General features: G+C 43.7%; 12 protein-coding genes and 2 long non-coding RNA genes across 22 annotated transcripts; 7 read left to right on the top strand and 7 right to left on the bottom strand.

The window, feature by feature from the left end:
* Positions 1-11,844: 11,844 nt before the first annotated feature.
* On the top strand, positions 11,845-13,742 carry msx1a (muscle segment homeobox 1a). Its single transcript, XM_076987742.1, has 2 exons — positions 11,845-12,573; positions 12,785-13,742. Exons 1-2 carry the CDS (start codon positions 12,153-12,155, stop codon positions 13,201-13,203), a joined length of 840 nt encoding a protein of 279 aa, XP_076843857.1. The 5' UTR covers positions 11,845-12,152; the 3' UTR covers positions 13,204-13,742.
* A 46,047-nt stretch (positions 13,743-59,789) lies between these two features.
* LOC143488806 (cytokine-like protein 1) lies at positions 59,790-78,519 on the bottom strand. 2 transcript variants are annotated; one of them, XM_076987728.1, is made up of 4 exons: positions 78,223-78,519; positions 78,088-78,132; positions 77,410-77,556; positions 76,399-77,240 (listed from the first exon to the last, which is right to left on the bottom strand). In XM_076987728.1, the coding sequence occupies exons 1-4, from the start codon at positions 78,361-78,363 to the stop codon at positions 77,139-77,141; spliced, it is 435 nt and encodes a 144-aa protein (XP_076843843.1). In that variant the 5' UTR covers positions 78,364-78,519; the 3' UTR covers positions 76,399-77,138. The 2 variants fall into 2 exon arrangements, with proteins under 2 accessions (XP_076843834.1, XP_076843843.1); XM_076987719.1 differs by lacking the exons at positions 76,399-77,240; positions 77,410-77,556 and adding an exon at positions 59,790-64,576 and having other exon boundaries at positions 78,223-78,315.
* A 2,867-nt stretch (positions 78,520-81,386) lies between these two features.
* LOC143488780 (winged helix repair factor 1) lies at positions 81,387-83,246 on the top strand. Its single transcript, XM_076987684.1, has 6 exons — positions 81,387-81,774; positions 81,859-82,004; positions 82,194-82,429; positions 82,707-82,804; positions 82,876-83,023; positions 83,104-83,246. The coding sequence occupies exons 1-6, from the start codon at positions 81,681-81,683 to the stop codon at positions 83,147-83,149; spliced, it is 768 nt and encodes a 255-aa protein (XP_076843799.1). The 5' UTR covers positions 81,387-81,680; the 3' UTR covers positions 83,150-83,246.
* A 1,465-nt stretch (positions 83,247-84,711) lies between these two features.
* rac1b (Rac family small GTPase 1b) lies at positions 84,712-90,584 on the bottom strand. The gene is made up of 6 exons (XM_076987696.1): positions 90,238-90,584; positions 87,626-87,697; positions 87,159-87,276; positions 86,931-86,993; positions 86,677-86,836; positions 84,712-86,132 (listed from the first exon to the last, which is right to left on the bottom strand). The coding sequence occupies exons 1-6, from the start codon at positions 90,270-90,272 to the stop codon at positions 86,002-86,004; spliced, it is 579 nt and encodes a 192-aa protein (XP_076843811.1). The 5' UTR covers positions 90,273-90,584; the 3' UTR covers positions 84,712-86,001.
* A 162-nt stretch (positions 90,585-90,746) lies between these two features.
* On the top strand, positions 90,747-92,865 carry smim10l3 (small integral membrane protein 10 like 3). The gene is made up of 2 exons (XM_076987708.1): positions 90,747-91,259; positions 91,736-92,865. Exons 1-2 carry the CDS (start codon positions 91,080-91,082, stop codon positions 91,754-91,756), a joined length of 201 nt encoding a protein of 66 aa, XP_076843823.1. The 5' UTR covers positions 90,747-91,079; the 3' UTR covers positions 91,757-92,865.
* Positions 92,866-97,722: 4,857 nt separating this feature from the next.
* Positions 97,723-133,335, top strand: cyth3b (cytohesin 3b). Of its 2 annotated transcripts, none has more exons than XM_076987665.1 (13): positions 97,723-98,252; positions 119,339-119,421; positions 120,177-120,241; positions 121,362-121,428; positions 121,884-122,002; positions 122,282-122,362; positions 122,907-123,019; positions 123,856-124,004; positions 124,579-124,690; positions 129,625-129,701; positions 129,992-130,063; positions 130,552-130,706; positions 131,739-133,335. In XM_076987665.1, exons 1-13 carry the CDS (start codon positions 98,234-98,236, stop codon positions 131,809-131,811), a joined length of 1,185 nt encoding a protein of 394 aa, XP_076843780.1. In that variant the 5' UTR covers positions 97,723-98,233; the 3' UTR covers positions 131,812-133,335. The 2 variants fall into 2 exon arrangements, with proteins under 2 accessions (XP_076843780.1, XP_076843789.1); XM_076987674.1 differs by lacking the exon at positions 97,723-98,252 and adding an exon at positions 102,578-102,726.
* Positions 133,336-140,590: 7,255 nt separating this feature from the next.
* On the top strand, positions 140,591-149,666 carry cdr2l (cerebellar degeneration-related protein 2-like). Its single transcript, XM_076987632.1, has 5 exons — positions 140,591-141,678; positions 145,493-145,605; positions 146,844-146,992; positions 148,096-148,260; positions 148,434-149,666. Exons 1-5 carry the CDS (start codon positions 141,600-141,602, stop codon positions 149,302-149,304), a joined length of 1,377 nt encoding a protein of 458 aa, XP_076843747.1. The 5' UTR covers positions 140,591-141,599; the 3' UTR covers positions 149,305-149,666.
* Positions 149,667-151,293: 1,627 nt separating this feature from the next.
* On the bottom strand, positions 151,294-163,121 carry arhgdia (Rho GDP dissociation inhibitor (GDI) alpha). Of its 2 annotated transcripts, none has more exons than XM_076987645.1 (6): positions 162,983-163,121; positions 154,176-154,365; positions 153,828-153,911; positions 152,770-152,846; positions 151,835-151,898; positions 151,294-151,676 (listed from the first exon to the last, which is right to left on the bottom strand). In XM_076987645.1, exons 2-6 carry the CDS (start codon positions 154,360-154,362, stop codon positions 151,477-151,479), a joined length of 612 nt encoding a protein of 203 aa, XP_076843760.1. In that variant the 5' UTR covers positions 154,363-154,365; positions 162,983-163,121; the 3' UTR covers positions 151,294-151,476. The 2 variants fall into 2 exon arrangements, with proteins under 2 accessions (XP_076843760.1, XP_076843769.1); XM_076987654.1 differs by lacking the exon at positions 162,983-163,121 and adding an exon at positions 161,827-162,090.
* A 1,210-nt stretch (positions 163,122-164,331) lies between these two features.
* On the bottom strand, positions 164,332-167,388 carry alyref (Aly/REF export factor). 3 transcript variants are annotated; one of them, XM_076987620.1, is made up of 6 exons: positions 166,960-167,388; positions 165,453-165,611; positions 165,197-165,344; positions 164,992-165,058; positions 164,723-164,909; positions 164,332-164,635 (listed from the first exon to the last, which is right to left on the bottom strand). In XM_076987620.1, the coding sequence occupies exons 1-6, from the start codon at positions 167,209-167,211 to the stop codon at positions 164,621-164,623; spliced, it is 828 nt and encodes a 275-aa protein (XP_076843735.1). In that variant the 5' UTR covers positions 167,212-167,388; the 3' UTR covers positions 164,332-164,620. The 3 variants fall into 3 exon arrangements, with proteins under 3 accessions (XP_076843735.1, XP_076843719.1, XP_076843726.1); XM_076987604.1 differs by lacking the exon at positions 166,960-167,388 and adding an exon at positions 166,086-166,943; XM_076987611.1 differs by lacking the exon at positions 166,960-167,388 and adding an exon at positions 166,113-166,943.
* Positions 167,389-171,129: 3,741 nt separating this feature from the next.
* mcrip1 (MAPK regulated corepressor interacting protein 1) lies at positions 171,130-173,877 on the bottom strand. Of its 3 annotated transcripts, none has more exons than XM_076987567.1 (5): positions 173,841-173,877; positions 173,037-173,113; positions 172,211-172,326; positions 172,008-172,103; positions 171,130-171,827 (listed from the first exon to the last, which is right to left on the bottom strand). In XM_076987567.1, the coding sequence occupies exons 1-5, from the start codon at positions 173,853-173,855 to the stop codon at positions 171,763-171,765; spliced, it is 369 nt and encodes a 122-aa protein (XP_076843682.1). In that variant the 5' UTR covers positions 173,856-173,877; the 3' UTR covers positions 171,130-171,762. The 3 variants fall into 3 exon arrangements, with proteins under 3 accessions (XP_076843682.1, XP_076843701.1, XP_076843693.1); XM_076987586.1 differs by lacking the exon at positions 173,841-173,877 and adding an exon at positions 173,366-173,725 and having other exon boundaries at positions 171,132-171,827; XM_076987578.1 differs by lacking the exon at positions 173,841-173,877 and adding an exon at positions 173,290-173,724 and having other exon boundaries at positions 171,133-171,827.
* Positions 173,878-173,984: 107 nt separating this feature from the next.
* LOC143488727 (uncharacterized) lies at positions 173,985-175,298 on the top strand. Its single transcript, XR_013124516.1, has 3 exons — positions 173,985-174,184; positions 174,765-174,949; positions 175,168-175,298. It is a non-coding gene; the product is annotated as an uncharacterized LOC143488727 (long non-coding RNA).
* Positions 175,299-177,137: 1,839 nt separating this feature from the next.
* ppp1r27a (protein phosphatase 1, regulatory subunit 27a) lies at positions 177,138-179,680 on the bottom strand. The gene is made up of 3 exons (XM_076987557.1): positions 178,880-179,680; positions 178,547-178,697; positions 177,138-178,141 (listed from the first exon to the last, which is right to left on the bottom strand). The coding sequence occupies exons 1-3, from the start codon at positions 179,316-179,318 to the stop codon at positions 178,021-178,023; spliced, it is 711 nt and encodes a 236-aa protein (XP_076843672.1). The 5' UTR covers positions 179,319-179,680; the 3' UTR covers positions 177,138-178,020.
* Positions 179,681-189,648: 9,968 nt separating this feature from the next.
* LOC143508782 (uncharacterized) lies at positions 189,649-192,565 on the top strand. Its single transcript, XR_013129466.1, has 2 exons — positions 189,649-189,734; positions 189,881-192,565. It is a non-coding gene; the product is annotated as an uncharacterized LOC143508782 (long non-coding RNA).
* Positions 192,566-207,190: 14,625 nt separating this feature from the next.
* On the bottom strand, positions 207,191-216,426 carry pecam1a (platelet and endothelial cell adhesion molecule 1a). Of its 2 annotated transcripts, none has more exons than XM_076987540.1 (15): positions 216,210-216,426; positions 216,092-216,115; positions 214,918-215,208; positions 214,320-214,604; positions 213,891-214,151; positions 212,993-213,253; positions 211,505-211,789; positions 210,977-211,258; positions 210,731-210,869; positions 210,548-210,627; positions 210,352-210,405; positions 209,687-209,779; positions 209,406-209,459; positions 208,260-208,282; positions 207,191-207,449 (listed from the first exon to the last, which is right to left on the bottom strand). In XM_076987540.1, the coding sequence occupies exons 1-15, from the start codon at positions 216,262-216,264 to the stop codon at positions 207,396-207,398; spliced, it is 2,241 nt and encodes a 746-aa protein (XP_076843655.1). In that variant the 5' UTR covers positions 216,265-216,426; the 3' UTR covers positions 207,191-207,395. The 2 variants fall into 2 exon arrangements, with proteins under 2 accessions (XP_076843655.1, XP_076843661.1); XM_076987546.1 differs by having other exon boundaries at positions 207,191-207,446.
* Between the last annotated feature and the right edge of the window lie 71,932 nt (positions 216,427-288,358).

Raw genomic sequence — 288,358 nt, 5'->3', positions numbered from 1 at the left:
GTGTTTTTGACCTTGAGCACATTCTCCGCCACCATTACGGCTCAAAGTGGGAGAAGAAGAACAATCAGATTAAAATGCAAAATCTCCACAGTCTCCAACGGCGAAGGTAAATGATCAGGTTGGGTGTGGTGTAGTTGGGATGTGAAGAGCTGACGAGGGTGACAGACTGGAGAACTGAATGTCCTTCTGAACAAAGAGAACAGACACACATCTCACACATCGTCCTTTAGCTTTGGCTCCAAATGCACTGATACACTGCAGTGAAATACTACACAGGTCAAAGCTGCTGTGTCAACTTGCTTCAAAAACTGTAGCAGCTAATATATCCACTGTGTGTGTGTGTGTGTGTGTGTGTGTGTGTGTGTGTGTGTGTGTGTGTGTGTGTGTGTGTGTGTGTGTGTGTGTGTGTGTGTGTGAAAGGTTAAGTAACAAGAAATACTTTTTACAGTTTTGATCTAGTGTTTGAAAACACTGTTGAAGATATTATTCTTTAAATTTATTGTTATTTGAATTGCTTAGTCATGAATTACAAATTCAGTAGGTATCCAGTAAGTTTGTTTCAGTTCAGTGTTTTTTTATTATGATTTGTATTGCCAAATTCAGGAAAATGTGTGAAAAAATTATCATATACTACCAATGCAAACATGGAGATTCGTTTTTAAAATGCTGGATTATTCCTTTAATTCCATAATGTTCTTTATTTGTTTATTTTTCAAATGGAAAAGGGTCCCTCTCACCAACCACTCAGTATGTGGGGGGGCAGATTTTATGAATACTGATCTTGTTGAGAATTAGAAACAAATATGTTAACATTGAGGGACACACACACACACACACACACACACACACACCCATACATACACACACACACTCACTCTTCACTGCTTATCTGAGTGTTTCATATGGCCTTTGAGTCCACCAATCGAGAGAAACTGCAAACCATTTCCTGTATCTAACCCCCCCCCCCCCCCCCCCCCCCCCCCCCCGAACACACACACATCACACACACATCACACTGACACACCCACACACACCCTACCCTGGGGCAGTGGAGTGGGGGTAATTGCTTCAGTCATAATTTACTTCACACTTGGTAATGTAGCACTGGATCTGGGAAAAATCTTATCAGCACTGAAAAATGGAGATATTCCATGGACATTATAACTAACCAGCTCCCTCCCTCTCTCCCTCTCTCCCCCTCCCTCCCTCCGTCCCTCTTTCCCTCCCTCTCTCTCTCTCTCCCTCCCTCCCTCTCTCTCTCCTTCTCTCCCTCTCTGTCCCTCCCTCCCTCTCTCCCTCCATCCATCTCCCTTTCTCCCTCCCTCCCCCCCTCTCTCTCCCTCCCTCCTTCCCTCTCTCTCTCTACCTGTGTGTCCATCTCCCTCTGTCTGTGTGTCTGTCTCCCTCTCTCCTTCCCTTTCTCTTAATCTCACTCTCTGTCTGTGTGTCTGTCTCCCTCCCTGTCTGTGTGTCTGTCTTCCTCCCTGTCTGTGTGTCTCCATCTCCCTCCCTGTCTGTGTGTCTGTCTTCCTCTCTGTCTGTGTGTCTGTCTCCTTCCTTCTCTTCATCTGTCTCTCTGCAGTCACCAACATTGCTGACACTCTTGCCATGATTTTAATGAGAATCTGGTTCCTGGAATAATGTCAAAGTTCAGGCTCATTTAAACCATATTATTATTATTCTTATTTATTTTATTTGTGTACTGATAAATACCAGGTATATTCTGTACTGCTGAAATACATGTCATGAGTTTTGGAGAGAATACCTACATACAGAACAATAAAGCAGCTCAGAGGGGCTCTATTCATCTAAAATCTCAAACAAAAGCTAGTCTTCCTCATTCTCTCTTCCCTCCCTCTCCTCCTTTGTCACCTTTCTCTTTTGGCCTGATCCATCTATTTATCCTTCTATTATTCCTTTGTTCGTTATTCCTCCTCTCTCTCTCCTCCTATTCTTCGCCCGTTGGCCGCTATAATCTGCCACACCTGTGAGGAATGTCTGTCTCACACTATTGTTCCTTTGCCCTTTGTGTCTGTCTCAACAGGAATGAAACAGAAATGAGGCGGAAAGTATTGCAGCATGGCAGCATGGCAGCATGTCAGCGGGTGCAGCGGGTGGAGCAGGTGGAGCAAGACACTTACCAGTAGCTGCCTCACCTGCAACCCTAACCCTATTGCTGACCATCGCAACAACTGGCTATGCAAACAGATATGACGTTAATACAATGTCCAAAAGTTAAAATGTCATGGAATTACAGATTCTTAATCCTGATGGTCCTTAATCTTAAGGTCTCTTTTTTTTCATAATATTATATATGTATTTATCAAATCTTCTTCTTCTTCTTTGAGCGGATCAAACTCCTCCATCTGGCCCTGTCCTGAGTGTCCTCCACTGACACACCAGCCACTCTCATATCCTCTACCACTGCATCCATAAACCTCCTCTTAGGTCTACCTCTCTTCCTCTTGCCTGGAAGTTTCATCCTCAAGACCCTCCCACCAATATACCTCCTCCCTCCTCTGTACATGTCCAAACCATCTCAATCTCGCTTCTCTAACTTTATCTCCAAAACATGCTACATGTGCTGATCCTCTAATAAACTCATTTCTGATCTTATCCTTCCTCGTCACTCCAAATGAGAATCTCAACATCTTCATCTCAGACACCTCCATCTCCCTCACCTGTCTCTTTGTCAGTGCCACGGTCTCCAGTCCATACAACATAGCAGGTCTCACTACTGTCCTATAGATCTTTCCTTTCATTCTAGCCAACACCCTTCTATCACAGATCACCCCAGACACTTTATGCCATCCATACCACCCTGTCTGCACTCTCTTCTTTACCTCTCTTTCACTTCCTCCATTATTCTGTACCCTCGACCCTAAGCAGAGGTGTATAATCCAGGTTCAGAAAGTAAAAGTCCTCACCAGGATTTTGCTCAAGCTTGCTACATTTTCTAATTAGTACAATCCAGATAAAATTAGTGGAATCAACACAATCCAGGAAGCCTGAGCAAAATCCTGGTGAGGACTTTTACTTTCTGAACCTGGAATTGACACCTCTGACCCTAAGTAGGTAAACTCATCAACCTTCACCAAATCAACTCCTTGTAACTGGACCTGTCCACCGTCTGCCCTCTCATTCACACACATGTACTGTTTTACTCCTGCTCACTTTCATTCCCCTGCTCTCCAAAGCATGTCTCCATCTTTCCAATCTCACCTCCACCTGCTCCCTACTCTCACTACAGATCACAATGTCATCAGCAAACATCATAGTCCTGCCTAACCTATGTATTTATCAAATGATAGAGTTAAATATAACACAGAGATTTTTGGTGTAATGGGGTAGTCTGCGAGATTTGGCATCAGATCTGGTATTTCTGTCTTGCAGCCTTAATGTCACCATTAAGGTGGAGGAAGTTTAGAGACATCCAGCATTTAACATTTCTTATGTGGGCCTCGATTTTCCCTAAACTGGATTTGTCATCAGGTTTGGCTGATATGTAACTATATTGCCAAAAGTATTTGCTCTCCTTCCTTGACTCACATATGAGCTTAAGTGACATCTCATTCCTAATCTATAGGGTTCGATATGACATTGGTCCACCCTTTGCAGCTAGAACAGCTTCAGCTCCTCTGGATTCGTTACTCCAGAGAACGTGTCTTCACTGCTCCAGAGTCCAGTGGCTGCATGCTTTACACCACTCCATCCAGCACTTTGCATTGCACTTGGTGACGTATGGCTTGGATGCAGCTGCTCGACCATGGAAACCCATTCCATGAAGCTCTCTTTGCAGTTCTTGACCTCATCTGAAGACCACATGAAGTTTGGATGTCTGCAGTGATTTACTTTCTCAACAAATTGCAGTGCGAACAATACAGTAAAAAATATTACTGAATAAGTTTGATTCTGGTCCAATTTCTTGTTGTCAGTCAGAATGTGCAGCGTTCTTGTAATCAAAAGCTTAGATCAGAATATACTTGGTCACTGTTACACTGACAACATGACTAAATATTTTGACTGCCTTATTCATAGGCAATGACACACAGACTAGATATTCTGATGGCACTGACAAGTTGTTTGGCATGAATATTTGTTTTTGAGGCAAAACCAAGAATTCTGAGGTACCTGCTTTTGCAGGTATTGCATTGAGTTTTGCTGTTTGCACTGTTTTGAAAAATGCATTTGCGATGCCAGTGTAAACCATGCCAATGTAAAGCATGATGTCAGAAATGTACCAAATCTACTGAGAGAAACTAATATATGCTCAGTGCTGTCTGCTCATCTGGACCATTATGATATCATCATGACACCCTTAGACTCTTGACCCCGTCTGAGCCATCATCATCATCATCATCCTCATCCACAACCACTGGCCTTTCACTGAATTCTGATACCTTCTTCAACACCTCTCTTAACTTACGGCCTCTAAAGCCAAACTGCACAAACAATGATTTTGCTACAAATAAGCAAGGTGTGCCTGCCACGTGTGTTCACACCTCAGACAAAACATCTGCAGACTGAGAGACAAGATGAGCATGAGAAATTAAATAAGCACGAGAGACTACATGAGTATGAAGGAATAGGCAAGCATGTGCAGAGGTCTACAACATGTAAACCTAAAATGGAAAAACACCAAGTGGAAAATATTAATATGCAGCACGATGGTGTTTAGCATGATGATTTCACCATGACTTCATGATGATGTCATACATGATGTTATGGTAAAAATGAAAACGTGAAATATACAAACTGTCTGAGTGAGAATATATGTGCATTTGAAATACACATGCAAACTTTGTGTATTTGTGTATGTGTATTTGTAAAGAGTGTGTCTCTGTTTTCACTTACTGCTGTTGGCTGCTGTGTTTTAACAGAACGTTGAAGAAACAGCAGGTATGATGCATGAGACTGTTTCATGACTTTTATTATGTGTTTAAAGCATCTGTTTCAGTCCTTATTTCAACACGACTCGTAAAAATGCTCTGACAAATTACCATTTCCCACTGTTATAGAGGAGAGAACGCAGTTCACCGAGACTGACCCTGACCCTGACCCTAACCCTGACCCTAAAGAAATTGGCTTTAAATTGTGATATTGTGCTGACTTAAATCCATAAAAGTGTGGGATCTAAAACCAGCTATTCGAGAATATTTCTCTAAACTCGGTCATATCAGTATACAGGAGTAACGTGTCTATATATACAGTGTCATTAATAACACTCACACATTCATACACACAGTCACACACACATGAATTAACATACATACATACATACACACACACTAATGTACTAATAGATGGACTAATGAACAAATAAATGAACGAGTGAATGAAATACCAAGTGCATAAATAACAATAAGAATTTGTCCAGATGACTTTCACACTTAGATTGTAATGGGTATATATGAGTGTGGGAGTGCTTTAATCAACTGCACCTTAACACTGGGCCCCACGAGGAACCCCAAACCTGTCACATCCGTCTGAGTGCAGAATAGCCTCGCACCCAGGGCAAACGATTTTACGGTGTCCTGCAGGGTAATTGAGTGGGAATTTATCGAGAGAAAAATATAGCAGAGAAAATTAAACCGGTTTATGTTTCACCCTAAATTCTGTAGCGATTAATCTGCCCAATTTGATTACGAAGTGCACAAATTAAACAATAAAGACCTGTCTAATGAGAAATTAATTATGAGACGCACGGTTCTGGAGGGGCGGGGAGGGCAGCGATCCGTCAGCGCGAGAGGCAGCAGGAACAGTCGGAGGGCGAGACCAAACGGCGCTCGCGCCATGTGCTGCGCGGCTGATAGTGGCTCGTGCTGATCAGCACATTCCCCGCGTCATAAAGAGAGCGTGAGGCACAGACCTCGCGACTCATAAAGACGATGCTCTAACAGAGCCAAAATCAATAGAGTCTTAACAGACTAATTAACCTACACTGGCAACGCGCGCGCGCGCGCACACGCACAGAGAAAGAGAGAGAGAGAGAGAGAGAGAGAGAGAGAGAGAGAGAGAGAGAGAGAGAGAGAGAGAGATTCTTAGCTCTAGAACACAGGAATCACTAATGCAGTGTGTGGGGGTGAGGGGCGGTATCTCTCAGAGACCTTCATTAAACTGTCAAACCGAACCATAACATCAAATGTGTAGACTAAGAGTTGGGTTCCCATGGACACCAGGTTACAAAATACAGTCCAATGTAAATCAATCCAACACACACACACTTAAATAAATGAAACCGGGTTGTTCTACTAGTTCATTCTAGTAACCTACTGCTAAATCACGGTGTGTGTGTGTGTGTGTGTGTGTGTGTGTGTGTGTGTGTGTGTGTGTGTGTGTGTGTGTGTGTGTGTGTGTGTATGTGTGTGTGTGTGTGTTTACTTTCACTACATCTGAACTGACATGGAAGACAATATAATAAGTAAGATGATGAAGATTAGATAGATAGATAGATAGATAGATAGATAGATAGATAGATAGATAGATAGATAGATAGATAGATAGATAGTGATAGACAGATTCATAGATAGTCTATGTCTATGAATAGTATATGAACAGTTTTGAAAACACTCCTTTCATTGGGATGCTTTAGGCATTACCATGGCAACAGTTTCCCAAACAGCAGCCTGTTGGCTCCTACAAGATCTCACCGACTTCAATCAGGAAAAAGTACACTCAATCACATAAAATAGTGTGGTGAAACTTAAAGGATTGCCAGAAGAGAAGAGAAGAGAAGAGAAGAGAGGAGAAGAGAAGAGAAGAGAAGAGAAGAGAAGAGAGGAGAAGAGAAGAGAAGAGAAGAGAGGAGAAGAGAGGAGAAGAGAAGAGAAGAGAGGAGAAGAGAAGAGAAGAGAAGAGAAGAGAAGAGAAGAGAAGAGAAGAGAAGAGAAGAGAAGAGAAGAGAAGCATACCTGTATGAGTGAGCTTCAGGGCCATAGTGTTCATATCAGACATTATTACATAGGATTCCTCCCTGATCTCTGGATTGCTCTCTTTGTGTGAGTGTGTGTGTGTGTGTGTGTGTGTGTGTGTGTGTGTGTGTGTGTGTGTGTGTGTGTGTGTGAGAGAGAGAGAGAGAGAGAGAGAGAGAGAGAGAGAGAGAGAGAGAGAGAGAGTTCAGATTAAACACTGAGGATTATGGGCTTGTGAAATGTGTGTCTGTATTGTATAGATCTGCAACACACACCCACGCCAGGTTCATTCACACTCTTGATCTCCATTGATGCAGCACACTGATTAGTTTAGGTTAGTTTAGTTTTTGCATTTGAAAACACCCAGGTGTTTTACATTACAGTACAACAAATTACTTCTACAGTACAACAAACAACATTCAGAGAATTTAACATACCATATGCTCTGTTCAAACGGATGTTGTTGTTTTGTTGTCTTTTCTCTTGTCTAAATAACTTAAATTATTAAATAAATGTGTTTCCAGTAAGTGTTATCAAGATATTATCTCTGATCAAATATACTCATCTTGTTCCACTGTTCCATAATTCACAGTTAATGTTACATCACACACTTACCACTACCAATGAAATATACATAAAGAGTATATGCTGCTGGTAAATATTGTTAATAATAATAATAATAATATTATTATTATTATTATTGTTATTATTATTATTATATACTTATATTAAATATACTTTTGTTTTCCAAGGTCACCATGTTTGCCCAGTCATCAAGCTACTGTTGCCTGGTTTTGATGACAGACCGTATGTCTTACAAAGCATTATGCTTCACAGACTTCTTCCTCATTGTATGTGAGGTTTGATTCATTACTGCGGTGGGACTCGTTATGCGCTTATTAGGCATTCCGTTGAGCGCTTAATCAGCGCGTTCACTGGCCACGGTGAAGACTGATCACCGCACATAGAGCGATACAGACTGATCACCGCACATAGCACGATACAGACTTATCATCTCATATGTGATATAGACTGATCATCACGCGATACAGACTGATCACCGCACATAGCGCTATACAGACTGATCACCGCATATAGCGCGATACAGACTGATCACCGCACATAGCGCGATACAGACTGATCACCGCACATAGCGTCATGACCTAATGACTTGCTCTCGTGGGGAGATCAAACTATTTGCCGGTTTCATCGCGTTAGGCGGCTCACTGATTTGGCATTAATTGTATTAGTGTGCTCTATGTGTAATGGCGTGAATTGAATAAACGCAGCAAATTAAATGCAGGTAATTGAGACACCCGTGGTCAAAGAAGGACGCGCATTGATTCGGGCCCCTGGGTTATCGCTAAAGGGCTATTCTCTTCTAAGCGTCAAACGGAGGTCAAATTTTAAAGTAAGACACAGTTTTATAGATTTTGACATCCTCGTGGATAAACTATGCTCGTTTGTTAATGTCTCATGAAAGAAAGTAAAATCTATGAAAAAATATTCTCATGAGCTGCTGAGCTAAAGTTTGTGAAAGAATAATTAAAGCCGATGATATTTGTGTAGAGATTTGATAGCAGCATAATCAACAACAGAGATAATGTAAGAAAAAACCAAAATACTGGGAACACAAACGTTGCATTTGTCGAACCAACATTATTATGCACCAATTCTAGGAACGGTTATAATCTATAACACGCTCGCCTGTCAGACATCCATCCCTCAATCACAATTCCATTTAGAATGTTTATTAAACATTTTAATAAATCTACCTTCACGAGTGAAAGCATGCATCGTTATAATAAACATGATCATCAGTGATTATTATTAATAATAATAATACACATTTAATTAAAATCTCGCTGAATAATACGATTTAGAAACTGAACATCGTGGAATTCACGGGAAAAGAAAACATTGTAGGACAAAATAAACTAGTGAAATAGCATTGCAACTTTTTTAAATGTACGGACACACACACACCCTTAAACAGAGCCGGAGTGGCTAATCGGGAGATTCGGGAGGATTCCCGATGGGCCGGCTCATGTCAATCTCTAGTTTGGGCCGATTGGGAAGGAAATATAATTTTGGGCCGGATTTGGGCATGAAACTCCCGGGCTGAAAATATGGCCCACTCCGGCCCTGCCCTTAAACATTTTTCACATATCAATAACGAGGTCAACTAGCCATGACATTATTATCGTCAAGAGAGCCGCACTACAGAATCAACAGCAAAGTGAGCAGTAATGACCAATCACGTCACCATGGACCGCACCGTGTTGTGTTGTGATTCCTCAGAATAAAAATCTTTATTATTCAATCCAGCAATGATGAGTGTGAAAAAGGACACATTTGGGAACGACTGATCTGGCTAAACTCGAGGATTCAGCACGACATTTAGAGTCTTAAATAACCGTAAGGCATTGTTACTCGATGGCAGCAAAGTGGCCCTTTACGCCTGATTGCGCTAATTGCTTTGAAATAGGATACATTATCTATAATTACAGAGATCTTGGAGGGGTCCGGCGGCCCGGTCTTTCATCTTCCAGAAGAGCATCATAATGCTCCTATCAAATTAATTTAGGCCTCTCGGGACGGCGCATTCCCGCGTCCTGCTCATAACGCGCACTTAAAGTGACCGTCCGACAGCGCGTGCAATAACCCGCGGGTCAACACTCAAGCGGCGTTTGATCAAACTAAAAAGGCTCAACTGGCCTGAGCTAGGACTCCAAATTAAAATAAATTCTCAAATTGATAACAGTTTAGTATTTCAAGTAAACATTTTCCTAACTTAGCCAGACACAAAGATGGCCATTGTGCACAGAAACACTTAACATTTTATACTACACTTTAATAGAGTCCATGTGCGTCTTCCCAGGATTCTGAAGTCATTCAGATTTTACTTTTCACCCAGGGCAAACATTTCCACAGGACGGTCTTTTGATATCCACAGAGGCTTTTAAGTCTTTTAAGTCAGAATTGACAGACTTTGCATGAAAAGGGTTAAGACAACTCTCGGAGAGAGGACGACAAAGGCCCATTGTTCCGAGGTCCAGCCTCCTGTCCTAGAATCAAAGGTGGAGTTTATAAAGTCAAACAAAGCTCCGATTGGGCTTACAAGCTTTTTGTATCACAGTTCAACCCTCATTTGTCGCTTTAAGATTAAATAAAACACTATGGTAATCGTCTTTTCCGTGGAAAGTCGGTGCAAACAAACGCGGCGTTTGGAATGCAAATTGCCTCAATATTTTCCATGCACAGCTCAGACAGAAAAGATGCAGCCTACGTCTATACAAAAAAAAAATCAAGAATTTTAGAATTCTAAATTCTCCTTTGACTTACACCCCGGTGACATCGGAGGGGATTCTGGAAAGAATATGAATGTTTTAGAGCGGATGCTGTTCCCCGGCCAGACACGCAGGAGTTATTTGTGCTTATGTGGACCGTTTTACGAGTGTATGTTCTAATCTACGACACATAAGAGTACATAAGTGCACGCGGAGCAGAGACTTCAAACAGACCTGCAGCCTATGAGATCTCGAGACTTCAAAGCATTCGACACACAGCGCCACTCATTTCGTCTAATGGGCTGTAAGTGTCTCCAAGCGTAATTGCAGATTTATTCCGCGTAAGTGCCGGATGTGAAATTAAGGAAATGCTAAATTACCGCTTGCGTGTAATTTTATCAGTTACAACCAATTACTGTTTACCAGTAGAGCAGTGCAGCCTGCGCTGGTGTAAGACTCCGATGTACAGTGTTCCGCTCGCCGGTGAGATGCCCGGAATTTGGCCGAGAGCGACACAATTAACAACACATGCTAGTGTGGAGTGTCTCGGACTTACACCTCCTGATAAAACAGAAATAATAATGCCGAATGTAGCATCGAAAACCACGAATCCAGCTCTGCAGAATTGCCGGTGTTGTTCTGACACATTCTCCTTGCAGCAGAGGAATTTTGACTGGGCTCAAGTCACTTGCCTGTTGCACTAAATAGTGCCAATGAAAAGAACAGTGGAAAGTGGCGTGCGATAGGTCGAGAAAGCTAATTTTTCAGTCTGAATAGCCGAGTGTCCCGAGGCTAGGGCGGGCGTGAGTGGAGCAGAGTTGAAGTTCTTCAATGATCTCTGCAGAACACTTTGATCCCGCCGCCGATGGCGCCTTACAACATCACTTGTCTGCCTATTAGACAAGCCGACTAATCGGGACAGAGTGTTTATACTCAGCAATTAGCCATGTAGACATGTTCCAGAGCACCTATCCACGACTATGGAAGGAAATTATAAATTTGTATTTATAGCCTACTGCATAAAATAAATTCTAGTTTTCGCGAACTGTGGAAACTGTGCAGGTTTAATAGACTAGCGCACTTTCAGGTCAGGGTGTGTTTTAAGAGCGTCCCGTGGCACTCAGCTCGGTAGCCAATGGTTATATCAATAGATTCTCTGAATCACTCTCCATAAAACTAAATTTAATCTTCATGAAAAAAGAGAATTTCCGAGAGCATTGCTCTATTAGAATAACGAGGAACGGTCTTAATATGTTTTGAAAGTAGCTAAAGCGGTTAAACTCCGCGCACCCCTCCCACCACACACCCCCGTGTCTACCTCACATCATTTTTTACTTTAATGGGTCCACTCAAAGGGGGAAAACCCGCTGATCCCTCCTCTGGGCTCGGTAATTACCGCTAACGGACTGCGGTGCCTTGTGTTTCGCAATGATTCCAGCCCTGCAGCTATCAATAAACTTTTCCCAGCAAGAAGCCCAGTCACTTACACAGCCAAACCCCGAACAGCAGTACCAGGGCACCCACGTGTCCCAACTATATATTTCTTTAAAAGAAACAAAAACAAACATATTTTGTCGTCACTGTCGTTTTTGAGGTCCCATTATAATCATTGCGCATTTATTACTATAAGGACAGTCTCTGCCATTTATTTGTTCTTACGCTTAAATAGCTTGTCTACTTTTTTCTGTTTTGGAGATTAAAATTTATCTGAACCATTTACTTTGTACCAAGTAAATAACAATAGAACTAGAAATGTCAACTTGGGGATATTCCTGAGAAACTCTAAACCCCGCCCACCTCGACGCTGATTGGACAGTGACAGTGTTTGACTCCGCCTTATTAGTCCCTGCCTGTGGTCGCTAAGAGAAACGCTGAGATGTGCTGGATGCAGAATAACTACATGACTTGAGGAGAAAACTGGTATCGCAAAGCGACAAGCAGCACGGTCTGTATGGCCCCGAGTGTCTCCATGTCTTCCGTGTCCGTCAGTTTGAACAGTGAAGACCCTCCTTCACCACTCGGTCTCGGCGAGAAGTGCGAAATGCAGACGAGCGTGAGCGCGCCGGTGGAGGACGCGCGTAAAGGCAAAGTGGCGCCGCTGCCGTTCAGCGTGGAGGCGCTGATGGCGCACCGGACGCCCCGCCGGGACACCCAGTCCCCCGCTGCAGCAGCCGGGACCTCGCACTCGCTCGGTTCCAGGATGGGCTCAAGCGAGGACGGTGTTGTCGTCTCTCCTCTGGCCACTGAATCCTCCTTCTCAGATGGAGGGATTATGAAAATGCACCAGGACGCACTGGTTAAAACTGAAAGCCCCGAGCAGCAGGACCGGACCTCGTGGATGCAGAACCCTCGTTTCTCCCCCACCCCTCCAAGTAAGCCCGAGCTCTTACAATTGTGCTGACTTTGAGCAAGTAGTAAAGATTAATATATCTGTACACACACTGAGTCGTAAAATCTAATTATTGAGAAATGTTGGCGTACTATCGGGCATATATGAAAGTAGGCCCGTGCACCAATGTTTGATGTGATAATAAATCTGTCGCTGTTTCATCAATCTAACGCTATGTTTATCTTGTTTTTAAGGACGTCTGAGTCCTCCTGCGTGCCCTCTGAGAAAACACAAGACTAACCGAAAGCCTCGGACTCCGTTCACCACGTCGCAGCTGCTGGCGCTGGAGAGGAAGTTTCGCCAGAAGCAGTATCTGTCCATCGCGGAGCGCGCGGAGTTCTCCAGCTCCCTGAACCTCACGGAGACACAGGTGAAGATCTGGTTCCAGAACCGGCGAGCCAAGGCTAAACGGCTCCAGGAGGCGGAGCTGGAGAAACTGAAGATGGCTGCCAAACCGATGCTACCTCCAGCCTTCGGGATTTCCTTTCCGCTCGGCGCGCACATGCCCGGGTCCTACGGAGGCTCGCATCCGTTCCAGAGACACTCCATGTCCGTGTCGCCCGTCGGACTGTACGCAGCACATGTAGGATACAGCATGTATCATTTAGCATGAGGCTTGTGCGAACTTCTCTCAGCTCCGTGAGACAGATGTGCAGGAATCTAAGCGGGAGCAGCTTCATCACGGACTACCACCTCAGCCGGACGCGGATGGAGGGCTTACAGCGCTCTGTGCGACATGAACACACACTTCTTCGTGACCTTATGTGCCATGGTGGCGAGCCAAAAGAGACTTACCTGCCAGAGGCCTTAACTCGGCCTGTATAAACACTGTGAGCGCCTGAATGATGTATCACAGTGCCAAAGGTAGGTATGGGCGCTCTCACCATTACGAGGACTCAACACACTCCATTGTATAAACATCATATGCTTCTATTTATATGCATTCATGGTAATGCGTTTATTAATACTTAGTCATTTTTTTAAATCTGCCGAATCCGAAGACCATAAATTTTAAGAAATGAACAGTGTTGACTGTTATTTCAGTGGTTCCCTTCGAAAGGGATATTCTGTACTGTAAAATATTGTATATTTGAAGACACACATTTATATTATGAATATATTTGTTGAATAAATTAATAGTACATTCTTTAATTGTTTTTTTTCTTTATTCGGCATTTGTTGTTTCTACGTGAGAATAAACATGAACAGTGTAACATCTCCTAACTTTGCTCTCTAACATTCACTCAAATGTGCTCGAATTTAGCGCAAACGCCGTGGAGCCACAAAGACGGAGATTTAATGAAAGTAAAGCATCTGTTTAAATTAGGCAACAGGTACGTGTGGAACGAACTACCTTAGTAAAATATTAAAGTCCGTTTCAAATGTACAAACGGCTTTAGATGTGTGTAGTTTAAATGAATAGCTTAGCAGGTCGCACAAAAAACTAAACTACTATCGCCTAGTAGTATAACTAGTGCTGTAGGTTTATACCAGCAGCCTAATTTGTTGTATTGGATACAATTTCATGCAGGTCTACTTAAGTCACATTTTTACCAGATTTAAATCTTTTTTTCAGAGGCGTTTTAGTAAGTGGTTTATGTCATAATTTAATGAGTTTACTGCGGTCCGTGTTGGGGTCGCGGACAGATCACGCCTCCTATACATATATATGTAAACTGTCAAGATTTGGGCGGACAAAGCATGTATTTCTACAGCTGTTGCATATTCTTCTGAAAAAAAGCCTAGGTAGGTTCAACGGACCTATCTATACACAATATAGGTTATGCGGATTTAAATAATGTTAAATTAAAGACCGGGTCTGAGCCTGCTAATACACTGAATTATTCTGGTGGTATCCCGTTACCCCTTGTTAGAGGTATGAAGTGTGCTGCGAGTAACACACGCTCACGTTGACATTATAGTTCTTCATCATTACAGGCCGAAAGGACAGACGTGACTAGTGAGGGTTAAGTTGTCCCTGAATGATCAGTTACAGCACGGAGACACTAATAAAGTGGAATTACAACCTTTTGAGTATTTTCAAAGTGAGACTTTGTGCGGCTCCGCCAAGCCGGCTGCTCCTGGGCTTAAACGGCAGTAAAATAATTGCCATAATGAGCAAAAGCAATCTGGCGGTGTCGCGCCGGCTCCAGTGTGGCTGTAGCTCCGGGCGAGGAGAAACTATCATTCCTAAAATGTCAAGGAGGGAAAGCAATGCTCTGTGGGCTGTGGAGCGCTAACTAACCCTCCTAACTAACCTTCCTGTCCGTTTTTGTGAACACAAAATAAAGTTCAAAATATTTTTTACAAATTCTACTTCGTCTGCAGTTAAAAGTAGCTACTCAAGAGAATTGCATAGATTAAAAATACTTTTATCCACACAATATAAATACCCAATCGGTCACGGGCCAGTGTCAAAGAAGTAAGACTGTGTTATTCGACGCGCCACAGTGGTGGTGTGGCCCTTTGGCACGGAGTCACTCACCGCTCAATTACACCCAGCACACAACAATTAATAAATACCTAATGACAATAAGCTGGGGATCACACGGGTGAGCGCACCAACTCAATGGAGGAGAGGTTCTCACAAAAGAGGAAAAAAGGATCTGTCGCTTCATTTCAAAGAAGATCGACTCTCCCTTTCTCTTTCTTCCTCTTCACGCCCCAGGCTAAAAAGAAAACAAAACTCACTTGTTTTATTATCCAAAAGATCACAACGGGTAGTTTGCAGAGAGGAGCAGTTGTTCGTCTCTGTGCTCAGTAGGACGGCGCCGTGCAGACCGCCTCTCGCAGCGCAGCGCCGGTGATATCGGGCACTGCTGTCTGCACCTCTCCCCCTTTGACAAACCGCATTACACACTCAACAATCGCTTTGCCTTATCACCACAAATGTTTTAATATGGCAGATTACTTATGATGACACTGTGTAGGGCTAATGATCATATAGCATATCGGACTGTTGCTAAGGAATTTCACGATAAAAAAAACAATATTTGATAAACAGTTTAAAACTTGAGGAGAAAAGAATATTAGATCAATTGCATGAGGCAGTTAGTAAATCGATTTCGTTTTGTTTAGAAATTTGAATCACTATATATAGCCTCATAAACTAAAACCCACAGACTACTGTCATCATACAATTTATTTATCTAATTTGTTTTTTAAGTTAGTTTAAAAACAGATTTAAGTTTTGCCCAGTTATGAGGAAGTGCGTGCCTTGCCATACCATCTTCAACAGTGCTTTTGTGAAGGATAAACAGGCAATATAACAGGACCACGATGTGCGGGTATATTACTAGATCTGCACCACGTCTTAACCCCAGGTTAGAATGACTATTAGACCATAATCCTGCATGCTTCCAAATCCTTCCATAACCTCGTGTATCAAGTAAAAACGACAACTAAAACAGATAGGTCTAGATGTGCAGTGTTCACAACTCTGGGCCTGTGAACGGAACCGTGTGTGAATAGTGAAGTTTTGAACATGTCTACAGAAGTTGGACTGCTTGGGAGATGCGACATCACCCCCTCGCGGTCAGTAGTCCTGAATTCACGTTCAGAACTCACAACTCTCCACGGGTAATAAACCCACTTTGGTGCCACAGAGATTTAGTGTCGTTAGACAACAGAAAGCGTTTCGGTATTCGTGTACAAGAAGGTAACGACGAGAAATAAGGGACGAGTGTGTTTGGGGTAAAGACCACATATGAACTCTATATGTTATCATACTGTGATAACAGCAGAGTACATTGAAGATAAACTTTCCGAATTTATGGATATTATTTATGGATATTGAAAACGGTACCGAAATGAAAATAGCCAATGAAGGTTTGTTGTGATATGCATTTTGTGTTTTAAACGTTATTTATATCGTAGACCCCCGTCCTACCCCGACAGATACTGGTCTTGATTAGGCTTCTCTGTAGCTGTTGATTTGGGTATGAAGTATTGATCACACTTTAATTGATATTGTATAGTAGCTATAGTTGCCTTTTTCGGTCGAGACATTTTCTGTATATGGCGCAGTTACTCACGAGACGACTTGCAACAATTATAGAGCACAACGTACATTATTGGTTTGTACTATTCTTTCGCTTTTAAGTATTATATTCGGTTAGATTAAAGTCCTATATAACCATATATTCTTATAGCCCTTTTCAATATATGTTTTTTGTCTTAATGCAGGCATTGGTGGGATTTTTTCCTGCAAGCAGAGGTTTAATAATGTAATATTACCAATTCTCTAGCTAGCAAACGGTGTCACTCGAGCCAACGGGCTGAATTGACACTGGAATTCACGTTAACGTCCTGTGATTCAGACTGGGTTCTGTGCAGAGACAATTTACAATTCCACTCCGCTTGGCCACTGTATTTTGCGACTGTTACTTTGGGCCCAGCAGGTTAATCCCGTCCGCACCACGCACAGCGCCTGTAGACAAACATCACACCTCAGATTCATCTGGGTGAGACACCACGCTGCGTGTTCACGTTTTATATTAACAACTTTATTAAATTCATGACATATTGACGCTTGATAACAGTAAATGTTCCGTCCGTGATTCAGACCCGTAGCTTTGTGGACAGTAATCCCCCCGCGGCAATGTCCAAATATGTAAACCTGAAAACGATTTCAGCTATAGGAACTGGTCAGATGCACCCTTGACGAGTTTAGCCACCTTATCTCAGTTGCTTTTTGCTCAAAGTTAATGAAATAATTTAAATACTAACGAAAAAAATAATATAATATTGCAACATAATTCTCCCAATAACGTAAAACTATCCAATCGGTTACTTTGATTTTATATGGAAATTATAATGATAAAGCAACTCAGGGCCGATAAATTAAGCAGATATAATCGTGTTCTAATGATACCTTGAATATAGAGCCACAGTGTCGCTCTTTATAGACTAAAGGCTTACACACTCACAAGAGCAATGTGCTTTTGCTGGAGCAAATCTGACGCTCATCATCTAAACACGCATCTTAGGTGCAGAACTGTATGATCTATGCACTCAAAGCCAAATTTATTTGAGGGTGTGATTACAACTGTTACACAATATTATAGCTATAGTTTTAAACATGTACAGTTATTTGAACCAATGAAAAAGTGTTGTTTAAAAATACACATAGTCATTCATTACGATGTAAAATGGCCCAGAACCGTTGTAAATAGCGCGGTTAAAACGGTCTAAAAATAGCCTACAGCTTCCACGCGTTTTAAGATAAATAATGTTGTGATTTCTGTATTTGTAGAACAATTAAATTGAGCAAAACAACAGTCTCTCACCCTCTTGGTAAATTGCTGCGTTTTACAATGCAAGTCACGTAACATAAAAAATGCTTTGGCATTAATTTCAGTAAATAAAATCTCTAAACGTGGAACCTGTGCATGTTAATCAGAATCGTAACGGCTTTCACTCTGAATATTAGGACACACGCTGACCGAAGCAGAAATTTGGCCCTTAAAATGCTTTTGTGAAAATAGCTATTTCGAAACATTTTATAGGCATGTGCTATCACGTGGGATGTAATAATTGTAATGGGATTATATTCTACATTTAAGTTATTGTACTCGTAGCAGATGTGACTGTAATTCATCAGTCATTAGTTTAAAGTATAGTTGACCGAGCCTTACACTTTCCCGGGCAGGAGTAAACTGCTTGGTGTTTTCCCCACGATAATGCATCTAATTCATCGTGTAATAGGCCTTGTCAAACCGTTAATGAGTTCAATTAGGTTGTTAAGGGGGGGGGGGGGGGGGGGGGGGCTGTGCGTTGTCCTGTCAGTCACGTGCAATTCTTAAATGACATACTGCTACATTGCTTCATAATGATCAAACAATATGCTATACATGTTACAATCTCTCTCTCTTCTCTCTCTCTCTCTCTCTCTCTCTCTCTCTCTCTCTCTCTCTCTCTCTCTCTCTCTCTCTCTCTCTCTCTCTCTCGTTATAAAAAATGGCTGTGAGGTAGACGTGGGCAGTGTTAGAGAAATACATGCGTCATACTAGCATACCCTAAATCAGGTATCACCAAATGGCGGACCGCGGTCCGGATCCGGACCCGAACGCCGTCCTGTCCGGACCCAATCACATTCCTGATTAACTGGATACGGACCCAAATGCCAAAAAATTTTTAACGGGAGACTATATTTTAAACCGCAGAATTTATTTTCAGACGAGTGTTACGTTCACCACCAATTTGAGTGTTACGTTGCCCCCCCCCGCTCAACAACTTTCGTTCGACACCCCCCCCCCCCGCTCAACAAATTTCGTACGCCCCACACCCCCCCACCCCCGCTCCGCTCCGCTCAACAACTTTCGTTCGGCGTCGCGGACCCGGACCTAAGGTCTGAGCTATCTGCCAAAAATGGACCGCGGAAAGATTTAATTGATTACCCCTGCCCTAAATGGTCATTGATCCTCTAAAGAGGTCAAATTGAATCAGAACAAGGGCAAGTTGAGATCCATCACTGACCCTTTCCGTGGTTGATTTAGGTCTGACTACAGGTTGTACAGATCATGCTCAGTTGGGATGTATTGCTTTTTCCAAAGTGTTATTAAATTGATCTGCAGATCATTCAGTATGAAGACACTCCAGTCAATTGTGCGGTTATTAGAGTGCACAAGAATTCATAGGTGTACTCTATTAATTACATGTTAACACACTTTCACTACAACCTCAGAGCCATTTAACAAAATTTTGTTTGTCATAAATTCATTGTTTGATGTCTAACCGTAATTAGAAATTATTTTAAATGTCATATAATAGTTAAGTATAAAAGTATAAACTGCCAAAAATGTGTCTAAAATATAAAAAATTATGTTTTTATAAAAATATAGTCTTTATGTAAAAGTCTATTTTTACGTGGAGTGTAATGGGTTCTATGACCAGAGTTCAGTAATGAAGATAACTGTAGCACTGTGGGTAAGAGAAAAGACTTAGTGTCCAAAATAACCTTATTTTGTATATGGCACATGGTAATTGTCTTTCATTTGTTTTTATTTGTGTATAACATTTGTTATTATGCCTTTATATAGACAGTGAATTTGTTATTTGTAATATGGACAATAAGCTTTTCATCATATTTATTTTGTGTTAACATGTTTGGGCCTGATAATGTACAGTCACTAACTTGAGAGACTGAACGGACTTAGATATAAATATTTTAAGTGTTTGTAAAACGATATTTACTTCTTGTCTGTTGTCAAAAGAGAATAAAATCTTGAAAAGTTGATGAAGCATGGACATTTTTTTCATTGGATCAGCAAAGTTACAGTGAAGACGCTCAACCAGAGTGGCTCAGAATACAAAGAAAACAAACCAACAAAAAAACACAAAGATAAAGTGGAGTGTGTCTGGGAACACATGGCTTCACATGAGCCTCAAGAGGTATTGAAGTCAAGGCGCCAAAATTAATTTATTGCAATTTTACCAGAAGAGGGCAGCATTTTATTACTGTAATATACACTCACTGGCCACTTTATTAGGTACACCTGTCCAACTGCTCATTAACGCAAACGTCGAATCAGCCAATCACATGGCAGCAACTCAATGCATTTAGGCATGTAGACATGGCCAAGATGATCTTCTGCAGTTCAAACTGAGCATCAGAATGGGGAAGAAAGGTGATTTAAGTGACTTTGAATGTGGCATAGTTGTTGGTGCCAGATGGGCTGGTTTGAGTATTTCAGAAACTGTGATCGGCAGTCTTTGGGCGCAAATGCCTTGTTCATGCCAGAGGTCAGAGGAGAATGGCCAGACTGGTTTGAGCTGATAGAACAGCAACAGTAACTCAAATAGTCGTTACTCATCATGCTCATCATTTAAACATGCATCTTAGTTGCCGAACTGTACAACGATTTATGCACTCAAAGCCAAAAACCAAGGCATGCAGGAGAGCATCTCTGAACGCACAACACATCAAAACTTGATGCGGATGGGCTACAGCAGCAGACCACCACACTGGGTGCCACTCCTGTCAGCTAAGAACAGAAAACTGAGGTTACAATTAGCACAGACTCACCAAAATTGGACAATAGAAGATTGGAAAAATGTTGCTTGGTCTGATGAGTCTTGATTTTTGCTGCGACATTCAGATGGTAGGGTCAGAATTTGGTGTCAACAACATGAAAGCATGGCTCCATCCTGCCTTGTATCAACAGTTCAGGCTGGTGGTGGTGCAGTAGTGTGGGGGATATTTTCTTGGCACACTTTGGGCCCATTAGTACAAATTGAGCATCTACCCGAGTCTACCTGAGTATTGTTGCTGACTATGTCCATCCCTTTATGACCACGTTGTACCCATCTTCTGAGGGCTACTTCCAGCAGGATAACGTGCCATGTCATAAAGCGCAAATCATCTCAGACTGGTTTCTTGAACATGACAATGAGTTCACTGTACTCAAATGGCCTCCACAGTCACCAGTTCTCAATCCAATAGAGCACTTTTGGGTGGAACGGGAGATTCGCATCATGGATTTGCAGCCGACAAATCTGCAGCAACAGTTCTGAAGGCAAAAGGGGGTCCAACCCAGAACTAGGAAGGTGTACCTAATAAAGTGGCTAGTGAGCGTATATCTCTGCAGGCTGCATTGGGCTGTTTCTTATCACTGTTCTTCAGGCCGAAGAGCACAGCTCGTTAGACAGCATCAGGTCTGACTGTGCTAGTAGTACAAATGTGCTGACATTGTAAAATCTGAAAGGAAAATACCTTAATTACCTTAATTAATGATCATTACAACCCAATTGTTCTTCCTGCTTCACAAATGGCATCTTTGTGAATGTTTTACTGGTGTTTTGATTATATAGTTCAATGGCAAATGTTTGGGTGCAGAAAACTTCCTGGGTGTGTTAAGGCAGAAATATTGGGAGGACCAAGACTCAAGACGGAACCCATCCTCCACTGGGTGGCCCAGCTACTAAACAGGTCGTAAAACAGTCAGCAAACATGTCATATCACAGCTTCCTCACCCCACGGCACAATGTCCAAATAAGTAAAACTCGCGGTAGCACTGAACAAAACGATTTCAGCTATGGAAACTGGTCAGATGCACCGTGGTTGACGAGTTTTCATAGCCATTTTATCTTAGTTGATTTTTAAATGAAATTCTTTAAATATAAACAAAAAAATAGTATTGCAACATAAAGTACCCAATAATGTAAAAGTATCCAATCATTTTCTTTGGTTTTATATAGAAATCACAATGATAAAGCAATTCAGTGCCGGTATATTAAGCAGAAATAATCGTGTTCTAATGATACTTATGAATATAGAGCCACAGTGTCAGTTTTACTGGCTCAATTTATATTTATTAATGTCTCAACTTACAGATAATTTTATGACATTGAGAATATCTGCTTATAGATTAAAGGCTTACACACTCACAAGAGCAATGTGCTTTTGCAAGAGCAAATCCGTGGGTCATCTGACACGCTCATCATCTAAACACGCATCTTAGTTGCAGAACTGTACGATTTATGCACTCAAAGCCAGATTTATTTGAGGGTGTCCATCCTCCCTTGGGAGGTCCAGCTGAACAATCCGTGTTTTTACATTGTATGCAGTCAGTGTAGTTAGTTCAGTGCGGATGTCAGCTTCTCCAGTGAGTTAGGGGTGGGTTAGCAGTTTCTGTAGCTGTTCCACTGGAGTAGATGGATGAACAAGGAAACATCCATTAATCTAATGGCAGCACCAAACACATTTTCAGGTATCTTCTTGGTTTCTTAATCACCAATGAGTGTTAGCATTGTATCCACAGTAATACACAGATAAAACAGAAACATAGTTAAAACTATACATATGAACAACTCAATATGTGCTAGTGACCGGCGTGCACTCCAATGTGTTTATCAGCATAACATAAGACCAGACATAGCACGGTCTTGAGGGTCTCCGAGAAACCACATTCCACCAACATTATTATAACAAACCCAAGTGACCTCACACCATGAGACAGGGTCACAATTTCTGGACCTTTAAATAGTCTGGAGCTTTGTCTTCCATGAGACTTTAAGCACGGAGTTTCAAGTCGAGCCAAGCTTGAGGTTCTGAGTGTTCGCTGTACGGCTCGGCTTTTTACCATGGACATTGTGTAGGGAGGGGCCAGGCCATTTTTGGCTTTGTATGCAAGCATCAAGGTTTTATATCTGATGCGTGCCGCTACTGGAAGCCAGTGAAGAGAGCGTAGCAGAGGAGTCACATGTGAGAATTGGGTAGATTGAAGACCAGTCGTGCTGCAGTATTCTGAATTAGTTGTAGAGGTCTGATGATCCGTAGAGGAAGACCTGCAAGTGATGACAAGTGGGAGGGAAGGGAATTGCAGTAGTCCAGCTTAGAGATTACTAGAGACTGCAGAAGCACTTGAGTAGCTTCCTGTGAAAGGAAGGGTCATATTCTCCGTATGTTGCAGAGGAGAAAGGGTCAGCTTTGAAACATAATAATAATAATTATTATTATTATTATTTCCACTTCTATAGCGCCTTTCAAAGTACCCAAGGACGCTGTACAGAGAAATACAAAAAAAAAAAAAACACAGAAACATGTGTTGAGAAGGACAACTCGTTGTCCAACGTTACACCCAGGCTTCTAGCAGTTTCTGATGTTGTTAACAAGATGTTCTCAAAGGAAACTGTGAGGTCATTGTGTGGGTTTGGGGTTCCTGGAATGTACAGAAGCTCAGTTTTGCTAGGGTTGAGCTTCAAGTGGTGAGTAGTCATCCATGAAGCAATATCTGCCAAGCATGCTGAGATACGCCTAGAGACCTGGGCCCGTATTTATCAAACTTCTTAGAATTACTCCTAAGAATGCTGCTAAGAATTGACTTATGTCTAAAATAATTCTTAGTTAAAAGCTGAGACTAAAAGTTAGTTATCAAGTCTCTCAGTCTCACTTTAAGCGAAGTGTAGGAGCAATTCGTAAGTGTCAGTCTCAGAGCTGATTTACGACACCTGGCTGTACCGCAAAGCTGATCCTGGATGACGTCGTTTCAAAACTCCCTGCAAGAACCAATCACTGGATCGGATTTCATGTTCAAGAATATTTCCTGAGAAATGTCAAGATAAAATTCAGAAAATGTTGAAATACCTTCACATTTAACTTAATAATGTTGCAGTCATGATTTTTGTAAAATAACACAGCGTATTTACGTAGTTAATAAATAATCTTTATAAAAAAATTGTTTCCTTCTTTCTTTTGTTATTCATATGTTTTCTCTGATTTATTTTGGATACTGCATACATTCTAACTGAATCACATTCAGGTGGAGGACCACCGGGCAAGCCTCTTAGCGCAGTTTGTGAGGTGGTGCAGCGTATCATGGGGGAAGACACTGTGGTGATATGTGGAATGGATCCTGCATTAATGAAATTCTAAAGTATATCTCAAAGACAATGTTTTAATTTTTTTTTTAGATTTGCACACAAACACTGTGATGCTAATAAAATAATTGCATCTGTCAGTATTAAAGCTCGTGCTCCCGACCCTGCTGGCTTGAGCGCAGATTCTCCATCTGCCCCTCCCTCTCTGACAGCTGTGAGAGAAATTATTGATTATTGACTAATTATCATTGATTAGATCATGTTTAGTTATTATAAGAGATCATTATGAACTTTATGATTTAGTACATGTCCATTCTGACTAAGCAGAAGGACTACAATAATGAAGTAGTGTGATTCAGTGTAACCATGTTTAGTTCATATTATGCATGTGTGCTATACGTGACCCAGGTCAGGGAGAGTGCTGAGGGTAAGAGCACTCTGTTAACTGGTAGTCACTAGGCTACTAGTCTTGGGTCATTTAGCTTTCTCTGTGTTCAACTGATACATCAGTTGCTTCCGCTAACTCTAGGGAAGTCCATATTAGGAGATACACACATGTGAGACAAAGTAGCCTGCTGGACGCTTATGTTTTGGAACATGCTGTGCTAAAGATAACCTGCTGTTAGAACTGCTGAATTGTGTTTAAGGTTGTATATAAGCAGGGGGAGCGCCCCCCTGCCTTCAGAGTTGTCATGCTTGAATGAGACTCTCATGTCTGTGTCTGTCTTGTACCTGTCTTTGTCCTATTTATATATATTTATATTTTTGTAATAAATTAATCATTTAACCACGTCTGAGTCCTCATCCATTTATTAGAAAATTTCCACGACAATTTGGCGTCACGAGCAGGATCGGCGAGAGGCACCCCGGAAAGGCGGTGACTGATCTTCGAGGACGCTCCCCGGGGGATGAGATCCCTGGCTGGGCTGGGCAAAGTGGGAACCCCACGAGCAAAGGGAAAGTACCTATCCAGGGAGTGATGTCACCGCCAGTCTCCGGTGGTGTTCTCCGCCCGATCAAACAAACCGCAGTGAGTGGGAATTTTCAGTTTATAAAATTCTAGGAATTTTTTTTTGTTTTTAAGTGTTAAATATCCGCCAGTGTCTGCCCGCCGGATGATCTCTGTTATACGATAGGGATATAGTGAGATATCGCCTACAGGGATACAGAGAGGTATCGCCTACAGGGATACAGAGAGGTATCGCCTGAGAATATAAAGTCTATAAGGTGGGGATACTGCGATATCGCCCACGCGAGATAGGACTTAGCCTAGCGCCCGTCAGTCTGGCCAGAGATCCAGCTGGGCAGAAGCGCACTGATTAGACGTAATACGGTGTTGGCTAGCTCCGGAGCGGCAGAGATATCCGATAGGGGCGGGTGGAACTGTTTGTTACGTTGGTATGCAGTAGCGGATCTAAATTTTGAGGACTTTTTCTGACGTGTTTAATTGATTTGGGATTTTTTTTTGGACCCCTCACAAAAAAAAAAAAAAAAAAAAGTGTGAAGGGTCATCTCTGGGATTATCTAGAATTATGGGTAAACATCATTTGGGTAGAATACATAATAAGAGTAAAGCATCGGAGGCTCATAGCATAATAATAATAATAATTATTATAAGTGTAAATTACCAAATGACCAGAGATTATTTAGAAGATGTAACTCGACATGTGGGTTTTTTTAGCATTATGGGTTTGGTTCAAAGGGAACATTGAGTGTAGACTATCTGCGCCGACTAGTTGAGAGAATAAAAACAGAGCCCAAGGTCGCAGATAGAGAAAAACTCGTAAGTATTTTGTTAAACATAAAGCAGATATGGAAGAAAAAGCTAAATGTTGGTTTGAAGAAGCCGAGAAAAGGCAAGCACGACAGGTAGGGATTAAAAAGTGTACTAACAAAGTCTCTCAGTGTGTTGTTGTAGCCGACCAGACCTCGACGCTGCCCCACCGAGATCTGCGCCAGCCAACCCGGCTCAGCAATTGCGCCACGCTCAGATTCACCCACAGCCGCTACCCCTGCCTCCCGCACCTCCACCGCCAGTTCCAGCGCCACCAGCTCTGGCGCCACCACGACAGCAAACTCTGTCTGCCACACTTGCACTGTGAGCTCCAGCGCCATCAGTTCCCATCAGGTATCACAACCACAACCTCTGCCTCCCTCACTCCCACCAGCCCAACAGCTGCCGCTGCACCCAGGGCCACTAGTCCCGTATGATGACGTCCGCCAGGCGATGGAATGCGCCAGCCGAAAGATGGGAAGCGCCACCTCCCCAACGCCACCACCACCCCCGCCGCCAGCTTCACCCGTGGCAGCACACACAAGAAGCCGTGCCACAGAAAGAAAGGGTCAGGTGATGCTTGAACTGACCACCCCAGGGTGCGCAACGACCTTCCCAATGGTCAAGGTCACAGGCCCTGAAGGAGACATCATGGTCCACCGTCACTGAACAGGAGATGACATCATGAAGGCGGCGGTGGGCCTGGGTAAACCGACAGAGATGGGAGGTAAGCGCTTCGGCGAAGAACTGACAGCTTTTGTTCAGTCTTGTCATCCAGTCAAACAAGATAGACCGAGACCGGACACCGGGAGACGTCCGATGACGTCCGACTCCACAACACTGAGTGGGAACAGCAGCTGGACAGGAGGATCCAAACGGGCCCTACAGAGAGATTGTAGGACGCCTGGTCGCAAGGCTGGAAGCTGCACACCCAGCCACTATCAACACGTCCAAAATAGCTGCATGTAAACAAGAAGACGGAGAACCTGTCAGCGACTTCCTCATGAGACAAGAGTTCACACTGACCACAGCAGTCTTGTAGCACCAGCACACGAGCGGAGGGCGGCGGAGGCCAGCCCATGGGAAGCCCACCTAAGAAACAGCTTCCTGGTAAGCATGAGAAAAGACATAAGTGACCTCATCAGAGCCCAGTGCATTGGGTACAACAACGCTACCCTGAAAACCATAGAAGATCATGCCAAGCATCACGAGGCACAGCTGGCATGGAGAGTGAACAAGAAAATCCAGAAGTAAGCTGAGACCATGGTGCAGAGAACTCCCAGAGAACGCGGGAGGGGCCACGTCAGAGGCAGAGGAAGAAGACGAGGTGGATGGAGACGAGAGAGTTACCCCAGAGGAGAGGTGGTGAATGTTACAACTGTGGAAAACTAGGACACTTTGCAAGAGATTGTCCTGAAAATGAAGAAAATGCTGAGCAGAGAAACAGAAATTCCAGAGATTGACGGGCAGCGGAGAGGCTGGACGGTACAGGACCACTGGAAGACAACAAAAGGAAAGTAACTGGTTTAAATTATCATTTAATTTATCAATGCTTGCAGAAGATTAGTGTAGGGCCGGAGGGCCTGCCTAAAATAACACTGACTGTAAACGGCACTAAAATAAAAGATTTAGGTTTATAGTGGTGCCACCCATTCAAAGAAAAAAAAAAAGCCTCTCCGATGTAGATGAAATAATACATTTGAACATTAATTTTTAATTTTAACTGTTAAATGTATGTTATGGGTTTTGATTTAATGTGTACGTTGGGCCTGAGTAGCAGGCCTGAGGGGTTGTTTATGGAGTGGGAGTTAGCTGTGTTGCAGTTCAGTTATCAGCAGGAGTTCCACTGTATGTTTATGAGCTGCAGAGTGCAGGAGGAGAGTGTTGGGAACACTTCATGTGTGAAGTGTGTAGTTTGTTGCCAGGTGATTTGATGTTGAGACCGTAGGGGTCACTGCACTGCACGCTGCATGTGAGTGAGGGCCCCGATAGAGGTTTTGAGGATAAATTTAAGGTTGGAAAACATGATTGTTTGGTTGTCACTGCTATTGTGTGGGATTGCGTGTGGGCTGTGGCAATGGTGCAAACCCCATTAGAACAGGAAGACCTGTTCTCATTTCCTCGATCTAAACCACACGTGTCACTAGCAAACGTGTGCGAGGAGCCTCAATGGCAGGACATCGGTGAATGGATGACAGAGATGTCTGACATTACCGATTGGGAGAGAGTTCCTGGCAGGAACACCATGTTTAGCCCTAGCAGGAGGGCATGGATGCAGCCGGCGCCGTGCTGGCTCCCCTGCAGGCGGGGAGTGGAACTGATTAACCCCCTTGGTATTTTTTTAGCTGCCTCCCTTACCCTCTCAGGGGAAAAAAAAAAAAAATGAGAGGAAGAGGAACTCAGAACTGTTCCTGCAACATTATGGGCACCAGGTAAGAGCGATGTTGGGGCTCATACAGGGGGTGTGAGCCCATACACATCACCCCAAAATCTGACTATAGGCCAAAACAACATCAATACCCTTTGAAGCCTGAGGCGCTCAAAGGAAATTAGGCCAGTTTTTCCAATCACTTAGGCAAGCTGGAGTGATCGTACTGTGCCCTAACTCACCCGTGCGCACTCCAATTTTTCCAGTTAAGAAACCAGGGCGGGAAGAATGGCGGTTTGTGCAGGATTTGCTGGCTGTCAATGCAGCAGTACACGTTAGAGCCCCAAAAGTGCCAAATCCTCACAATATTCTTTCCCAGATTCCCCCAGATAGCCAGTGGTTCAGTGTAGTGGTCCTAGCAAATGCATTTTCAGTGCATCCAGATAGCCAGTACTGGTTGGCATTTTCCTTTGAAGTAAAAAAACATACACATCACTCACCATTTACAATGCAGCGCTGCGAGACAGTCTGGCCTCTCTGAAACTTCCAGAGGGCATTGCACTGTTGCACTACGTAGATGTTCTGATACTCTGTGTAAACACATGAGAAGTATGCAAAGAGGGCCATAGTGGCATTGCTACATCACCTAGCAAGGGAAGGCCACAAGGTTCCTAAGCAAAATTGCAATATTGCTGAAAAAAAGTGCACTTCCTGGGTCATGACCTAGTATGTATTGAAATTCTGACACAACAAACAGAGATAAAAATAACATTTGTTAAAGAGAATAAGCCCGTTTGAACAAATGAGTCTTAAGAACAGTTTTGAATTCTGAAATAAAAGTTCAGAATTGATGTGTGTGTTCAGTGTTCGTATGTGTGTGGGGAGTGTTGACGTTAAAGGACCAGTGTTTTGACTCAAGCCCACAGTGACAGACAGAGGCCAGTAGCCTACTTTTCAGGAAAACTAGACCCTGGGGCAGCCGGGGTGCGGGCACTGGTAGCATTCAGAGATATAGTGGGGTACGCTCAACTCGCCCTTTGGGTCAAACATGCTGTTTTTCGAATTTTAAAGGGAAAAAAAAAAAGGTTTTGTAAACAATAACACCCCTGCCACATTATTCTGCCCAAGCAGCTGAGCTCACCATTCCTTACCAGCTCAAGGTCAAAGATAAAGCACCAACTAATCTCACAACTGCAATCATCAAATGTGCCGCACACACCAGAACAGGCGACACAGTAGCAAAAGGCAATGCCTTCACAGACTCCACAGCCCAACACAGTTTTGCAGGCTCCAAACACACAAATGATGCTAACAGATCACAGTAACAGAGAAGACACACCCTTAACAACCAGAGCAATACAAACACAAGCCACAATGTAAGACAAACAGAGATGGGCAAAAGGGGGGGGGGCAAAACAATGGGGGGAGTCTGGACAGGTAAGCCGTGTGTCCCTACAGCCTACATGAGAGGACTGATTGAAATTGCTCATGGTAGGAGTCACAATGAGCAAAGGGGGAATAGTAGCATGCACTAGCATGCACTAAGAATAACCACACTCACCCAAAATTTTTATACACAATGTCTGGTATCCCACCACAGGGATATAACAGACCTAAACATGCACCCGCCGGACACCTGCCGCCGACCGAACTCTTTCAACACTGGCAAATTGATCTTGTTGAACTAACACCTGCTGAAATACAGGCTTGTGTGTATGTATGTCTAGCAAATGGACGGAGGCCTTCCCCACCACAAAGCAGAATTCAGATACGGTGGCAAAGATGCTACTAAGGGAAATAATCCCACTATAGGGGTTACCCAGGAGGGTGTCGAGTGACAATGGCACTCCCTTCATACACGAAGGGCTAAAGGAGCTAAATTAACTAAATTTTAAAGGAAATTAACTCAGGAAACAGGAAACACACACACACACACACACGTTGAGCCATTAATATGTTATCCTGCACAAGTTTGTCTCTATTTTGTCTGAGCAGGTCAAAGCTGTCAGAGGTGTCAGAGAATCCATTGCACGAGTTCCAGCCGGGAGACTGGGTGCTGATCAGAGATCCACGTGCTGCTAACAACCAACACAGCTGTAAAGACCAGCGGCCGAGCCACGTGGACACACCACACCCACTGCAAAAGATTCTCCAGAGCAGCCGCCAGAATGAATGTTATGCTGTTGTTTTTTACATGATGCTTTTCTCAACAGGAGGGGCAACTGTCATCTCCCCCACACCGGAGGAGAGGTGTGAGGGAAAGAAAGCATGTGTAATGTCCAATGTCACTGCTACTGCAGTGAAACCAAACCAGCCCTGCCTGGTTTGCCATCCTTTCCACATGCCGTGAACACCAACACCAATCACTTACGAAATGGCTACAATGTTAATTAACAGACCCATATGCGAGATTGATAGGTTAACAGGTCAATTCTACAACATGTCTCACACCATCATTCACAGTGGTAAGGTTCCTGATTGGGTAGGTGATGATGTTGCAAGTATGGATCATAGGAAATAAACGACTGCGACTCAAATGACGAGGTGTCACGAGCCGGCATTCGCAACATGACATTTGACACCACCCCTGTTGAGGGAGAGTGGTGTCTATGCTCAGAGGGGGCCTTGAAAGGCCATCTTTGGATAGAGCACACCAAGTGCCAGGTTGATCTGGTAGCAACAGCCAGAGACGGATCAACATGCACCATTAGACTAAATAACTCCTCTGCAAAATGGAGTTTCACCTCCTGTCATGGCATCGTGAACCCAGTAACAGATTGGGCGACGATGTGGGCATGCAGAGAGAAAACCTACTCTGCTCTACCTGAGAGATCATACAACAGGGGTCAGTTTTCAGTTCGCCTGGGGAGGGTGTTGTACTCCAGTTTTCCTTACCCCCCCAGTGTCAATTTATACCATACCAGATCGTGTCCCACGGGAGGCCTCACTGGAGGGGATCCCTGGTGAGTTTAGAGGTTACACACTGGCAGACCCCTGGACTACCCCAGCGGTTGCTGTGGGATGGTCAGTGTTCCTCGGAGGGGGAACTACAGCGACGATAGATAAGATCAACGGACTTGCATGGCAAGTTCTGACTTTGGCTTCTCGTACTGAGACTGCCCTGGACCTATTAAACAAAGAAGTGAAAGAAATTAGACAAGTATAGGTCCAGAATAGACTAGCTTTAGACCTCCTCCTCATAAAAGAAGGAGATGTGTGTAAGAAAATCAATGTTTCATGTTGTTTCAGCATTCCAGATTACTATGATAATATTACTGATTTAATTGATCACATGAAGGCCGGGGTTCAAGAACCTGGTTTGGGTGGATCACTTCATGTCTAGGCCCATGGGGACATTGGATGCTGACTATGATTTTACCAATTGTAATAATCATTTAGCTGTTGTTGTGTTTAGTGCCTTGTATTTTGTCTTGCTGTTCGTCGTGGCTTACTGGCCTTATGCGTCAGCATTTTCAGATGGCCTTGCACGACGACTTAAAGGAGCCTGAGATAGCAGACTCCTTGGGACGTCTGTTTAAGGAAGACGTCTGAGACGACCTGGCGACTGGCTGGGTTGTGCCCGATGGCCCTGAGCAGCTTAACTGACTCCAGGGCCTGTTTTAAGTTGATATTCTATGATGAAATTAATGATTTATTCTCTCCTTTTTAATGATTACACAGAATCAAAGGGGGGAAGTGTGAGAGAAATTATTGATTATTGACTAATTATCATTGATTAGATCATGTTTAGTTATTATAAGAGATCATTATGAACTTTATGATTTAGTACATGTCCATTCTGACTAAGCAGAAGGACTACAATAATGAAGTAGTGTGATTCAGTGTAACCATGTTTAGTTCATATTATGCATGTGTGCTATACGTGACCCAGGTCAGGGAGAGTGCTGAGGGTAAGAGCACTCTGTTAACTGGTAGTCACTAGGCTACTAGTCTTGGGTCATTTAGCTTTCTCTGTGTTCAACTGATACATCAGTTGCTTCCGCTAACTCTAGGGAAGTCCATATTAGGAGATACACACATGTGAGACAAAGTAGCCTGCTGGACGCTTATGTTTTGGAACATGCTGTGCTAAAGATAACCTGCTGTTAGAACTGCTGAATTGTGTTTAAGGTTGTATATAAGCAGGGGGAGCGCCCCCCTGCCTTCAGAGTTGTCATGCTTGAATGAGACTCTCATGTCTGTGTCTGTCTTGTACCTGTCTTTGTCCTATTTATATATATTTATATTTTTGTAATAAATTAATCATTTAACCACGTCTGAGTCCTCATCCATTTATTAGAAAATTTCCACGACACAGCGCTTCCAAACACCACCAGTCATGAATGGCTGGAGGAAAAGTGAGCGTCTGAAGGAAGTCTGGCAGAGGACTCACTCCCAAATGACATACAATAACTGACAAGGCAGAAGTCAAAGCTTAAAATTAAAGTATGAAAATCGCAGCATGAATATTACACTCTTGCACGAAAAAAAGAAAAAAAAATTTAACCCATGCTTATCTTAATGCCTAATTATTGTGCATATTTGTGCATTGTGCATATTTGTGTGCATATTTATATATCTATAAAATTGAAATGTGTACCTAAAATGAAGGTTCGCACGCATCTCTGTCTTCTCAGTGCCATCTGAGAACCATGATGACATTATTACATCTTTTATATTCTGTCTAAATGGACATTATTGCATCTTTTACATTCTGTCTACATTCTGTCTATATTGTTGTTGTTGTCATGGTGACCGGTGTCGGCCAGAGGAGGATGGGCTCCCCCCGTGAGTCTTGGTTCCTCTCAAGGTTTCTTCCTCATGCAAAAAACTAGGGAGTTTTTCCTTGCCACTGTCGCCTTTGGCTTGCTCACTGGGGGCTAGGACTCGGCACTTGTAAAGCTGCTTTGTGACAACAACTGTTGTAAAAAGCGCTATATAAATAAAATTTGATTTGATTTGATTTGATCTCAGCCCCCTAGTGGCAACTCTTAACGACTTATGAGTCCTCTGGAGCAGTCTTAACTTTTCGGGAGAGTAAGAGTGATTCTTATACTTGAGAGTTTTGATAACTGGCACTTACACTTAACTCTGTGAGTAGGAGCAAATCTAAGAATTTTTCAGCACTTAAGTCCAAAATTCCACTCTAAGAAGTTTGATAAATACGGGCCCTGGGCAGAGTTGTATAGTAACGAAGCAGAACTACTTCACTACTGCTGTATCTGTACTTTAGTGGAGTATTATTTTTTTCTCCTACTTCCACTTTTACTTCACTACATATTTTCCATCAGTTTTATACTTTTACTCCGATAAATATTTTACGTGATGTATAGTTACTCGTTACAATTATAAACATGTTAGCTGCGCATGCGCATGCTCCGGTCGCATCTCGTTTACTCTGCTGCTGCCTTCACTCAACACTTGACCTTCATAATCTAGGTTCACTTGACACGTTGTGACTGCAAGAGTCCGCGCTGCAAAAATGACGCAATCACGGTGGCTCCGCCCATGCGCGTTGGCCGCGCGCGGTTGCATCGCGAGGTCGAGCACCTCTCGATTTTCGTGCGTGAAAAGTTACAAGGTGGAATTCATGCACTTGTACGACACTTTGAAGGTCCATTTTCAGTATTTTCCAGCACCTTCAGCTTAATTTACATATTTATACAAATACACATATACTCGAAATTATTCCAAATAATTAGCTTTTTATCTCATTAAAAGAGATGGTACCGTGTTTGGTAACAGCAGAAGAGCAGCATAAGTGCTGCATAATAAGCTTGTTGATGTTTTAATGTACATATATTGGCACCTTCCACACCTTCAACATCGAGTGATCTCAACATCGAGTGGCGCTGAAGGTGAGGAAGGAGACCACCCTGGCCTTACCTAGAGACAGTGTTTGCGTTTGCTGGAGCGAAAGTAAATTCCTATAGGATGAAGTGCCATCTCTGCCTCCCTAAAGAGGGTGAAATATTGGCCTTCAAAAATTCACCTTCAAACTTCAAACACATCAATGTAAGTTATAAATATAACGCACAGAAGACACACCAGCTTTAGCTGTCAGTAAGTGCTAGTTAGGTTAGATATCTTAGCTAACTAACCTAATTATGTTCATGATGTGCTGCAGTATTCACTTAACATTAGCTGGCAATCATAAAGGCGATGTCATGCTGAGTTGTGTGTTACGACCCCATGGGTCCCCTTCAGGTTCTAGTCTGTCAGTGCACGGGCAGGGCTGGGTCTGATTGGTCTAATTAGATAATTGAGTACACCTTGGTGGTATTGTTTATAAGCTGGGGGGCATTTATTTTCTTTGTTTGGGTACGTTGTGTTGGGCTCCTTGATTTCTCCTTCTCTCCCTCTCCTACTTTTTATCAACCTTATCCTTACTCTTTATTCCTCTACATTGACCACCTACTGACGCACTCAGATACGGAGCACTGTTTGTTTTCTTGTTTTTTATTTTAGTTTGTTGTTTTGAGGGGTAATCCTGGTCTGGAGTTTTATACTCCTGTTGGGGGCACGCTTCGCGCAGTATACTGTAGCGAGTTCAGCGTTAACCAGCCGCCCCAAGGCCGGCAAGCCCTGGAAGACTAGTTAGATTAACTTACCGGAGAACTACACGGGGGAGTTTAGATGCGACCAACTGAGGTTTCAGCTGGATGTGTGGAGTGTTTTTGCCCGGCCTGTGGATGGTGAGTAGTCGGTAGTGTTTGTTTAGTATCTGCGTTAGTGGGATCCCGCTTTGTTGTTTAAAATGCACCGATTTCTTTTTTTTATGCGCGTTGTTTTGTAGTCTAGCGGACGAAAACGGGTTACATATGGACATGTAGATTAATTAAGCATGTTGTAGAGGCTAATGTGGTTGCTATTGTGTTAGAGTAGAGGAGGTTTGCTTGCAGTTAAACGGTGTTAAATGCAGGCATGAACTATAAATGTTATTGTGTTAGAGGAGAGGTGAGCTAGTTATTTCAGTGTGTTTGGTTTGTATCCTGTCGTAGGAGTGCAACCTGCATGCAGTGGAAGAGGAGGATCATTGTAGCCTGTATTATGCTTTATTCTTATTAATTTTCCTCATGTATATTTGTTTGTATGCTCCATTTGCTCTGGTTATTGAATGAGACACATTGGTAATTTTTATATTGGGGTTGTGCACATTTGAAGGGATAGGTAGCTTTGTATTTAGTAAGTGTCTCTTGTGGGTTGTGTATTTAGCTACTCATGTTGCATAGATTACTATTAATGTTATGGCAATGTCCGAAGATTTTATTGCTAACCCGTCTGAAGCGTCCTTATGGCAGTTAACTAAACATCAGCTATGGAAGGTGGTTGAACATTTTGACTTAATAATCACGGCTCAGGAAGGAAAGTTAAAAGAAACACTTGTTCTGGCTATTAAAAGTCAGTTAGTCCAGAAAGCAGACCTTAAAGAGACAGTAGGCTTATCTGGAGATGAAGAGTCAAGTCAGCCACAGTATTCAGGTGATAGTTGGGAGTCTGAGAAATGGAAGGCCGAGATAGAAGTTAGAGCTTTAAAAGTAAAAGAACTTGAAATAGAGAGGGACTTGGAGCTTCGTAGGCTTGAACAGCGCTTAGAGCTTCAACGTTTAGAGCATGAACGGGAGCGTCAGCAGCATGAGTTCACTATTAAAAAGCTTGAACTTGAGGTAGCAATAAAGCGAGCCGAGTCTACACCCGGTGCTACCCATTCTCCCTTAGTATCCACCTCTTCTGTGTTTGATGTTAGTAAGAACATCCGCCTTGTTCCACCCTTCTTAGAGAAGGATGTTGATAAATATTTTGCACACTTTGAGAGGGTGGCTACTACGTTAGATTGGCCTAGGGAAATGTGGCCACTTATGTTACAATGTGTACTTAGTGGTAAAGCACGGGAGGTTTTCTCTGCTTTGAGCAGTGATCAGGCTAAAGTATATGAGGTAGTGAAATCAACCATACTACATGCATATGAGCTAGTACCTGAAGCTTATTGCCAAAGGTTCAGGAATCTTAAGAAATCAGACTCGTTGACCTTTGTTGAGCTTGCTAGGGAGAAACAGGGCTTGTTTGATAGATGGTGTACAGCACGAAAGGCTGACTCTAGGGAGGAATTAAGACAGCTGGTTCTCTTGGAGGACTTTATGAATTGTATCCCCGAATCTGTTGCTGTTTATTTAAATGAACAGGAAGTAAAGGACTTGGACGAAGCTGCTGCTCTGGCAGATAAGTATGTGCTAACACACAAACGGGTTCCTGATATCCACAGAGGTAGTTATCAGGGCAGATTGAGAGATTTTACTAGAGGAAGACCACACCCACCTGATGGGGAGAATTCTCCACGACCATCTTTCTCTTCTAGTAATATTAGCCACACTCCTGCTAGTAAGTCCGACGTGAGGTGTTTCTATTGTAAGAGGTTAGGACACAAGGTGACAAACTGCGAGTTCTTATCAACAAGGGGAAAATGACTAAATCTGTGGGGTTGATTTCGTCTTGTGACTGTAGTTTGCTGCCCTTAGGTAATGTGGGGGAGGTTGTTGGGTCTACTTTGACTGGAGTTGGTGATAAGGGTGATACTGATTACACTCCTTTTATGACGGAAGGCTTTGTGTCTTTATTAGGACAACAACAGCGTGTGCCAGTTTGTGTACTACGAGATACTGGGGCTGCTCAGTCATTTTTGTTAGCTGGGGTTTTGCCACTCTCTGACCAAACAGCCACAGGAACTCATGTTTTGGTAAGGGGTATTGAAATGACATCGCTTCAGGTACCCCTCCATAAGATCCATCTGGACTCTAAACTGGTTTCCGGTGACGTTGTAGTTGGGGTGCGGCCGTCACTTCCCGTGGCTGGAGTTTCTTTTATTTTGGGTAATGATTTAGCTGGGGAAAAGGTGTGGGGCTGAAGTAGTCTCACTGCCTATTGTAGGGTCTGCACCTGAGCTGTCACAACCACCTGACCAGAAACACTGGTGCGGATGTATCTTTAGAGGACACTTTTTTTGTTAGACCAGAAACAGTAGACTGGAGTCCCTCACAGTTACCTGTAGCTGAGATACTACCTACTGTTGACAGTCCTGTAAAGGGCAGTAAAGGTTCCGAACTGCCGGATGAGTCCAGTGTGGCTCCTCTTGTGGCAGAAGGGAGCAAGGACCAGCTTCTGTTAGCAGGGGTGGGTTCTGAAGAGATGGACAGTTCTTTGTCTGATCTATTTGAGGTGTCTCGGGAAGAGCTGATCAGAGAACAGTTGGCTGATTCCAGCCTTCAATCCTTGTTTGCTTTAGCCGCAATAAAAGATGAAGCATGTGACTCAACACCAGGATATTACTTGCAAGATGGGTTGTTGTGTAGACGATGGATTTTCCGGTGTGACACATTTACCAACACTGTGTTACAGGTAGTAGTACCCTGTAAATTCAGGAAAGCCGTCTTGGAGCTAGCTCATAATGGTATGGCTAGACACACAGGGGTTAGGTAAACGTACGATAGAATAACACGCAGGTTCTTTTGACCTAGGCTAAAGCGGGACGTGTCCGTTTTTGTTAGAACGTGTCATGTCTGCCAATTAACTGGCAAGCCTAACCAGAAGATTCCTGTGGCTCCATTATGTCCAATCCCAGTTGTCTCTAGTCCCTTTGAGCATCTGCTTGTTGACTGTGTGGGACCACTGCCTTGATCCAAGAGTGGGCGGTCGTATCTGTTGACTTTAATGTGCCAGTCTACGTGTTATCCTGCAGCTTACCCTCTCAGATCGATTACAGCAAAATCTGTGCTTAAAGCACTCATTAGTTTTATATCTATTTTTGGCATTCCCAAAGTCATTCAAAGTGATCAAGGCTCTAATTTCATGTCAAGACAGTTCGCTAGGGCTTTAAGTCAGCTAAGAACCAAACATAATATTTCAAGTGCTTATCATCCTCAAAGTCAGGGTGCCTTGGAACGCTTCCACCAGACCCTGAAATCTCTTCTAAGATCTTATTGCGTTGAGCTTGGGGCTGATTGGGAGGAAGATTTACCTTGGTTACTCTTAGCTATTAGGGAGGTTGTACAAGAGAGCACTGGTTTTAGTCCTAATGAACTTGTCTTTGGACATACAGTGAGGGGGCCAACAGTTGTTTTAGCTGATGAGTGGAGTGCTACAGAGGTTCCCAGAGGTGGGGACTCGAGTCACATGACTTGGACTCGAGTCAAACTCGAGTCATTAATATTAAGACTTTTGACTTGACTTGAAAAAATATTCAGAGACTTAGACTTGACTTGGACTTTTACACCAATAACTTGGGACTTGAACCTGTTTACTTGCAAAGACTTGATTTTTTTTTTACCCCAAATCTAAATTTTAAAACGCATATTAATATTTATAAAGTGCGCCCCATTAATTTAATTTCCATCCTTCTGACGCAGACCGGTCCTCTGCTTTTCCACACTCTGTACGTGTGTGTGTGCATGAGCTGCAGCACAACCAATCAAATAAAAAAGACAAACAAAAAAAAACGGAAGTAAAAAAACGCTAAAGGCAGATAATGGCGCTACCAAGAGTAATTTCTTTTGGGTACATAAATTACGAAGTACTCAATAAAAAACTTTGTATTCTTTGGGCTACGTTGATACCGCTTAGCTTTCACGTGTAGGCTATGTTGTCATGCTATATAAATCCAATCCTCTAAGTGCATCCACGATTAATGTGCAGCGTGTTAGGTCATGATTGCTTGTGGATGGTGAGAGGGGGTCTGTTTCAGAAAGCAGGTTCTGCAGGGTTGCCAACTTTTCAAGATCACTTGGAGTGAGATTTGAACCTGGGGGTATAAAATGGATACAAATTAAGTGTTATATCGCGATAGATCACTCGCCAGTGGTTGGCGTCAGAGCGAACTAGTAACTCATTGAATCATAGATATGGATCAGAGGTAAATAAACTAGATTTTTTTTTCGGCGTGAGAAATCGGATGTGTGGCATGAGAGCGTGTGAAGACAGTCAAATACCTGTGTCTCACGCTCAATGCGTGAGAGTTGGCAACCCTGGGTTCTGTATCTGAACTCAGGGAAGAGAGCCTCTCTCTGTCACCATCATATCCAGTTCTAGCTCAGCATGGTTTGTATGTATTTGAAGACATCTATGTCGAGAAAAAAATATATTGACAAAAGTGGAGCGAGTTTTCAGCTATGGGGGCATAATTCTATGGCCTCATCGTGCACAAATGACAGACAGACTTTTGGCCAGTTTGGTCTTTTGCAAATGCAATGCAGAATAATTTACTGAAATGTCTAAAGTTGTTAATTGTTCAGTTCTTATATTTGTTTGTCTTGTGTCACTCACACATGGACACACATGTTCTCTAAGAAACCAGATAAGAGAAGAGAGAGAAAAATGCCGTTATGGTTCTTTGTATTGTACTGTGAAAATATCAGCACTTTTTATTTGAACATGGAGTTCTACTTATGACTTTTTCACAGAATATTTATTTCTGGAAAATTGTAGTTTAAAGTAGGAATATTTTGTTTTCAGTTGCACGTGTTTTATCAAGATTTGAGGAGAATACAGATTTAAAAAAGAACACATGGTCTATTATTTACATATAAAATATACATGCAACATTGGTAAATAAAATAAAATAAAATACTCGAAAGGACTTGAAATTCCAAGTTTCAGACTTAGTCTAAAATGCAGACTTTATTTAACTGTAAAGCGGAACATCGGCAGTTTAAACTTGGTGACCAGGTGTTGGCGTTGTTACCATTGCCGACCAGTCCATTTCAGGCTAAGTTTAGTGGGCCTTATGAAGTCATTAAGTGTCTCCCTGATTATAATTATTTGCTGAGTACTCCTGTTCAGCGTAAAAAGGGGCAAGTTTGTCACATAAATCTCTTAAAGCCTTACTTTCCATCTGTTTTGCCAGCATCTGGTGGATTGGCTCCTGTTGTACCTGAGGGCTCTAAGGAGGGTGAGTCTGTGGTGAGGGATTGCTGTCTGAGTATTGTCAGTAAAGAATTGGATGAAGGTGTTAGTGGACCACCCTATGAAATTGTGGTCGGGTGCCTTCAGAACTCTGAGGTTCTGGCCGATTTGTCTCGGTATCTTTCCCATCTCTCTAATGAGGAGAAGGACGATATTGTTGGCCTCATTAGTGAATTTCCATCTCTCTTTCCTGATATCCCAACTCGTACCTCGCTGGTTGAGCACGATATTGATGTGGCTGGGGCATCCCCCATTAAACAACATGCCTACCGTGTAAATTCAAGGAAGAGGGAGTTGTTGTGTAGGGAAGTGGAGTACTTCTTGGCTAATAATCTTGCTGAGCCCAGTTTTAGTGCCTGGAGCTCTCCTTGTCTACTTGTTGATAAACCGGATGGTACATATCGCTTCTGCACTGACTATCGAAAATTAAATGCTGTTACGAAACCAGACTGTTTCCCTTTACCCCAGTGTGATGATTGTGTGGACCGTGTAGGATCTGCGACGTATGTCAGCAAGTTTGACCTTTTAAAGGGGTACTGGCAGGTTCCTTTGACTGCTAGGGCAAAAGAACTAACTGCCTTTGTAACACCTGACAATTTCCTGCAGTACCAAGTGATGCCTTTTGGGGTCAGAAATGCCCCATCAACTTTCCAAAGGCTTGTTAACCATGTTTTAGTGGGTATGAGAGGGTGTGATGCTTACCTGGATGATTTGGTAATCTATAGTACCACCTGGAGTGATCATGTGAGTAAGAAAAGAGAATTGTTTACCCGTCTTTCGGAAGCCAATCTGACAATTAATTTAGTTAAATGCGAGTTTGGGAAGGCCAGAGTTACATATCTGGGTAAGGTTGTTGGAGGTGGACAGGTTCGGCCTGTCGAAGCAAAGGTTGAGGCCATCTGTAATTTTCCTGTGCCAAGAAACCGTCGGGAACTCCGGAGGTTTTTGGGAATGGCTGGTTATTACAGGGATTTTTGTAAGAACTTTGCTTCTGTTGTTGCACCTTTAACTAACCTTCTCAGTCCTAAGGCTCAGTTTCAGTGGTCCAGTAATTGTCAGGAAGCCTTTGATAATGCAAAATGTCTTTTAGCTACTGCTCCGGTGTTGCGGGCCACAAACTTTAATTCTCCCTTTTGTTTGGCTGTAGATGCCAGTGAGCATGGTGCTGGTGCTGTGTTGATGCAGAGTGACTTGGGTGGGGTAGAGCATCCAGTATGCTACTACTCTAAGAAATTTTATAGTCACCAACGAGCGGCTCTTGCCCTGATTCTTGCTGTGCAACATTTTGAAGTTTATTTGGGGTCTTCATTGGTCCCCATAACCATTTACACTGATCACAACCCACTGGTTTTTATTGATAAAATGAGAAACCAGAATCAACAGATCATGCAGTGGAGTTTAATTCTCCAGCGTTACCCGCTCCTAATTCATCACATCAGGGGTAGGGATAACATAATAGCTGATGCATTGTCTCGAGTTTAGGAATTGTTTTTCTTTGTTTTTGTTTTTCCTCTTAGACATATTTTCTTTCTCCTAGGCGCCAGGATTAAGGAAGATGTGTTTCTGAAGGGAACACACATGGTCTTATTTAGGATTTTGTTGAGCTTGGCTTGTACCAACCCTCTTTTAGGGAGCGGGAACTCGTGACCCAGGAAGCCCGCAGGACCCAGGAACGCCACGCAAAGCCGGGCACAGCCATGCCACTAGTTCTGTACTCGGTTTGCATGTAACAGAAACATTTTTTAGAAGTGTGAATCTAACAAACTAACACATACGCTGCATGCTGGAGACAGATGGAACTACACGCTCTTTTGCAGGGTTAAGTAACAATGCCATTACCCAAGAGAACACTGTTAATTTGAAAATGGCTTGTCTAAACGTATTTAATGTGTATTCTAATGTAGTCAAATTACATTTTGAAGGTTTGGCATAAAATCCACGTCCTAAGAGAGCGAGCAAGGAAGCAGGACTTGCACGTACAGCAACATTTTCTCTCTGGGCTCTAGGTCCAGTAAGAGTGTACGGAGTGCGGCATGGTCCTCAATAAGAGTTTACTAGTGATGTGGAGATTCACCGATTCACATCGGTGAATCGGTACACGTCTGCGATTCGACTGCACCGGTAGATTCAACGTGCATCGGGTTTAATTTGCGGGCGAATTCACGATGCATCGCCTCCAGCGAGGTGGTCAACTTGACAAGACGCACGCAATCTGCAAACAATGCCGTGGGGTTAAATACGTTAGTAGCACAACGAACCTGGCGACACGCATGAAAATACGGCACGGTGTGGACATCTCTGCGGCCGCTACCCCCTCGTAAGTCTAGCAGACAGTAGTGATTAGGGTGACCAAACGTCCGTATTTCCCGGGACATGGTACTAGTCTGTCAGTGCACGGGCAGGGCATGGGTCTGATTGGTCTAATTAGATAATTGAGTACACCTTGGTGGTATTGTTTATAAGCTGGGGCTCTTTCTTTCTAGGGGGGGCATTTATTTTCTTTGTTTGGGCACGTTGTGTTGGGCTCCTTGATTTCTCCTTCTCTCCCTCTCCTACTTTTTATCAACATTATCCTTACTCTTTATTCCTCTACATTGACCACCTACTGACGCACTCAGATACACCCACTTAACCACCACTAACATATATTCATACTCTAGACATTTTTGGAATTGACTTATTAAAGATTCTTTTGATATTTGAACCCTGTGGTTGTTCCCTTCTTATGTTGCGGCGTGTGGACGAGCCCAGGCCGTTTTTAGCAACAGTAATCCGTGTCTCCTTTCATGCTGACTAATCATGTGCCCAAAACAATTGATAATCAAACTTTGACGGCATTCTTTAATTAATTCAAAACACAATACTTGTACTTTTTACTTTCAGTACTTGGAGTACATTTTAGAATAAACTACTTGCAATACTTAAGTACAAAAAATGCTGAATACTTCTGTACTTCTACTTAAGTAAAGTTTTTAAAGAACACTTCAACTTCTACTCAAGTCAATTTTTTGATAAGAGTACTTTTACTTTTACTCAAGTATGGGTCTCTAATACTTTATACAACACTGGACCTGGGTGTCAGAATGAGGGAAGGAAAGAATTAGCTGGGTGTAATCAGCATAGCAATGATAATAGAAACCATGAGACAAAATAATGTCACCAAGGGAACGAGTATATAAAGAGAAAAGAAGAGGGCCTAGGACTGAGCCTTGGAGGACTCCAGTGGAAAGTTTACATGGATTGGATGTAGATCCTCTCAATGTTACCTGATAGGAATGGTCAACCCTATCAATGAAGCAGCATTAGTGAAGCACACTATCAATGAAGCAGCATTAGTGAAGCACACTATCAATAAAGCAGCATTAGTGACGCACACTATCAATGAAGCAGCATTAGTGACGCACACTATCAATGAAGCAGCATTAGTGACGCACACTATCAATGAAGCAGCATTAGTGACGCACACTATCAATGAAGCAGCATTAGTGATGCACACTATCAATGGAGCAGCATTAGTGATGCACACTATCAATGGAGCAGCATTAGTGACGCACACTATCAATGAAGCAGCAATAGTGGAGCACATGATCAATGAAGCAGCATTAGTGATGCACTTGATCAATGAAGCAGCAGTAGTGACGCACTCGATCAATGAAACAGGAGCATTAGTGACACACACTATCAATGAAGCAGCATTAGTGAAGCACACTATCAATGAAGCAGCATTAGTGACACTATCAATGAAGCAGCATTAGTGAAGCACACTATCAATGAAGCAGCATTAGTGAAGCACACTATCAATAAAGCAGCATTAGTGACGCACACTATCAATGAAGCAGCATTAGTGACGCACACTATCAATGAAGCAGCATTAGTGACGCACACTATCAATGAAGCAGCATTAGTGACGCACACTATCAATGAAGCAGCATTAGTGATGCACACTATCAATGGAGCAGCATTAGTGATGCACACTATCAATGGAGCAGCATTAGTGACGCACACTATCAATGAAGCAGCAATAGTGGAGCACATGATCAATGAAGCAGCATTAGTGATGCACTTGATCAATGAAGCAGCAGTAGTGACGCACTCGATCAATGAAACAGGAGCATTAGTGACACACACTATCAATGAAGCAGCATTAGTGAAGCACACTATCAATGAAGCAGCATTAGTGACACTATCAATGAAGCAGCATTAGTGAAGCATACTATCAATGAAGCAGCATTAGTGATATACACTATTAATGAAGCAGCATTAGTGACACACACTATCAATGAAGCAGCATTAGTGACACACACTATCAATGAAGCAGCATTAATGAAGCACACAATCAATGAAGCAGCATTAGTGACGCACTCGATCAATGAAGCAGCATTAGTGACGCACTCGATCAATGAAGCAGCATTAGTGACGCACACTATCAATGAAGCAGCATTAGTGATGCACACTATCAATGAAGCAGCATTAGTGACACACACTATCAATGAAGCAGCATTAGTGACACACACCATCAATGAAGCAGCAGTAGTGACGCACTCGATCAATGAAGCAGCATTAGTGAGCATTACAGCACTACTCCTCAAGTGATTAGATGAATTGATAGCCTGGGCAAGGATGAAGATCAAAGCAGCCAAGACTAGGAGCCTCTCAATCAGGAAAGGGGTGAGGGACAACAGATCTGTCTTCCCAGCAGGAGGAGAGAAGATCCCGCTCCTAGCAGAACAGCCCATCCGAAGTCTCGGGAGAGAGTATACACCAGAGTTATAGGACAGGCAGATGGGGAGGATGATACAAAAACAGTTACAGTTTTTTGCATTTGCTAAGACACAAAAAGTGGTCCTTATAGCACAATTTCTGAAACAACAAACCCATGTAGCCTATCTATTGACCGGGTGTGCCAAACCTTAAGCACATTCTCTGCCTTAAACTCATTTAGAAATGCTAAAACACACTTTGCAAAACTTTAAACACAGTTCTTCACATAAGACACAACATTCAAAACTGAAAACCATGTGTTTCTTTTAGAAAACACTGCCACACAACTGCTACTCTCACCTACCAAAATACCATACAGTTCTCACACGTTACAACACTTCTAGCTAATTTTTACAAATCGTTATCAGAACTTGAGTTCTGTTGCAAAGTTGCAAATCTTGGTTTGCACAACAATGGAGGCTAATACTTCACAGAGAGGTAGAGGACGAGGAAGAGGACAAGGAAGAGGAAGAACACAAACAACCATTACGGATGAGATCCAGGCCACTTTGGTTGACCATGGAGGCCATCGTGAACATTGACATATCAAACAGTATACCTTTACGACATCTACAACAGCACATCATTACTGACAACATCACTTTCAGCAACATTCAATCAGTGAGCCTATCTGCACTGGGCTGACTCCTGAGAAGATATCAAGTGCATATGAAGCAGATATACAGGGAACCATTTCAGCGCAACTCTGGCAGTGTGAAGGAACTGCACTATGAATATGTGCAAGTATGCTCTGCTATCCTCTTACTTATACTTTACTCCAGTGTCCTGTGCCACACAATGTTGAGTATGATATATGCCCATTTCATTCGGTCAAATACAGTACTGCAATACTGTAATGTTTGGTTTCAGAGAGTAATGGAGCTAGATGTTGCAGCAGTGGAACACAAGTTCCTTTATATTGATGAAGCTTCAACCTTGCCCAAACAAGACGCAGAGGAAGAAACGTCATAGGACACCGTGCCATAGTCAGTGTCCCTGCAGCGTGGTGGGAACATCACAATGTTTGCAGCCATTTGCCACAATGGTGTTGTCCATCATCATGCTACATTTGATCCTTACAACACTGCTCACATCATCACCTTTCTCAACACACTACACAACAACTTATTCCACGTCACCAGGGAGATGGACAAGAACAGACCAGGTACGTTGTCAACCACCGTGCTACACAAGTATGACATTGGTTCACCAAACATCCACAGTTTGATGTGCTTCACCTCCCACCATACTCACCTTTCCTCAACCCTATTGAGGAGTTTTTTTTTTGGCATGGAGGTGGAAAGTTTATGAGCGCCAACCCCACCATCACATACCACTTCTGCAGGTGATGGAGGAAGCTTGTGGGGACATTGATGAGGGTGCATGTCAGGGCTGGATACGTCACTCAAGAAGATACTTCCCCCGCTGTCTTACCAAAGAGGACATCACCTGTGATGTTGATGAAATCTTGTGGCCAGACCCGAATACAAGACGAGATGCATCCTACATTTGTCTGCTATTGTACAGTATTTTTGTCCTTTTTGTTTCCATGTGTACTGCTCAAGCAAAAAGTAAATAAACCTTGTTACTATTTTACATCATGGTGTTTATGAATGTGCATAAAAACCTCTGTATATGTGAACTATGGTATAATTTTGGAACAGACTATACACTGAACATTTAAAAAACACATGGTAGTAGTGTTTTCTATTTATCACATAAGTGTGTAGTCACATATAAGAAAGGCTAATCATCTGATATTTGTGTGTAGCGTTTAGATGCAAAAATATGGCTTTGGCAAGAGTGGCAAGAGTTTTGGTTGAAGTGTGTGCTTTTTCCAAAAGTGTGAGATGTTTTTCCTGTTGTGTGTGTAGCATTGGCTTCTGTGTGTTAAGTTTTGACAAAAGAGACACAGTTTCAGAAATTGTGTCTTAGCAACTGCAAAAAACTGTAAGAGAGGGCCTTGCCAGGATCGATAGTAGCCAACTTCCGGGGAAGCTGAAGGTGTGGTGCTACCAGGTCACTATCTTCCATCTAGTGATGTGGCTACTGAAAGTGGGAGAAATCCCATCATCCATGACCAGCAAGCTGGATAGCATATCAAACAGGTACATGACGAAGTGGATGGGACTGCCTAGCTGTTTCTCAGACACTGGCCTCTTTGGCAAAAATGTCCTGCAACTCCCTCTGAAGTCCATCAGCACAGGATACAGACAGGAGAAGACTCGCCTTGTCCTTGAGCTGAGGGAGGCCAGAGACAAAGCAGTGAAGGGAGCAGCAGTGACCGTTCATACTGGGCAGAAGTGGAGGGCCCAGGAGTAAGTGGACCAAGCAGTCTCCAGGCTGCAACACAAGGAGATTCTGGGAAGAGTCTAAGTCAGTCGGGCAGGGTTAGGGTGGGGGCAACCAATTCAGTTGTGGTTCAAAGCCACAAGGAAGCAGAGGAAGACCATGGGGTCATCAAGTTTGCAGATGGTACCACAGTGATCAGGCTCATCTCAGACAGGGGGGGGGAGCAGGCCTACAGGAACGAGGTGGTGCAGCTGTCAGAGTGGTGCTAAATTAATACCCTGCTCCTCAACCCTCAAAAAAAAAAAAGGAAATAATTATTGACTTCAAGAAGGGAAAAGTGGACATCCAGCCATTCATTATTGGTGGGATCAGTGTGGAGAGGGTACCAGTGTTCAGGTTCCTGGGCATCGAGATGGAAGATAATCTGACCTGGAGTGCGAACACCAGAGAGCTGCTAAAGAAGGCACAGCAGAGATTGTATTTTCTGAGAATCCTTAGGAAGAACCACCTTCCCAAAAATTTACTCCATGCCTTCTGTCACAGCTCTATAAAGAGCATACTTACGCAGGGTTGCCAACTCTCACGCAATGAGCGTGAGACACACGCATTTGACTGTCTTCACACGCTCACATGCCATTTCTCACTCAATCAATCAAATTTTATTTATATAGCGCTTTTTACAACAGTTGTTGTCACAAAGCAGCTTTACAAGTGCCGAGTCCTAGCCCCCAGTGAGCAAGCCAAAGGCGACAGTGGCAAGGAAAAACTCCCTAGTTTCTTTTTGCATGAGAAAGAAACCTTGAGAGGAACCAAGACTCAGGGGGGGAACCAATCCTCCTCTGGCCGACACCGGTCACCATGACAACAACAACAATTTAGACAAAGAAATAAAGAAAAGGAAAAGATGTAATAATGTCACTCTGAACAACAATAACAATGCCCCGTCAACAATAACAATTTACACTTGCCACTCCCCCCCGTCAACAATTTACACTCGCCACCCCCCCTCAAAGATCAAATCTCACTCCAAGTGATCTTGAAAAGTTGGCAACCCTGCTTACGTATGGACTGTGTGTGGTACGGCAGCTGCACAGCACAAGAAAAGAAAGCGCTCCACAGAGTCATCAGGTCAGCGGAGAATACAATTGGCTGCAATCTCCCAACTCTAGATCAAATCTACAATTCTCAATGCCACCAAAAAGCCATAGACATTGTACAGGACTCATCACATCCTGGACACAGTCTCTTCCAACTACTGCCATCTGGCAGGAGATACAGGGCTTTTAAAACCAGGACAACCCACCTCAAAAACAGCTTTTACCCTAAAGCCATCATGGCCTTAAATTCATAACACAGCTTAGTTATTTTTAGTCATATGTAATATGTTCACTACATTGAACCAATATATATCTGTGCAATTTAATTAGTATATGTCATGTTGAGGACCCCGGCCCCTCCCTTTTGGGCGTGTGTTTACGTTGTCCACGTGCATCGTCTGCGTCTGTGGAACTACGTGGTGATGGTTATGTCTTGTGATAATCCGTCTCACCTGTGACTCGTCTCGTAATCACGTGGGGCTAATGTGGTTTGTCTATTTAATGTGCGCTCGCGCAGTGTCCTGTGCTCGTCGTTGTCTATTGTCTGCACGTTGTGTGCGCTGTGTTTGTTTATCGTGCGCTGATTGCGCAATATCTGTACGAATAAACGTGACGTCTGTTACGCAAAGACGGGATTCCGTGTCTCATCCTTCGTCAAGCCGCCAGCATCACAGTATACAACCGGTGCAATATTTCGCAAGTGAAATTTTGTTTATAAACCAGTACCATTTTTCGTATTTGTGTATTTTGATTAAATTGTGTAAATTGTAACTTTCTAAATCTTTAAATATAGAACCTTTTGTTTTTACTTATTCTTAAACAATTCTGAGTCGAAGGCACTACAATTTTGTTGTTATTGAAAAAGTGGCAATGACAATAAAGATTTATATTTTCTTATCTTATACTCGAGGAACAGACACAGGTTCAATCAAATGTAACCTATGTGACGTCTCCTTGCAGCTCGCATACAGTCAGTTTAGCCTGTTTGACATCTATAACCAGAGCTCTTTTAACTGGTTGCTGGTGTATGAGTGGAGCAAACCTGTTTGACACGTGAACTTGAAATGAAGTGCTCAACCCTACGGCTATGCCACTGAGACAGCACCCACACACCTGGCGCTCTAATGCTGGTGTTGGGAGCTTGCCAACTGTGGTAACCTGGACTTCTAAACTAAGTTCTACCGACTGCTCTCTAGAACTTCTTAGAGCTTGGATGTGCTCCTCGCAAATCTTCTAAGTGTGCGTCTATGTTTTTGAGGATGGAAAGGTCTTTTAAATGTCTCATGGAGGTTGCTGATATATGGGTTGTGTAGCTATGTCAAAAAAACTAATAAACACATGATTTACAAAATGACTATAACCAGATTACTAAAAGGCTAATCCCTAACCCATAGTGTAAATGTTGTCTGTCTTGTTAAGAGTAACCCCTAACCCTAACCGAAAAGTTCAGTGTTAACCATAATCTTAATCTCTAATCCACAGAGTAAGTTATCCTGTCCAACGGCTTCCTGTACATGAAAGCATGAAAGAAATGACTGCAGCCTACCACCATAAGAAAAGGTTTAAAATTGTGTGTGCTACCATGCACATACTCATAATGGCTCAGAACATGCATCCACATATAATCCCCATAATACAAAGGTAGGATGAAAGGTCTGCATATAAAGAAAATAGCAACCAAATTAGTGATTATAAAATAAAAATTAAAAACAGAATTCAAATTTTACAATAATAATGATTCTGACATAAAAAGCCCTGCAGCAACAACTTTTTGTCTCCTAATGAACTGGATCAAACACAATCTATTTGAACTTTCTATCTATTTAGTGTTTTTCAGTGTCCCAACACAAATAAAATGTTTATGCAGCTAACGCATTACATTTAAAAAATATCAGGATTGACAGGGTACTTGCATTTAGCCTGGCTCAGTGAGGGCGCATTATGAGGCCTCCATGACTGAACACCCTCTCTACTGGTGCACTGGTGGCGAGTCAATAGCAAGCTAACTGGGCAACATTAGGTTGTTGCAAGTAACACATTAACTGTGACGCTAAGCTTGTTTAATAACCTTTCAGGCAGTGATTAACCTTTCCGGGTGGGTTTTCAGGTGGCGAATAAAATTAGATGTGTATGGTGTTAATTTTGGGACAAATGTTTTGTTCATTTGAAAATGAGATCTGAAACTGAAAGTTACAGTGTTGAGCCTGAACATCGAAAAATACCACAATCGATTCAAAATAAAAATAAGTGAAGCAAATGTTTTTTCAGTTTAAATACAATTTTGATTCAATTCTGTATTTATTTTGAATCAATATTTTTTTTTTCAAGTTTCAGGTTGCTGTATATTTTGATATTTGAGGTTTAATGTATTTCAGATTTCAGACTTTTTTTTCAGATTCAGATCTTATTTTTTTGAGTTTCGGATCTTTTTTTTCACTTTCACATTTTTTTCAAGTTTCGAAGCTGTTTTTTTCAGTTTCAGATCTTCTTTTCAGTTCAGACATTTGGCCCCGATCTAACGTGAGGGGCGTGGTATTAACGGATAGGGGCGTGGCCAAACGAGTGACAGCACAGCAAATCATTCCTGAGAGCCTTCCACAATGTTGCCTGATCAAAAAATGACAGGCTTTTACACTTTATATTGAAATAAATGCAGCAATGAAAGAGTCCTGTTAAGCGAGACTGTCTGGAAAGGATTTATGTTAATAACTTAGATACACTGTGATGATTGTTCAGACTAATGTTTCCAGCTTTGCACCCAGCACTTCGCGCTCGTCACTGTTTTGAACGCAGCGCGGTGACTCCATACGCCTGCCTCTGCTGACAGACATCTAAAGACTCTTTGTTGACTCTGCGTATCGGCCACTCGTTTAAAATCATCCCGACGAGCTCCGAATCACCATTTGTTGAAATGAAGATGGTTCATAACTTTTGTTTGAAAATTATGTTGAGTGAAATACTAGCCGACATCCAGCTAGACAGCTCTATATTACTAGTTCAGAATACTGTTTAGCGATAACGTCGAATTAAGGCCCCGTCCACACGACGCCGGAGGTTTTTAAAAACGGAGGTTTTTGTCTCCGTTTTAGCCTCCCGTCCACACGACGCCGGAGGTTTTTAAAAACGGAGGTTTTTGTCTCCGTTTTCAAAAATATCTCCGTCCACACGACACCGGAGGTTTTTAAAAACGGAGGTTTTTGTCTCCGTTTTAGCCTCCCGTCCACACGAAAACGGAGGTTTTTGAAAACGCCTTCCAAGGTGGAGACTTTTGAAAACTCCGGTCTCGGTGTTGTCGTGTGTAAGGGGAAAACGCATGTTTAGGAAAACGCTGACGTCACATAGGGATTCTGCGCATGTCTTTTTTTTTTTTACATTCGTTCAGCTTGTTCAGCATGGACAGCTCCGTGATTGCTTTCGTTGTCACTGCAATTGGCGGATTATTAACATGTGTACAGTTTAATTTAATGTTACTTTCGCATTACATAACACAGCGGAGGCGCCTAAATGCGCTGCGTTCAGTTTTTTAATCGTTCCCATAATCCCTTTCGTGTCATATTTGGTCGCTAAGTTTAGTGTTATAATGTCTGTAATGTGCTTGTGATAAAGTGCTATGTGATGAATGTGTCTGTACAATGTAAGCTTCTAATCGATGTATGTATGAGTGTTTTTAATGTGCTTGTCAAACCTACCACCCCCGTGTGTTCGTACTCATTCAATACCCCGCACCCATTCAATGTATGTGTAAGTCCGAGTTCACAAGCATTACCCGTTGTGTTGAAACGGGGCTGCTTTCTAATAAAGAAAGCAAGTATTCAAAATGGCTAGTTCCCTGAATCAATCATCTGCACTACACGCTACATTATTAACTTTGTAAATCCTGTAAAGCGCTTTGTGACAACGTGTTGTGAAAAGCGTTATACAAATATATTTGATTTAATTTGATTCTTCAAGTGTTTTGATGTCATTCTGTGGGAAGTACGATCGCCCTCTACTGGGCTGGCATGTTAATTGCAGCGTTTCACGGCTGCGTATCCATGCTGAACAAGCTGAGCGAATGTAAACAAAAAAAAGACATGCGCAGACTCACTATGTGACGTCAGCGTTTTCCCCGTCCACACGAATACGCCGAGCCCGGAGTTTTCAAAAGTTTCCACCTTGGAAAGCGTTTTCAAAAACCTCCGTTTTCGGTGACCGAAAACGCCGTTTTCGTGTGGACGGGAGGCTAAAAACCTCCGTTTTTAAAAACCTCCGGCGTCGTGTGGACGTAGATATTTTTGAAAACGGAGACAAAAACCTCCGTTTTTAAAAACCTCCGGCGTCGTGTGGACGTAGATATTTTTGAAAACGGAGACAAAAACCTCCGTTTTTAAAAATCTCCGGCGTCGTGTGGACGTAGATATTTTTGAAAACGCTGATCGTGTGGACGGAGATATTTTTGAAAACGGAGACAAAAACCTCCGTTTTTAAAAACCTCCGGCGTCGTGTGGACGGGGCCTAAGATTATAGGAGGGTACATGAATCTACAGTGGTAGACCGTTAAAGACAGCACTAAATTTAAAGGGTTTATTATTATAGATGTATGGTTATCAGTGAATGTTCCTACACGCATGGACGTAATTTTGATTTCAAAAGTGGGGGGGACATGGATTCGTCGCTATTTAAATATTTGGTTTTAACCGTAAAAACTGGGGGGGACCAAAGCCGGCTTTTGAAAAAGTGGGGGGGACATGTCCCCCCCGTCCCCCCCCCAAAATTACGTCCATGCCTACACGCCATCAGCGTCATTTAAACCTCTGCGAGCGAGTGGCATCGCATTTAGTATTTGTGCAATTTGTAGTATATTTCGCTTTGTATTGGTTTCTATTGTTAGTCTAGATTACGTCTGTTACGACCCCACGATGTCATGGGTCTAGATTTGGGGTGTGTGGGGTAGTAGCATGTGCGTAGTGGACAAGATAAAGTTAAAGAAGAACGCGAAAACCAGACGGATACGTAAGAAAACTCTTTACAGCAGAGTGGTAATGGGTATAAGCCTTTTCTACGCAGCAAAACACTGAACAGACACGTACGTACAAAAATACACGATTAATAACCAAGGAAATAAAAACCAACCAAGGAAAGGAGTATATTTCGCTTTGTATTGGTTTCTATTGTTAGTCTAGATTGTCAGCCGAGCGGCTCCCGACATAATCGTTAAACAGCATCCTGAACTCGTAGTTTGGAGCTGTCGGTTAGCTCCGAATCGTTCACCCAACATAAATTAACAAACAAAAAATATAAACCATCTTCATTTCCACGAATCCTACAAATGCGATGCCACTCGCTTGCAGTGGTTTAAACGACGCTGATGGCGTGATGAACGTTCACTGATTAATAATCTGTAATAAATCTTTATTGTTTATGTTGTGACGTGGGGGTAAAGTGTTATTAATGGGAGGACACACTTGCTGAGAAGAGCATTTTATATAAGGGGTTTCACATTTAACATTAACTTAACTACGTTAATATAATAGAAGACACACGGACTTCAGCACAGCACGCACGGTCACAGATAGACTTCTTCTCCCGTCCCCACCAGCCAGGTCACATACACATCAAGTCAAATCATACCGTTTGCCCTCTAAGCCCAACGTGAAATCATTTTGTTGTGCAGTAAAATGTCTCAGCACCAAACTACTAAGCATTTTTAGCCGATGGTCACCTGATAAACTAGTCGCTCTAGCCCAAATAAATGATAGATAATGTGAGGACGACCACATACAAATAATTAAGGTAGAGTTTGCAAATCTATGTGTTAAGCTGAACGTTTTCTGTTGTATAGGTTTTGTTAGGCAACATAAATTAACACATTCGTTTGTGAAAGAAGAAACGGGAAATTCCCCATTACCTTTGAAAAATGCCCATTTGCATTCGTGTAATGACAACAGTCAGTAGTGTAAAGTGGTGTTTATATGTTTTAATGTATTTGTTATTTGGAGAAAGAGTTTGTTAAGGTGTTAATTTTGTTATAAGTAATGATCTGTTCAATGGCGATCAGTTGGTATTGCCTGACATACTAAATGGCAAGGATCGATTGGTCATGCCTGTTTGGGTTAGGAGGGGGCGCTCTCGTTACGTCTGCACATTCAACAGTGAGACGAGCGAGAAACGAAACAAGTGTGTTCGTCTGTTCATTGTTTCCCCCTATTTACAGGTAAATTGTAAAAGAAATGTGAATGTTTTGCTTATAAATGAGTTAGTCAGTATATTACACTGTCATTGTTAGTAAAATGCCGTTTTAAGGGAAATTCGCTATTTGATGTTGTGCGCAAAGTATTCGCTATAGTACTAGGCGTATAGTTAGCATAAGACCACGAGGTGCTTGTGCGCTATGAGCTGATGAGAAGCAATATGTATGTGTTTAAGTATGAACGTTAGAGAAGAACTCGTGACATGTTATGAGAAGTTAGATTAATAGTAATGGTGTCATGACTAACATGTACGTTTGTGAACCTGAATGTGAAAGATGTTGACCGATGTATGTGTTCGATGCATGTGTTCGCTGTATGTTCTGCCTACCGTTTGGCAGTGAGCCAAATGTCTTAGCACATGTACTAGCGTTACTCACGCAAATGAGAATGAATGTACAAAGGTACTAAAGAATTAACAATTGTAGTTTGTAAGAAAAGTGAAACGGATTGTATTGCATTTTTTTATTGTTTGCACATTCAACAGTGAGACGAGCGAGAAACGAAACGAGTGTGTTCGTCTGTTCATTGTTTCCCCCTATTAACAGGGTACTACAAAATTTGGAGGCACCGCTGGGATGGTGTGTAAGAGGGACTGAACCCACGTCAGGCAGCGGTCCTTGTTACTACATCCAGCCTTACTAAATACCCAGAAGCAGCAGAGGGAGGTAGTTGTTTGAGGTGGAGTTGAAGCAGACTGCCGACGGACTATTGCAAGCACTTGAGGTACAGGTTGTGCCAAGGGCAGCAAAAACCGATCAGTATAAAGCTAGCATCAGGCCACACCAATACCGTCCACTCACACTGCAGTAATGGAAGCGCTTAAAGAATTACAAGACGAGATTGCGGAGATCATTTGCACATTGTCCATAGAAACTCATACTACTAAGTAATTCCCTCTCTCTCCCTAGCGAGGATTTCGCAAGCCATAATCGCCTGTCTCTCATATCCTTAGTTAGTAACCACCTAGTAAGGGAAGAGTTAGGGGATTTGGAGGACGGGGATATGACCGAACTGCTCATCATCAAGGACAAATTGGATGAATTGGTAGTTGCTCCTGTTGCGCACACGGCTATCGGAGACTCTGTGAGTAGTGAAAAAGAAAAGTTGAAAAATGAAATTAGTAGCTTAAAAGAGACATTAACACAGAAACAGAGTGAAATTGCTGCTCTTTCCAATGGCGATCACCCAACACGTTCGGCGCCTGAGATTAAGTCAGTTAGCTCTCCAAACCATGAACAAAGACGGATTGTGCAGCCTGGATGGTATAAAGACTTTAAAATAATTGGCCAAATAGGGGAACCTGGGCTAAAAGATAGACTATTATTCTCTAATCTGGCTCGTCAGATTGAAACCGGACTGAGCAAGGGTTATGCAGAACAGGAAATAATCGATGCAGTGATTAGAGCAATCGCACCAGGGCTACAGTTGCGGAGCTACTTGGAAGGAAAAACAGGCCTGACTTTGCCCAATCTCAGACGAATTCTTCGCTTCCATTATCAGGAAAAGGGAGCGACAGAATTGTATAAACAGCTTACTACTGAAGTGCAGCGCAATAAAGAGTCACCGCAACATTTCCTAATACGCACATTAGACTTAAGACAGAAAATATTGTTTGCTTCTCAAGAAGCTTCATCTGGACTAAAGTACGACCCTGCCCTAGTCCAGAGTATGTTTCTACATGCCGTCCTCACTGGGCTGCAGAGTGATCGAATCCAGCATGACCTTCAGCCATATCTCTCAGACCCTGACATTGCAGATGAAGTGCTTCTTGAAAGATTAAATATAGCATGTGCAAACGAAACAGAAAAACAAAACAAACGTAAAGCATGTAGGTTTGATCGCACTGCTGCAGTCAGTTGTGCACAAATAGAGGAAGGCTCTGAGTTCAAGTACAAGGATAAGCAGACGAGACAAGACATTCTGTCACAATTAAGGAGTCTCAGTGAGGGTGTGGCACAAATTAAAGAGACAATACAACAACCTGTTTCTGTACCCCAGCTATGTTTTGCAGTTTCCAACCAGAAATCAGAAACCGTCCCCATTACTCAGGCTTCCAAGGAACCACCCCCAGTGCATCAGCAGTCACCCGGATGGGGCGTTACGAGGTATAATCAGTCTAATAGCTTGGACACGATTAGTAATGATCAACAGAAAGAGAAGGACAGTGACCAGAGATTGAACAGGTGGGGTTGTAATCAGGTTAGTGGAAGTTATATGAATAACCCTCCCATGTTCCAATCACAGCAGAACATTATGCCACTCCAGCACCCTGTACAGTTTCAACAATGCTCTGCATTACAGCAGTACCCTACCAATATCAAACCACCACAGTTTCCAGTATTACAGGAACCTTCTGCAGCTATATCAACACAATATGCAGTTCCGATGTCAGGGCTGGCTCGGATGCCGTGCCTTCTACCTCCACAAGAGGCACCCGAGTCAGTCCTAGACTTAATCGGCGCAATCAGCAATGATCCGTTTCACCTGTTGCCATGGCTTCTTAAGGAAGCTTGTAGAGACGGATCATTGCTGATTCGTTTTGGTCATGCCGGTACGCTGTCAGCCCTTCTCTGTTTTCTCTGGTGTTGTGTTTTGTTGTAAGGTGTCTCGCCACCTTAATCTCTCACTTACCTATACTTATTCGAGTCTCTATCTCCTGCGCCGCTTACTGGCCCATCTCAAGTTTTTCTCCAGCTATCTCTCTTCCTATCCGTTACTCTTTTATTTTGGGAAGGGTTTTTGTTTTGTTGCGGCGTTCGCCTGCTGCCAGTCTTCCCCTGGCGTCCTTAGTTCCTTTGTCACGCGTTGAGTTTATTCCGCGTTTGAGTTTCGTTTTTGTTTGCCTGTGTGCATGTTTTCGTGTGCACACAGTTTGGCTTTGCTGGCTTTATTTCCTGCCTGCTTTATACGGCACTTGGGTCTGCCTCTCCCTACGTTTTCTGATGCGGTGTGTGCCTGGTGTACACCCTGGTTACATCCGACCCAGTATGCAGTCCAGCCTTCACACTATATAACCCAGAGTCAATTTCCAACCATGCCTCGACGACCACGCCATTCAAGGGCAAGACAGTGCTTTCATTGCCAACAAAGGAGAACAGAGGAACCGTGTTCTCATTGTTATCACTGTGGAAGCAGTGAGCATTTTCTAGCAGGTTGTAGAACCAGGGGGACCAGACCACAGGGAGAAGCACCTTTAAATGGGAACCGGTTGCTACCACGGGACAGGCAGTAACCGATCCAGCTGTGTCCCATCAGTGCACGGGTTGTGGTGTGACCTGGGCAAATGCTAGATGCTCCAAATGTAAGGCTGTTTACTATTGCTCAAAGAAATGCCAGAGAGACCACTGGGGGAGGCATCGCAAACAGTGTAAATTGATGTCACCTGTTAAGCCATACCCACACGTGGGGGTCAAAGTAGCACAATGTCATATCAACCAAACCCCTCCAGTGACATCACTAGTAGGCAGGCAGTGCCTGGTGCAATGTTATTTACAAGGGCGCAAGAGTGAGGCTTTGTGGGACACAGGCTCCCAAGTGTGTATTATTGATGAGGACTGGAAGAACAAACATCTTCCTGGAGTAGCTCTAAGAGACGTGACTGATGCTGTAGAAGCACCGAATGCACTGAAGTTAGTGACCGTTAATGGTTCAAGCCTACCATATATAGGCTGGGTGGAGGTCTCTTTTAGACTGGCTTGATTTGATGAGAAGGCTGCTGAGCTCCTGATCCCCGTTCTTGTCATGAAAGGCAATCGCTTACCCCATCCTATCATCGGGTTTAACGTAATTGAGCAGGTCATCAGACAGGACACCCGCCAGAGAAAGAAAGGAAGAGGCAGAGAACCCTTATGTGACACAGTAAAGGCAGCATTTCCAAGTCTGAAAAAAAATAAAGTTCATGCCTTCATTAACTTGATAAGAAGCGAAGAGTGTAGTGTGTACCGAGTAAGAACAATGAAGGATAGAATGAGCGTGCCTAGAAAGTCAGTATTGCAGACCCAGTGTTATGTCCAGATGCCTTCAGTGACGAGGGACACAACCTTGCTTTTTGAACCAGATGTTAACCAGCAGTGGCCCGAGGGTCTTGAGTTGACAGAAACATTGGTGCACCTTCAGAGAGGAAGTCGTCCGTACATACTTGTTGATGTGCACAATGGGACTGAGCATGATATCACATTGGCGGGCAAAACCATTCTTGGGACAGTGCAGGCTATTAAATCAGTATTTCCTGTCGCCCCACAAAACAGTACAGCTACTGTCTCGTCGGTGCAGCCAATCGTCGAGGAAGTTTCAGAGGAATGTACTAGTGACCCGTGGGACCCGCCGGTGGATATAAGCCACTTAGATCCATGCCAGCAAGACATTGTGAAGAAGATGTTACGAGAAGAGTGTCAGTCGTTTGCAAAGAGTGATAATGACATTGGCTGCATCCAGAGTTTACAATTAGACATAACGCTGAGAGACCAAGAGCCGGTCGCCCGTGCTTATGTATCTGTCCCAAAACCACTCTATCAGGAGATGAAAGAATACCTGCATGACTTAATAGCCCAAGGTTGGGTGGAGACGTCTAGCTCTCCATATGCTTCTCCCATTGTGTGTGTGAGAAAAAAAGATGGCACTTTAAGACTCTGTGTCGACTATAGAGAGCTGAACAGGAAAACACAACCTGACCGGCAGCCCATCCCACGAGTGCAGGATATAATGGACGGGCTGGGGGGCAATGCTTGGTTTTCTCTGTTAGATCAAGGCAAGGCCTATCGCCAAGGGTTTATGGCAAAAGATAGTAGACCACTCACTGCATTTGTAACGCCCTGGGGATTATATGAGTGGGTTAGGATTCCTTTTGGCCTTACGAATGCACCTGCTGCTTTCCAGCGATGCATGGAAACGTGTCTTGAAGGGCTGAGGGACGACGTTTTGGTTTTCACTAAAACTTTTGATGAGCATGTGGAAGCCATGAGGAAAGTGCTTTGTCGTTTACGCAGCCATGGAGTGAAGCTCAAACCTAAAAAATGTGAGCTCTTCAGGGGTGAGGTGCGTTACCTGGGCAGAATTATATCAGCGGAAGGGAGTCGGGTGGACCCAGCAGACACAGTGGCCGTCACTGCCCTGAAAGATAAGAAACCCAGTACAGTGGGCGAACTGAGGAGAATTTTGGGTCTCCTTAGCTATTACCGCCAGTATATTAAGGACTTTTCACGCATTGCGAACCCCCTTTATGATAGGGGTGCACGATATGGACTAGAATTGCGATGTGCGATAACATTGTTGGATATCCTGATATCGATGTGAACCACGATAAATTAAGATTAAAATACAGAAATGTAGTGTCGACACTACATTTCTGTATTTCTGAACAGCAGCACGTTAATTTGTTTTGTTTTTTACTGTGTAATGAATCAATCAATCAATCAATCAAATTTTATTTATATAGCGCTTTTTACAACAGTTGTTGTCACAAAGCAGCTTTACAAGTGCCGAGTCCTAGCCCCCAGCGAGCAAGCCAAAGGCGACAGTGGCAAGGAAAAACTCCCTAGTTTTTTGCATGAGGAAGAAACCTTGAGAGGAACCAAGACTCAGGGGGGGAACCCATCCTCCTCTGGCCGACACCGGTCACCATGACAACAACAACAATTTAGACAGAAAGAAGAGAAAGAAAAGGAAAAATATGTAATAATGTCCATCATGATGTATGCATCCGGTTAGGCAGGAGGTGGCTGGCTCAGGATGGATCGCTGGTCTCCTCATCTCATTATTCCTCAAGCAGGCGGGCAGCCATGTGGAGAAATGAAACAGGGAAAATTAGCTCTGTATGAGGACATATACAGGACAGGTAAAATTATAAACATTTCTGGAGTGTGGCAGCAACTCCGGCATTTAGTTAAATTATTACAGCCTAGCTAAAAAGGCAGAACCAGAAGGTAACATAGGCTTGGGGGCATTCTGAGACAATGGCATCCGTCCACTGCACTGTCAACAAACTTGAGTGACCACGAGCAGTGACAGGACGACAGCACCAGCGCCCCAGTCTACCATAAAACCCTTCGTCTAAGAACCCCTGGATCTGTACTTTTATCTAAGGGGGGATATTAATTATCAAACGCTAAACTAAATAAGTGGGTTTTCAACCTAGACTTAAAGATTGTGACTGTGTCGGAGTCCCGGATGCATTTAGGAAGATTATTCCAAAGCTGGGGGGCTTTACAAGAAAAGGCTCTTCCCCCTGCTGTTACCTTATTAATTTTTGGAACTAATAAAAGACCAGCACCCTGTGATCTTAGTGGGCGTGGGGGTTCGTAATAGGAAATAAGTTCCTGAAGGTACTCAGGAGCAAGCCCGTGCAATGCTTTATAAGTTAATAAAAGAATTTTAAAGTCAATACGGAATTTAACTGGGAGCCAATGCAGGGCTGATAGGACTGGACTGATATGCTGAAATTTTCTAGTTCTGGTCAGAACCCTGGCTGCGGCATTTTGAACTATTTGAAGTTTATTTAGATTCCTATTTGAACATCCTGACAGTAGTGCATTGCAGTAGTCTAATCTAGAGCTAACAAAGGCGTGCACCAATTTTTCCGCATCATCCTGTGATAATGCATTTCTTAATTTAGCAATGTTACGGAGATGTAGAAAAGCTATCCTAGTAGTATTATCTATGTATTTATCAAATGATAGGTCAGAGTCGAGTATGACGCCTAGGTTTTTGGCTACTGTGCCAGGTGTAATGGGGTAGCCTGCGAGATTAAGCATTAGATCTGGAATTTTCTGTTTTGAGGCCTTAGGGCCCAGAAGGAGAACTTCTGTTTTGTCCTCATTAAGTTGGAGGAAGTTTAGAGACATCCAGCATTTAATATCTCTTACACAGGCCTCAATTTTTCTTAAACTGAGTTTGTCATCAGGTTTGGCTGATATGTAAAGTTGAGTGTCATCTGCATAGCAGTGAAAATTGACACCATGTTTGTTTATAACTGTGCCCAGTGGTAGCATATATAATGTAAATAATAGTGGTCCTAGAATGGAGCCTTGCGGGACCCCATATTTAACTTTTGTACGTTTGGATGGAATATTATTGAGCTCTACAAACTGATAGCGATTTGTTAAGTAAGAATGAAACCATGAAAGGGCTGTGCCAGAGACTCCAACCCAGCGTTCTAACCTTTCTAGCAAGATCCTATGATCAATTGTGTCGAAAGCTGCACTAAGATCAAGAAGCACTAACAGCGATACATAACCTTGATCTGAAGCAAGGAGGAGGTCATTTGTTACTTTAACTAATGCTGTTTCAGTACTGTGATGGGGCCTAAAACCAGATTGGAACTTTTCAAATATGTGATGCCTATGCAGATATAGGCATAATTGCTGGGCAACAGCTTTTTCTATGATCTTAGATATAAATGATGTGTTTGAAATGGGTCTATAATTAGATAGTACAGTAGGATCAAGATTTGGTTTCTTAATCAGAGGTTTAATAACTGCTAATTTACATGATTTGGGCATGTGACCTATTGTAATGGATGAGTTAACTATAGTTAGAAGAGGTTCAGTTACCGCTGGTAATACCTCTTCTAATAACTTTGATGGAACCGAGTCTAGTGTGCAGGTAGCACAATTTAAGGAAGAAATTATTTTCTCTAATTCTGATTGTGGGAGTGGATGAAAAGCATCAAGTTTTTCTCCCAGTATGCGATTTAAATCGGTCAACCAAACCAGATGACATACCAGTTGTATTGCTAATAAAAGGTTTTATATTTTGTCTAATATTCTCTATTTTATTATCAAAAAAATCTATAAATACATTACTAGTGAGGTTTACTGGAATCTGAGGTTCTGCGCCTGCTTGATTTTTTGTAAGTTTGGAAATAGTATTAAAAAGAAATCTAGGATTGTTTTTATTTTTCTCTATCAGTGAGGCTAGGTATGCTGAGCGTGCTTTAGCGAGTGCCCGTTTGTAGTCAATGATGCTATCCTTCCAGGCACAGTAGAATACTTCCAACTTAGTAGATCGCCATTTACGCTCTAATTTACGTGCTATTTGTTTTAAGTTTCTAGTTTGGTCAGTGTACCACGGAGCGAGTTTTTTAGATCTAGTCTTTTTATATTTGAGTGGAGCTACTATGTCTAGAGCTGATCTGCAGGTATTCTCTATGCAGTTGGTTAGACTATCTAACTCTCCTGGATAGGATGGCGAGTGGGCTAGAGCAGTTAAATCAGGGAGGGCTTCAATAAACTGTGTTGCTGTTAATGAATTAATCGAGCGCTTTATACACTGCCGAGGAGACGGGCGGGTATTTATGTTAAGATGAATCTCAAATTTGACTAAATAGTGATCAGAGATAGCTACGGTTTGCGGGAGTATATTTATATTATCTACGTCAATACCCAACGTTAAGATTAAATCTAGGGTATGATTTTGATAGTGTGTGGGTCCTACAACGTTTTGTGTAATGCCAACAGAGTTCAATATAGAATTAAAAGCCCTTTTCAGTGGATCCTCCGCATTATCAAAATGTATGTTAAAGTCTCCTACCATTATTATTTTGTCACTACTAACTGCTAAATTTGCTGTAAAATCTGTGAAATCTTTTAAGAAATCTGAGTAAGGCCCTGGTGGTCTATATACATTTGTTAGGGAAAATGAACTTTTATTTTCAGATGGACTAATTACATTAATAGACAGCATCTCAAATGAATTAAAGATATCCAAGTATTTCTGATGAATTTCTAAACAATCACGATATATTATACATATTCCTCCTCCTCTGCCTGACAATCTAGGTTTATGTATATAACTATATCCCACAGGAGTGGCTTCGTTTAGAGATAAATAGTCACCAGATTGAATCCACGTTTCAGTTAGACATAGAATATCAATTTTCTGGTCAGTTATAAGTTCATTCATAAAAACTGCTTTAGAGTTGAGTGATCGAATATTAATTAATCCAATTTTCAGATCGGTCATATAGGTAATAATTGGATGTGAAGTTTGAATATTAGTTAAAAACTTAGGACGGACTATTTTCTTATGATTTAATTTAACCCGGGGCACAGACACAGTCTCAATCCTATGGGATCTTGGTGACGTCTCTAAGCAGCTCGCAGACAGGTTTAGCCCGTTAGTCTGCGGCCTGGTCGCGACTCTGGTTAGTCAGCAGCTCCTAGTACTACACTGCCCACTAACTAACAGACTACGGGCTATGCTGCAAGATAACAGGGCAGCGCCATCCCGGGTGGGGTGGACACCGTCCCTGCCTAAAAGACCAGGCTTGCCCTCGAACTCTTTCCAATTATTAATAAAGCCCACTTGATTTTCGGAGCACCACTTGGACATCCAGCGGTTTAGCGACGTGAGCCTGCTGTACTGCTCATCACCGCGCCGCATTGGGATGGGGCCAGAGCATATTACGGCATCGGACATCGTCTGGGCTAATTTAACCACCTCTTTAACATTAGCCTTAGTCACCTCTGACTGCCGCAGACGTATATCGTTGGCCCCTACATGAATCACTATCCTAGAAAACCTCCTATGGGCTAACAGTCTAAGGTTGCCACTAATGTCCGGCGCTCTGGCTCCCGGTAAACAGCTGACTGTAACCGCTGGAGCCCCTACAGGAATAGCGACTTTCACGTGCCGAACTATAGAGTCTCCTATCACCAGAGTCTCCTCAGCGGGTGTAACACTGAGCGGGGCAAACCTGTTGGACACGTGAACCGGGGAGTGGTGCTCTGGTGGGCTAGCGCTGGCGTTAGCGGTAGCTGCAGCCCTCGCTCTCCGACTACGCCGCCGAGACGTCACCCATTCGCCCCGCTGTGAGGGCTCTATCGCCGGAGTCGCGGAGGCGCTAGTTCTCCCTGGCGCGTCCACACCTACTACAGACCCTGTCTCTCTATCCCTCAATAATGAGTGGACGCGGCGCTCTAAACTTTCCACTTTCGCCACAAGAGAAGTAACTAACTGGCACCTCTCACAAATACTATCACTATTACTGTCGGTGGCGAAAGGGTCTAGACTAAACATGCCACACTCCGAACACGGGAACAAACCAACACCAGCCATGAATAAATCAAAACACTTACCGTGTCTAGCCGATGTATACAAACTTACGCTAGCTGATTTTTAGAAGCAGAAAGTTGATCAGCGGCCGGAATATTCAACTGCCCGTCTTGATGGTGGAAGTACTATCTGTAAAAAATTATCTAGGAAGGCAAAAAATAAAGATTAGCACGTAAACAGATTACAGAATCCAGAATAATTCCAAATATTTTGCAGGTTTATTCAACAATAGATTCAATCTAGGTTTATACTTTCACGAGTGAGTGACTCCGCACACCTCGTTAACCTCCGCGAACGGCGGAAGCGTTTAATCTTGCCGTGTCACATTCTTTGCAGTGTTGTCCGAAACGATATGTAGGCCTTGTAGTATAAAAAAACACCCCTCAAATACAGGGGAATGAACTTTTACCTGATCAATTTTAATGTTGCTTTGTGTTTCAGGTTTGAAAAGTGCTGGAATTTAGGCAAAAGTACTTGAAAATGCTTGAAATTGTAACTACTTCGTTTCACAACAAATATCTGTCTGACTGAACAATTCTCTTGTATTACGTTAACAAATACGAGCCTCTTGTAATTCCAGGACGAAACATGAGAGAACGTGAAGACGTTAAGATTGGGCGTTTTGAAAATAAATATCCATTAAATAATGTGATAAAAAAGCGAATTATTTCGAATCATTTAGAGTATATGTATAAATATTTAATTCAATTAAGTTTAACGTGCTGGGAATTAATTATTGAAATGGACCTTGAAAGTGACGTACAAGTGCTTGAATTCCACCTTGTATAGGTGTATGAACCCTGTAAACATGACTGTTCTCATTGCGCTGAGACGCGGCGCGCGCGAACTTACAAAATTCAAGAGGTGCACGACCTCGTGAATCGACAGCGCGCGAGGCCATTGCACACGGGCGAAGCCACCGCGATTACGTTATTTTCGCCTCCCGGACCCTCGCGCCGCATCAAGTGTAAACCAGGCTTAAACCAAATCGCGTGTCTGATGAGCGTGTTCACCTCACTCCAGGGTTGCCAGGTCCTACAAAAATTTTCCGCACAAAATCTGTGAGTGTAAGTTGTCGGGGGGGGGGGGGGGGGGGGGGGGTGGCGAGTGTGAAATGGAGACAAATTATGTATTATATTGTGATCGATTCTTAGTGTTGACTTGTAACTTCCGCAGTAGCCCAACTCAAAAGTAGCCCAAAAAACCGCACCCTGCGGCCCCAGAATTTTTACCCACGGCTGGATTTTCAAACAAGCCCAATTTGGCATGAAAACCGCGAACCTGGCAACTCTGCCTCACTCTGCCTCTTGCCTACTTACGTCACCTGATCATAGTCTGCAGCGCGAATAGCTCCCTCTATTGCTGGACGAGGATAATGCAATTTGAGTTTGCTGTTATTCAAGGAGTTATCGTGGCTCTTTCGATGCGTTTATCGTGAAACTTCACATCGCGATAACGATAAAAATACGATTAATCGTGCAGCCCTACTTTATGACCTGCTGAAGTTAGCACCAAACAGTGGAACAAGACCGAATCAGAAGGGAAGCGGGCAGAGGGGACGTATGAAAAACCAAGGAGTGCCTTCACAGCAACCAATAGCATGGACCGACGAGCATCAGCAAATTCTAGAGAACCTAATCGACTGTCTGGTTCAACCACCTGTCTTGGGTTTTCCTGATTTTTCTCAACCCTTCATTCTTCACACAGATGCTTCAAATAGCGGGTTGGGTGCGGTGCTATATCAAAAACAAAATGGCAAGCTAAGAGTAATTGCTTATGGTTCGAGGACGTTGACTGGTTCAGAGAAAAACTACCACTTGCACAGTGGAAAGTTAGAGTTCTTGGCTCTCAAGTGGGCAGTTAGTGAAAAATTTAGGGATTACCTGTACTACGCTCCAACCTTCACTGTGTTCAGTGACAATAACCCATTGACTTATGTGTTGTCTTCAGCAAAGCTTAATGCTACTGGCTGTAGATGGGTTGCTGAGTTGGCTGATTTTCATTTTACAATCAGGTATCGGCCAGGGAAGGAAAATATTGATGCCGATTCCTTATCCCGCATGCCAACAGACATTGAGGCGATAATAAGGGAATGTACTGAACAACTACCATCAGAGTCTGTAAGTGCAACAGTTCAAGCCGTGGAAGCTCAACAGTGCTCTGAAATGTCATGGGCAATGGCGCTGCCTGCCCGATGCGTGGAAGGAGAGGAGATTGGCACCTCCCCCATTAAACCATTATCGAAGACAGAACTACAGCAAGCTCAAAGGGCTGACAGTGAAATAGGGACCACCCTTGATTACATTCATTTAGGGGAGAGACCTTCCCTCAAACAGCTGCGCATGTTGGACCCAGCAACTAAGCGCCTACTAAGAGAGTGGGATAAGCTAGTAGTGGATGAGGATGGTCTCCTGTGCCGTAGGCTAGGTCAAAGAAAGCAATTGGTACTGCCCAAAGAGTTTAAATGTACAGTCCTTCAAATGTTGCATAATGAGATGGGACATCAAGGGGTTGACCGCACTAGTAGTTTGGTTAGAGAGAGATTCTTCTGGCCTCACATGCAGAAAGACATTGAACATCATGTCCTAAGAGCATGCACCTGCCTAAAACAAAAAAAAACCAAGTAGAGAAACAAGAGCACCACTTAAGCCTGGTTCACACTACATGACTTTTCAGTCGTCAGGTTTTTGTGCTGTCCGCACTACATGACTGGTCGTGCTGTAATCGCGAGTCTTTCAGTTGTTGTGGATTTCACACTACATGACTGATCGGCGACGCGGGCTCACGAATTACACGACTGGGGAATCGCCGACTCATCTGGCTGCCGTCCAAAAACACGAGAACACGAAAACGAAACTCTCCCAGAACCAGCAACACCACGTAGAAGAAAAAAACAATGTACATGTACTCCACATTTTCGTTATTATTTTTTACCGTTTAAACACTCCATAGTCCCAAGTTGCCAGAATTATTTCATCTCTCCGTTGCAGTGATAGATATAATCAATCGCACTATTTCTCCAGTGCTGTTACAATAACTTAAACAGTGTTGTAGTAAAGTTGTAAGAAAGGTGAGGATTTTGTGTGGTTACTGTTTTGAAAGCATTCTTGAAAGTTTTCTCTCCGCGTTCCCATTGGCTGTAGCTAGACGCTGCTGCCGACTCTCAGTCGCCGACTGCTAGATATTAAACATGCTAGATATCTACCAGTCGTCTGCGACCAGTCGGCGACGGCTCGGCGAGCGTCTTTCAGCAGTTCACACTACACGACTGAGCGAGTGACGAGTGATCGCCGATTTGCCTCCGACCGCCAGTCGGCGACTGAAAAACCAGCCTAAAATCGTGTAGTGTGAACCAGGCTTTACGAGCATGGTCACAACACAGCTGTTTGAACTTGTCTCGATTGATTTCCTTCATTTGGACAAATGTAAGGGTGGGTATGAATACATCTTGGTTATCATAGACCATTTTACTAGGTACGCCCAAGCCTATCCCACAACATCTAAGTCTGGTAAAACTGTGGCTGACCGCCTTTTCAATGATTTTATTCTGAGGTTTGGCTTTCCTTCCCGCATACACCACGACCAAGGTGGTGAATTTGAGAACCAACTCTTCACGCAGTTAAGAAAGTACAGTGGCATAGCAGGATCAAGAACGAGTCCTTATCATCCCCAAGGAAATGGACTGGTCGAGAGATTCAATCGAACATTACTGCAAATGTTAAGGACTTTGTCAGAATCACAAAAATCTAACTGGAAAAAATCACTCAACAAGCTTGTGTATGCTTACAACTGCACTAGATGTGAGACAACTGGATTTGCTCCCTTCTTTCTGCTCTTTGGAAGAACTCCAAACACAGTGGCTGTCGGAAGCACAGGGGAAGACAGTGATAGTGACGATGAATACTGCCTCTACCCCAGTCTCGAGCTGCAGCATCTACAGTTGTGATCAAATTTATTCAACCCCCAATGCTGCGAAGGGTTTTATGGAATTCAGTGCACATTTGTAATTGTGTTCATAATGAAATCTTACAAGGACTTGTTAAAGAACTAAATGCAACTAAGATAGCATCAATTTTTTTTGTCATAAAGTATTAAATGGCCTTTTTGTGATTTCTTCATTGACACAATTATTCAACCCCTTTACGACTACCACTCCTAAGAACAGAGGTTCATTCCAGTGTTTTCCATCAGGTATTAAAAACATCTGTGGATGTCAACGAGCAGCAATCAAGCATGATAAGCACCAATTAGGCAGATTTAAAAGGACTGTGATACTCAGCTCCTTCTAGACATCTACTGGTGTGTTTCCAAGCATGGTGAAGGCAAGAGAATGGTCCCAGAAGACAAGAGAAGAGGTTATTACTCTTCACAAGAATGGCAATGGATATAAAAAGATTGCGAAGTTCAAGTTAAAGGGCACAGTGGAAACGTTACCTGGTCGTGGCAGAAAGAAGATCCTGACCGCGACTGCTGTGCGCTACCTGAATCGTAATGTGGAGAAAAATCCCCGCGTGACTGCAAAGGAACTGAAAAAAGACCTGTCAGATGTGGGCACTGAAGTTTTAGCTCAGACAATAAGGCGCGCACTGCATAACGAAGACCTCCATGCCAGAACGCCCAGACGCACCCCCTTGCTGACTCCAATGAACAAGAAAAGTCGACTGCAGTATGCCAAAAGTCATGTGGACAAGCCACAAAGGTTTTGGAACATTGTACTGTGGTCAGATGAAACTCAATTAGAACTGTTTGGGACAATGGACCAGCGCTATGTTTGGAGAAGGAAGAACCAGGCTTATGAACAAAAGAACACCTTGCCTACTGTGAAGCATGGCGGGGGGTCAATTATGCTTTGGGGCTGTTTTGCTTCTAATGGTACAGGAAAGCTTCAACGTGTGCAGGGTACCATGAATTCCCTTCAGTACCAGGAGATCTTGGAGGAAAATGTGATGGAGTCAGTCACAAACCTGCGGCTTGGGAGACGTTGGACCTTCCAACAGGACAATGATCCGAAGCACACATCCAAGTCCACTAGAGCATGGTTGAACATGAAAGGCTGGAACATTCTAGAGTGGCCATCGCAATCACCAGACTTAAATCCAATTGAGAACCTCTGGTGGGACCTAAAGAAGGCAGTTGCAGTGCGCAAGCCTAAGAATGTGACTGAACTGGAGGCTTTTGCCCATGAAGAATGGGCTAAGATACCCATAGGTCGCTGCAAGACACTTGTGTCAAGCTATGCTTCACGCTTGAAAGCTGTCATAACTGGAAAAGGATGTTGTACTAAGTACTAAAAAATAATGTCACTAGGGGGTTGAATAAAACTGATAATGATGTGAGCACAGTAAAGACATTTGTGGTTATTCCATCATAAATATTATGTTATGTTTGTCTAATTTATAAGTGCCTCTTTGATATAATTGTAAATAAGATGACTGAAATGATCAAAATCAATGTCAAACTGGCCAAAACACTTTATTTCAGTGGGGGTTGAATAAATTTGATCACAACTGTAGGTGAGAGAGGGAATGATGGGCATGGCGTTCACCCACAGACAAAACACCAGTCTGCTGAACAGCTGGCATTAGTGGAACCTCAAGCATCTCACCCAGGTAGAGTGTCACAGCAACTGCCACCATCAGTAAGCATCCCTACGATTAAACCTGCACCCTCAAGTAATGATGAGTCCGGTTTTCCATTTGTCCACCCTGCGAGAGCACCTGTAGTATTGCCAGATCTTGAACCAGAACCAATAGCCTGCGAATCAGTCCCTACAAGGAGAGCTGAAGACAATGAGAGTGCACTGCAGTCAAGGGATGACCAGCTGCCTAGGAGAGAGAGGAAACAACCAAAACGCTTTACTTATGACATACCTGGAACTCCAACTTGTTATTATGTAAGAGCTGCGAGCCCTTCTTCCTGCACATACCCTGTGAGCTATTGCGGTATGCAGACAGCTACTCCTTGGATGTGTATACCACAACAAACACAACATTGTGTCTCCTTTATGAGAGAGTGGACTGTTAGGGAATGACCATATTGGTATTATTGATGGCACCACCAAAAATGGCCATCAGACGTGTGTACTGTTTGAGAACTCCAGACATTTCAGTAGTCATGGACTCTTGTTAACATCAATCCCTTCATACCATGGACTGTTTCTATCAGGCCATGCAGTTAAACTGACTGTTGATCATGGACAGCCGCATGCTACTGGGAACGTTAATGAACTGTCTACCAACTCCAGTATAGACCTGTTACTTTGTGTTTGAGTACAACAGTGTTATGAGACATGCGTACTAAAACAAGAAACAACTGAAAATGGACAGAGAAGTAGAGTGAGATGTCGGGACGACATCTAAAATTGAAGGGGAGTGTGCAAAGTGGTGTTTATATGTTTTAATGTATTTGTTATTTGGAGAAAGAGTTTGTTAAGGTGTTAATTTTGTTATAAGTAATGATCTGTTCAATGGCGATCAGTTGGTATTGCCTGACATACTAAATGGCAAGGATCGATTGGTCATGCCTGTTTGGGTTAGGAGGGGGCGCTCTCGTTACGTCTGCACATTCAACAGTGAGACGAGCGAGAAACGAAACAAGTGTGTTCGTCTGTTCATTGTTTCCCCCTATTTACAGGTAAATTGTAAAAGAAATGTGAATGTTTTGCTTATAAATGAGTTAGTCAGTATATTACACTGTCATTGTTAGTAAAATGCCGTTTTAAGGGAAATTCGCTATTTGATGTTGTGCGCAAAGTATTCGCTATAGTACTAGGTGTATAGTTAGCATAAGACCACGAGGTGCTTGTGCGCTATGAGCTGATGAGAAGCAATATGTATGTGTTTAAGTATGAACGTTAGAGAAGAACTCGTGACATGTTATGAGAAGTTAGATTAATAGTAATGGTGTCATGACTAACATGTACGTTTGTGAACCTGAATGTGAAAGATGTTGACCGATGTATGTGTTCGATGCATGTGTTCGCTGTATGTTCTGCCTACCGTTTGGCAGTGAGCCAAATGTCTTAGCACATGTACTAGCGTTACTCACGCAAATGAGAATGTGTACAATATGTTTTTGTTCTCTTGCTTAATTGGCTATGTGCACACATGAATGTACAAAGGTACTAAAGAATTAACAATTGTAGTTTGTAAGAAAAGTGAAACGGATTGTATTGCATTTTTTTATTGTTTGCACATTCAACAGTGAGACGAGCGAGAAACGAAACGAGTGTGTTCGTCTGTTCATTGTTTCCCCCTATTTACAGGGTACTACAGTAGCCTATAACTCCTCCTACTTTTTGGTCTTTTTAATTGTAGGCCTATATTGATTTAATAATTGCAAAATATATGCAACAAGGCCCGCAGACAGTGGAGGGTAAACAGAAGTTAACTGAAGGACTTAACAATGACTGTATATAGTTAATATTGGATATGGATTTTATCAGTTGGCGGTGTGACTTTTTCCATTGAAAACTCACGTTTAGAGAATGTTACTAATAAAAGTCAAATTTCATTCAACATGCGCTTGTAATTTTTTAATAATGAATTGTTCCACGTGCGCTAAAAAGTGCCCCCCCCCAGCACTTGCCCCCCAAAATGTCTGTGCACGCCACTGCCCATGCACACACCACATACTCTCATACAGAACACATACTCTTTAACGATAATGTCGAGTTTAGATTAGTGGTAGACAATGAGTGGCAGTAGCTGCTCGGTGGTTGATGGCTGATGCTGCGGTGTTATGGGAACTGTGGGTTTTGGGGAGGTTGTTTTCTCTTTCGGTTAATTTTGGTTTAACAGATAGATTGCCTGGTTACGGGTGGATTCTGTCGGCCAATCGAAGATCGTGATTTGGATGAGGGGGCGGATCTTCGGCTTCATAATCTGCATGACGGAGTTGCTGGAAGTTGCCGGGAGGCGACACGAGCATTTACTGCCTTTATGGTTGTGTGTGTGACTTTTGAGAAACTGTAGCTCATGATTCTCATGTGAGAGGTGAGGGTTTGTGTGATGGCTTTTGTCATGAATAGTGTTGTGAAAATCGCCACCATGGAGTAAGAACGTAGTAGCATGTGCACACTTATATAGACACCCATGCAGAGATACTATATAAGAAACACCAGTATAGAGGTGGGCACTGTGTATGTATATTTGTTTGAGATTATCATCGTAGATATATTTTCTTTATGTTAGTAAGGTGTGAGTCTTGCTTTGTTAACTTAGTGTAGTATATTTTGTTTGTTTCTTTTCTTTGGTGCCGTCTACTGCTCCTTTCCTTGGTTGGTTTATGGTTAATCGTGTATTTTTGTACGTACGTGTCTGTTCAGTGTTTTGCTGCGTAGAAAAGGCTCTTCTACCCATTACCACTCTGCAGTAAAGAGTTTTCTTACGTATCCGTCTGGTTTTCGCGTTCTTCTTTAATTTCATCTTGTCCACTACGCCAGTGTTTCTCAACCTTTTTTCAGTTGTGGCACCCTTTATATGCATGCAAAATTTTAAGGCACCCCAGTTTACAATGCGTTAAAAACACAGGCTTTGGGGGATGGGGGGGTGGAGACGTAAGTTGTTGACGGGGGGGGGATTGTGAACGTAAAATGGACACAAATTAAGTATTATATCGCAATCTATCGATCGCGGGTGGTTGGCACCAAAGCGAATTAGTAACTCATTGAATCATAGATATGGATCAGATAAATAAACAAGATTTTTTTTTCGGATGTGAGATATCGGAAGTGTGCCGTGAGAGCGTGTGAAAACGGTCAAATGCGTGTGTCTCATGCTCAATGCGTGAGCGTTGGCAACCCTGAAAACATACTCTCTGCAACCATCTCCCGGCCAACATAACACAAAAAAAGTGATTATTAAGACAGAGAGCAGATAAATGTGACTTACAGTCAGTGGGAAACCTGCGTAATCACATGCTGACCTTGGTCATATGCAGGTCATATGCACGCTTTGAGCGTGAGACTCACGCATATTTAGCGATTTCACACGCTCTCACGCCACACATGGAATTTCTCAGGCTTGAATATTATTATTATTAATTTATTTTTTAAATAATCTAATCGCCGCACACCGCAGCATATTCAGCCAATCCATCGGTTGTATATTATAACAGGTTGAACCAATCAGAATATAGATCGCGCTGTTTCTTGGTAGACTTTAGCCAGCCCGCCAACCACACACACACACACACACACACACACACACACACACACACACACACAGCCGCTACACTAACCATCGCGACAGATTCCAATCCCCCCCGCCTGAAAAAAAGCTCACGCCCACCAAACTTGAGAGATCTGGTCATATGAAATACATTTTAATGATTTTTAAAGCGTATAATAACTTCAATTTTTAAAACTATAGTTTTTTATTTCACATCAGAATATTTTGACGGCACCCCCGATGAAGACAGACGGCACCCCAGGGTGCCGCGGCACCCCGGTTGAGAAACGCTGCACTACGCACATGCTACTACCCCACATACCCCAAATCTAGACCCATGACATCGTGGGGTCGTAACAGACGTAATCTAAACTAACAATAGAAACCAATACAAAGCGAAATATACTACAAATTGCACAAATACTAAATGCGATGCCACTCGCTCACAGAGGTTTAAATGACGCTGATGGCGTGTAGGAACATTCACTGATAACCATACATCTATAATAATAAACCCTTTAAATTTAGTGCTGTCGTTAACGGTCTACCACTGTAGATTCACATACCCTCCTATAATCTTAAATCGACGTTATCGCTAAACAGTATTCTGAACTAGTAATATAGAGCTGTCTAGCTGGATGTCAGCTAGTATTTCACTCAACATAATTTTCAAACAAAAGTTATGAACCATCTTCATTTCAACAAATGGTGATTCGGAGCTCGTCGGGATGATTTTAAACGAGTGGCCGATACGCAGAGTCACCAAAGAGTCTTTAGATGTCTGTCAGCAGAGGCAGGCGTATGGAGTCACCGCGCTGCATTCAAAACAGTGACGAGCGCGAAGTGCTGGGTGCAAAGCTGGAAACATTAGTCTGAACAATCATCACAGTGTATCTAAGCTATTAACATAAATCCTTTCCAGACAGTCTCGCTTAACAGGACTCTTTCATTGCTGCATTTATTTCAATATAAAGTGTAAAAGCCTGTCATTTTTTGATCAGGCAACATTGTGGAAGGCTCTCAGGAATGATTTGCTGTGCTGTCACTCGTTTGGCCACGCCCCTATCCGTTAATACCACGCCCCTCACGTTAGATCGGGGCCAAAAGTCTGAACTGAAAAGAAGATCTGAAACTGAAAAAAACAGCTTCGAAACTTGAAAAAAAAAATGTGAAAGTGAAAAAAAAGGTCCGAAACTCAAAAAAACAAGATCTGAAGCTGAAAAAAAAACGTCTGAAATCTGAAATACATTAAACCTCAAATATCAAAATATACAGCAACCTGAAACTTAAAAAAAATTGATTCAAAATAAATACAGAATTGAATCAAAATTGTATTTAAACTGAAAAAACATTTGCTTCACTTATTTTTATTTTGAATCGATTGTGGTATTTTTCGATGTTCAGGCTCAACACTGTAACTTTCAGTTTCAGATCTCATTTTCAAATGAACAAAACATTTGTCCCAAAATTAACACCATATAGAACCAGTGTCCTGTATTTTTATGCCACACACGCTGCAGTTTGCTGCTCTTCTATTTGCTACTTGTGCGAAGTCTTTGTACCCAAAACCTATTATGAATGGTGGAACAGAAGCACGCGTCCTCACCAGCGCCGCCATGATCGCGATGGTTTGGGCGCGCGCGTTTGTGTCTCGTAACGTTACGTCAGTGGGACGTGAAAAGCATACAGACAGGCGGAGAAGATTGTCAAATGAAACACAAAAGGACATTATGAATAAAAGATTGTTCACGAGTCTCAAATCACAAGTCCAATTCGAGTTGGAAGTCTTTTGAATGCAAGTCTAAGTCGAGTCTTAAGTCATTGTATATGCGACTTAAGTGCGACTCGAGTACGAGTACCAAACTCGAGTCCCCATGTCTGCTACCTAGTGTACTAAATGTCTAGCAGACGCTTGGGACTAGACACACAATGGGTTGATTTAATTTTTTTGTCCTTTACTCTCAAAACCATATAGCAAAAATATCATTTTCTTTCTTTTCTAGCCGTATGTCGACTCAACTCTACCACACACGCAGTCTCGTCTGCACTTCTTCTCTGCCTCATACTCACGAACCAATCAAAATGACTCAAAGCATGATAGACGGTTGAACTATCAAATCAGTTGGGCTGTACTGAGCACACGTTTAACCCAGTTACAACAAACTCCTTTTTTCATTTTACAACAATAGATGTACGCAAGAAACAAACATCTTTTAGTGCCACTGAAAGGAAATAAAGGGTTTTTATTTCGTTAAAATGTTCTTTTTTTTTCAAAATGGCTACACATGTATGTCTTAATGACATGTTTCTCAGTTTGTCATGAAAACGAAAGAAACAGCAGCAGCTTGGTTAACACGTTTGTCTCTCAGTACTGGGGTTTTGGGTTCAAGTCCCTATCTGAGTGGAGTCTCCATGTTCTCCCTGTATCTGCGTGGGTTTCTTCCATGGTCTCTGGTTTCCTTCTACAGTCCAAAAACATATAGGTTTGGTAAATTGGCATTCCCTGGGTGTGTGACTGTGTCTCTTTATGTCAAATAAAACAGCTGTCTGAGCGCATGAATGTGTATGTGCTTGTATACCCAGTGGTGGATGGTCTGTCCTCTTTCACTTCTGTGTGATTGGTTGTGTAAGACTTGTACCTGTGTTAAAAGTGTAAAGTAAACTTAAGTGACCTTGGGTAAACTGAACATTCATTCAGCAAATGATGAGAGAATGTTTTATAACTGTCAGCTCACTTGGCCAGACTCACCCTTCAAACTGAAACAGCAGCATGAAACACTGGACACACACGGCAGGCATGTCTATTCAGTTTAATACATTAGTTACACAGGGTTAAAGTCTATACACTGAACAAAAAAGCTTTTTTATAGGTACAACTTAGACAGAAAGCTTCTTCTAATAAACGTGAAAACAATCAAACTTGAAGCAAATATCCTCCATTCCCACAATGTCTGAGAGAGACAAGTACTGCAGAACTCTGCTGATAGTGCTTCTTTCTGCTCCTCGGTGTCCCGCTGGCTCACAGTTAAGCAAGAGTGAATGAAATACTGTCTTTATAAATGTAAGTACTGAATAGTTACATGAAATATGATGCAGCAATCTCAAGTACACACACACACACACACACACACACACACACACACCACAAAACCAGAACGGTGTGACAATGTTTGGCTGTTGTGATAAATAAGCGGCCTGCAGGAGTTTGTGGTTTGTTTTGAGAGTTTTAGAGGTTTGGGAGAGGTTTGGCTGCATTTACTCGGTTTCCTGTGGAAAGATTCCTCTGGCTGCTGGAATGCAGTAACACACACTACACTTGAGCTGAAAGAACCCAGCTCTGGCATACACACTGTCATCTAGGAAAGGGTAATTTTGTGTGTAAGTATGCATATACTTTAGTTTTAAATGAAGTTCTGTGTGTATGTATGATTTTTGCATTTGTGTGTATCTCTGTAACTATAAATGTAGAGATAATTATATAGTTTGTGTGTTCTTTGTGTGTATGAGAGACTGTATAATTTTATCTGTGTGTGTGTCAGTCAGTTTCCTCCAGAAGCTGCAGTCGGTCCTCTGTGTAGCGTGGCCTGCTGTATCCTGTGTCTAAAGCTTCACAGTCGTCTGTTAAATACACCAGATCCTACAGAAACACCAGCAACAGACACACGGCACAGATCACCAACAACGGTCATATTCTTGCTCACTTTTCCTCTCGCTCTAATAACACGTGCAGCCTGTTCAGACTGTAACAGTATGGCTACACAACACACAGGATGTATTCACACGTCTAGAACCTGAGGTTCACGCACCCTGAAGCACGCGCGGTTTATGATGACGTAGAGTGCACGGACTTTGCGTTTCAGGCGCACCATTAGCGGCCGCACCCTGCAGTCTTCCACCGGCAGGTTTTCTGCTATATACAGGAAATCGCGCAGCTTGGCCATGATGCAGGAGTTCTTAAAAATGGCAAAAGTGAGTATGCAGTTTCACACACAGAAACATTTCTGGATAATACACACTAAAATAAAAAAAACTACCTGTTTTGGGAAATTCAGAATCTAGGGATACCCAGTAAGCTCTGCACAAATCAAATGATTTTGCAGTGGACCTGTGTAGCGGGTTCACTCATCACCTAGACGCCACGTAACGTAACGTAACGTTATGTCAGCGCCTTGCTTTTCAACACTTAATGACGTAAATTTGTGAACCTTTTTACAAAGGTTAAATTTAAACGCGGTTTCAATGTTTATTCAACGTTAAAACAACAACTCATTATTTTAACCACATTTCACCGCTGAAGGTCGGTGCACTTAAGTGTGAAGTTTGTGCATGCACACTGGATATTAAGTAAACAAAGGTACATTAAGCAGTTTTGAGCATCGGCCAAATAAATAAACAAATAAATAATTGTTAAATAGAGCAGCAAGACATCATCCTTTATTCAATTAACTTAAAATTAACGATAAGATTTGATGTAAAACACTTACGTGGACGTCCAAAAACATCTTTGGCAAGAACTCCGCGCATTGTTTCTGTATATTACAAACAACAAAAATGTACATTTGCTATTTGGACAAAATAGATGTAACCCGTGAGCTCTACTGAACAACATGTCCGCTTACCGTGCGATTGTATTTATGTGTTTTCTCCAGCGTGTCCATTATTTCTTTACTGAGTCCCAGAATGCGCGAGTAGCATGTCGGGGGCGCGCAGTTCGCAAACAGCGCAACGCTGATTAAAAACATTAACGCAGCGAGTCTCATGTCTGCAGCTCAGAGCCTCGTGTGAGACCACACAGTCTACAGTCCCCAAACTTCTCAGATTTGAGAGCAACAGTGAAGGTGATTGACGTCACACACACATTTCTATTCATACGACCACGTTCATGCAAGTCAACAGGAACTGGACGATTACCATGAATAATGCGCGTCAATACCATCAACAGTCATTTAGTATTTGAACCCGCCCTCAGTTTAGTTTAGTTTACTTGATTATTTGGTCGCCTAATAAAAAAGTGTAGATTAACAAAGGAAACTACAAATATCAATGTAGCCAATTAATTTAGATAACAGTTGAAATAATTATACGATCATTTTGGACTCTCATAATACAAGTTTTTTCCATGGAAACAATGGTTATATAATTTTTGTTAGTGAATGACGCCCTCTAGCGAGCCGTCACATCATTACACTCCGACAGGCGTTTCAGCAAGACCAACCAACGGGTGCTTTCTGCCCAAAGACTTATAGTGCCGTTTTTTCTTTTTTATTGTTTCGTTTTTTGTGCAATTTCTGTTTTTCTTAAATTTTTTATTAAAAAATATATTCATGATTAACTAACTGGTAGAAGTGTGTTTCAGTAGCACTCTGTCTACCCCTTCCCCGGGGTCATAATAAGCAAGTTGCACCTATTTCACCAATATGTACAATTGTATTTGCAAGAACACAGAGAGACTCCACTTTAAAAAGTGAATTCCATTTCCTCTTTGTCACTCCTGCTTGGCTATTGTTTGAGTCATCGTTTGAGCTCAAAATTATCTGAGAATGTGGGTACATCTTTGATTCTTTCAGTAGCCTAAAGGTGTAGCTTCATTTTTTTTCCATGGAATGGCTTTGCCCACGTTTGAACTATGCAAATCCATTCCATGGGTTGCTGATGTCAGCACTGGAACATGGTCCCAAATCAAGGGTCAGTACATTCACTAATTTTAAACCTCTCAACAAAGTACATGTGCTGTTCAGCCTGTTTTCTCAAAATTGGGCTTGACTCTGTTGTGAAAGATATCAGTTACATACAGGCATTGTGCGAAAGCATCATTACATCATTAGGACAAGGGTTGTTTACTGATTCTATCAATAGACATTAGAGAGTATAGATTACTTTTATTGTGAATGACAAATTAAATTTTTTCGCACAACCTCAAGTTTAAATGAAACTTAAAGTTCAAGTTCAAAATCAGGTTTAAATGGTGCACACCGAATTTAGGTCATTTTATAATGTGTAATAATTAAGAAAGAAGATATAATAATTGATTATTGAATATAAACTAGAATACATATAAGATATGTCTTGTATGGGTAGCTGTGTCTTAGTGATTTTTGAGCAAATTTTATCTGAAAAAGTGATATTATGATACCCCATTACAATGCCTTGAGTTAGGACACTCAAGTAAAATGGTACCAACAGCCATTGGGATAAACTGATTTATTTTCCTTAAGTTCTTAAGAAGTACAGTCCATATCTTCTTGATTAGACAGTGTGGGTCCTATGTCCATAAGGTCCTCCCAGAGACCGTCTCTACCTCTTCTCCATGTATATTCACTGGCTGGGTTCTTCTTATTTGTTTTGCATGTGTACTGATGAGGGTCCAGTGTGAGTTGTAACCCGTTTAATGTGTTTGAAGGCTGTCTGTCTAGGTACTTCATAATTATTAGTGTTAAAGGTACTTGCTTGTAATCACTGAGGCAGAATATTGAGGCTTGGGAACTGGTACAATGACAGATGCTTTAAAACAGGTGGCCACTATTTCAGCACACCAAAGTTTGAAGACATTTGTAGATACCTCAGTCAGTCGCCACTGTGTTGTACATCAGTTAACTTCGCATGTTGAATTCTGAGGTAGCTTGAGTCTTTAGTTGTAATGGTGATTGCCGCATTCCTCATGTTGTCATAGTGTGACACCAAGGGCGTCATGGAGTGAAAGGGAGGCAGACACAAACACTGAGATGTATTAAAGGTCCTTCCAAGCTCAGGGTCATGTAAACATGCTTGGGTCAAGTCAGGTGAAAGGGTCAGACATTTGAACCAACAGGTCTCAGGTGGTGTTATACGCAACATAAGAAAAAGAAGAAAATACATTATGTCAATTTAAATGTACGCAGACTCTGAAAGGGTTAATTACATTTTACATTACATTTACAGCATTTGGCAGACGCCCTTATCCAGAGCGACTTACATTTTAATCTAATGTTTATACAAGTGAGCTCAGGGGCACCTCAGTCATGGCCTCAGGTCTGGGGATCGAACCCAAGACCCTCCGGTCACAAGACCAGTTCCCTAACCACCAGGCCATGACATTGTACATTGTAATAATTACATATCTGTATTGTGAGTTGTTTTGCTGTATTGGCAGCAAAAAAAATTAGGAAATTAAAAACTGATCTACACTCTTGGAACTTTAGAACCTCATGGAATGAATGTTCTGATTTAAACATCTACGTATTCATATACACTCACCGGGCACTTTATTAATTACACCTTACTAGTACTGGGTTGGACCCCCTTTTGCCTTCAGAACTGCTTTAATCCTTCATTGCATAGATTCAACAAGGTACTGGAAACATTCTTCAGAGAGTCTGGTCCATATTGACATGATCGCATCAGTTGCACATCCATGATGTGAATCTTCCGTTCCACCACATCCCAAATGTAATCTATTGGATTGGGATCTGGTGACTGTGGAGGCTATTCGAGTATAATGAACTCATCGTCGTGTTCAAGACACCAGTCTTAGATAATGAACTGCCGCTCACTGGATATTTTCTCTTTTTCTGGCCATTCTCTGTAAACCCTAGAGATGGCTGTGCTTGAAAATCCCAGTAGATCAGCAGTTTCTGAAATACTCAGACCAGTCCGCCTAGCACCAACAACCATGCCACGTTCAAAGTATGGTTATGTTGTAACCTATAGGGTAGCCTGTGGGTTAATTTATACACGATGTATTGGCTGCATGGAGGACACTCCTGCTCCAAACCAACAGGTGGCGCCAGAGGGCGGTTTTACCTTGACACGTAGATGGGTAAGGCGGATGATGGCCGCTCTCCGCTATATTTATCAACAGTAGCTAGCTGGCTAGCTGGAGCTCGGAGTTGCGTAGTGTCTGTTTAGTAAAACAACTTAATACAAAGTGGAAAGTATAAATTGTGACGGCCCCGTTTAATTAATTAATGGCTAATGACATTGACGTGGCTAACTAATGAGGCTAATATATTAATTGGAGCACTACCGTGTATTAGATAGTTAGGAGGCTAGTTAGGTTAGCAAAACATACTCTCCAAATTGACTAATTTTATATTCAGCAATGAACAGAAAAAGATCATTAATATCAGACACATTCTGCATTAAAAAACGGAAACTTGGGTCTGACGGTCCTATTGGAAAACCAGGATCTCAAGGTACGGTAACGTTATCCAGTGAGCTGATGTTAAAATCAAGCTTAAGTCCCAATTTAAAAGCTTTTATGCTTGTGTTTTTAACAGGAGGATTCACCGACGTCAAGGCAACGTTACAGTATCTCATCAGCCTGTTTCCACGGAAACTATTTAATGACAGCCTTCCACCAGTTGTGTTCAAGCATCAACTCTACAGTTTAAATGAAGACAAAACCTTGGTGGATAAGCAAGTGGTAATTTGAAGTTTTATCTGCCTTTGTAAAAACTTAGTTTCAAATCATCTCAAACATCACCATGTTTAAATGGAAGCCCGTTGTGTATACGCTCTCTGAGCTAGACCCCATATAGGAGATCTGGGTTTTGTCCTGGGTTGTGTTCCTCACAGCCCTCAGATGCTCCCCCTGTCTTCTCTGTGTTGGCAGAATGAGTGGCGAGAGAATGGAGAACTGCTCATGTTCCAGCTGGGCTTCCACTCGGACACATTTGCCTTGGCGTTTTCTGTGGACTACAGAGCCAAAGTTCTGGCAGGGCAGGCTGGAAAAGACACGTTTGGGACTGTAGAGAAGTTTCTTGATCAAGTTCTGTGTGTCTGTCCAGACCTCAGTTTCAGTAAAGACAAAATGCTTAAGCAGTTCCATTTCACGGACTCAGAGATAACGTAAGGACACTATAATGAGTCTTATCTGGGGGTTGTGTGTGCGTGATGGATTAATGCTCATTATGTAAATATTTGGTCACAGTTCAGTAAATAAAGTGGAACAATAGTGCCTCTTAAAAATACAACAGTAGTACAAGCTTTGTAAAAATGTGGTCCATTTCTAGAAGTACTGATGAGAGGCACCATGGACTAAGGATGGTCTGTCTGTACATTGAACCACTGCTACACTACTTGAGCACATGCACGTGATTCATGAAGCAGATTTGTGTTCCCACAGGCAGCTTGTCAAGGCAGGAGTTCTGACCGTTAGGGATGCTGGCAGCTGGTGGCTTGCAATTCCAAATTCTGGTCGATTCACCAAGTACTTCATTCAGGGTGGGTAGAACTGCAGCACGAATTTGTGTTCCACCTCTAGCAGACAGTCTCATCCCGTCGTCTTCTCTCAGGGCGCAAAGCCGTTCTTGGTATGGTCAAAAAATCAAAATACAGCGAAATCTTGAAGACGAGCTTGGAGGAGCGTCGCACCACTGCACAGGTTAAACTGCCGATGAAGTACCACGTCCACGACCTCATTGGTGCAGAACTGGTAGAATGGTAAGACTGCATCATCAAAGAGTGCATATCATTGCATTTGCTATATTATTACTGATATTTTGTTTTGTTTTTGTTTTTAGCATACACACCACTTCAGGCACTTTATTGCGATTTATAGACACTTGATCTTCAAGCTTTGGAAATGTAAGGAAATGTAAGCCTTTGGGTTCTTCCAGTATATATATATATATATATATATATATATATATATATATATATATATATATATATATTACACACACACACACATGGTAAAATGTAATACTGGATTTTTTTTGTTTGCTTTTTATTTTGTTAAATAAATTAAAATGGCTGCCAAAACATTTCTTGCTGTCTCTTCAAATAAACATGGTTAACTGGGGTGAGTTCTTTGTTCCTAGTTCTTTGTTGGCTCCGCCTCTGCATCTACGCTCGAAACGCACCTCTACGAAACCCGAACTACTGATTTACGTAAATTTTTTCATTATTATACCATACAATATAATTGGGAAAGTAATTAAGAACGTTTCATGTGTCAGTACAAAAGCATTGCAAAATACCACAAATGGGATTCTTCCAAGGATGAACTCGCCCAAATGCTGGAAGAAGTTCAAAAAAATCTACAAAGTTACAGGACAGGATTTTTTTTTGTGACTGTTGTATTTCCTTTATTTTTCAACTGGTGAGTGACTGTAAAACTTGCACTCCAATTAATGCAAATTCATATAAGTCTAGATTATGTTTGCAATATATAACAAACAACAAACACATCACTATACGAAATAAATGTTTCATGTAAATTTTGGCAAAAGCTTTTATCATTTGCCTTTGTGTTTCCAAGCCAGCTTGGTATAGTCATTCAAGACAGGAGTAAGAATGTATCTTCAGAGTAGATACCTGTTGTCACCCAGTACATATATCCATCAGAACATGCACCATCTCAGTTGGTCCAGATTAAGGAGACATGGGTTCTCCTTACGCCTCAGTATCCCCCCAGAAGAGCTAGAAGAGGTGGCTGGGGAGAGGGAAACCTGGGCCTCTTTGATTAGGCTACTGCCCCCACGACCCAGACCCAGATAAGCGGATGAAAATGGATGGATGGATGGATGGATGGATACTCTCAGGTTACAATGTCCATAAAGATGACTTGGTGGTTGCGTAAGACTTGCACAGTCACCTTTATCCAGTGGTGTTATGTTTCATCTAACCTGTTTTCATTGGCGAGGAGGGCGGGGCATCGCTCATACCACCCACACTAATACAGTAGTATGAATAGTAGTATGTAGTTTTGTAGTTTCAGCAGGAATTATGGGGTGGGGACATGAACTCTCATGCATTTATAACGGGGTTCAAGAAGCTGATATTGTGTATGAGGATCATTGTGCATCCACTGCACTGGTAATTCCAAGAATGCTTCCATTTATATGAAAACCTATTATGATTTCATAAATATGAATTTCCATAATTTCACATTTTTATATTAGCAAACGTGCCAATGCCGTGTTAAAACCCAGCACGAGTTTTAAAAGGAAAATTAGCAGCGTCTATCCTATTTGAAGTAGAACTGCACTTAAGCTTCAGTACTTAGTTATAAATGGTCTATATAAATAGACATAAATGGATAAAACGATCTTAAGTACAAAGTTACAAAGTACTTACATGATGATGTTACAACATGATAATCACCATTATCAACTACAGAAAAAAGATGAAGTCAGAGTTAACTTTATTTCTGTAAAACAAGTGATTAGAATCATCCCTAAAAACAGGGTTACAATGTTGGCTATTATTGTGCAAACAAACGTATGTGATGGCCAATGCATGTTCTGCACTTGGGACAGTGGTTTAAGGAAATATGATAAACAAGTTTTAAATGTCACTATACATGTCATTTTTTCTTTCTGAATCAACTAGTAATTACTATGCAGAGAAGATAAGATTTGAGCAATTAACTACGGACATAGGACAGATTTGATAGTTAAATGTTAAGAATTTTAGTAAGAAATTGTCTAAAGAGAAAAAACTACTTCACAAATGATCATGTAGCATAGTTGACAGTAGTCTGTTTTATGGAAAAACAAAAAACAAAATCAAAGGCTAAACTTCTGCTGGAAAAGCCATTAAAACACTGTTTACAGCTGTTTTAAAGGTTTATTGTAAATGCATTAAAACCCTTAATAACTCCAATAGTATGATGTAGTGTCCTTTCAAATACACACCTCGGCACACAACCTCTCAACCCACAGCATGTTTTCTGTATTTAGGGAAGCTTATATAGAGCGAACCGTATACACTGGGGACTAGACTGAACCTAGCCTGGAGTGAATAGGCAGTATACCTGTGTTTCATGTAAAGCATTTCAACACCAATGAAGCTACATTATTTAGGCCCAAATCTTCAACAATGTGAAATCAAAAATAATGAATATGCAGCAACCAATTTTAAGTGATACATGGAACACAGGACAGTTTCCATTACTACAACCACAGATGTTTTTAAGGTCACAGAACATACACCACAAATAATTAATGAATATTTTAAAACAGACATCATTCTGGTGTTGTCGACCTTATTCATTAGCTCTTGGTCAAGCATTTTTCAAGTCAAAAAATGCAAGAGTGTTTTAGTGTTTGTAATGCTGTTCTAGTGTTTGTGATGCGGACACTACATAATGTAGTGCTATTTGGCAAGACCTTCACTCTAATCCAACATAGACTGTAAACAAACTCATAAAAGGAAGTGAACCACTTATAGGAAAACTTCACAAAATCTGTGTTCGAAGCCCGCAGGAATTCTAGTGTTCAGTGTGTTTGTCTAAGCAAAGATGAATTTGAGGTCAATCTGTCCTGTTCCTACATCTACAGATTATTATCAGTTGTGTGAAGATAAAACTTGTACTGGTGGCCACAAAGAAGAGAGAACCAGACGAGCATGTGACTAGACATGTGACCAGGCTCCTCCCACTCCAAACACAGCTGGGACGGCAGGCCTGGCAGCACCTACAACAGGGAGCATTTCCTCTTCCTCTTCTTCACCGGAGGAGGGCACAACACGGCCCGGATTGCCTCATCAAACACGGTCTTCAGGCCGCGCTGCGTCAGGGCTGAACACTCCAGATACTTAACGGCTCCTGGAGGAAGAACAGAACCGCTTTTTGAGGAAACACTCCACACATTTTGTGTGTGTGATGAGATATTATATATAATAATAAAATATATGGTATATAATAATACATATCATATATATATATATATATACACGACAATTTAACTGAAATACTGTTCATCTGCTGATCAAACATGCTGAGAACATTTGGGGATAGATGGCAAGGGAAGTTTATAAAATTGGGACTCTGTTCCAGAGAGTGGGTGTCCTTCACTGAAGCCAGCTTCAACACTTCAACACTAACCTCCTGGAAATCAACAGGATCTACAGGAATGGTAGAGCTACTGCATCCGTTTCTAAACTTTTAATTTCTTTTTTGAGTGGGTTTTGGGTTTTTTTTTGAGCTGTGGTCTAAAAATTTTGATAAGCTGATGCACAGCCTATTTCAGTTAAATTGTTTTCTATAAATATATTACTACACATGCATTCACAATCTACTTTTTCCAGATTTCATTCAGTTCTTTACTACTGCATGCAATAAATGACTGTGTGTGCAAAATGACACATACCAATCTCCTTAGCCATGGCAAGGCCTTGAGGGTAGGTTATAGGAGTCAGCTTCTTCTCCTTGAGCTTCTCAATGGTGTCCTTGTCATCCCTCAGATCCAGCTTGGTTCCCACAAGTATGATTGGCGTGTTGGGACAGTGGTGTCTTACTTCTGGATACCACTGGAGAGCAGGTTAAGATATTAATGAATGTTTGATTTGAGTGTTTAACGTGGACCCCTGAACCGGACCCAGGTTAAGCTTGAGGTGAACTCACCTTGGCACGGACGTTTTCAAAAGAGGCAGGACTCACGAGGGAGAAGCAGATGAGAAACACGTCCTACACACAACAGATCAGTTACGGCTTCATAATGTCTCGTTATGAACTCTAAATAGACTGTGCTGTACGTAATGAGACAACAATGATTGTTGGAATTTCCCGTGAAGTAGGCACGAAAAGACTTGTCCCGTAAGAACTGTGAAAACTGGTTTTCAGTCGTCTTACTGTCTGAGGGTAGGAGAGAGGGCGGAGTCTGTCGTAGTCTTCCTGTCCTGCTGTGTCCCACAGACCCAGATTGACCGGTTTGCCATCCACCATCACATTTGCAGAGTAATTATCAAATCTGTCAAACCAAGTGTCAGAAAGCTCTCAACAGGAACATACATCTGAAACGGGCATCTGTGCCAGAGGAACAAGTGATGAGTGTTATAGTAAAAGCTTAAATTATTAATTTCCTTATTAGCACAAAACTGATTACATATACATTTGTACATGTGTTTAATGTGTGACTGTTTTAATCAGTGTTATTAGACCATGTCCATCTAAGCAAATACATTTAATAATGAGAAAGCAATATATGTTTTCTATAAAACATTCTTCAAAGTAAAGCTGATTTCTCTTTATTATGCATATCTAAATTAACTATTTAAATTGGGCACTCCCCGATGGCACATGGCTGCATGGGTACTCACACTGTGGGGATATACTCCCCAGGGAACGCATTGGTGGTGTAGCTAATCAGCAGGCAGGTTTTTCCAACCGCCCTAGAACAAAGCAGAGTGGAGGATTATATTACAGCAGTTGTAAGAACAGTCAGGCGTCTTGGGCTGAAAAACTTCTAGTTGCCATCATTGTAGCTCTTTTGAGCTGATGTCAGAGTAATTACTTGATTCTTGTTAAGATCAATCATAATCAATATATTTCAGCTGACGACCACCAGACAAATCACTGCTGTTAATGTTTTTTTTTTTTTAATAGTATTTATGTCTGTAAATTCTAATCCTCAACAAAGTGGAATGTGTAGATTTCAGCCAAAACGTTGAGCGTGAACACAGCTGCACCTCTGCACACACACAGCTCTAAAGTGCCTCAAAGTCAATCAAGTAAAACCTGACCAAACATCTGTCAAACATCCCCGACTTCTCAATGGGTGCTAGTTGACTAGTTCACTCCCGTTATGTCCATGAATGAAATAGCTAGAGAGTGAATAAGAAACCCTTTGGCAGCTGTAATTTATTTGGTCTAGATAGTAACTATTCCAATCCATTCTCTACCTGTGAGCATTATTTGGAGGTAAAAGAAACCAAAGTCAAAAATAGAAATGAGATTCCCCAGGCTTCCCAGTGACTGGCGTCAAAAACGATTTAATATAATCTACATCTTAAAAGTTAAATGCTGTTAAACCAATAACTGTAAACCAAGGTTTAAATTCAAACTGGCGCATACATACATGTTTGTAGACAATAAAACATTGTAGTTTAATGTGGCCCCGACGCATGAATTATCAATGAAGAGATGTGCAAAATATTTCAGAATAACCCCCGCCCCCCCCCCCCCCCCCCCAAAAAAAAAAAAAAAAAACTAATCCAATCTGAACAGGGCACATGATGCAGTATGAAAATAATGGGGCTGCAGTGACCGTCATCTAACTGCAGAGACATTTTTCAAATTATGAAAAAGCACCAAGGTAGTAAGTCATTGTGAAATCACCTGTAGCGATGAATAAATGCACACGTACGTTACTACACTGTGAAGTCACTTAACTGCCCTTCTAAGGTTTCATGGACACAGCACAGAAACTTTTTTCTCTCCTTTTTTGTGAAACAACAGTCTACAATATGACCCTACATAACCCTACAGGCTTATGATACCCAATTTAAATGATTTCAAGCTATGGCATGTCTCAAATCAAATAGACCCTATGGTATGACAAATATATCAACATATTTTTTTTTTATCTTGACAAAGAAATGTTCAGGATTACCATAAAAGCTCAGTGATCAAGCTGTAAATTGTTATCTTGGTAAAAAAAAAAAAGTAACAACCAAGACAGGTTTGGCATAACTGAAGAGTTTGAGATTCATTTTAGTTTGCGGTTTGCATGCTATTAAGTCTTAACTACATATGCTTTCATTACTTGACAGCTACATCAGCCTCAAACATCCTGGGCAAAAACTAAAACAAAACAGACACAGAACTCCGAGCTAAATGACAGAACAAGTATGAAGGAATTGTGGTCACCACCTTTCATCAAAGGTCAGACTGTCCTTGAAAATGAACCCAAAACCTAAACTCAACAAAAAGGCAGAGGCAAACATCTGTCCTCGTCCATGTGGTTGAGTGAGGAATGGCCATCCCCTCCCTGCCTTTAGATTACTGGTAAGATGGCACTTCAAGTCACAAACCACAGCAGTGCTCGAGGAGGACAGTCCACAGCACATAAAAGGTCAAAAAGTTGCTTTAAACAGACATTCCTGAAACAGACATGCTGCATTGATGAAGGGGAAAACAAAAAAAAGCATTTTGTTCTGACCTAATGAAGAGTGCTTTATTGTTCAAGCAAGATTTTTTTTCTTTGGATCAGGAATGGTTACAAAACTATTGAAATATTAAAATGATTTCATACAAATCATAACGACATTTAAAACCTTATGACCATTAACAGTTTATCTATGGGGAACCTCTATATGTAACTGATTAAACCTTGTGAAGAACAGGCCAAAGTCCCGCTACTAAACTTCCCTGTAAAGAAGCGGACGGGACACAGGTGACATCCCCGCACACAGACTCGGACAGGCCGGCTTCACTCCGCTCACCTCAGGGCATCGGCAAACACAACCAATATCGTTTTCTACAGTTTTATATGGTCGTTTTTAGATATCGAGTAGAAAAACCACCAACGTTAACGACGGTGTGAATATCTGTACATGTTCATGTACTTTTGGCAGAACCAACACAAACGACGCGGACACGTCGCTGCCTACTACATTACTACTAATAAAACACACATATCGTGATAATTATTAGTAATAAAAATAATGATAATATAATAATAGTAATAATAAATCATCGTGATTTAGTGTAGTGTGATCTTCCCCAACAGTTATCGTCGCTAAACTCTCTTCCGTCTCCGACCCGCCCGGCCGTGGTGGGCTAGCTAGCGTTAGCTCCCCGGGACCGACCAGCCCAGCGCAGTCGGGCTAGCGGGCTGCCTCGGGCACCCACACCGCCGTGTTTGTACTCAACACACGCCGTTCGCACCGAGACGAGGTGGCCGGGGGGTTGAACGGCGGAAGGCGCTTACCCGTCCCCCACCACCACACACTTGATGGCCTGCATCGCGCGGCGAGGTGTGCGCGCGCTTCCCGCTCTCTCCCCCTGAGTGGATTTACGAGTTAGCTTGCGAGCTAACGTGAGGCGTTACGAACAAACACCCAGACTTCACCAGGACCCTGGAAATACTTAGAAAATACTCCGTTCGCTAAGAACCGATCAATCTGCTCTTCAAGATACTGAAATTGTCAACTATAATTTATTTTTCTTTTACTTCCTTCTCACACTCCGGCGTTCAGCGGACCGGATTAAACTGACTAACAGAAAAGTTTGTCGACTCGCCACCACCCCAGACTGGCACGCGCGTCGCGCAGCTCCGAGTCGATTTCCGGTCTGGAATTTTTTCCACAATAAAAGTCTCTTCTTGAAAGCCTCTAATTAAAGACTTTGAAGTCGACTCCAGCAACGCTTGGGCGCCCAGGCGATCCGACTACACAACATAGTTGCAGCTGATAGCTACTATATCAACCTAATAATGCTTAATAAAATATTAAGCATATATTAATATAAAATATGTATTAATTTGACTGTGAGATTAAACAAACACTCGAATAGATTTAAAATAAAAAAAACTCCAACAGGGGACCCGGAGACCGTTGTCTTAACGTTTGCGCTACAGGAAGTCGACATGACATCCTTGCGTCTCACCGTTTTCGCTCCGGGGGAGTCGCCCCGTACTGCAGGGCACAAGGGTGGAGTATGATTTCAGCAAGGCTGGGCTGTTGTTTTAAGATCAAAACGCGTACAAAAACATGTTCACTTAATACGGGATAACACGCTTTTGGCCGAGGATCGCACGCCAAGCAGCATCGCATGGCGGGACTGTCGTACTTGGTACTCCGATTTTCGGGCTCCGCTGGTCGGACTTACGGGCTCTTCTCTAAGGGACTAACCAGGACTTTGTTGATCTTTTTTGATCTCGCATGGAGACTCCGAATCCGGTTCCCCTATCTCTACCTCATTGCCTCCATGATGTTTAATGTGCGCTTACAGGTAAAAGCTTGAGTGTCAGTCGCTAAAGCCCAATTCAGATGTTAAGGTTAAGCTCAAATAAGACCACGCCAGTCCTGTCCTAAAAACAGCCAACAGTCATCATGGATTCTGTGATCCAGAGATGTGGTCTAGACTAACACCGTTAATTTAGATCGAAATTAGCTTGAGCACAAGCTATTAATCCATTTTTACTCCAATATTACACCAGGGTGGATTAATCATCATCTCCGCGTGTGTTAAAAACGGGAATAGTTTGCTAGTGCAGTTTAACAGTCCAGTAAAACAGGCGTAGCCCCAAAATGAAGGTAGGCTACAATGGAGGGCTGGATAACGAGCCACTAATGTAACTAACGTGTATTTTAACGTCAATTATTATGGGACAGCATTAGGTGTTAGTAACTACAGACAGTCATTTACAAATTGACACCAAAGTATTAGTGTCTTGTATGAACATTGCCTCTTTTTCTTGTGTGCAGGTTCACATTGAGATACATTAAGAGCCATGAGCTCCCTCCTGCTGAAGGTCCACCCCCCCAGGGATGAAGGTCTGGTTCCTACAGCTTCAGAAGGCAATCAAGGTCAAAGGGTTCAGCAGTCCTGGGAGAAGCACAGACACACAGGCAACGCCAGAGCTTGGGGGGTGTACGGCTGGATCTGTCAGTCATCAGCCCCCCCCCACAGTCTGACGCTCCACCGCATGTTCAAAGGCTGCGTTTTGCTGTGTGGTAGACCGTGGTGATGGATGGAAAATTCAGAATGTTTTATATATATATGTCTAGATCCATTTGGAACTTCTGTTCCTTAGTAACTGTTACTGAAGTGATCAACTAGATCCTAGAGATGTATGGAAGAGGGAGGGGCTTCATAAACTGATTTAATTGGCCCCTCACAACTAGCTGTGATTGGCTCTCGGTTCTAGAGGGGGTTGTTTAGTGGTGCCAGACCCTTTACACATGCGCATGCTCTGTTTGTTCTGAGGAGTTTCAGTTTGGCCACGTATCACTTACCTGCTCTCCCTGCAGGTCACCAGACGTGCTGGTGAAGTCAGGCTGTGCTGTATTGATCACTTTTACCATGGAGCCTGTCATGGAACGTTTTTATTTATTTTGCATCCCTCTCCTTCCTCCACACACCGTTGAGTGTGTACTAAGTTGGCTACACATGTTTATCCAAGAATATTAGCACATTGTCTTGTTTTGAGTTTTTTTCACTCCCATAGTGTTCATTGTTCAGTTTGGAGAGGTTTCTACCTGTATGGTCAAGATCCACTTAACCACTCCTGGTGGAGCATCTCATTGGGAAGATGCTGTAATATTTATTTAGATTTTTTTTGTTGTTGTCTGATGGGTTCCACATATATTTTTTCTTTAAATTACATCCCACCTGTAACTGTCAACTAGGTGATTCTTATATGCAACACAGTGGACTATGTTACTTTTAAAATATTTTTAAACTGAAGTGACTTATGTATGATATGAAATTACTTGTTTTTTTGTCAGTAATGAATATGTGCATTATTTTAAATGTGCAATTTATTTGAACAAAATGTGAGTGATGTTACAGCTATAAATTGAATTTTGAAACAATAAATTATGGGGGAAAAGCAGTTTGATTGCTTGTTTGTTTATTCTGTTTTACATCATTTAGCAGATGCTCTTGCTTAGATGTCTCCATGGAAACATGCTGAGTGTAAGGATGCTGCTGAGAACACTGTTCTCGAGAACACACAAAGCTAGGGCATTGCATTTTTATTATGTAAAGAACAGTCAGTTTACCTGTACAAAGTGATTTTTAGTCCAGGAATAAGTTTTAATAAGTGTTTATGAAGCCAGTGATCTTTAAGGAGTGTTACATAGCTGACGATTCCTTTGTTGTAAAATGTCACAGCAGAGGAATGTCTGGTTTTGGCCACAAGGTGGCAGTGTGGCCACGCTATACAAAGAAATGCAAACATGCATGAAGAAGTATGATCAAAATAGAATTCACTGTTATTCACTATTATATTATATGTGTTGAGGGATTAAGAAAGCAGTGTTGTATAATACAGTATTTGACTTTGGTATTTAATAGTCCTGAACACTTTCATTGTATCCACGAATAACCTATTTGTCAAATGTAGGCCTGTTTATCAAATGTAAATCTGGACTAACTCATTAACTGACAGGCTTCTTAAAAGTTAATTTTAATAGATCTTAATAGTTATTGCTTTTGTCATTCTCATAATGTTTGCAATTTGAATGTCACACAAAAAGCAACAATGTGCAGGGATTTTAGATTATGCCATATAGGCTTATGGTAATTGTTCCTCATGGTTTTCATTCACAGTGATCACAGTAGCAGTTTTGGGTGAAATATTTAAAAACAGTTTGACCTGGTTGATCAGGCTGTGCTCAGACAGCCTGCTCTTAGTTTAGTGTTTTTTCTTCAGTGTTTTATCCTGCGACTCCGGGACGAGTTATCTAACAGCAAGCTACTGTTAAATAATGTGTTACCAAGGCAACAGCTGAAATGGTTGCATGGCCTCCCCCCCTCTCCACATAAGCAAAGTCTTTTCCCTCTGCTCCTGTGCAAAGAGGATTTACAGATGACGAGGATTTGCTGGAGTGGAATTGGTTTTGTAGGGTTAACAACAGGCTGATGAGAACAGAGCACAAGAAATTGTGCATGAAAACTTTTTTTCTTCTTTGCATGTACAACAGACCGTTGAAGCGCATAGTAAAAATGAGTCTTATACGCTTGTGTTGTGTCAATTCGCCCGTTTTTCTGTGTTTGTGCTGGCTATGTCAACATGAGGCAGTGGCACGTGTTTATAGATGGGTGTGTTCAGTGCATTACATCAGGTGTATCCTGTGAGCGAGGTCATTACACACACTCCATGCTCCATCCATGTGATACTCCACTATCTTTATGTTTGTGTGATAACATGTCATCTTTTTGTGAAAACTAAACAGGAAGTCTTTAATGTGAAATGATCTGCATAGGTGAACGTAGCCCACACACTCTTCTGTTAACACACATTAGTATGAATCTTGTGCTTCAATGATTTAGAGTATTTGGACATCCACAAAATTGTACCTTGTATTACAATCAAAGGTCCTTTTTATATTAAAACATGTAACGCAGCAACGCGCAGCATTAATATCACATGTAGTCAGACCTCATTCCATTAACAGAATTGTCATTTTATGTCTTTCTGATCCTGATATTCAGATATAATTCACTGTGCCTGTATGCAACATCTACAATCTAATCAGTAGATTCTATTTTGCTAAATTGTTTTTAAAGGTTATAGCAGAGGTCAGTCCACTCTCTGTAATCCTGCAGAAAATGAATAATTTTCGAGCTATTCAACTTCCATTAAACCTCCACCAGACAATCAAGAGTGGCAAATGGCCTCTTAAACAAGTGTGTTGTTTGAGAACTGGAACAGAACAAATATAATTAAGAAATATGCATATGATCTTAAGAAGTACAATACATACATGCAAATTTACTTAAATAAGTCATACTGTTCAAACCATGAAGTGTTCACAAACATCACAAGGTTAACACTGAATCTAATTCAGTGTCTTTACTTATGTAACTTTTGGGAAACATCTAATGGAAATCACAGACCAAAAGCTTTCAGTCAAAAATGAATATGAAGCTTGTGAAACTAGTTGTAGGTGGAATGGTTTATACTGACCCAGGATTGTATTTCCCTGTTTGAATCTTAAAATAAGAGATGGTAGAACTGGGATCAGAACTAATACTTTCCCCCAATACTATAGTGCATATGGAAGAGGGTCGTACACTGCAGCAAAGCCAACAATATAACTGCCCATTCAGACTCAGTACAGAAGAAAAACCCATTACACACACAGAAAACATGTGGAAATTTACAAGCATCATGTATACACAGCATCTTACAGCACATCTGTGCTCACTGGTTTCACAGAAGCACCATTGTTGATTTGAATCCAGATAGAAGATACTGCTCTCTCGATCTGCACTGCCATCCTAGAGAGAGTGCCGGGGAGGTGAGCAGCAGGCGTGACCACGGAGGATGGCCGGATGCCCGGTGCTTCCTCTCCCCCTGGCCTGGCCTGGCCTCTGGCCCTCACCCCGCACCACCCCCACACAGGACGCCTGTCACTGCCTCTTCCATCAGCCTTCGGGAGATAAACTGGGACCTTTCAGATGTTATACCGCTAGTCCACCCATTTTTTGGACTCCATGTCCTAATTGTACACTAGAAAATCATGGTGACAGTAAACGCCTCTTTGTCCCTTCTGACGCTAACATTACCCAGTTACTGCTGAAGTTGCAGAGACGTCCTGTGACCTTATAATGTCCCATATTCAAAGACATTACTATCAAAATGTTAACTGCAAGTCATCTTATGGCCTCCCGGTAGTCACTGACGCTTAGGACGCCTGTTTGCACTTTCAAGTCACGTGAACTAAGCCATCATTAATCAGTGTCTCTGTCTTCGCTGACTGACATTGTAATTTATCCCTTCCCCGACAGGGTGGTGCATTCTGGGAAAGTCATACGGTACAGTTAGCAAACACATGCCCACTGACTCCCCGACAGCCTCAGGGTGGTTTGGAATAGGACTTGTAGAATATTAGAATATTAGCATATGACCGAACTTATAAACTAAATATGAATAAAGCTTTTTCATGACCTGTCGACAATAATTTGTTCCACATGAGAAACGCTAACAGGCATACTTCATATTGGAGTGGGTCTGTGCATGTGAATGATTTACCGATGGGATCTTTCATTTACAGTGTCTTGGTTGGTATACTGTAATAGGGTTTAATGCTGTATCTCCTGTGGGGACTGAGGTTCAATCACCCCTCTGGGCAAGTCAGCCACTCTATACCAATAAGAGTTAGGCCAGGATTCCAGACATTACGTTTTCCCACATCTGTAACGTGACTGACATGGGAAGTTGTTCTAGATGAAAGCGTCTCCAAATATGCATGACTATTTCTTCACAGTACAAATGTATGTCATGGATTGTAGTGAAATGTTATTATCACATTATACTGCACTAAGACAAAAAAATTTATCATAAAGTGAAGTCCACATTTTAATTTCATAAGTGCATGCAGCTCCTCACTGAAGCAACACATAAGTGAATGGAGATGCTGTTTTCAGCATTGGTCTATATTAGTGCAGCTGAGATTCATGTGGTGTGCAGTATGTTCTGTGTGTGTGTCCTACCTGAAACTATGGCCCAAAACCAAAACTGGTAGTGACGTTTCTCCATCTCTAAGTCTTTTTTCCCTCAGGTTGAATCTGACTTTTTAAATATGTCTCCACCCAGTTAGTGAAAGAAGGGAAAACTAAGAAAACTGAGAATTTCCTGGACCAGGTCAAACATCTGCTATTTGGACAGGAAATACTCCCCCAAACTCCAAACTACACCCCCCCCCCCCCCCCATTCCCTATGACCACCTCTCTCTCTCTCTCTCTCTCTCTCTCTTCCTAATATGCATATTTCTACACTTAGAAAGAATTTGCAATCTCTTTTCATTATTTTATCTGACATGATCTAGCAAAAGAATAAGCTTCTATCTGTGTAGCATCCCAAGATGCTTGTAATTCATTTGATTCAGGAAGGACAAAACAACGCTTTATTCACTACAAGAAGATAACTAAATGTATTTAAAAAACTGCATATTTCCACGATATAATCTTTCCGTTTTTTTCTGAATTCACTCACACCACAGAGCAAAGGAAGTTGAAATAGACGTGACACAAATTCTCCTTCACACGTGCTCCCCCAGACTGTCATCACCAGTCATAAATCTTAATCTGCTTCAAGTTTCAGATCCAGTGTAAAGTTTATCAGTCCCACTCCACATTCAACAAAATGCACATCTCCCTATCCGGACCCTTGTACTCAAATGGTGAAATTTTCAGAGCCACATTAAATCAGACACTTCTAACAGTGGTACTATCCTACTATGTGGGGGTGGGCTACAGACCCCCCCCCCCCTTTCCGTTTGGGTCTCTGGACTGCGCTCGAGACTCTGGAATGCTCTAATTGAATCCGTGTGTGGGCGAAACACAGTGAAACACTATTAAATCCTTCAGTGTCTACCCTCTCCGTTTGAGACGGGGAGATGTTGTCGGGCTGTTTTACACTTCAATTATGTGGCAATATGATTAATATTTTAATGTAAGAAAAAAAAAAACTCTTGGCTTCAGAGTTTCAGACCTCATAGCAAATATGAGTCATGTTAGGAGGCGGTTTTGGTCTGCAAAAAGGACCAGGCTGCGTGTTTGGAAAGTCTAAAATAGTGTCTTATACTTAGCAACTTTGTTATGTTTGTAAATGATATGTAGTGCGTCTGGGTAGCGCCTAAACGCGGTTGCGCTATTAAACACTATTAAACCAACACTCTCCTCATCATCATAAGTGATATTGACCCAGGATCAGCAGATGTGTGTGTTCTGGACGTGCATGGTGTCATGTTTGCCTGCTCCACCTCAGCCATAAGGGCTCCTGCCTCCCTGCTCCCCCGACGTGAGGACGGGTCTGTAGCGGCCGGGTCGGTTCGGGCGGAACGGAGTGTGATGACGTAGCGCGGCTCGGTGGAGCGCGAGGCGGTGACGTAGTGCGGCTCGGTGGAGCGCGAGGCGCCGCGGACCACGGACGCCCCTGTCGGAAAGAGGAGCGAGTGGAGCAGAAGGAGGAGGAGGACGTTTCTCCGGAGAGCTGACGGTAACCTCCTGCCCAGGGCGCTCGGGAACATCCGACGGGGATACCGGATTAACGCGAGGACTGCGCGCGTGACACAGAACGTACGTTTATGTCAGACTCCAGCACGCGGCACATCCCGTCCGTCTGAGGCGACCTGTCTTTAAATGTAGTCTTCAACACAAAACCAATATTGCAATATACAACATCTGAGCTGGAGCATTTCATTGATCCTTGGTGATCGTGGACCGTCTCGTCGCTGTTTCCTTCAGCAAGTATGGATGAGGACAATCAAGGTACGACCATCTGATGTTCCCTCATTTTCTTCTGTTAGAGCAATCGACTATTTGCACATATGCACGAATCTTGTGAAATAAACGATACGATCGTTACATATGCAAGTGCATTCAATAAACATATTCAAAGCAGAACTAAAATTAATTCATTATTTCCGTGTTTTTAGTGTTATTTAAATACATTTCTTTCATTTTTTTTTCATTCTGTGTTGCCGACTGCCGTTACTAATGTGACAGCAGTGTCAGTGCGAATAGCTGCCCGAGATCTTCCTTCTTCAGGGCTGAGTGAAGGAACTGTCATCTGAGACCAGACACTAGCGTTAAGAGTTTTGATATTGTGGTGCAACATGTATATGCATCGGTGTCATGGAGTGTGAAATGCAGTGTACTACTGTGGGTGTAAGGACTAGCAGAAGAAAAGTTTATTTGTTTGAAGCACATTTTTCCTGGGTCTGCCTATGAGTCCTTGATGGTGTCTGACACTAACACGGCACAGGTGATCAGAATGTAATGACCCAAACTCCAGGGCAGTTCTGGGATGTGTGTTGATCTGGATTGAATGTACTTTAGTCCCAGTGGTGTCTCAGTGGAGTAGGGAATGTTTAATGCAACGAAGGCACAATGTATTTCTCCTAGAGCTGACAGAAGCAGGGGGAATCTATTAAAATTAGTGGGGTTAAAAGGTGACTTATCTTTTATAGATGAGTAGTCACCTTGCTCTCTTTCTCTCTCTCTCTCTCTCTCTCTCTCTCTCTCTATCTCTCTCTCTCTCTCACACACACACACACACACACACACACATGATTTGACAGGGAAAACAGTACTGGATTATAGAGGTTTTATAGTACTGGATTATTCTGCTTGTGGTCAGAAATGTGTCCTACTGTGTGTGGTGTCCTACTGTGTGTGGTGTCCTACTGTGTGTGGTGTCCTACTGTGTGTGGTGTCCTACTGGTCCTGATGTGCTCTACCCGCTGCTCTAGTGGAATATGCACAGTGGCCCCATTGTGCAAGGGAGAAGTTTCTCTGTTCTCTGAGGACAGACAGGGATATGGACATATGGTCATGTGTTTCCTGTGATGTCTACCAAAGAAAAGTCATCAAGTCCTTTAAGCACACAGGGCTTCTAAATAGACTAGTGCATACTGCTGCCGTGTAGTCTGATGACTCAGTTGCGTACAGTTAGAAAGAAAATACACTAGTCTCTTCTTCATGGGTTGGTTCCATTGTACTTCCTGGGTCTGGTATCAGATCTCTGCTGGCCTTTCGTCACCTGTCTGACATTTGGAGCGATTTGGTTGCTGTGTCTGTATTAGTGGTAAGTGATACTATCTTCTCACACCAGAGCACCGGGCTGGAGAGACGATCCCACATGTGTCGTGCTGGGACAGACGCGCCGACCTGCTGACAACAATATCCAGTGCTGCCACCCACTGGTGGGGCATGTTGGCTGTCAGGCAGATTTAAGACATCTGTAGCACTTTCTGTGTCTGTGTGTTTTGTGTGTTTGTGCGGATGTGTGCTTTGTTGCATGCATCTAAAGGCTAACTAAAATACGAACGCTCCTAAAATGTTCCCCAACATCAGAGGGATGGAGATTATAGTCTGGTTAAGGATGGAGATTACAGTCTGGTTAAGGTAAATGGTGATCTGGTCTAGGGTTGAGACAGACGTCATGATGTTGAGGCATCATGGAGAAACATCTCTTCTTCATGAACAGAAAAAACACCTAATAAATAGAAGGTTTAGTGACGGAGATATTTATGAATAGTGGACACGTACTATACTAGGTCTAAATGATTTTTTTAAAGACAAGGGCTCAATTAATTAATTAACATTAATTAATGTATAAATTCATTAATTAATTGAAAAGTCAGTGATAAAAGTGTAAAGGAAACCTGAACAGACCTGTACAGTCCTCCACAGACCCCTTAAGTTTGCAGATGACACTAGAGTCACTGGTGACCCCAGAGTGACGGGTCAGTTCACACAAGGGTGTTTGAACAGCGTGTCCTCTGACGACCTTGAACATCAGGCTGCTTCAGTCAAATACGGGTCAGAACCACCAGACCGCACACACGTTTCTTCCCACATCACACTCACGTTCACCCACATCAAATGCACTTTGTCCTGATACCTGACAGTTCTAGACCTGACCTCCAGATTCCACTGTATTCTGTTCTAAATTCTTTAATAGTATTGCAAGCTGCATTTACAAACTTCACCTGTGTGTGTGTGTGTGTGTGTGTGTGTGTGTGTGTGTGTGTGTGTGTGTGTGTGTGCGTGCGTGTGTTTGTGTACGTGTGTGTGCGTGTACGCGCATGCGTTCGTGTGTGATTGTCTGCAGGAATAAACGTTTGATGCATGTGAGCGTGTATGCATATGTGTGCACGTATGATAGAGCTCACGCCACGTATGGATGTTACTGCACTAGTTTGAGGCTCAGAATAGAAAACAATGAATGAATATTCTAATAAAAAGTTTCAAGATGCTTTGCCATCCAGTCTTTGCCATCCAGACGCTTTGCACTAATTTATTTCAAGGCTTTTCACTTTCAGTGCATGTCGGGCACTACTAAATAATGACCATTTAGTAAAACCCTCATAGAAAAGGTTTGGTGAGTAGGCAGTACATGTGGTGTATAAAGTTATGAGGCTAAAGAGTTTGAACTGGTAAGCTAGAATGGCATTTGTTCAGCTCAACAACACTCATTTATCTGAGGTTTGTTACAGATCAAGTTTACAGAACTTTATAGAGCTCATTTGACAGTTATGACAATCATGTTTTTTTTTTCACACACTGTCTGTAATTTTGGTTCTGACTCTCATACACACTTGTTTTTATAATACTGCAGCGGCAATGCGAAAAAGTCACCGCTAAGCATCATAGCACCGACAAGAACATTATTTTCTAGACACAGTCGCAACGGACTGACAAGATAAGTGGGGACTGAGTAACTAAAATAACAGACATGCTAGCACTCTGAATTGCTAATAAAGAAAGCAAGAGAGACCAAGACCAAGCACGTATATTCACAAATCAACCACGCTATTAACCTTAATATTAATTAATTAGTGTACATGTTGTGAGGAGTCGCAGGGCATGCTGGGAGTTCCAGTGAGTGCCACATCGTTGTGCACCATTACCGTGTTTAGAAGATGCAACTGCGAAACCAGGAATGAAACGAACAGTTAACTAAAATCAGTTGTATCTCTCAGTGGCTCCTGGACACTGACATTTGAACAGACGTGTTGATATGAATCGGGTTTCCTGACATTTATAGTATATATGAGAACTTTACAAGGCTTGTTGCCTGAGTAAAACGCGGCAGAAGGTAAAGGCCATCACACGAACCTCCGACTGGTGGGAATCTTAAGCAAAAGGTTTGAATTCATCTGCGAGAAATAAAATGCAGTCTAAAAAATGCAAGAGAAAATGTCAGTCATGCGGTTTTAATGATCTATTTTTAGTTTGTGATGTTGAATCAGGTTGCATGTGACCACCTCTGTCATTTGAGTTAAGCAAAAATGTGATGCGACTCTGAACCAGTGGGTGGACATTAGAAACTAGAGTTGGACCTCGGAAGCCTCCTGATGTTACAGTTTACGAGTCTGACTCACTGTGATCCAGACGGAGACCATGCAGGACTCAGCCACCGGCAGGAAACCCCCACAACTACTACAGGTCATAACTAAAGATCCTGTGTCTCTGACCAGCCTGTTAATAGAGACTTGGACTATTTACTATGGCTTGTGTGAATGTTCAATGGGTATTCTCTCTCTCTCTCTCTCTCTCTCTCTCTCTCTCTCTCCCTCTCTTTTCTCTCTCTCTCTCGATAGTGCAGATTGGCTTAATCTGCTTTTATACAACTGTTTAATTAACTTTCCTTTTTTGAAAGTGAAAGCACCTTAGAAACACAGTCATTGTTTTGGTAGCTGCTGTTGTAAATTCCACACATTAGTGTGAGGTAGTTCGAGTGAAGGGATGGCACTCCATGTAGACACAGGACAACTGGCAAGAGCTGCTAGAACACAGAGCTGCGACAACACAGAGCTGAAGGAAACACAAAGCTGCTAGAACACAGAGCTGCTAGAACGCAGAGCTGAAGGAAATTGTTACAATCACTCTGAGGCCTTTTTCTTTGCCCTTTGAAGTACTGTATCTTCTCTGCTTCTCCATTTGTGATTGTAATTAGGTGGCTACTATTTCTGGCTAATAATGCTAACATATGGTGAAGGGTTAAAATTTTACAAATAGCTAAATGGGAAGAGGAGTTTGTGAGGGCGCGAGAGTGGCTTTATCAGGCTCACACAGAAGGAGCCAGACTACATGTTGATCTTGGGAGAACAGCGCCATGCACTGAAACGGCTCCCCAAGGAAGAAACGCCCCCACTTCTGTCTGTTTGTGACACGTTCTTTTCATGAGCAGAGGGATTTTTCCTTCTTGTTTTTTTCTGGAAGTTGATGGGTGTGGGTGAGTAGACACAGGACAGGACAAGTTGTATAACTAATCTGACTCAAGCATATTGTGTATTGGTGTTTTTACATTAGGTTTCTTGGACCTTTAAAAAAATACTAAATAAATAAATAGAATTTGTGCCCATAACTACAGAAGGGTCTATTCACAGCTTGCAGACTTTTTACAAACAAGCCAACCCACAAGACACATCTCCCAGACTATAAGACACACCTTCAAATTGAATCACCTCGAGTAATGACTGCTTGTTTGATGTTAGGATTGTGTGAATTGCATGTGATTACACAAGAGACTAAAGCAACATTATTATCAGAATGTCAAGTTTATAACCCTCTGGCCACAAAGATCTTCTAAATATAAGGCAGGCATTGGATGTGGAGGACAGGGGGAGTTTTGGATCACTGGGCGTGTTTTGTATGTAGGCTGTTGATGGGACTCCTTGGTAGCTTCAGAAAACTGTTGCAAATAGCCCTCATAAACAGCCCTATTTGTTTGAGTGAACTGTGAATTAACACATTTAATTACCTAAAATACTATATGAGGCCTCCTGCCATGTTTATCTGGTATTATTTTAATCATGAAAAAAGACTTTCTCAGCATAGCGATTAAACTCCTACTGTCAGACCATCAGTAGTGTAATTTAGAGTTGGTGTGGTAATTTACTGTGTGCTGTGGTGATTTACAATACAGTGGTTGTGGTAATTTACAGTATTTTGAGCTGTGGTAATTTACAGTCATTTACAGTACTGTGGGCTGCTAAATGCACCCTTAATAAATTGTAAAATATACTGTATTTCCAGCTTGAGATGAGCTCAAGATGATCTTGAGATGCTGGATGTAAAATGCTGGATATGCTGGATGTGCAAGTTGCACCTGGAAACCACAGCAATCAACATTGCTAACCATATCTATGTTCGAAATGGTCTACAGCATACTGGATACTGCATGCTTGTCCTCGAAATAGTATGCAGTACAGTATCCAGTATGTGACAAATACAAACCATACTTTGAGGTCACGTTAACGTGTAATGCTCCGCCCACTTATTATCCAACACCAAAGATTAGCGCTTCTTTTGAAGTTTTAAATATCCGTTTATTAGTTTTGGAAAGAAATGCTTAAAATCCTTCCTGAACAGCTACAGTTATAGCTTTCATTTTGGAATTATTAGACTAGCTGTCTAGAATAGCCTAGCACACATTTAGCACTACATGGCTAAATACCAGTATCCTACAAAATAATTTATATTAATATTGACAGTATTTTGTGATCAACTCGTTCTTATCCAACATTAAAATTTAACGTTAATGAATTTAGCCATCAAGCCTGTGAACTCTTACAAACCCTGAAAACAAGATCAATGATACAAAAACATTCTTTATGTACTGTATATAGTTTCAAAATTGGAACGAGACATGATAACCTTTATTTGTGATCAATTCAGAACATACACTATATTGCCAAAAGTATTTGTTTACCCATCCAAATTATCGGAATGAGGTATTCCAATCACTTCAATGGCTACAGGTGTATAAAATTAAGCACCTCGGTATACATACTGTTTTTACAAACATTTGTGAAATAATGGGTCGCTCTCAGGAGCTCAGTGAATTCCAGTGTGGAACTGTGATAGGATGCCACCTGTGCAACTAATCCAGTCATGAAATTTCCTCACTCCTAAATATTCCACAGTGAACTGTATTATAAGAAAATGGAAGTGTTTGGGAATGACAGCAACTCAGACATGAAGTGGTGGGCCACGTAAACTGATGGAGCAGGTCAGTGGATGCTGAAGCACATAGTGTGAAGAGGTCACCAACTTTCTGCAGAGTCAATCACTACAGACATCCAAACTTCATGTGGCATTCAGATTAGCTCAAGAACAGTGTGCAGAGAGCTTCATGGAATGGGTTTCCATGGTTGAGCAGCTGCATCTGAACCATACATACATACAACCAAGTGCAATGCAAAGCGTCAGAAGCATCAGTGTAAAGCACGCCGCCACTGGACTAGAGCAGTGGAGGTGTGTTCTCTAGAGTGACGAATCACGCTTCTCCATCTTGCATTCTGATGGACGATTCTGGTTTTGGCAGTTGCCTGGCAAACAATACTTGTCTGACTGCATTGTGCTAAGTGTAAATTTTGGTGGAGGGGGGATTATGGTGTGGGGTTGTTTTTTAGGAGCTGGGCTTGGCCCCTTAGATCCAGTGAAAGGAACTCTGAATGCTTCAGCATACCAAGACATTTTGGACAATTCCATGCTCCCAACTTTATGGGAACAGTTTGGAGCTGGCCCCTTCCTCTTCCAACATGACTGTGCACCAGTACACAAAGCAAGGTCCATAAAGACATGGATGACAGAGTCTGGTGTGGATGCACCTGACTGGTCTGCACAGAGTCCTGACCTCCACCCGATAGAACACCTTTGGGATGAATTAGAGTGGAGACTGAGAGCCAGGCCTTCTCATCTAACATCAGTATGTGACCTCACAAATGCGCTTCTGGAAGAATGGTCAAAAATCCCCATAAACACACTCCTAAACCTTATGGACAGCCTTCCCAGAGGAGTTGAAGCTGTTCTAGCTGCAAAGGGTGGACCAACGTCATATTGAACCCTATGGATTAGGAATAGGATATCACTTAATCTCATATGTGAGTCAAGGGAGGTGAGCGAATACTTTTAGCAACATAATGTAGGTGTGTCTAGGCCCTTGATGTAACGGTCGGGTGTAGGAGGCAGGCACCACGACAGATACGGTGAACACAGAACGTTTATTAGGACAATGACGTGTAAGCTCCGTGCGGAGAGCAAGCACAGACATATGACACTTACACAGACACGAAGCTTTAGACAAAGACGAGCACAAGACACTGTGCAAACGCACATTAAATAGGTGATTTACACGTACCCTCGTGATCTCGGGACAAGGCACAGGTGCGACCACGAACACGCTCACAAACAACCAACACCCACGGAAGTACAAACATGGACATAGCGACACGCAGACAACGTAACGGCACGCCCACAGGGAAGGGTCCGGAGCTGTCACCTTGACACTTGAGCACCCCTAAAAATGTTTACAAAGTTTTAACGTTTACATTTTTGTAAGGGACTGTTGTCTATAACAAGCTGAAAAATGCTAAAACCATAGCATTATATACCAAAAAATTTGATTAAATATAACATTTAACAACAACAAAGAAATTACCACGCTCTCCCTAAAGCAGTGCTGTGAGTTCACACACACACACACACACACACACACACACACACACACACACACACACACACACACACACACACACACACACACACACACACACACATGGTACTATGACTGTGGTGTAGTGGATACAGTAACACACACACACACACATGGTACTATGACTGTGGTGTAGTGGATACAGTAACACACACACACATGGTACTATGACTGTGGTGTAGTGGATACAGTAACGCACACTGTTTCTGTATCTTCTGCACATCACAAACATCACAAACTTCAACAGCAGTCTTTTTTATGCTGCACTGAACCAATGATCACTCATTATGTTGTCATTGGTAGGTATGAGTGTGGCTATCTGACGTTTTTACCTAGCAAGCTAATGTTGAGCTTTAGCACCCTTAAAGCTCTGATCCTAGGGTCACCCCTGATTCAGAACATGGATCTAAAGCACAAACGCTTGTGTTAACTTACTCAAATGCCTTTTGTGCAGTGTTGTGTCTCCCTGTAAACAAATCCTCGATAGAGTCTGGCCAGGTTATACGCGCCTCTGTAATATGGTCTGTCCCTACCAATAAGCATTCGTCGGTTTACTGTAGTAATACACATATTTACAATGAAATATTTACAATTAATAATGATAATTATCCTGACAATAACCATTGGTAGGAAATTTAGTTAACAGGCTTTAAAGCTATAGTTAGAGTATGGTGCAGTAGTACGTATGTAGTGATGTGTAGTATGTTGTAGTAGTATGTAGTAGGCTGTAGTAGGCTATAGTAGTATGTAGTAAGCTGTAATAGTATGTAGCAGACTGTAGTAGTATGTAGTAGGCTGTTTCAAACAGCTCCACTCTCTTCCTTATTTCCCCAACAACACTGAATTCATTCCGACCCGTGGAGTCTTAAACAAAATTATGGTATAGAAGTAATTCACTTGGAATAAAGAACGTTTAGTTCAGGTTTTGTTTCCTTCCTGGTGTTCTAGTGACAGATCTAGTGATTCCATGTGCTGCATTTTTGAGAACTAGAATTACTATAAGCCTTTATTTCAACTGTAATTTTCCATTTGAAATAAATTTAACCAATTTATAAATGTCCTATTACAGTAAAAGCCCACCAGATGCATTTTTATACAAAGTACACAGTAGTTTCTGTTGTTTTGTAATTAGATCGGTCATGAGCAATGAACTCATTATGCAAATGACATTACTGGGTTTTTCATTAATGATAATCAATGGTTAATGAATGAATCATGGGTCCTGCTCAGTGGCCCTTAAGGGACTGATGTGACCTTTCTGTGTACAATATACTTTTCAGATGCAGCACCCTTCAGTCATTTCTTGGTTTCCCTCAGACTTCCATGATTCCATAGTGTACTGTACATTTAACATCATATGATGTGTCATAGCATCCTCATATGAAGTGGCATATATCTGTGTGAGTGTGTGTGTGCATGTGTGTGTGAGTGTATGTGTGTGAGTGCGTGCATGAGTACATGAGTGTGTGCGTGTGTGCGTGCGTGAGTGAGTGTGATTGTGTGTGTGTGTGTGTGTGGGTGCGTGTGTGTGAAATAGAAGTTGAGCGGATGCAGCAGTCCTGTTGCATATTGCATAAGTTTGGTTAGATTAGTGCTGGATCCCAAGGCAGCTGTGTGTATCTCATGTTCTTCCTGTCGGACATCCCAGGATGAGACGCTGCTCAGTCACAGGGAGAGTTTAGGACTCACAGCTGCTGGGATGTGGCTTCACACCTCTGCTGAGTGGGATGAGATGAAATCATGGAGGAATATCAGATGGGATTCTCTCTTCCTCCTCTTGCTCTCTCTCTCCCTCTCACCTTTCTCCTCTCTCTCACCTTTATCTCTCTCCCCTTCGTCTATCCTCTTTCTCTTCTCTCTCTCTCTGCATTTTCAGGCCTTCAGTTCTTCCTTCTGCATCCCTTCTGCTCTAGTACCAGTGAACATGTTTTGCATGCTGATGTCATTCTCAGTCTGTTGTCTGATCTGTTGCCCTGTGTCAAGACAGGTGCAGCTAACACTGTCCCCAAACAGGCCCACACAAACTCATCAAGTCCCCCGACCAAGACGCTGTGCATTTGTGTCAATGTTCACACAGACCGTGATTGCTTAGGACTTATAATGGACGTATAGTGTATAACTGGATAAGGTCTCTCTGGGTTTCCCTGGCAGGAGAGCAGGTGTTAGCTTGGCTCAGCAAACATGCTTTAATGAAGGGCTTCACCACCACCATATTTCATCTCCTCACGTCAACTGCAGGGTACCACAAATACTCGATAAATGAGGGGGACAGTTTTGCAAAGGTAAAATTGAGTAACATTATCTGTAGAGGTTTGCAGTTCACTGCTAGTCTAAAATCTTGTGGTGTACTGCTTGGTGGTCGGTCCCTGTGCAAATGGTGGCCATGGGTCATTTACTTTCAAAATCAGTTTGAAAAGGCAACATCTTGGCTGTCATTGATCAATCGCAGTGTAACAATCATGGACTTGTTGCTTGTTTATTCCAACAAGCAAAAGGGACACCAGAGCTGCAGTGAGACGCCCTGACCCCGTACATAATCACAGAGTGAAATGAGTCATATCCATCTCTTCCATCCGGGTCTGAGATTTGAGGACTGCTGATGAAGTGAAAGTCTACAGGGGCCACATCACAGCTCACTGGTCCACATGTAACCGGGTAAACCTCACAGACACACTGTTACTTGGTCTCTTTGGGGTCAGAGGGAATGAAACAGCCTTTGATTGCTTATACAAAAGCACACCGTGATCCACCACGTGATGAGGGTTGGTTGACCTACAGCAGTCTGAACATTCGCCTCACTTCTTACCCCTCAGATGAGTCTGCCATCGGGCAGTCATGGTCTGGTGGTTAGGGAACTGGTCTTGTGACGGGAGGGTCGTGGGTTCAATTCCCAGACCTGAGGCCATGACTGAGGTGCCCCTGAGCAAGGCCCTTAACCCTCAATTGCTCACTTGTATAAGTAAGTAAAGTAAGTGGATAAGTAAGTCGCTCTGGATAAGGGCGTCTGCCAAATGCCGTAAGTGTAAGTGTTTGGCTGGAGAGAAAACCGAAGCCCCTCCCTGTTCTTGTTGTAATAGTACTGGTAATGCAATGAAAAGGGGATTGGCCACATAATTTTAAATATTATGGTACAAAGTAAAGCAAAACTCAGTTCTGGCAGCTTTAAAACACCACCAGTTCTGTAATGGATAATTTAAGCAAAGTTACAGAGTAGAGTAGTCAACACACCATTGTCTCATTAAACACCCCATTCTCACTCTCAACATGGCATAATGTGACTACACCTTCAATTTTTCTCAAACTTCACCATACATTCTCCATAATGTTTGAGAGGCCTCTCATGCATTAAGATCCCATAATCTCCCATAATGTACATGGATATGGAAGCGCATGGGCTCTGTGGTGCTTGCCTGCAGGATAAACTGAGATTACGGATCATTCGTTTAAAACAGGAAAACACCGTGCCTGCATGACCTCACCACCTGCTGCTATTTCATAATGTAGTTCCCAGAAACACTATTGTTGCAGCCTGTCTCATGTCTGCTTTCTTTTTCATTTGTATAGTTATAACGGTGTTCACCTAAAAGCTATTACCCTTGTTTTTCTCTAAAGCCACCATATTCACTGAATGCCCGACTGTGAATATTTTTTTCAGTACCGCATGTCCCTTCGGCTTGCATATGAAATAACTAAGTATATTATGTTATGATTCAGTAAGGGATCAACAAGCTCCACACTTGGTCAGGCATTTATATGTTCAGCATTTGGCAAACAAACTCACCCAGAGCAACTTACATATTTGTCAGTGTGACAGCGTGTGCACAAACTCCCTGGGACTTGAACCTATGACCTTTGTGTTACTAATGCCTAGCGCTACCTGGCTTAATAGGGACAGGCTCACAGAGCTGAAACGATGGGGCAGATTTTGTACCATTTAATCTACAGAACGGAAGTGATGAGATTCATGGCAGTAATAACTCAGTCTGATGTAGGAAGCCAGCCTCCACAACACTTCCATTCACGGTGCTCACAGCATCCCATAAGCCCTCACAGCTGGAAGAGCAACTTAGCACTGAATCTAAAGACTCAGGCTCATTTCTGGCAAGTAATTAAAATAAATAAAACAATATCTTGTGAAATAAAGAGAAATGGGACCGGATGTTCAACTTGCATCGCCCACGTTAGTGCTATAACAAAGCAGTCACAGCTGAACCCTGGTACTGACACTCGCACACACACACACACACACACACACACACACACACACACACACACACACACAAGTAAGTAGAGTAAGAGCAGGAGTAAAGCCCCCCCCCCCCCCCCCCCCCTTTCATTTCCAGATGTGATGTCTGGCCAACCAGGTCCAGTATAAACAGCCCTGTTTCCTCACACATGCCGCTCTATCAGACGGCTGGAATCATACACTGAACTCATTTCCTGAGTGGGACTCGATGGACGATAGGGGAGCAAACAGAAGAGCTCTTTAAATGTTCCTTCAGCTGAGTAGGGTTAGGGTTAGCCCTAACCCTAGCCCTAGCCCCAACCCTAGTCCTAACCCTAACCCTAGTCCTAATTCTAACCCTAGTTCTTGCAGGTCCTGTAGACTGCCGTTCATCCCCTGGAGCTGGGCCTAGGGTCTGGCACACTGAAGCTCTGCTCTGTTCCTCATGAACACATTCTCTGGTTGGTTTACCGTCTGTTCACCGCAGAGAACTGAGTCTTTAGAATGACAACTGCAGGTTCACCCCAAGAAGGTGTATTTAGTCACATTATGCCATGTTGAGAGTGAAAATGGCGTGCTTAATGAGACAGTGGTGTGTTGACTCTCTCGCCCTCATACAAAAGTTCCAACATATGCGGGTGGTGTGCCGTGATATTAGTCACACTGAGGGTTAAAACACAGGAATCAGCAGAACACACCGTAGTGATCCAAGCAGTGAGGAACCCTAATAACAGCAGGTATTAGGTCAGTTAGTGGTACCACCATTTGAGCGAGAGGGAAGTCAACAGGAGGTACAAGCCCTCTGTCAAGGAAGCACAAGACATGCTAAGAACCTGCTAATCTCATTTGTTACAAGGGAGCATGACAAATGATTCACTAATATTAGAGCAGGGAGAGATGAAGACAAGAGGAAGCTCTCATTCTTAATGTTGTGCTTTTTTCAGAATTGTGCTAGTCTGAAACACAGAGATGCACTATGTAGATAAACACAGAGATGGGCTATGTAGATAAACAGGGGACATTGAGTTGAGTATTGCAGCAACAGAGAGTAAAAGATGAAGAAATGTCCTAGAATATATCTAATCATTTTGCTCGGCCTAGTGCTAGAAAGCTAAAATGTATGCCATCGCTAGAAAAAACGGAGGATGAAATACTCTTATATTATTAAGCATGACTGGAAAACTGGCAAACAAATGGTATTTGGGAAATTTGTTATTGAAGCTATAAAATCACATTTCCAGAGAAAATGTCTAGGGCTCCGAGTGAATGAGTTATTTGCAGTGGCAGCTGTTAAGACTGAAACCTTCTGATTGCCCTTCAAAACGTTTTTTTTTTCTGTTTGTGCAAAAGAAAACTATTTTTTCCAGATGACTTTAACAGAGTAATGAACTGCACAGGTTTTCTTCATAGCGCGGCAGCAAGCACATCGTCCTGTCCACATCGTCCTGTCCACATCGTCCTGTCCACAGCATCCTGTCCACATTGCATGAAAGGTCTTTTTTCGGTTTGAGCTCCACCATCGTTCTAACAAACATGCAGCCACTCCCTGCTGTGTCCGTGGTGGCGGGCCAGCTCTCAGACGTTTGGCACATGGCATGCTGCCCCACTTTTGCATCAGCAATCCTAAGTCTAGAAGTACCGGTTATCAGGCTGGAGACCAAGGAAGCAAAACCGTCCGTAAGTGACTGAGCGAACCTGAATGTAAGTGCAGAGCGTGAGACAGGACAAGCAAGTGATGGGGCGGTCTGGGGTTTACACCAGCCGTAGCAGAACTGCGGTGGTGTAATAGGTGGTGGCCTCTAAATAGCCAAGGAGAACCCAAACAGCTGGTGCTGTAAATGTCACATACAGTCATCAGGACTGTTGATTACTATAACATCTGAAAATATCATATGGACTCATTAGGACTGTTGATTCCTTTAACATCTTTTAGTCCCTTTTACATACAGAATCATATATTGTATATAAATTTCCTTTCACACATATAACGTTTTGACATCGAATGATAGATAAATGTTTTCAGTATTAAGAACCAGTATGTTAAGGAGCTCTTATAAATGTAGTATGAAAGTAAATGCTACGTAACACTATGTGTTTTTTTTTTTTTTGTATGTCATCTATATAATTCTTCTGTTTTGTTTTGTATGCCATATACATTGGTCTAGTTTTGATGTGTAAAGTTTAAAGATCTGTAACATACTGGCTTTTTGGTCAAAATGTGGCTTTTACTTGTCACTGACATTTACCTAGATCTGAGATAAACAGACTGGCTGTACCTGACAGTCTGGTTATCATAGGTATGCAAACTATGCCCTCTGAGTCGACGTTGTAGCAATAGGTGCAGGAGCTTATGGTCAGACAGGTGCCTTTTGTCAGGAAGGTATGAATCACGTGTGGTCAAGAGAACATACTCAGGAAGACAGGGCTGCTATGCAGTCATGTGGGTCACTGAGATGTTGCTTTCCACCCAAATCATTGTCGCAAACTAGATTGAATGCATGACATGGCTGGATGACAGAATCAACATCTCAGATTACCAGAAGACTCAATGACTGGGGCCCCCCGAGCTCCACACTTTCATATGTAGAATATTAACTGAAGGCTTGATTAAATAGGTGAGTCTTAAGTCTAGACTGCAAGATTGGAGCTGCGATAGAATTTCGGACTGGAGCTGGAAGACTGATCCATAACTGAGGGGCTTTAAAGGAGAAAGCTCTGCCTCCGGCTGTAGTCTTGCTAATTTTAGGAACTAAGAGAAATCCTGCATTTTGAGAGCATAGCAGGCAAGATGGATTATGGTGTGCAGTGAGTTCACTCAGATATTACGGGGCAAGACCATTTAACGCTTTATAGGTCAACAGAAGAATTTTAAAATCAATTCGATTTTACCAGGATCCAGTGCAACGCCAAGAGAGTAGAACTGATGTGATCGAGTTTTCTAGCCCTATAGTTAAGACGCTGCAGCATTCTGTACGAGTTGGAGTTTCTTTAGGGACTTTTTAGAGCATTCAATTAAAAGACTGTTACAGTAGTCTTGATGAGACAAAAGTGTGGACCAGTTCCTCTGCATCTGATAATGAAAGAAAATATTGTCAATATTGCATAAATGGAAAAATGCAGCATGAGTGACATCACACATGTGTGTGTCAAATGAGAGTTTGGAACCGAAAGCGACACCTAAGCTAACACCTGACCAATACACAGCCATGAGACCTTGTAGCATGGCGCTTCCTATGGAAGCTGGAGAAGAATTTATGATGTGGTGTTACAGAACTGCCATGGATCTGGTGCAGCTTGGTTGGGGGGTATCAGAGTGTTGCATGAGTGAAGCTCAGCCCAGCACTCCCTGCTTAGTTTGGTTGTCATTGTTACTGGGACAGCAGTGGTAATCAGCAGAGAGAAGACATCCGCTCCATTGTTCTGAAGCAGTCTTGGTTGGTCTAAAGATATCCATCTCCAGGTCTTCGGTTGTTTGTTTGTATCTCTTCTGAGGACACTAATCTGCAGCTCTTTCCTTCTGATTTGAACCCTGTATAGAAGTACAGACTGTATGGACGTATCTGCTGCCTGTGCTTGGATTTACAAAACTACACTTGCGTGAGACTCACTCCATTATTCAAGCTTTAAACAGGTTTATCAGTAACATGACATGGTTCACAGTTCAGAGTTTCTCGGCCCACAGAGCTCATAACGCTGATTCTGTAGTCTATGTTAAGAGTTACATCCTTGGTCAAGATCTTTTGGGTGTGAACAATCTGGTTTTACTGGAAAGCCAAGAGTAATACGATCTAGAAGGGTCTGCTTCTGTTTTTTATATTTAGCTTGAGATGCACTGTGCCTGTATTGTGTGCTGCCTGTTACTGTGTCAGCAGTTGCCCCTGTGCTCTTAGATTCACGCACTGGGCAAAATGGCCAGTGAAGAACTGAGCAGCTCTCCTTGAACAGTTATTGGCCACCTGCTCTCAGGTGCATACGGGGGCCTGGGAGTGGGGTAATGTTGATGTAATGTCATCACACAGCCTTTGTGGTGCAATAAGTCAGTGCCAGGACCATGACTGATTCACACCCCACTCCAACTACCTCTTTGCCCCACTCTCCCCACTATACCTCAACCCCACTTTCCCCACACCCACTATACCTCAACCCCACTCTCCCCACACCCACTATACCTCAACCCCACTCTCCCCACACCCACTATACCTCAACCCAACTCTCCCCGGCCCCACTATACCTCAACCCCACTCTCCCCGGCCCCACTATACCTCAACCCCACTCTCCCCACACCCGCTATACCTCAACCCCACTCTCCCCACACCCACTATACCTCAACCCCACTCTCCCCACACCCACTATACCTCAACCCCACTCTCCCCACACCCACTATACCTCAACCCAACTCTCCCCGGCCCCACTATACCTCAACCCCACTCTCCCCGGCCCCACTATACCTCAACCCCACTCTCCCCACACCCGCTATACCTCAACCCCACTCTCCCCACACCCACTATACCTCAACCCCACTCTCCCCACACCCACTATACCTCAACGCCACTCTCCCCACACCCACTATACCTCAACCCAACTCTCCCCGGCCCCACTATACCTCAACCCCACTCTCCCCACACCCACTATACCTCAACCCCACTCTCCCCACACCCACTATACCTCAACCCCACTCTCCCCGCACCTACTATACCTCAACCCCACTCTCCCCACACCCACTATACCTCAACCCCACTCTCCCCACACCCACTATACCTCAACCCCACTCTCCCCGCACCCACTATACCTCAACCCCACTCTCCCCGGCCCCACTATACCTCAACCCCACTCTCCCCACACCCACTATACCTCAACCCAACTCTCCCCACTCCCACTATACCTCAACCCTACTCTCCCCGCACCCACTATACCTCAACCCCACTCTCCCCACACCCACTATACCTCAACCCCACTCTCCCCGCACCCACTATACCTCAACCCCACTCTCCCCGCACCCACTATACCTCAACCCCACTCTCCCCACACCCACTATACCTCAACCCCACTCTCCCCGCACCCACTATACCTCAACCCCACTCTCCCCACACCCACTATACCTCAACCCCACTCTCCCCACACCCACTATACCTCAACCCCACTCTCACCACACCCACTATACCTCAACCCCACTCTCCCTGGCCCCACTATACCTCAACCCCACTCTCCCCGGCCCCATTATACCTCAACCCCACTCTCCCCACACCCACTATACCTCAACCCCACTCTCCCCACACCCACTATACCTCAACCCCACTCTCCCCGCACCCACTATACCTCAACCCCACTCTCCCCACACCCACTATACCTCAACCCCACTCTCCCCACACCCACTATACCTCAACCCCACTCTCACCACACCCACTATACCTCAACCCCACTCTCACCACACCCACTATACCTCAACCCCACTCTCCCTGGCCCCACTATACCTCAACCCCACTCTCCCCGGCCCCATTATACCTCAACCCCACTCTCCCCGCACCCACTATACCTCAACCCCACTCTCCCCACACCCACTATACCTCAACCCCACTCTCCCCACACCCACTATACCTCAACCCCACTCTCACCACACCCACTATACCTCAACCCCACTCTCCCTGGCCCCACTATACCTCAACCCAACTCTCCCCGGCCCCACTATACCTCAACCCCACTCTCCCCACACCCACTATACCTCAACCCCACTCTCCCCACACCCACTATACCTCAACCCCACTCTCCCCGCACCCACTATACCTCAACCCCACTCTCCCCACACCCACTATACCTCAACCCCACTCTCCCCACACCCACTATACCTCAACCCCACTCTCACCACACCCACTATACCTCAACCCCACTCTCACCACACCCACTATACCTCAACCCCACTCTCCCTGGCCCCACTATACCTCAACCCCACTCTCCCCGGCCCCATTATACCTCAACCCCACTCTCCCCACACCCACTATACCTCAACCCCACTCTCCCCGGCCCCACTATACCTCAACCCCACTCTCCCCACACCCACTATACCTCAACCCCACTCTCCCCACACCCACCATACCTCAACCCCACTCTCCCCACACCCACTATACCTCAACCCCACTCTCCCCGCACCCACTATACCTCAACCCTACTCTCCCCGCACCCACTATACCTCAACCCCACTCTCCCCACACCCACTATACCTCAACCCCACTCTCCCCGCACCCACTATACCTCAACGCCACTCTCCCCGCACCCACTATACCTCAACCCCACTCTCCCCACACCCACTATACCTCAACCCCACTCTCCCCGCACCCACTATACCTCAACCCCACTCTCCCCACACCCACTATACCTCAACCCCACTCTCCCCGCACCCACTATACCTCAACCCCACTCTCCCCACACCCACTATACCTCAACCCCACTCTCCCCACACCCACTATACCTCAACCCCACTCTCCCCACACCCACTATACCTCAACCCCACTCTCCCCACACCCACTATACCTCAACCCCACTCTCACCACACCCACTATACCTCAACCCCACTCTCCCTGGCCCCACTATACCTCAACCCCACTCTCCCCTGCCCCATTATACCTCAACCCCACTCTCCCCACACCCACTATACCTCAACCCCAGTCTCCCCACACCCACTATACCTCAACCCCACTCTCCCCGCACCCACTATACCTCAACCCCACTCTCCCCACACCCACTATACCTCAACCCCACTCTCCCCACACCCACTATACCTCAACCCCACTCTCACCACACCCACTATACCTCAACCCCACTCTCACCACACCCACTATACCTCAACCCCACTCTCCCTGGCCCCACTATACCTCAACCCCACTCTCCCCGGCCCCATTATACCTCAACCCCACTCTCCCCGCACCCACTATACCTCAACCCCACTCTCCCCACACCCACTATACCTCAACCCCACTCTCCCCGCACCCACTATACCTCAACCCCACTCTCCCCACACCCACTATACCTCAACCCCACTCTCCCCACACCCACTATACCTCAACCCCACTCTCACCACACCCACTATACCTCAACCCCACTCTCCCTGGCCCCACTATACCTCAACCCCACTCTCCCCGGCCCCATTATACCTCAACCCCACTCTCCCCACACCCACTATACCTCAACCCCACTCTCCCCACACCCACTATACCTCAACCCCACTCTCCCCGCACCCACTATACCTCAACCCCACTCTCCCCACACCCACTATACCTCAACCCCACTCTCCCCACACCCACTATACCTCAACCCCACTCTCACCACACCCACTATACCTCAACCCCACTCTCACCACACCCACTATACCTCAACCCCACTCTCCCTGGCCCCACTATACCTCAACCCCACTCTCCCCGGCCCCATTATACCTCAACCCCACTCTCCCCACACCCACTATACCTCAACCCCACTCTCCCCGGCCCCACTATACCTCAACCCCACTCTCCCCACACCCACTATACCTCAACCCCACTCTCCCCACACCCACCATACCTCAACCCCACTCTCCCCACACCCACTATACCTCAACCCCACTCTCCCCGCACCCACTATACCTCAACCCTACTCTCCCCGCACCCACTATACCTCAACCCCACTCTCCCCACACCCACTATACCTCAAACCCACTCTCCCCGCACCCACTATACCTCAACGCCACTCTCCCCACACCCACTATACCTCAACCCCACTCTCCCTGGGCTGATTCCTTCCATTTCCCATTTCCCTGGGCTACATGCAAAAACAGGGCATGTCAGTGAGCTCAGTGGCCCAACTGTTTGACACTCATGTCATTCTTCAGTGGTGTAGGCGGTGGCGTAGGAGGTGGTGGACGTGGTGACGTAGGAGGCCTGGCTCTTTGCTCGGCCTGCTGGCCATAGGTCGCCTGCGGAGGCGGAACCACTTCACAATTGATGCTTTATGTGTAGCTGTTCCCTTCCCCAAAGTTGCACCGAGCTTGTAAAGTGGTCTGTGGTTTGGCTTTGGGAGCCTTGCAGGGTTGCATGCCTGATCATCTGTACAGAGCTCAGCAGCATGGCTGTTGGAATTAATGGTTTGAATCTCTGTCACCATGTTTTGCCTAATGTAATGCTCCTTTGTATGAGTAAACGGTGATGATTGGGGAGTGGTTTGGCTATGGGAGGAAATGATGATTTGGTTAGAGGATGATGATTGGGGAGTGGTTTAGTTGGGGTAGGGGGTGGTGATTGGGGAGTGGTTTATTTGGGGTAGGGGTGGTGATTGGGGAGTGTTTTGTTGGGGTAGGGGATGATTAAGGAGTGGTTTAGTTGGGGTAGGGGATGATTAAGGAGTGGTTTAGTTGGGGTAGGGGGTGGTGATTGGGGAGTGGTTTAGTTGGGGTAGGGGGTGGTGATTGGGGAGTGGTTTAGTTGGGGTAGGGGATGATTAAGGAGTGGTTTAGTTGGGGTAGGGGGTGGTGATTGGGAAGTGGTTTAGTTGGGGCTTCAACTAAAATAAAGAACAAGAAGAGGCTGGTGGAGTGAGCACCAGTGCATATACAGTATATGATATATGATCGTATATTTATGATATATTGAACTATTACAGATGCAGATGGAAGGCTTATTCAAGAGAGACGTCACCCCTCATTCACAGTGCTTCACATGTAGCATGTGCCCAAATTCCTGTGCTTCAAAAAGGTCCTGGCAGTTAGTCAGTGTCTGTCGAGTAAAGAGGCGTCCTGGAACACCTGTGGGACAATAAAGGCTGTTCCTATTCTATTCTATTCTATTCTATTATATTCTATTTATTCTGCTGGATGAGATTTACAGGATTTTGGTTGTTGATATTTTTGGACAGCCTTCTCTCCTGTCCTCCTCTAAGTGCCACCAAGAATGAATGAATGAATGAATGTTCAATTTATAGGACAGTTTTAAGAAATTATGCCCACAGCTAGAAATAGGAGAGGGGGCGAAATCTTTGGCCTTTTGTCTGATGAGTTAAAGTGCCAAGCTGATGACTCCTGTAGGTGAACAGATAAACAGGGTCTGGGTTTTGACAAGCAGAATCCTCAGTCACAGATGTCTCCACCTGCATGGTCTTTTCTAGTACCCGAGGACCTGTCCCTAGAAGAGCGGGAAGAGCTGTCAAACATACGTCGCAGGAAGAAAGAGTTGATGGATGACATTGAGGTGAGTGTCAGACTGAACAAACATGACAACATACATGCATGAATACATATAGGGACACACACACACACACACACACACACACACACACACACACACACACACACACACACACACACACACACAGAAACCTGATGAAGAACCTCTGTCAACATCTGTAATCTTGTGTACATCAGTACAATTTTGAATATCTCTACATTTTTAGTACAGTACACTGCAGTTATCTTTCCTGACTCTATTAACACTGGCTCTATTAACATTGGCTCTCTTGCTTTGTGTCCTGTCTGTCTTCTTTATGGTTTGCATAGGTCATGACCTCTTTACACTCTTTCTTACATTGCATAGGGAAAGAAAATGAATTTGACTTTATTGATTTGTATTTCATTTCCACATTTTAAGTGTATTCAAGAAGCATGTGCTATTTTTGGGCGCCTAAATGAGTTCACTGCATGGTGGAATTTGGAGCGATACACACACAGAGCTGGGAGCCTAGCACTGGGCTGATCATTTGAAGTGGGACACACAGAACTGGGAGCACTGGGCTGATCAGTTGGAGTGGGACACACAGAACTGGGAGCACTGGGGTGATCAATTGGAGTGGGATACACAGAACTGGGAGCACTGGGCTGATCAGTTGGAGTGGGATACACAGAACTGGGAGCACTGGGCTGATCACTGCGGTCTTTCCATCGTATGCATTGTTCACCATCTTATGGAAGTCAATCACGTGTCTTTCTATGTCTGACCCTCTTTGATAGCGACTGAAGTTCGAGATTGCGGAAGTGATGACGGAAATTGAGCAGCTCACCTGTGTGGGTGAGAGGTGAGTTTTGGCCCTCGTGCCACTTCTGATATCAACAGCATTCTTGTTTTGCTCTGCGGGATAAACCACACACATGGCAGCAGGAGCACGCTGGTGTGGAAACCTAGTTCCTTTACCAGAACTGAGCTGCTGAAAGACGCATTAGTACTCAGCCATCACCTGCCCACGCTCCTATTCACTGTTCTCAGTACAGTATTTGTTTCTCCTGTCTGATGATTTGTCTTCATCCAAGTTACGTCCTGACTATTCAGAATCTGTCATCTGCCTCGGTGTTGCCAAGGGGGACAAGCAGAGATGGAGGGCAGCTGTAGTTTGTAATGGTGTGTGTGTGTGTGTGTGTGTGTGTGTGTGTGTGTGTGTGTGTGTGTGTGTGTGTGTGTGTGTGTGTGTGTGTGTGTGTGTGTGTGTGTGTGTGAGGGGGGTGTGTTTAAGCAGCACAAACGACTCTGTTACCTCGGGTCACCTTTCAAAGGACCAACAGCTGCTGTGTGTCTCTGTAGTAGCTATATTTACTGGTGAAGGTGTAGTGAGAGTGTATATAAAGTGAGTATAAAGTGAGTATAAAGTGAGGCGTTGGTCATTTAGGTTTCTAAAACTCTTAGCTAAGATGCAAATCAGGTTAACAGTGATGAATTGGTCACTGTTTGTGAGATATTTCATATTACACAAAAACTACTGAAATTAAACAGTAAACCTATTAACTTATATTTTCTTTCCCATAAAATGCTTATTAGTTTTCAAGCTGCATTATGCCCCTCCTTAAACCTACATTAATGATTGATGTTAGTGATTTAATAAAACATTAATCCCTTTGTGATGTTAGATGTTAGCAGTTTGATAAACCATGATTCCTTAAACTGACTGTAATTTTAGGTGTAAATCAGTGTAATGAACCATCACTCCATAAACTGACTGTAATGTTAGGTGTTAGCGGTTTGATAAACCTTCAAAAAAAATTTCAGAACATTAATATTATGTGTTAACAGTTACAAAATGGCTGTTTGGCTCTTTCATGCAACTCATGCAGGCTTCATCCCTGTGTGTATACAGTGTATATATGTGTACAGTGGTGCACAGAAGCTAACTGTCATGGCTGATTTGTTCTTTTTTTAAACTGTAGCAAAACCACACAGAGAAACAAACAGATCGCCATGGGAAGAAAGAAATTCAATATGGATCCCAAAAAGGCAAGTCAGTCTGTACAATGTCACCCTTACATGTTTGTAATATTTCAGAATATGTAATTTACACTTAAAATGCATACAAATTATGAGTTTGACCTCAGTATGCAAAATGGGTAATTAATTAATCTCAAGATTAATGACCATGTAAGTGCCTTCAGTAGAACATATTTGACTCCAGACCAGGGTGAGTCCAGATCTTCCTGTCTCCAGACAAGGATTCAGTTCAGATCATGCCTGACCAGGGGTGAGTTTCCCAAAACGTTCGTAGTGCTAAGTACTTCGTAACCTCGTATGAAACATATGAGGTTAAGAAGTACTTAGCGCTAAGAACGTTTCGGGAAACTCACCCCTGGTCAGGCATGAGCCCCAGATCTGGGAGACTTCAGGTCATAACTGACTCCAGCTCTAGTCGATTCCTCTCAGAATCCCTTTACGTTTGACCCCTGTTCAACTTTTAGGGTATCCAGTTCCTGCTGGAGAATGACCTACTGCAGCAGACTCCTGAAGACATAGCCCAGTTCCTCTACAAAGGCGAGGGACTGAACAAAACTGTAATTGGAGATTACCTAGGGGAAAGGTAAGCTCTGCTCCCAAAGTGCTTCAAGCCCCTCTCATTGGCCATCTCTCAGAGAGCCGTGGACTCAGTGAACTTAAGCATGGCACAGATCTCTCAGAAAAACAAACACAGTCTTGCTAAATAAGGGTCCAAGCCCACATGTGTTTCTGATGTCTTGGGCCTCCTCTCGCCAAAGTCACTGAACAACAAATCTTAGTGCTTAGTAATCATTTTTATTTTTAGTCTTGTCCTTGAATGTGAAAGGCAGGATGAGGTGTGAGGTCATTTTCTTTCTTGCAGGGACGACTTCAACATCAAAGTGCTCCAAGCCTTCGTCGAGCTCCATGAGTTCGCAGACCTCAATCTGGTGCAGGCGTTGAGGTGTGTTGGAAATGCTCCTGCCATGTGCTCCACTCCACTCCTCGTCTTTTAACACATTAGATGTTTTCTGCGTACTTCACGGAAGTTGAAGACGAGTCAAGTTTATTCATATAGAGTTTTTACAACCCATGTTGACACATGGCAGCTTTAGAAGCGCATGAGTCCAAATCCCTAATGAGCACGCCAGGGACGACAGTGGCAAGGAAAAACTCCCTAGGTGGGGATTAGGACGAAACCTTGGGATGGCCGAGACTCAAAAGGGAACCCAAAACTCAAAATTGGGCACCCCAGCTAGTAGAAGTCCACATTTATAGTTCTATTTCTAGGCTGAGCATTCCCTCCAATGTGAATGTTGGACCTCAGTTAGGAGTTGGCATCGACATGTCTGCTGGCGTTCACCCACTTCATTTTTCTGCACAAGGATGCACACATATGGACATGCACATGTAAAACGCACACACAGACGCACACAGAGGCACACAGACACACACATATGCACACAGACACACACAGACTGGTCTGAGTGATGTTGTGATGTGTGTAGGCAGTTCCTGTGGAGCTTCAGGCTTCCAGGTGAGGCGCAGAAGATCGATCGGATGATGGAGGCTTTTGCGTCCCGATACTGCCAGTGCAACCCAGGAGTCTTCCAGTCCACAGGTCAGACCACGACACCATGGGAATGGGGCACATTGCAGGTGTCCATACCAGCATGATGCCAGTGAGAACTATTCAACCCTCACCATCATGGCTCTGTCACCAAGCCTACACCATGCTCTGATCACCTTGAGTTAGAGTCCAAAGTGGATGCCATACTTGTATAAGATGTTGATTTATCCAGAGCCATGTTCTTATCTGCAGGTCGTTTGTCTAACAATACGTCTTTCCTGCTGATAGATGCACATTAATTACCTTATGCTGTCTGTGATAATGAAATTGATCTCCAGCCACTTACAGGGTCTCAGTATGCGAAAGTTTCCATGGGGTCGGTCCCTCACTGGTTTGACACAGCTGGGATGAAATGTGATGGTGTGTGCTTGCAGCCTAGCTGTGCTCAGGCTGAGCAAAACGCTGATGCCTGCAGAGTTCTAGCCAGTTCAGATGCAGGGTGAAAGGGACTGACAAGGGGGCTGGAGTGAGATAGCGATCGCCTCTTAGCCCCGGAGAGGGCGGGAGGTTGTGGTAGGAGGTGCTTGGGGGTAAGACAGGAGTTTGCTTTGTGAACATGGTGGGACAGGGAAAGAGTGTTGGCTGTATGCCCAACCACAATGATTTATTTATTATGTCTGCTGGGACTGAGCCATGTCAGAACCATTAAAAACAGCATGTTGTTGTTTTCTTCACCTAATCTCTCTTCACTTCAGTGCCTCCACGCCGACTCCCACACTGGAGGAGAAGGCTGAACACATTGTAGTGTTACATTGTAGTGCTACCTGCTTCACGTGGCAGGTAGAAACGTGGGCCGGGTCTTTTGACTGTATCACGTTTCTTCACAGACACATGCTACGTCCTGTCCTTCGCCATCATCATGCTGAACACCAGCCTCCACAACCCCAACGTGAGGGACAAACCTGCTGTGGAGCGCTTCATCTCCATGAACCGGGGCATCAACGATGGTGGAGACCTTCCAGAGGAGCTGCTACGGGTACTGCTATTCACTGAACCTAGCCGAACGGGCACCTAGCAATGCTAACAGGAGAACCTGCGATTGCTAACACATACTACTGCTGTTTTAGAGTGGAGATGGATAAAATATGGACTGTATGGCTGCATAGGTTAGCAATATACTTCCTCTAACTATACATCAACTCTCCCAAAGAAACAAGCACCAGGCCTCAATCATCCGCCCACACAGAATGCCAGCAGCTTTCTTAATATTTTCAGCAGCTAATGACTTTAGCATCATGCTACCTAATAATTTACAGGTAACCTTAGCTGCCTTATGTTATTTGTTTCCATTGTTTCTTGTGCTTCATAATTGTTAATTAAGCTGACAAGCCTATTGGTGTGTAGAGGAATAAGTGAGAAAAAAATAGATGACGGTTTGGGATTTATTTTACTCAGAAGCATCTGTAGAAACATATCTGTTTTTTCTGAGGCTCCCAGCAGATGAGCCCATTATTATTAAGAGAGATTAATATTTGTATTTATTTGCATGCGAGACAAGCGCTAATGTGCAGGTTTTGTGTATCTCCTCCCACTTTCTCTCTTCTGAGCAGAACCTATATGACAGCATTAAAAGTGAACCCTTTAAGATCCCCGAGGATGATGGCAACGACCTCACACACACGTTCTTCAACCCCGACAGAGAGGGTTGGCTGCTCAAGCTTGGTGAGCTCTGACGCTGAACGGCTAATGTGCAATCCTGGTCATCTTGTTTACTCGGTCCCTTCACACTTTACCCAGTTGTGTTACGCAGCTCAGTCCCTTTGTGTTACGTAGTCTCTTTGTGTTAAGCAGCTCAGTCCTTTTCTGTTACGTAGCTCAGTCTCTTTGTGTTACGCAGCTCAGACACTTTGTGTTACATAGCTCAGTCCCTTTGCGTTACACAGCTCAGTCTCTTTGTGTTACGCAGCTCAGTCCCTTTGTGTTACCTTTGCTCTGTTTTGCTCTCCGTCACTCCAGAGATAGAGTGTTGCCACAGTACTAGGAAACTATGGAGTTGTTGTTGGTGGTATCAGAGAACAACGTGTACATAACCCTTTCTAACCAACGATCTCTTAAAGCATTTCAGCATTTCTGTATGAAAATGAAGAGTCTTAGTGTGACTAATCTGTGTACAGGAGAGGACTTCTAGAAAGTAGGTGTGAGATTTGACTGAAAGTGAGTGAATGTCAGAAAGTGTCAGAAATTGAACACCAGGTGTCAATGCTTTCATTATAATGCTGACACTCGACCATCAGGAGCTTCTAGGAGAATCCCAAAAGCACAGTTGGACAGTTTTATTCTCTGGTGATATTTTTAGTTCCCCAGACATTGGTCAAATTAAGTTATTCATTTCTCTGGTGCTTCATGTATTATTTACTTGCATGTGTTTGATGATCCATGTAGTGTTTACGTACATGTGTGGTGCCTCATGTAGTGTTTACGTACGGTACATGTGTGGTGCCTCATGAAGTGTTTACCTACATGTGTGGTGCCTTGTGTAGTGTTTTCTTACATGTGTGGTGCCTCATGTAGTGTTTACGTACATGTGTGATGCCTCATGAAGTGTTTACGTACATATGTGGTGCCTCATGAAGTGTTTACGTGCATGTGTGGTGCCTCATGTAGTGTTTACGTACATGTGTGCTGCCTCATGTAGTGTTTACGTACATGTGTGCTGCCTCATGTAGTGTTTACGTACATGTGTGGTGCCTCATGTAGTGTTTACGTATGTGTGTGGTGCCTCATGTAGTGTTTATGTACGTGTGTGGTGCCTCATGTAGTGTTCACGTACATGTGTGGTGCCTCATGTAGTGTTCACGTACATGTGTGGTGCCTCATGTAGTGTTTACTTACATGTGTGGTGCGTCATGTAGTGTTTACGTACATGTGTGGTGCCTCATGTAGTGTACACGTACATGTGTGGTGCCTCATGTAGTGTTCACGTACATGTGTGGTGCCTCATGTAGTGTTTACTTACATGTGTGGCGCGTCATGTAGTGTTTACGTACATGTGTAGTGCCTCATGTGTTTACTCTCTACCCGCCCTTCTCTCCTCCTCCCAAAGTGTCTGTGCAATTTTGCTCCTAAATGTGGTGTGTCTTTGTGTGTGTCTACCATTGTTAAATGTTCCTTTGTGTTTTTCTGTATTCCTTCTGACCCCACCCGTCTGTCCTTGTCTCTCCTCACTCAGGAGGTAGGTGACCTTGCTGAGCTTCCTCCACCCTCCTTGATCCTCCCCTCCCTTCAGCTCCTACCTCATCTTAACCTCCATCTCCACCCTCCCTCCACCTCCTCTCTGGGTCCATTTGAACCCAGTACCTGTTCTCCAAATGGCTGCTGAGGGCTGCCGAGGTCACAGGTCACCTTGCTGCATGTTGGCCTGTTTGAGCTCCTCCCCTGTTACTGCCTGGCTTGGTGTTCACGTATTCCTCTGGAAGGATATAAGACTCATATGTATCCCAGCATCTCTGATATACAGTCATTACACTATTACCCACTATTACCCCCACCCCATGCCCCGCCCAGCCTCACGTGACCTGTACCAACCCCACGTGCCCCTGCCTTAGGCACTGTAGACAGAGGGGTTTTTCCTCCTGTCTTTACTGCACTCTTATTCACTAACTACAGCCTCTGGGAGAGCTATTGGCACATGGTGGAAATACGTGTGAAATACATGTGAATTCCTTTGAAAATATGTAGGGCCTAAATGAGGGACTTTCTGATACGAATGATGGTAAATGAAGATTTGTATACACACACACACACACACACACACACACACATACATAAATGAGGGACTCCCTAAGACGAATGATGGTAAATGAAGATTTGTGTGAAGACTTAATTTATCCTAAAAGGACTTCATCTGTACACCAACTGAAACATATTAAACAAACACAAAAATGTTAAAATTGCTTAAACACAAAATTCTGTAATTAAAAATGCTGTTGTGAAGCTTTATATAATTTGTCTATTTCTAACTATTAGCTTCTACTGCTAGCATTTTCCACTACAGCTTTTCCTTTAAGATCTACCTTATCTTAACCAAAATACCCACATACACAATCTAATGCTGAATATTGTGTAATTTTGGTACTTTTATTACACCAGAGTTGAAATATTCATCTTTGTATATATTTTTGGTGTGACCACTAGTAACGAAAATGAACTATTTGCCATTTTTTGAATGAAGTTGTAAATGTGTGTGTGTGTGTGTGTGTGTGTGTGTGTGTGTGTGTATATATATATACACACACACACACACATACATTTATATATGTATAGAGAGAGGGAGGGACAGAGAGAAATAAAAATTTTCATCAGCTGTGCAAGCAAAGTGCTTCTGATTTAACTGGAGGAGGAACCAGTTTATATATGAAAACGTAAATGCTTAAATCATCACATTCATTCATGAGGTTGTAAAGTTCTACGAGTGGAGATCAGTTATTTTTCTTTGAATTTCCTAATTTCACTGCTGCCATAGCAACAACTGGCTATACAAACAGATATGTCGTTAATACAGCGTCCAAAATGCATTGACACAGGAAATGACACATCCTTAACCCTGATGGTCCGAAGGTGTTCAACAAACCCATCAGCAAGTTTACATCTCTTACAAGTAATGCAGTAGACAACTCTTGCTGTGGTGCATGTAGATGAATGAGATATAACATATATATATATATATATATATATATATATATATATATATATATATATATATATATATATATATATATATATATATATATATATATATCTCGGAGACACAACGGAAAGACCTTGGAACATTGCTACGTGTGTAGTTAGGATGGCTTCACAGCCGGGAAACACTGTAACCTCAGGTGTTCCTTGTCCTCACATGCAGATGTCTATCTAGGCCTGTGGGCAAATGAACCAACAAAACAACAGCACACAGTTGCCCAACATCAACTGGGAGATTCCTGGTGTGGCCCACCAGATGGCCCCACCAGCGGGCTCTTCTCCCTGGGCTGACTTTCCTGGCATCCAGGGGTTCTGTGCCAGGAAGCTTCATGTTTATTTCAGTCCACACGTATTACAGGAATACTTGTAATGGAAGTGCAAAACTTAATAGTGAATGAGTAACATGAATGAATGAGTGCTGAGGTAAATTTATGACACCAAGCAGATCAGACAACCTGCTGTTCATCTTTAGCTGAGTTTGTGTTCTGAGCTTTATTTTAATGCTGAGCCATTATGAAATTCCTTCTGCTAATTGATTAGCACCAACTGGCTGTTGTGCCTGTTGCCACTATTGCTGCTGCAGGAACAGTGACAGCATCGGCAGCCATTTTGTCAATGAACAACATGTGTGGAAGATAGGTGAGCTCCACCAGATGTTCTGGGGTGAGACATACTGGGGTGAGACATACCGGGGGGGGTGAGACGTACCTGGTGTGAGACGTACCTGGTGTGAGACATGCTGGGGAGGAACTGTACAAGAACGTAATGGACCAGCAGCACCAGTGTGAGATGTACCAGGAGACTGTTTCCAATTCCTCTTTGCCTGTGTGGGGCACCTGGCACCTGGACAGGTAGACTAGTTCAGGTGTTGTGTTGGAGAAAGCTGAGCCTACAGGGCTAACGTAGCCCACAGAGCTGAAGCCCCAACGCTCCCTGGCATATGAAGAAACCTGCATCAGATCTGCAGGCAGAGCCGGAGTGGCTAATCGGGAGATTCGGGAGGATTCCCGATGGGCCGGCTCATGTCAATCTCTAGTTTGGGCCGATTGGGATGGAAAAATAATTTTGGGCCGGATTTGCGCATGAAACTCCCGGGCTGAAAAAGTGGCTCACTCCGGCCATGCCTGCAGGTATCTCCTGCACAGATACACACTCAAATTAGCAACCCTGGTGTGTAGGCTCGTTGGGGAAGAATTTGCCACTCGTGTGCGAGTGTGTGTTTTGGTGTTGGACAAAGTGGTGATATTGAGGTTTTGTTTGCTAAAGGCTGGTGACTTACTGAATCATAAAATGGCAGACTGCAGCTTTGGTGTGAGGCCGTCACTCTTTTGGGAAGCACCCTGTCCCTGGGCGCTCAGCTCACTCCGGTGCCTCTCAGCCAGAACCAGTTAGTTCTGCCATCCGAGCCCACTCTGACGGCTCTGTAAGAATGCCACTGGCCACGTCTTGCAGGAGCTCTGAGCTATTCTGAGCTCTGCATATACAACCAGGACTTCACGTCACCCAAATGCATCAGAAAGCAATGCAGTACTGCACAACATGTAGTGGGAGCTCACTCAGTGCATTTAGAATATTCAACTTTAATACTGCTAGATGGTTGTGGTATTGCATCCATCCTAGTTTACCATACTGGCTTCATTTCTCCAACAATGAGCTTTTAGTCTTTATAAAACACTTGTTGCAGTCAGACTGGTTGGTATATGCCATCACATACCATAAACTCTTTCTGTTGTTTTTTGTGTTTTCAAACACGTAAATGGACTCTCTCCAGTAACTACTGAAAGGTTCATATGTAACGAAGGCACTGATGTTAACTCTATGGATGGAGGTCATTGCGTTTTATCATCATCTTAGGCCAGGTGTATAAATTTGACTGTGGTTAGTTATGCCACTGTGTTTTCTTTTCATTGCAGGAGGAAGAGTGAAAACCTGGAAGAGACGTTGGTTCATATTAACAGACAACTGCTTGTACTACTTTGAATACACAACGGTCAGTATGCTGTGAATGTTTGTACCTTTGTTCAAGAGAAAAACGCTGAAGCGGTGATGTGGAGTTCAGCTCACCCCACAACTGCTGCCGTCTCATGTTGTTCCTTTATGGAGTGTTTTCTTCAAGAAATTCCACCTCCATGGTCCAAATTTTGATCTCCACTTTTGCTGACAGCATAGATGCATTCAAGTGATACTTTTGCTAGGTACAGTGGCAGACTGTCAGTAGAAAGATGTCAGAATGCAACTTCTCTTCCAGTGTTGTATGTTGTGACCTGTCATGTGTAACAGGACAAGGAACCACGGGGCATCATCCCTCTGGAGAACCTCAGTATCCGAGAGGTAGAGGAGCCCAGGAAACCCGTGAGTCTTTTGTCTTCTTGAAGCTTTGATGCCACAGGTCCGTTTGCAGGTCCGTCTGCAGCTGGTGTGCTTTAGCCCGATCCTGTGCCACTTCGTTTGACCTCTGTATGATCATATGAAGCTCTTCCAGGTGACAGTAGAGAGCTGTGATTCGATTCAGAATTGTGTGTGATGTTTTCATGATTTGAAACATGACTGGATTCCTGAAGCCAGTGACTTTCACCTGCCCTCCAGGATTTGTGTTGTCGGTTGTTGAGATTGTGCATTTTAGGAGATTTGAAATGTTACAAATCTGAGGCCGAACCTACAACCACCAACATGAACCTTCTCATTTGAATGAAACTGGAATCTGAACTTTGTCGTTTGACGTGAAGTGCACCACACAGTGCACTCACATTATTGTGAGATTTTCAGATTTAGCAGCATCTGTGTTGGTGTTGGAATACACACCTCCTGCACCTCTAACACATTCTTATTTTATCCTCCAGAACTGTTTTGAGCTCTACAACCCAAATCACAAGGGCCAGGTGATCAAGGCATGCAAGACGGAAGCAGACGGTCGGGTGGTGGAGGGCAACCATGTTGTCTACAGAATATCAGCCCCCACCCCGGAGGAGAAGGAGGAGTGGATCAAATCCATCAAGTGAGACTCTCAGTTGATATGCGGCAGCCGCCATGACTTAGACAAGGTGAACGAGTTTGTTCAGTGTCCCAGTTAAAGAGCCCTCAATGGCGAATAGCAAGCTTAGAGTAATTCAAAATAGTTTGATGGTGAGAGGAATTTGGGACAAGGCTGTTGCAAGCAGTAGTAATGGGAATCCTAGACAAGCCAACAGCTCTAGTGAGCCCCATAAAGCAGCAGACGCTTCTAGTAAAGGTAAAGCAGGTGAAGACACACAAAATGGCGTCCTGTTCACCGAGGTCATGACCTCCCGGCACCCGATTCTATCACCACATGTAATAAATGAGAACCATGGCCATGGCTGAAGAACAATCACAGGGTTTGGAGTGATGCGGTTTCCTTTCACACACATCGTCTCAGCACAGCGTATGATGAGGGGAAACACCACAGCACTCTCTCTCTTCCTCTTCTTCCCACCCCCTCATCCTCACAAACTGCAGGGTGTGAGCTCACAGCATCTCTCTCAAAGACATATAGGAAACAGAGTGAAGGTGCTGTCAGCTCTCGGTGGGCTGTGTGTTCATGCTTAACAGGATTGTTGTCTGTGAACACCAGAGCCCCTGTGCCATTGAAGGATTTCAGCCTGTTAGAGAGGTTTGAGGAGGAGGCTACAGCTGTGTGAATATAGTCATGTTTGCTCCGGGACCCACACACAGCGAGGTTTAGGCTACACATTGCAATTTGGGTTAGAACACAGTGCGTCTTAGATATGGTAAGACGTCTTGGGTTAGGACCCACACAGCAGGGGTCCTGCTCATATCATCGATGGTCACACTGGCCCTGAGAGGGATACCCGAAGAGGACGTTGGAAGGATTGGCTTTGGAAACCATGGAAACCAAACTAGGTCACCAAACAAATCCCTCCTTCCTATTTGATCCGTTTAAGGCAAAGGTTTGAAGATATGTTACATTTACATATAAAAGCCACCAGGGTCTCCCTGCCCCTGGTGAAAACGTCTCATTCATTTATACCCTGTTGGTTGGTTTCCTCAGGGCCAGCATCAGCAGGGATCCCTTCTACGACATGCTGGCCACCCGCAAACGCCGCATTGCCAACAAGAAGTGACACTGTCTTCTCCAGCAGGGCGGCGCTCTCCCCCACCCCCTGCAGCTGGAAGACATCTAGACCAGCTTCCACCATCACACATGGGATCTGCACCAAATGGAGCACCCACACCCCCCCCCCCCATATCTGCCCTCCTCCCCTTTGGTGTGTGTCCCCTTGTACTGGAGTCAGGGGGGGCAGCAGATCTCATCACACTTGCATGGATGTCAGTGGGTCTCACTTGTCAGAGCCCAATGAGATGTGAACTGGAGTTCTTCCACATCAGACCCACATCAGACCCAAGTCCCAGGGTAATCAGACATGAAGGCCAGCTGCATTGAAACTAACCTCATCAAATAAAACATGCCTCCAAATACACCAACATAATGAATATTAAATAAAAGCCAAATAGCTTTTTTATTATTAGACATGTTGGTGTTTATTTTTGCATTGAGCATTCTTGACCCAGACTATGATCTTACCATGGTGCTGATTACCACATCTCTGCCTGTGCCATTTGTTCAGATAAAACAGCAGAAAAAAACAATTGAAACAAAAACAAAACAGTCTGATATAAATGTTGGAATGCTATTTAAACACTACGTGCCAGTCTTGAGTCAGCTGGACTGATTTTTAAAAAAATGTTTGGACAGAGTAGTCGAGGAAATATATTCTGTGCATCCTTTTAAGTTCTGTTGTGAATCGGCAGGTACCAGTCATTTTAAGCTTTCTATTCAGTCCTTAGAACGGAAGGCTGATATGTGTCACAATTTTCAGGACTGCTGAACTGGGATCAGTTTGTACCATTGCAATTATGTATAATTGCATTTAACAGAGACGAGCGACAGATCGTATAGAAGATGGCATCTTCCGTGGATCGGTGTAGTCATGTGATTGGAATGAATTATTCTCTTCTGTTTTAGTTAGCTAAAAACTTGCTTTTTACATTTCCTTTACAAACCTAACTGAATATCTTTTTGTATTTATTTTCTTTGTGAACCTGTTATATTCTATCTGTATTTGTTGAAACTATAGACCTAAGTTATGTGTAAATAATGTAGAATGGCTGTCTTCTTTCTTGTGTATGTTTATTTTGATTCATTTTTTGTTTTGTTTGTTTTTGATATATGACTGCTGGTTCCATCACACCTCAGCTGTGAACTGGGGTTTGCTCACTGGTGGCCTTAAATGGTAACCCGACTATTGCAATCCTGTTGGGGTAAATTAATATCCAGAACACACTCTGATGACAGTGATGTAATTCAGAATTATTATTATTATCAATATTAATAACAATAATTATTATATTTTCATTGTTCTCTTGTGGTGACTATTGTTATTAATATTAATAATGATAATTATTATATTTTCATGTTTACCTGGTAGTGATTTATATGTAAAATAAGAGCTCTGTCCCAGGGTACAATAATATAATATTAATATCTTCAAACTGCCCTGTGAGGCTACACATTCATTTTTATATGTATGTAAAAGCTATTGGTCATATTGTACATCGCGTATAACATAAAGCTTTCATAAGCCTGACGTGCAGCCACATCTTTGTCACGTGCATGGTGATAAGTCATGTGATACAGAACCCCAGCCGTAATCCCACCACCCATGAAGCACTAGACTTCAGTACTAGATCTTGATGTCTTTATTAATGAACTGGAGCCCCCTAGTGGCAAAGTGATTTTTTGTTGTACATCATCAACTACCACTGTCTTACTTTCCAAAAACAAAAAACCCCAAAAAACTGTTAATATGTTTTATGGCTTGACAAAAAGGTCCATCACTAGTAAATGGCCAGGGAGGTAATGTTTTTAGTTGGTTTTCAAAAACCATTGACAATGTAAAACCACTACATTTACATGAGATTACATCCCATAGTATCTAGTAACACAGAAAACCAGACATCACCAGACATATCACCCCACACGGCTTACAGATTAAAATACATATAAATATGTATGCATTAGCTATTCAGTACAGTAAAATAACAAAACAGCTAATATTGATATGCTCTGCTGTGTCCGAGTTGGGGAAAAAAAAAAAATATATATATATATACACACACACACACACACACACACACACACACACACACACACACACACACATTACAAGAATGACTAGCTGTGACCAATCGGCTCTGCATGGAAGCTCCTGTCAAGCCTCATTGTGCAGTGAGAGGCATTGGCCAGAACACCAGAGGAGCTACTGGTGGATAAACCACACCAGAAGAGCCAATCACAAGCTACTGGTGGATCAACCACACCAGAGGAGCCAATCACAAGCTACTGGTGGATCAACCAGACACACGAGACTGCAGCACCAGGCAGACCGACATATGAACCCCCTGAGAGATCACCGAGAGTGGCTTTTGAAACCAGCTACAGAATGGAGCCTCAATTTGCCTCTCCATCAACCTCCTCTACATCCATGTCAAGCTACGAGACATGGATTCACTGATCCATCTCACCAGACTGGATACGTGTGCTTGGATGGCTGCAGTGAGAAGACTGAAGTACCAGAAGGCCACATAACAGATACGGAGGGCGGCTTCAAGTACCTTAACTTGAGCTGAAAATGATGGCCAAGGGAAAATATGGAAGGAATAAGGGGAGAGAGAGAGAGAGAGAGTGGTTGAGTGAGAGAGAGAAAGAGGGGGGGAGAGAGAGTGGGAGAGAGAGAGAGAGAGAGAGAGAGGCAGCTTGATGTCTGTATGTCCGAATACCTGGGGAGCTACTCACACAAGGAGGAGGAAGAGCTACTCTAGCTACTTCAGAGATGTCGCTAATCAGTTGGTCAGGGAGAACGTCAGCCAGACTGTGAGGTGCTCCTCCCCTCTGTGACATGACTCTCCCCAGGGGGGTCCGACACTGGCCATGCTCTTGACAAACTCGCTGTTACTCAACCCCTCGACGAACGGGGAAGAGCACGTCCTCGGATTCAAACTGTTCAGAGGAAGATGTCAGTCCGCCTCCTACTGTGAACTCGGAGGAAACAATAGACCACCAGGGTGGGGACGTCAGTCCGCCTCCGTGCGAGGACTCGGGGGAGACCGTGATGTACCGTGAGGGGGAGTTCTGTCCTCCTGGAAATGCTGAGGTACCAGGACATGGAGTTCAGCCCTCCCCCTTCGGGAATACTCACTGGGGGGGGGGGGGGGGGGGGGGTCTCTGCTAGTCCGCCCCCCCCCCCTCACCAGAAAGGGGCGGAGGAGGTGCGAGAGGGTGGTTACTGGCCAGAGGAGTCCCCCCTTTCCTCCAAAAGACACTGCCATGGGGAGCTGTGTCTCCATGGAGGAGATGGAGACAGAGGAGGAAGAGCGGCCCGACATGCGTCCCGAGGCTCCCCCGTGTCCCTCTTCCGGTCCCTGGGGCCAGTACACATACCCCAGTGGTACCCAGGAGTGATGCACATAATTATGTTATTTTATTATATTATGCCACACCCTCACACCACTCCCCCGTTCTCAATCACCCACTTATTAGCCACGTTTGTTTCTGGTCATCCCTCACCCTATTTAAGCCTCCAGTGTTGTGCAATAACGCTGACTAGCCTGTTCTGGGCATCTGAAAACCTGCCTGCAAATGACTTTCACCTATCTCTTAGATTTCTTAAGTGGCGCTGGTCCAATACTTTGTGCTTTGTATTGGAATACAACAGATCGTTTATAATTAGTTAGATTAAGTAGTTTGTTTGCATCAGTGTCATTGTTTTCTCTATTTGTTCACCACTGATGGAGACACAAGCCAGCCAATGTTCTTTTATAAGGTGACTTCTTAGATACACTCAGTGACGATCAGTGGATTGATGATGTATTTGTGGTACTAGAATCCAGGTTAGAACAAAACGTAGAGTAACGGTTCATTTTACATATAAAAATTATATTGTGTTCTGGGAAAAAATGAAACAAAACATGTTTAAACAAAAATGTAATTACGCAGTAGTACTTCATACAACTTGAACATGAACTTAAAATCATTTGATGTTTGTGGATAAATTCTTCAGGACCAATCTTATTGCAAGAAAATATTTTGTAAGTGTTAAAACTTGGTATCAAATCAAACGTAGACAAGCACGTTTCATTTAACTTAACTCAAATTTACAAAATAACCAAAGTAGAAGTAAATAATATACGTTAAAGGTTCCATATAGGTGTTCCTGAAATCTATAAATGTTGTCCCCATAGAAACCACTGTTACTGCACTACATTAACTACAACAGTCTGACCTGACAATTTATTGAGTTAATTATCTTTCCTTAAATATTTTTAGGAACATCTATGCATCTCTACGTGACTTTTTCCCTATTTTATTTGGTAACAAACTGGAATGTAGGTCAGATTATGGGGATAGGTGCACTTGAGTCCTGATGCAGCTCTTCATGGGCTGGATTAGGAGTTAGGCCAGAGATAAAGTTGAATCTGTGTAGGGCACAGATTCCCCAGGCGCAGACTAAAGAAATTCTACCATAGCTGGCTAACTAGATAGATAGATAGCTAGCTAGATCGATTGATCACTATAATCCTAGAGGGAAATTGACATATTGCAAGAAATCAACATATTGCAATAGAGGGCTTTTGAGGTTTAGGTCAGGCAATTTTGCTGGCCAATCAAGCACAGTGACACTGTGGTTATTAAACCAGGCAAGGGTACTTTTGGCAGTGTGGACAGGTGTAAAGTCCTGCTGGAAAATGAAATTTCCATCTCCAAAACGCTTGTCAGCAGTGGGAAGCATGAAGTGCTCTAAAAATGTCCTGGTAGATGGCTGCGCTGACTTTGGTCTTGATATAACACAGTGGACCTGCAGCAGTTGGGTTAGGTGTCAAGGGCACTTCAGTCTTGGCCTCAGGCCTGTGAATCAAACTCACAACCCTCTGGTCACAAGACAGGTTGCCTAACCACCAGACCATGACTGCCCAATCAATGTCCGTGTGTACACTCCAGCATTTTTCTGTAAGCTTCTTTCTTCTCCGAGTCTTACCTTCAGCTCCTTCTGCACACCCCTTCAATTGTTATTTGTCCTTCAGTCTGAAGGCCTGTTTCTTCCTATTAGGAAGTTCCTTCAGGTCTTTGGTAAACAGGGCTTGTTGTTAGGGAAGCAACACATCCATTTGACAGGAAGAATGGAGTCTGTGCAAAGGTTAATACAGTCTGTGGTACTATTAATGTCCTCTCCAACTGATTAATACAGCACTTCCTAGTCTGTGGTCTCAAAACAGACCTCCTCCGCCTCAGGTGACCTCCTTACTGTCTTCTTTGTCACAGGTTGTCTTAAGACCTGTTAATTGGTGACGAGCACCAGGTTATGATCCAATCGACCAAGTGGTGGTAAAGCTAATGACCTGTATGCATATTTAACATTTAACAGAAGGTCCAGTACTCTGTTCTCTCATTGCACAACTGCAGGATTTTTGGTAGTGTGGTATAAACGGAGACATGAATAAATCATCCAAAAGGGCCAGAAATGGTGCGTCTATTTCCGCCCTCACTATCTGGAAACCTGCGAGGGGAACATTAGTATCTGGGAGATCCACATGCAGCCATGTCTCTGAGAAGCAGAGCACACACTGCACTCCCTGTTTCCCCTCTGTGTCCCGATTAGTGCACCAAGTTCACGGGTGATCTCACGCTCCCCATAATGATGGAGGGAATGAACGGCTTTAATTGTCTTCTCTTTGCCTTCACTTGAACTCCAGCACTGCATCCCTGAATGGTCTGCCTATATCTTCAGGAAGAGGAATGTGTGAAGAGTGTGAAGTAGATGAATGGAGCTTGAGGAGATGCTCGCGTGTGTAGCTAAAGTGACCCCACCTTCTCTATCGTTCTCCATTCCAGTACACTGAAGATCAGACAAGTTGTAATAAGTGTGAGAAACTATGTGCCTAAGTTGCATAAAATGTACGCGAAAGAAATAAATATTACAGAAGCTATAAGTACAAAAACAAAAACCAAGAAAGATCACAAACAGCCAATCACAGATCTGCCCAGGGAAACACAGATGAGGGAAGAGTGGAAGCAGTATCAGAGACAGTACAGAGAGAAGAGAAGAAGAAAAGGGTGCTTACTGAAGTTTTGGACCTTACTCCTCTATCACTGAATTCAACAGCAGATGAGCAGCTTTTAATGGCCCTCCAGAGCCCATAGTGTATGTTGCTGATCATGACTGTGTGCAGCCAAGTTTAAAGAGACCACAGGCACCATCCACTCATGTGAGGGCAGTGCAGAAAAGTACCAGCAAACATAGAGCAGTGCTGAAGAAAAGAGAGAAGGTTCTAAGGTTAATACAAATAAGGAACGTGAGTGAAAGAATGAAGGCCAAATAGCTGCAACGGAAAGTTGATGAACTCAAAGCAAAGAAAAGAATGAAAGTGCATGTGAGAAACAAGGAGAGACAAAAATAAAATTGCAAAGGAGAAAAAGGAGAGGGTTGTCACCTTTCTCACAGATATGGATGTTTGGAATGTTCAAAATATCTCTTATGTACAATGGTTAAGTTTGCGTATTTGGTTTCAGAGTCATGGTACCTTCAGTGTTTCATGGTTTCGTTGTTGTGTTTTGTCTTGACTCTTACGTTTGTGACGACGCTGAAGTTGGTACCTTGTTCATAAAGCGTGTGTAACGTGGCCTTTTCTCTCTATTGCTGTTTACTTATTTATTTAACTGCTGCCACCACCTTGATAAGCCAGGAAGTTCTGGCTAGAAAGATCCGATTATGAAATTTAAGAACAAAAAGGACCAGAAAATTACTATAGAAATATGCAATTTATTTAAATCCTACAGTTCTAAAAAATCGTTACATATCCCACGGACATCTTACATAACTACCAGAGACTGCTGTTACACATATCATTTAAAGGATGGAAACTACACCATTTAATGACCACCACAAAATGACCCCACTGAAGATCAAACGTCCCACTTACACAACACTACAGTCACTTTAAATAGAACACACCGTTTACATATAAAATATCACACTGAAATATGACCTATCTTTATCTCAGCCCTAAATAGTTACGAGACTTGGGAGATGAGAACATCAAAGTTTCAGAAAAATAGCTTTTGCCAGACATTTTAAGAGAAGGGAACTGGTTAAGCAGCTGAGCACTCACAGGATATTTGGCTATAAGAAAGAACATTTAATATTGACTCAAACTAAAAAAAGGGTAAACTGTACTCGGTCTATTATCATAAGAAGTGAATCTCAACAGTTCTCAGTCCGCGTGCACGCCGCGCACTCAGCCAAAACAGCGCTCACGTGTCCCCCGCGTGACGCCCTCACGCTCGGGTCCAACCCCCCGGAACTCGCTCTCATACTCATGAGATCACTTCCCGTAAATGAGAAAAGCCCCTCCTGCCTAGAATACAAGTTCACGACGCGTGTTTGCGTGAGACAGATTAAACAAACGAGCATAGGAGCATACATTTAAGAGCTTACTGTTTCCCATACTGATTTTGTGAATGTAGAAAAAATATTAAAATATAACGAAAGCATTTCTGTTGTAAAATGGTTTTGTAAAAGTTGTATTTAGTCTACATTTCTAATGTAAGGGAAACATATTTTTAGAAAGACTCTTGATTTTAGTTTTGAAAACTAAAAACAGAGAAATGACACATGCTGTTCTAGAACACAAGTGAATCAGAAGAATAAATACCAGCTCAGGTTTTATGGTTTAATAACCACAGACTAGACACAGGATATTTTCAATAGGGAATAAGTATCTCTGTGTGAGGAGCAGTTGATATTGTCAAGGGTCATTGTGATCTCAAATCATATTATGCATGTGTACTGTACACCATCACATGGCCTATTGAGCAGTGGTCTGTAGGTGAATGAATTTAAAGGGCTGATTTCAGAGGCTTATTGAAGGCCTTATTGATGGTGGGTCAGAGAAATAACAAATGCATCATGAAGAACAGGTCGCTCCTTAAGAGAGGAACCTGATTTTAGACTGGCCCAATATCACATTATACCTCAAATCTAACTGGCAATATGGCATATTGAGCAGATGTGCAGCACAGATGAAATTGTTCAGGATGTGGATTTAGAGGCTTGTTGTACACCTGTAAGGCATCGGGCTAGACAAGTAACACATGCATCATACATAACTGGCTCCTATATATAAAAGAAACCTGATTTTAGCCTGACCTGACAAATTCCTGAAATCTAACTGGAAATGTGGCACACAGCTGTGGTGCCCACAGGTGAAACGATTCAGGGGCAATTTCACAGGCCTCCAAGGTGTTGGTCCAGGCAAATAACACATGCATCATACATAACCTGCTACTATATATATGGCCTGGCTCAACATCATTTTAACCCTCAAACCTACCTGGAAACATGGCACATATTCAACAAGTATATATATATATATATATATATATATATATATATATATATATATATATATATATATAAAATATGTGGATATTATGTTTGCATATTTGCACGTTTTACATTTCTATTTATTTCATAATATTTAGAATATCATACCTAAAGAATACGGTAACAATGAACCAAAGCCACTTGTTTTGAGTGTTTGTGGTATAAATGATGTATCATATGACATCGTCATACCAAACGCTGACCGCTCTCTAGAACAGGGGTAATCAATTAAATCTTTCCGCGGTCCATTTTTGGCAGATAGCTCAGACCTTAGGTCCGGGTTCGCGGTGGCGAACGAAAGTTGTTGAGCGGGGGGGGGGGGGGGGGGGGGGGGGGGGGGGGGGGCGAACGAAAGTTGTTGAGCGGGGGGGGGTTGAAAGTAACACTCAAATGGGTGGTGAATGTAACACTCGTCTGAAAATAAATTCTCCGTTTTAAAATATAGTCTCCCGTTAAAATTTTTTTGGCATTTGGGTCCGTATCCAGTTAATCAGGAATGTGATTGGGTCCGGACAGGACGGCGTTCGGGTCCAGATCCGGACCGCGGTCCGCCATTTGGTGATACCTGCTCTAGAAGATAGTATTGAGATAGATGCGGTCTGAAACCAGACGGCTTTCCTTCCGAGGAACGACATCTTAAACACGCGACTGTTTTCTCCTGCCAACAGACCAAAATAGTTGAACCCACGATCATTCCACAAAGAAGATCCTGATTGCTGGTCCTTCTCAAGCCCACTGGTATATCTGCGCCTTCAACGAGCTCATTGTGTTGGGTGCTCACTGCTGTGGGTGGAGGTGGAGCTGAAGCAGCCGGTCTGCCCAGTGTGAGAATCAGAGGAACTCAGCAGAACGGATGAGGAGATATCGGCGCTGAGCACAGGAGTGGGAGTGGGGGGTGAATTTACAACAAAACTAGATGCCAACTATGTCAAAAAATATTTAGCTGCATAATTTGGGTTTTTTGCAGGGCTACATGCGTTTAACTGAACCAGTTTAGTGAACGCCGGAGAAGCTCTAGCTCGTTGTAGCTTTCCCCTGTAAACACGTCGGGAATAGTGAAGCCAGTCTGGAGCTTGTAGGACATTTATGTGGAACTGTAGTGGGAACGTTTGGTGTACATCACCCCGCATCCTAAGAGCAGCTCGGAGCCTCGTGTGTTGTTGTGCCATCGCTTCTACTTATCGAAGCTCTGCAGGATGTCTGAAGATTTGAGCGCCCTTTAAAAAGCCGAAAACAGATCTGAGTAAAGGTTTGAATTTAGGAGGACTGATACGTCTCCAGATCTGAGGAAAGGGTTGAGTTCAGGAGGACGGACTCGTCTCCAGATCTGAGTTCAGGAGGACGGACACGTCTCCTCTTCCGGGCGCCACACACTCACTGCGCCTGCGAGCTGCTCCTCCGTGAAGTGACCGATGCTCCGCGCTCGCAGGATGGAGGAGTTCATCACAGAGGAAGAGGAACCATGGTACGACCAGCGAGACCTGGAGCAGGGTGAGTATCTGCAGAACATCCACACTTCACGACTGCAACAGGATTCATGCTTGTCTTGTTTCTTGGCGTTTGTTTGGCACCGATGAACGTCCCGTGTAATGAGAAGAAGGGTCTGGATTCAGAGGCCCTCACAAAAGCTCCTCAGAGAGCATCAGAGATGACAGCAGCTGCAGATGTGCTGACTAGGGATGTGAAGCCGAGAGATTAAAATATGCGTAGGATATTGCAATTTTACACATGTCATCTCGACTGTGAAAATGATCAATATTGCGACGGAAACGGCATCTTTGAGAGTCCATCTGATGATACTTCAAGGGTTAAATGTGAATATGGGCTTCACGGCCCGGACTGCATATGCAAACGTTGAAGTCGGCACTTAATATAAACTAGAATGTAATCCACTTATATTCGCGTTATTGACCAAATACCGGACGCTTAGTACATTTTACGGTGTTTTTTTCCTTTGCGTTCTTTGTTCTTCATGTCAGCGGGAGGTTCACTCCTCCTCATCGGGTCCCTAATAAACACATTACTTCCATTATGTCAGTGTGGTCAGGAATTAACGCGCAAACGAGACCCCCGCGTGCGAGCGTGCGAGCGAGCGCGCGTGCTTGAATGATGTCATTGCCCTTTGTCCGCCCTCCGCCTGCCCTGCTGCTCGTTTAGTGCTAACAGGACATCTGGGTACTGTGGCGGGGCTCGTGTAGCTGAGCATGGGAACATTTTGGTTGTCTCAAGGTCTAATTTGACACCAGTGGGAACATTGCACACATAGATGTGTTCACCTAATAGCGTGTACACTTCTTTAAGAAGACTAGATGAGTTTGAACCCATACAATACAAAAGGAATGTTTGGGGGGGAACTGTTTCTGGCTTTTACGTGCCTTGGGATTTTGTTCAGATTCCTGGCTCCAGAAGGCAGAGGAGAGAGAGAAGAGTCCAATTACACACAGCTGTGTGGACAGTGCAAAGTGATGAGAATTCAAAATGTTCCCCAAGTCATTTTCAGTTTTCTGCTTCTGTGCAATATGGCCACACACTTGGTAGTGTGTGTTTCTGTCTTTAACTTCTGTGCATCTGGCAGGGTGTGTTTCTGTGTTTGTTTGAGTTGGATTGTCCTTGACTGAATATGCATGCATGTCTTGTCATTTTCAGATTGCTTCAGATTTATTTTTTGATCAATTATTTAATTAATTGTTTTGTTAATTAAATAACCAATTATTTAAATAAATAAGTAAATATTTAAATAATATTGGTTTTGTGAGAGCCTAAAATTACATAGGTAAAAAAAAGGATCAGGTTTGTCGTACAGGCAGCAGGATATCTGGGTTTGAGCTCAGCTGGTGTTTCTGGGTGGGTGTTGGACGGCCTTCACCAGCCCTGAAGCCTGATCTAACAGAGCAAGCAGCTTCACTGAGCATCAGCAGAACTCGGGGAAGGGCAGAAAAGTGCCCTCTTCATCTCCTGCATTATTCAGGATTTGATTAAAGCTTGGGTGATGTGATTAGTGACTGACGGGAATTAGAGCAGGAGGGATTGCTTCCGGGTTTGGGGTGGATGTGCTCCATCACACGGTGGTGGTACAGGATGACACCACTACACCCCTCTCATGACGCCGGTGTTATCGATGTAGGGATATGGCGTGGAAGTGCATACAAATCCCAGCTGCAGTTGAATTAAGATCCTGTGTTCTATCTGCCTTCAGAAAATCAGTCCCAGACTCTGGAGTACCAGGTCCTATTATTAGTTCATGTCCTATTTCACATTCTGCTGCGATGAAGCCTTCATGAATATGACTTGCTTCCCTGAGTGTGCTGCCCGTTAGCACATCATGATATCTGCTGATGCTTTGCAGTTATTGTTGGGCATGTGGGCACAGTTTGGTTGAGATGCTCCCCCTGGCTGCGCATAGATACTCAGTGAATTAATGTGTGTATTGTGTATTATGTTCCATGTGGTGTTTCAGCTACTGAACAGCACCAGGATTCCTCTCTCATCTGGGCCCCAGTTCTTGCTCTCACTATAATGCCGTCTCCTTAATCTGCCATTGTGAGGAATTTCGGAAGTGGGCTGAACAAATGAGTTGTGTCACTGTCTGACCTCAGTGAGGGGGGGTATGAGTGGATATAACAACAGTTTCTGCCTTATGGGTAATGAGTCCTCCCTGCTCAGTAAGACCTGCCCCTGTGGCTCTCATTATCTTTTGTTCCAGTCTAGATACCCCAGGGGTTAAATACACACATACAGAGAGAGCAGTGTCACTGTAGCGCTCACATACATGATTTATGTGTGAACTGGTGTGTGTGGTCCCATGTTCCTGTATGTCTGAGTTATTGCGCGTGCCATCTATTTCCTGATAAATTGCTGCATTCACACCTGTGCAATGCAGGTCAATGTTTCTGACCCTGCAAAATCTTCCTTTTACTCGGTCCCTCCCACCAAGTGGCTGGCTTTGTGTGGGTGCTAGCATGTTAGCACAAGCGCGTTCCTCTCTGTGGTGTGTGTGTGTTTCCTGACATGCAATGCAGCATTGGGAGGATCAGTATCTTCATGCTGGTGTGTCTCCACCGACTGAGAAGGTGGTGCACAGATATCTACAAAAGGGTCAGAGATGTGTCATCATAACACTCATCGTATACCCATGCAGTCTATTAAGACCACACTACACTGGTCCATGAAGAGTGTGTGGGTTGGGATTTAAGTGTTACTGGAAATAGACTGAGAGATGTGAGATACTCTGTACTGAGACAGTGTTTTAAAAATCTCACATTTCAGCATTTGTGTTTTATTGCCTGGTTTCTTTTGCAGACCACGTGCAGCACCTGACTGTACTGTCTCTTCCTTTGGTGTGATTCCTTTTAGTCTCTTTTTTTTATCTTGACTTGGTTAATCTCGGTGCACCTCATGTTAAATGGTGTAAAATTAAAGATTAAATACTATTTCAGTGGGTTGATATAATTGATTCTGCTTAATTCTCTTCAGTTTCTACAGAAACATCTGCCACTCATTTCAGTGACAGACTTCTGTCTCTTACGCGCTCCACTGAGAGACTCAGGAAGTCTTTTGTTCCTCGTGCAATCAGACTTTATAATGCAAGCAGGTAGATAAAGTGGCCATGTGTGTTCAAACATGGAGCAACTTGGTGCACTACAGGCGGACTATGAATCATTTGTGTCTAATTAATGTTAATATTCTACACCTATTTCATGTGTGCAATCTAAATGTGCAATATTTCTATTGTGTGTAATGTTTTTGCTGCTGAATGCTACTGAGAACTTAATTTCCTTCGGGATTAATAAAGTACCTATCCTATCCTATCCATTTAGTGGAATGAAAGTAAGACACAATACCAAGTACCAAGCACACTGTGCACTAACAAATTGGGACCAAAATGCTAAAACCAGTTAATTGTTTGCAGTAGTGTAACTGTACTCATTAAGCCCATGCCAGACGTTTGACTTATTTCATGAAATACCTTTATTTTGTATTCTAAAATTCTAAAATACTTAAACTAATGAAAACATTTTCAAATAAGAGATTATTCTTGTATTTTCCCAACAGTCAGGTCAATATCTATGAAAAATACATGAAAACAGATTTTGGTGGGCTTAATGGTACAATTACCCCAAATGGAAGTTGTTGTCATTCAGGAGACCCAATAGCACAAACTCACCCCCACCCCACACAAGTATTTTTGGGAGAAGTGTTACTTCTGTGAACTAACTGAACGGCCATTTGTAGTGTCTCCCCGTTCCCATCTGCCATGTTCCATCTGCCCGTCTTCATCTCTCTGTCTGTGTGTGTTTGTGTGCAGACCTGCACTTGGCTGCCGAGCTGGGGAAGACCCTGCTGGAGAGGAACAAAGAACTGGAGGACTCGCTTCAGCAGATGTACATCAACAATGAGGAGCAGGTCCAGGAGATCGAGGTACCGGCCCCATTCTCTCCCCGATGGTCCTACAGTGTCGGGCCTTTGGTGTTAGTGTGCAGTGGGGAGGTCGTGGTGGTGAATGTGTTTGTGGGAGGCAGCTTGCCTGGCACTGTGTCAGATCCACTAGTCACTGCAGCACAAAGATGGCACACAGGAGAACAATGTGGTAAACTGAGGACACGTTTACTCACGTGAGCATGGCTTCTGTTCTGCGTAGAGTTGACAGGTACTGAAACAATGTAGTTGTTTTACATTTAGAGTAAGGCAAAAAAGAAATAAACTCTATCTAAATGCAGTACGGTTAGCCTTACTAGTGTGCATCAGACCATCTCATTGTGTAAACTTTGCCTGTCATTCAGAAAATGTAAATAAAATGGACTGTGTATATGCTTGTGTAAGTGTGTGTGTCTATGTCCAAGAGAACAATTATGTGGTAAAGGCTACATTTGTCACATGTTTATGAAACAGTGTGCATATGAAAGTCATGTCTTGTAATTGGCTGTTGTGTTGATATTAATAAGACACAGTAGGTAATGAGTGATATCCAATGAATTTAATTCAGTGGTTACATTTTGGATTAAGGCAGCAGGCTTTTGCATTTATCTATAATAAATTTTCCAGTGAAACTGCTTGAGGAAGAAACCTGGTGTTTATAACCACAAGAAGTGCTCTGCGTTTTCCTTCATTAACCTGAACGCTGTCCAGTGTCCTAGCAGACAGTGATGGGGAAGTAGGATGAGTGGATTCAGTAGTGGGAAAACTGATTAATAATCCATTATCAAAAAGATTACGGTAAATTGGCATACAGTATCATATGGCATTTATTGACTGGGTTGTTTAGTGAGCACTCCCCAGAACAAAGCAGGACGCTATCAGGTGGTAAAAGGTGGAACTTGCACCATTTCCATCCTCGCGCTAGAAGACAGCTGCTGAGTTCCTGTGTTGACTCATGTAGAGGCAACGAAAGTACTTGAAACGTGTGCTCCTTGTATTTATGTATAAGTGGAGAGTGTGCTCATCACGTGTGCCTTGTGTGGAGTTACGTAGAGGGATGGAGTGAGTGTTTATCACGTGTGCTGTGTATGGAGTTACGTAGAGGGATGAAGTGAGTGTTTATCACGTGTGCCTTGTGTGGAGTTACGTAGAGGGATGGAGTGAGTGTTTATCACGTGTGCCATGTGTGGAGTTACGTAGAGGGATGGAGTGAGTGTTTATCACGTGTGCTGTGTGTTCAGTACCTGTCCAAGCAGTTGGAGATGCTGCGTGAGATGAATGAGCAGCATGCTAAAGTGTACGAACAGCTGGACGTGACTGCACGTGAGCTGGAGATCACCAATGAGAAGCTGGTGTTGGAGAGCAAGGCCTCGCAGCAGAAGATAGACAGGTGAGACACTCTTACTGTCACACACACACCAGTCATTTAGTCTGCCAAGTCCTGAATCAGTTTGTGCTTGTCGGGCTAAACCTTGTATGTGCTTCATTAGTGCGAATGGCACATTCAGGCAGAACATCAGAGTGTGTGATGTCCTCCCAGGACCAGCAGAGCTCTGATTGGACACAGGCTACTTAGCAGTGGGATCACTGGCATGACGACGTCTGGCACAAAAATGTCTGCCCATTAACTTTAAAATGTACTCCCAGATATGGTGTAAAGGTGAAGGGGTGTTGAAACATTTGGTGTTTAAAAAGATTTGACATTATGTACGTAATACTGGTCAATTAAAATATGGCTGTTTCAGGACATCTCCAAGAAACTTTAGTCTCAGTTTTACCATCTAGACCACACACATACTTGATAATTTCAGCTGTAATTATAAATGACTGCTTAACAGAAGCTGCACATTTGCAGATTTGCATTAGCAAATAAACTTTCTTTGGGTTTTGAATAGTCCTCAACAGGCTTGGTATTTCCCCAAGTCAGACAAAATTATTGTATGTGAACACTTCCTAAACATTTTAAACATTATAATATGGTCTCTGTAAAGAGTAGCTCTCAAACTACTTGAATACATACACCAAGATTTATGCAATGTTTACATTTCACATCTATATTCATGTAGATATTTAGATGCATGAAGAGATGACACGAGTCTTTCAGTATGGTGACGGTGGAGAAAAGGAGTCAGGTGTGGCACTTCTGTGCAGTTCACCTGTGTGAGGAATAGGAATTCGCTCAGAAGTCTAAATGCTCCACATGTTCACTTGATCTTTCAAAAGTCAGTAATTAGGTGTCTGAATATTAAAAGCTGAAGTGTGTGTACATTCAAAAACTAAAGGATATAAACATTTGAACATGTTTATAATCTGTTTTGGAGAATCGCGGCTGTGAAAACTGAGCAAGAAATGTAAATTTCCAAAATATGTATTTCTGTATGTTGTTGCTCATGTTAGATGCACCTTTTTCTGGGCCATCAGTTTAACCACGACCCAAACATTGATCCACACATCAGCATGCGTTCAACGGGGTGTGTGTGTGCACGCTTGCAGGCTGACGGGCACCATGGAGACGCTACAGGGGCAGGTGGACTCACTCACGGCTCGCGTGGAGGAGCTGAGGACTCTCGAAGAGCTTCGGGTTCATCGGGAGAAGAAAGAGAGACGGAAGACTGTGCACTCCTTCCCCTGTCTTAAAGAGCTGTGCACCGCACCCAGGTACCAACTCACCCATCACCATGAAATTATGAGCTCTACTTGGTATGGCTGCATGAAGTGGCCTGAAGTGGCTACTGTTGGGACAGTCTATCCTGACATTATAGAAAATATATTTTTTGTATGTGGATTGTCTTAAAGCAAAGTGAGAATGTGAACTAACTGTCCTGTCCCAGTTACGAGGACGGGTTCATGGTGTCGGACCCGAGCAGCGGCGACCTGCAGCGTCGTCGGCCGGCGGACGAGGAGAACGAACACCTGCGTGCGATGGTGGCGTCCCTGCGTGCGGCCGCGGTGGCCGAGCGCGGCCGGCGGGAGAACGCGGAGCGGGAGTGTGCTGCCGTGCTGCAGGAGTTTGAGCGTCTGGAGCAGCGTCTGCTGGGCGCCGAGGGCTGTCAGCGCCGCGTCAGCGAGCTGGAGGCGGAGCTACAGGAGCTACAGCAGCTGCGCCGCTCCCGTGCGCGCCTGCTGACCAGCGAGGACGGCCTGGAGCAGACGCTGCTCAACAGCGCTCCCGAGACGGACACGCCCGAGGACGCGGCCGTGTCCCCGCAGGACGAGCCCCCCGTGCGCAAGAGCTGCAGCGACACGGCGCTGGACGTCATCTCGGCGGTGGACGCGTCCGGCAGGCGTAAGGGCAGCTACGCGCTGCACGCCAACGGCGTGCGCAGACGGGGCATGTCCATCCTGCGGGAGGTGGACGAGCAGTACCACGCGCTGTTGGAGAAGTACGAGGAGCTGCTGGGGAGGTGCCGGCGTCACGAGGAGGGCCTCCGCCACGCCGAGGTGCAGACCTCGCGCCCCGTGTCCCGGGACCCCTCCATGAAGGAGTGCAGAGCGGCCGAGCCCCAGCGGCCGGCCAGCCCGCCCCATACGCCGTCCACGCCCGAAGCCATGGAGGGAATCAGCAGACAGGTGGAGGCTGTGGACAAGCGTCTGGGGCAGAACACACCCGAATACAAGGCACTGTTCAAAGAGATCTTCTCCCGCCTGCAGAAGACCAAGACCGACATCAACTCCACCAAGGGGAGGAAAAGTGGGAAATAAAGTTCCTAGACTGCTCTCTCCATCTACCCGATATAGTCTCGTTAATTAAAAACGCAGAAAGATGGGTGTGAGAGGATTGCTTTACACTAGTGCATAGCTTAATAAAAGGCAGAACGTTAGGGGTTCCAGCCTGACGAGCTAAACCTCAAGAGCACGGACGAGGTTTTAGATCAAGTTTAGCGGAGTTTAGGGTCACTAATATTCACCATTTGTTTTCTTGGAATGTAACTGACTGGTAGGGGCGTAATACTCCACTAAAGTGTTGGACACTTCCCTCTAATTCACGCAGAAGCATCACGGTGTATAACCACAACCTCCGTTCTGTAATCATTTCTTTCCAATATTAAAAAATGCTTTGCTTATGAAGGGAGATTTTATACATTTATTACTGCGAATGGATGTACGTATGAATGAACAGATACCACCATGGTCTTGTCTGACAAACACAATAAAAATTTAATGAATTTAAGAAAAACTGCAAAGAAACAAATTCCATTCTGAACACTTTTAATGTTGACACAGATGAACAGTAATCTCCAACTTCCACAGTGATTCTTCACAGAGAGGCCCAAATCAAATGAAGCAAAAAAATAAAACCCCATCCGACATTGGAGGCAACGCTGTGAACGGGGGAGAAACAGAGACCGGAGTGAACAGAGCAGAGTGATGTTCTGGGTGTGACGTCTCCTGTCTGCATGTAAACCTTTAGGGGAACGTGACTGCGACGCTTCAGAGGACCAGTGGAGCTCTGACGCCATCTCACCCACGCACACACCTCACTTAGAGTTTCCACTTTGTGTACGACACCTCTGTGGGGGGGTCACATCTTGGTAGAGCAGCTCATGATAATGATTGTTGGAGGCACAGTCAGTGATGTTTGTAATTCTTCAGTTGAGTATTTTAGTACATGAGGTCTGCAAGTAAAAACAGCCCTTTCCACGTTGATAAATCTCAGCACAAGGCAACGGACACGTCCCACAATAATCATCTGCCTGCTTTGGAAACATTTCGATGGACACAAACTAAACACACACAGAAAGGGTCCACAACCACCAGAAACGTACTTTCGGAATCATGGTCCAGCTAATGATGTACTGGTCTCTGTGTTTGGTCCATCCTGAACCCAGTCAAGTGGGTGTAATACCAGATACTGCTCGTGTGCAGTAGATAAGTAGGGGGGTAATGTGCAGAGCTTACACTCCAGGAGGGGAGAACTGAACTAAGCAATCTGATCAGATTTGAAAGTTTTACACTTCAAAAGGCAAATGGCTCCTCAACCTCTTGCTACAGGAATGAATTATTTAAGGCCACAATACGAAATGAATGGTGAAGAGAGTGAGCACACAGGAGTGAGAGCACACACAAACAGGCAGCCTGGTCTGCAGAGCTCCTCTAGTGGGCAGGATGTGAAGTTGCGTCTAACACCTCAAACAAACTTCATGTGCGTACACACACACACACACACCTTTACAAATGAGCAGACATGTGTACATGTGCTCCAGTGTCAGCTCTACAGACACCAGTGATGTACACGCGCTCTCTCAGACGCATCACCAGATGTTTACCGTCAGGGCCCCGGAGCAGGAAGGCCAGTGGCAACGCGCTAGCACGCTGTGCCATCTCCCGTTACTATCAAGGCAGATTGTGGTCTTTAAAAAGTTTAAAAAGAACAAAAAAAAGGCAGAAATGGAATGTGAAAAAGAGCAAACAGGACAGACGAGTGTGGGGCAAACTATGGGGCAAATCACCACCAGGGGAAACATATGGGGCAAAGACTTGAGGGGAGGGGCATGAAGATTACTCTTAACAGCCAAGTCAAAAGCATCCATGGGTCACCTTTTTGAAATTTTTTTTTCCTCTCATTTTTAAAAACTTTTATATACAAACAAAACAAAAACAAGATTAGGATGGAGCACGTTTCTGTTTGTTTTGTCACATATATGTTTTCAAGAAAAGCTTCTATACTCGGAGGAAGTGGGGCTGGGGGGGTGTGAGGGGGTGTGTGGGGCAGGAGGTGCTGGACGGAGTGGGAGAGCATGTTGTTTCCTGTGATTTAACCAGTTAATCCATGAGGATGAGGATGATGATGATGGGTATGGAAACAGGGAAGGGGGGAGGGTGGAGGAGTGTGGAGAGGAAGCATGACTTGCGTCTGGGTGGAGGAGGAAGCCTTTAGTCCTTCCACTCCTTCTTGATGTTGAGGTTCCACTCCCAGGACAGGTGGTCGTGCTTGTCGTCGTCGGTGAACTTGGACTTGATGTTGTAGGTGCCGCGTGCCAGCATCCCTTTGGGGGCTTCCTCCAGAGGGGTGAGGAACTCGTACTCGTTCGGCCGAGGCCCGTAGCTGCCCACCATGTAGTCAGACTTGTCCACTACACACAGGAGAGAGGAATCAGTTGCCTCCTAAACACGAGTGCACACTGCACACAGGCGTACGGCTGGGCTCTTCATTTAATACGAGAGGAACGTGTATATGAACTGAACTTGTTTAAAACATGGGGGGGGGGGGGGGGGGGGGGGGCAAACTTACACTTCACCCCTTTCCTGAAGGTCTGTTGTACGTACTTCAGTCCTGAGACGATCTCCTTGTTCACCTGGACAGGGTTACGGTGGGTTTTAAACATCACCAGCACAAACACCCAATACAAACACGTTAACTAAGCTGTATCCACTTAAGAGACTACATTCAGACTCCAGCACTCTTAACAGTGGCCCTCAAAATACATTTTCAACATACACAATACACTAAGTGGGACAGATGTACCCAACCAGCAGCATCTGGGCCATGCTTTACCCACACTGCCCCTAGTGGCTCGATAGTAGAATTACACACTCATCACCCTGCATGGGAGTCTGTTACACAAGTACATTTACATAACTGTTTATGTTGCAACATCCCTTAGTTGTAAAATTATTACAATTGCAACAAAAACCACCATAAGCATTCAAGAGACTGAACCACTGGTTTAAAGGGGCAGCTTCTTATGTATGACTAGTAGATACCTAAAACTGGGCTGTCACATGACGGTCCAGGTTAAAGACCACTAGTTTATTACGGCCACTAACTCAGTTTGTTATGACACTTTCAGCAATATAGGAATGTACGGTTTGTCAGCACCTAGCAGGCATAGACAAGCATCAGGAGTGGACTACATAATGTAGATCAACACAGGCAATGCAATGTAGCTCTGTCAGAGAGAGAAGGCTATCAACCGTCACAACAACGGTCACGATTGTCATCTGCTAGTTTGAGATGTTCTAGATGTTCCAAGAATGTTTGGTATTAAGTAAAGTGACATTCTTTCGATTCCTCTGGGGAAATTCACGCATTACTTCTTCGGAGATGTGTAGCAGCCCAAACTGGCTGAGTAGAGAGAGGCGGACTGGGTACAGATGCAACTCCATGGAGGAACTCGAAACCTCCAGGAAGGTGGTGCACCCAGGTGAATCCAACGGACAGCTCACCTTGAAATTGATCTTTATCCTGTACTCAACGCCCTCCTTCAGTATGAAGGACTGCTTCTTGAAGCTCTCCAGGTCACCTGAGGGAATACAAGCCCAGACATAACGTGGTTGGTACACATTCCAGAGGCACCTCTCTCATTGACTTCTCTGAGCCAAACTACAGCTGCCTTCCTCTGGGATTGGCACACGGCCACAGTATTCCCAATTACATCCGTAAGAGCTTAGAAATGGGGGGAAAACAACAACGAAAAACAAACAGTCAGCACTAGAATAAAAGAAAATGATTCCTGGCCTTTACAGTTGTACAGGTGAGAGGCATCACAGGGTAAACACAAAAAGAAGAAAAAAAAATCACTTTAAAAAACTTGGAAAAGGTTGATTTTAAATGAGTGCTTTAAAAAATTCTTTCTCTCCAAAGAAGGCAGGAGGCCAGGGTGCAGTTCAGGCATCTGTCCCACAGATGGCTCCACTCCCCTCCTCCTCCTCAGTCTCTAACCCTCACTGAACACCACCGCCTGGCAGGTTCGCTGCTTCCAACTGGGAATCTACGCTGTACCTTTGGAGAACCGCATAGAACAGCACAGCAGTTCACTACAGATACTCTAAAAGCACTGGACTGCAGACCACCCCTCCCTCCCCCCAGGACAAATCCAAATGGAGGTGGGGCTGCTCCCTCAGACACGGGGGGAGGTGCAGTGTTGCCCTACAGTGGGGTTAACATGGTTCATTACCAGTGGACAGAGTGAGGCTCATTAACTTTACCCAACACCCAATTCTGTTTTCACTTTATGTGAACTCAGGTCATTCCACAAAGCTACAACCATTACTCAACATAATGGGTTTAGAGCACCACAACAAAGAGCATGCTGGGTAAATGTAGTATAATGTAAAAGACATTACATGTGGAAGAAGGTCTGCACTAATTAAAGTGAAAGTAATGATGCAGGTTAATGGAATATTGCAGGGAGGCGGCCTGCACGTGGAGTATAAATGGAAACTCTGAAACCCACTCGATGTTTCCACCAGTCCACGTCCTCCGTTCAGATGCCCCAACTCACCTTGTAGGTCAAGGGTCAGGGGAGCAGGCGCCGCCTCACACATCAAAGTTAACCTGGTCACCTGGACGTTGGGGATACTGGGATCTGCGGAGGAAAACACCTGAACTTAGTCCTGAGACGTGCTGCAGATGAGTCTCAGTGTGAAGTTACAGTTGAGACCAGGTGTGTCCATAACTAGTTACTGGCATCTGAAGTGTTCATAACTACAGTTGTGTGTGTCCTGCTTGTATCTCAGGGGTCATTTGATGACCTGTGGTAGCCAGACAGGCTGCTGCCCCTCTAACACAACAGCTAATCTGGTGGTGTAGAGCGTGCAGCCCCACACGCGTGTGTGCGAGCGCCTCACACCTGCAGCCACCTCAGTGGAGCCCAGTAACGCCTCTTTGTACTTGCGCAGACTCTCATCGTCCTTGTCGAGCTCCTGGATCTCCTGCAGGGTCTTCTGCGCTGGGGGCTTGTAGTTCACGTTCTCGCCCTCCTCATTCTCCGCAGCGATGGCTGCCAGCTGCTCTGGAGTGGGCTCGTGCTCAGCCATGATCTACGCGCACACACACACACACACACACACACACACACGTTTAGAGCTTCGTACTAGAAGCTCAGACAGAGAATGTGTTGCTGTGGTAACTGGACAGCATTCAAAACCAGCGAAGACAACTAAAACATTTTTTAAAGTCCAGTTAGCAAAGGGGGTCACGATTCTAACCCTAAAACACCCCCCCCTCGATTCTTTCAGATCCCAACGATTCGATTCAAAAACGATTATTTTCCGATCAAAATCAAATCAAAACAAGCTACTCCGGTCTGCTGGCATGGAAGCAGAGTACATTTATTAAGATATTATAATTGTAAAGGTTTTATCAACATATTGAAATAATGTAAACACACAAAAGTAAATCCAAGAAAACTTGTCTGTTTGAGGCCGACACTCAGAACACTACATTAAACTAATAAAACTGTAGTAAAATAAATAAAATTGGTAGGCTTAGGCTAGCTGCCAGAACTGGCCATCACTCAAAAATTTTATTATACAAAAATACTGCTCTTTCTGTAAAAACTTGCTTCGTACAAGAATTAGGCTTAGGCTAGCTGTCCATTTCTGAGACCATGCCACTTCCAGAAACAAAATTACACGTTTTTCCTTAACAAATCACAAAAATATAAAAATATATGAAAGTGCTTCCAAAAATAAAAGTGCTGTTACATTAAATAAATGGGTAGGCTTACGTTAGCTGCTAGAACTTCAACTTCACAGATGAAAAATATATACAATATACTGTATTTTCTAAAAGCCACATATATTTACTAAACTGAATACATTTAACTGAACTGATCAGTTTCTGAACGGTGTCTAGCATTTCATGTGCGACAGTGTTGTGGCGAATTCCGACTCCCCTCATTTATCCGCATAAAGACGCTACAGATTATATTGTCGATTTACATTTCTATGCATAAATAAGAGCTAGACTTTAATTATCCATCACAGCAAACGGCATTATCTATGTCCAAAGACACAGTGGCTCAAGAGTGTTAATTATTTTAAATAAAATACACACTGGCTATAACGAAGTTCACCTCTGACCACGACTTCGCAGTATTACAGCAGTATTATGTCTAAATATCTAGTTAGGACAAAACTAGAGTGCTCAATGAACCAAGTTATTTTTATTTTAACTTTATTTTACCAGGAGTTATAATCACTGTAACTCCCGAATATCATCTGTAGCTTCTTTATGCGTGTGCAAATGATCAAGCCCATTCTTATCCGGGCCAGGTTGACGGTAAAATCTAAAGTGTTTCCAAATGGTTGCTTTTAAAGACTGCGGAGCCGTTTGGTCTTCATACTTTAGCGGCGCAACAACAAATACCGTACACTACACAACCCGCTGTAGCTTTACTAGCATGCCTGCACATAGTCAAAGCTGTTGCCTTGTTTTGCCTAGCACTACGGTGGCTGAGAAGGCACAAACGCACCAAAAAAAATCCATTTTTTGAAAATGAGATTACATTCTGAATCGTTCAATGTTAGAAACGCGATTCGAGCTCGAATCGATTTTTTCCTGCACCCCTAATGTGAGCTGCACGCCTGCCACAAAACCCTCGAACTCACGGCACCGTTCAAGGAACCTCTGTGCTTCCTACATCACCCTGGACACGGTCGGGTGCTTGTGGCCCGGCCCAGGAGTTTGGTGTCGGGGACACGCGCTGCATCACCTCCCCAGGTCCAGCTCACCCATGGTACCACCACCGGAGAAGGAAATAAAACAACGATTTGATTGGTCAGTCCCCTAGGACACATGTTCAGAACCGGTGAGGATTACCAAATGAGACAGGCGGAGAGATCAAAACAGAGAGCACCTTGTTTAAGTCTGCAGAGAACAGAAAACGCCCTCAACCTTTCTGCACATAACTAGGTTCATAAGTCATAACCCAGAAGGGAGGGACACAGCTGGTGAACAGCTGGCAGCCTGGTAATGCCAACAGAATGGGCAGGACCAGAGAAAAAATGCCCAGAATAAAAATAATAAACCTGTTGCACACACTAACAAAAGACCTCCTGAACAACACAGCCAAGCAAAACCGCAGAGCAGAATGAGGGCAGGACTGCTCGCCCACTCTAAACTCAGAGCAGGTCGATGTATCGATCTAGCTAACTTGGTTTCAAGCGTAACCGAAGCCTGGAAGGGCCATTTAGCTCGCAGATGGAGAGGAGATTGGAGAACTGAATATATTGTGGCTCTTTACCACTCGCCTCAGAGAGACCAATTCAGCCACCCCAACGTTCCCACGTGGCTCCAGTGAACTTGGGACCAGACCCTGTGAGCAATGAACCCCACATCAGATGTTTTGGGGGGCTGTGACGATCGGCAGCCTGAGGGAGAACAAGACAGTTTCGTATCATCTTTTCTTAAGACACCGAATGATCCAACGCAAGCTTTGTTAGAAGATCAGACAGCCCCATTAAACAGCAGCCATGTCCACAGAGCAGCCAGCCCACACCTTCCATATGGTGCTGCCAGCATGAGACTCTTCTCTCTCCCTCTACCTCTCCCTCTCTTCCCCACAGCCAGCTACTCCGTGTCCCCACGTTACCAGCACAGATGTCATTAAACTCCCAGTGAAAGGTTTCTACCATTAAAACACTGAAACCATCAGCCCAACAGGTCCACCATCTCAACACAGATCAGGCGTGTTTCTGAGAAACAACCGTCTTAGTATGATGATTGAATCTGGGATTATAGCTAATGAGGCTTCTTGGGTCCAAAGTGAAGGGACGTAGATGGAGAGGACAAACTGACACACAAAAGAGACCTCGCTGGGACTAATGAACACCCCCCTGAGACTGAATTATCCCTGCAATTAGCAAGGGGGGGAGGTGTGGGGGCGGAGTCGTCTCAGCACACAATCACAGGATCTTAATACTGAGCGCACCCCCCCCCCCCCCCCCCTCATTAGCTTAGCCTGTGTATTTAAATTGCCCTCCACTGAGGGGTGAAGCAGGTGTAGATGATACAACCTTCCTGCTCCGTGTCAGTGTCTCATTTATAATATTGTGCCTCACTTCATAGTCGTGTAAAAGAACTTCGTCTTTATGAACTTCGTAATGGCTTGTCCATTATTCTAGTCTAGATTCAAGCCATCATCAAGCTGTAGTCAAGTTTTCTTTCACTGAAAATACAACCTTGGACTGTTTTTGCAGTAATTTGCTCATCTTTGATTTTCATTACAGGTCTACAGTTTACTTATTGTAAACCACACTGGAAAATGAGAGCAAACCGTACCATCGAAGACACGTAGGGGGTGAGATTAAATATTTAAACAACTTTGCCAAATAAGAAGCAGCAGACAAACGAGACTTAAATATAACGACTTCAGACTGGACAAGGACAGTCATTTTCAGTTGGTTTGGAGGACAATTTTTTCTTTATGTTCTACCTTTTCCTCGTTCCTGATCCAGGCCAGGTTCCTTGCCTAATAAGGACACACAGAAGAACACAGTAACTGGGCCAAGAGTGTGATGAAGATGATCACAGGACCAGACCAGAGTTTAGGGTTTTGCTGTTAATTAAGGAATGGCTCCAAGTCCCCAGAGAGAGGAAGAGTGCTGGTTCATGGCTATGCAGTTCCTCTTTCTCTCCACCATTTCATTTCTCCAAAAAAGACATTATATACTCATTTGAATTCACTAAACTCTGTAAAATTAGGTTCTGCAGCTCAAACACCAAAGTACTTCAGTTACAACCCTCATTTCCACACTTGAAAATTGTCTGATGTTTTCAAATAAATGGCAGAAATCTAAACTCTGACCTTTAATCCAAAACTCCCGTCCCCTGCAGAGATTCACCCTTTCAGTCATGGATCACAGGGACGCAGTGACACAGTTCAAAAGAGCGGCACTACACACACAGAGGAAGAACACACACAAAGGAAGGCAACAGAGCCTGCACACACACAAAGGTGTGTGTGCACCGAATGTGTGAGGATGCACACACGCTCGAGTGTGTACGTGAGTGCACTGAACATGTGAAACTGCACACAAGCGAGGGTGTGTGCAGAACAAGTGTGTGTATCAGTCAGCAGGAGCGGGTGAGATGAAGCCACACAAAGTCCTCCAGGTTAAAAGGGCGGGTACGTGTGCAGATCTAAACACACAGAACTCTGGCTTCAATAAAGCTCAGAGCAGAGGACTCAGAAAAACAAGGAATGATGCAAGAGGACTGGCTCAAATACAAACAATATGCATTATTATTTCAACATTATAATAAAGGCACAAGGAGGGAAAAGGACCAGCAGTTTTTTCACGAGATATTTGTGACCAAAATGTAGAGCGGTTACATTTACATGATTACAGAGCGACTTACAATTGTGAATATTTCCAAACACAGAACCTATAGTGTTGTTCATGGGAATCTTGTTCAATTAGTCCCTCAGACACCCAAGTTAATGTTGGTGTTCCACATGGTTATACCAAATTATAACTATAAAGTGTCAGAGGCAATATTTGAGGTAATTCAAGTCATTTGGCGTGGAAGCGGATATATTTGGTGTGGGCTACTGTGTGGGCGTTGTAAGGGTAATATCGTTTTCGTGTACTGGTTGGTTTTACTCCTTGAACATAGTAATCATCCCCAACAGTGACTGTTCCTAAACACTTGGGGGATGGATTCTCTCCCACGCTTCTTACTGGCAAAGTGTGAACACCGTCACTGCCTGATGACTCATGGTGCGTTTAATTCACTTCCATCAGGACCATGTCTTCATTACCAGAGGTGCAAGGCCGTTCATAAGAGGAACACTTATACCTCTTTGTCTCAAACAGCTCGTTCAAACCATCTCTTACCATCCTTGCTGCCCTTCTAATTGCCCTGAGGTGCTAATTAAAGTTGTGCTGATTAACTGATGGATTAGCTTGAGATGCTATAGGAAGCAAAGCCTGTTTGGCTAAATGCAGCTCTTACTGTAACCTTCCCTACATAACGCATCCCAGCATGCACTATTTAAATGCTTCACACCGACTCAATTGTGCCACTTCCTCCTTCGTCTTTTCCTCGGAAGGAAAAGCAGCGAGACGGCACACGTGACTCGTCAGTGCGGAGGAGACAGGCGACGCCTCACGTCTCAGAAGCGGATCTGACCTCTTTAGGCAGTATCGCTCAGATTTTTGCCTGTGGCTGACAGTGTGAAACACAAACACACACTTAGTCTCACCACTTCATGTCTACACAAACAATATATTAATTGATCATGCTTTTTTTTTTACATTTCTTTATCAATCGGAATGTGAATATCACAATAAGCATCATAATTCCACAAGAAAATACACTGTAGGCTTTAGAAATTGAAAAATTCACTATTTTTAGAAATCCAATAGCCCAGAAACACACTCCCACTTTGACCACAACTGTATGGATGAAGTGCTTGCTCACTCTTTACACTAAAGTTGCGAACTGTCTGTACCAACAGTCCTGCCACGGACCATCCTGATCAGATGGTTCTGCCAAGCGACCTGCAAACGTCATGTCTAAAATAACAGAACAAAGCAGGATGAGGCCTGGAATGAACAGAACCAGGGCTCCCTGTGTCAGCAAAGGGGCCACTGCCCTCCTCCTGGAAGGGGGAGGGGTAAGGAGGCAGTGCTGCCCTAGCAACCGCCCTACAAGACACCCTCCACCCCTCGGTCGCTTCTAGCCCCAGAACGCGTCAGCCGTGCTGTCAGCACTGCCCCCCAGACGGTATATCGATGAAGGAAATGCAATCACTTCCAGGCTGATGAGAGCAATACAGATGGATATATAGCAGAGCTGGAGGATCTGGTGAACGTCAACTCAATCACGGGGCTGTAATCCTCAGCCAGAGACGTGCACAGAGGACATGGAGTTCCTGTCAGGAGCTCACAGTAAAGAGAAACAAGAGCAGAGCATAGTGAGCAGGTCCAGAGCTCATTCAGACGGTGCTCGGCAGAGTCACGGGGGCGGCACTGAGCCGTGAGCGGAAACGCGCTCAGGGTGACGCAGCATTGCGTGATTTCTGCTTCCTGATTCTTCTGCTTCCTCTGCCAGAACTCTTCAAGCTCTTTTACAGATAAAGGTTTTGATCCAATCACTGAGAATACACTTGAACAGTAGTGGAAAAAGGGCACCAATGTTTGCTACTGTGCTATAATAAATCAAGCCTTCGTGTGTTTAGAGGAGCCTTTTACAGAAATATCCAACATTGTGTCTTGAAAACACATTTTTAAATAAATCAGAACATAATATGCGACAGACTAATGCTCATCATTCATAAGTTATCTAAACAAATAATGTTAATTTAATCTGGGAAGTAAAGTTCCATGGTAACAGTACTGCGCAGTAAAGTACATAATTAATGAACAAGCAAACGCAGAATGCATCAATTAAGATTCATAAGTGAGGTACCATTATTGGTCGTTTTGTAACAGAGTGGTCCAAACAGCAGATCCCCCATGTGCACCGAGCACAATATTCAAATACAGATCAGTAACGGCCTGTGAAGATATTTACTCCATCCATAACTGCCATACACATCACTTAGATGATGCAGTAAAAGAAAACGGGGTCATGGATCCAATATAGGACACTCTTCTGAGTTTGTTCTCTAGAGACTATTTCTCTGAACAAAATAACTATTTAATTTATTGAGCAGGTAGTCCATTGTAGTTTAAATTATGCAGAAATTGACAATACATGTTCAGACAGAAATTCCTTAGCCAGAGCTGCATAAATCATCTCTGAGACCAGAAGTGATTCATTTGGAATAAGATAATTTGTAAAAAAAAAAAAACATTTTTAGGAAAAGACATGCTTCCACCATACATTCAGTTGTCGTAGCTAATTTGCAGAGGGCACCCCAAGTTCTGACATGAAGTACACAGCAAGAACAGCTAATGAACCGTCATGTGTTGTCATGTGTGTCAATTATTAGGCAGTTAAATGTGTGTGCCCCCTCAAACCATGCAGGAAGAAGAGAATTCAGATTTGCGTGTTTATGGGGGCATCAACGTAGTATCTACTTTATGGTCGTAAGTACGCGCATATCAACACGACTTTACAAGATTAGTATAGTCAAATCTATTTTAATAAGCTCAGACAAATACAGCAGTTAAAATTTAATCGCAATTTTCCCCATATGTGTAGCTTGACTAGGAAAATAAGTTAAAGTATTGGAACAACGCGCAGACACCGCCCCGCACTTCCTCCGAGAGAAACGACTAGAACCTCCACCGCACGCGCCGCGGGCAGGAAGACGGAGCTGGGCTCGCGGGCTCGGCTGCAGCACACACAACACCAGAGCACCCCCTCCATCTCTCCCTCGTTTCTGTGCGTGCATATAAATTTATATGCAAATGTTGAATCTAAAGTTCGTAAAGCAGCCTTAGCGCAAGTTCAAGATCTCTGATGTCTCAAACTTAAATCACGGCAACACAGCGTCAGTATTAATGAAATCACAGAAACAAAAAACGAGATCAGCTTATTCAAACCCGTAGACGTAGTCCGTCTAGTTTGGCGCTACAAAGTGAATCCAGATCGATGAATAACCGTGAAGGAGCAGTTAGGACTAACAGGAGACCCGCAGCGTTGACATTCAGCTACTTGTTCACTTCAACAACACAGGAAGTCGCTTCTTATCTCCCAGCTCGACAGCCAAGTTAGCCTAGCAGGCTCGTCCATGAAACTGGACCACACCACACGGCCTCAATGTAGGACGCTGGGAGAAGTTAGAGGAACATCAACTGTTGATGCCGGAACCCAGTGAAGATCACAGTAGTGTGGCTGTATAACTAATACGGGTTACACTGCAGCGCCTGCTCACTTCCGCTCATCCGCTCAAGACCTCAAGTTCACCATTCTTGGACCTCGGTTGGAATAGTTCATCTCTACCTCACCCCCGACCTCACCCTTTCACCCCCTACCTCACCCCCCCCCCCTAGCTAAGCTACCCGTGGTAGTATCTGACACGCAGCTACCTCGCTAACTACACTGATCCTCCGTTACCGAGCCGTCCCTCCAACACAGACCCACTCATGTTATACGAGACCAAACGGCTCCGTGTGGGTGACGGCCTCACGTTCACTCCCTGCGCGGTCACACAAACTTCACCACACTCCACATTGAGACACTAAACACACCGAAGTGAGAGTGAGACACTAAACACACCGGAGACACTAAACACACCGGAGTGAGAGTGAGACACTAAACACACCGAAGTGAGAGTGAGACACTAAACACACCGAAGTGAGAGTGAGACACCGTCACGGTGGTGAATGTGGCCGGACCGTCGTCTGATTAGCCTCCTAGCACGCTAGACGACACAATACCGGCCACTCCGTCCGTGTGGCACCCAGCAGCTCACAGCCGGACCGCGGACAACTCACGGCGCTCGTCGCCCCACCGACCGCGGGACCGAGACGGGACCGCGGCGCTGAGGTAACCGCCATCTCGGTGTCCCGACGCGGGCGAGGCGGGCCAGCAACTTCAGCCGTGTGAAGTTAGTCACCCCGCCGACGTTAGCTCGATAGCTCTCCACACACAAGACCAGTCGGGACCGACAAAAACTCAATTACACTGTAAACCGCGGTCGAGTGTCCTCGGAATATTTAATATTTTCGGGTTTTTTTTATTAATAAATCTTCTTACCGTTGAAGTGCGGGAACTGCGGGTCGCTAGGCTAGCGCGAGCGATACTGACTTTTCAATGGCGCGACGAGGGAGCGGCGATGTCAGCGCGCGCGACACGCTTCCGGGAATAGCGAAGCGCGAGAGTGCGCACGTGCGTGTGCAGGAAATGTTTCTTCGCATGCGCAGAAATGTTTGGGCCGTATGAATGATCCGAGTCTTCCCATACAGTAGATGTGTTGAATTGAGCTAGTTTAAGTTCAGAGTAGTTTAGTAGTTTCAGTTTAGAGATGTCGCAGCATGCGAATAAATTCGGCATTTCGTGTCTTTAAATTAAATGAAGCTAAACTGAATTTGCCACCTTGATTTGATTTGTATATATATTAACATTTTATCTTGCAATTCAGATGCAATTTACATGTTTACGGTTTGCATTCACAATAGTTTAAAATGCATTCTGCACCATCTTTTGGATTAATTTGTAAGGTCATGAGAGTAAACGGACAGCATCAACTCCCAGCTACACATTTTCACGTCTATCCTCACGTCTCCATATATTTCAACAGGCACGCAGACGTGATGCAGTATCTGTGATTGGGGTCTTCGCTAATAATTTATATGCTGCATTTTGTGTTCATTTCTTATAAATGTAATATCTTCCCGTTGTTTGGACCTGCTGGGCATGAGAACTGTTTAACAGTAGTAGCTGGCGTTTAGACACTTTTATGCTTGAACGTCCCCTAATGTACATCAGAAAACGTAATCCTAAAAGTGATGGCACATAAACCTTCCATAAAACGGAACTAATCGGCTACATAGAAAATGGGAGGGCCACCCCAGCGAAGCAAGTGTCTAATGCTCTTGCCATAAAGTCTATGGTTAAGTGTGACCGACATCTAGTGGACAGAATGAAAAAGGAGCTAAAAGAAAATTTAAATTTTGCATCTTGCATACATTAAGAGGTTTTGATCTAATTAATGTATTTTCATATATATATATATATATATATATATATATATATATATATATATAAATAGAATAAAACTTGTGCCAACATCAACCCAGAATTCACTTATTTTGGATACAGATACATCGATGTACTTACAAAGAACTTTAAGCAAAGCCCACACTTAAGGTCATCTCCATTTTCAGCATTGCACAGTACACCTGAAGACTTTTAAAGCACGATTTATATTTGAGTGAATTACATCAAGCAGTAAAACTACAAAAACAATCTGCCAAATCAGTTACAACAGCTTTGAGAAAGCTATTTTAACAGTGCCACTCATCAACATTTGTACAAAAACAGACTTCAAACTTGTGCAACAGCTGTACATTATTCATATACAAAACGAAGAGGCATTGAGAGTATACCATGTACTGCAGGTTTTATTACAATGATCTACAAAGGGAAGGTAAAGACAAGCACCCCCCAATCAAATCCTACAGTCAGACCAGGTTTTCAAAAAAGGAACTAAAAACAAACCAAAAGTAGGTAAAAAACACTTCGCAGCATTTAAAATGAGAAAGATTGGTACACAAGTTTAAATCGCATCTGAATACATTTAAGTGTAAAACGTCTGGCATGTTCAAAGCTGTAACCATTGCGACCGCTCGCCCGTGTGGGAAGAGGAATGCAGGCCAATGGAGTCAGGAACATTTAGCTGGTGTCCATCTGTGAAAGAGGGCAAGAGGTCATTTTAAACCATATATTCATTTCAGCCCGTACACTGGTGAGAAGAAGCAGGTGAACACAGCGTACCCTAGCGTTGTAGGCGTCTAGCTGGGCGTCCAGCTCCTCCGCAGAGAGCTGCTGTTTGTTGTTTCCCCCTCGCCCTCCTCTTCCACGACCCCGGAGCCCTCCAGCACCACGGCCCCCGCGACCTCTCTGGATGCCAAAGCCTCCCATTTTACTTCTGTTGATGCCTCCTCCGCCTCCACGATTCAACCTGGAAAAACAGGAGCCATGAATTTCCACCATAAAACCAGCGATTGAGAAAGCACGTTTGTGTGCGAAGAATCACTGCTTACCCCTGCATTGGAGTTCGTCTCTGTGCGTCGATCTGTGATGTGACTAACTGTATGTTCATTGGACGACCTGAACACCAAAAAAGCAAGTATTAACAACTCCAGTAAAAGCAAAAAGTAAAACACAAGCAAATCTGCCATTTTAAACCTGCCTAAAACAGTAAATTAATGGGAATTGTGAATTAAATCGGCACGTTTCATAGCTCACCATCGAGGGGAACACCATTGTACTGCTTCATTGCTTTGAGAGCATCTGCTTTCCTTTCAAAGTGGACGTCTGCAGTGCCGAGACTACGTCCCGACCGATCGTAATGGACCGCAGCCTTTTTCAATGTGCCAAATTCCGCAAAGAGTTCCTGTGGAAGGGGAGGAGTGTTGATTATTCCTTACAGACGTGTTTAAGTAGTACCTTTTAAAAAATTACCAAAATAACATACTCCACAGTAAAAAATATATATATATACCTGAATGTCTGCGTCAGAGACGCCAAAGTCGAGATTGGATACAAGAAGTTTTCCCCCAGTTTCCACACCTGCTCCTCCTCCACCACCTCCAACTCCAGCCGTGCCACTGTAGCCATTGTCGAACAGGTCATGCTGCCATTTGTCGGGGAGTTGTTTGGGCTGCAACAGACGAGAGAGAACGCACCTGCTGACTTCGGAGCCCGTCTGCCACTGCCTGTCCACTGGGCTGGGTGCTGGGGCAAGCAGGGGGTGCCGCCCCATGAGGCCAGGGGCTTCCAGTTCACTCACTGCCTTTTCCACCAATCCCTGCCCACCCCATCACTACAAACAAGTAAACCAATGCAAGGAAAGAGGGCAACATGTACAAGACTATCCAGTGAGTTTATGGATGATAGATCAGTGCAACAGACTAAAAAGTAAAAGGAACTGAATTCCTAATTTCTGTTGTATTCCCCGATTCACAACTGCACAAATAAAGGGCATAGAAGTTATCTAGGCTAAGTACAGCTCCAAAAATTCATAAAACTGTAGTCATGGAAATACCAATTACAAGCAAAAATTGGCAATTAAGCCCATGAGTGTTACTACTGCCATCAGTTAGCCTATCGTTAAGCTCCGGCGTCTCTTGCCCACCCGATAGGTAGCAACTAGCTCGCAAACCATCAACAGTCCCGAGTCTCTCGCCGTGAACTCCAGCGGGCCTTCCCGAGGTGGACGCTCCGGGGGGGACCGAGCTCTCCGGCGTGAGGCGAGGCGCAGTAGTCCAGTGAAGGGGGTAGAAATGTCCATCAGGGAGTTGTGCTTCTGAGCCCATTGTGAGCACTGAGCGTCCATTTTGAAACCTCGCCATTTTGACAAACGGCTCGATATGGTTACACAAGCTCTCTGTGCTACTCTAGATACCGACTGGGATGTTTGAGTGTTGGTCGACCAAGAGGTCAGTGGGTCAGTGTCCATTCCCTCCTGCACACCAACACACACACGTTACCTAACACTGCACTTAACTATAGTGAACACGGGCCCCTCCCAGACAAAGGACTCCACCAAAAAAGGCAGGCCGTGTTCAAAACTTCAAACTGAATAAAAAAAACGTTGAAATCTTCAGCCCACGTCGTCGGTGGTTTCTGAGGCGTTCGGGCGCTGAATGGTGGAGGTTGTAGGAGACACGGACCGAGAGAAGCGCCATTTCACTCATAAAGGAGGCGATGTATCCAAAATGGCGCCGGTGCTGTAGGCTATCGGGTTAGCCACGATGTAGCCGCGCCAGCCCCATCCGCTCCGCACTCTTTTGTGTGATAAAACGGGTTTAGGGGGAGAAATAACATTATGCACAACACATCCTTCTCAACTTAACCGCCAACTTAACGAGCCTCTCCACATTACATCTCCAGAGAGACTCCAGGGGCATGTAGTGTGGCCGACCCGCGGGCTCGCTAGCAGGCCTAGAAAGAAAAAAAAGGACTTTCTGTTTTCTCCTCTTTCTCAGCCAACTCTCTCTTTCTCCTACCCTGGTGTACGGCGTAGGTCTGCTTCTGCCGCGGCTCAGGCTCTGGCGATTCCTCACGGGGCCTGATCCTCCGCCGCGGCCTCCAAAGCCTCCGCCTGTATTTCCGAGACGCCCGGCGCCTCCGCCGCGGCCCCCGGCGGCGCCTCCCCGGCCACGGCCGCCTCTTCCCCCGCGGCCGCCGCCTCCACCCCCCCTCTGTTGCTTATTCTGCTTGATGATGTCGTCCAGTGACATATCCATCTTGTCGACCATTATTTAGTTTCGTTAATGCTAATACCACCGCGGACTAAAAAAAACGAGCCTGTAAACTACCGCGCTGCCCCCAGTCAAACCTTTAACTCGGCCAAGGAGACGAACAGGCGCCTTTACGGTCCTTATAACGAGGAGGCGAGAGCGCGCGAGTCTCTCCGCTCTCGCGCAACCAATGACGTCGCTCCAATGACGAGGAGGCGAGCGCGCGCGCGAGTCCTTCCGCTCTCGCGCAGCCGATGACGTCGCTCCAATACCTGTTGTGAGTTCTCTGAAGGATCAGTAACTAAAATTTAATTACACTAAAAATTACACTAAAATATTTAATCGCACTAAAATATTACATGTGCTTACACCTATCCTAATGTTATTTTATGTTAGAAATCCGAACTTTCAGTACTTTATTTAAACCAGTTATGGGAAATCTGGTTTAAATCACAATAGGCCTGCTTGTGAAATGAAAAACTTTTCTTTCTGTTTACCAATATGTTTAATTTTTTCATGTTGTGTCCAGCTTGTATGTTTTTAGCACTTTTGTGGTACCGTCCTTAGTATAGAAGCAATAAACACAAACAAGGAAAGCCTAAAATGACTCATGTTTTTTGTGCAATTTTAGTAGAGATTATATCAAAGGGTAGAATCCTATCATGTTTGTTTTTACTAGTATTATTCTTCTTTTTGAATGAACACGAACATACATACGAGAACACATGCCTCTTGATGATGGGATTGGTAAACCACAGAATGAAATTGTATTATTTACTGTTTTACATTTTGTGATTATGTAAATAACTTTAAAAATGAACAAAAATCACCATTTTGAGAAGTATCTAAACGATCATCTTATGGTGACATCTAAACACATCAACAGATTTTAAACCAGCATCCATTTATGCAGTGAATAGGGGTGTAAAGGTATACACTACTACAGCCTACTACATATGTCTACATACTACTACAGCCTACTACATACATCTACATACTACTACAGCATACTACATACATCTACATACTACAGCATACTACATACATCTACATACTACAGCCTACTATATACTTCTACATACTACTACAGTCTACTACATACATCTACATACTACTACAGCATACTACATACATCTACATACTACAGCCTACTATATACATCTACATACTACTACAGCCTACTATATAGTAGTATATAATACTACAGCCTACTACACACTACTACAGCCTACTATGTACTACTACACATTACTACATACTTCTACATATTACTACTCGCATACTGATCAGTATCACAAATCAGTATCCAGTAGCAGTATACAACCAAAATGAATTTTTCCAGTATGCAAAAGATCCCCGGATGATATACTACATGATATACTACATGATATACTACATCTGCAACTGCTCACTTGTATTCACTGCTTTAAAATGAGACAGTCCTCTAACCACTGCTAGATAAAATCTGTGAACTATTTAAATAGTGTTTTAAAGCCTGTTAACTAAATTTCCTATCAGAGGCTACTGTCAGGATAATTATCAGTATTATGTGGTAATTATGGGTATTACTACAGTAAATTGACAATTGCTTATTGGTAGGGACAGACTATATTACAGGCACTGCACAAAAGGCATTTGAGTAAGTTAACCAAGTGTATGGGCAAGAGTAGGAGACAAAGTGGATCATACCTTTTGTGAGGCAATTCCTTTGTTGTTGTTAAATTATATAGATATAAATAATAATATATAATATTTAATCATATATTTTATATGGTGTTAACATTTTTCAGCTTATTAGAGACAAATGTCCATTACAAAAACGACTTTTTGCTCGTATGTTTATGGGTGCTGGGACTCAAGTTAGTTGAGCACCCTCGGGTGGCACAACCACTAATGGGTACCAACCTCCTGAAGGGCGGAGACAAGACAACACAAACACAGCCGCCGCCCACGGAGGTAGCCACCAGGGGGCACCACCCCCCGCCCGCCAAGCTGCGTCTCGCGACCAGGAGCAGCAGCACAGACAAACCAAAGGGGTACGGAGTGCAGGGACAGCACAGGGACGCGTCCTTCTATTGTCCTGGAGCTGGGAAAGACAACAAACAAACAGATACACGCTCCTGCCCCCCTGAGCGGAGTCCCAGACGGACTAGGCCTTCACACAGGTGATAACCATGCCCCAACAGGCCATACGACTCTCACACCCCTAAGCGGCCATTACCCCTTTTCCCCATGGTGTGCGTGCAGGCTACACCCTTGGAGGATGGCTACCCTCCACCCAGGCCAGCCACCCATCTCAGGGTTTTCCCGGCCCTCAGCATGGGGTCAGATCAGGGACCCCATTAGTACTTTGTGCTCACACAAAAACGTATGACATTAAACAATACCCAGCAATGTGAAACTCTCAACATATATACACAAAAACATATATCCAACATATATACACGACCCGGGTGGTGAACCCACTAATGGGTACCAAGCTCCTGGGGGGCGGGGACAAGACAAGCACTGCCACTGCCCACCGAGGCGGCCAGCAGAGGGCCTCCATACCGTGACATAATATTTTTTCATTCAATAAAGGTCAAAACAAAATAAAAGTCATTTTACACGAAATAATCATGATTTCAGGTAAGACAGTATATTCTATATTTCTTAATATGACTAACTATCAAAGACTAAATTGTCTAAAATTTTAACAGTGACATACTATTTTTTTTATAATTCCAGCATCTACTCTCAAATATATGCTCAAATACACTTTGTAAATTATAATAAAATCTGTTCAAAGTACAGCTATGTTTTTGGTACCATATGTTCACCTGTGCATTGTAATCTCCGTTTGTGTCACAGATATTATCACTTGATGTTTCCACCTCCACTCAAACACTAATACTCTTTGCATGTGGGTTAGACAATGAGGTATAAATACCTTTTGATTATAAAGGTTGTGAAGTATGACACTTGTGTTTAATAGACCCTGTCTTTATGTCATCATCTATGTGATGTAAATGCTGACATTATTGCACCCTTGAGGTCCCTGGTGGAGAGGTGTTTAATCCCTGAGGTGTGTTTCTCCTGGCTTTACTCCTCCTGTGAGCCTCTCTCCACTTCTTCCTCTTGGTACGCTGCTCTTTAGCACTGCGGTCTCTATGCCTTGTCTTTTACCTTGTTTCTCGATCTTTCCCCCACTTTTCTGTTTTTGCAGATACTCCTGTTCTCATCAGCATCATGTCTGGCATGGGTGAGTCAGTGGAACGCCAGAACTTTGTAGAAATTCTCACATTAGGCCCATCAATTACAAATAATCACAACAACAATCTAAGCAAAATTATTTTCAGCTGTTAATTGAATCTCAACTTTATTCACTCAATTATCCCATAAAAGTTTTAAAACATATAAAAAATGCCAGAGGGCACTCACCTTTGATTTTTGAAAATGGTTGGATTATGTAATTTCCTGTTTGTGATGTGACATAATATTTTAACCTTTTGTCAGACACGTAAAAATAGTTTTGGTAATAGGTTTGCATTCACATTTGGGGAAATAACTTCATGGCACAATAAATAGCATTCAAAATATGTTAGAATCAAAGAAATTATTTTTACAGATACAGTAAATATAATGAAAGACTTATTTTAGATGTTAAAATTGATGTGAAAGCTTGTAAAAGGGGACAGGAGAAAACCCCCATTTTTAGGGGTGTCCAAGAACTATTCAGGATTTGAATAAAAGGAACTTTTCCCATCCAAATACTATATTTTGAGTTTATTTTAGGTACAACCATTTTAATTTGAATGATCTTAATGCTTAATTTAGGAAAAATCAGTAAGACATTTCTTTTCCATTTTTAAAATGGATCTTTTAAAAAAATATTTAGCACAGCCGGTATGTCATGAGAAAAATGCAACAGCAAACAAGAGTTGAGATACCATAAAAGTCATTTTTATTTCAATGTTTAGAATGCAAAAAAAAAAACTTAAACTTAAGTAATTTAATATTTTCATTTTTTAAAATATACGAAGGTATCTCTGTTAAAAACATTTGGCTTGCCAAACTCATACATTTCTAATATTTCAACAATTTATCAAACATCCCACTGCGCCAAAAGGATTCCATCAGTCCGCTCAAACATGAGGCGAGGAACAGAGTATCAGGTTAAAACCACAGCCTATTGTGTATTGAGCTTGAATATGTCCCTTAGTATCTGCATGGCAACTCCCTTTCTTCTGTAATAATACTAATACCACTAATAATAATAACAACCCAGCTTACAAAATCCAAAGAAATGACAAAATCCCTGAAATCTAACTCCAGGACTTCTTGCCCACCCAAATCTGTTGGTAAGAGATATGCAGACTCAGGACAGAAGAGTGTGGGGACAGCATTGGGAGTGTAGAGAATCAGGCATAGGATGATGTGGTCATGTTGAGGTGTCCATCAGTTTGTCCAGAGCATAGTTCTATGTTGTAGAGAAGGCAGAGGCTTTCTGGACTGAAGAAGCCAAACAGGTCCCACAGAAGTGGAGTTGGCAGAAAGCTGCTGGACCAATGGGAGTGTGGGAGACTAAGACTAAGACTTCCTGCAGTCTTGTGTGCCAGGCTTCTTAAGATCACGCAGGTCAACTGGTGTGAAGGCTGAAACAGATCAGAGCTGCACTGAATCACGCTTCATCACCACAAAAATTCAAAATGGAGTGAGCAGGATAAAAATTCAAAATGGAGTGAGGTGTCCCACAATACAAACCCTTGATAAATATCTAATAAACTAAATGCCATGCATATAAGTATGAAATGCTTGTTGGAAGAGGAACTCACAATGAAGATTAGGGTTTGGGTTTTTCTCCACATATTCCTGTGTTCCACGTTCACTGCTTTGGGATGACTTGATATCTTTTAGAACACACAGCCATGCTGAAAGAAGGGAAGAAACATTTTTATTAAGACATTATAAAAGAAGTTGACAAAATACTAATGTAAATGGGCACGTGTTGACGGTGTGTAAAGCACAACAGACTTACTGTCATGGATAAAGCGCACATTTTCTTCATGTGCAGGTGTGTACAGATCCCCCGGATCAGCTGCAGACCGAGGACTGGGGGTCCGTTTGTACGTGTGCATTCTGGGAGCAGACGAGCTGGGTGGAGAGGTGATGGAGTTAGGCCATAACACTGTAATGGTCTATTCACGTTATGCCAAACTTTGTACATCTGTAACTCTACATTCGTCTCCAGCCCCCTGCTTAACAAACACAATCAAGATCTTCAGAAGCCTGGAGCTGGATGTCAGTAGAGGAGTTAGCGCTTCAGGCTTCAAGTCAAACTTATTTAGACTGTAATTTTTACAACATGCGTCATCACAAAGTTGCTTTACATGTGTTTGGGTCCAGATCCCTAATGAGCAAGTCAGTAGCAACGGTGGCAAGAAAACCACCGGGAGGAACCCTTGGGAGGACCAACATTCATGAGGGAAGACATCCTCGTACAGCAGCCTAGATGTAGCACTAATGACAGAATGGTATCAATAGATATATTTACAGTCACCAGACTGTAGACATTGTTGCTCTATACACATCCCTGGCCACATCTTTGGTACAATTATAAATACATTTAAAAACTGTGGCCCATATGCACTATTCATCCACTATTAATTCACTATCTGTACATCACAGTGCAGAAGCAAGACACACATTTCTAGGAAGTGGCTGGTGAGGGTTCATGTTAATGTCAATCATCACGTTTGCATCAGCCATTCTGGGGAAAACATCTATGCAGGTTAAATATAAAATTTCAGTCTCTTCACGTAGAAGAATGACCAGCTGGCCAGACCATGAGAAAATATAGTCACCTGGTCATTTTAGAAATCTTCCACAATCTTTGCTGAAATTTCGCAGTATATTCCTTTGTGATTCCTGAATACGATTCCTGTCAAAAAAAGAAAGTGAACTTGTAACTTAAAACTGATTAAAATCGGTTACAACTGCATGTCCCGAAAGTAATTAAGCTTGATTATTAAAGATAAAAACCCCCTTGAAATAAGTCAGAGCTTCTGCAGTTCAGCTCGAAGTATGCAGGTATAAAGCAGAGAGCAGGACACTCACCGTGTTAGTAACGCCTGGCCAGAGGGGTTATTTAACTACACTAGCGTGCAGGGCAGAGATAAAACACCATATTCACCTTACATGTGTTTACAGATCATATATCTACACGACTAAGTTCATTCATTAATGTTGCTTTCCCTTCTCTGGCAGCCAAACACGGGCCCTCGTCGACCGCAGCACAGCAACTACAAACTACCCTAGTTACCTTCTTACACACCCTAGCTACCTTCCTACATACCCTAGCTCCCTTCGTACCCACCCTAGCTTCCTTCTTACCCACCCTAGCTTCCTTCCTACATCCTAGCTATCTTCCTACCTACCATAGCTTCCTTCTTACCCACCCTAGCTTCCTTCCTACCTACCCTAGCTACCTTCCTACCTACCCTAGCTTCCTTCCTACCTACCCTAGCTTCCTTTCTGCCTCGCTCGTTAAGTATGTCCGGGTCAGCAAAACAAACGCAGACACGCTGGCGCATGCGCGTAGAAACAGAGACTTAAAAAAAATGAAATCACATCTCTTTCTGTAGCATGCGCACTTAAATTAAACTCACCTCGGAGTGGCACATGGGGCCCAGTGATCTTAGATCAGGGGTTTCTAAAGTGCTCAGATTTTCACCGGACCGCAGCCTCTGTTGACCACAGCATTGTATATTTCACCAGAAGATGGCAGTAGACAAAAAAGCTATTTTATATTTCACCAGAAGGTGGCAGTAGACTTGGTCTATACAGAGCCCTATAGAGAGAGAGTCGCGTCAACTCCGTTCACTCCAATGGACCAGTTTTTTTACAGCAATGGCGGATCGTGGAGCCTGTCAATAGTTCCCGGAAGTTAGCAGCAAATACGAGCAGCGCAGTCAAACTGGAGCAGTGGACTATCTGTGATACACTTTTACAGGTTAGTACGCTTAAAAAAATCAGATTGTGTATTATAAGGACATCGGAATCAAATTAGCATGTGCATTAAAATGTGAATTAAAGCATTTTAGTGAATTATCCACCTATTAATAAGCAGATTTAGGGAACTAAATCTATGCTAAGACAACGCGAATACGGTTAGCGAAATTTCACATTAACGACCGACAGCCTATTAATTGTAAATTCCTCTCTTAATGCCATTTCACCTAAACGCGATGTTTTTGCGGGGTAGCTAGTATTGGTTAAATATAACATTTGAGTGTGATTGTAGAGTGTGTTGGGTCGAGGAGGTAAAATGAAGATATCCATTTTGGAGTACCGGCTAACGTTTTATTTCCTTTTATTTTATTTATCTATCCTTTTATTTATTTTATTTTCCTTTTTATTTCGTTTTATTTATTTTTATTTTATTTTATTAACGTATTTCCTCAGTTTTTGAAACTGCTGGATATAAAATACGTATACTATTTAGTGTGATTAAGTTTTAAATATTCTATCACTTAAAGAAATAATATAATTATTAGGAGTTCATACTTATTATACCTGTGTCAACACTATAGCTGTGATCAGCAGCTATGGGCCCTGTCTTTACAGGTCCAGTGGTGCATCGTAGTGCAGGGGGCTTCCTCTTTCTGAGTGCGGGGCGATGTACAAAAATGGTGGGAACAGCATCTGTTCTCAGCCTAGTCTTGCCCTGTTTGGTTTTGATGAACTGGTCTGCCTCAAAATGTGCCTGCAGAGTGATGTGAGTTTACTCCTCACACATGACAACTCAGTTTTGTCTACCCATATACATATCCCACAGTGGGTGAATACACAGTATTAGAGAACACTTACTGGATACGTATACACTCATTACACGTATAAAAAACAACCAAGGATGTGCAACAAGTTCAAATTCATATCACATCAATACTCATAATAATCATTTTCTCCTGTCTTTTTCTCCTCTCTCTCTTTAAGCCAAAGAACCATAGGGGATTCAATGGAGCCTGCAACTAGATAGCACCCTCACCCTGCACCCGAGTCTGTCTGGAGTCTTTGATTTTTTTTGTTCACTATTCTGTATTTTAATAAATCAGGCATTAAGCTTTCCAATAGTGTGTTTATTGTGAAAAGTGCAAATGCAGTGTTTGATGATTACCTCACATATATATTTGCTGTTGTAATCTTTAGTGAGGGTAAGATTGCTCCTGCTTAGTTGAGACAACCATTTTTTTCTCCTCTCAGTATCAGTGGGGAAACCATACATTTTTGCTCGATTGGAGCATCCCCATGCAACACAGCAAACCATGGTGGACACTACACAAACAACACAGAGGAAAGGAAACAGAAAAACTGCTTGACATGATATTAATATTTGAGATTATTAGAGATTTAATTAATTAATTGCTGTAAATAAGTGTATTAAAAAGACAAGATATATATAATTTATCAATGTATATGTCATATACTGTCTGGATGTAAATGTAATGTGTTTTAATGTACCCTTTTAAAGCACATTTCTGCACAATGAAGTCAAAGAAAATTTTCCTTCTGTCAGAAAATGTACATTAGTCATTTAGATTACTTAGGTCACCAATACCATGGGATTACAGATTAATCTAATCTGAATTTCTCACCCCTTCCTGTCCCTCTAAATATATAAATGAACGTAATATATAACAATTATAAAACAATCAAAGCATTAAACAGCAATGTGCTCTAAAATTAGCCTAAAGTTGGTCGCCATATGTTCACAATAATCCTCAAATCGCAGTTCTGTCTATGTGTTTATGCGCTCAAATTGAACTTCCTGGAACTATCTGAAGTCTCCGTGAATCACGTGACCATCAAGCGTTTTGAACTTCCGTTGTCGCGACTCTCTCTCTATACGGCTCTGGGTCTATACTGCTGTCCCATATTCCCCGCTCTCCCGTCACACACAGATAAGTAAAAAAATATGCAAATATATATAAATACTTCTGAAATTGGAAAAATAAAATAACCAAACAAATAAAAGGAGTCCAGTGCACAAAGAATCAGATTATGGACTGGAATGAAGCAGTATTTCAGGCTGTTACATTACAATAGTATACACTAGGACCCCTACAGTCTAGGAGTCTTGGTGGTGTTGTGGGCTACACTAACCCCAATGCAGTAGATGATCTATATATTTCCCCCAAACTTTTATTCTCCATTATTCATTATTGCATTTACTTTTGAACGTTCAAAAAACATTTGTGCAATGTCATTTAAAGTCTAATTATTCATATTTTGTGATTTGTATTGTGCTTGATGCATTGTGTAATTTCATCTGCAACACTTGCTGCGTGTGTCTCTCATGCATACATGCATTTATGTATTATTGTTATAATTCAAATCCAGATTTATTTATAAAGTGCTTTTTGTAGCACACATTGTCACAAAGGAACCTTATTTGGGTCTGGATTCCCAAGTTTTCTATTTATTGTTCTTGTCTTATCTGTAGCATTTTTAAATAAAACAACCAACCAAACAAAAACCAAAAACCCTGTTTAGTTACTTGCGCAATAATACACGAGAGGGAGTGCTACAACGTGTAATATTGGCACTCCTAGATCGCCTCTCAGCCAATCACATTGTAGGGTCAGAACTAACTGTGGTATAATCTCCTTTTTAGTTACATTTCTCTCCTGTTTAGTTACACTTCTCTCCTGTCCCATCGAACAGGATGTTTTTATTTAACTTGCTCCCACACGTCCTGTGGGAGTCTTGTGCAGACCTCATAAAGCTGTCTTATGTTACTAGGAACCACAGCTCACTGAAGACATATCCTATTCTGTTGATGCATTTTTGTTATCTTTTTTGGTTGTTTACATTTAAATAAAAATCACACAAAAACAGTTTATTAAGATAAAAAAAAATGAATCAATGTTTTTGAGTGCTTAAAAAAGTAGAAAACTAAAATTAACCACTGTTAAAAAATATCCTTTATTTATGAAAACAGTACAAAAGAAACCATAAGACTTTTTACAAAACATTCAACAAGTCTGTAGATAATGTGCACTCAGTTTGAGCAGTACAGAAACAGTGTTATTTTTCGCACATACAAATTCCATTACAATTAGATTTTTCAGCGTTTCTCCAACTGCCCAGCAGACTAGAGACATACTGCTTTAGCAATTTGTGTACATGTTAAATATCTACAAGTATGCCTTGTGTTTTACTGCTTTGAAAATAAGGCACAAAAACATTAAAGTTTTGACAGAACAGTTCTTAGTACCTCCAAAAAGCAGCACATTTCAGACGCTACGTGCAGATTTGTGAAGCTAACAGCAGGGTCATCCTCTTAGGGTCGTCCTCTACTATTTTAGTCACTGTGCGGTTGCCAGATTGAAGGCATGCCTGAGGTGACATGCTTGCGTTGATGAAATGATCCACTTGGGTTGGGCATCATTGCGCAGTGTGATCTGAGACTCCAGAGTGAGTCCCACTGTAAACATTCGTAGAGTGCCTGCGGTTGCCAGGTGGTGCAGAAACGGGGAGGGGGGGTTTGGCAGGGCTAAGGCCACAGGTTACAGCAGCGTACAGAGAGGAACAGAGTGCGCACCCCGTCCTCTGTGGCCACGTGTCTTGCATTGTGATGCCCAGATGGGGAAAAATACACAAAAAGAAGAACAAAAAACATTTTCTTTCACAAAAAATGAAAAGCGAAGCAAAACAAAAACAAGTATTCAGCGAGTTGTAGTGTCCAACTGAATATTCCTGCCCCAGAACAACAAACAGTGGCTATTTGACGGCAACATTCTCTCTGGTGGACAGGAGGTGTGGCATTTGGCACAGTGTTATTCTCGTTTAGACACAGCCCACTTCAAACAGGCTGACCAGTTCTTTGCAGTTGAGGTCAATAAGGTCGGTGGGTTTCTCCCCATTTTCATTCTTAGCTTCTACATTGGCACCCAGAGATAGCAGATACCTGAGCAGAAAGAGATTCTGTCACTCACTAATGTATAGAATAGGACTGTAGCAACAAGCAGTAGTGCATTTACTAAAGACATCGATATTGACAGGATTTTCTTTATCAATATGTGTATTCTCAAATGTCTGGTATAGTGATTTTACATTACATTAATTCATCACACACACACACACAAACACTTACACACATACACCACACACAGGCCAAATGCTTAGAGGCTATAATAATTCACAAATTCATAACAATTTCAAGGAACAAGCAAACATTAATGTAGCAAAGATCTTTTCAGTTAGTGACCAAGAATTTTGGTAGTTAAGACCCCCAGTACACCACCATCAAGCTCTGTAGTAGCAGGAGTATATAGTGTATTTAAATATATTTATATGCATGATTGCGAGCTACCTTGCAATCTCAGGATAGCCATCACTACATGCCATGTGGAGTGGTGTCCAGCCGTCTTCATCTCTCTGGTGGACATCAGCGCCATATTTTACAAGGAGCTTCACACACTCCAGGTTCCCAGAGAGGACAGCCTCATGGAGTGCTGCCATGCCTATGGACAGAACGAGAAGACATGGACTCGACTCACGCTCTGTGTCTCACAGACTCGCAGCTCCTGTCCCCCACACAGATACTTCTTTACTTGTTATATATTTCACCATTAATTTGGTGATGATCTGGCAGTCACGATCTGGATTACATTTGGTTCGCCACTGGCAGCTAAAGCTTTCTTACCGGAATGGAAGATTGTGTCCACTCGCACCTTTCTCGCCCTCATGAAACGGCCAATCATCTCCAGGTCTCCATGGCGGACGTGGTCTAGGAAGAGGACGTCGTTGGTGAAGCGAACAGAGCGTGCGGGTTTGAGTGCAGGAGCACAGGGCTGTGGTAAGGGTGAGATAAGGCTACTGTTCTGGCGTCTGGGTTTGCTGTCGGAGGGTGTGTAGGTTGAAGGGCTTCTGTAGGCGGGGGTGTGGGTGGAGAGGCTTCTGTAGGCGGGGGTGTAGGCAGGTGGTGTGTAAGTTGGGGTGTACTTTACAGAGCCATAGTGGCTGGTGGAGTAAGAGTTTGTGGAGTACTGCTTTGTGGTGTAAAGGTTGGCTGTGTAGCGTGTCGGCGTGTATGCACCGTGCCGTGTGTACTGCGACACCGGGGACTGGTAACCGAACTTCATTCCTGTTGAAGCCACCCTTCCGCCTCCCCCCCCACTCTGGGATTGCGAGGAGGCACAAGGGAAATCCAGATAAGCTCTACAATCCAGGCAAGATCCAAAAGGCCCGGATCTCCTTCCTCCGTTAAGGCCTTACGCAGAGTTCCAACAGAGCAAACCAGATACTTCCTTTCTGATGCTTCACAATGTTCCTCAATCCCAGAACCACTTTTGTCCAGTTGTGTATGAGTGTCGGTTCCTTTCTGTTCTTTACTGGGTGAATTCAGGATCTCTCCTGTCGTAGCTGGTTTACGAAATGTGATTGGACACAGAGTTCTCTGTCATCTCTTTGCGTGTTCTCTGACTGAGTGCACATGCAAGTCCCTTTATATCCTTGGTAGGGTTATTTCAAGGATGTCCCTTGTATCAAGTGACTATCACAATGGCAAGATAGCCACTCCCCCAGCCACTCCCCCAACCCCATGTCCCTTCATTCACCCACCAGTCTTGCCCCGTACGTGCAGTATGACATTAGGCCCATTATCAAGCATATCATTGTAATCTATGTAATTAGTGTAATATAAGATAACCTCTTCCCATCTGTTTGAACATAGTTATAAAGAGATGAAAGAAATGTAATGTTTCTATATCAACCTTTTTAATCTGAGAGAAGTGATAAATATGAGCCCTGAATATCAGCAGTTACAGGACACATGCACAGCAGCTGAAGGAAGTGAAGATTGTAGAGTGGGTTCATGTCTTCAAGCCCCAGGGGGATACGTGATCTTTCTGGGACCATTTGAGAGTCCCATTAATCATGTGGTTTCATGCAGGCCAACAGCAATGAGGTCAGAAGGCTCAGAGCCAGTGTGACATTCATCAGGACTCCTCTGGGTGCCTGGAAAGACTTTCGACTGAGTTCAGTTCAGATTTAAATCAGGCAACTTCCTAGAAAAAAATCTGAAATGACCATATACACAGATGAACCATAACACTAAAACCACATGCCCAAAGTCCCCCTCATGCCACCGAAACAGCTTTGACTCATGAAGCCATGGGTGAGTCCTCTGAAGGTATCTTGTAGTATCTGGCAGTTGTCGCAAATATGTTTTTGACAAGAGGAACATGTGAAATAATGTTATATTAGTCTCATTACCTGAGGGTGAAATTCAGAGTCTGTGCAGTGACCTAATACCATTGGTTAAAATATATTTGCCACAGTGATGAGTTTAGTTAACAAATTCAATTTCTTATTAACGGATATAAACAATTTAACATTATAATGCACAGAATGCATAAGGTCAAAAACTTGGTTTAGATTCAGTTAACAAATAATTAACAGAATCAGAGACAGAAACAAGCCAACTGAAGTTAAGCTAACTCTGAACGTTAACCAACCCAAAAGCTACGATGATTAAAGCAAATTAAAATGGAGGACGCGAATATAATGGCATGTCCTGCATATATGTTAAAATGGATAAGTGTTAGATCTAAAATGCAGGCCTAATTAGCTCTAAAATAATAAGACCAGTGAACATCAAGGCTGGCATCAAAGCAGCATCATGAATGAAGGCGCCGTACTCAGGTCAAAGCTCATCTGGGTTTGGATGGCTATCTACTCGTGCCGGCAGGAATAAGTGGTATTATGAGGTCCAAGATGAAACCACATGTTCTTTCCGAAGTTATACCAAGTACTGACCCAGTGACCCAGCTGTACAAGGTTCGTTGAAGTTTAGCGACAATGTGTGAGTGGGTCCAGTTCCAGAACTGCTGTCCACTAGGGTGAGCAGGTGTGTGCACTAGCCAGTCTTTCATGTGCTACTGTAGAACTGATATAAATTTCTTCCTGATGAACAGAACTAACCCAAACTCTGCAAACAAAAATGTGAGGCAAGATAACTTTTTCCACTAGGTTTTAATATTTAAGTACTAATCTGAGGGTGTTATGAGAAGACAGGGACTAGCTGTAATGAATATGATTTTGATAAATTAAGTCTTTTCCCTCGAGGTGGGAACAAAATGAACAACCTAAACAACAAAGGCCTTAAACAGGGGCCCTCTGTCATGGTGGAAGTCATAATTCCTCATACCAAAGCTCTGGTGAGTCTGATAAGAAGGGTTTCCTCAGTCCTGTGGGCCCAGTGTGTGGGTTTTGGAAGTGATAACAGGTCATTTAAGTAGGATGTTGTTTGGGTCAGTCACAGGTGAAACTGCTAGAGGGAGTGTTTTAATGTTGCTGAATGTTGTAAGTACTGTAGATATAGACTTAATATCTGGTTCCCCCAAGTAAAACCATAATAGCTTTGAAAGAAAATATACCAATGTATACAATGTTTGACAAACACTATTGTCAAATACATTATGTCACGGGCGTGTCTGTTTGTTTGTTGTTGCATCCATTTATGGCCATATTGTACTTCCATGTGTGTCCCGGTGTGTGTGTGTGCGAGTCTGTGTTATTCTTGTCTCATCAATGTCACCTCTTGCACCTATTTCTTGTTTGTGTCTGTGAATTTAAGCATGTATGCTAGTCTACGTCTTTGTCAGTTCTTTTTCCAAGTTTGACCGTGAGAGTTCTATGTTGCTGCTCGTACTAATAAGTGCTATTCTGCTAATTAAACAAATACATTTACGTACTACGTATCACATAGTTTGCCTCACCTTCACTATGGTACACATTAAAACACATAACACAAAGAAATTGCATGAATTTTAGTTCAGAATATTCAAGGTACAGTATAAGTTCATGTATGTGCTTGTTTTGACATGTCCGGACTGTAACCCAGACCTCAGTAGCCCACAGCTGCACTGTAGGAGCACTGAGGCTTCCAAAAGCACCCGAGCTGGTTTGATCTGGATTACAAATGTCTTAGCCTGGGGCTTTAACAGTTTACAGGATATGATACTCAGCCAGGAGCAACACCAAGGCCATGATCCACTGACTGCCTTCCTCAAAGCTCCTATTACCAGTCAGACAGTGACTCGACTAGAGCAGAAACGGTGTGAGATGCAAGCACAGATATTTTTATGCCTGCAGTTTCCCCTTTATACTTTAGTTGCTGTTTTCACTTTTAAGTTACTACAAAATCAGTTGACCTAAAATCACTCTATGATCATGCAGTTTTTCCATTTTGACCTGTAACTAATCAAAGAATAGAAGAGTGATCAATCAATAATAGTGATCAATAATCCTGGAAGATGATGGGGAAGCAGGACGCTGAAGGTTTCCATGACAACACATACTTTTATTAAACGTCTAGCAAATCAAAACACAAAGACCAGTAGTAACAGAAAATATTTCAAGGGTATTCTGAATATGCAGTGCTATATCAGAATTTAACACAAAAGTGAACTAAAATGAGAGCACAGATGGCCACAGAATAAATACCAAATTCCAAAACTTTTGCAATGTTTAAATATAATCAATAACAAGAGCTGGTGTTCAGTTTTATCTAAATGAAATATGTCTCATTTGAATGTCCAATGTAATAATTAACAAGGATGAGAGACATAAATTCAAATTTACAGTCCAGAACTGTCACATTGTGGGGGGCCCCCTGCCGGTCGCCCCCGGTTACAGCGGCAGCGGTCCTGTTTTTGGTCACGTGATGTTCGTCCTTCAGGTGGGCGGGACCCGTGATCCGTCTCACCTGAAGGTCGTTTGTTCGTCTATATATGTCTTGTCTTTGTACCAGTTGACTGCTGGTTATTATTTCCTTCATTTGGAACAATGCACGGGTTTTTGGTTTGCACACTTTCTATTAAACTATCCTCTTTCCCTGAGACTTGGCGTGATCGCCAAGTCTCAGGGAAAGAGGATAGTTTAATATTCACTTTAATATTTATTTAATATTGAATATTTATTTATTTAATATTCAATTTAATATTCAATTTAATATTAATATTCATTAAGTTGCTCACCCTGCCCGTCACAAGAACAAATACAAATATACAAATACCTATATATGAACATTGGGCCCACGTATGCACACACAGACAAATAGTGAAAAACTCACAACTGGATGATGTCAGTACTACTGAGAACTGCGTCCAGGAAAAAAAAAACTGGATGGCGTCTAATTTCCTTCTTCTAAATTCCAATAAAACTGAGGTGTTGCTTCTTGGACTCAAAGTTGTAAGATGTAATTGGTCTTATATTCCTCTTACCCTAGATGGTTTTTCAGTAACACCAAAATCTGTAAAAAGCTTAAATGTCATTTTTGATTCTGATTTTTCTTTTGACACACACATCAGAAATTTCACTAAGGCTGGCTTTTCTATGTTTTTATGTAATATTTCCAAGCTGAGACATTTACTTTCGTTATCAGATAGAGAGAAACTGGTCCACACTTTTGTCTCATCAAGATTGGACTTCCGAGATTCTATTACAGTTCCAGTGTGTAAATCTAGACTGAAGACTCATCTATTTAATCAAGCCTTCAATAAAGTTAATATTCTACAAATGAAGGTGTGGAGCTCAGGGGCCCCCAGTCACTGAGTCTTCTGGTAATCTGAGATTTTAATTCTGTCATCCAGCCATGTCATGTGTTCACTCTAGTTGTGATAATGATTTGGGTGTAAATCAACATCTCGGTGACCCTCATGACTGTGGTCACCTCCAGGTCCCTTTAGTTATGCTGCTATAGATAAACTTGCTGGAGCCACATGCTAATCACTGGCACATGTGCTATATATATGGTTGTTTAAATTGATGTTCACATACTTAACTTACAGTTGTGATCAAATTTATTCAATCCCCAATGCTGCGAAGGGTTTTATGGAATTCAGTGCACATTTGTAATTGTGTTCATAATGAAATCTTACAAGGACTTGTTAAAGAACTAAATGCAACTAAGATAGCATCAATTTTTTTTGTCATAAAGTATTAAATGGCCTTTTTGTGATTTCTTCATTGACACAATTATTCAACCCCTTTACGACTACCACTCCTAAGAACAGAGGTTCATTCCAGTGTTTTCCATCAGGTATTGAAAACATCTGTGGATGTCAACGAGCAGCAATCAAGCATGATAAGCACCAATTAGGCAGATTTAAAAGGACTGTGATACTCAGCTCCTTCTAGACATCTACTGGTGTGTTTCCAAGCATGGTGAAGGCAAGAGAATGGTCCCAGAAGACAAGAGAAGAGGTTATTGCTCTTCACAAGAATGGCAATGGATATAAAAAGATTGCGAAGTTGTTAAATATTCCAAGAGACACTATCGGAAGTATCATTCGCAAGTTCAAGTTAAAGGGCACAGTGGAAACGTTACCTGGTCGTGGCAGAAAGAAGATCCTGACCGCGACTGCTGTGCGCTACCTGAAGCGTAATGTGGAGAAAAATCCCCGCGTGACTGCTAAGGAACTGAAAAAAGACCTGTCAGATGTGGGCACTGAAGTTTCAGCTCAGACAATAAGGCGCGCACTGCATAACGAAGACCTCCATGCCAGAACGCCCAGACGCACCCCCTTGCTGACTCCAAAGAACAAGAAAAGTCGACTGCAGTATGCCAAAAGTCATGTGGACAAGCCACAAAGGTTTTGGAACAGTGTACTGTGGTCAGATGAAACTAAATTAGAACTGTTTGGGACAATGGACCAGCGCTATGTTTGGAGAAGGAAGAACCAGGCTTATGAACAAAAGAACACCTTGCCTACTGTGAAGCATGGCGGGGGGTCAATTATGCTTTGGGGCTGTTTTGCTTCTAATGGTACAGGAAAGCTTCAACGTGTGCAGGGTACCATGAATTCCCTTCAGTACCAGGAGATCTTGGAGGAAAATGTGATGGAGTCAGTCACAAACCTGCGGCTTGGGAGACGTTGGACCTTCCAACAGGACAATGATCCGAAGCACACATCCAAGTCTACTAGAGCATGGTTGAACATGAAAGGCTGGAACATTCTAGAGTGGCCATCGCAATCACCAGACTTAAATCCAATTGAGAACCTCTGGTGGGACCTAAAGAAGGCAGTTGCAGTGCGCAAGCCTAAGAATGTGACTGAACTGGAGGCTTTTGCCCATGAAGAATGGGCTAAGATACCCATAGGTCGCTGCAAGACACTTGTGTCAAGCTATGCTTCACGCTTGAAAGCTGTCATAACTGGAAAAGGATGTTGTACTAAGTACTAAAAAATAATGTCACTAGGGGGTTGAATAAAACTGATAATGATGTGAGCACAGTAAAGACATTTGTGGTTATTCCATCATAAATATTATGTTATGTTTGTCTAATTTATAAGTGCCTCTTTGATATAATTGTAAATAAGATGACTGAAATGATCAAAATCAATGTCAAACTGGCCAAAACACTTTATTTCAGTGGGGGTTGAATAAATTTGATCACAACTGTATTTTGTAAAAACGTTAACAGCTTTTACAGCTGTGCTATGGCATCAGTGCTGCCAGTGTGGAATTATGACAAATGATGAGCTTGACTGAATTTCAGTCTAACAGTTAAGATTGGTTATATCACTCTCGCTAGTGTGGGTTGTGCGTGAAATATAACGAAGACTCCGAGGTAGTAACTTGACCAACCTTTACTCAACAGCTTCCATGTAAAAACAACATACAGCAGATAGGTTCTCTTACCAAGCAAGTTCACGTGTGTACCACCAGTTCTGCTGATTACGTAAGCATTTCCTCACAGCTCCTGTCCACCGATTGGCTCCTACATTATCTAAATCTAACTCTACAGTGGTCATATTGTAACTGTGTGTAATTTAAAAATATTTCAAATAACACTAAGTAAATTTATTTCCTTTGCATAACTTGGTGCAGCCAATCTCAGAAGACAATAGAACAAATATTTTCCAAAGACCTAAAACCAAGAAATGTTCAGCAACATTTGAATATATTATCTGCATTTGATCTATTCCAAATATTTACCAGAATGAACACGTCTTAATGTTGCAGTGCTCTGATAATGGTGTGCTATGCATGTATTCACTTTAGAAACCCTGTGTGTTGTTGCCATATGGTCCATCTCGTTACCTTTAAGTGCCTGCGCTTGTTATGTAACCTCTCCATAAGCTGCCTGGACTGTGTGGCTGAACTCCAAATCCAGACTTATTCAGATCAGAGGAGAAAGGCCTTTCAACAGTTTGTAACCTTCCAGAACTGCTCATGTGTTACTTCACTGCTAGCCAGTAGTTGCGTGACTAGTCAATGGCTGTGTAATCTTTTATTTTTGTTTGTGTTGAACGATGGATGGTGGATGAACTCATATTTGGCAGCATTGACGGACTGCTGCTCGGTCTATGTGGAGTCAAAGTCAGCACATGCTGTACATGAGCCTTCTAGATGTCTTCTAGATGTCTGCTTTCTGATCATAGTGATGTTCTTGCCGAGGTAGGGCTTGTAACACAACGTGGAAACACCAGTGAGACTGTAGTGCAGTGTGGTGAAGGGAATGCTAGAAATTCCACACGAGACAGGAGCCTAGGTGTAATATGAGATTGTTCCATAAAGTGTAGCACATATAACGTCGGACAGGTTGACTAATGCTGAAAGCTAAACAAATGAAGTAAACATAACCCATAACTATTATCACCAACTGTCTCACTAACTTGCTAAAATATAAGAAACTGAAAGTCATGGTCCTGTGGTATGGAACTGGTCTTGTGACCGAAGGGTCGTGGGTTCGATTCCCAGGCCTGAGGCCATGACTGAGGTGTCCTTGAGCAAGGTACCTAACCCCAACTGCTCCCCGGGCGCCGGGCTAGGGCTGCCCACTGCTCTGGGCACGTGTGCACCACAGCCCCCTAGTAATCACTGGTGTGTGTGTTAGTGTTCTAACTGCACAGATGGGTAAATGCGGAGGACAAATTTCGATTGCGGTGAAAAATCACAATTCACAAATATGGCACATTTCACATTTCATTTAACTGAAAACACATAAATGTACATAAACTCCCTACACAAAGCAATGCAGAAACAAAAAAATGAAAAGAACCAGCAGTCAACTTTATGTGCTTGTATGTACATGAGTATATGTGTATAAGTACGTACATGAGTATAAGTATACATAACTATATTTCCAGCTGTTATCAAATACCAATATCAAATATCAAAAGCACCGAGGGATAATCTAAGAGAAAACAGCCAAGGGTCACAAGCAAAGGGTCACAAGTTTGCAACTTTTACAAAAACTAACATGCATCACAGAAGAAAACCGAACTCTCAGCTGGCATTCGGATCTTCTCGCAGACCTTTATAGGGGCTGCAAAGCTGGAACACAGATATTACACAGCCGACAGTAACACTAGTATAAGTTCCAGATCTGAATTCTGAGAAATTTAATTCTGAGAAATCCTCAATTCTTCAAATTGGCAGAAGAATTGGAAACAAAGTGCCTTCAGTATGACAATCTGTTGTACAGAAGGAGAGAGAGGGACCTGCCTCAGATATGGACATCCCAAGGTCAATGGGGACATCAAATCAAGACAGAGGCAAAGAGATTCATCTTTATCTGGATAACAGCAACTTTGTTTGATAAAATAATAAAGTTATTACTCCCACCCCCATACAGCCGAGTCCCACGACATCATACAGAATCCCCAACACAAACTGGAATGGTCTGTGCCATCATACATAACCCCCAACACAAACTGCAGAGCGTCACGACACCATACAGAACACAACCATATACTGTTGAGCTCAGCACCGTAAAAAAATCCTGCATCACATACTGCAGCACCCCATGACATCACACAGGATCTGCAGAGCCTAAATGAAGCCCAGTGCCAGATCGCCCAGGATCGGACACAGCGGAACGGTTGGTTGCCAGACTTCAAAGCTGTTAAGCTTCCTGTGCACAGTGGGGTTCTTCTGTGCATGTTTTCCACTGGGCTTCCACTAACCACAAAAGCAAGTTTTCCTGGTACAGGTTCATATCAATTCGCATCTTGGAAAAAGTTTGGAACAGTGGACTCCTTTTAATTCACCCCTGAACTGGATTCAATGGAGCATGAATACATTTTATTTTATACTCACAATCTTAGATTGAATTTACATATAATCATTTCATAAAAACTCATTCAAAATGTTTGTAAAATATATTTTATATATATATTATATATAGCCTACATGTGGGAAGCTGTAAGAAAATCAACAGTATGGTTAAAACTTGCTGTTAGTGGCTCATTTTATGGTTAGGGTGAGGGTTACCATGAGGTGTAAACTGGTAAGGGCTTATTTGCAATGAGGAGTGTGTTTGTTTGAGGGAGGAGGGGCCCCAAAGTGCTCAGTGTTAGTTCTGTGGAGACTGGACCCAGAACAATCTGACACTACGCGGCAGAAGTGGGGACTTGAGTGAGTGAGTCGCTCTTAAGTAACATAGAAAAAGACTTCTGACTTGACTTAAAACTCATCCATAAGGACTCTCGATTTGACTTGGACTCGTACAAAATAAATAGTTTATTTTTCCATTATTCTTTACTTTTGTTTAGGTGATTTGGGACACATGTATCGCGAGTGAGAAATCTGAGTGTCAAATGTAAACACACGAGGACGGTAACCTGAAGAATGTGGGAAACAAATTAAAGACACTGGAACGTCCACATAAAATTTCATAAGCCCCTAAAACACACTCGGATAGGTTTGTTTATTTTACGCCAGCCACTTAGCCGCCAATACGGCTGATATATAAAATAGATTTTTCCATCTCCTGTCCCGAAGTTTATCCTGGTATTGACTTGAGACTTGACTTGGACTCTAGCCTAAAGATTTGTGACTTGACTTGGACTTATATTTTGTGACTTTTGAACACCTCCGATATGGGAACTGCGCACTAACAAATGAAGCCAGCTGCTCCGTGTGCGAGTGTGTGTGACTTCACAGGGAGAAATAGAGGCCATAGCACAATCGTTGTTGTGAGGCGGTAGAATTACCAACACTGCATTAGAGTGTTTAGGGTATTGGGTTTAAGAAGATGACATGCAGTGTTATGTACACAGGGAAAGTGCACAGTGATTCAACACACCCCAAATTTCTGCTGGCCCGTAACATCCAATGAACATGATGGTCACAGACAGGAAGTGAAAGTACATGTTTTTTGCCTCTTGCAGCCTTTCTAACTTTTCAAGTACACCCATTTTTTTTTTTTTTGCAAAATGTGTTCTATATAATACAAGAGCTCTGAATCCTCTTATAAAGCCCCTCACTTATGAAAAGCCTTTAATCTTTTGTGCTGCCCCCAGGGCTTTTTCTCTAAATAACAATGATTATTGGTTTAAATGGAGAATGTAAAATGTTAGGTTATGTATTTTTTATATAAATATTTAATTGCTAATGTATGCCTCATTTTGAAATACGCCTTATTTTGAAGTACTTCCGGTGTTGTACTTCCGGTTTTCCCGCTAGCAAGCCACTTTCTATGTGCAAGTAGCGGTATGCAAGCACAATCCGATATCATCCATGCTGAATTGTCAGGCAGGAATGTCGTAAGTGTTACTAATGATTTATACAGAGGAGTTTTGTTTATGTAAATGTTTATCTTGCTAAAATGTGAAATTAATTTAGCTCGATGCTTTTGCGTTACATATGTAATTCTCCGTGTTGAGACTGGTTTAATTTTCTGACATTTCAGTTTTCACCACATGTTCATGAAGGCAAGTAAAAGCTGCAACTAAACTCCAGGGTCTTCGCTTGTGGTGAATCTTGGTGTCACCAACATCCTTGTTGAAAACACTACATCTTTAATTCAGCACTCCGTCTCCATCTATAAATCCTGGCTAAAGGCTTTATTACTTACTTAAACCTTGGTTGTCGACTTTTCTGGTAGTACGTGTTAGTGTTTTAGTATGTGGTAATATGTGTTATGAGGTGTTAGTGTACACTTGACTTTGTGATGATTATGTGGGTAGTATAACATATCCCAGAGAGCTCTCAGAACTGGGCTCTTTGGCCCTCCTTTCTAGTTATACCGCTAGAGATTAGCCCTAACCTCTAACCCTAGAGACTACCCTTAGGATAATCTGAACCCTCTCCAAAACAGACTACCATATCCACACAGGACACTTCTATTGAGGAGACTAGGTTTTATCCAACTAGACACCCGAAATCCCAGAGGAAGATCCAAGACTGGACCCTGACTATCCACAAACCGGTTGTTATGCTAGGGGACTCCAATCTAGCACGCATTCCCCATTTCACTGACACCTCTTTACAAATAGAGAGTTTCCCAGGAGCAAGCTTTTTACATATAGCAAAGAGTTTTGCAGAAGTTGGTTCCCAACCCACTCACCCAAAAAGTTATCCTAGCCTTGAGCATCAACAATAAGGACCAACTGTTCTTACAAACTTCGAAAAAACAGTTACAGGAACTGTGGAGATCGGTGGCTGATATCTTCCCTAATGCCACCATCTATACCCCCATTATTCACTTTTCTGATTTTCTACTACAAACACAACAGAAAAATCTTAGAGCACTAAATGACTTCATTGCAGCAATGGCAATTTTCTTAATGAAATTTCACCACTCCGGTTCAAGGTGGACGCCAGGGACCCGGTCCATTGGACCACTGAGACGGCCAGTTGCATTTTGGACTACTACTTAGACCAGTTAAACTAGACAGATTGGGGAGGTGCTTCATACCCTGCACTATCATGAATAATGGTCTTAATATTTCCAGAACTATTGTTCTTACAGATACCCAGCAGGAGCTCCTGAGCAGAGGACACACCACAACGGACCTCACTGGGGGAGTTAAGGGGGGACATCTATCATTTTAACAGACGACTGAAACTACTTGACCATTTTGACTACACTCAGAATACAATCCTGACACCTTTCGCGGACGTTTCTCACTGGACACCCAAGGACCAGACCATATCTGCACCCATTAGGAAACTCATTCAGAACAATACTAAAATAATCCAGGCACTTCCACCAGTAACGTGAGATAGGGATAATATCACCTCACAACATAAAACAGCTTTACCACAACTAAAACACATGAGGGACATTGTCATCAAACCAGCAGACAAGGGATCAGCCATAGTCATTCAAGATAGACAGCAATATCTACTTGAAGCCTACCGTCAACTGGATAACCGGACACACTACATTAGACTCCCACACTCTTTATAGGCCAAAATGCAAACACTTTTGATTTCCATTCTTCAGGGTCTTAAAGAACAGGGCTTCATCACACAGACTTGATAGGCCCTAACCCACCACGTCCCAGAGAGTTTTATCTATTACCAAAAATTCACAAAGATCCGCTGACATGGACCATGCCTCATGAGATCCCCCAGGGACTCCCCATTATCTCTGATTGTGGGAGTGAGTCATACAATACTGCACAGTACATTGACCACTTTATCAATCCACTCTCCCAGCTTCAAACCAGCTACCTTAAGGATACCTTTTTACAGCCAATATGGAGTCACTGTACACCAACATTGACACCCACTTAGGGTTGGAGGCCATTTGAAAGGCCTTTAATATGTACCCAGACCTGGAACGGCCGGATGAGGAACTCCTCAGTCTCTTGGACCTTAACCTGACTAGGAATGATTTTGAATTTAATTCATAACATTTTCTACAGATCCACGGCACAGCTATGGTCAAAAAATTTGCCCCAGCCTATGCCAACATATACAGACTGGGAGAAAACCCTACAGGATAAGCTCATACACCAACCAGACCTATACCTTAGGTATTTAGATGATATCTTTGGGGTCTGGTCACACGGGAGGGACCACTTTCATTCATTCACCACTATTGCTAACAATCATCATGAGACAATCAAACTCAAATTTCATACAGATATGGAGAAGACTTTCTTAACACCACAGTCTTCATCTCGACACCACAGGGCAGAACATTAAACACCTTATCAGTTTAAGTACTCGCTGTTCTTTCCTTCTCGTTTAAAACTTTACAAACAAGTTTTTTTTCTTGTTTTATTTGAGTGGTAATTTAGCATGCAAGTGTGCTTCGTCTATGATGTTGCCTAGTAAAGTGAGTGTCCAGCGTTGGGGCCCTTCTTTTTGATGGTACGGTTCATGTATGTTTGATTTGCTTGTTTTGTAAGTGGAGGTTGTAGTGTTCACTTATTTTATTTATTTTTTGTTTGTGTTTATTTACTTTTGTTGGGCCCTTTTAAGCTTGGGTACTTCACTGGTATGCTTCGTGGTGAGGCGATCCCCTTGTATCCAGTTAACTGGCTAATTAATATCTGGGGTTGTGATGATATTGTGTCCTGGCAATCATCCGCTGTGAAATGTTTTTATGTGATTGCACTCTAATAAAATATTGTCAAAGTCATTATCTCCATTCTCCTCTGGTAATCATATCAGGCCTGGGTGGGAACTGGTGGGATTGGCTAGTGGTTGGCCGCTGTAGGAGAGTGATCGGGGCTGACGGTAACTCATTTCTAGATTATCCCAAGTAATTGAAGGAAGGTGTTATGTGGCCCAGTTGGTAGCGGGGCTTACATTTAAACCGACGGACACGCATTGTTTATTACACAAACATAGTCTTCACCCGAAGCATACATTTAAGGGATTAGTCAAATGGTACCATATCACAGCTGATACGGTATCATAGATTATGTTCATCTCACAAGCACTTTGAAGAAGCAGCTTTTGTATTATTTAAAGCTCTCAGACCTTGAGGTTACTCAAAAAGAGTACTCAGATCTATCAAATCACACACTTGACAGTTACACAGCATGACACCCATAGCTGCATCAGAGCCGAAGAGCATTATACGTTTTATCTTCACCTACAATCATATTGCAGTACTCATCAGCCAAAATATAAGACACCACTTCCAGTAAGCCCTCACACCTTCACATAATGGTATTGGAGACCCTCATCACATGGATTATACAACAGAGACGCAGGAGGGAATGGAATTGGATTAATACACTCAACACTTAAGCCCTATCCGGACGGGATTAGTTTTTCAGGGGGACGTCTGTGAAAAATATTTCACCCTTGTACTCAGTGATAAAACTCTTGCATCCGGACAGCAATTGAAAAAACAGGAGGACCCGTGAGTTTTTGGCTTTCTCGGTCACATGACATCGCCTTGTCACGTGATAGCATGTTTAATAATGTCACACTGCCAACTCTGATGATTCCTTTTTAACTTTTAACTTTACTACTGTTCAGTTCAGCATTTAAGATCTCCGTTTAAGTTAAGCTATTTTGTTAAACCAATACAGAAAACACATTATAAAAAAATCGCTAATGAATGTAAATAGCTAAATAAATCCGTTAAATAAAATAAAATAAATCCATTAAAAAATCCAGTAAATCCATTTTCGCTCGCCGCTGTCTTTACGTGGATCTCCGTGAAAACGCGCGCCCAACGTGTAACTACGGTGCGTGGCAGTGGACATATAGCTGTTTTATTAAACGCGAGGTGATGTCTGCATGTATAAACTCAGACATGTGGATCCGGACGGGACTAATATTACCAGACGACCACGGAGTACAGCGAAAAACAGTAGGTAATTCCGCCTGTAATTTTCTCTGAGGACGTCTGAGAAAAACACGGACATGCTCGTTCCGGACGGGATTAAAATCACAGAGGACCCCCCGTAAAAGAGAAAATTACCCCAGGACCCCCTGAGAAACTAATCCCGTCCGGATAGGGCTTTACACACCAAGGGGTTTTAACTCTAGAGCCCCGAGTCATTGACAATAGAACAGGACATGGTCACATGGTAGTTAGGAGGGTACAACACAGAGGGAGATTTGCACTTAGGATGGACTCTAAGGATTTGTTTCCCATGGCTTTTTTTTTTTGTATTGTTTTGTCTCTTCTCTTTCCCTTTTAGTGTGTTTTTTTGGTAATTTGCATTACCAAAATTGGTATGGTTGTGGGTGCATACACAGGGGTGTGGTGTATATGGGACAAGCGTGTGTGGGTGTATATGTATGTGTAGATATATATGTATGTATGTATGTGTATGTATGTGTATGTATATATTTATATATATGGATGTATGTATGTATGTATATATATTTATGGGTTAAATGTGTGTGAGTGCATACGTGTATGAAGGAAATGTGTGTCTAGGTGTATGTGGATGTCCGGACCGGCTGCTCTCTGTGGTGGGGGTGGTGTGGATCCGGGCTTGGATGTGGTGGTGGGGAGGGTTGCCACCTTGGTCTCCCCGGGTCGGCCGCTCCCTGCCTTGAGCTGGGGGGGCAGTGAGGTTCGGTGCTCAATGAGCCAGCTAGCAAGCTGGCTCTCCTCTTCCAGAGGACCCTTTCCTCTGGACCTAAGCATTCCCACCCACCCATCCTCCCCCCCCCCACACACACACACACACACACACACACATCCTTGTTCATTTAGGATTGTACCCAGAGGTTGACGAGGTGGGCCTGCTGCCATGGTTCACCCGTCTCCTCACCACTGTCTGTCCCTCAGTTTTTACTGCACTTTAGACATTGAGGGCCTTTGAGGGGACGGTGTGGACATACACCCACGTTTGTCCTAGCACCTGTCCCCTCAATTTTAAATGCACCATAGTATCACACACTACCACACATGCATATACACCAACACCTACACACAACACAGCACTGGGGGTGGAGGGGTGGGAAGGCCTTCCTTCACCCGCTTCCTGCTCCCTGCCGGGGCAGGGGGGGGGGGGTCGCTGGCGCGGGACTGGGCTGGTGGCTTCCTAGGACCACTACCGGTCCTTGCTGGTCCAGCCATTTGCCCCCGCCGCAGAGGGTGTGCTAGTCTGGATAAGTGTGTGTCTTTGTCCTTGTTTTCTTCTTGTTTCTGAATAGGTGGATGAATGAGTACGTGTTGGAGGGAGGGGATATATGGCCAGGTGTGGGTAAATTTGGAGGTGTGAGGGTGAATTTGAGTGTATGTATATGTGTATGGGGGTGGGTGTGTGCATGGTAGGGGTGTATAGGGGCGAATGTAATCTGAATTTGAGTGTATGGGTGAGGACAGCTGGTTCTGGGTCGGGGCTGGTCGTGCCCGGTTCACTCCCGGACGCTCCCCTGAGATTACTGCACCACTCCAGAGGGGGGGCGCCTTGGGGCTCCGGGGTCCGGCTTGGCCCCAGACCCAACCTTCGACCCGTCTATAGTCTCGTCCTTTTCCTACTACATATTTATTGGGAAACTGAACCTTTTTTCTGTTTTCCTAGTGATCCCTATATAAAACAACCCCCCCCCCTTTCCTCCCTTCGTTTTGCTCTCCAAAATCCCCCCCTTCATGTTGACCTCCTCACCCCTGCCCAAATAGTGTGCCTGTGTATCTAAGGGTCATCTAAGACCCCTTTTCCTAAACCCAAACACTTAAACCTAACCCCTAATCCTAGCCACATGCTGAGGCTAGCACATGTCTAATATTTATGGACTGTTCATGTGTTAATCTCTACAGATCTATCTTTGTTTTATAAGCATGTCACCGCTGAGATAATGTCTACACTAGACTAGATCTGTAACGCCAGGTGCATCAGTGAGTGATGAGGTGGACACATGTGCTGAGCAGAGGAGGTTTATCAAGGGCAGGTCCATAATCAGAGCCGGGGTCACGATCCAGGGTCACCAAGCTAACACTGAGATTCATAATAAAGTAAACAAAAGGAAAACTAGGCAGACTAAACAACATAAACTGGAAGATTAAAAAACAGCCAGAGTTTACACAAGAAAAGATTCCAGACAAGCTTATAACACTCACATGAATACATGCAGTCAATACCTTCAATAACCAGCCCTGAACAAGAGAAAGAACAGGGTTGAAATACACTGCACTAACAAGGAAAACAACTAGAAACTAGGTGGGAATTATAATTATGGGGCGGGATTACAAACGGCATGGGCGTGGCCAAGTAGATAAATTAATACTTCAATATTCTAACTAATGCTTTATCTTCTCCAGTGGATGCAGAAACAGTTTGCCCACCACTAGAGAAGTTCAGACTCCAACACCTGTAGACACAGAATTGGCTATATAATGTCGATATGGGCTTTCTCATTAGGACTCCAGGGCCAGACATATCAAGCTGCTTTTGTGATGCGCGTTGTAAAAAGTGTTATATAAATAAATTTGACTTTGACAGTGGGTCAAGGTTACAGGAGGGTAGTCTTAAAGCCTCAACACAAACAAAGCAGTTACTTAGAGCTCATTTGTATAAACATTGTTAAATTTCTTAATATTCACTTTATTCAGGCTCTGTGCTGTAGTCATTACAGAATTATGGAGATATTCTTTTGCAGGAGTTTTGAAAAAATAAAAATAGACAGTTAGCTAACTAGGACTTTATGCAAATTTCACTAATGCGGAATTTCAAGCTGAACTGTTCTATTGCTATATCAGTGCTTCCAGACATATATTGCTGTTTTTGTCTTTAGAAATTAATAACAATAAATGCAAGCAGATGTTTTATAATTTTATTACACAGCATGGAGAGGAACACCAGCTTTACAAGTCATTTGGCATAAGATTAATTGGATCTTCAGACTTGTTGAAATATAAGAGACAGCTGGCCCACTTAAAACAAACGTCATCTGCAAATGGAGGATGACCTATACTGTTTTGCCTCATACACTGTGCCAGTGGGAGTGTTTCTAGGAAAATAAGAGTTTATGTGTACAGAGAGAAAACCCAGACTAGACTAGACCTTGCAAAATTATCTTCTCATTTATTATTTGTGTTAGACATCCAGCTTTTAATCAGTTGTGTGCACAAGGTACTCAATAATATGAATATATATTAAATATTAATAAGCAGACATTACATTCACAGTCTATTTTGCAGCCAGAGAGTTACACTAACTCTCTGTTAGGAACCAAAGTTATGCATGGAGGGAACATTTTGCAGGCATTGATTAAATTTAACACCTAAATAATGTTGTACAATATATTCTCCAGGACAAAGTGAACTATGCAACATAGTGCACATGAACAAAACTGATTTTGTTGGATTATACAAGAATGATCTTGTAAGAAAATGTTTAGCCATTAAATCCTCTTGACCTTGCCAAGCCTTTTGCCTCGTGGTAGTATGTGTGAATTTTCAACATCTTTTTATATCTGAAGTAAAATAAGTAACTGGTGACCACGTGTTGGCACAGAAAACAAGTAGTGTGTGTGAATAAGAGAAAAAGGGGAACTTGCCATAAATCTGAGTGCACATCATGCAACATGGTCCTACTGCACTGGCTGCATAAGGCAAAGTAGAGGACAACATATTCCCAGAATGCATTTCATAGGGGTCAGGATGCTGAATTTAGCAGCCCTGCTTATAGAATGGCAGGAATCTTGCCGCACATCTATGCTGGCTGGGTTCAGGTTGCGAGAGAGGGAGAGAGGGAAAGAGGGAAAGAGGGAGGAAGAGAGGAGAAAGACCATGCTGCGCACAGCACTAGTGCAGTGGGAAATACATGACGTTCTACTTGCCAAAAATAGACATGTTTGAACATGCGAGAGATTAAAAAAAGCTCAGTGCAACCTTTGCTCCCGTATGTCATTCAGCATAAAATCACGCTTCCCTTCACACACATGGCAGGATTGAATGACATGTCCCTGCACCGTGTACCTGTTCCATGGTGTAGGACAGACCTGGCACAGGCCTTCAAGAAACTCAGGCATTCGTGTCATTGATGCATTGTTGTTTTTTAATAAATTAAACTCTTTTAGAGGATCTTCATAAGCATGAAATATGCTACAACCCAATGAAAACTATGTAAACAGCACATTTCCAAACACTGAGGTCACTTCATAGTGTTTCACATAAAGGACGTGTTACACAGATAAATAAAATTTAAATTAAACTCAAACCTGAGAAGCAACTAAAATAAATTCTAAAATGAAAGCACTTAAGAGATCAAATTAAAACATGTAAAGCATTGCAATAAAACACTAAAGGCCCCCTCCATAGCCACCAAGCAGAAGTGTAATGACTGACAACACCAGTCCGAAGAACAGAGGGTATAAATACGTAGCCAAATTAGGGGGAAGGAAACACAGGTGAGACCAACGAAGGGCAGAGATAAACAAGACCAGGGCAGACAGAAATGAAGCCAAAACCACGTGAAGCTTTGCGTGATGCCAAAGGGCAGAAACTGTGATGTAGAGTATATATATGTGACACTCTCACGCACCAAGAATGAATGAGGTGGACACATTGGGTGAGAGGAGTGAGATTTATTATGGACAAATCCAAGAACAGAGTCATCTAGACAATCCAGAGTCATAACCAATGGGCAGTCCGACAGAAACAAGCGAGGCATGAACCAGGGCCGGACACAATGAAATACAAGACAATTAAACACAACTAGAAACAAAACGTAAGCACAAACCAAATGCAGTCAAGACTTGAACACTTACAGACTTGTATGAACATATAAGAGTTCAACAGACACACTGGCAGGAGACAATATGTACAAGCAAAAACTAGAAATATAGTAACACAAACACAGGGTATATAAGCACAAAGCATAACAAGGAGACAAACCAGGTGACCGTAATTACATGAGGGGGGTTACAAATGAGCAGGAGAGAACAAACAGACAGAGGACAGGCTAAACAAACTGACAGGAGGGGGTGGATGTAAACGTGACAATATTTTATAATATAATATAATAAAATGTAATGTCCCAATCAGGCCCTCCTTTGCCTGTCAATCACGTATGTCTTGTTTCATTTGCTATGTGTCTGTTTTTGTTTCTCAAGTCTTTCCCTTGTCTTGCCCATTTGTAACCCCGCCCCCTCATCAGTGTATTCACGTGTTCTTTGTTTAGGCTCTTGTTTTAAACCCTGTGGTTGGTCTACTGTGTTGCCAATCACTGTTTGCTGTACAGCCTCTTGGGTTAACGCAGTGGTTCCCAAAGTGGGGGGCGCACCCCACCTAGCTATTGCAGGGGGGGCGCGGAGCTTGGAAGTAAAACATGTGCACATGTGTTAATATGGGGGGGTGTGTGTAGGGGGGGGGCACAAAAATATTCTCATCTACTAAAGGGGGGCACGGCAGAAAAAGTTTGGGAACCACTGGGTTAACGTATTTTTGGAAATGATTACGGTTTGTGCTTGTTTAAAAAATAGGGATGCCAGCAGACACCCTGTAATAACTTTAATAAAACACAGAATGTGATGTTCCAAGTTAAAAAACAACAATACCCACCAATTCTAAAATTCACTTCTACATTGACAAAATATAAATTTACACTTTGCGGCTGCTGAAATGTGTTGTGATGAGAGCAACATGTTTGGACACGAACGCTCACAGGCTGAAAACGAAGCAGCTTTAACGTTTGAGCACAATTCAGTCCTGCTCTGTTTCAGACTGCTCTAAAGTTATGACTCTGGAGTGCCTGGGTGACTCTGATATTGGATTTGCTCATAATAAATCTCACTCCTCTCAGCAAATGCGTCCGCCTTGTTTATGCCCAGCGCACAAAGCATCACACATTTTGTGAAATTATACACACTGTTCAGCCAATTAACTCTATTTAAACAAACTCCCATTTCATCTCACACATACAAAGCCTTCACCCAGCCCCCAAAATATTTCCATTAATATTTTCTTACAATGTTATTTACTCCTACTCATACATCTACTTCAATTATCTGTGTGAGGGGTTTAAGGGAGCAGGTGAGATTGATGGTATATGAAATTCTTAATGTTAATAGCTACAATAAAGAGCAATGAAAAATTAGAAATGTGTAAGTGCAATAATAATACACAAGGTGCAATATGCTCACAATAGTACAAACTCATAAAGACGATGGCACAGAGAGACGTGCACTCTGAGACCTCCTTACTCATTATTCTCATAAGAATGAGCAATCTTCAGGACTGGAGGTGAGAACCTGTGGGCTTAAGAAGGTGATCTGTAATGAAGGTGAATATGGAACAGCTGATGAGGGCATGTTAGTAGGAGGGTGACTGAGAGAGAAGGAGGGAGTTGGAATGGATGTGTGTGTGTGTGTGTATGTGTGTGAGAGTGTGTGTGTGAGTGGGCGTCTCCCTTACGGACTGGGACTAGTCTACCATGACAATATGTTACTTTTATAGTCAACGTCTGATGTCAGAAGAGACCCCTATACTTCTTTTTGACACGCACGCCTCCATATACTGGAGCACTTCTATTTGCATACTGAGTAGGTTTCTGACTGAGACTAGACTTCTCACTGAGAGCTGACCAAACACTTCACCCTTGTTACTTGTTAATGTGAGTGTACTGCATGTTGTAGAACAAGTGAGAACCCTCACAAATGTGCTTCCAGCTTTAGGTCTGAAGCACAACCGTTATTAATAAGAAACAATTCATACAAACTGAATCATCTGCAGATGTGTTCATCAAGGCTGAACAGAGACCAGACAGCAGATTGATCCCCAAATGGCTGGAAGTCAAAATATAATCAGAATAATTTGTTTAATTCATTGTAAACCACTGAGCCTTCCACAACACGAATGTTTCTAACCACAGCTATTGTATCACCATTATGACCACAACTGTCACCAACTGTCACCATGATTTCAGAGAACTTCAGTGATGAATTTGACGGGTATTATTACAGTTCTATTTACGTAATATCGCCAAGCTGAGACATTTATTTTCGTTAGCTGATGCAGAGAAGCTGGTCCATGCTTTTGTCTCATCAAGATTAGACTACTGTAATGGTCTTCTAATTGGGTGCTCTAATCAGTCCTTAAAGAAATTCCAACTTGTACAGAATGTTACAGCTAGAGTCCTAACTAGGGCTAGAAAATTCGATCATATTAGTCCTCTCTCGGCGTTGCACTGGCTTCTGGTTAAATATCGAATTGATTTTGAAATTCTTCTGTTGACCTATAAGGAGTAAAATGGTATCCAGCTCTGCTCTTCTGGACTGTACCCCTCCCAGTCCACCAGGTACTGCCGTCTTCAAGCAAGGTGAGAGGAGGAGGTACCAACTCCTCCTCCTCACTCAGAGGTCCCTCCGTCACCGGCTTGAGCTCGGACACATGGAAGGCCGACGATGCACGTCTGCTCCCCAGGAAGCCGATCCTGTAAGTGACGGGGTTAAGGCATTTGACGGCTGTGAAATGACTGGCATACCTTGAGTCTACCTTGTTGTGTGGTCCCACCCGGCCATCCCTTGTGGCCACCCAGACCGTATCCCCTGGTCACTAGGTGGGTGTGTCTCCTCGTTCCCTGTCAGCCTTTCTTTTGTCCTGATTTTCAGCCCTGAGGCATTGGTGCCTCTCCTGCCACACACGTACACTCCTCCAGCACCATTCCTCGACAGCTGGCTGCACCAACGCGGGGGGATTCTATGGGTATAAGAGCGGTTGGAAGCCCAGCATGCACTCAAAGGGGGTGAGCCCCATCCCAGCATGACTGAGCGAGTTCTGGGCACACTCCGCCCATGCCAGGTAAGAGGACCAGGTGGTGGAATGTTCGTGGCAATAGGCCCAGAGGAAACGGATCAGCTCCTGGTTTGTCTGCTCCGCCTGTCCATTCGCCTGGGGGTGTTCACCAGAAGTGAGGTTTACAGTAATGTTTAGCTTACTCAGGAACTCCTTCCGTACCTTCGAGGTGAACTGGTCCCCCTGGTCAGACACAATGTCTTCTGGCAGGCTGAACTGTCAAAAAGCATACCAGGAAGAGGAGGTCGGCAGTCTCTAGGGCAGTAGGCAGGCATGGCAGGGAGAGGAAGCACACCATCTTTGTGAAATACTCCACGACGACCAGGATAGCAGTGTTCCCTTCAGAGGCAGGGAGGTCCATGATGAAGTCAATAGCCAGGTGAGACCACGGATGCTGTAGTGTGGGGAGGGGTAGGCAGGTCACCTGCATGCAGATTGTGTTTTGCTCCGAGCGCACTCGGCACATGAGGCAACGTGGTTGTTAATGTCCCTGTGTATCACCGGCCACCAATAACACAGTGCGAGGAGCTGGGCTGTCTTAGCCGTTCCAGAGTGGCCAGTACCCAGGGATGTGTGCATCCAGCTGATGAGCTCGCTGGGGTGTTTTAGGGGCATGTAAAGTCACTTTGGACACTGAGGATATGGACTTGCGTGCTGGATCGCACAGTCCAGACTGTACTCCACCGCCCCCAGGAAACACTGAGGAGGGAGCACTGGATCTTCACAGGTGGGAATGGCGAGGCATGTTGCTGAGAGAGCACGTCCACCCTTGTGTTGTGAACAAAAACTGGGAGAAGAAGAGTGAAGAGAGGGCCCAAATATTCCCTCAGGATCTCATGAACGCCTGGAATACTGAAGTGGCTGTGGTGAGGCCATACAGCAGTACTCAGTCTTCATAGTGGCCCGTGGTGGTACTAAAAGCTGACTTCCACTCATTGTAGGTTGTAGGCGTCGCTGCGTAGATCCAGTTTGGTGAAATACAGAACCTCCCTCATCTGCTCCAGTGTAGCAGGCAATAACAACAGTGGGTAGTGGAACGTCACCAAGAAGGAATTGAGTCCTCGATAATTCATGCAGGGCCTCAGCTCTCCATCCTTCTGTTTTACAACAAAGACGCTGGCTAAGTCAGTCAAGGTGGAGGGGCGGATGTAACCCTGAGCTAAGGCCTCCCTGATGTTCTGCTCCATGACTAACTCCTCCTCTTGTGACAGCAGAACGATACTACAGCAGGGTGGCACTGCCCCCACCTGGAGCTCAATGGCGCAATTCCCTGGTCGGTGAAGGGGTGACTGAGCGGCCTTGGTGGGGCTAAACACTTCTCTCAGGTCCGTATATTCAGGAGGGATCGTCTTAAGGGTACTGGCCTCGGGACTCAACCGAGCTGGACTGGAGAGGCACGGCCCACTGCTAGTGAACTTTCCCACACAGGGGAGACAAGCCCAACATGCGGTGGTGTTCCCAGGAGATGTGAGGCTGCCAGAATGAAGAAGTCCATGGTATATTCAGTCACACTGCGTGATCCCTGCCTCAGCCACAGCAATGCCTGCCCACACACTGTAATAACACTCTGCATGCCTAAGTGCTTAATTTGATACACCTTCTGGTCATGGAAGTGATTGGAACACCTGATTCTGATTATTCGGATGGGTGAGTGAATACTTTTGGCAATATACTGTAGTGTAGGTATATTTTATATATTTTTTTATATTAGCATATTTTGGCACTAGCATACACACTAGTTGCATTTAGAATTACTTTGAAAATGTTCCCTAAGTTAGTTACTGAGCTATTTACAAAGTGATCTTTCTAAAAATAGTAATCAGTAGGGGTGACCTGCAATAGTCGCTGATTCGACTATAGTCGACTATACCCCCTAGTCGACTATGAATGTCATAGTCGAATGTACCATTCTAACTGCATGGGGGTGCCCAAGGACGCTGTTAAGCATTAGTTGTTACATTAAATGTCTTTGTTTTCGTTATATATAGCCTTTTGTCAAATAAAATCATCCTAATTTCTGTTAATAAATATTTAAAAATGATGTGTGCGCATTAACAATAGGCATCTTCCTTACTACACAAATACATCACACCCTGCAGTTGCACAATCCAAACGAGTGGAGCTGAACACGCTACAGGATCAGCGTCCGCCGAGATTATAATGTCTACTAAAAAAACTTCAAAAGTATTTTGAAAAAGATAAAGATGAATCAAATAAACTAAAGTGCAAGTTATGTCGTCAACGTCTTTTATTTCGCACGACAACAACCAACATGGCATACCATTTAAAACGCGTAAGGCGAAAAAAAACGTTTGCCGGTCTCGGCAAGTAATCCTATAAACATTTATTGTTGTTGTTTGCTTTTAAACCCCGTTACTTGAACCTTTCCTTATAATTTGTTTGCTGTTGTGTGGAAATGTTTTATATATATTTTCAGGCAGGCATATTTTATTTAAAATATTTTTGACATTTTGCACAGTGCCTGTCTGACAGTTCGATATGCGCACTGACGGTTAATGTTCTCTAACGTTTCATTAAAAAATAAATAAGTAATAAATAAAAGCTGAATAAAGACAACCTACCATGTTTATTCATTTATCTGAGTGTTTTAGGTTTTTACTTTGAAGTGGAAAAAAGTCCTGAATGAGAACGGGATCTCGTTTAAGGTGCTCTTTAAAAAACCCCTGATTCGACTATTAGTCGACTAAAGGGAAAATCTGACGAATCAGATTCGACTATGAAAATCCTTAGTTGAATACACCCCTAGTAATCAGCACATAAACATACCATCGTAGTTTATATTCTCGCAATTTAATAGTTCCTTGGTCCTGACCTGGAAAGTAAAGAATTAGCTAAGCTCTAGTCTTGTGGCATTATTTCAGCAGCTACCTAGCAAAAACAGAAACAGTCTGAGCTCAGATAAAGATTAGCATTATCCAGAGGTGGGGACTCGAGTCACATGACTTGGACTCGAGTCAGACTCGAGTCATTAATATTAAGACTTTTGACTTGACTTGAAAAAATATTCAGAGACTTAGACTTGACTTGGACTTTTACACCAATAACTTGGGACTTGAATTGGACTTGAACCTGTTTACTTACAAAGACTTGATTTTTTTTTACCCCAAATCTGAATTTTAAAACGCATATTAATATTTATAAAGTGCGTCCCATTAATTTCATTTCCGTCCTTCTGACGCAGACCGGCGTTACACCAGATTCTGTGACCGTCGATTTTGTGACCACAGGGGGCGCTATTTCACAGTTTCTGTTCAGAGGCACAAACGCTTTACGAATGCTACGTAAACTACGCTGATGCACTTTCTTTATTCGTTTTGTTGGTGTCCACGAGCCAAAATATGACAGATGTTTATATTTACATTTATCGTCTCCTAATTACATAAATGTACTTAAACAAGATTTACCATCCCCTCACCATTGCAGCCAACAAAGAAATCATGAATGGGATGTACAGGTGAGCCTTTTTAACTGGGGTCACCAATTCTGACGGCAGCCATCAGAATATGTGACCCCACTGAATCTCCAGGTAACAATAGTAGCCTACACTGTGACCCCACAATAACAGAAAACAATGAAAAAATAACCCTAACCTTTTATTAGTCTATATTTAAACATTTTATCCAAATGTTTAGAATAACCATTCGTAATGACAGCATCTTGCTTACGATGAAGCTTGCTATTTTCGTGTAAAATGATGTAACGAAACATTCTTGTTTAAGTACATTTATGTAATTAAGAGAAGGTAAAATGTAAATGATCTGTCATCTTTTGGCTGGCGGACACCAACAAAACGAGTAAAGAAACGCATCAGCGTAGCATTCGTAAAGCGTTGGTGCCTGTAAAAAAAAAAGACTCGAAAGGACTTGAAATTCAAAGTTTCAGACTTGGGACTTGACTTGACGGTTGCTTGTCTTGACTCGAGACTTGACTTGAGTTGACTGTCTTTGCTTGAGACTTGACTCGGGACTTGAGGATAAAGACTTGGACTTACTTGAGACTTGCAAAACACTGACTTGGTCCCACCTCTGGCATTATCTACCTAGCCCTACTCACTAAACATATTACTGCACTTGTTAGAAGTTAAACACGTCTTAGTAATGTTCATCATAATGTCTGATCTGATCAAGGACGATTGCATGCAAGCACCTAAAAGCACCTGAAGATGTTCTGGCTTGCCGGTGGATGTATTGATGCCGGGGTTGTATGTGCTATTGCCGCAAGAGGATGTGCTGATGCTAGCTCCTACCTGAGGCTCACCATCTACACCGAAGAAACTATGACTACTTGGCCGGGGAACAAGAACCTATAACTGTAGAACCAACCTGCTCCCAATGGAGGATGGGTTCCCTTTTGAGTCTTGGTCCTCCCGAGGTTTCTTCCTAATCCCCACCATCATAGGGAGTTTTCCCTAGCCACTGTCACCTTTGACTTGCTCATTAGGGATCTGGACCCATACGATTGTAAAGCTGCTTTGTGACAACATGTGTTGTGAAAAGCGCCATATAAATAAATTAGACTTTGACTTCCAAAACAGCTCAGCCAATCTGATTTTTAAAAGTGGAACTATACATTACATTAACACATGACAATAAACCTCTGCTTCATTATTAAAATATTTACTTGCAATATTTCAACATTTACTACCAAGTACAAGCTGAGGGAGTTAGTAGGTGGTGGACATGGTTGTCATGTCATACATTTAGACTTAAAACTTTTTCTCGCCACAAATGCCATGTTGAGACAGGTGAAGTCCTTGGATATGTTTCTCCAGCTACATTTAGTAAGGAGTATGTATAAATAGAGTGTTTCCAACAGTTGTCACAGTTTTGTGACAGAGTCTCTGAGGATGAGTTTAAAACTGGTTTCCCTCTGAGGAACCCAGTCTGGCATAGTGGCCAAAGTTGGTAACACAACCTGAACACCTGTAACTGATTTCTGACCTTCACACAGACATTTGGGAAAGAACAAACCACATGGACTCTAAATGCAGCAAAGTCAGGAATGACTCTCATGACTCATGAAAAGTGCCTTATGAGCACAGTAAAACAAGCGGGAAAGGGACCTGCCTTGTGACCTCAGAGCTAGTAGGAGCACATGTTATATGATGGAGAATATATTGAATATGTCAGAGGCTGTTACCGTGGCTACTTCTGGTTTCCCTTCCAAACTTTTCAAAATGAGCTGACTATTATTAACAGACAAATCAATGGAAACAGTAGAACAATAGAAATATTTACGACCACACTCCCACCATAAGCCCTTAAGTATGTCTCCTTTGTACATTTCCCCTTTAGAAAGAAAATTCTAATTAGTGTCAGCACCGTCTTTGTGTTTGGTGTTAGTCACATCCGTCATTACAATAATGTTTCCCCTCTACTTCTAAATAGACCCTGCACACACTCACTCACGCGAGGGTTGTAAATAAGCTGCTTCTTTCCACAGATACCCAGCATGAAACCTCCCTACAGTTTATAGCCAAAAGGAAGCTGGTAAGTTCATTAGTCTAAACAAACAAATCACAAGGAAAGGCTCTCCATTTGAACGCACACTTTATTCTCTGCTATAGAAAAACTGTCACATTTCAACACCATGACTTGCACAACCATTATTTGACCTAAATGAGTCCAGAGTGAGGATGTAAGCAGGATCCAGCAGGTGGCTGGAGTGGTGAAGGAGCTGAATAAATTAGGTGTATAATTACTGTAGGGATGAGAGTCTTTCTGAGGGAGAGATGAGGCTACTCAGGCTCCTGTTCACTGTGGTTGAGGTGAACATACTCAAGATCAGACTGCTGGAGAGATGAGAGAGAGAGAGAGAGAGAGAGAGAGAGAGAGAGAGAGAGAGAGAGAGAGAGAGTGGGGAGAGTTGTGTGTGAGAGAGAGCATGAGGAGAGATGAGAGATGTGAGAGAGAGTGAGGAGAGAGAGAGTGGGGTGAGATGTGTGTGTGAGAGAGATGTGAGAGGGAGAGAGAGAGAGTGGGGTGAGATGTGTATGTGAGAGAGAGAGTGGGGAGAGAGAGAGAATGGGGAGAGATGAGAGAGAGAATGCTTTCAAACTCATACATAATGGTTTTATATTGTAACCCAAGCTTTGGCAATACAAAAGCACCATTTTTGTCATGCCATAAAAACTTGAATTAAATTGAAAGAGAACGAGGGAGAGAGTGGGCAGATAGAGAGAGAGAGGGAGGGAAGGAGGGAGAGAGAGTGAGAGAGAGAAAGAGAGGGAGGGAGGGAGAGAGGGAGGGAGGGAGGAAGGGATAGAGAGAAAGCAAAGGAGAGGGAGTGAGAAATGAAGGTGTCTGAGTCTTACATGCATCTGATCCCCCACCCTTTCATTAGAAAACGGAGGACAATGTGACAGCAGTCATGTCTGTTGAGCTTTTAAAGTTCAGGACATGCAGGGCAGCAGCCTGCAGCACATTTATGCATTTAATAGCAGAATAAAGCTTGATGAAAGATCTGTTAGTTGGTTAACAGTTAGCAAAAGACCACATATTGAAGACTATTCTTTTACATAGAATGTTTTATGTAACTAAGAGAAATAACAGATTATACGTGTAAGGTGTGTGTTTGTGTTTTTGCCTGGTCTGCCACTTACATTCTGAGGTAGGTCCATGTTGTCTACAAAAACAAGAGTAAGAAAATCAGTGGAACAGGCAGCAGAAATGATACCCATACACACTCCCCTCCAATTAACACCCAAACACACACTCCTCCAATCAACACCCCAAACACACACTCCTCCAATCAATACCCAAACACACATTCCTCCAATCAACACCCCATCACACACTCCTCTAATCAACACTCCATCACACACTCCTCCAATCAACACCCCAAACATACACTCCTCCAATAAACACCCCAAACTCACTCCTCCAATCAACACCCCAAACACACACTCCTCCAATTAATACCCAAACACACATTCCTCCAATCAACACCCCATCACACACTCTTCTAATCAACACTCCATCACACACTCCTCCAATCAACACCCCAAACATACACTCCTCCAATAAACACCCCAAACACACACTCCTCCATTCAACACCCCAAACACTTCTCCAATAAACACCCAAAACACACACTCCTCCAATCAATACTCCCATCACACACTCCTCCAATAAACACCCTATTCACACACTCCTTCAATCAACACCCCATCACACACTCCTCCAATCAACACCCTATTCACACACTCCTCTAATCAATACTCCCATCACACTGTTCTCTAGTCAACACCCTATTACACTCCAACCCACATCCCTATTACACTCTCCTCCAATGAAAATTCAACAAACATGGGGCATTTACATTGGTCTTGTAAATGTGTGTGTGTGTGTAACTAGCCTGTTTCTTTTCATATGCAGCCATTGTCTGATAAAGCATGGCCATGCCTTAACCCATTATTGTGTCACTCATACTGTGTTTCTGCATACCGTAAACGTTAGTGTGTAATCAACCCATGGTTCAACAATGGCTGCTGAAGGTTTATTTTTGCCAGAGAAACAATGGCAGAACATTATGCCTTGATTGGATGGGACCACTTCCTGTGAAAACAGGATATGCCTCCCCCAAACCCAGGAAGGGAAATGGACACCTGGTGCTTGGACCAAGTTCCAATAACATATGCTAGCATTAATCATTATATTATTACAATAAACCATCCACATTATTATTTGTTGTCTTCATCTGAACCCAAAACACTGATTAGCTGTGTAGTTTAGAAGGCAATTCTCACCATGATGGCCGTCTTGGACCTGAACTTCCGCTGTGACAGTATCTGGCTCAGGGTCTGATTAGACACATTGGGGCAGGAATTCAGTCACATATGTATGAAATATAAGCACAAATAGGGCACACGCAACACATGATACATGGTACACATATACGCACAATATGCGCACATCACATACACTTGATGCACACAAACGCAACACCCAGATGGTATTTTATTACACAGTAGCAATCAAAGATTCACACTGACATAGGATTAACCTGGAAGAGGTTACAGCAGCTCACCTGTTTCAGCTTTCACTTCCTGTGGGGCAGGTGGCTCTGTGTACTGTATCTTTTCACACTCCTCTTCCTCCTCCCTACTTTGATTATCAGATCCTACAACACATCAGTAGCATTCTGTTTTGGAGAGCACTGTTTTGGAGAGCACTGTTTTGGTAACCATTGTGTATGTCGTGTTGTGAGGGAGGCTGGATGTTGAGATGAGAGTAGCTATATTGTGCTTTATTTTCACACACTATGGTAATACACATATGAATGAAGATAACATAACGGGACAAGAAGCAGACAAGAACTGACAACGACGTAGACCAACGCACGCACTTAAATACACAAACATAAACAAGACACGTGTGCAACACATAACAATCCCAAAGGGTGGATTTAGTGATGTAGTAGTGTAGTTAGTGAAATGCACGTCTACAGACTCTATTCAGGAATGTCAGTTAGGCTGTTTTCATTTGAATTCTCTCAGGCAAGTGACCCTTGACCTGTGTGCACCTGGTATGACACCTCATGCACCCAATATGTCCCCATGTGTATGTGTATGTCCATGACTGTTCAGACATGTTCCCATGTGTATACATATCCCCTTGTGTATGTGTATGTCCAGGACTGTTCAGACATGTCCCCATGTGTAAGACCCTGTGTCCAGGACTGCAGGAACTAACCTGAATTGGAGACGTCTTCACACCACACACTCCGGCCCACGACACTAGGAGTAGCTATAAGGGAAAATGGGGCTGACGTCATGAGGTCAGTCTCTAGAACGATTGTCACAGAACATTATATCCATTTTGCTCTCATGTACAGTATGATGGAGGTCTTGTAGCTGTAGCTACAGCATGCGGTATATGTGGAAGTTACCGTTGGCTGCATTATTGTCCTCAAAGTCGAGTGTGAGGCTCACCCTCATGGGATCACCTGATTTATGGCGTGCAGACATCCTGAGAAATCAATGAAGCAAGTTTTCATTGAAGCAGGCGTTTTAAAAATTCAGTAAGTAGAGATTTACATCACTTGAGAAGCCAGCAGGAAGGCGAGACCTACACGGACAGTTCCTTGGCTCTTTTAGTGTGGCGTGGCGCTCGTGCCTTCTTGAGGAAAAGGATCAGGATGACGACTATGACCACCAGGAGCAGGAAGCAGAGGGCAGCAATGGCAGCTTTCTTCCAGCCGGCCAGGTTCACTGTGGAGGACACACATTTTTATTTTTTTATAGAAAACTCAAAAACAGATTTGGAGGCATGGAACCCCCTGGTTGATGGTGAAATTCAAAGTACAGGAAATGCTGACCTCCGAAAGCAACTGAATTACTCCTCTTTGTCTCACTGGCTTCATTAGAAGCTTGGCAGTAGTAACCTCCGCCGTGATCCCTCCTCACGGACTCGATGGTGTGGGTTCCCTGTGTCCGGTTGCTGGTGGTGTTGAAGAAGGGACTTGCTGATCCATCACGATAAAAAGCAAAGCTGACTGGGGCAGAGCCCTGTTGCACACTGCAGCGCAGAGTAAGGTTCATTCCCTCCGTTACTGTGTAGCCCTTCGTGTCAAGAGTCAGCACCGGCTTGGACACGGTTTCTAAAGGTCACAGGTGACAGAGAGGAAGGGTGTGTGATGGAGAGATGTAATCTACATACATAGAAATTCCTGGTAAAATAGATTATATATCCATTTTTAGAATATCCAACATCCATTTTCCTTTTTTTTTTACTATACAGATATGAATCCATAAACAAATTACTATATCAAATAAAATATCTTGAGAGGTCTGTTTAGTGTTTGTTTATTAATAAGCCTTTTTTAAAATGTTTGTGTTATGTTCACCTATAACTGGTGTGTCAAGCTTGTTGCTGAGGAGAATTGTCTCTAGACCCTGGTTCCTAGCCTGGCAGACAAAGCTCTGAACATCCCTTCTGGAAGGTATGGAGGACACGTTAAACAGAGCCCTGCGGAGGGGCCCGGTCACGTTCACCTCCGCCACGCGACTGTTGTTCCTCAACAGGGTTAGGGTGATGGGCAGCGTTCCCAGCTCACTCTCACACACGAGCTGAAAGGGCCGTCCGAGGACGAGACGCCCCACCGCTCGGATAACTGGCGATGAGACAGGCACTGGTGGACGGAGGAGCAAGAACAACATTGACTCACTACAACACAAGGGCGACAGTAATCACATGCACTCATATACAGAAGGATGTGTGTAAATATATGCTTAGATATAGAGAAACATTTATTTATATAACACTTTTTAAAATGTGTTGTAACCAAATGTTACAATGTACAGATTCCTAATGAGCAAGTCAAGGCCAAAAGTGTCAAGGCCAAAGTCCCTGGGTGGATTACGGATTAAGAAGGGTTGGGGTACCAAGACTCAGGAGGGAACCCATTCTGTCTGGGCAGCCGAGCTAATTAACAGTCCATGCTATATTAGTCCATATATAGTTCATGTAGCCAGTTCAGTGGGTCTAGGAGTATCAGATGTACTAGTGTGTCTAAGGTTGGTGAGCTGTGTCTGCATCCATTTGAGCAGATGGAACGGGTGGAGGGATTAAACTAAGATGAATGTTAGGTATAGTTATGAATTTATTGTATTCTCTAATTTATTCTCTAGTTTTTAAAATGACAGCAAAACAAATTGACCAGTAATGGATTGTTTTTCAGCATCGTTTAATATGTTACACTGTTAGCATGCAGCCCAAAATATTTAGGCTTGTTTGCATTGAAACTAACACTATGCAAAATGCTTTAGATCTTTATCAGACTAGAATCATTGCAATCTGTGCAGGACTGTAATACTGAATAGGATGTTGTGGAAGTGTCAGGAATCAATTCATCTGTTTAGAAATTGATTTATGTAATGGGGTAAAACTAAGCATTATAACATGAAATCTAATATTACAGACTACAGTGTTTTATATTGAAAGACATGCTCTTTTACAGTCAGCGTCATAGATTGTAAGATGTTTGTCACCTCACAGTTAATGAGTGTCATAGTTTGTATAATTTTATGGTTATTGTTTTTATTTTGTACCTCCATTACATTACTGAATTTACTGGCTGAAATAAAGTTAGATGTGTGTCCAACTTTATTGGTTGGATGTTGGATATGCTTCTTTCATTGTAGTAGGCACACACTTCTCAGACTTCAACTCCCAGAATCATTTATTCTTCACATTCATCAGTGATATAAGCATAGTTATTGCAGTATATTATAGTTTCTATATATTATTATTGTTATATATTGAGGTCATTATTGAGGAAATGCATTGTTAAAGCAGGTGATATAAAGCCCAGTGAAATATATTGATCATTTACCTTTGACAGTAACAGTCAGCTGTGTGCTGGTTTTGCTGATGCTCAATGCCTCAGCCACACAAGTGTACCTCCCGTTAGTGGCTTGGCTTGCTCTACCACTCAAGGTGTGTCCTAACTTCACAAGACGCTGGTCGTTATACAGACTGTACTTCACATTTGGTTTTCTTTGGGTGTTGATGGAGCTCTTGCAGCTCAGGTAGAAATTTTGCCCCTCAAACACCCCCGGTGGGGTAATACTAAGGACAGGTTTTGAAAACAAAGCTAGTAAAATGGAGAAGAGAGTAACAAGCACTTTAGATGTGGAAATGTTCTGGGCATTGTACAAAATCACATAGTGGCTGGGTCATATTCACCCTTGTTTCCATATGATGTGAATTTCAGTCTTCATTAATGAAATTGAGGGAACTTGATAAGATTTACTGGCTCATTGGGAAATGAAAACCTGATAAATTTGGCAACATAGGTAAACAAGACACAGACTCCTAAATTCCTAAGGGTTGATTGGAGACAAAGTTCACTATCAAAGATCTAGTCATTGTATTGCATTTTAGTATAACAATACAGAACTGAAACTTGACCTGGATTGGTCACAGGTTGAGAGGAATGGGTGGGGTTTGTGTGGAGTAATGTGAGGAATGGGTGGGGTTTGTGTGGAGTACTGTGAGGAATGGGTGGGGTTTGTGTGGAGTAATGTGAGGAATGGGTGGAGTTGTGTGGAAGTAATGTGAGGAATGGGTGGGGTTTGTGTGGAGTAATATGAGGAATGGGTGGGGTTTGTGTGGAGTAATGTGAGGAATGGGCGGGGTTGTGTGGAGTAATGTGAGGAATGGGTGGGGTTGTGTGGAATAATGTGAGGAATGGGTGGAGTAATATGTTGAGTAATATGTTGAGTAGTTACGTGCTACGTTCAGCCTCGCTGAGGTGGTCTTCTGCACGGGGCCCTTTTCTGCTTTACACACGTACTCTCCTGAGTCATCCACTTTGACCTCGAAGCTCTGCGTGAATGATACGTGGTCTTTATGGAGCAGCTTGTCTTTGGTGAGGAAGATCTCAAGGTCACTGTGGTTGTATCGTGACACATTGCAGCTTATGGATATCCGGTCCCCTTCCACGACGTTGGCGTGGGGCCATATCCTTATCGAAGGAGTGATGCCAAGCTCTGAAATCACAGGAATGAACAGACATAACTGCAGTTCAGCGCTGTGGGCAGTGAGGGGAGATTGGAATGGGCATTTATGTGGACAGGCTTCCCCAAAAGCCCAGCTAGACAAAACATCCTTGTAAAGGCTTCTATAAATATCCTACCCTAAGAAATCTTGTAGTTTACCTTTGATGGACACTTCTACGACGCTGCTGTTGCTGGACATGGCTGAGGTGTGGGACAAGATGATCTGGTAGTTGCAGTACAGGTGGACGTTTCCTAACTCCAGGACCTTCATCTTAGCAGTTGCGGAGGAACCGCTGCTCGCCTGCACCGCTGTGATGTATGTGCTGTCCACGTAGAAGTGGAAGATCAAACTACCAACCTCCTGTGGTGCGCTGCACGTGGCCGTGACCTCACCCCCCTCATACACAGTGCTGGGATGCGCAGTTAGTGTTGGAGTCTGCAGACCTGAACACACAGTCTACACGTCTATGATAGTGAACACACAGTCTACACGTCTATGATAGTGAACACACAGTATATGAGACTGTGACTGTGAAGACAGAAGACACTATGTGTAGTATATGAGTGAGCATGTACACAAGGCATATGAGTGTTTGTATGTGTGTCTCTAGTGTATGGTACACACTCTCTGTGTGTGTGGGTCTTATGTATGGTATACACCTTTGACTGTGTGTGAGAGAGAGAGTGTGTGTTCGTGTACACCTGTGACTGTGTGTGTGTGTGTGTGTGTGTGTGTATGTGAGTGTGTGGTACACACCCTTCACTGTGAGTCTCCGTGTCTCACTGCTCATCTCTTTCTGGCGTATGTGGACGTCACACCTGTAAAATCCCGAGTTGGAGACCCGAGCTGGAGCTAAATTGACCTCCAGTGAAGCGTCGCTGGTGTTTTTGGAGTAGATCACCTTCCCGTCCAGCAGAAGCTTGAACGTGTGGATGGGCTGTGAGGAGCTGTAGCTAATCTTGGCCTTACAGAGAAGAGTCAGGTTGGTGCCGCTCTCAACCGTAGCTCCCGGGAGGAAGGTCAGCTTCACCCTGTCGATGGTGAACTCTGGACAAGGAGGAGAATTAGTCACTGGCAGGATGGACTATATGTCCAGACGTGCTGGACGCACAAGTCTGGTCTTGTTGCACGGTTTGGCATTGGTGATGGTGTTTAGGTTTATTTAAACCTACAGAATATACCACTAATGGGATGTTTTTAAGAGAAAACTCACTGCAAAACAAAAACCTGAATGCAATGTTTCCATCTAACATTACATTTTAACACAGTACATATTTCACCACATACGCATCATTATTTGTCTTAACGGAAAACACACAAGAACTTCTAACTTTAAATATGTAAATGAGAATGTGCCATAGGTGCTACAGGAGCTGTTTATGGTTATACTGGTTATGCTCTCTCTTTTAATGCTTCCACTGCATTCACTGCTGGAGGTGTGAGGAGAACACAGGAAGAGCTCAGAGGAGCAGACGCAGTTTGGAACGAGGATGAAGGAAGGAAAACAGACAATTGCACAAACATCACGACAACATCTTAGAGGAAACAGCAGCAGTCGGTCTGGAACAGCTTAACTCCAGAGCTAAAGACCAAGATTCCCAGAGCACAACACCACAAAGACACAGACCAAATAAAAACTTCCGCTTTTAATTGGGCCACTGTAGTGGTATCTCATAAAGACTGAAGCAGCCAGCTCGATCTCATTCTGGAAATAAATCTTTTCATTCTCACACAAGTCTCACATAATGTCACACAGAGCTCACAATATTTCAGTCCTTTAAAATAAATAATGTCACCTCTTTATTGAGAACTAAATTTTTACGCTCTAATCTATGAACGTGACTAAACACGACAACCAGAACAACAAATCACTGTAAAATGGAAATGCTAAATCAGTGTGAAATGGAAACTGAATATGAATTGAACTGACCTGACGGAGCTTCGGCAGCCTGACCTGCACATGAGAGGAGACACGAGTGGAGGAGTGAAAACACCAGCAATGTACAAAATAAGGCAAAAGTAAGCCATGGACAAGTAGCTGTTCTTACATATTGTTGAGATGCCAGACAGAAGCAGAGTGAACCACAGGGCCTGATGCTCCATGTGTACAGGTGAGCTGTGAGTTCTGTGTCCAGGTGAGCTGTGAGTTCTGTGTCCAGGTGAGTTGTGTGAGTGCTGTGTCCAGGTGAGCTGTGTGATCAGAGAACAGAAGGAGTGGAGGATGACGAGAGGCTGAGAGTGAGAGACGTGGGGTTAGAAAGGCGTTTTCTTCCCCTTCTTTTGTCTCTGCCTACACCAGGAAGCGAGAGTTGTTTCCTCAGGATGTGCGCATTTTGTGTTTGGTTTGTTTGCTTGCTTAAGTGAATTCTGGCCTTGTCCTGAAGACTCCCATAGTGCAGTGGTTGGTGTAGGTACCTCCTGACTAACCAGCCATGATGAAGGATCAACCCGCTATCCTGGACCCTCTCACCACCCCAAATTCCCCCCTGATATGATTGTATCTCCACGGCCCTGGACTACCATTACTGACCATCAAGAAGTCTAGGACTGAATAAGAATTATATAGAGAACTCATGTATATAAATACACACAAAGATGAGAATTTATTTTTCATTCCCATCACTTCTTTGCTTATGTATCTCTCAAATTATTGTTGTCATGGTGACCGGCATTGGCCAGAAGAGGATGGGTTCCCCCCCGAGTTCCCCTCAAGGTTTCTTCCTCATGCTCTTCCTCATGCTTTTAGGGAGTTTTTCCTTGTCATTGTCCCCCATTGTCAGGAGATGTTAGTGGTTATTCAGAACAAATAATAAATAATTATGGCTATAAAAAAAAAAAATATATATATATATCAATAAATAGAAAAATACAATAAAAGTAAAAAATTCCCACTTGGGTGGGCAGAGTCTGACCAAATGGTATATGGTATGATATTTGTGTAGCATTCTTCATACAGAGAGGCAATTCATACAGACATAGAAGAATTGAAATGATTTTTGACATGTATCACCTTGGAAATGTTTTATATAACATAATTTATTAACATAAAATTAAACACAATTGATTTATCTAAAATATTAATCATTCATAAGAACTAACAAAAGTAATTCATTTAATTATTAAATACCACTAGTAAAGTGGTATGTTTTTATTTGAAGATACCCAATATTGAGCAACTTTTGGGATTCTGTAACAGAACCATTTCAAATCCACAGCTAACAAAATATCATCTGAAATCTATAGGGAACAAAATATCGTCTCAAATCTATAGGGAAAAGACCATCTCAAATTTGTAGTAAACAAAATAAGCACTAAATGATTGTGTAGTTCGAAAGATTCTGAAGAGAGGATGATAAACTTTTAAATTAAAAGTTTATTTTTGCATGAGCCGATTGCAATATATATTTTCTATACACTAGGTGGTGCTGAAGGATCACGTTGAGAATCTAAATGGCGGCTGCAGCCTTCATCTACTGGCAAAGATTAAAGATGCTCCAGTCTGCCTGTCCAGAAGTACCTGCATGTGCCTGATTAAAGCACCGTATGAGTCTACACATGTAATGTGATGTTATGTACACAACGCTATGCTGCCTTTCACTTATGGGCAGGTTAAAGCAGCTTATTTGTTAAGCATGTTATCTACTGTATTCAACATCCAAGGCTTTATTGTCATATGCACAGAGAAAAAAACAGTTACACTATACAAGGAAATTCTTAGTACTAAAATCTACAACATGAGTACTAAATGGAGTGTGTGTGTGTGGGGGGGGGTAAATTCTATATAATACACAGTGTGTATGTGTATAGTCGGTATAGCAGCATAACTCTCACTGGTATTATGGTCAGACACTGTTAAATTTACGCATACAGTTATGTTAACATTATATGTTACAGTGTGCAATAATATTATCACTTGGAAACAGCAATTTCTTTTCATACAAAGTGCAATATTTCTTTCCCCCACCCTTTCTATATTTATATATATTTATACTAATGTCTTGTCTGCTAGTTTTGTTGCTAGTATGTCTCGTGTTTTTGCATTATGTTTTATATTAATGTTTTTATTTGTACATGGGAGTTTGCAGAAACACAGTCTTGTTCAGCTATGCACTGCTGTTTTAAAGTCTGAATGACAACAAATTTCACTTGAATGAACGAAGCTTTATTGTCATACACACTGTGACTTTGACTAATGCAAGTGTAAATGGCCCAGAGCACATGTACAGTGTGCAATAAAGTACAATAATGTGCAATATCAGTTAGACAGAGGCTGAAGTATCCAAAATAAAAACAAAAAATATATATTCATACACACAATGCACATAATGTGAATATATGAGAATAGCATGAACAGCAGAATTGTATGAAACAGTTTTGATCAACAGAGCTCGCATATGTGCAATCCGTGTTGGGTTCAAGCAGCAGGTGAGATGTTAGTGAATGTGTTAGTGGATACTAGTGTTGTAATATTTTTAGTAGTCTTTCAAATACAAGGCATAATTTCTACTAAAGAATTATTAATCATTCTGAACATTATTATTATACTGTTATACTGTTTTTTCTACATTAAAACCTGCTTCAAGACCTGGAGCTGAATTTGGAAGGTTTTCTGGGAATTTCCAAGAAAGCACAAACAAGGTCTGTAGAGCTGGTCTATAGGGTCTGCAAAGTTAGTCTAGTAAGGTCTGTAGAGCTGGTCTAGTAAGGTCTGTACAGATGGTCTATATGGTCTGCAGAGTTGGTCTAGTAAGGTCTGTAGAGTTGGTCTATAGGGTCTGCAGAGTTGGTCTAGTAAGGCCTGTAGAGCTGGTCTATGGGGTCTGCAGAGTTGGTCTAGTAAGGTCTGTAGAGCTGGTCTATAGGGTCTGCAGAGTTGGTATAGTAAGGTCTGTACAGATGATCTATAGGGTCTGCAGAGTCAGTCTAGTAAGGTCTGTAGAGCTGGTCTATAGGGTCTGCAGAGTTGGTCGAGTAAGGTCTGTAGAGCTGGTCTATAGGGTCTGCAGAGTTGGTCTAGTAAGGTCTGTAGAGATGGTCTATTGTGTCTGCAGAGTTGGTCTAGTAAGGTCTGTAGAGATGGTCTATAGGGTCTGCGGAGTTGGTCTAGTAAGGTCTGTACAGCTGGTCTATGGATTCTGTACAGCTGGTTTATGGGGTCTATACAGCTGGTCTATGGGGTCTGTAGAGCTGGTATATGGGGTCTGTACAGCTGGTCTATGGGGTCTATACAGTTGGTCTATGGGGTCTGTAGAGCTGGTCTATGGGGTCTATACAGCTGGTCTATGGGGTCTGTAGAGCTGGTCTATGGGGTCTGTAGAGCTGGTCTATGGGGTCTATACAGCTGGTCTATTGGGTTTGTAACGTTGGTCTACGGGGTCTGTAGAGCTGCAGAGCACCCACAGGGCAGGGCCCACTGACTGACTGCTGCACTACCCCAGCAGGGATAAACTCCCTCACTCTCTTAATAGTGGCTGTCAGTGCACTGAGGAGAGTCAGGGGAAAACAAACAGAGGGATGTATGAGTCAACACAAGCATCATGCAGCAGGCCATATAAGACCAGCCACTGAGCATGAGTGGACGAGAGCAGGCACAATAACACTGCTCTTTCTCTTTGTGTGTTATAATTGACTTGAAATAACTGAATTACTCATTTAGGCCTCAGGCGTCTGTGGTTGTGTTGTAGAAAATGCCTCTGCTCTTTATTCATCCCAGCGTGTATATAGGTGGAGGACGTGGGGTGCTGTTGTCACTTAGAGTTTACGCTCCGCCCAGATAACTCGGATTGACAACCTCCAACCAAGGCAGCGACAGTTGTGACATGCAATATCTGCCTTAAGCAAATGAGAGCGTCTGCTACAGTTTGTTTCTGACACAAGAGAATGGGAACAATTACGTCGATCAGTCATCTCTGAGTGTCACACAGAGCAGCGTTTTACACCAGTAAACCTTCCTAAAGCCACCTGACCTACACCACATGCATTTAAGTAGCTTAATCCTGGAAAATTTGGTTCTGGAATCATCTAAAACAGCACCAGGGAATCATAGGTGAATGTAGTTAGTTAAAGACGTGACTGTATATCATTTGCTTGTTTTTAACCATGATTAAATCCTGTTTTCAGTCCTGAAATTAGCAACATGTGAATTATCAGAGGAAACTGTACAAAGATAGTGAGAGGTTGTCTAAGACTTCCTGGACCAGCAGCCGGTTTAACAAGCTCTTACCACTTACTGTGAAATCCAGCCACTGCTGTCCAGCGGTTCACTTTTAAAGAGCAGAAAGTCTCTGCACGAATCTGGAATTAATTTTAGTAATCTTGACTCACTCCTGATAAAAAAGCAAATGGTGGGAGCCACAGTGGCTGAGAGGTGATATGACTGCACAGCTGCGTACTGAAGTGATCAGCATGACGTACTGAGGTGATCAGCATGACGTACTGAGGTGATCAGCATGACGTACTGAAGTGATCAGCATGACGTACTGAAGTGATCAGCATGACGTACTGAGGTGATCAGCATGACGTACTGAAGTGATCAGCATGACGTACTGAAGTGATCAGCATGACGTACTGAAGCAGGGTTGCCAACTTTCACGCATTGAGCGTGAGACACATGCATTTGACCGTCTTCACACGCTCTCACGCCACACTTCCAATTTCTCATGCCGAAAAAAAAAATCTAGTTTATTTACCTCTGATCCATATCTATGATTCAATAAGTTACTAGTTTGCTCTGGCGCCAACCACTGGCGATCGATCGATCGCGATATAATACTTAATTTGTGTCCATTACACCGCCCCGTCAACAATTTACGTTCGCCACCCCCTCCAGGTTCAAATCTCACTCCAAGCGATCTTGAAAAGTTGGCAACCCTGCTGAAGTGATCAGCATGACGTACTGAAGTGATCAGCATTCTTCATAGATGTTCCTCATAGTTCCTCATAGTTTATGTCATCTGCCCTCTGGGCTACAGTTTCTGTTGTGTGTTTCTGTTCAACCACAGCCCCTCCTGTCCTCTTTTAGACAGAGATGATGTGAGATCAACACCACTTTTTGATGGAAGGAAGTTTTCTGATGGTTGTTAGAGTATACAGTATATCAGAACACAGGATACACACAGACACACACAGGCACACACACACATGCAATGTTGTATTTCTGTCCTGTCCTGAGTCCAGAATGACAGGGGGTTATACATGAATAAATGATAAATAAATGATCTTGTGTGGAAAGCGAGTTGTGCATCAAGTCTCAAGTCATATATAAGTCATGCAATTTCTGACTTGAGTTGTATGAAGTCCAAGTTCAGTGCTGTGCCATACTTGTTTAATACTTTTTCCTGCTGAGCATCCATGGCTGCCCATACAAGTCTAACTACTACATTTACCTCAGAAACCAAAAAGGAAATCTTCTGACTGTTTCAGTTTTTTAATAAAAGTTCCTTATTGTGCAAAACAAAAAAGTATTTTCCTCGTGGAGATCTGCCAAATGTCTCTGGAAGCTCAGAATCTTTATTGCTTTCATATAATTTTGATGGATAACACACACACACACACACACACACACACACACACACACACACACACACACACTAAAGAAACGGATTCATAAAGAGGTGAGTATGAATATATTCTGGACCAAACACCCCATGGATGAAAACAGCTGCTGTGGTTCTCGTACATCATGCACTGCTGAAAGGTTCCTCTACTTTATGGTGACTCACAGAATCATAGTACAGCACAGCCCCAGATGGACCACATGTAACGTGTATAGTACAGTACAGCCCCAGATAGACCATGTGTAACGTGTAAATTACAGTACAGCCCCAGATAGACCATGTGTAATGTGTATAGTACAGTACAGCCCCAGATGGACCACGTCTAACATGTGTAGCACAGCACAGCCCCAGATGAACCATGTGTAAAGTGTCTAGTACAGCACAGCCCCAGATAGATCACGTGTAAAGTGTATATTACAGCGCAGCCCCAGATGGACCACGTGTAACGTGTATAGTACATCACAGCCCCAGATGGACCACATGTATTGTGTATATTACAGCGCAGCCCCAGATGGACCACGTGTAACGTGTATAGTACAGCACAGCACAGCACAGATAGACCACATGTAACGTGTATAGTACAGCACAGCCCCAGATAGACCACGTGTAACGTGTATAGTACAGCACAGCTCCAGATAAACCACGTGTAACGTGTATAGTACAGCACAGCTCCAGATAGACCACGTGTAATATGTATAGTACAGCACAGCCCCAGATGGACCACGTGTATATTACAGCGCAGCCCCAGATGGACCACGTGTAACGTGTATAGTACAGCACAGCCCCAGATAGACCACATGTAACGTGTATAGTACAGCACAGCCCCAGATAGGCCACGTGTAACGTGTATAGTACAGCACAGCCCCAGATAGACCACATGTAATGTGTATAGTACAGCACAGCCCCAGATGGACCACATGTAATGTGTAAATTACAGTACAGCCCCAGATGGACTGCATGTAACGTGTAAAGTACAGTACAGCCCCAGATGGACCACTTGTAACGTGTATAGTACAGCACAGCCCCAGATAGATCACATGTAAAGTGTATATTACAGCGCAGCCCCAGATGGACCACGTGTAACGTGTGTAGTACAGCACAGCCCCAGATAGATCACATGTAAAGTGTATATTACAGCGCAGCCCCAGATGGACCACATGTAACGTGTATAGTACAGCACAGCCCCAGATAGACCATGTGTAATGTGTATATTACAGCGCAGCCCAGATGGGCCACGTGTAACGTGTATAGTACAGCACAGCCCAAGATCATACCTGTCAATTGTCCCGTTTTGGCCGGGACAGTCCCGTATTTTACCGCTCTGTCCCGGTGGCGTCCAGTATTTGTCCCGTATTATCAGTTTTCAATTTTTATTTTTTTAAAGCATTCATGTGCCGCTCCAAACAGAATTCTGTCACTAGCCTCGCGAGAACTGCCACCCAGACTACTGCAGGTGGCAGTTCTCGCGAGGCTAGTGACAGAATTCTGTTTGGCGCGGCACATGAATGCTTTAAAAAATATATAAATTAAAACTCGCGGGTTTAGTGTCGACAGTGGGAGCAAACGTGGAACAACAAATCAGGATTTAACGAGAGAAGGCAGTCCTGCCTAAAAAGCTAAGCGTACGTGTAAGTACCTTGACGAATGCGACAGGGAATTTATTTTCCTAAAGAGGAGCATGAAGGGGCACAGCTACTCATTCTGTAAGATATGTAGCTGTGATTTTAGTGTCTCTCATGGGGGAAGGAACGATGTCCGTCAGCACGAACAATCTGCCAAGCACAAACGCGGGCTAAAGGCACAGAAATATGCCCAGGAGATGTCCCCATTTGTAGCTAGAAATACCACTAGAAATTTTTAATTTTTTTATTCATTTGTAGTTCAAAACATATTTGGGGTGTTTTTTCTTCACTTTTGCCACTCCAAAGATGTTTTCATTTCTCCTACAGCCTCGATTGTGGCTATATGCAAATAACTGATTATGCAAATTAGGCGATGACGTCATATACGGGAAATGTCCCGTATTTTTAAATACAAAACTTGACAGGTATGCCCCAGATAGACCACATGTAATGTATATAGTACAGCACAGCCCCAGATAGACCACGTGTAACGCGTATAGTACAGTGCAGCCACAGATGGACCACGTGTAACGTGTATAGTACAGCACAGCCCCAGATGGACCACATGTAACGTGTATAGTACAGCACAGCCCCAGATAGACCATGTGTAACGTGTGTAGTACAGCACAGCCCCAGATGGACCACGTCTAACATGTGTAGCACAGCACAGCCCCAGATGAACCATGTGTAACGTGTCTAGTACAGCACAGCCCCAGATAGATCACGTGTAAAGTGTATATTACAGCGCAGCCCCAGATGAACCACGTGTAACGTGTATAGTACACCACAGCCCCAGATGGACCACATGTAATGTGTATATTACAGCGCAGCCCCAGATGGACCACGTGTAACGTGTATAGTACAGCACAGCACAGCACAGATAGACCACATGTAACGTGTATAGTACAGCACAGCTCCAGATAGACCACGTGTAATATGTATATTACTGTCAGGAATGGCAATCACGCCCGTGACCGCCAGAGGGCGCCATCACCCGAATATTGATCCGCACACCTGAACCTGATCGGCTACTCATCCACGCCCTACTTAAGGACTCTGCTCACACAGACCAGTGCGAAGTATTGCCTCCCCGTGTAGCATTACCAAGCCGTATTTACTATCCTGTCTGCATTCCTGGTTACCGATCCTAGCTCTGCCCTCTTGTCTTACGCCTGTTTGCCTAGCCCTTCTGTACCTCTGCCTGCTGCTATTGGACTGTCCTGGTTTTTTGACTCTCTGCCTGGTTTTTTGACTCTCCTTTTTGCCTTGCCCTTTTTGTACTGTTGCCTGCCTTCCCTACGGGGTCTGCTCAGTCCTTGTGTGTGATTAAAACTCCTGTTATTCCACCTGCGTATGGATCCCTCACTACCTTCGGGTACACCACCGTTACAGAATACTTCGCCGCCACCGGATCCAGCAGGACTGCCAGCGCTCCAAGCCGCGGTGATGAACCAGGGACACATGCTGGGAAGCCACGAACAGCTACTCAACCAACTGGTATCCGCAGTTGATGGTTTGTCTCGCACGCTACAAGGTCTCTCCCTTACTACTGCCCAGTCAGCTGCGCCTCAGCCCTCGCCACCGCCTGTTCCCTCACCACCTGTTTCAGACCCCAGTCTGGGGCATTCCGCCCCGGTGCGTCTAGCGATCCCCGATAAGTACGATGGGTCCCCAGGTCTCTGTCAGGGGTTTCTGTTACAATGCTCGTTGTATTTTAGCATGTTGCCTACAGCCTTTCCTTCTGAAGCCGCAAAGATCGCATTCGTCATGTCACTGCTTACTGGGAGAGCCCTCAAGTGGGCTACGGCAGTTGGGGGTACGGCCACTACAGGTCAGACTTATGCTGCATTCGAACTCAGGTTCAAAGAAGTCTTCGACCACTCAGAAACAGGTCGTGACCCAGGGGAACAACTCCTGCGCCTCCGCCAAGGTCGGTCGTCTGCTACAGAACACTCCCTGCAGTTCCGCACCCTCGCCGCAGCCAGCGGCTGGGACGAGAAAGCCCTACTTACCGTGTATCGCCAGAGTTTGTCTGACACGCTCCGAGCTGAACTAGCATGTAAGGACGACAACTTGTCGTTAGACGATTTGATACGCCTGTCTATCAGGCTAGATAATCTGATTCGGTCACGGAGGAGTTCTGCCGTAGCCACCACAGCCCCAGTATCCCCCTCGTCTACCCAGCCTGAACCCATGGAAGTGGGACGCGCTCGCCTGTCACAGACCGAAAGACAACGGCGCGTCCAGGACAGACTCTGCTTATACTGTGGCGAATCAGGTCATTTCAGAGCAAACTGCCCCGCGTTGAGTGGCGGAACGACCGCTCGAAGGGTGAGTCCTGTTATCTCCCTACCCTACGACATACGTAAGATGACTCTGCCTGTAGAAGTAAGGTGGGGTGTTTCTGCGCCTGTTGTTGCAGCCCTGGTAGATTCGGGAGCAGCGGGAAATTTTATCGACCATCAGTTCGCGACCCATCTGTCTGTTCCCCTGATTCCGTGTACTACTCCTCTCCATATCAAAGGGATCGACGGCAAACCTGTCGGATCGGGTGCAGTCACCGAACGCACCATTCCGGTCAGCGTGCGAGTGGGTCTGTTACACACTGAGACGGTGTCATTTCACGTCATACACTCCCCAGAACATCCCGTAGTGTTGGGGTTTCCCTGGTTAGCTCAACATAACCCCACCATTTCATGGTCGTCAGGAGAACTGGTTAAATGGAGCAAAAAGTGTCACGAGTGTTGCCTACATACAGCAGTCAGAACGACTAACATTGAAAGCCCTGTCGTCCAGACTACAGTTAGTCTCCCTCCTGAGTATGCTGACTTCTCCGACGTCTTTAGCAAAACTAACGCTGCTACTCTGCCCCCACATCGTCCCTCTGATTGTGCGATTGAGTTGATGCCCGGTGCGATTCCCCCCAGAGGGCGGGCGTACCCGTTATCGATCCCTGAGACAAAAGCCATGAAGGAATACGTGGAAGAGGCATTACAACTGGGCTACATTCGCCCCTCTGTGTCACCTGCAGCGGCTGGTTTCTTTTTTGTGGAGAAGAAGGACGGTGGGTTACGCCCCTGTATAGACTATCGCGGTCTAAACGCCGTGACGGTGAAAAACTCATATCCTCTCCCCTTGGTGCCTGCTGCAGTGGAGCAGTTACGTCGGGCCACTGTGTTTACTAAGCTCGATTTGCGCAGCGCATACAATCTTGTACGTGTAAAGGAGGGAGACGAATGGAAAACAGCGTTTATCACTTCAAACGGACACTACGAATACCGAGTTATGCCATACGGTTTGGCCAACGCCCCCTCAGTGTTCCAAGCTTTCAGGAATGACGTTTTCAGAGAATTGCTGAATCGCTGTGTTATAGTTTATATTGATGACATCCTGATTTATTCAGAAACCCCAGAGGACCACGTCATGCATGTCAGAGAAGCGTTACAGCTCCTTAGAGAAAATCACTTGTACGCCAAGCTGGAGAAATGTGCCTTTCATACTACGGGTGTGCACTTTTTGGGCTATCACATTAGTCGTCAGGGGGTGGCTATGGACACCGGCAAGGTGGGAGCTGTGCGTGATTGGCCACGGCCCCGGTCGGTTAAAGAACTCCAGAGATTTTTGGGTTTTGCAAATTTTTATAGGCGTTTTATTCGCAATTACAGTCTGGTTGCTGCGCCCCTCACGTCTTTGCTAAGGGGGTCTCCGAAAAAGCTGCCGTGGACTCAGGCAGCGGAGGGCGCCTTCTCGCAGTTGAAGCGGAGGTTCAGTTCTGCTCCGATTCTGAAACACCCTGACCCCGCGCTCCCTTTCGTAGTGGAGGTGGATGCTTCGGACACCGGCATAGGGGCCATTCTGTCGCAACGTCATGGGTCGCCCCCGAAGCTCCACCCCTGTGCCTTCTTCTCACGTAAGCTCTCTTCGGCGGAGCGGAATTACGATGTGGGCAACAAGGAGTTGTTGGCGGTGAAGGCTGCGTTGGAGGAGTGGCGACATTGGTTGGAGGGGGCGTCGCACCCTTTTTTGATCCTGACCGACCACAAGAACCTCGAGTACATCAAGGCGGCGAAGCGGCTGAACGCGCGACAGGCGAGGTGGGCTCTCTTTTTCACTCGCTTTAACTATGTCATCACTTTCAGGCCAGGATCGAAGAATACCAAGGCAGACGCGCTCTCCCGTCTCTACGAGGGAAGCGACACGTCGGGGCCTCCCAAGGCGATCATCCCGGCCTCCATGGTGGTTGCTCCCGTTCAGTGGGACCTGGATACACAGATCCGGACTGCTCACCGTGACGAACCTGCTCCTGCCGAGTGTCCCCGGGGTAAGACCTATGTGCCTACTACACACCGTCAGGAGTTGATGCAGTGGGTACACACAGCCCCGACCTCTGGGCATCCAGGTATCCTGCGGACCGTGGAGCTGCTTCAGAGAAAGTACTGGTGGCCTGAGCTCCAGAAGGATGTGAAGGACTTCGTAAACCGATGCGACATTTGTGCTCGTTGTAAGACCCCCCGACGCCTGCCAGCAGGGCTACTGGTGCCTCTACCTATCCCTCAGCGGCCCTGGTCGCATCTCTCTGTTGATTTTGTGACTGATCTCCCCAGGTCCCAAGGAAACACCTGCATCCTGGTGGTGATAGATCGGTTTTCAAAGGGTTGCCGACTGATCGCTCTGCCTAAGCTGCCTACTGCCGTGGAGACGGCTGAGGCTATCTTCTCCCATGTATTCCGGCTTTATGGGCTTCCTGAGGACATAGTGTCTGACCGGGGACCCCAGTTCACGTCTCGGGTATGGCAGGCGTTCTGTAAACTGTTGAATATCTCAGTGAGCCTGACGTCGGGGTATCATCCCCAGAGCAACGGGCAGGCGGAGCGTCTGAACCAGGAGATTGGCCGCTTCCTCAGGTCCTACTGCAGCGACAGGCAGGGGGAGTGGAGTCGTTTCCTGCCCTGGGCAGAGTATGCCCAGAACTCTCTCACCCACTCATCCACCGGTCTAACCCCTTTCCAGTGTGTCCTAGGTTTCCAGCCTCCCATGTTCCCATGGTCGGGGGAACCTTCAGATCTCCCTGCAGTGTCTGACTGGTTTCGTCACAGCAAACGGACCTGGGAGGCGGCCCATGTGAGACTCCGAATGGCTATCCGCCACCAGAAGATCCAGGCCGACCGCCACAGACGGGCGGCTCCCGCGTACTCACCTGGCCAGATGGTGTGGCTTTCCACCAAGGACCTCCGTCTGAGGACACCATGCCGGAAGTTGAACCCCCGCTACGTGGGGCCTTTCGAGGTCCTGGCTCAGGTTAACCCCGTTTCCTACAAGCTTAAACTTCCTCCTACTTACCGTATCTCGTCCACCTTTCATGTCTCGTTACTTAAGCCTGCACAGCCCTCCAGTCTGTCTCCTGACCTGCAGTCGTCCCCGCCACCTCCGCTGGACATCGACGGTGGCCCGGCCTACTGGGTGAACGAGCTCCTGGACTCCCGCAGACGGGGGCGTGTGTTGCAGTACTTGGTGGACTGGGAAGGGTACGGCCCTGAGGAGCGCAGCTGGGTCGACGCCCACAAGGTCCTGGATCCCTCCATTCTCCGTGACTTCCACGCTGCCCACCCGGATCGCCCTGCGCCGCGGCCCCGGGGCCGTCCCCGTCGTCGTGTCTCTCGGGTGGCTGGAGCCACCCGTTCAGGGGGGGCTGATGTCAGGAATGGCAATCACGCCCGTGACCGCCAGAGGGCGCCATCACCCGAATATTGATCCGCACACCTGAACCTGATCGGCTACTCATCCACGCCCTACTTAAGGACTCTGCTCACACAGACCAGTGCGAAGTATTGCCTCCCCGTGTAGCATTACCAAGCCGTATTTACTATCCTGTCTGCATTCCTGGTTACCGATCCTAGCTCTGCCCTCTTGTCTTACGCCTGTTTGCCTAGCCCTTCTGTACCTCTGCCTGCTGCTATTGGACTGTCCTGGTTTTTTGACTCTCTGCCTGGTTTTTTGACTCTCCTTTTTGCCTTGCCCTTTTTGTACTGTTGCCTGCCTTCCCTACGGGGTCTGCTCAGTCCTTGTGTGTGATTAAAACTCCTGTTATTCCACCTGCGTATGGATCCCTCACTACCTTCGGGTACGCCACCGTTACAATTACAGCGCAGCCCCAGATGGACCACGTGTATAGTACAGCACAGCCCCAGATAGACCACATGTAACGTGTATAGTACAGCACAACCCCAGATAGGCCACATGTAACATGTATAGTACAGCACAGCCCCAGATAGACCACATGTAATGTGTATAGTACAGCACAGCCCCAGATGGACCACATGTAATGTGTAAATTACAGTACAGCCCCAGATGGACTGCATGTAACGTGTTAAGTACAGTACAGCCCCAGATGGACCACTTGTAACGTGTATAGTACAGCACAGCCCCAGATGGACCACGTGTAATGTGTATAGTACAGTGCAGCCACAGATGGACCACATGTAACATGTGTAGTACAGCACAGCCCCAGATAGATCACATGTAAAGTGTATATTACAGCGCAGCCCCAGATGGACCACGTGTAACGTGTATAGTACAGCACAGCCCCAGGTGGACCACATGTAACGTGTATAGTACAGCACAGCCCCAGATAGACCATGTGTAATGTGTATAGTACAGCACAGCACCAGATGGACCACATGTGTATATTACAGCGCAGCCCAGATGGACCACATGTAACGTGTATAGTACAGCACAGCCCCAGATAGACCACATGTAATGTATATAGTACAGCACAGCCCCAGATAGACCACGTGTAACGCGTATAGTACAGTGCAGCCACAGATGGACCACGTGTAACTTTTATAGTACAGCACAGCCCCAGATGGACCACGTGTAACGTGTATATTACAGCGCAGCCCCAGATAGACCACATGTAACGTGTGTAGTACAGTGCAGCTCTGCATGTACTCCAACAGTATTGCAGTCCTTATGGCCTACAATTATCCCACAAATTTAGAGATGTGACGTACTGTACATTCTCACACAGAACACAGCTGAGTGCAGCCCTGTGTTCACCAGTCTGAAAATGGTTGGCATTGTCCTAACGGAGTGAGCTGAAAACTACAGACATGACAAAGGGACTTAATAATTCACAAGTTACACTTGCTTGTGAAGAAAGCTGAGTCATGTACTTCTCTTTCCCACCTGGGGATGGGCTAATGTCAGCAGGTTAATGGGAGAGGGTTAACGTGAGTGGAGGCTAGAGCAGTAAACCCAAGAAGAAGTGCGATCACCTCACGGAGGCTGTGCACCAGAGTGTGACGGAGGCCATCACTCAGAAGGTAAATGTATGTTCTAGCTGTGGGTCTAGAGAGCTGCTTCCTCTGAATGGCTGCTAGAGTGCACATTTGTCAAGTAAAAACACAGGGTGGGTTCACGAGTGGGTGTGGTTGCTGCTCTCAGCCTTCCTCAGAAGTGGGATGGCATTGTGCTTATATGTGGGTTTTTCTCCTCCACCCTGTATTTATTGCACCTGGGGTTTGTTTTCCTCTAGCCTACCTGTGTATTTACACCTTTTGTGTCCCGTTGTCTACTTTTCAGTACTGTGTTTTTTGGTTTCTTTCTCCCAGTTACTGTGTCTCCCAGTTACTGGACCAAGCAAAATTATAATGACTGTGAATATGGAATTGCACAAAATAAACGTTGCTCATGGCCACAGTTATGTCCTGCTGTAGCTCACAACACAGTGCTCTCCACTACTGAAGCACAGAGTGCACAAATCCATTACTTTAATGAAAGTAGAGACATCCCTGGTAAAATATTACTCCAATTAAAACAGACCTACTCTATTTACATTGAATTAAAATGATAGAAATACTGCAGTTTTCTTTTGGTATAATGAGTAGAGGTGGGAGGAAATTGACACAGTTTTTTTCACCCCACGTCTTATTTTCCCATAATTCAGAGGGATAACTAACTAAGCTAATAACAGCTATAAGTATTCATGGCACAGTGTCTAGTTACAGTTGCTGTTAGCTGTTATCTTGCACTCTTTTAAAAATGTTAGCTAGGGAGCTAGTCAGTTGCAGAGCCGAATAAAGAGAGAGTCGCGACAACGGAAGTTCAAAACGCTTGATGGTCACGTGATTCACGGAGGCTTCAGATAGTTCCAGGAAGTTCAATTTGAGCGCATAAACACAGAGACAGAACTGCGATTTGAGGATTATTGTGAACATATAACGACCAACTTTAGGCTAATTTTAGAGCACATTGCTGTTTAATGCTTTGATTGTTTTATAATTGTTATATATTACGTTCATTTATATATTTAGAGGGACAGGAAGGGGTGAGAAATTCAGATGAGATTAATTTTCTAACATTCATGGTAATTTCTGTAATCCCATGGTATTGGTGACCTAAGTAATCTAAATGACTAATGTACATTTTCTGACAGAAGGAAAATTTTCTTTGACTTCATTGTGCAGAAATATGCTTTAAAAGGGTACATTAAAACACATTACATTTACATCCAGACAGTATATGACATATTAAAATACATTGATATATATATATCTTGTCTTTTTAATACACACTTATTTACAGCAATTAATTCATTAAATAAATCTCTAATAATCTCAAATATGAATATCATGTCAAGCAGTTTTTCTGGGTCCTTTCCTCCGTGTTGTTTGTGTAGTGTCCACCATGGTTTGCTGTGTTGCATGGGGATGCTCCAATCGAGCAAAAATGTATAGTTTCCCCACTGATACTGAGAGGAGAAAAAAATGGTTGTCTCAACTAAGCAGGAGCAATCTTACCCTCACTAAAGATTACAACAGCAAATATATATGTGAGGTAATCATCAAACACTGCATTTGCACTTTTCACAATAAACACACTATTGGAAAGCTTAATGCCTGATTTATTAAAATACAGAATAGTGAACAAAAAAAAAATCAAAGACTCCAGACAGACTCAGGTGCAGGGTGAGGGTGCTATGTAGTTGCAGGCTCCATTGAATCCCCTATGGTTCTTTGGCTTAAAGAGAGAGAGGAGAAAAAGACAGGAGAAAATGATTATTATGAGTATTGATGTGATATGAATTTGAACTTGTTGCACATCCTTGGTTGTTTTTTATACGTGTAATGAGTGTATACGTATCCAGTAAGTGTTCTCTAATACTGTGTATTCACCCACTATGGAATATGTATATGGGTAGACAAAACTGAGTTGTCATGTGTGAGGAGTAAACTCACATCACTCTGCAGGCACATTTTGAGGCAGACCAGTTCATCAAAACCAAACAGGGCAAGACTAGGCTGAGAGCAGATGCTGTTCCCACCATTTTTGTGCATCGCCCCGCACTCAGAAAGAGGAAGCCCCCTGCACTACGATGCACCACTGGACCTGTAAAGACAGGGCCCATAGCTGCTGATCACAGCTATAGTGTTGACACAGGTATAATAAGTATGAACTCCTAATAATTATATTATTTCTTTAAGTGATAGAATATTTAAAACTTAATCACACTAAATAGTATACGTCTTTTATATCCAGCAGTTTCAAAAACGGAGGAAATACGTTAATAAAATAAAATAAAAATAAATAAAATGAAATAAAAAGGAAAATAAAACAAATAAAAGGATAAATAAATAAAATAAAAGGAAATAAAATGTTAGCTGGTACTCCAAAATGGATATCTTCATTTTACCTCCTCGACCCAACACACTCTACAATCACACTCAAATGAGGAATTGACAATTAATAGGCTGTCGGTGTCACGGTGAGGGGGCCGGGTCGCCACCAGAGGGCGCGCAACCCGGCCAGCAGCCGATCCCAGCACACACCCCCGCGCACGCAGCCACTCCCACAGTCGCAATCACCATCATACTGAGCACCTGTTTCTTGTTTACTTTGCACTTCTTAAGCCCGCAGGTCGTCTGGTCCAGTGCTGCACATTGCCACTACGAGCGTTACTGATCCAAGAGATCCTATACACATATTGTGTGTGCTAAGAGCATTACTTGGGCATCACTGTGTTGTGTTTGCGCTACGAGCATTACTTCTGCATCCCTGTATGCGTTACGAGTTTTACTTGAGCTGCCGTTTAAAAGCCATGGAGAATAAACGTCCCTCTGTCTCACCCACGCCTCCGGTTGCCTCTGTTCCGACGCCTTCGGCGTCACAGAATGTGCAGCCTGGAGCAGCCGGAGGCGAGGGTGCCTCACCTCTGGAGGTACTAGCTCATCAGGGAGTCGTCCTGGGCCAACAACAGCAGGAGCTCCAGGAGCTCCGTTCGCTGGTGACTACCCTAACCTCGTGCATACAACCTCCGGCACCCCGAGCACCGATTCCCCCCCCCGAACCTTACGGTGGGGACCCAGAGCGCTGCGAGGGCTTCCTGGTCCAGTGCCAGTTGTATTTTGACAGCATGCCTCATTTTGGTGAGAAAGAAAAAATCGCCTTCACAGTAAATTGCATGCGGGGCAAGGCACTGGACTGGGGAGCGGCTCAGGTTCACGGAGAGACCCCCTGCACCCGAGGGTATGAGATTTTCATCCGCGAGCTGAGAGTGGTGTTTAATCACCCCAGCCGCGGAAGATTCTGCGGCCAGAGTTTACTGCAGCTGCGGCAGAGAAGCCGTAGCGCCGCCGAGTATGCCCTTGAATTTTGGACCCTAGCTGCCAGGACCGGATGGGGAGAAGCCGCGCTGACCGATGTATTCCTGGCGGGTTTGAACCCGGACCTGCGGGCAGAGCTGTCATGCCGTCCCGAGGGTCAAGAATTTAATCAGGTGGTGCATCAGGCTATCACCCTAGATCGGCTACTGCAGGAGAGGAGCCGAGGAGCGGCGCTTCCTATCACCCCGCAGGCTCCCGTACACACACCGCCCCGTGAGACCACCACAGCCGAGCCCATGCAGATGGGTGCTACCGCCCCCCCCCTCGCTCGTACCACAGGTCCAAGGAGGGGGCGGGCTAGGTTGAGTATATCTCTTATGGGCAATCTTCTCACATGGGAGGTGTCTGTGTCTTACGGGGCGATGTCCCTGTCAGTGTTCGCTTTAGTGGACTCGGGAGCCTCGGGGGAACATAATGAGGAGGAGCGTCGCTGAGCAGCTGAGGGTGCCCCTGATTCGTCTGGAGGAGTCGAGACGCGTACAAGCACTGGACGGGCGACCTGTGGGCGGGGGTTTCATTTCTCACCGCACTGTACCAGTCACCGTATACGTTCAGGGCCGTAGGGAGAATATTAGTTTTTTTATCCTCCCTTCCACACGCTACCCTATCACGTTAGGTCTCCCTTGGTTCAAGCTTCACAACCCCGTCATTGACTGGTCCACGGGTAGGCTGCTGAAGTGGGTAGCGCCCCTACAGGGCACCCGGTCTCCCTCCCGTGTGTTCGCGCAATCCACCAGCGTTGAGAGCCCTAACATCAGCTCCGCCCCAGTCATTCCCGCTCAGTACCTTGATCTAGCGGAGGTGTTCAGCGCTGCCAAGGCAACCCAGTTACCACCTCACAGACCCTGGGACTGTCACATCACCCTCAAGGCAGGTACTACGCCACCGCGCGGCCGAGTCTATCCACTTTCTCAGGAAGAAGAGCGGGTCATGGCTCAGTATGTTAAGGAGGCTCTCGCTCAGGGCTATATTACTCCCTCCACCTCTCCCGCCTCAGCCAGCGTCTTCTTCGTAAAGAAGAAGGACGGTGGGCTGAGGCCATGCGTAGATTACCGAGGGCTCAATTCCCTCTTAGTGAACTTTGCCTACCCTCTGCCTCTAGTGCCGTCGGCGCTGGAGCAGTTAAGGAAGGCTAAAGTCTTCACTAAACTAGATCTGCGCAGCGCCTACAACCTTATTCGCGTACGCGAGGGTGATGAATGGAAGACGGCGTTTAGTACCTCTACGGGGCACTACGAGTATCGCGTCTTGCCTTATGGCTTGGCGTCTGCTCCGTCGTTCTTCCAGGCGTTCATTAATGAGGTCTTAAGGGAGTATTTGAATAGATGCGTTGTCGCTTACATCGATGACATCCTGATCTATTCTCCCTCCTACGACCAACATGTGCGTGATGTACGGGCAGTTCTGGGCACGCTCTTGCGCAATCGGTTGTATTGCAAGCTCGAGAAGTGCGAGTTCCATCTCAGCGAGATGAACTTCCTAGGCTACACCATTAGGCCAGGCTCCGTACACATGCAGCACAGGAAGGTGGAGGCGGTCGTGAAATGGACGCAGCCTCACACACGGCGCGAGCTGCAGAGATTTCTGGGCTTCGCGAATTTCTACAGGCGGTTCATTCGTGCATATAGTCAGATCGCAGAGCCCCTTACTGACATGCTGAGAGGGGGAGGAGTTAAGCTTCGCTGGACAGAGAGATCTACGAGAGCGTTCAACCAGCTGAAGCAAGCGTTTGTCGACGCGCCGGTTCTGCACCAACCGGATCCTAACTGTCCCTTTATAGTGGAGGTAGACGCGCCGAACGTGGGAGTAGGCGCGGTGTTATCACAACGGCCGAAAAAGCATAGCTCCCTTCGTCCCATAGCCTTCTACTCTAAGAAGCTCACCGCCGCCGAGCGCAACTATGGGGTGGGAGACCGTGAGTTGTTGGCTATGCGGAGGGCGTTCGGTGAGTGGAGACACTGGCTGGAGGGAGCTAAGCATCCATTCACCGTGCTTACTGACCACAAAAACCTGGAATATATCAGGACCACGAAACGGATGAACGCCCGTCAAGCCAGGTGGTCTCTGTATTTCTCTCGTTTCAAGTTCCAGGTGACATACCGGCCAGGAGAGAAGAACCAGCGTGCGGATGCGCTATCTAGGTCCTTTCCTGGCAGTACGGAGTCGACAAGCGAGGAGCCGGTGCTTACGCCTGAGTGCGTCGTGGGAGCTTTGGAGTGGCAGATCGATCGGGAGATCGAGGCAGCGAACCCGCATCCAGGTTGCCCGCCGCACCGTAAGTACGTTCCCCCCGCGCACCGTAGTGCCCTCATCAGCTGGGCTCATACGTCAGTGGGGACGGGGCACCCAGGGGTGTCAAAAACGGCTCAGTTGTTGGGGGCTCGCTACTGGTGGCCGGGGCTGCACCGGGACGTACTGCAGCAGGTGGCGTCCTGCGCGGTGTGTGCGCGGTGCAAGGTGCCACACACTCCTCCTGCGGGTAAGCTCCTCCCTCTCCCTGCACCCAAGCAACCATGGACGCACATCGCTTTGGACTTCGTCACGGACCTCCCCCCGTCCGAGGAGAACACGGTCATCATGGTGGTAATAGACCGGTTCTCGAAGATGGTTCGCTTCCTTCCCCTGCGGGGCCTGCCCACCGCTTGGGAGACTGCGGATCTCTTGTTTCGGCACATATTCCGGCAGGTCGGTCTGCCTGAGGATATCGTGTTGGACAGGGGACCGCAGTTCACCTCGAGTTCCTATCCAAGCTCAACATCATGGTTAGCCTAACCTCTGGTTACCATCCGCAGGCTAACGGACAGGTGGAGCGAGCGAACCAGGAGGTGGGAAAGTTCCTGCGCGCGTACTGCAGCGAGCACGCGGACACATGGTGCGCCCTTCTGCCCTGGGCCGAGTACGCACAGAACTCCCTCACACATTCCAGCACGGGGATGACACCGTTCGAGTGCGTGCTCGGTCGCCAGCCGCCGCTCTATCCTTGGAACGCCGCGTCCTCAGACCAGCCCATCGTCGAGGAGTGGTGCAAGAGGAGCGAGCGGGTGTGGGAGGACACCCATCAGCGGCTGAGAGAGGTGATCCGGCGATTCAAGCGGAAAGCCGACCGTCGGAGGGGAGAGACCCCATCTTATCAGGTAGGGGATAAGGTGTGGGTCTCCACCGAAGATGGACGCCTGGGCAGGAGAGGTAAACTGGGGGAGAGATATGCCGGCCCGTACGTCATCTTGAGGCGGCTTAACCCAGTTACTTATTGCATCAGTCTGCCCGAAGACAGACGTGTGTCGCGTGCATTTCATGTGTCCGCTCTCAAGCCATACAGAGCAGGTGCATTGGAGGAGGCCTCGACGTCACGGCCACCCTCGCCGCTGCAGTTGTCGGACGGACCCGCGTACCTCGTGGAGAGGTTACTGGACTCGAGGCGCAGAAAAGGTGGCTTACAGTACCTGGTGGACTGGGTCGGATACGGATCGGAGGAGCGCTCCTGGATACCGGCCTCTCAAGTGGTAGGCCCCTCCCTTATCGCCGACTTCCACAGGGAACATCCAGACCGGCCAGCTCCGCGGCGACGGGGTAGACCCTGTGGGAGTCGACGGGAGGGGTCCTTGGGGGAGGGCTCTGTCACGGTGAGGGGGCCGGGTCGCCACCAGAGGGCGCGCAACCCGGCCAGCAGCCGATCCCAGCACACACCCCCGCGCACGCAGCCACTCCCACAGTCGCAATCACCATCATACTGAGCACCTGTTTCTTGTTTACTTTGCACTTCTTAAGCCCGCAGGTCGTCTGGTCCAGTGCTGCACATTGCCACTACGAGCGTTACTGATCCAAGAGATCCTATACACATATTGTGTGCGCTACGAGCATTACTTCTGCATCCCTGTATGCACTACGAGTTTTACTTGAGCTGCCGTTTAAAAGCCATGGAGAATAAACGTCCCTCTGTCTCACCCACGCCTCCGGTTGCCTCTGTTCCGACGCCTTCGGCGTCACAGTCGGTCGTTAATGTGAAATCTCGCTAACCGTATTCGCGTTGTCTTAGCATAGATTTAGTTCCCTAAATCTGCTTATTAAGAGGTGGATAATTCACTAAAATGCTTTCATTCACATTTTAATGCACATGCTAATTTGATTCTGATGTCCTTATAATACACAATCTGATTTTTTAAGCATACTAACCTGTAAAAGTGTATCACAGATGGTCCACTGCTCCAGTTTGACTGCGCTGCTCGTATTTGCTGCTAACTTCCGGGAACTATTGACAGGCTCCACGATCCGCCATTGCTGTAAAAAACTGTTCCATTGGAGTGAACGGAGTTGACGCGACTCTCTCTCTATAGGGCTCTGGTCAGTTGTAACTTATTTTATTACAAAATTTTGTGGTGAGGACTTGCAAGATGAAATCATGCATTAGTAAAACAATCAAATGAGGCAGACTTCTCTTCTGAAGTACTGTACATTTCTTCTAGAAGGGCAACAGGTGACATGAGGAAGATGACTGTCATTTTGGAATTTTTCAAACTTAATTGGCATATGTGCCATAAATGTAAATGTAATGTAAAAAGTCTTACTGTGAAATGTAATGAAAGTAAATATGGAAAAAGTCTTTAAAAATAGAAATTCTCATGTACTTGAATACTGTACTTGAGTACACCTGTCACGTATGGCCTCGCCCCCTCCCTTGGCTGTCACTCCGGGTTCCCTTGTGTCTGTGTCCCATGCCTGTTCATCCCGCCCCGCTCGTTTGTCTCGTGATTCCCTTGTTTATTACCACGCCCCCGTGTCATTGTCTTCACCTGCTCGTAGTTTAGTTCCCATGTATATAAGCCCCTGAGTCTCCTTTGTCCTTGTCTGGTATTTTGATTGATTTGGATGTTTAGCTGTTTCTGTGTTTATCGCTATACCTGACCGTTTATTGTTCCCGTCTTTTGGTTTCCTGCCTGATACTCGTGTTCCCCTGTTTAGTTATGCCCGTATACGCCTGTTTTACTGACTGCCCTCCCGTTATCGACACGGACTGGCTAAGTGACGACGAGTATGGTATTCCCTTCAATAAATCTCGCTCTTCTCAGCAATTGTGTTCGCCTCCTCGCTCCGTGGCGCAAGCCACGTTACATAATACCAGGCCTAACAAGGACACAGCGAGAGAGCGAGACTCTGGTGAGTTCGAACACTGTGATGTGAGGTCTGCTGGTTTAATCCGGTTCGACTCTCCGGTATTTCAGTACGAACAAACCAGAGACAGGAATACCCCTGGCGCTGTGGGGACAAGGAGGTCTCGTCACAGACCCAAGAAAGCGCAGCCACTTTCGGTATCGGCTGGCTTTTGAGACGAGACTCCTATTGAGCGCTATGTGTCTGCCCGGCTTGAATACTACGAGGAGGAACAACCTGTAGTACAAGTCGCGGGCAGACGGTTAGAACACACCGACGAGCGTTCACTTAACCCTCGGTTGGCTCTCCATAACAACTGCGAGCTCCCGACGCCTCGAGGGAGGCAGAGCCGTCGCAGGGAGAGCAACCGAGGAGCTTCTGTGTCTGTGTGTTCTGCCAGGCTCGACCCGGACCCGATGGAAGAGGACCTCCCTCTACTGATCCCAGAAGCCGCTCCCCGAAGGCCCCCCAAGAATTTTTTGGGGGGAAGCAGTAGCCACGCACCCCGGGGGTGGCTGGCTCGGACCTGGGATGACGTCAGCGTGGCGGACACGCCCCCCGAGGACGTCAGCATGGCGGACACGCCCCCCGATGACGTCAGCCCGGTGGTTCCGCCCCCAGAAGACGTCAGCATGGCGGACACGCCCCCGATGACGTCAGCGCGGCGGACACGCCCCCGATGACGTCAGCGCGGCGGACACGCCCCCCGATGACGTCAGCGCGGCGGACACGCCCCCGATGACGTCAGTATGGCGGACACGCCCCCCGAGGACGTCAGCCCAATGGTGGTTCCGCCCCCCGAGGACGTCAGCCCGGTGGTTCCGCCCCCCAATGACGTCAGTATGGCGGACACGCCCCCCGAGGACGTCAGCCCAATGGTGGTTCCGCCCCCCGAGGACGTCAGCCCGGTGGTTCCGCCCCCCGAGGGCGTCAGCCCGATGGTGGTTCCGCTCCCCGAGGACGTCAGCCCGGTGGTTCCGCCCCCCGAGGACGTCAGCCCGGTGGTTCCGCCCCCCGAGGGCGTCTCACCCACGCCGGTTCCTGTCTCCGCGACCCAGGAGGGGTCGTCCACGCCGGTTCCTGTCTCCGCGACCCAGGAGGGGTCGTCCACGCCGGCTCCTGTTCCCGCGGCCTGTCTGCCGGCTCCTGTTCCCGCGGCCTGTCTGCCGGCTCCTGTTCCCGTTGCCTGTCTGCCGGCTCCTGTTCCTGTTATGCCCGTATACGCCTGTTTTACTGACTGCCCTCCCGTTATCGACCCGGACTGGCTAAGTGACGACGAGTATGGTATTCCCTTCAATAAATCTCGCTCTTCTCAGCAATTGTGTCCGCCTCCTCACTCCGTGGCGCAAGCCACGTTACAACACCAAGTGAAGTATGTATAATTCATTACCGCTGATGTAATGCCAAAGGCATAGAGTCATCAAGAGGTGGACACAAATGTTGACAAGAGTGAGATATATTAGGCACAAATACAAAATCATCGTCAGTTAAACAATCCAGGGTCAGTTTACTGATGCATAACTCAGGGCGAGACAGATTTAACAATGAACATACTGAAAAACAAGCACAATACTTGTGAACTCAGACACCAGCAACAGGGCTGTGCAGAAAACTAAGACTAGCAAAGCGTATGACAAAACCCAAGGTATAAATACAGCGGATAACGAGGGGACTAAACAAGACACAGTAATACCATTAATGAGGGGACTAAACAAGACACAGGTGATACCACTAACAAGGGGACTAAGCAAGACACAGGTGATACCATTAACAAGCACCAGAGTTACAAAAGAATAGGCATGACAACTGAAAAGACAACACTAAACACATGGAACATGAAAACCAACAAACAAGCAAATGAAAAACAACAAAACATACATACCAGAAAGCCAAAAACACAAATGGGACATCAACAAATAGAACCAGAAGCAGGGACTGGAACAGAGACACAAGAAACAGAACCAGGAACAGAACATAGAACAAGAGACACAGGAGAAACCAGAGGTGGAACAAGAGAGACCAGAGTTGAAGAGCCAGGACCAGAAAAACCACAGAGAGTGGGAGCAGACACAGAGTCTAAAACACAATCAGGGAGAACAGAACCACAAGGCACAGGGCAAGGAGGGACAGACAAAACAGGATAAACAGAACCAGGAAGAGAAGACAGAGCAGACATTGAATCAGGAGCAGACGAAGGAACAGAACCAAGAACACAGTTACGAACAGCAGATACTACAGGGGAAACAGAACCAGAAAAAGAACCAGACGCAGGACTAGAACATCAGCAGTATTACTACAGCACAACCCACACATCAGCAGTATTACTACACTACAACACACACATCAGCAGTATTACTACACAACAACACACATCAGCAGTATTACTACAGTACAACACACACATCAACAGTATTAGTACAGTACAACCCACACATCAGCAGTATTACCACAGTACTACCCCCACATCAGCAGTATTACTACACTACAACCCACACATCAGCAGTATTACTACAGTACAACACACACATCAGCAGTATTACTACACTACAACCCACACATCAGCAGTATTACTACACTACAACCCACACATCAGCAGTATTGCTACAGTACAACACACACATCAGCAGTATTACTACAGTACAACACACACATCAGCAGTATTACTACACTACAACCCACACATCAGCAGTATTACTACACTACAACCCACACATCAGCAGTATTACTACAGTACAACACACACATCAGCAGTATTACTACACTACAACCCACACATCAGCAGTATTACTACACTACAACCCACACATCAGCAGTATTGCTACAGTACAACACACACATCAGCAGTATTACTACACTACAACCCACACATCAGCAGTATTACCACAGTACAACCCACACATCAACAGTATTACCACAGTACAACCCACACATCATCAGTATTACCACAGTACAACCCACACATCAACAGTATTACTACACTACAACACACACATCGGCAGTATTACTACACTACAACACACACATCGGCAGTATTACTACACAACAACACACATCAGCAGTATTACTACAGTACAACACACACATCAACAGTATTAGTACACTACAACCCACACATCAGCAGTATTACCACAGTACAACCCACACATCAACAGTATTACCACAGTACAACCCACACATCATCAGTATTACCACAGTACAACCCACACATCAACAGTATTACTACACTACAACACACACATCGGCAGTATTACTACACTACAACACACACATCGGCAGTATTACTACACAACAACACACATCAGCAGTATTACTACAGTACAACACACACATCAACAGTATTAGTACAGTACAACCCACACATCAGCAGTATTACCACAGTACTACCCACACATCAGCCGTATTACTACACTACAACACACACATCAGCAGTATTACCACAGTACTACCCCCACATCAGCAGTATTATTACACTACAACCCACACATTAGCCGTATTACCACAGTACAACCCACACATCAGCAGTATTACTACAGTACTACCCACATATCAGCAGTATTACTACATTACAACACACACATCAGCAGTATTACCACAGTACAACCCACACATCAGCAGTATTAGTACAGTACAACACACACATCAACAGTATTAGTACAGTACAACCCACACATCAGCAGTATTACCACAGTAATACACACACATCAGCAGTATTACCACAGTACAACCCACACATCAGCAGTATTAGTACAGTACAACACACACATCAACAGTATTAGTACAGTACAACACACACATCAGCAGTATTACTACACTACACAGCAGTATTACTGCACTACAACCCACACATCAGCAGTATTACCACAGCATAACTAAAATCACATGAAATAATAATGAGCGTAATTATGATGCCAGTCCTGTTCTTCCCCTTCAAGGTGGACTGAGAGCTTCTGTCATCGCTCACACCAGAAGGGGGCACAGGAGTCTCAGTTCTTCACTAGCCACTCAGGTCACGGCGGACAACCCTTGCGGGTTACAGCTCAGATACAGCACTCTCCTCATCTTCACGTCTTCTTGTTCATTTAAACTCCCCCATACATGTGCAGAGCTGGTGCAGGCCCACGCACAAATCAATAGACACAGAAAAAAAGCCCCGTTACCTCAGAGGTCTTCTCATGTGCTCCGGGCTCCGCTCTCAGTCTGCCATGAGTGTACCCTTGAGGACTGGGAAGTGGCTCACTTTGAGACATTTGGAAGAAGGCTGTAATTAAAAAATGTATAATATGTGTTGAAGTGTCAATGAATGGACAATCATGGCCACCCCGTAGAAATAGGTTTGTTGTCTTCTGAAGGGAGCTTTCATGCGTTTGTCCAGGAGGATATCTGGAAGCTCATGTTTGATGAATGTAGAAAGCAAAAGCAGAGATATATTTTAATCATGTTACAGAATCAAAAACTAAACAGAAATGCCTTACGAAAAGGTACTAGTTTAAAAACAGGACTATTCATTATGAGTTGGCTATAATCATTTCAGGTCCACATACTTTAGCTGCTTTCTTGTAAATTGAAGGGATATCTTGTTCTGAACAATACATGCTTCTGTTACCATTCCATATTTGGGCAGATATACAAAGCCCCAGCAGCACTGAACACTAAATCAGACTGACAAGCAATGATCAGATTATACAGACACCAATGGTAGATCAGATAACTTAGTGATGATGTAAAAACTGTTACAATGAAGAATAAACTCTGGCCACAGAAAAGAAAAACCCATTGGAGAGATGATAACTGTTGCCCTGTTGAGACATGGCCTTGTCTTCTTTCTCAGCTGGTCCAGGTTATATGGTTTGTGGACATTCTCTTCAATGGAAAGCAATTTCTGTAAGAGCTTAGTCCAAATTCTTCCCCTTGTGCAGCACAGAGCTGGGGGCAATGACCAGTGAACAGACCTTTATTAGTCTGACCTCTCTTACATGAACACACACACATACTCGGCTATAAAGATACTCTTCATACCAAGTCCAATTATGAGGCAAAAGCGACCTACTAAGAAAGAGAGAGAGAACGGTATAGGATAGAGATACAGCCAAGATGGAGAGATGTTTATCTATAGAAGGACGTCTTATCATTCATGTGCTTTAGGTCTCCCAGAGGGGCTCCACCATTAGCAGAAAGGTACTTTAACAGCTCATTTTCGCACGCAAATGTGTGAGAAGGAGAGGAAAACTGGCACAATCTCCTCCATCAGCACAACCTCTCCACTGGGACAAAGGGAATCATTACCGCTCCCTCCCTCCAAAGACAGAGGGAGGAGAAGAAGAGATGAAATCCTAATGTACCATTAACTGGCACTCATCCAGACATCAAGAGCTCAGCTCCATCTGATCTACCCGTACATTACTGATTGCGTTTGAAGAAACGTCAGACCCATTCAAACCTGCTGAAAGGTAAAACCCTCTAGCTGCTAGGATGAACTAACCAGGGAAAAATAAATAACTGAATCAATAAGCAAGAGCATTAGACAAACATGTGAATCAACCACAAGGTGTATATAAAAAAAGAGAAAACGCACCACTGACCGCAAAAAAGAAGATTTTTTCCAACCTTCCAGTCAGCTCACCCACATTGTGCGTCATCAAAGAGGGAAAAAGAGAGTGAATTTGTTTTGGAGACAAAAAAAGGCACACAGTAGTGAAAGGGCGTTGGGCACTGGGAGGGGCTTCCACGAGACAAAAAGGCACACAGTAGTGAAAGGGCGTTGGGCACTGGGAGGGGCTTCCACGAGGCACACGGGGCTGTGGAGCAGAGAGAGGTCAAGGACAGGTGCCGTTACCACACACCTCTTTGTGAGGTCTGCTCCAACTGAACCCTCATCACAGCATCTAGCATTTACCAAGTGCTCTGTGTGGGATCTCAATTGCATGCTAAAAGAGAGGGAGAGAGCCAGAGGCTAATAAAACACAATGGGCATGTAACTGGGATGTTAATTTCGTGCTCACTAGAATGGCCATGTAGTTATTTGAGATGCAATGGCTAATCCATGGTCAAAGCACCTACCAAAAACAAGCATTACACATTTAACAAAAGCAAATGGTTTACATAGGACAAACTGTAGAAGAAGTGTACTCTAGAGTTCCAGTGTTAGCTCGAGCTGTCTGACAACCGGTGGACACTATTATGACACTCCAGGCTCTCCGTAGGGTCACGTGACAGTGTTGAGTGTTTAGTCTTCCCCTCCAAAAGTGGTGAGGTTCTGTTGAGGAAAAGATTCCTTACGTACTGGACGAGGTCTGTGCAGGAAACACGTCTGCCTTCAGATGGCAGAAAAAGGAAAGAAAGGATGAGACTGTGGACAGCTTACCCGAAAATGGACAAAGACACCAAACACATCCCCTGAGACAATAATCCACTCCCTTCCAGTGTTATAATGTTTAGAGTCCTGGAGTCTGGGTTTTTGTCACCAGCACTGTCTGCAGGGGCAGTGGCACTGACCTCCACGTCGGTCGGATGCCGGTAACGTTAATTTGGCCAGTGGGTGGAACTTCTGTAGCTGTGATGGAATTTTAATCAAAAGGTAACCGGAATGGTTTCCATGGTTACCTGGCCAAGAACAGTTTCTACAACAGAGAGAAAAAACGACTAATTGCAAACGTGTCAGTGGAGGAGCAAGGGAGGAATTCCACCTCAGGGACCCAGACTGACAGGTGTGTGTGTGTGTGTGTGTGTGTGTGTGTGTGTGTGTGTGTGTGTGTGTGTGTGTGTGTGTGTGTGTGCTCGGTGGAGAGTAAGAGAGACCCAGGAGGGTGATGACACTGTTGGCAGCCGTAGCCCTGATCCCCCGTCCTCCTGTAATCTGGCCCCGCCGTGGTTCTGACTGACTGCACCGCCTTCAGTGCAGAACAAGGAGGAAAACGTCAACTTCCTCCTTCACAACCTCACACCACTGCTGAGTCCCATAGGTCTACCTCTCTCCTTCTCAAACACACAGTAATGAAGAGAGGGGGAGTGAGGGAAAGAGAGAGAGAGAAAGTGAGAGAGAGATGGAGCCTGGACCCAAATACTTTAATGTTCTTTTGTTTTTTAGAAACCCTGTTTCTCAGTTATTTCAGATGCTATAAATGCTTCTTTTTACCCCCATTAATGCAGTGACCATGTCTGAGGAGTAAAGTTTCTGAGCTTGAGGGAAGAGGTGTGTCAACATGAATGTGTTGAGTAAATGTGTGTGTGTGTGTGTGTGTGTGTGTGTGTGTGTGTGTGTGTGTGTGCATGGCACATGTGTGAGACGTGTGTAAGACTGAGCCACTGGTTGCATGTCAAAACTGTTTACTGTTCTACTGTGGTCAGCTCAGCTACACACACACACACCCACGTGCACGCAAAACATAAATGTAATGACCTTTTTAAAGCAAAATTAATCCTGGTCTCATAATATCTCTCCACTATAGGGCAGCATGTGTAGCAGGCATAGTGCTGACAGCTTTGGTAATGGAAAAAAGGAATCATGACTGTGGATTCTAATGAAGCGTTCTGTCTTTCTGTCTTTCTGTCTTTCCATTCCACGGTGAACGAGCTCCTTTAGCTGATGTCGCTGTTGACAGAGTGTGTATGGTAAGGGGGGGGGCAAAAAGGTGTGTGACATTAACTGCTTTCAGGAGGAGGCGTGGTGGCACGGTTCTGGTGACATGCTGCAGAAGACACACACACACACACACACACACACACACACACACACACACACACACACACACACACACACACACACACACACACACACACAGACACACACTCTCATGAGTACACGTCCAAGCTTGTGTGTGTAGAACAACAAAATGCAGAGAGAAGGAAAAAGAGATGGTGGATTGCACACACATGCACACACACTGCTGCTTATTATGGCCTGTATGTGACCCTCTGTAGAGTGATAACATTATCTTACAGGTCCCAGAGCCACCGCAGAAATACTACATGGTTCTAGTGCACGCACACACACACACACACACACACACACACACACACACACACACACACACACACACACACACGTTCTTTCCACACTGTTGTATATGACATTTTCATTGCATCTTTATTTCAGTTGTAGGTTGCTCTGTCTGCTTTGATCCCTCCTGGTCACTCTGAGCCCCTGGTCACTCTAACCTTCTAGACACTCTGAACTTCTGGACACTCTGACCTTCTGGTCCCTCTGACCTTTTGGACCCCAGTCACTGGCCCGTTGCCAGTCTGATGGTCCGGCTCTCTGCGGTGTTCCTGTATGCTCTCCTCCACCTCCTCTCCCCCATCAGACACCGGCACCCAGTGCTGTAACGTCAGACACGGAGAAGGAGGGGAGGCACGCATGCATAATGCATCTCTCACCTCCCCCTGCTTAGCAGATGCTATTGTAATGTCATTAGGTCCAGGCCCGTTTATCAGTGCTGCGGGAGAGCGCTGTGCACAACGACTAGTGCGATGGTGGAAGTACTTTCAGAGTGTCTTCAAACACTTTGAAACCTTAAACTGCACCCTGTTGGTCTCACTCTGACATTTAGGATTGTGCCATGCGCAGAATGTATTAAATCGGACAGAAATCTGGAGAGACATTGTGCTGATGGTGCCATGGTAAAAAAAAAAAGCCTACAATGAAAAAAAGAATCTACAGTGTAGCTGTAGTGCATCTGCAATGCAGACACACTGTACTGTGACTGCTGTGTATCCACACTTCTTTCTAGTATATCTACAGTGTATCTACTGCATTCAAAATGTGTATGGGGTGTATTTGCTTTGTATATACTGTGTATATGCAGGATCTATCCATGCATTTGAATTTTTTATTTAATTCTGTCTGCTAAATAGCTTAGTAAGAGAATTCACTAGCTCAAGTCTCCACACTTACTAGCTGATAGAAGTAATTAGACAGTAAAAAATGTTGTCTGTTACTAGGCTGCCTACGTATTAATTCTACACACATTTTCACCTCACAAACTCTATTAGCATCGATTCCTCCATTTTCTAATGGCTATATAGAGTGAGTGAATGTCTACACTGAATGAGCTCTATATTGGGCTGAATCACCACGGCTTTCAGCTATCATGGTTCACCTCCAAGATAAAGCACGTTGTCTGCAACACAGAGTAACCATAGAAATATTGCTATTCAAATATAACAGTGGGACTATAGCTGTGGAAGTGGCCTGTCAGTGTCTACGGCTGGAGCTAATGAGAATTTACAACCTTCACCTGCAAAGAACAGCATTTACTTAAAACCAATTAACCTTTGGGCCAAACTGGAAAAAGAAACCTCTGAAGACAGTGGCATGCTTTGCTCTTTTATGTTGTGAGACAGAACCTATAGAGCATGATAATAGCAGAGAGCAGAGTCACAGGACTGAACTGCCTGGATCTCAAGGCCCCTAGAACTCAAATGAATCTTCAGTGCATATGGAACAACTTCTTGCTACACCAAACAAAATCCAGGCTGAAGCAAAATGGGGTAAATTTTCAAGGTAACATATGAGTTAGATTCTCAACATCTGTTAAGCTTTTCACAGTGTAGGACCTCTGTTGTTTTAAAGAATGTTGTGAATTACTGGAAGTTTGTGGTTTACTGGAAGGTGTGGTTTACTGGGAGGTGTGGTTTACTGGGAGGTGTGGTTTAGTGGAAGGTGTGGTTTACTGGAAGGTGTGGATAACTGGGATATGTGGTTTACTGGGAGGTGTGGTTTAGTGGAAGGTGTGGATAACTGGGAGGTGTGGTTTAGTGGAAGGTGTGGTTTACTGGGAGGTGTGGTTTACTGGGAGGTGTGGTTTAGTGGAAGGTGTGGATAACTGGGAGGTGTGGTTTAGTGGAAGGTGTGGTTTACTGGGAGGTGTGGTTTTATGTGGCTTCACAGAAAATAGATCTTTTGTGGGGAAAAAAGAAAAGTAACTTAGTGTTTTTCATTATGTTTTCAATAACTGCTTGTTCAGAGCTCACAATCTAGCTAAATTGTTCTACCTGTGTTGTTAATGATAACAGCACTGATATCTCACCACCCTTGTATCATTCCCTTGACAACTGGTTGCTAAGTAACAATGGTGGATTTATGCTGTTGCTAACTACTCTTTTTTGGAAGACACTGGCAATTTAAATCAAATATGAAAACCAATGATCCATGCTGCTTTGAGTAAATACGAATACATACGAGCACTCAAGGTGGTGTGTCATCATGATGATCGTAACCACATCCAGATGAGTCGTGATGTTGTTCTGTTAAACCCCTCACATTCTGGTGTTTTATCATGCCACAACATTGGGCAGTGACTCATCGTTTTAACCCCCAAACCTTGAAGACAAGCTTTTACTGCAGACACTATCTTTCCACATAGGATTCTCAATTATTGCACAAAGGAGTTGCATTAAGTGTTTGAGTTCAAAAAGAGGTATATAATTTTTTTAAAGGTCTAGGATGTTAAGGTCTAAGGTCTCCATGGCAATCAAGTGTCCATAGTCTCTGCAGGCCATAAGCACATTATAGAATCTAAAATAACTCACAGGATCTACCAGTAATATTTTAAGTTATCACTTTTGACTTTTGCTTAAAAGCTTCTCTAAAGACCAAGACTTGAATGTCCCTGTGATCTTCCTGAAGTCTTCACTGGTCTCTAAAGGTCTTGGGATAGAGGGCAGTGGAACAAGAATAAGCTTCACTGTCTTGTCTTCTTTTGAATCACAGGCCACACTGTGAACAGACTGGATAAACAGCCCTTAATGTCTGTTTTTTGATACCTTAAATTTGATCGCACCAATGTGTGTTGCTTGAGAAAATGGGAGAAAAAGAAGTATGTTTGTTCTGAAAGAGGAGACCAGGTGTGTTAAGGGTCTCTTGTCAAAGAGAACAACCCTCTAACATTCAAGTGTTAGGGTTCATGTGCTAGGGTTAGGGTTTGTGTTCTAGGGTTAGGGTTCATGTTCTAGGGTTAGGGTTCATGTTTTAGGGCTAGGGTTTGTGTGTCTAACTCCCATCTGTATGTTCACTGTCCTCTCATCTGTCTCTCTTCCGAAACATATCTCTCCCTCCTCCACTTGTCCCTCTCTTCTGGACTCTGTCTCTCCCTCCTCTTACCTGTCTCTCTCTCGCCCCACCTGTCCTTCAGTACCTGCAGGAACAGCACAGATAGTAGTCACCATGATGTGCGACGACTCTCAGCTGAAATCCATTCTTCTCTCTGGTGCCCTTTTATTCAAGCAATAAATGTAAATGCACAACCCACAAACACAGAGCAGGTCTTCAGAGGTGATGATGATGGTGTTTTTACTTCAGCTAAACATGTTTTTACTGCTTTAAAACCAGGCATGTGCAGTGCCCGTAGCCCACCTGCTAGATGTGGCAGAGCATGTTTCTAGTGACATCAAGGTCAAAGGTCTGATTCCCAAGGAACCACAATACTGACGCTCTGATAAATATGTATGTAGCTCTGGGTAAGAATATCCTTCAAATAAAAAGTTTCACTGGGCTTGAATGACCACACTGTGCAGAAGGTCATAAGGCAGATTTAGTTATACAGCACGTTTTGTACATGAGTCAAATCAAGGTGCTTAAACTGAACCAAATCTCTTCAGAGGAAGGCAGAACTATAAACTAATAAAAGTGATATAATTATCAGAGGTTACAGGGAGCCATGAAGCCAATCCAATATGTTTAGTTTCAAACAGCCCCCATGGCGTCTTCTGGTGATCCATTATGACTGCATAACTATGTTCCAGTGTTCACCCTCTGCTGCTGGACTCACGTGTTTAATTGCACACTTTCTTACTGCATGGTATTATCTGCAAACATTTTCATGAGCTCTTGAAAGACAGCAACACCCTGACTTAGAGGTTTATAAAGGACATAACACAAATGTGGCATGGGTTAGGGTTAACCCTAACCCTAACCCTAGCCCTAGCCCTAGCCCTAGCCCTAACCCTAACCCTAACCTTAGCACTAACCCTAGGGTTCTGTACAGTAATGCTGCTATCTGAACATCTTTATTACATTCTTATAGTGGCTGATAGTCTGCAGAACATTTGCTTGTTGCTGGTCAGCATGTTCCTGATCTGTAAGGACTGTATTCCTCAGCTGGAGCTCTAGGAACTTGATCATGAAGCACACTGGATTAGAGTCTGGATTAGGATTAGGGCAGTATTACTACACTACAACCCACACATCAGCAGTATTACCACACTACAACCCACACATCAGCAGTATTACCACAGTACAACCCACACATCAGCAGTATTATCACAGTACAACCCACACATCAGCAGTATTACTACATGACAACACACATCAGCAGTATTACTACAGTACAATCCACACATCAGCAGTATTACTACAGTACTACCCACACATCAGCAGTATTACTACACTACTCTGGGGCTCTTACAAGAGAACTACAGTCCAAATTACTACATCCCAGTATTTCTGAGTTTCAGGTCATTTAAATGGTTTACAATTTTGTAACTCAAAATCGAGTTTATGCTTTATGTTTATGTTTATGTGTGTTTTTTTGCTTATCTGAAACTCTAAAATGGACAAATAGTGTAAAACAAACATGATGTTGGCAGCACACAGTGAGCGAGAGGGGAATAAAGTTCAGAGTCTTTTCTCTCCACACTTGTTCTAACTTGAGTGAAAACACAACAGAACACAACTGATGAGCAGCAGTAATGACGTGAAGGTCATGATGAATGGAGAGCACTGGAGCAGGTCCTGGAAGTGCAGATGCTTCACCATAGTGAGGCACTGACAGCAGGAACCCAAGGGCTGTGTGTAGCGGGGAGAGAAAATGAGGAGGCAATTGAGAACAGGCACATGTAATCATCAATAAGTGGGAGGTTGTGAGCAGGACAGGTGTTGTGTGTGTGTGTGTGTGCGAGTGACTGCACGGGCGTGTCCCTCCTGCTGGATACTTAACATAAGCACCAGGGAGATGGTCTGGCTTGCCGGTGGATGTATGGATGCCGGGGTTAGATGTGCCATTCCCGCAAGAGGACGCGCTGATGCTAGCTCCTACCTGAGGCTCACCATCTACACCGAAGAGACTGTGACTGGAACAAGAACCTTAATTTTATCTGTAGAACCATCCTGGCACCACGGACTTGTGCTAACGGGCCGCCCAATGGAGGATGGGTTCCCGTTTGAGTCTTGGTCCTCCCGAGGTTTCTTCCTAATCTCCACCACCATAGGGAGTTTTTCCTTGCCACTGTTGCCTTTGGTTTGCTCATGAGGAATCTAGACCCATACGATTATAAAGCTGCTTTGTGACAACATGTGTTGTAAAAAGCGCTATATAAATAAATTATGCCTTTGTAACTTTGCACACTGATTTTACCCTTGACCATTTTAACATTTTACAATTACAAGGTTTTTTAGAGGTTTAGTATTAGAATTAGAATCCTTCATTCAAGATTCACTTTTAAGTGTTTAATAAGTAAGGTATTAGTAGGTCTGCATATTGTAGGTTACAAATAAAAAAAACTATGAAACAAATGAGTCATGAGGGACATAAGTGAGGTAAAGGGACAAAAATGAGGTAAAGGACATGAGTGAGGTAAAGGGACACAAATGAGGTAAGGGACATGAGTGAGGTCAAGGGACATAAATGAGGTAAGGGACATGAGTGAGGTAAAGGGACAAAAATGAGGTAAAGGACATGAGTGAGGTAAAGGGACACAAATGAGGTAAGGGACATGAGTGAGGTCAAGGGACATAAATGAGGTAAGGGACATGAGTGAGGTAAAGGGACATAAATGAGGTAAGGGACATGAGTGAGATAAAGGGACATAAATGAGGCAAAGGGACATAAATGAGATAAAGGACATGAGTGAGGTAAAGCGACATAAAAGTAAGGGACATGAGTGAGGTAAAGGGACACAATGAGGTACATGAGGGACATGAGTGAGGTAAGATGAAGTGAGGTAGAATAATGAAAGCTGACTTTTTATGGAATTATTGATAAATATTTAATAATTTAATAATCACCAAAAGCATGGACTGCAGTCACCTGTCTTACAGTAAAAAGTGTTTGATAATGAACAGTAATGTCAAACCAAAGCAAAGCTACTGGACCTGGGGATCAGGATGGAGGTGAGGGGGGGGTTGAGTGGGGCGAGCTGGGTTTGTCAGCATCAAGTGACCCATTGAGCACAACAAATTGACCAGCCCTAGGGATGAGTGTATTAACGATCACAGAACAGTGAGCGTGAGGAGAGGTGGGGTGATGGTGCTCTTCTCGGCCTTGTGAAGGAAAAGCCAATGCAGGCATGTAAGGTGGAGGATGCTGACGCATATGAGGCAGGTGAAACACGTGAGTTTTGGTCTAGGTAATGAGCCTCGGGCTGAGTGCTGTGTCTTGTGACCTTCTTCAAGTTGCATGCCCCGCCTTTGAGTTTATTGCCTCACCTACAAGACGTGTCCTGCCTTTGAGCTGTGAGCTCCACCTTCAGGACGTGTGTCCTGCCTTTGAGCTGTGAGCTCCACCTTCAGGACGTGTGTCCTGCCTTTGAGCTGAGTGCCCTTCACAAATTGCAAATTATAAACTGTGAGAAGATGTTTTGCAAATGATTGAAGATTATTACCTTCAATAATAATAAAAAGACCAAAATCAAAACCTCATATGTTTCCATCCATAATTTCATGTATGTCACAAACTGAGGAGAAGTGATAATCTGACGCTGCCGGGTGAGTCAAATACAGTGTAGAACACAACGTTTAATAGTGCAGGAGATAGCACATTAGCGCTTTAGACATCTAACATACAGACAGCACAACCTCACGTCTTTGAAACAACAACTGATGACAACGACAGCACAACACACATTTAAGTACACGGAAGACAACAAGAAACACCTGCCGCTCTTTACCAAAAAGACGACACACGACTCTAGCAAACACACACACACACACACACACACACACACACACACACACACACACACACACACACACACACACACACACACACACACACAACATGGAGCACACACAGAAGTACGTACTGTATATGGAGATGGATGAGTGTAACCACACAGACACGCCCCTCAGAGGGAGGGGCTATACCCTGACAGATACTATTGGTGCAAGTGGATAAAAATGATGTAAATGGATAATCACAGCAATGTGTCTGTGTCGGGACCAGTACAGGGAAATCATATATTAATAAATGGTTTTTTTGAGCACTTTGTTTTTACTATGAAATATGTGCTTCACGCCTCCACCATGTTGTTTGTATATTGTTTAAAAAATCATGTGAGGGAAACCATGACATGACAGTACATTTATCTGTTATCCTCTCTGCCAAAAACATTGCAGTTTGTAAAATCTCCAGCAATTTTACTGACATTTTTTTTATTCCATTGCCTATCGACAGATTTTAAATGCTAACAAATCACTTGGACAGAAACATGCAAGTTTGGCAGGAGTCAACATGAATCTCACTGACTGGAAGGTGAGACGCCTGAAAAAACTGGCAAAACTTGCGTGGATGAAATTTTATAAAAATGCCTTTCCCTCTGCTGTAACTTTCATAATTCTAGGTACTTATAAATAATAATAGATCGTTTGCTGTGTTTGGTCAAGTGGGAAAGCTGTTTTTGAGTATGATAGGAATCCAGAGAACCAATTGGTCTTCCAGAAATCAGTGGTGTGGTTCAGTCTGCTGCTTTGGAGCTGGGCGCTGCTGGCACTTCAAGCAGGGATGCGTGACTGTTTTCATTTTGTTTCGTGACTGCTATTCAAGTTTCATGGTGCACTGTCATTGCTATTTTAGGGTTTGTATCTAAGGGAAGTACACTCAAGTATTAAGGGCACGTGTGAAACTGCATTTCTTCAGTTTCTTGAAGATGAATGGAAGCCTTTTTAATACAGTTACCTATTAGAGCATGGGAGGACAGGTCAGGGTTGATTGTGACATCAAGGTTTTTCACTGTTGTTGCCAGAGGAACAGAAAGGCTGTCAAAAATTTCCTTTAATTGATCAGAACCATGAATAAGGCCCTGTTTGAAAGACCCGATAAACTCACACAAGTAGGTTTTCAATCTAAATTAAAAAAACACCCATGTAGCCTAGCAATTTATCATTTGGAAAGTGGTCAAACGTTATGAGGTAATCATCTAGTTTCTCTATTACATGTAACCCACAGTGCACATATTAGCCACAATGTGAACTCTCGAATGCCTCTTCTACGTGTAGTCCACATATTAGCTGTGGACTACACTTGTGCACACTGCAGCAGGACTGCAGAGGGAATGAGTGATGGTTTGTCAGGGGGAGAGAGCCATTAGGCTAATGTTAACTGTAAGTGGTGGTAATAGAGGAGTAATGTGTACTGCCCATCTTGCAGCCCACAACCCTCAGGCCTGAATTATCAAGCTGTACTGCAGAGCCGTGCTGGTAAACTGTGAGCTGAGTCTGACCCTGAGCACCGGGCAGCTGGCCACCGCACCGCCCACAATAATGTTCCTCTCCATGTATAATGCAAAGACCGAAACATGTGATGTGTTGGAGGGGGAGGTTCTGCAGGTTAGTGAGGAGCAGAAACAGCACTAGCAGTGGCTGTAGAGCCAACCAAGCACCGATTACAACACAGGCTGTAAAAGACAGAGTCATCCAGGGGTATGAATTGGTGACACTGGTTTGGATTTCAATGTAAATGAGCAGATTTAATTTGAGCAATTCAGTTAAAGTTCAAGTTTAACACAGGGTCAACAGTACAGTGAAATGTGCTGGATGAGAATATTAGGAAGCTCAGAAATTAAAGCACTTATGAATACACATATGAATATATAAGAAAATGAGTAAACAAGGGTAGATTGAGGTGTAAATAAATTAGTAATTGTGAAATGGTGAAGATGGACGTGACAAAGCAATGTCATGAGTTTTGAACAGTATGGCACATTGTGTAAACAGCAGCCTTTGTCAGTAGCAGTAATCACATTTCAAAGTATACAGAGAATGGATATAGAGTATACATAGTGTATATTTTTACGTGGCTGGTTTTCTTGTTTTGTGCTAGCATGTTCTTTTGCAGGTTGACCACTGGAGGGCGATTGATCTGTGTTTTGGTTGTTTCTTTTGGTTTAGGGAAGTTAGAAAGTGGGGGGGATGGGGCATTTAGCTTGTTTTTGGTTTTTGGTTGTTATTTTGGCACGAGCCCATCCAACATTGTCTCCTTAAGTTGTTTTGTTTTTGTATGATGGGTTGGAAATGGAAAGCAGAAATTTCAAAACAAATAATATAAAAGAACCATGTATGAAAGAACCTTACTCTGTGGTGTTTTTGGTTATTTATGTTGCGTCCTTTTAGAACGAGCTATCTTGCACTAAGGACCGTAACAATATAGAGTGTATACAGAGGGTACATATAGAGAGTGTGTATAGAGTGTTTATAGAGAGTGTATATACAGAGTGTATAGAGAGTGCACATAGAATGTGTATAGAGAGTGTATATTGAGAGTGCACATGGTGTGTTTATAGAGAGTGTATATAGAGAGTGCAAATAGAGTGTTTATAGAGAGTGTATAGGATAGGAACTTTCACCTGTGCTGTTTTGCGGCATCAGGAATTCCCAGTAATTCTATTAATTGTAATAAACAATTAATAGAATATGAATTACTAAGTTGTTCATGGCCTTAAATAGCTGCTTAAATTAATCCATTGAAAGTATGTACATACACGCCCACACACAGTCACATAGATACCACATTTATTGTATATATATATATATATATATATATATATATATATATATACAATAAATGTGGTATCTATGTGACTGTGTGTGGGCGTGTATGTACATACTTTCAATGGATTAATTTAATATATATACCACACATAGATACCACATTTATTGTATATAATATATATATATATATATATATATATATATATATATATATATATATATATATATATATATATATATATATATATATTATATACTATATAACAATTGTGATATTAAAGCTTAACCTTATCCAACCTTATTCACTTTTGCTTGTGTGTTTGTGTCTTCAGTGCCTACCAATTCATACTAAAACATATAAAGACCATACTAAACATGAAACACCCGAACACACTAACACTAACACACTATTAAGGGGGGGGGGAGGGTTACAAGACCATACTAAAATGAAACACCCGAACACACTAACACTAACACACTAAGGGGGGGGCAGGTTACAAGACCATACTAAACATGAAACACCCGAACACACTAACACTAACACACAAACGGGGGGGCGGGTTACAAAACACAAGGAGGGACTACGATTGACAGGACCATATGGCTACATGAACAAAACATGCATGATTGACAGGGAGGGGCTAACTATGACATCTGCATTTTGCCACATCTCTCTTGTTAGTAATGTTCCCTGTTTCATCTGTTTCTAGTCCAGGCCAGTCCATCATTAATTTAATAAATACCCATCTGTTAATCTTTGTTGGTTATTGAGATATAAGTGAATGTCTTTGTGATTGTCCAGGTGTGGTCTGTGTGTGATTGAATTTGTGGTGTTCTCGTGTGTTCTCATGGTGTTCTCGTGTGTTCTCATGGTGTTCTCGTGTGTTCTCGTGTGTTCTCGTGTGTTCTCATGGTGTTCTCGTGTGTTCTCATGGTGTTCTCGTGTGTTCTCGTGTGTTCTCGTGTGTTCTCATGGTGTTCTCGTGTGTTCTCATGGTGTTCTCGTGTGTTCTCATGGTGTTCTCGTGTGTTCTCATGTGTTCTCGTGTGTTCTCATGTGTTCTCATGTGTTCTCGTGTGTTCTCATGGTGTTCTCGTGTGTTCTCATGTGTTCTCGTGTGTTCTCATGTGTTCTCATGTGTTCTCGTGTGTTCTCATGGTGTTCTCGTGTGTTCTCATGTGTTCTCATGTGTTCTCGTGTGTTCTCATGGTGTTCTCGTGTGTTCTCATGGTGTTCTCATGTGTTCTCGTGTGTTCTCGTGTGTTCTCGTGTGTTCTCGTGTGTTCTCGTGTGTTCTCATGGTGTTCTCGTGTGTTCTCATGGTGTTCTCGTGTGTTCTCATGTGTTCTCATGTGTTCTCGTGTGTTCTCATGTGTTCTCGTGTGTTCTCATAGTGTTCTCGTGTGTTCTCGTGGTGTTCTCGTGTGTTCTCATGGTGTTCTCGTGTGTTCTCGTGGTGTTCTCGTGTGTTCTCATGGTGTTCTCGTGTGTTCTCGTGGTGTTCTCGTGTGTTCTCATGTGTTCTCATGTGTTAGATTCATTCACATTAAACATCTTTTAATATATGCTTGATTCAACTTGTTTTTGGCCCCGCACTGCAAACTGAACGTCACTAGAGAGAAAACAGCTTAGAGGCGTTTCTGCTTTGGAAGAATGCACAGAAAATGTGTATCACAACACACATTGACACCATACATGGCAATTAATCAGCAAATAAACTTAGAAAGGCTAAATGCACAAATGGACCTTTAACCGTTGTCTAGGCCGAGGAGAGAACACGACACCATCCTCTGTGTCTGCTGCTTCTGTTACACAAAAAATATCACTTTTAGGATGCTTTAGTTAATCTTGTGCTGGCCTAATGGTTGTATTTAGTTAATTTAGTTGTAATATATATTCTTATAAAGCGGGTGATGTCTTTTCTTAAAAACCATCACGCAACCAATTTACGTTCCAGTCAGCTTCTTAGATAGCACAAACTCAATCTTTCAGGAAAACACACTAAAGTGATTGAAATTAGAATCCATAACTTAGTAAATGAGTGCTCAGCCACCTCATTCCTTCATTACTGAACATGTGCAGTATTCATTTATCAGAGGGCGCAAGATCAGTGTCACGCTTTTGTGAATAGTGTCTCATTTCCACAGTGCCTTTCACAAACTTAATGAAACTGTTTGTTGAACAAATGTATGCGTGTGTGTGTGTGTGTATGTGTGTGTGTGTGTGTGCGTGTGTGCGTGTGTGCGTGTGTGTATGTGTATGTGTGTGTGTGTGTGTGTGTGTGTGTGTGTGTGTGTGTGTGTGTGTGTCTTTCTCATCCTGACTGAGCCTTTTTTCTACCTCTTTTCTTTTTCCCTGCTGTGACAGAAATGAACAGAGATGATGAGTGTCTGATCATAATAAAAACCCAGAAAGAAGACTGTCAGTAAAATCTCATTTACAGAGAAGACCAACAGACAGACAGCTTCTGACATGCTTTTGTCCAGGACTAAATCAGGTAACATAAAAGAAAGCACGGTAAATATAATCCACAGGTTTCAAAAATGCAACTGTTTTGTTTATCATTTGCAAAATTCATTAAAACAGAATATAACTGTAATTACACACCAGAACAACCTCGAGTATGATGTCAAAAAAACAAAATAATAATAATAATAATAATAAATAATATCAGTAACTTTTGACAGAGTTTCCCTTACTCTAAGTCTATGAAAGTAATTGCCTGAGGCTCTGGTAGAAGAACCTTAAGGTTCAGGGCCTTATCTAAAACTCCTACAATCAGAAGACTGAAATACCAAGTCATAAGTATCACTATCATAACCCCTCCAACCGTGCACCATGACCATGTACCTACTGGTCTGGTACTGATACCTACTGAACAAGACACCACAGGCGTCATCACATGAGACAGCACTCTTGTAGCTGTCACATTACAGTCCCAGACCCCTCCCTTCGGGCCTGTGTATACGTAGTCTGCGTTCACATATGTACTTCCTGTGTGTGTGGTTGTTTGTGTACGTGTTCACCCGTCAGTCTCATCAGTCTAATGTGTTACACACAGGGCTTGTTGTGTGTTGTGTATATATTGTGCGTGGTAGTCTTGTTTCATGCTCATCTTTGTGATTCCAAGGTGTGTGTCAGTACTTTCAGTGTTGTTATATGTTTGCTAAGTGCTGCCTGCACAGTTATCCGTCCTGCTAATAAAGCTATCTATGTTTGAGAACACTCATCTCTGCATCCTCCTCCCCCCTGCCTGACTCCTCCCCCTTACCTGACTCCTCCCCCTGCCAGACTCCTCCCCCCTGCCTGACGACTTCTTCCAGTGCACAGAGGAACCGGTGGTGCTCTGCACCCGTATAATGACTCTGACATACTCCACTGAGGGGTACGAGGGTGAAGAAGCCAGCCCACCTGTGTAGATATACTCGGAGGCAACCGAGTATTATGAGGAGAAGGAGGTCAGCCCACTGTCGTCAAGACCTGCAAAACAAACAAACTACTCATAGAACGCTCATAAGATGTACACTGACAATGTCACCATAAATACTGAGTGAGAGTGAGACAGAACAAAATGAATGACCACATCACAGTTTTACAGTAAGAAAATAACTGCAAAGTAAACTCATTGTCCTCAGCTACCCATGAACCTCAGGTTGAGAGTTACAATCCTCTTAGGCCTAATACACAGTCTAAACAGAGAAATATAATATAGATTTCTGCTTTTCTCTTGGCCAGACAGATCATTATTCTATTAAGTGTTGCTCCCTCTCTTCAGAATACAACAGAAATGTATGCAGTACAGTTATGATGAAGTGCATATACAGTCAAATAAATCATCATCATGATGGATGTGACTTCAAATCTCCACATTCCTCTCACATAACATTTACAACTTATTTATCACAAGTGCAAGACACTACCACAGATGTAGAGCCCCACCAATGTGCTAATACATGATATATGGCATATACACTACTGTATGAAGACTACACATGATGCTAGCTAAAATGATTTGCAGAGAAGATGACATCATAAATGTAAGTGCCTCTTCTTTATATTTAGGTCATAAATATAGAGTGATGTTTAATATCAGCCTGCTTATGCAATAAACCTATGTGATGTTTTACTTTGCTTTTAATGGTGTTTGAACCTATACATATTTTCATTCATGTCTTCCTACTCACATCTTTGCATTCTTACTATTCTTGCTGTCTTTGACTGCTTGTCTGTCTGCGTATTGGTGTGTCTCTCTCCCTCACCATGTCTGTCAGCAGAAGGGTTGGCGTGCTTATCTGATCTTTCCTCATTTGTCAGGAACTTCAGCTGGTATTATTTATTCATAGATGCTCAGATGAGAGCTCCAACCCACTGCAGTAGTGCTGGGTCTGATGGTGTCTCCACTTTGCCCGAGGGTGAAGCCATCAGCCTCCCCTTTCTTGCCCATTGTGGGCTCTGAGTCAGAGTCTCTTCCCCTGGCCTCTGGATTACCAACTGGCCACTGGTCTGGGGGGACCTGTTCCAGCAGTGCCTGCATCCTCATTCACTCTTTCAGATGATGAACCCTCCAAAATTTCTTTTTTGAGTGGGTATGTGTTAGCAGCTGGAGATTACAAAGTGTGTTATGGTTGAACACTTAAACATGAGACTAATAAGAGGCCAGTGCTGAAGGAACAGTGTAGTGCTACGCCCATCACAGAAAAAATACAACACTTGGACGCCAAGATTACATGCTTATAAGTCAGCTTCTAAGTCTTGTGCTGCGAGAAGTCAGGTGATGGGAGGAGTCAGGTGATGGGAGGAGTCAGGTAATGGGAGGAGTCAAGTGATGGGAGAAGTCTGGTGTTGACAGGAATCTGCTTTGTAGCTCAGTACAGCTGCTACACTGACTCACATCCCTGTTTTAAATTCCCCGTGAGCTCACAGCAGAAATACACTCTGAGCCAGTGTTGTGTGAACACACATCTATTGGATCTGAGAAGTTCTTGGGTTGACATAAAAGGGTTTTCTCTTCCTGCTTGCCAGATTCGAAGTGGTCATTAACCAACCAGGATTCTGAGTCCTTGAGATCTTCAGGAAGCATGAGAAGAAGAGTGAGGAGGTGCTGATTATTCCCACCTGAGCGCCCCGTATCTAAGCACATCCCAGCCTGCTCTCCAGTCTGCCTGCTCGCCAGGCTCAGTGGCTCGTGCTATTTCAGTATGCTTTCATTACTTCTTCAGTCGTGGGGTAGAGCTGGATGGAGTCTGTGCAAGCTGTGACATTTCCCCTCCTACATCAGGCCCTCTCCCTGGGCTCTGCAGCAAGGTTCCAGCTGAGGACACCCGGCTTCTGTTTATGTGAGGAACCGTGTTTCACCAAGTATTCATAGGAATGCCCTAGGAATGTGTGAAATGCATACAAATGTGTTGAAATGTGAACTCAAGCACACCAAAACCCTTGTTTAATGATTCACAGCTTTCCTTGGGACCTTATTCATGCATTTGAGTAATTCTGGATATTGGAAACATGAAATCACAGATGGGTTTTAGGAGGATGACTCTGAAAGAACCGACACAGATCAAGTCCTCAGCACCTATAGGACTACAGTCATAAGCTTGAGGATCAGTGCTACAACCACTGCAGTGGGAATAAATGTACTGGGGCTGGAGTGCTAGTAGCTGCATCGCTCGGAGTGGTTTTACATCTGCATTAAATGAAGCTCCTGAGGTTCAGGCTGTGATGAAATTTGCAGGACTGGCTGAGCTGTGATGGAGTGAGAGTTCTGGGACCAACTGACCAGCGGTGGCCTCCTCAGTTTTCCTAAGATCCATTAAGAAGTAGGTCTGAGCAGTAGGTCTGAGGAGTAGTGCTGAGGAGTAGGTCTGAGGAGCAGGTCTGCGGAGTAGGTCTGCGGAGTAGGTCTGAGGAGTAGTGCTGAGGAGTAGGTCTGAGGAGCAGGTCTGTGGAGTAGGTCTGCGGAGTAGGTCTGAGGAGTAGGTCTGCAGGCACATTGCTTTTCCTAGAAAGTGCACAAGATGAGTTATGCTCCTGAGGATGTCATGATGCGGCTGCTGTACCACACACCCAAGCAGTGTTCAGAAGATGGGAAACACATGTCTGAACACAGTGATGGTGTGTTTAAATGTTGGAGATCATGTGTGAACACAGTGCTGATGTGTTTAGAGACCATGGGTCCAGATCCCTAATGAGCAAGCCAGGGGCGACAGGAAAAACTCCCTAGGCGAGGATTAGGAAGGAACTCAAAATGGAACCCATCCTCCATTGGGCAGCCCAGCTAGTTTCTAGTTATATTTCAAGGCCGAGCAGTGCCTCCAATATGGATGCTGGACCTCAGGTAGGAGTCAGCATTGGCGTGTCCGCTGGTAGCATTTCCACATCCATCCACGGCATCGGCACATCCACTGGCAAGCCAGATCATTTTCTAGGTGCTTTTATGGAATTGACTTTGTAGAAGCATGTTACCAGAATACATAATACAAGTTGAATATGTAAACATCAACTTAAACTATCATATATATATAGCACATATGCCAGTGATTAGCATGTGGCTCATGCAAGTTAATCTATAGCAGCATAACTAAAGGGATCTGGAGGTGACCACAGTCATGAGGGTCACTGAGACGTTGCTTTACACCCAAATCATCATCACAACTAGAGTGAACACATGACATGGCAGGATGACAGAATCAACATCTCAGATTAACACTTAATGACTGGGGCTCCTGAGCTCCACACCTTCATATGTAGAATATTAACTTAAGGTTTGATTAAATAGGCGAGTCTTCAGTCTAGATTTAAAGACTAGATCTGTGTCAGAATCTCAGATTGGAGCTGGAAGACTGATCCATAACTGAGGGGCTTTAAAGGAGAAGGCTCTGCCTCCAGCTGTAGTTTTGCTAATTTTTGGAACTAAGAGAAATCCTGCATTTTGAGAGTGCAGCAGGTGAGATGGGTTATAGTATACAATGATTTCACTCAGATGGAGCAAGACCCTTTAATGCCTTATATGTCAACAGAGGAATTTTAAAATCAATTTGGTAATACAGAATAATTTTTAAATCAATTCAATATTTAACCAGCCAGTCTGGAAGAAGAAAATTACACGCCATTCAGTATTTTTATTTCCTTGATGCAGTTCTCAATTTTGGGAGTAGTATTGACATCATCTGGATTAGAGTATATATACAACTGAGTATCATCTGCATAGCAATGGAAGCTAATACCATGCCTACAAATGATTGTGCCCAGCAGTAGCATAAATAATGAGAATAATATGGGGCCCAGTACAGATCAATATACTCAGTGATACTGTTTCAACACTTTTATGTCTGTCCTCTTCCATAATGTACCATCATTCCATCACTACATAACCATTATTATAAGTGGTTATAATGATGTCAAAATGATGTAACATCAGAGTTTCTCTATATGCCACGCTAAAGCCCCTCAGTAGGGTTGAGGAACAAATCTGTGAATGTAACACTGCCAAAAAAAGTGATGTACTTACGTAGATGGATACTTCCAATACTTTGTTATCTCAAATGGTCGCATATGATGGCTTATCATATCCCTGGGGGTGATTTCTCAGTTCTATGGGTGCATGTGTAATGGTGCATGTTGTTATCCTAATCTCAACATCTCCAAACTTCTTCTCAAGACTTAACCTGTTCTTCTTTTTCTTGAATTCTTGACTGGTTGCTGATCTCAATTTTGATAATCATAGAACTTAGCGTTTGTGAATGCACTCACTTGATATAATTCATTAGGGCAATATGTTCAGAATTCACCTGGTTATTTGTGTGTGCTGAATTGAATATTGAATTGAATACTGTAGATACCGATAGTTCAAAGTGACAGAAGCAGCAGGTGGTGAGGGTGCTAATGGCACATCTGTTATGACCATAATGCCAGTCACACACGAGAAACCCAAAGCAAAAGGTGCAATGGCACTCCAATAGCTACTCAATGCCCTATCAGCACATTAAAGGGGAGGAATGCACAGGTATTTATAGGAGAGAAATAGGGAACGGGTGTGTGTGCAGATGAGAGGGTGTGTCAGTAGTTGGGGGACTGTGAGAGCGAGGGAGTGTTTTTGTGCAGGTGTGTCTGGGTGTGAGGGTCTCCCCTGCAGACCCGGTCCAGTCCTCTATGACAGATAGATTACACTCCAACCCATTTTACCAGTTCTGTACTGGTACTTTTACAGCCTACCTCTCAACTGAAATGTACACACCAAACATGACAATCTTGTTTACCCTCTATTTCTGAGATGATATTTCCATGGGTAATGAGGCAAAGGTGACACCTGAGCTTGCATCATCTGGGTAAGGAAGATGAAGTCATCTAACAGTGGATGCCATTGTCACCATACCATTCTCTCTGGGCAGAGTGGTGGCAAAATCACAACGTGTGTATTTGCCAGAATTATGTCATTCATCATCATGCCACTATTGGTCTCTATAACACTGATCACATTCAGTACACAACACACTTATTCCCCATTACCAGGAACCTGGACCAGAATAGTGAAAGTTTTGTTGTTGCAATGTAGGTTTCTATTGAGCTGTTTGGGTACACAACTGCTTTTTTTTATATTTCACTAGTCACCATAGTCTCTGTTCCTCAATCCTTTTGGTGTTGGAAGGTCTATGGGTGCTGACTGCACCATAACAAACCCCTTCTGATGGAGTGAATGGAGGAGATGTATGTAGGCACTGTTGGAGATCAGGCCGTGGCAGATATGTCTTTCAGACAATACATCTGGCTGTCTGGCCAGAGAGAACATCACTTGTGATATTGTGGAGATGTCATGACCTGACCCAAATACTCCTATTTGGGATGCACCCTAATGTTCCATTTACTTTACAGCAACAAGCCTATTTTTGCTATCATCTATACCAATATATACAGCATGTGTATCATGTATGGCTGCTCCCACAGGCATTTCTTTGTTTTCATATGTTCTCATGCCTCCTAGTTCGATTCTTCTGTCATTATTGGTTTCACCTATGTCTATTTCCTTATGAGCCTTCCCTTTCAATTAAGCACCACTGGTCACTGCACTTTAGCCTGGTCTGTTCGTTGCTCTCTGCTCATGGTTCTACGCACGTTCTAAGCTCATGGTTCTAAGTTCTATGTTCTACATTCTATGTATATGGATGTATGTAGGCACATTTTCTGCCTCGTGATCACTCCGTATTGATAGTTCTGCAATCAATGCACAGACATATCCAACATACATGTACTTACATATAATACATACATGCATAAATACATATATGTGTGAGTACTATAACACTTTTAAAGCAAACCAGTGTGCATAGTATACTGAAAATGCAAGTGACATTTGGAATGAATTGGTGGGACATAATAAACCACAATTTCAGAAATTCGTGTCAAAAACTGTAACTACCATGGCAGGCAACACGTCTGTTGGTTTGGCTTTGGTAGCACAACCGTGTGCAGACGTGCCTTCTGAAAATGTAAGGGAATAAAAGGGGCATAAAGGAGTGTAAAAGAGGGCAAGGGAGTGTCAATGGAGTGTATGATTGTACATGGGAGTGTGTAAATGCATTTTCCCTCTTGCCCTGAATTGTTAAATCAGCACCCAAGACCAATTCTGGGATCATATGTGGTAAGGACTCAGTATCATTGGTTTGCTTTAACACAAGAATTCTGTCTGAACCATGGATAGATGGTACAATTCCATACATCACTGTTCTGTAGGCTTGAAAAATGTTAGGAACTAGGTTTGATCTTTTTCTGCTGTCCTTTGGATAAAGACTCAAGTGATTAAGAACAGGGAATAAATCACAACAAAACGAGGGACCAAACACACGGGAAAAGAATACGATGAAACATGGACAAAACAGGAAAAGACACGACAGAGGATATCAATAAAATGGACTGAACCAGACGACCAGAGAAGAACAGCAATAACAAACACCACGACAAACCTAGAAGACTGAAGAACTAAGAGAATAACGTAACAAACACAGAGTCACTTGTGACAAAAAAATAATAATAGTGATAACACCATCATGAAACTTGAAGAGGGAAGTCGATGAAGTCACAATTCAAATGAAACCAATCACACAGCTGTACACACAGCACTCACTATACAACATGAACCAATAAGGAGATGTGTAGGCAGTGTAGTATGTGGCCCAGACCCAACCTACACATAATCTATATGTCCTTCTCAGGTATCAGTCTGGCACCATTTTCTTTTTTAGCAAAATACAAGAGCTTCCTTATATAAACCAGAAAAGCAGAATGATAAACAGACAGACATGATATAAAAGAAAAAAAAACATCATACAAGATGTGCCAGGCTTACTACAGCGCCTTGACAAGCCCTGTGAATAAACTATGCCAGAATCCAGGATGTATTAGTAATGAAGACATCTGTGACTGGTACACTGTTAATGTTTCAAGCTGCCTCCCACACCGAGGTCAGCAGGAGGGCCACTGGCTGGTGGGCGGGGCCAGCTGAAAGACCCAATAGGCCCTGGAGCTTTCAGAGCAGGTGCCTGAAAGAAAATGAGTAACACGCAAATGTGAAGTGATGATGATGATCTAGCTAGGGTTCAGTTTTCCTCCAGACCCCTACCTCCAGATAATGTGCACGTAGGCACACACACACACACACACAGACACACACACACACACACACACACACACACACATGGCCACCTGAGTCCTGCACACTGGTCTCAAGCATATACTGTCCAGGCCATTGCAGATGTCACTAAGGTGAACAGTATATCACTATAGTAGTGCTGGTCTATCTGGCCTCTCTAGCTGTGAGCACTTTAATGTAGTTTACTGGTATATTATCTAACCATCAAATGTGTTCTCCTGAGATGCTCCTGCAGTCATACACACACACACACACACACACACACACACACACACACACACACACACACACACACACACACACACACACACACACACACACACACACACACACACACAGACCAATAGATACACACAGACACAGAGAGAATGAAACACTCCAATAGATACAGAGAGAGAGGGAGAAAGAAAGAGAGACACAAGCACCCACACACCAATAGAAAGTGAGAGAGAGACACTTAAAATACTAACACACAGACAAAGAGAGAGAGAGAGAGAGATGCACAGGCACCCACACACCAATAGAAACAGACAGACAGAGAGACACACACCAATATAAACACATGGACAGAGAGAAAGACACACACACAGACACACACACACACACACACACAAGCACCCATACAACAATAGATATACACAGACACAGCGAGACACACACACAAGCATCCACACACCAATAAATACACACAGACAGAGAGAGAGAAAGAGAGAGAGAGAGAGAGAGAGAGAGAGCATGCATACAAACACAGAGACACACACACAGATAGGCACACAAACAAATACAAACTTTTACAGTAGAAAAAAAGACAACCAGTGAAACCAGATGTCATTTACTCTCAGCATGTGTCCCTATATATCAGAGTCACGCCTGCAGAGAGCTTAACAGGAGCCATTAAAGTTCAGAACATCCAGACATAAACCACAGAGTGTCTGTCCCGCACACACAAAAACAAGTGTCTGTCCCGCACAAACAGAAATGAGTGTCCCGCATACACAGAAATGAGTGTCTGAGCCATGTGTAGAGATTTGAGTGTATGTTAACTGCACATAATGATATCCATCTTCAACACACAGGTACGAGTACCACACACACAGTTATGATTGTCTATACCACACACACGAGTGTGTCTACAAACCTACAGTTTAGAGGTGACTCCATATGTACTAGTGAAAATTGAGCCCATGATTCTGTATTTGTGTGATTGCATGTCTGCATGTTTCCTTATATGTGTTTAGTGCATCAGAAGCAAACAGAGCCAGTAGAGTGGGGATACTGGTCCAGTGTCTTCAAGATAAACCTTCACCACATCCATTTCATTTTTCCTCTGCAAACTTGTACATTTTCACTTCTCCTATTCTGAGAATTTCTAAGCTTCCCCAGTCCTCCCTGACCTGTTGGACCAGCCTGACCTTCTGCACCATGGACCTCACACTTCTTCACCTCTGTGTGACAACAGCTCCTGCTTCTCGAGCCATCAGTGCAGGTTTACATAGTTGCTGGAAGAACCATTTGTTTCTCTTGGTTCATCTTTCTTTTAATCCATCCTTAATCATACCACTGAAACCCTTTGATTACGGTTGTCTTTGAAGCTTCAATCTACAAGTACTGGTATAGGATTTAAATGCTGACCTCAAAGCATACAACACATTTTATACTGACAGCACTGGTCTGTTTAAACCTTCCTATTCCTTGATCCCTCTACCCTCCCCCAGAAACACAGAGCTTTAATAGCACTTGATGTTTTCAACTAAACCAATCAAACTTTAATAAAGCTTTTGAGTTGCTGCTCTAACTGAGTTATTCATATGGTTGTCCCTGCATCCTCTCAGAGAACCACATTCATTTTGATATTCCTGAAAAGTTCAAGCTGCAGTAGTGATATGATATGAAATGGACCTCAAGGAAATATCTGGATGTCTCGCTGACAGGAGTGTTTAAACAGGACTGGGGTATTTAGATTCCTTTTGGTTACCATATGTTTCGACTGGCCAGTGACACTTTAGAAAAAGATAGATGAACATTCATAACGCATTCACGAATGACACAGTAACACTGCAGCACAATCATGTAATCTGAAATATTCATTAAATAACTTTATTAATGTGTAGCGATTCCCACTGTAATAGATTAAACTCATACTCATATATATGTAAATTATAATGTGCCTTTTAATACATTTATACCTACATCCTTTTACTGATGGAATAAATGACACCTCAAGCACATAACAATACTGATCATCAAACTGAACTAAAATGATCTGTTAAAACACTGTACTGTGAACTATTAAATTCACATGAATTTATGTAACAGTAAATTAATGGATTTTATATAATTCATATCTAAATTATGTTATCAATACATGATGATAAATTGTAAGTTAGATAATGCATTTCATGGTGGGATTTAATTGAACTATGAAAGTGTTTCACCTCTGACCTTTCAGTGGGAGAAGATTTAAAAGCTAAAACCGATGTCTTTGTACTTTATATTTGTAGAGAGCTATGGTTTTGAGGTAAACACATATATCTTAACAAAAAAAAACACCCATAGAATCAGTTAATACTGCATAAAGTTTCTTCTGTTTATCCAAGCTACCATAAAGAAGAAACCTGGCCATTGTATATGCAGCAATATATGTAAAATATACATCCCTTACAAATATATTTTGTGCAAATGCAAAAATTATACCTACATGTACAATACGGAACACTCCAATAAACACCAGCCCATGGATTGAATATACTTGGATAAATCATTAAAAAAATGACCTTAAGCAGGCCAGAGCCTTGGGGTGCAAGCACAGGTGAAATGTCACGTATGGTGCTGATTAACCTCAGCAGAAGGGAAACATAATGAATGTAATCTGAATATCTTTTGAGACACTTGGGGTCTCATTTACTCCCCATTAAGAGCATTTCATGCACAAAACATGAACAGGTTAATTGATGGATTATGTTACAATAACACAACACAACATCCAGTGGACATTCCAAAATGAGCTAAACACCGGTATTGCCAAGTTTATGTACAATCAGTGTTAATGAACCACTCATGAATGCTTACTGAATGCCTTATGAAAGCTTTATGTATGCATATAGTTTTCTATGGCTCCTCCAAACTAGCCTTCGCAGGATAAACCAAAGATCTCCTTATGTATTTTACTTTTTTTTTTTCTCAGGTAATGATTAAGCTTGTTAACCCTGCACACATTTGTAGATGAAGGTCAGATTGTTTGAGCATGTGTGAAGACACGGTGTCTATAGATTCCCACTGAGACTCTCCCAGGGGGACGGGGGGGACTTGTCAGCTCTGCTCCGTAAGCAGCTATTAATCCCCAAGAGAGACGAGCAGCTACACGAAATGAGACAGGCGCCATCTCTACACACAACGGCTCCCCCTCTGGCGTAGTAGCTCCACTGCGGACTGTCCTCATTATGCCCGCCACAGCTCGGAGGCGTGGAGGAGACGTATTGGCAAGGAAGGCCTAAAGGTCAGTTTATTACACCAGCTCCACACTAATCTTTGCTAATTGGTTTTTATTTGAGTACATGAGAGTAGGCGTAGCAGCGTGGGCTTGGTCCAGTATAAGGAGCCATTATTACAGAACTGATGATTCAGGACCAACTAGAAAAAAACATCTTAGCTGCACCTTTACACAGGAAGATGCCAGCAAGTTAGTGAGCAAGAGAAAGAAATCTTGATATGAACAAAATATTTGACGCTGGATGATACTCAGCAGTGAGACATATTTCTACATATATTTTATTCAAAGTTGTAATAAATCGACAGGTGATTAGAGGCATAACAGCATTCCAATAATTAATACTAAATATCTCACTGAGGCTGACAAGTAATGTAAATCATATCAGAAGGGAAGAGAAAGAGGGGATATGAAGAAAGTCTTAGATGGACTTAAGTGGGACAGTAATTATCAACCTTTAAAATCCGCTGAAGTCACTGTGACTCTAAACGACTCAGAGCCCCAGAAATGTAGCTTACAGCACAGGAAAATGGAGTTAAGGGCCCAAACAGGGCCAGCATCAGGATAAAACAGGATCAAACAGGATCAAACAGGACCATACAGGATCATACAGGCCCCTGGGAGATGGACTCACTCTCAAAAGAATCATACAGGATCATACAGGCCCCTGAGAGATGGACTCACTCTCAAAAAGTTGCACTCAAAAACCGCCTAATTGACACAACCTTACACTGTACTGCCACTGAAAACACCAGAACATAAATCCTTGGCGTCTACCACAAAGCACAGGTCTTAAATTGGACTGTAAATCTGTTACCCCAAAAAAGAGGTCTTGTTTTCTTGCAGGGCTGCCCGGGCCCTGATGAATGCAAACTGGTCTCCTGGAAAAGCACAGGTATAAACTGCCAGGCAGCCTGATCTTATAAATAAACATTTGAACTGTGTGTGTATGTGCGTACTGATGTCACTAAGGTGAATGGTATATCACTCAGTTAAGCAATGCTGGTCTACCTGGCCTCTCTTACTGTTGTTATTGTACTTTAATGATGTCCTGGTGTATTATATAAACATCAAATGTGTTCTTCTGTGCTACTCCCGAATGCATGTCTGCCTGCATTCTTGCATGCACATACACACACAAACGCACACACACACACACGCACACGCACACACGCACACACATGCACGCACACACACACACACACACACACACACACACACACACACACACACACACACACACACACACAGTGCTGGTGCTGTTGGAGGGAGCTGATCCTAAGGTGTGTTCCTGTATGGTTTCTGAGGTCGGACTGTTTCTGGTTGACATTTCTTGGATTTGGTGTATTCCATGGACCTCAAGAAATGTCCACCATGAGCCAACAAACTGCACGCCATGCTGTCCGACTCTGAGAGTCGAGAACATTACATCAGCATTAGTTGGCTACAGAATCGATGGTTGTCTAACACATGAAAATAAAGTTCTACTGCGTTACATATTTTTGTTACCCAATTTTCAGTCATACATAATCTCATTCTTATACTAACATCAACTTCCATTCAGCTCCAGCCTGTGTGTCTTATTCCACTTATCCAGGTCTGATATACAGCTATACTATACTATAATATACTAACAATATTATACTATACTATACTACAGTATTTGCTAAATGCGCTATTGTTGTTCCTAAGACTACCTCAGCATTGGTTCTAGACTGGTTTCACTTTCACAGCAGGAGATTTCATGTTTTATAAGGTACGTGGAGTCTTCAAGCATCTACTCCATTGGACCTGAAAACACCTGCATCATTATCTGCTTCTGCAGTGGCTCTCACCACAAGAGCCCCCTCACGCCGTAGGGCGTCTTTCACCAGAGTCAATCAAAGTCTGGGTTATATAGTCCATGGATACAACACGTATATATATATATGTATATATATATACGTCCTAGCGTTGTCCTGTTGCTGTGCTGTTTGGAATGACTTACTGTCTGCTGACTGGGTGTCTGTATTGGGTGAAACGTTTTTTTTATTGTTGTTGGTTGGGATTCAATATATTCTCTTGGTTACATTCTCACATGGTTGCTCATTTCCTCAGGGGTTACTAGAAGTCTCTCCCATTGTCTCTTGGCAGCCCCAACACCACATGGCCTGTACACAACCCCCCCTCAAATATCTCTGTAGCCATCTCAGCGGGGAGAGTACTGGGTGAGAGGTTATATGTCGGCTTATATTATTTATCTCAAATGGTGACATGGCCTGTAGAACTTTTAATGGATGTCACTTCTGGGATGGTTCTGGGGGCAAATTCCCCACATACGTCCTGCTTCAGAAGCAACTTTGGGACAAAACACTGAACATCTTTGGCAAAGCCAAAAGCTATTTATATAACGATTTTACATGTTGTCACAAAGCAGCTTTACAAAGCGCATGGGTCATATTATGGCAAGGAAGATCTCCCTAGGAGGGGTTTAGGAGGAACTTTGGGAGGACCAAGACTCAAAAGGGAAACCATCCGCTATTGGGCGATTACGAATAGGATTACAAAACATTGAATGAAATATCCACATATATAGCACACATGCCAGTGATTAGCATGTGGCTTCTGCAAGTTAATCTATAGCAGCATACAGTGGGGAAAATAAGTATTTAGTCAGTCACCAATTGTGCAAGTTCTCCCACTTAAAAAGATGAGAGAGGCCTGTAGGCTAATTGACATCATAGGTAGACCTCAACTATGAGAGACAAAATGTGAAAAAAAATTGAGAAATTGAGAAAAATTTTTTATCTGACTTTTAAAGAATTTATTTGCAAATAATGGTGGAAAATAAGTATTTGGTCACCTACAAACAAGCAAGATTTCTGGCTGTCACAGACCTGTAACTTCTTTTTTAAGAGGCTCCTCTTTCCCCCACTCATTACCTGTATTAATGGCACCTGTTTGAAGTCGTTAACAGTAAAGACACCTGCCCACAACCTCAAACAGTAAATGTAAATGTAAATGTAATGTAAATGTAAATTTACATTTATTTATATAGCACTTTTTTGAGCCTTTGCTTCAAAGTGCTTTACAACTCTAAAATAAAATACAAAAATGAAAAATGTCAATAAAAACATGAAAATTGTACATACAATGCATAACATATAAAAACATAAAAGGACTTAAAATAGGTATGTAACACAAATTAAGTAAAACTAAGCAAAACCGCCAGGCACAAAGTTTAATTGTGGACTGTTTCAAAGACTTGGGAATAAAACAGTCACACTCCAAACTCCACTATGGTGAAGACGAAAGAGCTATCGGAGGACACCAGAAACCGAATTGTAGACCTGCACCAGGCTGGGAAGACTGAATCTGCAATAGGCAAGCAGCTTGGTGTGAAGAAATCTACTGTGGGAGCAATAATCAGAAAATGGAAGACCTACAAGACCACTACTAATCTCCCTCGATCTGGGGCTCCACGCAAGATCTCAGCCCGTGGGGTCAAAATGATCACAAGAACGGTGAGGAAAAATCCCAGAACCACAAGGGGGGATCTAGTGAATGACCTGCAGAAAGCTGGGACCAACGTTACAAAGGCTACCATCAGCAACACACTACGACGCCAGGGACTCAGATCTTGCAGTGCCAGATGTGTCCCCCTGCTTAAGCCAGTCCATATCCAGGCACGTCTGAAGTTTGCTAGAGAGCATTTGGATGTTCCAGAAGAGTATTGGGAGAATGTCATATGGTCAGATGAAACCAAAGTAGAACTATTTGGTAAAAACACAACTCATCGTGTTTGGAGGACAGTGAATGCTGAGTTGCATCCAAAGAACACCATACCAACTGTGAAGCATGGGGGTGTCAACATCATGCTTTGGGGCTGTTTCTCTGCAAAGGGACCAGGACGACAGGTCCGCGTACATGAAAGAATGAATGGGGCCATGTATTGTGAGATTTTGGGTACAAACCTCCTTCCATCAGCAAGGGCAATGAAGATGAAACGTGGCTGGGTCTTTCAGCATGACAATGATCCCAAGCACACTGCCAGGGCAACAAAGGAGTGGCTTCGTAAGAAACATTTCAAAGTCCTGGAGTGGCCTAGCCAGTCTCCCGATCTCAACCCCATCGAAAACCTTTGGAGGGAGTTAAAAGTCCGTGTTGCCTGCCGACAGCCTCAAAACATCACTGCTCTAGAGGAGATCTGCATGGAGGAATGGGCCAACATACCAGCAACAGTGTGTGCCAACCTTGTGAAGACTTACAGAAAACGTTTGACTTCTGTCATTGCCAACAGAGGATATACAACAAAGTATTGAGATGAACTTTTGTTATTGACCAAGTACTTATTTTCCACCATTATTTGCAAATAAATTCTTTAAAAGTCAGACAAAATGATTTTTTTTCCCCATTTTGTCTCTCAAAGTTGAGGTCTACCTATGATGTCAATTACCGGCCTCTCTCATCTTTTTAAGTGGGAGAACTTGCACAATTGGTGACTGACTAAATACTTATTTTCCCCACTGTAACTAAGGGGACCTCGAGGTGACCACAGTCATGAGGGTCACTGAGATGTTGCTTTACACCCAAATCATCATCACACCAAGAGTGAACGCATGACACGGCTGGATGACATAATCAAAGATTACTGGGTTACTTCAGATTACCAGAAGACTCAATGACTGGGCCCCCCAAGAAGGCTGAAGGTTTGATTAAATAGGTGCGTGTTAAATCTAGATTTAAAGATTGGAAGTATGTGAGAATCTCTGATTGGAGCTATAACTGTGGGGCTTTAAAGGAGAAGGGTCTGACTCTGGTTGTCATTTTGCTAATTTTCAGAACTAAGAGAAATACTGCACTGTCAGAGTGCAGCAGGTGAGATGGGTTATAGTACACAATGAGTTCACTCAGACATAGTGTGGCAAGTGCATATAATGCTGTAAAGGTCAACAGAAGAATTTTACCGAAAAGTCAGTGCAATGCCGAGAGAGTAGGACTAATAAGACTTTTTAGGATGCTGGCTGCAGCATACAGTACGAGTTTCTTTAGGGACGCTTTAGAGCATCAAATTAAAAGACTGTTACAGTAGTGCAATCTTGATGAGACAAAAGTGTGCACCAGCTTCTCTCTATCTGATAACAACAGTAAATGTCTCAGCTTGGAAATATTACATAAAAATAACAAGGCAGCCTTGGTGACATTGCACATGTGTGTGTCACATGAAAGATCAGAATCGATAGTGACACCTAAGCTTTTTTCAGTAGATTACTGAAAAACCATCTATGGTAATAGGAATATTGGCCAAATGCTTCTTGCTGCTTTGACAGGTGGGGGTGGGTCTAGATGTGACAGGTGGAGTCTAAATCCAGACTGAAATAAGCACATGTTCTGTCTAAAAAAGTAGAGAACTACTTTCTCTAGAACTTTGGAAATAAAGGACAGAGAAGAGTTAATTATAGTGAGCAAAGGTTCTGTATTACTATGCAGTAGTTCTTTGAGTAGAACGTCTTTGTGTGTGTGGTCCTCATTTATTCTACCTGACATCCAAACATCTGTATTGGTGTTTATCTGATAACAAATGTCCATGTTAATAAGATTTGCAAAAGGATTTTTTAACTTTTACACTTAAAAGTACAAGGCGAGCTGGCTGAGGTAAACTAGTGGTTGAATGGAATCTACGAAACCCGGACTGATACTTGTCAATGATGTTGTGTCTGTCCATAAATGATATCAGCTGCTTAGATACAACCTTTTCCAGGATTTTGGATAGAAAGGGCAATTTTATGGAAGCTGCTGAAAGGGCTTCACGTTGGCTCTGGTTGAGGAGGGGGGGGTGCTTGGCAGACCACGTTGCCTGGACACAAGTCAGGGTCTGATCTCTCACAGCTGGGTCACCTGGGGGTGTCTGATGTTACACTCGAAACACCCCATGATCCCAGTTACATCACTGAAGATGTGTCCAGGTTGCACCAGAAGGTGTAAATCTGTCCAGTATGAATGTTTTAATATAATGGTCTGCCAAGCAGCTAAGATCGCACAGTTCAGGCAAAGTAACCTTTCATTCTTTTGGGTGAACATGCAAATGTGATATTTTCACAGTATTAGTATTAATGTTATGTAAGGGTGAATTAATTTTATATATGAGTGGTTTATTATCGGTATGAATAGAATTGTATTTGCATTGTTTATACTTTATCAAGCTTACATTTGGACTGAAAGAATTTGCAACCTCAGGACAAGGCACTGAATATCTTAATCTGTGTTGTCCTCATTTATTCTACCTGTTTTACAGGACACCTATCTTTTGTGACCCATAACACTATACTATATACTTATTTCACACTTCTAGGTATCAGCATTGGTTCCTGTATTTCAAGAGTGTTCTACTTCACCTACTGTACTGTTGTGGATACATTCAATGACTAAGCAATTTTGTAAGTCAATCTGGATAAGAGCATCTGCTAAATGTCAAAAATGTAAATGTGTGTGTGTGTGTGTGTGTGTTCCACAGTGTGCATCAATACTGCATGAAAACATTAAATGCAGAAATCACAAACCATCATAGAGGCCTGTGAAGACAAACAGCTCAATGAGCACATGCAATCTAACTGGATACCACATGCTTCCATTCAAAATAAATAATGCAAATATTCAGATATTAAAATATTCAAATCCAAAGCAACCCACTTAAACACAAAAGCTGCCAATGTCCTTTTCCATAATTCCTTGTAAATCCATGCATGTGATTTGAGAGCCTTGCACAGTGGTTGTGTAATTCTGAAGGTCACTGAAGCTCATTTTGATCAACATTTTCTCTCTGGTGTGGTGATAGCTGCAAAATGGGTTCCATGACAGAGCAGCATGCAGGAAATGAGAAAGAAACCAACAATTATGAAGAATTATGAAGCTTGTCTCCAGATCAATGGAGTGTGGACAATTTGGAAAAATACAGATAAGAAAAAAAAGCAAACAGTCAAGAAGACAAGTAGGAAACCTGTTCAAATTTTCCATTAGTGCTTTAGAGATTTCACAGAATCATAAATAGTTCCCAATTATCTATAAATAATGTCATGTTAGTGCATTACTTTTTCACTCTATGAGATCAAATAAGTTGTTTTGTAGCTTGGCTGTATAATCTCTCTTTTTGGTTTTGTAACAGGGTGGCAGAAGCAGCTTTAATGTCATTTCTATAACACACACAACAAAACACTCAGAGATAAGTGTAGAACAGAGGAGCAAAGCGGCTCAAAACTCTGTCTCAGTCATGTCTCAGTTGGCCTGTGAGTGGGAAGGTGTGATGAAAGCAGCACAGGGACAGGTGCGGGTCGCTCGCGCGGAGTAGAGCGGAGACTGGCGAGACCTGTGGGCTTATACAGGGTGCAGCAGTGATGTGAAACAGGTGTACGTGTTAATGAGTTGGTTAAGCGGAGTGATTAGTAGGCGGGTGATTGTGAGCAAGGGAGTTTACGATTGGTGTTGTGAGATGAAGTGGGCGGCTCCCCTGTGGAGGCGGTCTGGCCCTACCGTGACAGGTTTCTGTAACTGCAGCTCTGTATTATAAGAACATCACCTGGAAAACACAGGTGGGAGATGTGCCTGGCACAAGTTTGACCATTTGGAAAACGACCCACATGTTCGAGAAGCAGAATGCAGGAAGTGCTCCTCACTGCTCCTCTTCTCAAGCTGACCCAGAACCCCCACCGCCAAACCTCTTCTGCTGCTGAGATGCCTTCAAACGTCCGCCCGAGTCTCTGCCCTCTCCCTAATCTCCTTCATCTCCCCATGCCATGTTCAGTAGATAAAAAGCATGTAGTTACTCAGCAATGCAATATTTCCTACAATGAGAATGACCATATTCATCATCAGAGACTCTGTGGCTGGCGGAGAGCCCATCAAAGCTCCAGGTTATACATCTCCACTTTATTAAAAAAAGGATCCAGAATCAAACAAATTGTGGCTTGGAGGTCCTGTGAAGAACGAGAAACGGAATGAAAAGAGCACTGGGGAAAATGGCAGAAACGGAGCGCAGGATTGAGGGAAGGATGAGGTCAGTCACGCAGGGGCGGACGCAGGTGCAGTAAATCACACACTCTGCAGGGACGGTACAGAATAAAACTACTCACACAGTATTGACAAGAGAAATGCACCTTTAGTGAAGATATGAGAGCAGGACCAACCGTCCGCCACTAATTCACAGCGTAATACGTTAATTCTGGTTCCACAAAGTGAACGCTGATTACATGATATAAATCCTTTTAACATAAACAGCTGCTGTGTCAAACTGCATCACCACTATGCACAAGAACTGAAATTAGATATGGAAACGTATACTTCGAATGGCTCCATTTCCAGTCATTTCACACTGGTGCTACAGACATGTGCTCCAAATAACCATTTGTGGTTTAAGGGATGCTTACAGAAGAGATCAGACTGTGACAGGCTGTCACTGGAATGACAAGTCACCAAGAGGGATCAGCACCTCATCACTGTAATGTCATCTGGGTTTAGTCTGCACACACCGAGGCCTATGAGTGTATTTTGCAGGGCAGGACATTAATTTCTAAATAGGTAATCCAACTGTCCCATGAATGTAAATGCAATGATCAGAGAGAGATAGATGTCTGTGACTGGTTTAAGTACTTGTCATGTTCATGCACAAAATGCCTAAAAGAGCCCAGCAAATGTGCTTATTTTGTTAGCTTATGTGATGTCCTCATTAAATATGCCAAAGAACACATTTATTAAATATCTTAATTCTTCACTGGTGTCTATATAGAAGGTGCAATACTTGATTGTTGTCTATATAGAAGGTATAATAATTTGATTGTGGAACCACTCAGATTGTCCCACATGCCCATATACAATCATATGATTTGGGACTAGAATTGAACAAGCTGGTGGTAATACTGATTAACTCATCAAAATAATTAGGTGTTTTATGATAGCTGTTTCCACTTTGGTAGTAGTGAAGGTGATGTTAGCTAGAAGGAGTGATTTCGCTAGCTATAGTCTGTCATGGTACAGTGCTGACCCCTCCCTTCGGGCGTGTCTATAGTATGTCACGGTACAACACTGACCCCTCCCTTTGGGCGTGTCTATAGTCTGTCACGGTACAACACTGACCTCTCCCTTCGGGTGTGTCTATGCGTTTCCGTGTGTCTTGGGGTGTGTGTGTCTTTTGTCTCGTTATCATTATGTACTGCACTTGTTTCTGGTTGTTTTCAGTGCATTTAAGTGTTGATGGTATCTGTGTTGCTTCTCAGTTTTTATTTAACTTCACATGTGTGTGTGTGTGTGTGTGTGTGTGTGTGTGTGTGTGTGTGTGTGTGTTTTATATGTTTAATAAACGTGTGTGTGAAGTTTCGGTCCATTTTAATATTTCCAGCAGTAGATCGTGGGCAGGTACATGCAAACAGTAGGAAAGTAAATCAATTAAGATTCTTATGTAACGGTCTAAGATTTTTGAGATTGATCAATTTTATGACACTTTTCTTATGTGGAATTTACATATGAAGGAGATGTTAATACAGTAGTCCCTCATTTATCACAGGGGTCATGTTTCAGACTCCCGGGATAGTGGAATTTACGGGTAGTAGGAACACATTATTTTAAGACTTTATAATCCCTTATACATTTCCCACTCTCTTAATAACTTTTTCCATAATGTACATGTACTGTACCTTTTAAAAAATGTATACTGTAATGTTCATAAAATTTCAGTTTCTACAAAAATCTCTCAAATACAGTACGTACACTGCAGATAAGACACTACACGGACACGTAGGAGACATATGCTGAAGTGAAACACAAGACGAGAGATCGTGATGCTGCGCACAGCTAAAGAGAACAGGCCGCCGCCACAGTAACAGCCAATCAGCACCTGGGATTTTGCTTTAATATTATTTTATGTTAGAATTTATATGTTTAATATATATTTATACATTTTAATACATTTTTATTAGTGGTGGGCCGTTATCGGCGTTAATGGCGTTTGATAATGTGATACTCTTATAGGGCGATATAAAAAATATAGCCATTAATCTATTCTTAAAGTTGGGTTGGGAACTGGGTCAAAATAGGTAAGCACACTATGATGACTTTCACCTTGATAGTTTAGCTCGGGTGTATTCCTAACCAAACTGCACAGTAGGGGGCGAGAACGAGTTTTCAAACCTGTGAATTACATAGACTACCACAACAAATCGCATATGTGCTTACATGGATGCAGGATCGAAGCCGCCAGGTTTGCTTTATGGAAAATTCTATTTTAAGACGCTACCTAATGGAGACACTGACAAGACTAAAGTTGCACCTTATGCAACGTGGAATTAGTTTATTGTAGGAGTTCTACCAGTCTGAAGAACCATTTAAACGCAAAGCACCCGTTTGCTAATGCTGCTGATGCTGGGTCAAGTATTGATGCAGCCCAGGGGAAGAGTCGCCACCATACTCAAGGTGCAACCAAGGCAAGGTCATCGCAGCTCTATCAGACAAGTTTACCACTCTCTTCGCTCAATGGATTGCCACTAGCTTCCGGCCCATAAGCATGGGCCTATCTCAAAGACTGACTTTTAGTCATTACTTGGGTAGCACGCATATTCTGAATGAGCCATTTTAATCTAGATTAGTCTAGATTAATTTCAAGATTTCAGTGAGATTAATCTAGATTTTAAAAATGTATCTATGCCCACCCCTAATTTTTATACATTTTGTGATTTCTTCATACAAAATTAATTAAAACCATACATTACTATACAGCGTGCATTACACATCTGTAATAAATATGTATAAACAGTATCATGCATCGAATTACAAAATTATTTCAAATTTTGCAAGAGCAATAATCCCCCCAAATTTTTTTTACATTAATATTTATTGAAATCACATGAAACAGCGAGTCTGCAAAGGTCAAACCGCGAAATAGAGGGACTTTTGTAGAGTTTGAGGTTTGTCAATAGTATACCAAACTCCTCATTCAACTTTTCCAAGTTAAACACAGTTTTGTATTCTGTGGCACCTTTAATATATGATTACCTGTATTACTGTTGTCCCCCCCGCACATATATGTGTGTCATACCCATAAACCCTTAGTCAGTGTTCCCTGAGATGGATGAGTTCCCTCTAGCATAGAGAGTCACTGGCTTGGTCTTGGACCCAGGAGAACAGGATCTTACAGCACAGTCATTACACAGGATTGTGATGTTTTAGCTTATTTGCTAAAATTGATTATATAGCCCTTTTCAGTACGTAAGAACCCAGTCACCAAGAGTTACCTGCTTCTGAAGAACCAGAGCCATTATTTTGAGCAGCTTGTTAAACTCCGACTTAATCATCTTTAAAATGATCCAGATGATTGATGATGTAGGATATGGGCTGACATTTAAGTCATGTGACACTGAAAACTAAATTAAGCATTTGAAGCCCTCAGAAAATTAATCAAAGCTCAACAGAGTTGGTAAAGAGCATATTTCATTCTGGTCTGCAGAGCAATAGAGAGTGACAGGAAATGACCAAAGAAATCAGTGTGCTTAAAACATGGAGAAGTCAGAGCAGCAGGAAGGTCTGAAAACCGAGAAATATGAATGTTTAGCTGATAGGTCAGCTAGGAGCCTGAACAACACAATTGGAGTAACATCAGTAAAACACAGTGTAGAAAGCTGAGAGGGATCTCGGCACAGAGATGGACTTTATTTTCCATTTATGAAATGCAGATTCATTGCACCAGTAGAAACTGTTTACAAATAGAAACTGTGGACACTGAAGTCAGTTGCTGATTTTGATTATAGTTACGTCTTATCAAACGGAAGCTTTTGAGTACAAAGCTGTCCCACCTGAGGTTAATTGCTCAAGGATACGCGTGTGGGCTGAAGGTTTTTTGACTGGTTAACATTCACTAGACTAATGAAAATGCAACTAGCACACACACCACTGCTCAAAACATACAAACAATGGAGTGCATACACTTACCACCTAATTTATTAGAAAATATTTTTAGAAACATCTTGTAAGATTACAGCTAGAGATATAGCCCAACTGTTACCTTGAAGTCTCAAACAGTGTATGGTTTCTGACCACACGACTGAAGCTGCCTGGATATTGTTTGGTGGTGTACCACTCTCAACTCGACAATGCCACTGACACGTAACACCTCCTGCAATACCTGCTGTGCTTGAAAAACTTCCTCCAATCAACATTCACTATACTGCCTCTGTCAGTTTTATTAGGAATTACATCCACATAATGTCCAGTAAGTGGTGGTGATTGGTGAGATAGAGGCAGACTGATAATGACCTGCAGGAGCCAGTGTAGAGCTGTTGTGTTTGCTGGACGCTGGCATACTGATAATTCTATTCTTTAGGACTGTTTCAGATCCTCTGACACACCCATTCCATGAAGAAGACATGAATTTGATCACCTCCAACTGTACTAACAGACCGACAGGGATGAATCACCTGAAGATGATGACCACCAGTCAAGTCGACTGATAGTTAACTGGTCAGTTACCAATTAATTCGATTTCCAGGACTAGATTTAAAATCAAGAGACAAACATTGAACAAGGAGATCAATGTTGTGGAACACCATGACATGGCATTAATGAGTAAGCATGATTTCACTAAGACCAAAGCAGAAATAATGTGCTATGTATAGCATGTTTAATCAGGGAAGCAGAGATTTGACACGTCTAGAGTGGAGCAGGTAGAGGCCGGAGTGGAGCTACAACAAGGTCTCTGACAGATTCAGCACATTTATGTCCAATACTTTGACCTTGATCCCCCCCCAGGCTGCTGTGCTGTTTGGTTAATGAGGTAACAGAAACCATGTCCTGACGGAAATGTGCTCCTCAAAGGAGGAAGTCTCAGCAGGTTCCTTCTGTTTCTTTCATCATTATGATGGCAGAGCTTGTGTTAAAGGACTATATTGATGATGTTGTGATGGTGGATCTCTGACATGTTGGTGGCTTTGTGATCTCATAACTTTGACACTTTGGTGATTTGGTGGTGGGGGCCCTCAGTCTGTGTCCACAGGAGTGTTGGCCCAGTGAGGTCTGTAAACATGAGGAAGAGCAAGTCCAAGACTTGTGTTTAGAAGAAATTTAAAACAAATATAACCTATTTATTTTATGGACATATCCATAAAACAGCTGTATAGAAAAATCTATAACTGTGATATCAGCAGTATTGTATAAAGTATTCGAGACCCATACTTGAGTAAAAGTACAAGTACTCTATCAAAACATTTACTTGAGTAGAAGTTGAAGTGTTCTTTAAAAACTTTACTTAAGTAGAAGTACAGAAGTATTCAGCATTTTTTGTACTTGAGTATTGCAAGTAGTTTAGTCTAAAATTTATTACTCAAGTACTGAAAGTAAAAAGTACAAGTATTGTGTTTTGAATTAATTAAAGAAAGCCATCAAAGTTTGATTATCAATTGTTTTTATATATCACTGTGACGTTGGGTGCGAGGCGAAGGACGAGACACAAATCCAGCTTCACAGGCACAACGACATGTTTTAATGCATACAGGTTATTGCGCAATAGCGCACGCTAAACAGACACTTACACACGTAACGTGTAGACTCAAACATTAGACAACGACGAGCACAAGACACTGCGCGAACGCACATTAAATAGACAGACCACATCAACCCCACGTGATGACGAGACGAGCCACAGGTGAGACGGATAATGACAAGACGCACCCGCACCCACGGAGGTACACAGACGCAGACGAATAGACGCAGACAACGTTAACACACGCCCCAAAGGAAGGGTTCGGGGACCGTAGCGTGACAGACGCCCCCACCAAGGGCACTACCCGTCCCGGGGTGCCAACAGGACTGAGTGCCCCGAACCCACGTCGATGGGCGGATCTGAAGCGCCCAGTCCTGCGTCTGGGAGATGAACGCCCTCGGCGGAGAGTCCGCCACGCACAGTCTAGAACACCCTCCCTGGGAAGATGGGGGAAAACACGTTAGACACATTTAACGGGACATTCACAAACACACACACAGGTACACTTACACATAGTGGCACGAAAGGGAAAAACGGGTTAGGCACACAAATGGGAAGACTTACGAACACTGGCATACACAAACATGAAACAGGCGCCAGACTACGCGCCAGGAGTAGAGCGATAAGGGGAGAGAGATCGGGAGCTGCCGGTGCTGCAGCGGACGGTCCTCCTCCGGTCCTCGCAGCAGACCCTCCGCGGGGTGCAGCGCGACCGGCGGACGTGCCGGGTGCAGCGCGACCGGCGGACGTGCCGGGTGCAGCGCGACCGGCGGACGTGCCGTGTGCAGCGCGACCGGCGGACGTGCCGGGTGCAGCGCGACCGGCGTAGGCGCCGGGTGCAGCGCGGCCGGTAGACGCCCCGAGCGGACCGCCTGGGAGATCCCCTGCGGTCTCCATCTCATCCTCCTCTTCTCCTTGGTCCCACTCCATGGACTGCTCCGGGCTGCCACCCCGGGAGCAGTCCATCCTCTCTCCACCGTAACGATCGGAGGATGGGACCGTCTCTGGTGTCCACCTCCCCTTCACAGTCCCAGCGGAACACTCAGAGGGAGGCGGACTGCCTTCCTCCTCCGACTCTAACTCCTCCACCTCCTCATCGTAGCCCACGGCGGGGAAGGAGCGTTCTGACGGAGGGTAATCATAGTCTTCCTCCTCCTCTTCCTCACCGTAGCCCACGGCAGGTGCGTTGCATTCGAACGGAGGGTAATCGTCGTCCTCCTCCTCCTCCTCCTCGCCGTAGCCCACGGCAGGAGCGGAGCACTCGGACGGTGGGTAGTCCTCCTCGTTCCCCTCTCCCCCACCATAATCCACTGTGGGGGCGTAGCACACGGAGGGAGGGTAATCCTCCTCCTCGCCGTAGTCCACGGTGGAGGCGGAACAAACCGAGGGAGTCTGATCCTCCTCTTCCTCCTCGCCCTCCGATTCCTCCCCCTCGAACTCGCTCTCAGGGGTCTTCTCTGTGGAGCAGAGTTCGAGGGAGCCGACCCTCAGGGGCGAGAGGTCTCTGGTGGGAGAGGGGTGTCGCTCCCTCCACATCCGCACCGCGGTCTGGCGGAAATACTCCGCCAGTTCCCCAGTGCTGGCCTCCCGAGCCCGGAGCAGCATGATGCTGCATAAAGGGTCCTGCTCCATAAGTTCGGGAGTAACGGTGGCGGCGCGGTGTTGGGCAGGAGCAGAGGCATGGCGGCGCTTGCTGGGCTTCTTGCCCTTCTTTGGCCGGGTGGTGTAGCCTGGCATGGCTTGTTGTGTCTCTGACGGCTCGTCGTTCTGTGACGTTGGGTGCGAGGCGAAGGACGAGACACAAATCCAGCTTCACAGGCACAACGACACGTTTTAATGCATACAGGTTATTGCGCAATAGCGCACGCTAAACAGACACTTACACACGTAACGTGTAGACTCAAACATTAGACAACGACGAGCACAAGACACTGCGCGAACGCACATTAAATAGACAGACCACATCAACCCCACGTGATGACGAGACGAGCCACAGGTGAGACGGATAATGACAAGACGCACCCGCACCCACGGAGGTACACAGACGCAGACGAATAGACGCAAACAACGTTAACACACGCCCCAAAGGAAGGGTTCGGGGACCGTAGCGTGACAGACGCCCCCACCAAGGGCACTACCCGTCCCGGGGTGCCAACAGGACTGAGTGCCCCGAACCCACGTCGATGGGCGGATCTGAAGCGCCCAGTCCTGCGTCTGGGAGATGAACGCCCTCGGCGGAGAGTCCGCCACGCACAGTCTAGAACACCCTCCCTGGGAAGATGGGGGAAAACACGTTAGACACATTTAACGGGACATTCACAAACACACACACAGGTACACTTACACATAGTGGCACGAAAGGGAAAAACGGGTTAGGCACACAAATGGGAAGACTTACGAACACTGGCATACACAAACATGAAACAGGCGCCAGACTACGCGCCAGGAGTAGAGCGATAAGGGGAGAGAGATCGGGAGCTGCCGGTGCTGCAGCGGACGGTCCTCCTCCGGTCCTCGCAGCAGACCCTCCGCGGGGTGCAGCGCGACCGGCGGACGTGCCGGGTGCAGCGCGACCGGCGGACGTGCCGGGTGCAGCGCGACCGGCGGACGTGCCGTGTGCAGCGCGACCGGCGGACGTGCCGGGTGCAGCGCGACCGGCGTAGGCGCCGGGTGCAGCGCGGCCGGTAGACGCCCCGAGCGGACCGCCTGGGAGATCCCCTGCGGTCTCCATCTCATCCTCCTCTTCTCCTTGGTCCCACTCCATGGACTGCTCCGGGCTGCCACCCCGGGAGCAGTCCATCCTCTCTCCACCGTAACGATCGGAGGATGGGACCGTCTCTGGTGTCCACCTCCCCTTCACAGTCCCAGCGGAACACTCAGAGGGAGGCGGACTGCCTTCCTCCTCCGACTCTAACTCCTCCACCTCCTCATCGTAGCCCACGGCGGGGAAGGAGCGTTCTGACGGAGGGTAATCATAGTCTTCCTCCTCCTCTTCCTCACCGTAGCCCACGGCAGGTGCGTTGCATTCGAACGGAGGGTAATCGTCGTCCTCCTCCTCCTCCTCCTCGCCGTAGCCCACGGCAGGAGCGGAGCACTCGGACGGTGGGTAGTCCTCCTCGTTCCCCTCTCCCCCACCATAATCCACTGTGGGGGCGTAGCACACGGAGGGAGGGTAATCCTCCTCCTCGCCGTAGTCCACGGTGGAGGCGGAACAAACCGAGGGAGTCTGATCCTCCTCTTCCTCCTCGCCCTCCGATTCCTCCCCCTTGAACTCGCTCTCAGGGGTCTTCTCTGTGGAGCAGAGTTCGAGGGAGCCGACCCTCAGGGGCGAGAGGTCTCTGGTGGGAGAGGGGTGTCGCTCCCTCCACATCCGCACCGCGGTCTGGCGGAAATACTCCGCCAGTTCCCCAGTGCTGGCCTCCCGAGCCCGGAGCAGCATGATGCTGCATAAAGGGTCCTGCTCCATAAGTTCGGGAGTAACGGTGGCGGCGCGGTGTTGGGCAGGAGCAGAGGCATGGCGGCGCTTGCTGGGCTTCTTGCCCTTCTTTGGCCGGGTGGTGTAGCCTGGCATGGCTTGTTGTGTCTCTGACGGCTCGTCGTTCTGTGACGTTGGGTGCGAGGCGAAGGACGAGACACAAATCCAGCTTCACAGGCACAACGACACGTTTTAATGCATACAGGTTATTGCGCAATAGCGCACGCTAAACAGACACTTACACACGTAACGTGTAGACTCAAACATTAGACAACGACGAGCACAAGACACTGCGCGAACGCACATTAAATAGACAGACCACATCAACCCCACGTGATGACGAGACGAGCCACAGGTGAGACGGATAATGACAAGACGCACCCGCACCCACGGAGGTACACAGACGCAGACG

This window comes from Brachyhypopomus gauderio, chromosome 2 (genome assembly GCF_052324685.1).
Source record: "Brachyhypopomus gauderio isolate BG-103 chromosome 2, BGAUD_0.2, whole genome shotgun sequence".
NCBI classification, from domain to species: Eukaryota; Metazoa; Chordata; class Actinopteri; order Gymnotiformes; family Hypopomidae; genus Brachyhypopomus; species Brachyhypopomus gauderio.
The sequence above is the reverse complement of the archived record's forward strand: the minus strand, read 5'-3'. Positions and strand labels throughout refer to the sequence as shown.

What these genes read in the sequence shown, in the direction of transcription:
- msx1a (XM_076987742.1), top strand. Translation starts at nt 12,153, where the DNA reads ATGGCCCCGAGTGTCTCCATGTCTTCCGTGTCCGTCAGTTTGAACAGT. An exon ending in TTTCTCCCCCACCCCTCCAA is followed by an intron (nt 12,574 to 12,784) that starts GTAAGCCCGAGC and finishes CTTGTTTTTAAG; the next exon opens with GACGTCTGAGTCCTCCTGCG.
- LOC143488806 (XM_076987719.1), bottom strand. Translation starts at nt 64,436, where the DNA reads ATGGCTGGTGTTGGTTTGTTCCCGTGTTCGGAGTGTGGCATGTTTAGT.
- LOC143488780 (XM_076987684.1), top strand. Translation starts at nt 81,681, where the DNA reads ATGAACAGAAAAAGATCATTAATATCAGACACATTCTGCATTAAAAAA. An exon ending in TTCACGGACTCAGAGATAAC is followed by an intron (nt 82,430 to 82,706) that starts GTAAGGACACTA and finishes GTGTTCCCACAG; the next exon opens with GCAGCTTGTCAAGGCAGGAG. An exon ending in GGTGCAGAACTGGTAGAATG is followed by an intron (nt 83,024 to 83,103) that starts GTAAGACTGCAT and finishes TTTTGTTTTTAG; the next exon opens with CATACACACCACTTCAGGCA.
- rac1b (XM_076987696.1), bottom strand. Translation starts at nt 90,272, where the DNA reads ATGCAGGCCATCAAGTGTGTGGTGGTGGGGGACGG. An exon ending in GGGGAGTATATCCCCACAGT is followed by an intron (nt 87,277 to 87,625) that starts GTGAGTACCCAT and finishes TTGGTTTGACAG; the next exon opens with ATTTGATAATTACTCTGCAA. An exon ending in CTCTCTCCTACCCTCAGACA is followed by an intron (nt 86,994 to 87,158) that starts GTAAGACGACTG and finishes TGTTGTGTGTAG; the next exon opens with GACGTGTTTCTCATCTGCTT.
- smim10l3 (XM_076987708.1), top strand. Translation starts at nt 91,080, where the DNA reads ATGGCGGGACTGTCGTACTTGGTACTCCGATTTTCGGGCTCCGCTGGT. An exon ending in TGTTTAATGTGCGCTTACAG is followed by an intron (nt 91,260 to 91,735) that starts GTAAAAGCTTGA and finishes TCTTGTGTGCAG; the next exon opens with GTTCACATTGAGATACATTA.
- cyth3b (XM_076987665.1), top strand. An exon ending in CTCACCTGTGTGGGTGAGAG is followed by an intron (nt 120,242 to 121,361) that starts GTGAGTTTTGGC and finishes TTTAAACTGTAG; the next exon opens with CAAAACCACACAGAGAAACA. An exon ending in ACTACTTTGAATACACAACG is followed by an intron (nt 129,702 to 129,991) that starts GTCAGTATGCTG and finishes CATGTGTAACAG; the next exon opens with GACAAGGAACCACGGGGCAT.
- cdr2l (XM_076987632.1), top strand. Translation starts at nt 141,600, where the DNA reads ATGCTCCGCGCTCGCAGGATGGAGGAGTTCATCACAGAGGAAGAGGAA. An exon ending in CCAGCGAGACCTGGAGCAGG is followed by an intron (nt 141,679 to 145,492) that starts GTGAGTATCTGC and finishes GTTTGTGTGCAG; the next exon opens with ACCTGCACTTGGCTGCCGAG. An exon ending in TCGCAGCAGAAGATAGACAG is followed by an intron (nt 146,993 to 148,095) that starts GTGAGACACTCT and finishes GCACGCTTGCAG; the next exon opens with GCTGACGGGCACCATGGAGA.
- arhgdia (XM_076987645.1), bottom strand. Translation starts at nt 154,362, where the DNA reads ATGGCTGAGCACGAGCCCACTCCAGAGCAGCTGGCAGCCATCGCTGCG. An exon ending in CTCCACTGAGGTGGCTGCAG is followed by an intron (nt 153,912 to 154,175) that starts GTGTGAGGCGCT and finishes TTTCCTCCGCAG; the next exon opens with ATCCCAGTATCCCCAACGTC. An exon ending in CCTGACCCTTGACCTACAAG is followed by an intron (nt 152,847 to 153,827) that starts GTGAGTTGGGGC and finishes GTATTCCCTCAG; the next exon opens with GTGACCTGGAGAGCTTCAAG.
- alyref (XM_076987604.1), bottom strand. Translation starts at nt 166,409, where the DNA reads ATGGACACTGACCCACTGACCTCTTGGTCGACCAACACTCAAACATCC. An exon ending in CAATGGTGTTCCCCTCGATG is followed by an intron (nt 165,059 to 165,196) that starts GTGAGCTATGAA and finishes TTTGGTGTTCAG; the next exon opens with GTCGTCCAATGAACATACAG. An exon ending in AGACGAACTCCAATGCAGGG is followed by an intron (nt 164,910 to 164,991) that starts GTAAGCAGTGAT and finishes CTGTTTTTCCAG; the next exon opens with GTTGAATCGTGGAGGCGGAG.
- mcrip1 (XM_076987567.1), bottom strand. An exon ending in AAGATTTCTAAAATGACCAG is followed by an intron (nt 172,327 to 173,036) that starts GTGACTATATTT and finishes CTCTCCACCCAG; the next exon opens with CTCGTCTGCTCCCAGAATGC. An exon ending in CCCAAACCCTAATCTTCATT is followed by an intron (nt 171,828 to 172,007) that starts GTGAGTTCCTCT and finishes GATCTGTTTCAG; the next exon opens with CCTTCACACCAGTTGACCTG.
- ppp1r27a (XM_076987557.1), bottom strand. Translation starts at nt 179,318, where the DNA reads ATGAAGTTCGGTTACCAGTCCCCGGTGTCGCAGTACACACGGCACGGT. An exon ending in GGACACAATCTTCCATTCCG is followed by an intron (nt 178,698 to 178,879) that starts GTAAGAAAGCTT and finishes TTCTGTCCATAG; the next exon opens with GCATGGCAGCACTCCATGAG. An exon ending in GGCTATCCTGAGATTGCAAG is followed by an intron (nt 178,142 to 178,546) that starts GTAGCTCGCAAT and finishes CTTTCTGCTCAG; the next exon opens with GTATCTGCTATCTCTGGGTG.
- pecam1a (XM_076987540.1), bottom strand. Translation starts at nt 216,264, where the DNA reads ATGGAGCATCAGGCCCTGTGGTTCACTCTGCTTCTGTCTGGCATCTCA. An exon ending in GGCTGCCGAAGCTCCGTCAG is followed by an intron (nt 215,209 to 216,091) that starts GTCAGTTCAATT and finishes CTCCTTGTCCAG; the next exon opens with AGTTCACCATCGACAGGGTG. An exon ending in GGAAGTGAAAGCTGAAACAG is followed by an intron (nt 209,460 to 209,686) that starts GTGAGCTGCTGT and finishes GTGTCTAATCAG; the next exon opens with ACCCTGAGCCAGATACTGTC.